The sequence below is a fragment of the Lycium ferocissimum genome, chromosome 6, assembly GCF_029784015.1.
Source record: "Lycium ferocissimum isolate CSIRO_LF1 chromosome 6, AGI_CSIRO_Lferr_CH_V1, whole genome shotgun sequence".
In the NCBI taxonomy this organism is placed as follows: Eukaryota; Viridiplantae; Streptophyta; class Magnoliopsida; order Solanales; family Solanaceae; genus Lycium; species Lycium ferocissimum.
In genome coordinates, this window is record NC_081347.1 from 65,700,665 (window position 1) to 65,952,916 (window position 252,252).

Below are 252,252 nucleotides of genomic sequence, written 5' to 3' on the forward strand. Positions count from 1 at the left end.
TTTTTAAAAAATTAGTATTTCGAAAAGGCCATGTCCAGTGGAATGGGATAGGGGTTTAAAATTATGTATGGTAAAAAAAGATGACAATTAAATCATCTTCATCATTTAGCACCCTAGAAAATTCAAGAAGCATGGAGAAAGAACAAAGAGGCCATTGGCTATGACCAAGAAAATTAGGAGTCCAAAAATTGACAATCATGTTGTTGCTTCATAATTTAAACTCACGTTGACAGATTATATTCGTATTTTTTGTACGTCGGATTATTCGCATGGTGAGGTGGGTCCACACCCGAGATTCTTTTGGAATGCGACAATTTATATGAACTGGCATATGTGAAGTTAAACATAAATCAAGAAGGACCCTTGAGCCAAATCAAGTGGAAGTCCTCCAAACAAATATTTTTAAGTAATGTTTTGGGGTGATCCGACTTCGATGTTTAAACGGTATTATAAGTTTGGAATTTGGAAAACACCAAAATATAGAAGTTAGCAGATAATGAATTACCTTTCCAACCATAGGTCGTGGGCCCACGGTGACATCGGGATAGGAAGAAATGGACGTTTTAAGACGAAGTTGGTGGGCTAGCTCCAAACCGGCCCAATCGGGTTGCCCATGACCCATGCCTGTTAAGTTTAATTTCAGCCCTTTCCTCTCATTTTCGGACGATAATACCAGAAAATTTTGGAAAGAGAGAGAGAAGAACCTTGGAGAGAAGAAAAACCAATTTTGATCAAAATACGAGCCCCAAATTCCGAAGCCCAAGAGAAAAAGTGTTGTACGCTGCGTTGTCTTCAATTTGAGCTAAAAATCAACCAAAGAGAAGAGTGATAACGTAGAAGGCTGCGTACTTTGCTGTATGAATACGGTTCCTTTTCATTGTTAACGAGTCTATTTAGAATTTTTAGCAATTAAAACGGAGGGGATAGTGTGTAGAAATGGATGAAATTCATGAAATTTTCAACGTTGGTGTTGAGCCGTGGTCAAAATGGGTTTTTAGACAAGGAATGAACTAAATTTATTTAGTATGTTTGGAATGTTGTGTTGTGGATTCTATGGTGCTAATGAAAGTTTAATGGTTCAAAGTGAAGTTATAGTTGTTTGCGGCTTGTTATGGAATTTTATGTGTTTATTGAATTTAAAAGTAATGGATTAAATGTAGTTGCTAAATTCTAAGCCAGTTAAAACGCGTCGTTGTTTCCTTGAACTTGGAGGTTTCGGGTTTCATTATGTAGTGGATGGAATGTTGTGAATTGTGTCGAAAGGGTTATTAATGTTAATGCGTTTTGAATCGATTATTGATGTTACTCATATGTTTGTTGGTATTGTTGTTTAGAAAATATTGGCGAGTTGAATTCTCGGGGGTTGTTGAACTTATAAGAAATGCGCCAAATTTCGTAAATAAAGTGATGGCTTGGGATTGGATTCTTAAGTGCTTATGGCTAATGTTTGGTACTTAATGACCTTACCGTAGATCTTGGAAGGTTTTGAGACTTAATTTGGATTAGCGCGGAAGCGATCGGGTATGTAAAGCTTTACCTTTTCCTTCTTTGGCATGTCTTAGACGTGGTTAAGCCATGATATGTTACTGTACTTCGGGGTGTCTCCTATTCTTAAAGTCCGAGCATGTTTACGATGCTTATTTACTTTTTGATGTTGGCATCCTTATATGGTCAAGCTATGGTTTATATGTGTCACGACCCAACCCCGTAGGCCGTGACTAGTGCCCGAACTGGGCACCCATACGTGCCAAAAGCCACAAATAATAACTCAGATATTTTTAAAAAAAATTTGTTGAGTAGTTTTGTGTTTTCTTACTACTAAAATTCCCTCCGCACGGGAAATACCAACAAGAGACACCGGCCAACATGTATATATATATAGAGTGAGCCGAAGGGGTGCCGGTGAATAAACCGCCCAAGCATTGTGCGTGCATATGGTAAGATGTATAACTACACGCTACGTATATGTGTCTGGACCTTACACGGAAATGTGAAGTCATATGACGGACAGGGCCCAGCCGGTACCCCCGAACAAATATACAAATGTAGCAAAAGGCTGTACCCAAATCTGGGCTCCGGACAAGGGCTCTCCAAAAATAGCCCGACGGAGTCCTGTCGGGCGGCTCGCTCAAACGTGAGATCGGCACCTTCGCGGTACGAAACGCGACCCCCGAAGAGTGCGGGGTCGGTACGGAAAATGTCGAGTATGTAAAGCGTAGAATATAGTAAACGCGATCATAACTAGGCTGGGGTTCAGTTAACAAATACGGTATCAACACAAATCGAACATGCAGAAAAACTTGCTCAATCGTGCATCATATATATCCGTGTCGTATCATAATATCGTCATATATACATACCGTACCGGCCCTCTAGCAGGGACTCGGTGAAATGTCGCATGCGTACCGTGCAAACGGCCTTTATGAGGGACTCGGTCGTACCCGGCCCTTTCGGGACTCGGTGAATAATCACATCGTCGTGTACCGTACCCGGCCCTTTCGGGACTCGGTCGTACCCGGCCCTTTCGGGACTCGGTGAATAATCATAGCATCATATACCGTACTCATGTAACTATATGCATACAACAAACAGATAACCAGGCTACTTTCCATAACTCGAGGACCAAATGTGTTTACCGCCATCCAAAAGTGCATAAGCGAGTTTCAGATTGACCGGGAGTAGTAAGTGAGAGCTTTGAGTTTCTGCGGTCATTTACGTGTCAAAATATGTCATACAACTATTTTTTTAGTAATTAAGATAATAACCAAAAGCTTTCTTTAAGTTTCGCTTAAGTGCGTCAAACGATTTTGCAATAAGGAATCTCGGAATACGGGGACCCACCTCGGTCGAGTTGAGGCGGTGTATCCAATTTGTGATCATTAGACTGACCGAGTCATGTATTAAAGATTCAAGACCAACCAATTCCCGTTTGGACAAGTTTTAGTTGTTAAATGATCATTTGAACAAAACATAGTTTTTAATTCAATTCCAATGAAAAGGAGCCAAATTTAAACTTGGATTTCTAGGAGTAGGAGAATCGTCCCAAGGTCCAAATCCGAGCCTAGTACACCTAAGACATGCCAAGAGAAGAAATGGGAGAGCTTTACATACCTTATTGGCTTCTTACGCCTTTCCTCTCCACTTACTAGTTTAGCCAAAAATCTGCAAATGGTCACATTGACCGATTACTATTCATGAGACTTACAATTTCCAAACTTAACCAATATTGTTCTATAACAATTTGGGCAGCATCACCCCTATATACATATAACATCCCAGATTCAACCTCAAGCCATTTCAACAACAACCAAACCAACAACCAAGTTACAACATCAACAATCAACTCAAACTACATTCTAACGTTAGTAGCTCCTTTTCTACATAATTCAACAACATTCATAATATACTTTCTTCTCAACTACTTACGATCAAACTATTACCAATGTTTACACACTCGATTACTAATCCAAAACCATCCAACAATATTCAAGAACATTTTAAACAATTCACGCAATTCTCCAAACAAACCAAACCATACTCCAACTCACCCGAATTTGTCTCCAAACCCGAAAAACAACACCAAACACATTCTTATCTTCCAAATTCATGATTTACAACATTAATCCACACATTAACAATACAATTCTCTAACTAAAAATTACATAAAAGTCACATAAACTTCCAAATCATTCTACAACCAACATAACCTTATTTTGGGTCATTATACTTGCATTTTTCACCATAGAATCCACAACGACGACGACAAAATACTAACGACGATTGTTCATTCTCAACTAGCCAAAGGGAACCCCCTTCGGCCACCACCCCATGCAAACATAAGGATGATTCTTGTTCTTTTCCTCCTACTACAACAATCAAAACATGTTAATTATAATTATTTCATGACTTATAACCCCACACCTTCACACACGGCCAACTTCAATTCCACTCCCATCATGAATTTCTTCCTTTTTAACATACTACAACACATATAAGCCATGCATAACACATAAAACAAAATCAAAACTTACCTTTCTTGTTCAACTTCCCAATTTGTCCAAAGTTAGTAGATAGAGAAAACGAACAAACTATTTCCCGAAACAACGACTCCACGTTGCTTAGCACCCTTGAATTAGTAAGAATACCACAAGAAAATAATTTTGGGGACAAGATTTCAAAGGGTAAAGTTGCAAGGGATATGGCCGAATGGCCTTTAATGTTTGCTCTTCTTCTTTTGTTTTTGGTTCTTCTCTTTTCTCTACTCCTCTTGAAACTTCTATTGCTCCAACATATTAATCACATGGAAATTTAATGAACTAAGGGGCTTGGGCCAAGGCTTTGGCCGGCCACCCCTCTTTGGGCCCATATTTTCCTTCTTTTGTTCTTTTGGCCCAATTGGTTGTAAATCGCATTTTGCGATTCCCGAAACTAATTTCCGAAATTTCCGATTTTTGCCCTCGCCTCTCTCTATTTCCACGTTAACATTTTCATGAGCAACATGTTTATTGACTAAAATAAGAATATTGTTCCACCTCATACAAGTCGCACTTATTTCAATTTATTCGAGTGTTCAAAATTACGGGATATAACAATATGTCTTTGTATGATTGGTTTTCAAATGTTGCATAAAAAGTTTTGTTTTCAAAAGAGTTTTGTAACTATGAACGTCTGTAACTTTCACAGACAGAACCGGATGGCTTTGATATGCTCGTAAATGATTCTATAACATATAATGAGTTTAATTTTCATAGGCGGGCTCGGATTGGGTTGACGCTCGTCCGTGGGTCCCGCGACTTTCCTTGTATAGTGCTTACGACTTTTTGAAAGAACTTAATATGACTATCTTTCCGACCCCCGAATATGATTACTTATTTATCTGTTGAGTCTGAAATAAGGATTTTTATGTATGTGATTTTGATACGTGACTATGGTTTCGGTTCGGTTTGATATGTTCTCGAGTGATATTCGGAAGAAAAATCGATTTGACTCCATTTTGGCTCATAAATGATGGTTCGTTTCGATTAACCTATTAAGTCTTTGAAAATGTTTTAAGACGTATTTGGTTACTTATGATTCTCGTTTGTGCATTCTTATTACTTCTTTCGCCGAGTCCCGGCCACTGATATCGCGCGCACTATGTGATATCGACCGCCGGGTTAATTGGCACGCGGTACGTGTATACGTGATATTGACCGGGTTCTGGCCGCGGTATGTGTATATGTGATATTGCAAGCCGGGTTCTTGGCCGCGTATGTGTATATGTGATATTGGCCGTAGGGTACACCGACCGCGATACGTGTATTGTGTGATATTAACCGTTTTATTTGACCGCGGTATGTGTGATATTCTTGGACTTTTGACCGGAGTATGATGTGTTATGGCGCCCGAGGAAGGAAGTGGCGACCATGTTCGTCCGCCGGTCCCGTTGCGGACCATGTGTGGTATATGATATGATAATGTGATGACATAACGATACGTGCCCATATAATATGTTTGACGGTCCGTATACAATGGTATTTAAATGTTTTTCGAGAAAGCGAAGCATTTTGGCATTTTGATTATCATATTTGTCTTTTGCACCTCATGTACGATTTGCATTTCATGCAAGTATTTTGATATTCGGTTATTCTGCACTTTCGTCTCCGTACCTATTATGACTTCGTCTTGTATTTCATGCTTTGCGCATACTCGCACATATTCCAATCGACCCCTTTACTTCCGAATTCGCGTTTCATGCCGCGCACCCTCGCATGAGTAGATGACGTTATTCGAAGATGTTCCAGCTGGATTGGCGAGCTCCATTCCCTCCGGAGCGCTGCCGAGTCTGAGTGCTTTTGTACGGTATCCGAAGTTATGGTAGAGACTTTGGACAAAATCTCGTGTGTATGAGATGTCGGTTTTTGTAAGCGGCTATGTAAGCCGATGTATCATTACGCTATCGTTACAAATTTGTTATGTTTACGTATTTCATGCGAGGCTAGTTTTATTTGGTTTGACAAAGATGAAAGGCATGTTTGTTCCAAAAAAATTGTCATTATGTACTTATGTCATGTTTTGCGGGCCCGATGAAGGAAATGAGTATTACGGGAGTCGGGCGGTTCGCTCGGCCTTAAGTAAGGGCCGGTGCCCATCACAATCGTCATTAAATTAGGGTGTGACGCTTCCACAAGGATTAGAAGTCAAACGAATCAACGAGAAAAAGTTTCGTACAACTGGGAGTTATACGACCACTTATACGGTCCGTATAACTTTATGCGGTCCGTATAAAGGAGTCCGTATAACTCGACCCATTACGTAAAAGGGACTTTTGCATGGTGGTGTTATATGGTCCACTTATACGGACCGTATAATATTATACGAACCGTATAAGTGGTCCGTATAAAGTCCATCGGGCAGATTTTAAGTTTTTGTATAAATAGATGGCCTTTGCACATTTATTTCATTTTTCATCTTTCACAAGTCTTAAGAGCTCTAAACCCTTCTCTAATGTTATATCCCGTATTTTTAACAACGGGATAATCCAAGTGTAATATGACAAGTTAGGATACAAGATTATTCCGGACAAGAAGTCGGGATTTTTAATCATGACTTTGTTCTAAATACATAAGTGGTATATGACATTGTTGGCATGAAAGCATTAAGGAAATATTTGGGGCCAAAAATGAATTAAAGAAAACTTGTGAATTATGGAATTATAGGGCCAAAGTGGCCGGCAATTACTTGTGGGCCATGGCCACATGAATTATTTTTTTGTAATGGCAATTAAAAGATGACTAAGTCATCTTTCTTCATTCTTTTTCTTAGAGAAATTTCAAGAAACTTTGAGAGAATAAAAGAAAGCAAGCATTCGGCCATAGAGAGTAATTTTCAAGACCAAGAAATCTCCATCAAAAAAATTGGTTCTCCTAGCAAAACAACTAATTCAAGGGTGCTCGTTAACGTGGAAGCGTTGTTTGAATCAATAAGTCATCCGTTTTCACTCTTGAAGGCCTTAGCTAACGTGTGAAGTGAAGAAGAAAAGGTAAGAACTAATTCTCTTTTATGTGTTGTGAGTGGTGTGGGCATGTTATAGTATGCAAATATGAATGAAATTCATGAAAACTTAGGTGTTGGAGTTGAACATGGGCGTGGGCATGCATGGCTTGTGTACGTGTATGTTCCATGTATAGTTGGAATGATAGCTTAAATTATATCCTAGCATTTTTCCTTGTTGTTGTAGTGTGTTGAAATGAGTGTGAATTATATATATGTGTGTGTATGTATGGAAGATGGCCGAACATAGGCCATGTTTGTGCAAGGATGAGCAAATGTTACTTAAGGCTTTAGTTGTTGTCGTTGTGAGTTTTGTATCGTTAATGAGCCTTTGGATGATCCACGTTGATGTTGTGAAAGATGCGGGCTGTTTTGGAAGTCATTATGCTTGTAATGTAAATTTTGTAATTAAGAGGATGACATTGTTTATGCATGGTTTGTTAGTATAATTCATGGAGTTGAAAGAAAGGAATGTGGGAGTAGTGTTCTCGGGTTTGGAGTGGAATTCGGGTAAATTGGACAATGTTTGGGTTATTTGAAAAATTGTATGAATTGCTTAAAGTGTTCTTGCATATTGTTTAAATGGGTTCGGATTAGTAATTGAACGTGTGAGTTAATGTTAATTTGATTATACGCGGTTAGTTGAATATATTGGAATGTCTCTAAGTATGTAGCAATATGTGTTTAGTGTTAGAATATGTTGGGATTGATATTAATGTTGGAATGCATTGTGAATTGATTATTGATGTTGTAGTTTGGTTGTTTGTTTGGTTGTTGTTGAAATTAGCCGAGTTGAAATCTCGGGGTTGTGTGTATTTACGAGGGGGAAATCTTTGCCGAAATTTCGGTAGAAATTAATGTTCGTTTGGAATTTGAATACCTAAGTGCGTATGGCTAATGTTTATGTATTTGGCGCTATGTAGATCTTGAAGTATCCGGGAGTTGAGGCTTGATTTATCGTGCGATCGGAAGAGGTATGTAAGGCGTTACTTTTTCGTCTTTGGCATGTCTTAGTACTACTAGGCTATGACCCGAGCCTCGGGGTTATTCTACTCCAAAAATCCGAGCTTAGATGTGTACTTTATTCGATCCTAAAAACCTATTCCACAAAGTATTCAAACTAAGATTTCCTATGTCTTCAAATGATTGAATTTTGAAAGACTTAAAAAGAATTTTGACTACAAAGGGTCCCGAACTTCAAACGTCCGTAACTTTTGCATACGAGCTCGGAACGCCCCAAAACATAATATGTAAGTTCATAAGGCATAACTTTCCCCTAACCCTCGTAGTCGGTCTCGGATGGGGGTCGGCACCCGTCCGTGGGGCCCGCGGCTTTTCTATGCCGCCTTTATGGATTTTCGGAAAAATTTAATACTATTTTCACTTTGACTTCCGCATATGGATTTCTTACTTACTTAATAAGTGATGATTATGATTTTTATGCATATGGTTACTCACGACTCCGCTCGTGCTTATGGCTATTGCCTCATTCACCGGATCCCGGGCCGGTTATGTTTCGTGCGCATTGTGATACATTCCGGTGTGATGCTGTGTTACGGTTCACCGAGCTCCTCGCTAGAGAGCGTTCCGTTTATATTTGGTGTTATCTTGTGTATGGTGTTACGGTTGGCTATGATGTGTTACGGGATATGTCGGGTTACGGAGATATACGAAACTTTCGGTGTGATGCCGTGGTATGGCGCCATCGACGAGCGGGCGACCATCGTTCTAAGAGCCTTTGCATGATTTATATTTTTGATAAACATTTTGATATTTTGCATACCATATCTATTTGTCTTTTACGTATTTTGTTATTATGATCCCGAACTACTTTACATACTCGGTACATATTCCGTACCGACCCCCTTTCTTCGGGGTCGCGTTTCATGCCCGCAGTACCGACGCTCGGTTGGGATCCACCCACTTAGGTCATCCATTCTGCTATCCGGGGAGTGCTCCTTCATCCCCGAGCCGATATTTTGGTATATATTTTTCTGTTGCATGTGTACATAATTATTCAGGGGTACGACGGGGCCCTGTCCCGTCATATGATTTTGTTACTCTGTTTAGAGGTCTGTGGACATGTATGTGGGTTATGGCTCTATACGTATAGTTATGTGTATGTGTTATATGTTTGGGCGGTTTACCTTCCGCGCGACCTAGTCGGCTTGTCTTTGTACATATTTTGAGATTTGGTACATTTTGACGACTTTAGCCGCTTATGCCATTTACGTTGACTACTATTGATATTTGAGGCTATTTGTGATTATTTATGATTATGTGCGTTACTATGCTAGATTCGGGTATTGGGTACGTATAAGTGTCCAATTCGGACATTAGTCACGGCCTACGGGGTTGGGTCGTGACAGTATGCTAGAATTCTATATTTTTAAATGTGAAATATCAGCACATTGTGCTGAAGTTCCCATACAATATTTTTTAAATAATTTTTTGCTCCAATTTATAGCAAAGCTTGTTTGAACTCCAGGATAGAATCATAAAATTGCAACTTTAAAATTTAAGGATATTGTTGGAGTTCAAATGAGGTATATGAGTAAAATATCATTTTCACATTGCTACATGTACTTATTTCGCTCTTGATAGCTTTTTTAATATACTTATGTATTTTATCACTATTTCGGAAATAGTACATATTTTGAAAGTCCATGAAAAAATCTTTGGAGAATGAAATTCAAAGTCCAAGAATCGCTCATGAAGTTTCAAACGCTATCACATTTGTTTTACTTGTTAAAATTTCAAACTCTAGCATTGGGTCTTTGGAGTTGTTCATGTTTTAGCTAGGGGTATTTTTCTCTGAATGTTATTTTTGCATTAGAAAGTGGCTACTTACCAATTACATTTGAAATGATAAACTCAACTTTGATTGCCGGTTAAAAATCAGGAAATCCCACGTAATATTTCCCTTTTTTTTTTTTGGTAAAGGTTTCTTTTCAAGCCATTATTTTGATTAATGAGATTTTTTCCCCCTTTTAACCTTCAAAATTCTGAATTCGTCTTGATCGTTGATCCTGAGGTTTACTCAACATCATCATCAACAACAATAACAGCATACTCAGTGTAATTCCACAAAGGGGGTCTGGGGCAGGAGCGGATCTACAATAGCGGGTGTGGGTTCTTAACTCACACCCGTCACCGTAGACCCTGTAATTATATGGGAAAATATAGGAAGAGTATAAGAATTTTCAAATGAGAACCTAGAACTAAATGCGTGGCTGGTGCGATGGCAAGGAAGGGACCCTTGCATTGGACTTTGTCCAGCAGACGTAGGATCGTATCCTGGTGGCATCTCCTTTTAAAATTCAATTTTGTTGTTCAAGCAGAATGCAGAAAAATACTACTGTACTAAACTTTTTTGTTTAAAACATTAACAAAGTTAACTAAAAAAGAAACCATCTAATAAAATATCACTTTTTACCAAATTCCAATATTTCAAATCAAATTTGAAACAAAATAAGTGAGAAACAAGAAAAACTTAGGGTTTAAAAAATTATTAGAAACCCACAAGCTTAAAATTCTGGATCCGCCTCTGGTCTGGGGGAGGTTAGAGTGTACGCATACCTTACTCCTACCTTTTGAGACAAAGAGAGTGTTTACGGAAGACCGTCAGCTCAAGTGCAGCAAATCAAAACAATTATGAAAAGGAATCCTAAGGTTTACTCGATTGATTGCAATTAGTAAACATTACTTCAACTAATAATTGGTTTGAGAATATAATTATCTGTTAAACAATTAAAAGTACTTTGCAGAATAAGAAATAACATGAGGTAATGTTAAATAGGGTTTTACAGATGCTTTTTTTTTTTTTAATAAAAAAAAAAAAAAAAGGAGTTTGCTGACGTCTTAGAGAATGTGGTTCCATACGTCATGTTGTGGGCCTGTGTGGCCGATAGCAACTGCTGCTGTATTCAGCCTTGTCAGTATTTAAGGCTTCATCGGACACAAAAAAAAAAAGAGAGAGAGAGAGAGAGAGAGGGGGGAAGAGAGAGAAGATAAAAAGGAAGAAAGTCAAGTGGGGTGGTCCTGGAGGAACCATTTGGTGAGTTTGCTTCCAATAAATTAATTGGAGTCTGCTGCTGCTCCAACTTCTTCTTGTTTACAATATATTTCACAACTTCTTCTATGATTTGAGCTTCGCTATCCCTGCCAGTGCCACCCACCAATAAAAGTTAGTATTCAAAATAAAAAATAAAAGGATCATTTTCACACTATCAGTTATACAATTTGGTAAGACTTGAAATCTAAACTAACCTAAGATTTTCACACTTTATCATTACCATTAAATTTATATATATGTATTCATTTTTTTACAAAACCGGTTAACTCCTCTCCCAACAAGGCTTCAAACTCTTCGAAAAAATGAAATTAGTAGTAATTCAGATAGCAAATTAACGAATTAGCTTGTGCACTACAAAAAAAAAAAAAAAAAAAAAAAAAGAAAGGGCAATTTGAGGAAGTTGAAAATTGCAATCGCGAAGAGGTTTAGCCTCCACTAGTTGTTAAGAGGCTAAAACCTCTGCGAATCGCAACTTTCAACCTCCGCAAATTATCCATTTTTTGGTGTGGATCAAGAACATCTCAATCATTTCACAAATGAGGGCAATATTGTGTGTTGTAGCGCCAGGATGATGACACAATACATTCTCTAATCCCTAAGCCCTGCATATTTAACTTGTACATAAATCAAACGACCCCTAAGGATATTTGAAACCAAATGGCTGGCAACTTTAAACGTTAATCCTCTAGGCACATTTGAACTTCATAAGCTTAGCCCCCACTCTTCCGCATCGATCTCTTTCTATCCGACACCTCATAACAAGTGACCTAAAAAAAAAATGCCTGGAATAGTAGTTCTCATACTCCCCTGTCTGCTACCCCTGAGGTGTATTCCGAATATTTACAGGTAAAGAATGTCGGTGATTGAGAATCAAATCTCAACCTCCACAAGTTAACCTCGGGCCAACTGATGGAAACCATTTTCCCTGTCGAAATCGCATACCTTAACGCTACTACTAGCCTCCATCCTGGCTAATGTCCTGGATTCATCCATCCAGGAGCAGATTGGTTACCTTCTAAACTTAATGCTGACTGGAGTAGTGCCAAGGAAGAAGCCACAAGGCTTTTTTTTGCAATTAATAAGGCACTTTGATGGGGGATGGATCTGGGACTTCATGGGTTAAAAGGTTCAGAACATCACAAGCCTCAAGCCTGCACACTGTATATGCGGTTTAAGACAAGGTATTAGCCCGGAAGGGGCTTTCATCAAAATAGACTGTAGACTTCTCCTCCCAGGAATTGAAAGCAATATCCCTTTTCCCCGCAGAGGAGAACAACACACAAAGGCACTGGGAACTCCGTCTAAATTAGCCTTCAACCACAAACCAGCCAGCAACCCCAAATATAGACTTTCTACCCGTGATCACACTTTCCCGAATCAAATGTTACAACAAAAAGAGAATTAACATTCAGAAAAGGCAGAAACATATATTATAAAAACAAAAAGAGGAAAAGACCAGCCAAAAGAGAGGATGCTCAATCGAGGAGATACTCCGAAGCTATACCCAGGATCAACAAAAAATAAATCATCATCATTAACTTCGATTAACCATTGGAGCAGCACTACTCTAAAGAAAAGAGATGTAAACAACGAACGAAAAACTCCAATGAGAGGGAAAAGTGTTAGGAAAAAGCAGTTGTTTATTAATATAGGGAGCTGAATAGGGGAGCAAATTTGGGTTTGCTTATCTCCTTTTTATCTGCATGTAGTGAAGTGTTAATGTACGCATTGGTTAGGCTTGAAAGTCAGTCACGGACTCATTGTGATGTAGAGGTTGAAGGAAAAGGATGGATAAGTTCATGTCACCTCTCCCTCCCTCCTTCATTCTCTCTTTATTTTTTCTTTTTTTTTTCATGCCTTTAATAGTGATTCTATTAGTTCTTCAACTTGCGTCAACTATAAGGACCAAATTTACACGTTCCAATAAATTGAAGGTTAATGTACTAAAATCGGAATATGGCATTAACCCAAGGACCAAAAGTGTTATTTTCCCTTCATTTTACTAAGGTTATCAAAGGCCTGGGATACTCGCAAGCACAGACAGATCAAACCTTGTTCATTCAACATTCACTACAAGGAAAAATAACAGTCCTTATAGTGTATATTTATGATATTATAATTACGGGGGATGATTCAACAGAAATGAAAGACCTAAAGGATCGCGTAACATCAAATTGAAATCAAAAACTTGGGACCATTGAGGTATTTTCTAGCATGGAGGTGGCTCGATCAGATAATGGTTTCTCAATAAGAAAATATGTATTGAATCTGATGAAAGAGACATCGATGAGCGATTGTCGACCAAGAGATTCCTCCTGATCCAAACATATAGTAAGGGAATAAAGGAGGAGATCCGATTGACAATTCTGGGAAGGTTGATCTACCTATGTCATACTCATCCTGATATAACTTTTGCCGTAAGCTTGGTTAGCCAGTTCATGCACTCTCCCCAAGAAGAACATCAGGAAGTTGTCTGCGAATTTTTGAGATACTTGAAAGCTCACTGGGAAAAGGGCGGTTATTCAAGAAGATTGACTAAAGGAGCATTGAGGCGTACACAGATGCAGATTAAGCAGGGTCCTCTACTAATAGAAGGTCTAATTCTGGTATTGCACATTTATTTGGGGAAATCACGTGACATAGAGTAAAAAGAAAAGCGTTGTGGCACGGAGCAGTGGAGAAGCAGAGTACAAATCTATGGCTCATGGAATCTAGCTTAAGAAAATGATGGAGGAACTAAGCAAACCGATAACTGTACTGATGAACCTAAACTACGATAATGAAGCTGCCATAAGCATCGCCCCCAATTCAGTTCAACAAGACAGAATAAAACATGTTGACATTTCATCCAAGAGAAGCTCGAAGAAGGAAATGTGTCCCGTTAACGGATCAGCAGGCAGCAATATTTTTACTAAAAGTTTAGTTAAAACTGAGATTTGAGGGTCTTGGAAGCAAGTTAGGCATGTTAGATATGAAAATAGAAGGCATTCAGACATTGAGACAGGGTTCCAGAATCTTTGTGTGAAGTGCTAACCCGTTATACATGTACTACTAAAGAAGTTATGCGGTAGCAAATATCATACAGCTATCGGATGTCCCTAAACATTACGGGAGATGATTCAACAGAAATGACAAACCGAAAGGATCGCTTAGCATCAAAATCGGAATCAAGGAATTGGGACCATTAAGGTGTTTTCTTGCATCGAGGTGGCTCGATCAAGTAATGGTCTCTCAGTAAGAAAATATGTTTGAATCTGATGAAAGAAAAAATGGATGATCGACTGTCGACCAAGAGAGTCCTGCCGATCCAAACATATAGTAAGGGAATAAAGAAGGAGATCAATTGACAAAGGCTAGTAAAAAGATTACGGGGGGAGTTGATTTACCTATGTCATACTCAACCTGACATAACTTTTGCAGTAAGCTTGGTTAGCCAGTTTATGCACTCTCCTCCAGAAGAACATTACGAAGTTGTCTGCGAATTTTTGAGATACTTGAAAGCTCACTGGGAAAAGGGCGGTTATTAAAAAACATTGACAAAAGGAGCATTGAGGCGTACACAGATGCAGATTAAGCAGGGTCCTCAACTAATAAAAGGTCTAATTCTGGTCTTGCACATTTATTTGGGAAAATTACGTGGCATAGAGTAAAAAAGAAAAGTGTTGTGGCAGTGGAGAAGCAGAGTACAAATCTATGGCTCATGGAATCTAGCTTAGAAAATGATGGGGGAACCATGAAAACCGATAACTATACTGATGAACCTAAACTAGACAATGAAGCTGCCATAAGCATCGCCCCCAATTCAGTTCAACAACACAGAATAAAACATGTTGACATTTTGTCAAAGAGAAGCTCGAAGAAGGAAATATGTCTGGTTAACGGATAAGCAGGCAACAATAATTTTACTGAGAGGTTACTTAAACTGAGAGTTGAGGGTCTTGTAAGCAAGTTAGGCATGACAAATATGAAACTAGAAGGCATTCAGACATTGAGACAGGGTTGCAGAATCTTTGAGTGAAATGCTAACCCGTTATACATGCACTACTAAAGAAGTTATGCGGTAGCAAATATCATACACAGCTATCACATGTCCTATTTGTACACGATTTCATTTGTTTGACTGAAACATACCTAATTAAATACATGAATGTAAACCAAAAGTTACTCTTAACTTACCTGTACTGTCTTATTTCCCAGCCTGGTAGTTTGGCTGCTTCATTTAGAGCATCCCTCCATATCTGCACCTTTTCTCTATCAACATTTACTTCATGTTTCTTAAAAGCTTCAGCAAACATCTTCCTTTGTTCGCCCACTTCCGATGGACTTACACGGTAAAAGATCGGTACAACAGTCGATCGCGTTGGATTTTACCTTCACAAAAAAGTTGCATAAAAAACTACACCAAACACAAAAAATAGCAGACGGAGACAAAAAATGTTCACTTTTGTAGTAAAACTTAAAGGATGAAAACTGCTCAAGTGATACAGATCGATATTACAATCAAATCAACTTGAATTTTACCTTCAATAATCCTCACAAGTTCATCCAAACACCAGCTAGACGAACCGTAATTCATCGAAAAGATGACGATAGCGAATTGCGACTCATCAATAGCTTTAGGAAGTTCTTCTGGAATTGATGTACCTTTCTCTAGTTTCTTATCATCTTTGAACGTGTTGATACGACTTTCAACTAACGCTTCGTATAAATGACTTACAAAGTTTTTGCGAGTGTCTTCTCCTCTGAAACTCAAGAATACATCGTGCTTGTACAATAAAGCAGCCATGTTAAGTACTATGAATTAAAGTTGTCGGAAATCTGATCGGAATTATTAAGGATCAACTTGCTGGAAAATTTTGCTAAACTGTATGGCTGAAATTGCCTCCTACGAGACGACTCATTAGTCAATACTACTACTATGCATAAACGAAATAGGAACAAATCGGCCCCTCTACTCTTTAGTTGACTTCAATAGCTCCATAAAGTTATTTTTAGTAGCAGAATACCCCTAAATTTTGGCTTATGGGAAGATTGTATTTTCCTTCATTTTATCGGAAAAGGGTCAAAAATGCTCTTAAACTATGCGAAATTGAATTAAAATGCCTCCCATTTTAAAAACCGAAATTAAAGTAGGATGAGCATTTGCCAATATAATCCCTTTTTTTAAAATGTTAAAATGAAAAAATGGGTCAACAATAACTCCATCGTTGATTCTTTAAAAATATTCTATGATTTGAAGTAATGTACTTTAGTAAATTTTCCTGTTTTATGGCATTATGAATTTTGTATCTTACTTAATACCTGAAATTATATTAGCAAATATTTATCCTACTTCAATTAGGAAAAGATATTTTAATTGATAGAACAAGATTAAGAAGAAAAAAAGGATTACTTCCCACTTTTTTATTAGTTAAAGGGATTTTAAAATAAAAGAAACAAGAAAAGGGTTCTCTAAAAATAATATTTTTGTTAGGAAAAGAATGTGTTTTAAAAGAAAAGAAACAATATGTTTATTAGGAAAAGGAATTTCTAATCCAATTAAGTAACAACAGGGGTATTTCGGGCCAAACTATTAACAGCTGGGCCATTTTTACACCAAACTATTAAAGGAAGATATTTTTGTTCATTTTCGCATAGTTTATTTGACCCTTTTCCGTATTAAATAATAGTCCTTTATATTACTCACTTCATCCCAATTTATGTAATATAGTTTGACTGGATACGGAATTTAAATGATAAAGGAAGACTTTTGAATCTTGTGGTTTAAAACAAGTCAAAGATATTTGTGTGGTTATAAATCATCTCGTTAAGCGTAATAGGTAAAGTTTAAAATTAAATTTTTGTCAAATAAAGAAATGTGTCATTCTTTTTGGGACGAACTAAAAAGAAAATTGTATTACATAAATTGAGACAGAGGGAGTATGAACAATAGGCTTAGATCCCGTTTGGACATTCAATTTTTTTACTTGATGTTCTTCCGGAAAACATTTTGGGTATATATTGACCATTGTAGTTAACTTTTCATTCCAACTTGAAGTTAAATTTTTCAAAGTTTGAGAAACTGGCTGTAACTACTTTTTCAACTAAAAAATCTGTTTCCCTCATAAAATTTTAACATTGTTCAAGCAGAATGCATATTCAAACATAACTTCAATCTGTAACTGTACTTTTCAACTTAATTTCCAAGTATTAAAAATTTTAAAATAGCACCAGATTCATATCCAAACGCCCACTAAATATCTAAACTGTCACCTGTACATGTCTCTAGTTTAAGATAAACGGGATGAGAAAGCTAACCATGTTTGATACGGCAGTGGAAATGTTTTTTGATATAGCAAAATGGACTAACAACAGCAGTTAAAATAGAATTTCAACATATTTACTCCATGTGTGGAAGACTCAATTTAAGCATAAAGACATATTCCCTGCTCTTTTAAGTTATGAGTGATAACCTAACCAAATTAGCATTGAAAATTTCAACATTTTTCACACTTAATTCTACCCTTTTTCCCTCAAGCTCATCTACTTGACAATGAACAGTTTAAATAGAATCCACTGCTAGAATGCGACTAAGTCATTGGAAGTGAAAGTGCTATCATCCTGGAAGATGTTTGGGACCGAGACCAGGTAGTAACTTGAGGAAGATTAACCTGTGATAGAAAAAAAAAATCATCAGACATTAGCGTGATCACAAGTATAAGCTAGAGCGCAACATTTTCAAGCAAACGAGAATCACTTTCTCTGTATCTTGCAATTTTAACACTTAACCACGGTTACGTGATATATATTTTCATTTACTTTGGTTATTCTCAAGATTAAGTTGCTTCATTTGGTACAAACACCATGTGCATTAGGGATAAAACGGAGATACAATTTCCATATAATTTTGGAGAAAAAAGATTACGCCTATCATAAGAATTACAGAATTAACTATTTAAGGTAATTAAGGAGGAGATTTAAATAGGTTCTCGAGGCTTCAGTCTTCCCCCTTGAGCTAGACCTCCTTGGCTAAAAGGAAAACATCTTAGAACATAGCAACCAACAATGTTGGGAGTTGTGAGGAGAGATACCATAAGGCAAGTGTGTAATTATGTAAGATTTTGGTGTTTAATTTTACTATCAGGTGAGAGTGTGTGATAGAATTGTCCAATCAATTATGTGTTTGCCCAATTGATCATGAAATTAGTATCTTTCTTAGCTAATCTTGTTATTAATATTATAGAAGCATATAAATGTGCAAATATCTCACAGGGTACCTGCTACCTCGGCTGTCCCATCGGCAAAAGTACTGCGTAGCTCTGCCCGAGTGCCTGTCAAGACTTAGGTAGATGAAAAGAACTCACCTAACACTGTTTTATCACTACTGGTATTCGAACCATGGCCCCCCATAGTGTTCATCTCACCTCATTGATTGCTAGGTCATACCCTTGAGTGGCTCTATTTTCCAACTTACTACCCAAACATTTGCCTAACTTACAGGTTGTTTAACAAAACTCAAATCTAACCCAAACAATTTTTTTTAAGAACTACAAATGTGAATTTTTTCTCATTACATAGGGAACATAGACATGCCAATAATCACTTTTTGGCTTGCTCCTAGCAGAAAAGGGAAAGGACTAATGTAAGAAACTTGTGGATATTATGTGTATATAACTTACAGAAGCAAGTCTTCTGCCCAAAAGAGTAGAGCAGTACAAAATTTTATACCTGACTTTGACGCCAACTTGCTAAGAGCCTCGTCTAGCGATCGAACTAGATGTTTGATACGATATTTCAGCTTTGCATTTTCTGCAGAGAGTTGTTCCACCTGTTTATGTCCCTGAAATCAAAAGAAAATTCAATCTTTAATTTGCTTCAACGCCATTTTCCGAAAAGGATAAAGAATAGAAAATCCAAAAATCTCCACCTTCTCTTGTTCTGCTTTGAGCTCAGCTGTGACATCTTTCAGCTTTGACTGGAGTTCAGCAACTGTTCTCTCTAATTCCTCATTCTTAGAATCTAAAAACCACCAAAATGCATGTAAACATGAAAATGCACCAGGCTTAACTGGTTTACATTGATGAGAAAACTTATGAACTAGAATTATTGTCAATAGGAGATATGATGAAGGCTTCACCAACCTGTCTTACTAGCAACTGAAATTTCAAGTCTTGCCAATCGTTCCTTCAGTCAAAGAAAGTGTCTTTAGTATCATCTTATGATGGTAAAACTGGAAAAGTTGGAATGAAACACTCAAACGAGAAAAAAGCTGTGCGCACGCACACACGCAAGTATGTATCTAAGTCTGTAAATATGTAAATAAATTTCATCTATTAGGCGTTTTTTGTTAGTAGCAGCCATTAAGAATGTAAAACCTTATTCAGGATAGAATCTCAATGGTTTGTAATAGACTTGAGCCATTTAAGGTGTGCAAATGATTAGAGTTGGATTCTCAAAAGGGGAAGTAGGACAAGAGGCCATAAAATTTTAGATGATAGCAACGCCGGGGTATACATTGCTCACCGTAATGTACATATGTTCATGAACTGTTGGAGGAGCATAATTAGACTCTGCCCTGAACTCCTCGGGCAAAATCACCGGTATAACTATGCTAGCTATTTGTCGGTTCCTAGTTCATACTATAAAGATATGGCACCTGGGTCCAACTCAACCCCAAAAGCTAGCTCGTGATGAAGGATTGCCCAAATCCATATAAGAAAACTACCAGTCAAATCCATTTTCATTAGAAGAAGAAGATGATATATGAAACTGACTCTAAGATGCAAACATATGATACATGAGGAACACCAAATACTTCAATGCATAACCAACACAATATTTCAAAAACCAACTGGCCAAACGAAATTGCTCGGACTCTCCAAAAATGTTGGAGCACCGGTTTCAGATCCTGTAAAAATGCACTACTTTTGGAGGATCCGACATGCACGCGTAGTCATTTTTGAAGAGTCCAAGCATTCACAGACGAAAGCAGTAAAGTTTATCAGTACAAGCAGAAATTGCAATAATATTGTAATACAACTAAAGAAAAGACTTGTATGGGCTCAGAATATATCAAAATTCAAAGAAAACAAATCCCAAAAACCATTAGACCATCTAGAAGGGAAAGCATAGAACTTTACACTAATACACCAAATATGGGGGGAAAGAACATTCATACTAAAATTTAACAGCACAAGTTGAAACCAGATAAAAATGAATACAACTCACTAAATTGAAAGAAAATGCAACAACAACAACAACAACATACCCAGTGCAATCCCACAAGTGGGGTCTGGGGAGTTAATGTGTACTGTGAGACCTTATCCGTTCCTCGTGGAGGTAGAGAGACTGCTTCTGGAAGACCCTCGGCTCAAGAATTGAAAGAAAATGCAAAACTCAGAAATCATTAAATCCTTTTAAAAGAAAAATGGATAGAACTGTCACAGTAATGGAAGAAAAAGCAAACACATTTAAACTGAAGCCTAATAATAACACAAGTTGAAATCCAAATGGCAATGGAATCAAGTAAAGCACAGACTTTTACAGACTCAGAAGTCAAAATCTACCAAAATTGAAAGAAAAATACAAACCCCACAAATCATTAAATCCTATAGAAGTGAAAAAAGCACAAAACTTGAAGAAAAAGAACATTGAACAAGAAACACAACCAAGAAACATATATCAAAGTGAGTTCAGAAAAAAACCTCAGCTTCAGCAGCTCTCTGATAAAAGGGTTTCAAAGTTTCTTCAAGATTGTTTGAATCCCCCATTTTTTTGGTGAAATTTGAGACTTTGCAAATCAGCTTTCTCAGAAACGTATCAGCCAATTGAATATTGCGGCTTTAGAACAAAGGAATATGGTTTTACATTTTTTTCTTTGCCTTTTTCTTTTGGGTAAGTTGGAACCTTTCTTTTTTTAATTATTATTATTATTCTTTTGCCTTTATTGGTTGACTTTTTTTTTGTTTTTTAATTCAAGATACTTATACAGTACATAGCTTGTTTGACCAAGTTTTTGAGAGGCCAAAACTATTTATTTTAAAAAAAAGTGAGGAATTTCATCAAACTTTTAGGAGAAAATAAGTAGGCGTTTGGCCATGAAAATCAAATATTTTTCCCTTTATTTGGAATTTTGAAGTTAGAGTTGTGTTTGGTTATAGTTTTTGCAAAAAAATGAGGTGTTTGACCAAAATTTTTGAAAAGTAGTCAGAAGCTAGAAAAAACAACTTCCTCCAAAAATACTTTTTCGAAAAGCACTTTTGAGAAAATACACTTATTAAAAGTTTAGCCAAATTAATTACTGCTCAAAAGTTTTTCTTAAATTGATTAGGCTAACACAAACTACTTTTCACCAAAAATACTTTTTGAAAAAACACTTTTCAAAATAAGTTGATTTTAAAAGTTTGTTTAAAAAGCTATTAGTAAGCTTTTGGGCATAGAAAATATGATATTATTAAAAAAAAAAAAAAAAGAAGTTGAAAAAGTGTATTTTAAATGGAAGTTGTGTTCAGATATCTTTAATTTGAGAAAAAAAAGTGAAATTTATGAGTGGAAAAAAAATCGCTTAAAACTGATCAAACCCACTTTTTCAAATTTGAAACTCTATCTTTTAACATAAAAAAGAAAAAAAATTATAAAAAAAAAAAAAAAAGAAAAAGAAATCCATCGACAGACGGCTCCTTAATTATTTTTACCATTTCAAAAGAAGAGTTTAACTAATACATACAATTTTAAAGGAATATTGCTTTTCATACCCAAGAGAAACACTTTCATCTACAAAGGCCTAATGCACTGAGCTCCTATTATGTGCTGAGTCTATTGCATGAAACATGTTATGCACGAATTTTGGGAAAAACATACAATATGCTTCAAGTTCAAATGAATATCAAGAAAATAGGACCATGTTTTGGCATGTTCATCAATACAAATTTGAGTATTAAGTATATGCTTTCTTCACCACATAAAAAACAATCCATCCAATTTGAATCAGTCTATATACTTATTCATTAATTGTTCTAAATAAACTGTTGATCAAGGTTGCCCAAGAAGTGAAGGCCTGTAAAAAGCATGGCTTTGCGCAATCTCAATCCGATCGCGCGGATCATTCAAGTTTTCATCCCTCAGTGCCTGAAGAATAGCCAGTGGCCCTTGTTCCCTGTAAGTACAAAAAGAAAAAACACATAGATTAGTTGTCCCTTAAAAATGGAAACATGATCATCTTTCTCGTATTCAAGTTTACTAGGATGGTATTGATGCACATACTGTAAGAGTTTAACTTATATATACTGGTAGTATAACAAAATCTGCCCATAACAAGTGGAACTAGTAACCTGGAAAATAAGGCAACTTGATGTAACATTAAAATCAATGTTTTTTGACTCTCCAAAAATATTGCCATACTCCGTGTCGGATCCTCCAAAAATGCATTACTTTTAGAGGATCAGACATGCACCCGAAGACATTTTTGAAGAGTCCGAGTTACATAGTGTTAATTACAAGGATGGTGTGAAAATTCATAAATTTTTGGTGTTTATAAGTTAAATCCTAATTATAATTATGATTCCCCGCAGCTGATTTATTGAGTTCATAACATGGCATTATGCATTAGCAACAAACCACAAGCAGCATCTATTTGTTCTATTGTTCAAGGACTTACCTTTTAATGAGTATCTTGTACAAAGTCTTCAAGATGGGGCACAGCTCAACTGGGGCGACCGGCTTATTCGCTTCCGGGTGTAACACATTCAAACTTGACTGACTTAGAAGTTCATAGAATGCTTCGACTGCAGAAACTCCCTACAGAAAAGGAAAAAAGAAGGCGACTGTTTAGGACATCGGAATCTTTTTAGTACTTACAGCAAGAGATAGAGCTAAATAACTTGATGCATTGGTATAAATAAAAGAGGAAATTGCTTGCAAAAATTCAGGATCAACAACTCCAAGCATCAAGTGTCCATCTCAACTGTGGAAGCAGAATCAAATGCTTGATGGAATGCATATTACTCCCTCCATCCCAATTTATGCCACACTCTTTTCATTTTAGTCAGCTCCAAAAAGAATGACACATTTCTATATTTAGTGATAATTCAACTTTAAACTTCCCATTTTACCTTAAATGAGATGATTTATAGCCACACAAATACTCATGGCTTATTTTAGATCACAAGTTTTAAAAGTCTTCTTTCATTCTTAAACTCTATGCCTAGTCAAACACCACACATAAATTGGGAGGGGGGGAGTATTTCGGTATTTTTCTTAGCTCCCTGTCCGTAAAGAAAGAAAGGCAAACAACAATAATCGTACTTGTTGAGTGATAATCATACTTGTTAAGTGAGTCTTACGCACATGATCTATTGTAAAAAAGAATGATTTTCATGGATTTTAGACCATATACATATGAAATTTACAGAAAAACAAAAAGATTGCTCGTCCATGTCAAAATCAAAGGCATGTGTAAAGATTCAGTTCATTTGCAAATTACACCTTCTGAAATGATTGTCTGCGGGAATCTAACGCTGTAACAGAAGAATGATAAATTTCTAAGCTCAAATCTGAAAGCCACAGTGATCTACTGGCAAGTGCTCGACGCCATAAGGATTGTTACAGTAGAAACAGTCTTCTTTGAAACCTTAGCATTGTTTTCCAAGGACTTGGAAAATAAAATAAGAAGCTATCTTAAGTTTCATATCCTCTTCTGAGCGACGTACTAAGAGAAGAGGTAATAGAAAATGAGTACCTGGATTGTTCCTTTTCCACTAATGCTATCACCCATATCGAGACTCAGTTCTCCCTTAGCTATCATTTGACCATACCATGCATTACGACCTTTCAACAATGTTACATATGTATCAGCTAGCAATGGCCCTGCTAGCCTTTCTGGTTCTTCAGTCAACAAATACGTGATGAATATCATCTCTGATGTACAGTGTGCAAAATATACTGATTTGCTGGTAGCACTCTCATTTGTTAGTGCGGCTACCATCCCTGGAATCAATAATATGCCAAGGACCAAATCAATGAGAATATTATCACAATAAGAAATTGGATGTCACATAAGCTTTTACAATCTTTAGATGCCACAGATATGGCTCTAATGAGAATCCCAGTTTCACCAATAAGTTAACTGATCCTTCTTCATTTCACGGTACAGGAGAAAAAAAAAAAAGATTATCTCTTTACTTCAACATAATATCAAGAAAGGTGAGGGAATATTCTTATCAATGGTGCATATAACACCATAAATTGTTGAAACTTGTGTTTTTTTCAGTTTCCATGTCCTCTTCACCTGCAGAACTAATACCTTCAGCAGGCACTACATGAAAATTTCTTTTAGCATATTCTTGAGTCTCTAGTTAGGAAACATGTACCACAAACCAGGGGCACAAGATGCTATAAACACCAATTATGATTTTTCATTGAGAATAACTAAAGACAACAATGCTAATTTGATATCAATAGCAACGATGAAACTTGAACATGAGAAGGCAAAGACTCACAAACTTCCTGCTATTAAGTTGATCTTTTAAAGTCTGCTTGGGAGGAACATAAGTGAAATGGCCAACTAAACTAGCATTAGAAAAGCTCGTACGTTAGCTCATTTTTCAAAATTTGGGCACCAGGAACGTAATAGTAAACTGACAAGTCAAAGGATATCTCTGCTTTCAAGCAATCTTCTGCTCTTATCAATGAGAGGAAATGGTTGCTTTTTGGAAAAATAAAGTTGCTAGAAAACAGATGAATAATGAAACAGGAACGGTTTTAACCTGAAAAATAAATCCATGAGACAAATGAACACTGAGAAAGGCCAGGATTTACCGGCTCCAATGGCGTAGACATTCTTCAAGCCTCCCATGACTTCATGTGTTACAAGGTCGCTGTTGTCCCAAACAATAAAATGAGGTTGCCTTAAGAACTTTGCAAGTGGTTTTCTCCATTTTTCTGATCCACAAATCCTAGCATTAGCATACTCTTTGTTGTAAATCTCCGAGGCAATATTTGGCCCACCAAGATAAAGGATGTTTTCTACTGGTGTTCCAGCTGCATTAAACGGATGATATTGTTAAGGAGCTGAAAGGCTAAGTCTTGTTCTTTATATCTAACATGCTTATGGATGAATTCCTTTTTGTCCAAATGTGTTCTAATACCATTTCAGGGAAAAATTGTCTTCTTTTTTTACTTTGTAATCTCAATTTTAGTTTTTGATAGGTCAAACATTGTGATATTAGTACTGTTATCTGAATGTTCAGCATATTACTATCATACTTTAATTGTATATTTTCTTATCTCTGTCTTCACAGTGAATGAGGTGTGCACTTATTTCTTCTAGTTTTCTCTTTCTTTTCTTTTCTAGGAGGCTAACTGCATGCTTTATGATTTACTTGCCGTACAAACGAACTGATGCCTTTGTTTTCTGGGACAGATACCACTATTATTTGCATGAGGTGTAGAATGTTGGCTGAAGCCTGAAGCTGTATTATATCAATGATAAAGTTGTTAATCTTAAAATTTTGAATAAGAATTCCTTCAGCCCCCCTTAGATCTAAATTTTTAGGACTACATAGAGACATAATTTGGAGTTCATGTACACACGATTATATCATGTTTCTGAGATATAGGAAGTGATGTCCCGTGTTAAAAAAAAAATCTAAAGCTACTCTTAAATTGAGAAAAAAGTTTCGATTCGTCTTCACATAAGATGACCCTAAGTGGGGATTCTACTCTTAACTAGAGAAACAAAGCTTCGATCCGTTTTCACATAAGATGATCCTTTGTGGGGATTCAAACAGCAGTGAAGTGCACCATATTGCACTGCATACAATCAGAATCTATACTGAATCAAATTCTGTTTCATTTCTAGATATTTAGGAACTTATATATGAAAAACACACACTTAAAGGCTGGTATGGATAATGAACAGTAAATTTAGCTGTTATGGATAATGAACTGTAAATTAAGTAAATATCAGCTGGAGACAAGATATAAAGGAAGATAAAGATAAATCCATACTTGCCCGATTGATCATCTGTGTTGGAGTAATAATATGTGGAACTGGATCTAATTCAGCCTCAATACCCTTTGCCAAAGAAATGATGATTGGTACAGTTAATCTTTCCTTCCAATACTTGCTGATCTCCCTAAACACTTCTCGTGTTTCAGTCGATGGCAATCCATTAATCACAAGATCAGCATCCCACACAGCTTCTTGCAAGTTGGTCACAACTTTCAATGGACAAAGTGGTGTATCAATCATGTTTAAGCAGAAACCATCTCTCAAGATTTCATCAGCATATAATGTCCGATCGCCTAATCTCGCCTCGACATACTTAAGATATGCACATCTCCTGATCAACCTCCTTAACACATCCTCCCTTGAATTGATAACTTCAAATAAATGTTCTGCTGTGGCTCTATCAACAGCTCTACCTGACCTTCTCCATATACGAATTTGAATCTTATCGCGAAATTGGCCATAACTATCTTGCAGCAAAGCTGCAAAAACACTGCCCCAAGCACCAGCTCCAACACAAACAATTCTCAATAAATCACCATTAGATTTACCAAGAATTTGCCTAAGTTCATCAAGTTTCTCCTCTAGACCATTGTGGTTGTGTACTCTCCCATTTGAGTACACATTATTACCACTTTTCACTTCAATACTACCAACCATCTTCTTTCAATAAAACCCCACAAATCTTCAAAAAAAAAAAACAATCTAAATACCTCAAAGTATGTAAATGAAGAATCTTTGAACCCCCAATATCACAAACTTTGCATAAGTTGTATCAACCAATGAACAAAACTATTTCAAGAATTTGAAGAGAAACAACCCCTTTTAAGCATAGGAGCAAAATCCCTTATTGGACAATATATTTAAGCACATTTCAAACAGTATATAAGTTTTCTTGCCTTAGCTCATTCCCACTTAACTAACTAAATTCTTGAAAACTTCTTCAATTTTCCACTTCCTTACAAGTTATGATAACCAGAAAAAGAGGAGAATATTTTTACTAAGTAGAAAATTTCACCTATATCACAACTACTAACTTTTCTCTCTCCTCACTTTTTCAATTCAAATTCAACAAATCTTTACATAAAGAAGCTGACAAAGCACTGTTATGGAATGATGGTAGCCTGCTAATAATTCCTTAGCAACACAAAACAAAGAAAAAAATACTAAATTTGTGAACTTGATATTGCAGACAGCTTTGTAGTATCCGCCTGAGTTTGGTTATCTACCCAAACAGATATTTTTTAACAATAAACCAAAAAAAAATGAAAAAAACAAATCTTTACGTGTCGGATACTATAAAGATTAAGTCAAAAACCCAAGAAACTCAATTAGTATTCAATCTTTAAGCATTAGAAGCTAGTTGCAACTGTTGCTTTACACACATTTAAGTCAAAAAAAACAAGAATTGCATGCAATACAATTTTTCAACAAAATAATGATGACCCAACTCATGTAAATAGTTCCATATATGTTAAAGATCACTTATTTTGGACAATATATACATACATGCATGTGAATGTATAGGTAGAATGGCGTACGGGGTGGGTGTAAGGAGGTGTTTAAATTGGTTGATGGATATAGTTGTTGAATGGGGCATATAGGAAAGGGTGCCAAGGCATTTAAATGTGTAGACTTCTGCCAACCTCCTTGACGGTCATTAATAACAGAGATGGGAGTTTGGTGAACTAATTTCTTCTCTCTTTCATCTCCTGTGCAATAATTAACATGTTATATACTTCATTTTGTGGGCATCTTAATTAACTTTATTGGGTATCTATTAGCATCTTTAACTAGTACAAGTATCGCATAACTCTCTACATACCTCAGCTAATTTTACTAGAGTATTCATTACTTGCCACGGGATAACTTTGTTCACTAAAATTTTGACAATCAACACAAATATCAAGTAACTCTGTCCACTAAAACTCTGAAAGACGATAAAAAATCACATACTTATTTTTTTTTATCTTTGCTAGATTTTGACTGAAACCTCATAGTTCTCCCCATTTCATTAACCGCTAGATCATATCCTTGATGTCATGTTAAATAATTACATACAACTTATTCTAAAATACTAATGTATGCTGACCAAATTTAAGTGATTTGATTGTATAAATATTTTGCACATCTTCAATACATATAATTTAATCACTTAATAAGGAAATAATTGTGTTTAATGAATTCGATTCCCAAAATAATATTCTCTTTGACAGGGAGCCTTGTATAGTTATATCTCTTCATAGTAAGGTTTTTACATTGTAGATACGAACTAATTGGATTAGTGTATTCCCTCCATAGTAGTCAGTAGACTTCACACAACGACATGTTAGCAATGATGTTGGAAGTTTTATGCTTTGGTTAAATTGTCATAATTATTTTATTCTTTTCGTTCGATAAGTTTGTCTATGCAAACAAAAAAGATGAATAATCTAAACCAAAATTCAAATTTGCAAACCTAAGAAATGTCTACACTATATAGATCGTGTAAAAAGTAATTGTCTACGTTAATGTGGCACCAAAATCCTTTAGTTTTGAATTCACCTTTGTATGACATGAATTTAAATTAATCGAGTTTGTAAATTTCGATGAATACTTTTTTTTTCCATGAATTTCACATGCATTGCTGCAACAAAAATAGACAACGTTTTTTTTTTTCCTGAAAAAAAAAAAAAGACATAGTACAAAAGAAAAAGCAGATAATAAAAAGAACACATCTCTATGCACAAATCTACAATCTTAGCTTCTTTGGAATTGGGACCAATTCTTATATTGGGACACACACCATTGACATGATTAGATTAGACTAAGAAAACAATAATGATTGGGTGTGGGGTTAAAATGGAATTTAAACTGATCAAAAGAGTTAGAGACTTAGAGTCAATAAAAAGACGAATTAATAACTCACTTAAATATTACTCTCTTCGTCTCATTTTAACTGTCGTTTTAATTTTTTCATGCTTATTAAAAAAAACAATAAAATATAAGGATAATTTACTAAGTTATTCATAGTCATTATTACCTCCGTCCCAAAATAACTGTCGCTTTAGCACGAAAAAATAGTCCCAAAATAATTGTCGCTTTAGGAATTCCAGACAAGAAAATAATACTTAATTGTTTCCAACTATACCCTTATATTAAAGAACTAGTTCTTCTTAATAGTGCTTAATTCTCAAAAAACATCTAATAAATATGAGTAACTTAGTAAATTATACCTTATATTTATTCATTTTCTTAATGGACGTGAATGAGCTAAAGCAACACTTATCTTGGAACGGAGGTAGTAGATTTTTTTTAGGTCACTTGCTCATAGCCCAACTTTTAACAAGTTTTAATTTCTTTTATTTGTTATTTTTTATAATTTCTTAATTGTCAAACAAAAATAATAAAATCTTTTTTTCTTTATTATGGCTATATATAACATATCAAATAAAATAAAAAATTGACAAGGTTTGTCTCAAGTCAGTCCAAATTATGCAGTAGTCCAAATCAACCTATTTTTTAAATCAATTGAATTGAATGGGTCAAAATAATTGAATTAATAAATAGGCGAATCATTAACCCACCATTATAATAGTCTCATCTTAGTCGAAATATTATTCATTTAAGCTAAATTTAACTGTAAAAAATATCAACCAAAGCAATGAATTTTTTTTTTTTGTTTTTTTTTTCACTAATGAACTGTTGTACTTAGAGATTTTCCCTTTAAACACCAAAGAGTCTTTTTTTTTGTGATTACTAGTACTAAAAAATATGAATCACAGAAATCAAAATCAGAGCATTATTACTTCCTTATGCCAACATTTATGTGATACTTACTATGTTATTAATACCTTAATTTTCTTGTTCTTTTTCTGTTTTTTCTAAAATAATTTTCTGAAATGGGCCTTTCCTATGACTGTCCATAGTTTTGGGTTGCCCAATTCCTTAGTCGGATTGTGGCCCATGTTAGCTCTCGACCCATGGGCTGTAAGGCCCATGTTTCAGGAAAGAATTCATTATGTTACGGTCATGGTAGAAATAGCGCTAACTGACCACTTTTTTGCATTGCAATTGAAAATATTCATTATCGCTATGTTTCAATTTTTACTGGTGAAATTTCATGATAATAGCTATTTTTTAACTAAAGGAGATGAAAAGTAGATGTTTATGCATTTTTTTATATGATTAACATTACTACATATTTATATTTAGGGTTTAAAATAATTACATTCCATAGGAAATCAACTTATAGCATATATATATATATAAAAGTTCATTAATATGTTTCTCATTGAATTCTCTCTTTTTCTCTCTCGCCCATCTTTATCTCTTCTCTCTCTTCAATATTTTTCCTCTCTCGCCATCTCTCTTCTCCCAAACTTTCTCTCCTTTTCCCCTTCTTGTCGGAATGTGTTTTTTTCTTCAATGTTGTAAATGTTTTTTTTTCCTTCACTATAAATTCAATTACAATCAAGTACACAACTGCTAATTTTTTTAAGATCGTACCTTTTTTTTTTTTTGTAAAAATTAAAAAATACGAATGTTATCGAATACATATAAAAATCACGTAACATTAATTTTTTAGCTACTTTTGTATTCATTATAATATAAATATTGATGCATACAAGCCTAAATCTTTTATGATGCATTATTTATATGTATTCGAGCTTACTTGTTGTATTCATGAATAAATAAGCCAATTTATGAATACGTATAAATATTTCATGAATACAAGAAAAAAAATATTTTAGTCATGAATGTGTGTGAAAAATGAATAAATAAAAAAGTATCTCATAAGCAAAATGTTGCTATATTTTTAACAAAATGTAGTCATTTATGAAATTTTCCTTTTTTTATATGATTAAGTGGTGGAAATCACTTCTCAGCTTTGTTTTAAAAATTGAATTCTCCCTCATTTTATCAATATTTAAAACAAAAAATAATAATAATTACACAAGTACACAACTGCTAATTGCGTACCTTTTTTTTTTTTTCAAAAATTAAAAAATACGAATGTTATCGAATACATATAAGTAACCTACTTTTTCTTATAAATAAATATTGATGCATACAAGCCTAAATCTTTTGTAATTTAGGCTTAGCGTTGTGATCCAATCGCAAGAGCATGAATGTGTGTGAGTTAAATGTATCTCATGGCAATGGCTTACACAAAAATTTTCATGAGCGGTATCACATTTTAAAAGGAGAAATAATAATAAATCGGTTCATCTCTTTGAGGGGTACATTCTATCCACATAAAGTAGGTGTAAGGTTTGCGTACATTCTATCCTCCTCAGACCTCACCTGGTGGCATTATACTAGTGTATACGTTGTTGTGATAAATAAATCAACGTAAGATCATATTTAAAAAGGAACAAAATATAAATGAAACACAATTCACGCATAGTACTACAACTTTTCTCAATGTGTTTTCATTTGAAGAAATGTATTCAAAATAATCTAATTAGAAATAATACTAATTTTTCTATATAGGGCACCAAATCATGATCACTAAACAACTCATTATTTCTTTGATTTCTTGAATTGTTCTTAATCGATTTCATTGGCTAGAAAGAAAGTGAAAGGAAAAAAAACATTTTAAAAAAATGCCAGTCCAAATAGTTTATTGTCGCAATAATTTACAATTGTGAATTTGGACCAATTGGATAAAGTCTTTTTAACTACCAAGAGGGTAAGGGTTCGAACCTGAACATGTATTCACTCTGTTTCAATTTATTTGTCTTATTTTTCTTTTTAATTCGTTTAAAAAAAAATGTCTCTTCTCTTTTTTTGAGATAACAACCATAAGATTAAAAGCTTTAATTCATTTCAACTTTAATTTAAGAACACAAAGGGTTAAAGTCTTCTTTGCTTTCTTAAATTATGTGATCAAAAATTAAACAAAAAAATGAAATGTTGTGTGGTATCTGTCACCTCATCGTGTCGAAAACTAAAGAGCCTGACTAAATAAGTGCGCACGACTTGTGTCAAAGGGTGTCACTCTACACAATATATCCTCATGTTGGCTTTTGCCTTTTAATTATATATAGATATTTGCTAAAAAAATTCAATGAAGCAGTGTTACGTGACATCCCTTGACCTAAGGTAGATTCGCTCCTGCTCATGGGTTTAAATTCTACAACCAAACACCTAATATAAGTGAAGAATGGTTCAACTCATGCCACAAACAAAGGCCTAGCACATAAATGAAGAATGATCGAAATACAAATTCACTAGTTATTGGGTTTCTATAATTGCCAAAGTGATCAAACAAATTTGAGTTTTTTTTTTTTTTTTCTTGAGAAGAAAGATAATGACATAAAAATAATACCATTAATCAAGAATCGACGTTTCATGGCGGCATTATTTATAGTTGTCATTACACAATGAAATTTGGATAAAGCAGTATATATTAGTGAAATCATTGTAACGACTACACCGTCGTAACGTTGAACCCTCCATTATGTTCGAATATCTCGAAATACTCTTTCAGTTCGGGAGAAAATTGAAAATTCAAAAAATTTCATTGTTGTCAAGAATTGATATTCTTTTATTTTGACAGGAAAATCTAACAAAAATATTATTGTGAATGTTTTTACTTGAGGGATAGACTCATTATCTATCGAGCTTCTAACCATGCATTAGGCCTCATTTGTTTTCATTAATATTATGACGTCTGAATCTGAGGACACATCTGAATATTTAGATGTATATTAAGATTTAGATGTCTGGATCTGAATATTAAGATGTGATCTCTAGATCTGAACACTCGATGATTATATTTTGCTTATATTTCTCTTTCTTATAATAATAATACTAGTGTCATTTGGCTTGAACTAAGCCCGGGCCCAAATCGACGTTAAAAATTAAATTTGTAAATATTTTTCTGCGCTTACTTCTTTGCTTTTGTAACATCAGTTTGACACTTTCAAAAATATTATTATATGATGAAGTCAATAAAGTTAACTTACAAATAAATATAAATAATTAAAAGCCTCGATATTGCAAATTAAATCACACCAAAAAAATTCTAAAAAGTCAATGAAATTAAATTGCTCTTACTTTAAGCCTTTTTTTTTTCCTTCCAAAAGATGCAGGTAAAAATCACTTCTTTTTCTTTTTCTTAATTTAATGAACCATTTTATGAATCTACATTGTAATAACTTTTTCATGTTGAACTTAACTATTTTATCCTAAATTATGTATAAGATATTGATATTCGATATTTCATAAAATATTTTAATATTAAAAAAAGTAAAATTATACTTTTTACAATTAGCTATAGTTTTTTTTCCAAACATTTTCAGAATATATATAAAACTAATAATATATAGTTTTTCTTTAGTATAGTAATTTATTAGATATATGTTATGTTGAAAGTATGTGCACGTAAAATTTGATTAATTAACTACCGTACTTTGAAATTCATTTTTCGATTGAGATGGAAAGAATATATTTACATTTTTGTACTTTTTAGAGTATTGATATAAGTTATTTGTGTTCATTTTTTTAATCTAAAATTTAATCGTACTTTAAGTGAAATTTTGTCAATTACTTATGTTTGCCAGCATGTACGACACAAAATTACATGAGAAATATAAAAATTATGTTTAATCAGACGAATGAAAATTTTGAATTAGTAAATGATAATGATAGATAACATCAACAAATAATATTATAAGAATAATGAATGACATGATAATTAATACTTGTGTATAATAAATTGTTAAGGAAAAATATTATTTAAAATAAATTTACTATAGTAATATCTCCACATAAAAGATTCAAATATGTGTGAGTGTGCTTTGTGGGGCCCACAACCTTTTCCATGACAACATCATCTTTAGCTGCATGACAAAAGTCCCTAAAAAAAATTACCAAAATGTGTGAGGATTGCAAAGTACTCCCTCCGTCCCATAAATATTGTCTTAGTTTGACTTGGCACAGAGTTAAATAAATAAAGGAAGCCATTTGAAATGTGCGGTCCAAAATAAGTCTTAAATATTTGTATGGATGTAAATCATCTCATAAAGTTAAATTATTTTTAAATATAAAAATGTGTCAATCTTTTTGGGACAAATTAATAAGATAATTATTTTGAGATGGAAGAAGTAATTAAAACTTCAATAGGGGGTAAAAAAAGACAAAAAAATATCATGTGTGGACTACAAAACTTGGATCTCCTTGAAAGCCTGTGCCGAGCCGAGGCCCAAAGTCAAGATAAAGAGTATTCATAAAAGTTTTAATTAGATTAAAAAATTGGTGTTGCGTTCTTTTTTGGCACAACTTCTTTATAAGATTGCTTCTTAATTATGTATTGTTAATTATTTAAGATGGTCATATAATTGGATAACTTACTAAAAGAAATTGTCTATGAGGAATCAAGTATTGCAAGAAATATGTATTAAATGGGCATAGATAACTTGATGTTTTGTAGACTAACATAGTTTGAAGTATGTAAAACAATTTCAAATTAACTAAAATTGTAAACTGAAAAGACATTTTAACATTTTATGAATTTGTTAACATATAATTTTTAGTTTAAAATAAAAATCGATTAGCCACTCGTAATTTCATGGGGTTACGCTAGTAAAATATGATGATTAAAGCCTAGGTTTAAATACATCTATACACACCATATTTGTTCTTTCATTGAGAGATTCAGCAAACTTAACTATAAATAAAGATAAAATTTAAAATTTGAGTCTTACTGTTATGTCCCGCCTTTTTGCATAGTTGGAAAATTCGAAATAATTGTGATTTATGAGAAAGGAGGCCATGTTTGAATTTTTCTTAGTATGTGTATGTGGTTATGGAAGTTTGGATGCTAGAATATTGGAGAAGGCTAAATGAAATTGGAATTTTGGAAATTTGTTTCGGAAATTGCAAAATGGGATTCATGAAGATTTGGGCTCAAAAAAAAAAAAATAAGAAATGAGGCCCAAACAAGGGAGGCCAACTGCCATAACATGGCCTAAGTCCGTGGAAATTAATTAATTGTGCATGTGACTAATTATATAAAGGGCTAAGGTTCAAGAAACTTCAAGAAAAATCAAAGGAAAAATCAAGAAAAAATAGAGAGAGCCATTCGGCTAGAGAAAGAAAAAAAGAAAAGAAAAGAAAAAGAAGAAAAATTCTTGGAGTTAAATCCTTGGTTCAAAAATTTGGTTCTTCTTGAATTAGTAGCAAGCTCAAGGTGCTTTCTACAAGTTGATATAATTTTCAAGGCATGGAATTGGTGTTGAATTTGGTGTTATATTTTAGTTGTGATTATTGTGGAATATGAATTGAAAATGAAAGTTGTATGAATTGGATTGAAGTTGGAAATATGTGTTAGTGAGGCTATGGAAAGGTTGGAATAAAAATGAATTGTCTTGTTTGACAAGTTAGTTGTGTTGTGATGATTCTTGTAATATGAATAAAGGTTTAATGGGTGGAGTTAGTATTGATTTGAAAGTATGAAGTTGAAATGAGAATTATGGCATTATGATAGAAAGTAAGCATATTGTGTTGGTTGTTGTTGTTGTTGGTGCTTGTGTTGGCTTGTTGTTGGTTAGTTTGAGCCGAGTTGAGTCTCGGGATGTGGTATGTATAGGGAAGTCTTTACATTTTCGGTAGCAAGTATAAACCAAAGTTGAAATGTTAGCTTTCATGAATAGTAAGCTGGTAAGAGTGACCATTTGCGCATTTGACGAAATTGGAGGTGCCGAGCGAGCATAAGGCGTAATTGAGGTATGTAAAGCCTTCCTATCTTTCTTTGGCATGTTCGAGTGTAACGGGCTTGGAAGCGAGCCTTGATTGCATACTGCGACTCGCAATCCAAGATTGAAAATAGCGCCAAATCATTCGGTAAGATTGAACCAATTTCCTCTAAATTGACCTATAAGTAAACTTCCATAAAGGGAGTCAAAACACTCGAGAGATGGTTATGGACGACTCCTAAGGTTTATTATCCGTAATTTACGTATTCTACTATGGTTGGGTCCGGGCGGGCCCACAAAACTTTGATATTCTAGGTATGGCTCAAATTGATCTATTTCTCGTTGTTCTTCCTAAGTAACTCTTAATTATGTTTCCGTCACTTCTAACTAATACGTATTATGATTATCTTTCGAATCTTGATATCGATCACATACCGGGACGATTACGACACTGCGTTACGATATAATCTAATTACTTTGATTTGACCTACCCTTCGAACTATTTCGGTTTCATTAAGTGTACGTTCGTCCGTATGTATATGGTTTCTCATTTGTTCGTTCGTGGATGCCTCAACGCTTTCCTTCATCAAGCGCCCCGGATGTGTTCTCGTGATTCGTGCACCTTCACCGCATTATTCACGCGTCCCTCGGATGTGCGGCCGGGATCCGTCCGTATTTGATTATGATACGATTATGTGATATTATGGGGAGGCGCCGCAGGATGGCATTTGATCCGATAAAAAATAACGAGGGCGGGCTCTGCATTACCGCGTCCCCTTATTAAAGGCGGGATACATCCGTACGTATCGATTGAATATGTATGTCCGTATATGCTTCGACTGCGCATGCACGATAATTTTACCGATTCCGTCCGTCAATCCGTACGCCGATTCGACCGATTCCCCTAGATACTTTTTTGCATTTATTTAGATCCGTACCGTGCCTCCGCCACCGACCCTCAACCGATACATGTCCGTACGCTCGTAAGCTTCGACCGCTACGAAAATGATTTATCCCGATATATATATTATATTTTTTATCAATGGTGTTTATCCGCATCGACTCCCCCCTTTCTGGGGTCGCGCATGCTATAAATCACGCGTTGGACGGATACGCCGCCAACAGTAGAAGACAGACTGCCCAAGAGGCTCCCTTTGATCCCAGAGCCGATACTTTTGGTATATATCCTCTCGTTGTTTGTGTACGTTCGTATATATGGTCATTTGGACGGCGGCCTGTCCCGTCTTCTCGATTTTGTTCTCGTTTGAGGCACATAGATATACGTGGGTTTGTGGGTTGTCACCGGTCGTGCACGTATGTTCGAGTTTGCGACTACATCTTGTTATGATAGCCCTAACGACTCTTGTACGAGTTTCGGATATATATATATGCATATGTGTATGTTTGTGCGAAGTATACGTATGAATTTATGTATGTTTAAGTGGATTCGGCGTTGGCACGCCTAGTCCGACGGTAGTACGTGTGGGTGTCCGGGATTAGGACACCGATCCGGCCCACGGGGGGTCGTGACACTTACCTTATTTTAATAGATGCTAATTCTAATTAAATCATAAAAAAAAATACTAAAAGTATCAAAAAATAAATGTTTTTCATAATTTAAACTTTCTTTTCCTTTCAAAAAACGCATTCGAGGAAATGGTATTTCTTTTTCGTTTTTCTTAGTTTTAGTGGAATATTATTTTTGTAAATTTTACGTCAATCTCAAATAAGTTAGGATCGACTAAATTTAAATAATTTAATCGTATCTCAGTGGGTGACATACTTAATGATTTTGTTCCTTCCGTTTATATTATTGTGAGGATCAATCTTGAAACTTATTTTCTATTATACAAAATTGTGTTAAAATATAATACCTAAATTTATATTTTCAAAATACAAATTAAAGATCATTAATAAACAAGAGCAAGAAAAATTTACACATATCTTAAATAGTAAATGAGTTCTCCAAAATTATTGTATTTTGCTTACATTTGTCACAATTGTTTCTGTCATAACATCATCATTTTTGACAATTTTTTATGCATTTTGAAGGATCTCAATTTTGTTACATTTACCCAATTGAAATGAATGTGGCAATTCAAGTAATAAAGAAATAAAGTAGGGGTAAAATTGTGGGAATCAAAAAGTACATACACTTACAAAAAGTTAATTGAGGGATCATATATTACCAAAATAGATTTGAAAGTGTCATGATTTATTGAAAACATACTTTGACATATGATGCAATAAATAACAAATACAAGGGCAAAATTGTAAGTGCAAACCATTTGGTTAGCAAGCTCCCAGTGGCGGATCCAGGATTTTCACTCAGGGGGTTCGAAAAAAATAATGAAAGCTAAATATAAAAAATAATGTTGTCAATGGGAATTGAACCTAGGACACATGATAATTTTGAACACAACCACTTGAGCTAACTTTTTGCATTTATTTAGGGTGTTCAAAAGTTAATATATGTACATAAACACAAAAAATTTATCCTATATATATACTGTAATTTTTTATCAATGGTGTTCACTCGAACACCCCTGGCATGCTATAAATCCGCCCCTGCAAATTCCCCAACAAGAAAATTGAAAAGTAACTAAGGACTATAAAATCTACTCCCTCTGTTTCAATTTGTTTGAACCTATTTTCTTTTTAGTCCATGCCAAAATGAATGACCTCTTTCCTAATTTGAAAATAAATTCACTTTATGAATGATTTACAGCAACACAAATTTTTAAGGGTTATTTTGAACCATAAGTTTCAAAAGTCTTCCCTCTTTCTTAAATGTCTCCCAGTCAAATGGATTCATATAAATTGAAACGGAAGGAGTATTACTTTGTCACTTATTATATATTGTAATATAGTAGTTAAGTATATATATAATATAATAGACGAGTAGTATTTTTTTCTTCTAATCTTCCTAACATGCCAAAGACTTTAAAAAAAAAAAAAAAGGAAAAACACCAAATAAAGACATGTGTCTCAATTATTAATCTAGTACTATTACAACCCTAGAGTGTTCTATGATAAGAGCCCGTTTGGATTGGCTTATAGCTTAAAATCATTTGCGAACATAAGCTGAAAAAAATAAGTTAGGGTAGTCCAACTTATTTTTTCGGCTTATAAGCTGTTTTCAGCTTATGAGCTGTTTTAGATAAAAGTTAAATGGTCCAATTATTTTTTTGCAGTTTATTTTAAGTTGAGATTAGAAAATGACTCTTGAGGAAAAAGAAAAGCGGGGAAAAAGTACGAGAAATGGTTTAACAAAAAAAGTTTGTAAAAAAAAAAATAGACGGAGACGAATTATAAGCCAACTTATAAGCCAATCCAAACGGGCTCTAAGAGAGTGACACTTCCACTACTGTTTTCTCATCTTACAAATATCTTCAGAGTGATTGAGCTTCATTCTTTGCTGTCAAAAATGGAAACCAAGCCTACAGAAATCAGCAGCTCCAAGATGTTTGGAGGTTACAACAAGAGATATAAACACTACAGCCCAACTCTTGGATGTTCTATGAATTTCCACATCTATTTTCCTCCTTCTTCTTCCCCTTCTAAAAAATTCCCTGTAAGTTCCACTTTTTGTTCATTTTTTTCAAGAACACATTTCAGAATTATCATTAAACTACCCATTAATTAATTCCACTTTGTGGGATTATACTAGATATGTTGTTGTTACTCATTAATTTAATTATCTCTAGGTTTTTTGAGTTTTGTTAGTTTTTTCAAGAAAACATTTCAGAACTTTCCTAAACTACCCGTTAATTAATTCCACTTTGTGGAATTATACTGGGTTTATTGTTGTTGTTACCAATTAATTAATATCCTTTAGGTTTTATGGGTTTTATTCATTTTTTCAAGAACCCATTTTAGAATTGTCGTTAAATACCCATTAATTAATTATCCTGTAGGTTTTTATGGATCTTTTTTTTTTTGTTTTTTCATTTTTTCAAGAACCCATTTCAGAATTGTCCTTACATTACCCATTAATTAATTATCCTCTAGGTTTTATTGTTTTATTCATTTTTTTCAAGAACCAATTTCAGAATTGTCCTTAAACTACCATTAATTTTATTATGCTCCATGTTTTATCGGTTTCAAGTACCAATTTTTTTTAAAATTTTTTTTTGATTTCTTGTTAACTTGTTGTTATATATAGTGAACTTCTTTGGATGATCGCTTCTTGGAATGAATTGGACCCGAATAGAGCACAATGGATTTAGAGTATTTATTTGGCCTATCAAGGCGTAGTTAAATGATTGATTGTGTGTGTTCTTAAGCTATTTACCTTGATGAATTTGATATGGTGTTTTTGCATTTGTCAAGTGGTAGGAGAGTATTTGTGATATTTTATTAGTATTGGTTTAAATTTTGATGGACCTGTTTTATGTAGTGGTACATGAGTAATGATACTGGTTAGCCACTGATGCTATGTGGCTGCACTATTTTTTAGGTGCTTTACTGGCTCTCTGGCTTAACATGCACAGACGAGAATTTTATAGCTAAATCTGGTGCCCAACGTGCTGCTTCGAGTGAGGGTGTGGCACTGATTGTACCAGATACATCTCCAAGTAAGCGTCTTTTTATATTTTGTGTAAATGATGTGTGGCTTTATTTTAAAATGTCATTCATTAGAGATTGAGCCCAAGGGGTGGAATTATTGAGTATACACCATTTAGTCATTTGTGCTTGAGTTTTACTGCCCTGACCAGCAGACTATGTCATGCAATCGTGGAGCGGCTGATGTAGTCCTGTTGCAATTGAACCTTATTTGTCGACTAGACAAATCTCAAATTAGGTGATGAGGCTGCAAGCTCTTATACATATGTTTGTGGGGGGTGGGGTGGGTGGGGGTGGATGAGACTGAAAATTAGCTACAATTGGATGATAAGTTAATCAAACTATTCTTGCGTTTACTTCCAATTGTTTACATGGGCTATGAATGTAACTAGGTATTTTCTGTCTTTTTCAGGAGGCCTAAATGTGGAAGGAGAGTCAGACAGTTGGGATTTCGGTGTAGGTATGTGAAATACTGTATACCTCTTCGACATAACATTGAACTTGATGAATGATCAGGGAAGTATGTACTTATAAAGAGTTTGGCATCACATGGACCATGTGGGATATTTTAGGCTTACCTTGTGTTTCTGCATGTCTGCTCTATATGTTTTCCACTGATGAATCTGTGATGGGATAGTTATATGTCGCTGTCATCCATTAGAGCTCTGCCGATATGATTTATATGCGTCCAATGTTGTATCTTCCCCCTCCTTACCAGAAGTTCAAGAAAGAAAGAAAAAAATACTGCTGGAAAGGAACAAGAAAGGCTTGTCTCAGTAGGACAGTTTTATGGCCTGTACTTCCTAGGTTATTAATGCCGAACTTCTCTCTTTGTGCCAAAATTCTGGTAACTTAAACTAAAAGACCTCTAGGATGTACGTACAAGATCAAGCTTGAAAATACAATATGATCACCCGTCATGATTCATGCAACTTTTACTTGTACGTATTTTGAAGATATTCCATGTTGTAGTCAGTTGATCGAATTTTCCCTTTTCTTAATCAATTTCTTTTGTCTTTAGGGAGCCAAAGCTTGACTTTACGGAACTACTAATTCTTAGGCTTGTTCACATAATGTACTATCCTTTCTGATGCACTTTCTTGTTCCCATTTCTGAATTTGACATTTGCAGCCAGAAGAAGCTTAATTTACTATAGATTACGTATAGCACTGAGAATAAACGATTCTAGTTTCTTATAACTCAGTGAAAAGTGCCTTTTATTCATTTTAAAATTCTGTTATGCTCCAATCAGGAAACAATGGTCAATGTCCGATTCTTTAATTTCTCATACACCAATTTTTCAGTGCCATCTAAGTGACTAAGTTCATGATAACTCTTAGCTGAGATGTTGCGTCTAAGTTTCCATAAGATGAATTCGACAACTTCTGAAGATGCTTAAATATATATTTTTGGAATAGGTGCTGGTTTCTATCTAAATGCAACACAAGAGAAATGGAAGAACTGGAGGATGTATGACTATGTGGTCAAAGAATTGCCGACACTTCTTCATGAAAACTTTCCAGAACTTGATACATCACGGGCATCTATCTTTGGTCACTCTATGGGTGGGCATGGAGCACTAACAATCTATCTGAAAAACCTGGATAAATATAAGGTATCGGAAGCTTTGGAATTTTGAACAGTAATGTGTTATCATCTGTTTTAAAACTCCTTAAGAGCTTTATTATTTGAATTCATGTTAACATTCACAAGCATCATTTTGCTTATTCTCGACAGTCAGTATCAGCCTTTGCTCCTATTGCAAATCCTATTGACTGTCCCTGGGGCCTGAAGGCTTTCACAAACTACCTGGGTGAAAACAAAGCTGATTGGGAGGTATGGTCTTCAAGTGATTGTGCTGCATAAAACTAGACACACTTGATGTGTCTTCATCTTATTGAGATGTTAAGTTCTGAATATGCAGGAATATGATGCTACCTGTCTTGTATCAAAATATAACAATGTCTCTGCCACCATTCTTATTGATCAGGTGCAGCCCAATCTCTTGTTTAGCAAAGGATTTTTCTTGAATTTGCCCTTTTGGTTATCTGTTGTTAGATTGTTTCTCTTCTATATACGGAGTTATCAAGGGACATCAGCAGGGGCGGAGCTAGAGTTGTAGTTAACTAGTTATGGATTCAGCAAAACCCAGTATCTTCGGAAAACCCCTATATCTGTTTTAAGAAATCCACTTAATATTATACATAATTTATTAAGAACCCAGTAAGCTGCCTTTCCTAGAATCCAGAACCCATAAACTCAAAATTTGAGGTCTGTATCATGAGCTTTCTGCAGTTGGTCGTAGGCTTTAATTAGTACAACTTTGCCTGAGAAAGCATCCTTCTCAATTCTATTGCGTGGAAGTCACATTTATATCTATCAAATAAGAAAAGGTTTTTCCATCATCCGTGTTTATGTAGCTTCTGTCTTTAATCTGATCTTTGCCTATCACGGGGAAGAAGAGAGCTGGCTGTTACTTTTTCCTTTATAGCTCATCATTGTTATTACGGGAAAGCTAAGATGGTCACAGTTAGAGAATTTGAGAGCTTAGATTTGGCCATAAGAGATGGAACTACAAAAAATGGAGGTGATATAAATTGTCCATTGCACAACCATACTTAGCTATTGCTTTGTGGACGAAATCGGGAGAAAAGTATAGGTACCACTATTTTGACTTAGACTTGATTGTTGGGAACTTGTCACGAGGCAGTTCGGCTACTGTCGAACTTAAACTTCAGCTGCTCGCACCAAGAAAAAGCATTGTACGTTGAACCGCTGAAGGAGAAATAGAAGGACATCCTTTAATGTTTGCAGATATAGAAAGGAATAGCTCGTTATGTCATGTGTCATTACCTATGATGATATGACCATATATATTTATCAATTTATTGTTTTCATCACATTATCTTGTAGGGAGAGGACGACAAATTCTTAAAGGATCAACTGCTCCCACGAAAGTTTGAGGAGGCATGCAGAAAGGTTAATGTTCCTCTACTGCTGCGGCTGCAACCCGGTTATGACCACTCTTACTTTTTCATTTCCACCTTTATTGATGATCACATTCTTCATCATGCCCAAGCCCTTAACCTTTGATTTGGTTAAGCTTCCATTTCTGTTGAAGCTTTTCTGGAAATGTAATGGAGGACGACTTAAGCAAGTTAGTAGTGGTGCACTTTTCGCGTGGCGGAAAATACGTTGAGGTACTTAATGAGACATGTAATATCAAATAAAAGTGTGTTTCCTGTCACTTTGTGTGTTGCTCTTTAACTTTCTGTGTATGGAGTATGAGTTTGTAAAAGTTTAGTGAACTATTGAAAGTAATCCAAGATCAGTTGAGCATGGCGAGAAAGCTTCCTCGCAAAGCTTTGAAATTTTGGTATGGTCCAAAAACATCCACTGTCTTGAAGATTCAGTCATAAAATAAGGTTATTTAACATCCCGTTGAGTGAAAATGATACTTTTTTTCGAGTTTATCTTTTATTATGAGTCAATCTTTCTTGGATTTATGTTAAGATGTTGCTGCGAATTTTATGTTCAGCTTGTTAAAATATTACAACCCAAAAATTTCATGACATCTTGAGTCACTTTGATTTAGAGATGGTCTTAGAGAAGAAAAACGTAGGCATTCACCCGTGCGCCTAGCAAGCATTTTGCATCAATCCAGTTGAGTAAGAGCGCGATAAACGCCACCTAAGGGTGTAGTGAAATTATAAGGATCCTTCTTTCAACTAGACATCTCGGTTTGAGTCCCAAGAAAGAGTCCTCTTTGATAGAAAGCATTAAGGGTCCTCCTTTAAATGGAGATCTTGGGTTGAGTTTTAAAAAAAAAAAAAAAAAAAGGGAAAAATAAAATAAAAATAATCATGCGCATGTCCTTATTCATATAGAAGGAGTTCATATCAAGCAAATGCCGTTTTTACTTGAGCTACTAAACTGTTAGAAAGCATTGGCCAGTAATGTTAAGTAATTGAAGCTATGTGGTGATAGTACCACAGTGCATGTGAGAAACATTAATATGTGGAAAACGGCCCTGATTTCAACCAAATTTATTCCTCTACTTGTAATATTTGCCCCATAGTTTATATTTATCTCCCGTTATACTATCAACACAAATTTATCCCACCTCCAACCACCATTGAAACCCGACCTTAATGCCCTAGATCCGTCTGCACGGCTTATTTTAGCCCCACCTACATCCCCAAAAATCTCATTGTAATATTTGCCCCTATTTTTAACGCCCGTCCACCGTGACTTAAAGGAGTAAGAAAATCTCTACGGGCCAGCTTGTCCACCGTGTCTCATTAAATGCCACATGGACGCCATGTCATCAATTTAATTAGTCTATATTTATGCCACCTCACCATCCTCTCCCCTTTCCATTTCTTTCTTTCACCTCCAACAAAATAGTTTTTTTTTTTTTTTTTTTAGCCACATATCATGACCAACCCTTAACCACTTTCGTGAAAAAAACCGACCTTAATATATATATATATATATATATATATATATATATATATATATATTTCGTGCCCTTAGATCCGTCTGCATCGGCTTATTATATATATTGCCCCACCTAAAAAACTAACCCCAATATATATATATATATATATATTCTCTTTCTCACTTCTCTTATATATATATATATATATATATATATATATATATATAATTCATGAATGTAAATATATATATATTTGTGTTTCTTTTAGCACCTTTTATTTCTTTATACCTACTTCACACCTTTTAAAATTTCCGTGTGTGAAGTAAAAAAAAAAGCAAAAAAGGAGCTTAAAGTTTAAAGTTGTAATCCTGGTAGTTAGTAGCACAGTGGGTATGTTGTAAACTGAGTCATTGACTTAAAGGAGTAAGAAAATCTCTATATAAAGGGACAAAATCTTCCAGACTCATTTTTTTGTGGCTTTTGTGTAAGTAAGATAAGAGGGGTGTGAAGAAGATCGAAATTCCATTTTGGATGTAAAAATTTAGTGGGTGTTCAGTGATTTAATCTTTAAATCTTCTGAAGATCTCAGTGATTTAATCTTTAAATCTTCTGAAGATCATTTATTTGTGCTAGATTTGCAGATTAACATTGACTTTGTCAAGATTTATAAGAAAATTTGAAACCTCCATTTTTAGGTGTCAAGAATAGTTGAAGAACCCATCAAGTTCTTTGAAATCTGAAAAAATTGCTGAAGAAGAAATATGAGAATCAATAGTTGCTGTTGTTTCGGGAAATTTTAAGTTACTTGAATCTGATTTGGGGTTGTGTAGCTTCAATGGTGGTTGGAGGTGTAAAAAAGAAATGAAGAGGGGAGAGTGTGATGAGGTGGCATGTCATGTGGCGCTCACCTCATCCAAATGTCAGGCCATGTGGTATTCTGATAGCCATGCCGGAGCACAGTTAGAAATAGGGATATTTTTGAATACTTTGCTAGCGGTAGGGGTAAATTTGTGCTAATAGCATAGCAGGAGGTCATGTAGACTATTTCCAATAGTACAGGGCAAATCTGGCCCTTTTCCCTAATATGTAATAGATGATTAATATCATCATGAAGAAGCAAAATACAATCATAGCGACCAATGGTTACAACTATGGCCTATGAACATCTAAAATTCATTTGATGGCTCTATAAAATAATTCCCTTGTGATTAAATTGTAAACAAAAATACCTCCACCACCAGGAGAAAATTTTGCCAAGTATTGGCTGATTACATTAACTTCCACCATTTAACCAAAAAATACAAATTAGTGCCTACTGTACATCACTATATTCCGTATAGCAGCCAAGAAGTCTCATGCCCGGAGTCCTATGAACAATCTGTACAACTAATATACAGCTCTGCACTTCCTTCTGATTCTGCTACCGTGTCAACTGGAAATGAAGTGGTTTCTGCTTTCTAAGACTGCAGTTGATTCCCCCTAGCAGAAAGACCCAGTAGCTAGACAAAAATTAACGCATAATATTTCACTTGTCCTATTATTAGCCAGCAAACGGATTATTATGTCTTAATGCCACTTCCCCGGCCCCTGCTCTCCCACCACCAGAGCCGATATCTGACGAAGGATAGTTATGGTTCCCCTCTCGGTTCGTAGGAGGGGTGCCAGTAAATGCTGGTTCAAGGCTCTCATTTACGCTCTTAGTTGGCCTCTTCAGTCTTTTAGGCCTTTGTTGTTGCATGTCAATGTTCATTGGGGAGCTATTTATATCGTCTTCCATCATTGAGTTGGGTGATAATGATTCAATATTTTTCGGATTCTTTGGAGGCCTCGATTTTGGGGTTTGCTTGTCGGTGGAACTTTTCCTCTGCACATAGAAGATCATGAAACACGTCAACACATTAACATGCATTGAAAAGTTTTACTAAACTAACTGAGTTTGTTTGTTGCGCAACGAGAAGAAGCCAAGGGAATTGGAATTTCAAAATGAGTATAACGAGTATACAAATATATATTTAGCGGCCGTTAACGAGGCTGACGTGGTTTTTTTTTTTTTTTTTTTAAAGGCTGACAAGGATTTCTTCTCTACGAAGTCATCTATCTTAGCTTATCCAACACAACTTGGTCACATCATGCAGATATTATTGACTGGAAGGTAATTAAAAGGTTTCAAACTGTTAAATGCAGAATGAGTAACTAGACAACCTGAGTCCGGCGAAAAGGTCAAATTTAAAAATAATATTGCATCTGAGAAGAGAGTGGGAAAACAGTCACCTTTTTGTTACTTGATTTTGGTTTCTCCGGATCAAGAGCATCATTCCCAACAGATTCACTGTTTGTAAGATCTTCTAATGATGCATCACCATCTGCACCAATACGAATACCTTTTGTGCCACCTTTCCTCTTTTGTCTTTCTTTAGCCTGCTATTAGGCCAATACGATATTGCTCAATTAGAAACAAGAGGTAATAAGCTCAAAAAAAGAAGGGGGAAAACACTTGGGAAGTAAGAGGAAATGAATTCTCTTAAGGCGTTTGCCAAAACTATTATTATATTCTTATATATCCTACCTGGAGTGGAATTTCCTTCAGTTTCTGCTCCAGTTGAGCATCATCAATCAACAAAGAGACAACATCTTCTGGAGCCAGAAGGTCACCCTGGACGTGTCCTCCTGTCATGACGAGCTGCTGCACGGTGTTTTTCTGACTGGCTCTTTGCAGAATTTTCTCTTCAACAGTCTCTTTACAGATTAAGCGATAAACAGTAACCTGCAAATGAAACAGCATCTCTTTACATGGGGACAAAATGATCACAAGACAATATAGGCCATTTGCAAATATTACAGTGTCACTTTTACCAGAAGAATCTAACATTACAATAAACTGAGAAAAACAAGGACTAAGCAATTCATGGAACAAGGTATAAGAGAAACACTATCGGCATGAAAGTACACCTCTGCAGAAAATGATAGGTGGAATTATTTTTATTGCTCATTTTTAAGATCTGATTAAAGATCTGATTAAAAAATTGTTGGTACATCCACTACCAGATTTTTCTGCATAAACTAACTGATTAGCTAAACTGGCTTTTCTTAGATGCAAGGAAGTTCTCAATCATCCTTTCTACTTTTTTTTTTTTTTTGGATGAGTTCTTAATCATCGTTTCTGATTTCTTCCAAAAGCAGCAATGCACAGGAAAACATGACACAAGATCATTATACTAAGAAATACAGTTGCATGGTCAAAAGAGAAAACGTAGAAGTTGAAAACCTACATCCTTAGTTTGACCCAGCCTATGAGCTCTATCCATTGCCTGTAAATCTAAAGTCGGATTCCAGTCACTCTCATAGAAGATGACAGTGTCAGCAGCTGTCAAGTTGATACCAAGTCCCCCTGCTCTTGTACTCAGCATGAACACAAAGATGTCGCTCCTATGAGGCAATCAACATTATTCAGTACAAATATAACATAAATGGATTATAAGTTTCTTCGAATTCAAAATATACCGATGCTGGAAATCTTTGACCATGTCTCGTCGATCCATTATAGTGGAAGATCCATCAAGCCTCAAGTACCTATGTTTCCTGTAGTGCATGTAGTCCTGCAAAGCAAGTTAAATATTAGCAATTTGACAAGTGAAGAGTTGATCCATTACCAATGAAAACTTTCCTAATCATGGTATTATGTTGCAGTAGAAAACAAACTCTGGTCTTTGCAAGCTGAGCTCATTATAAGATGAATGAAGCAAATAGGGAAACCACTATAAGAGAATCTCAACAACAGCTTCGTATAGAATCTTTTTTTTAATGTTTAGCTTCATACACTATAAAGCATAGTAGTTATTTTGGTTGGACTTCAAAAGAAAGTGATACTCAAAGCTCATCATTCAGCATGGGTGGGTCTAAGTATCTGTTATGAGATAGTTCTTACTAGATGAGCTGCTCTTCCAAACATTGACAGCGGAAGAGAACTTGTATGTATGCTTAGCTTCATATAATAACTACTTCATATATAGTTGTTTAGGTTGGACTTCAAAAGAAAGTGATAATCAAAACTCATCATTCAGCATCGGCGGGTCTAAGTATCTGTTATCAGATAGTTCTTCCTAGATGAGCTGCTCTTCCAAACATTGACAGCGGAAGAGAACCTGTACTCTAAAGCACAAAAACACGGGAAAAGGTAATACATGACAAACATATAGCAGTGCTTAATTAGCAACCAATGATTATTTTTCGATCAATTTAATCAAGAAACTTCCCAAAGAAGTTCATACGCAAGCTGCATTTTGCATTTATAACAGCATTGTTAGTGAACCAAAGCATTACTGAGACCACCACTGCGAAGAAAATTTTGATCAGACACCAGTATAAACTTACTGGTTTCTCTTCTCAACTCTCGAGAGCTAAAACCGAATACAAACATAGAGTTTCATACAGGGAGAGAAACTGCCACTGCTACTAGCATCTACAAAAATTACAAATCTAAATCACCAAGGAGCATCGGAAAGATTCAAATACCTCTAGAATATCCAACATTTTTGTCATTTGTGCAAAGATAAGAACACGGTGATTCCCCGCCCGCAAACGCTTTAATAATATGTCAAGTGTTTGAAGCTTCCCTGAGTCCTGTAATTACATAGGAAATTTAGATACGTTATGTGCTTAAAGGCACATAGATGTATAAAAGAGGAAAGGAAAATAGAAGGAACAGATAAAAGGAAAAGATCACATGCCGTTAGCATCTTTGCAGGGTCAAATGGTTGCATGGGCGGACATGACCCAAAAATTTTGTATGTAAGCTGAAGAGCAGGTTGTGTGACGGGAAATTCAGAGTCTATCTCTTGTATTAAATGGTGTGTGACACCTGGCTTCCTAGGACCATTATATTCCGATGTGCGCGCAAACCCAACCAACAACCTTTTAATCCATGGCTGGTGTAGTTCCTCAAGCATTTTGTAAGCAAAATTTCTGTCTGAGCAATGAGCATTTATCTACAAGATACATCTGGTAGTTAGTAACCCATTGCATACACATGGATAGCACTAAGAGCGAACAATGTAACATCACTTACAGGGGGTGCTCTTGTTGTAGGAATAAAGGAGTAAATGGAATGCAAGAGATTAACATTAGATAAAAGCCTATCCTGATGTTCCCTGACCAAAGCCTCAAATGGTGCATCACCAGAAACCATTGCAAGTCTTGTTCTTAATAAATCTGTTTCTGACTTAGATGGAAGCAATAACATTCGTGTCACTGCTCTTACTTTGTCCCGTCCAAGTTGACTACAATAGGGATCATCATCCTCAGACTCCATCAAGTCCAGAAATTCATCCAAAAATTGTCGATTGCTTCTCACAATTGAGAATAACAATTTCTCCAAGAAAGAACCAGTTGCCGAAAATGAAACCTCCATGGGTGACATATCAATTAACCGAGTAAAACCAAATGTTCCACTCCGCATATAGCCAACATCTGACTCGTGCACTTCGTGGAGTATAGAGCGGTGAATATTCTCTGGAGAATATATGTTAAAGTACTTTTCAAATAATTCTTTACTTAAACCCTTCCCCATAGTTGAGTGAAGCATGCTCGAACTGTTAGCTTCCCGGTAAACCAGCTTTGGTATCTGAAAGGGATATAATACAAAGAGTAAGTTCAATAAGCATGATATTTCCTGATTAAAGAAGTCCTACTAAGCCAACATTTCACTGTTGCCACATGTATACATCTAAGAACATCAGCAAGAATCATCTAGTGATGTCGTAAGACTTAAATCCAACATTGTAAAATATATTATCATTCCCCATTGTGTGAGCTCGGCCATCTTTTGCCGGAAAAAACCCCAGACAAGACAAGAAACTGACGCTAAACTAAAAGATGACAAGCCTCGAGAGTCATGCGTGAGAGCATTTTCTCCAATATATATTTAGTCATTTTTCTTGAGCTAGCTTTTGGGGTTGAGTCGGGCCCAAGATGCATTTACTTATCATGGTATTAGAGCTGGACTCATCTCAATTAATGGTCCACTAGATATAGAGCCCCATATAATATTGTCCACGGCTCCACGCTCCAGATGTCTAATCTGGGTCATGCGAGGGGTTGTTTAGTTCCCACATCAGTTGTAAAGGGTATTATTGGTCCTTTTATATTGGGCCTTACCTGACCTCTTTTATGCTTTCTATTGAGCCGAGGGTCTTTCGGAAACAGCCGTCCTACCTTGGTAGGAGTCAGGTCTGCGTACACTCTACCCTCCCCAGACCCCACGGTGTGGGATTTCACTGGGTTGTTGTTGTTGTTGTTGTTGTTATATGGTATTGGCCAATTCTCACCTCTTAAGCTAGGTTTTGGGGTTCAGTTACGCTCAAGGTCCATTCTTATCCGTTCTTTTAACAACGTTTCAAGTTTTCAACACTCTTTCTTAAAAACCAATGTCAACATTCCTCTTTATTGGAAGAGAGGCGACCCAGCATCAAATATCACCTCCGAGGTCATATGATTTACCTTCACAATGGCAATTTACAGTTTCCACATTTCAATATTAAAATTTGGCAATAACGGTAACCATGGAATGGCATGGAGTGGCCAAATGAGGATTAGAATGCAGAATGAGTTATACCTAACTATTAACGTTCCAGAAATATCAATTAAAGAAACTAGAAGCAGATGATGCATAGAATCAGGCAGTTCTCTGTGTACCTATAAACAATAATAACTCCACGAAGAAACATAAAGAGTTCCAAACGGTACCCGATATGTAATAGGACTTCGACCGCCAGAATGGAATACATCCTCCAGTTCCCCAAAGGGAGCAGGAAGAAGTGAGTTTGGAACATCTCCAAAATAGAAGTAAGAACTTCCTTCATTTCTCTCAAACAGCTCTGGATGGTTGCAAACCTAGCATTTTCCAAAAAGAAAAATATAAGCTCTTGGTGAAAAAAACTTTGCAAAGAACAACACTAGTATGGCAGGTCCACCATACAATTATCAACTGATGCAGCACGAAAGAGCAGTACAAAACAAGAGATCAATCACACCTTCCTTAGCTGGATAACAATATTCATCAGGTTTAGAAGTTTCTTCTCATTGAGATGCCCACGTCTGCTATCAAACAACTCAGCAAGGGATATCTTGTTTTTTATCGCTTGATAAAATGCCTGCTGACGAGAACTCAGCTTACAGTGAACTGTGATTTCAGTTTTCCCAGTCAGCTCAGTAACCACATCTTTTTTAACCCGCCGCAGCATGAAAGGTTTCAAAATGGCATGCTGTTCAGAAGATTCAGAAAGAGAAATTCATCAAGATGAAAACACTAGGTAACCAAGAAGGTGTGCTAACATCAAGATTAAAAGAGAAGAAAGATGGAGATATTAATACAGGGTTTGATGAATAACAATCCAAACAATTCCAGACAAGATTGATATTCATAAATAATAATACAACAACAACATACCCAGTGAAATCCCACAATGTGGGGTCTGCAGAAGGTAAAATGTACGCAGACCTTACCCCTACCTTGAAAAGTACAAGGTAGGGACGCTGTTTCCGAATATTCATAAATAACAATAACAAGGATATTTCTTACTAAATACTAGAGTGTTCTGACACCAAAACTGTACAAGATGAGAATATGCAAATACAAGAAACTTATGAGGAGTAGAACACTTTAGGTGCTTATTAATTCTTGAGTGTTCTTGACAAACAAAAAGTATGACAATATGCTCATAGTACATGCCTACTTCTGTTAAGACAAAGTGAGACTGAGAGGAAATATTCCTCCGAAAGAGATTAAATCGCTGTAGGTCATAAGCCAGTAATATTTAAGGATATATGATTGTCTGCATAAGCAACTACAAAACAAAGTTCCCTTACCAGTCGGCTGAGCTGGTGCTCGTTCAATGACCCACCATGCTCTGCGTGGTTTTCGATCCTGATCATAAAGCACAAAGAATCATCACCAAAATGCACAGCTGATACATTAAAGCAAGAAACACGGTACACTGCAACATACGTACCCTTTTGAAAACCATTCGTTAAATTGTTCATGACTATCAAATAAGGTAGGCATAATAAAGTGGAGGAGCGCCCACAGTTCAGCCATGTTATTTTGAATTGGAGTGCCAGTCAGAAGCAAACGGTTTCGACAATTGAAACTCAACAATGTCTTCCATCTTATACTGCCAATAAGAGCACAACATACAATGAGTGTGAGAAGTTATGATTAACAACTTGTTTACTTATTTATTTTTATTCTGTAGTGCAACAAGATACATGGATGTGCAGATCTAAATTTATAGATAAATGTGTCAGTGTTTTAAAATGTGACATTCGAACAATGAAAGTTAATGTTCTTGTCACCATTTGCATCCCTGTTAAATCATACTACTGCTTCTTCAACACGGCTAATCAGTAAAGGAATACCTGAAAACAGCTAGTAACTATGCCCCGATATTATGAAGGAAAAACAAAATTGTTCGTATATCCATGGGCATGGAAAGCAATTGAAACTCATACAGTCAATTCCAAAATCAGTTAAAAGGAGAAAAAGATTTCTAAAAATAGAAAAGAAAAAGAGAAAAGGGAAAGAACCTAAGTGATTCAAGAAATATTATTTATGGTCTAATGACGGTGGCTCAACAGTATGTGCATATCTGATTTAATATTTTTTGCACGGTAATGATTACACATTCAACTCAGTTCTTACTAAAAGTTGATCAAGCAATAACCTGTGCAGGATATGCTAATCAGGTAATAAGGACACTGAATTATATGAACTAAAGAATCAATCCTGAAACTGCAAACTGTAATATATGATTTTCCTCAGCATACAACAACAACATACCCACAGAAATCCCACAATGTGGGGTCTGGGAGGGTAAAGCGTAAGTAGACCTTACCCCTACCTCGGAAGATAGGGAGGCTTTTTCCGAAAGACCCTCGGCTCAAGAGAAAACATGACGAGAAAAGGTCAAATAAGCACAAGCAACTCAAAGCAATATGAAAATGAAACTAATGAAAGCGAAAAAGCCATGATAAAGCAGTCTGAAAAAAAAGAAGCATTAGCTACCACAGATAAATAAGATAATCGAAGTACAAGAAACATCTAGTAGCAAGAATCAAAGGACAATAAACTATAGATCAAAACTGTGACTACTAGTACGAAGGGATACGCGGGACTACCTACTAGCCTTCTACCCTAATCAGAGTCCTCCATAACCTCCTATCTAAAGTCATTTCCTCAGCACGAACAACAATATTCATATACTATAAAAAGAATTGTTATTATACAAGTTTACGCAACCAGCTTGGAGCTAAGACAAGTAGATTCAAATGATTGTATTTGAAGGTAGAGTCCAGCATGTTTTATCATTATAAGGAAATCAATTATATGATTGTTGTTCACTTTTTCGGAAAAAACTGCCGGATCTATGTTGGATCTTCCAAAAGCTATGCATATTTTTTTGGAGGATCGGAGACAGGTCCGGCAAAATTTTTGCAGGGTCCGAGCAACATAGGTTCCCGTAGCTAATGAGCTTTACCATGTGTATAATATGAAAGAAGTTTAATAAGTTTGCTAGCAACTAGAAAACAAAGGTCCTGGTACTCAACTAGGGATTGCTTAGCAGCTTTGACTTCCACCACATTGCAGTAAATGATAACACTAATTAATGGGGTTAAATCAATCAGTAGGACAAAGTTTTCAAGGCTGAATGATCAGACCTGCTTGCACTTTTAATTGCCTGGGCTTCATCCAGCACCATGTATTGCCATTTAACACGTCTAAAGTATTTCTCGTCAGAGACTAGCAGTTGATAACTGGTAATGAGAATATGGAATCCAGCATCCCTGAAAGCAAAGTTTGGTTCCATCACTAAACTTAGAACGGACAAATTCCAATTCAACTCATGAATTTATTTCAATTTATTAAATGCATGGATAAATAACCAAGAAGAGGAACAAAATGCTAACAACCTTTCCACTGCCAATAAATGCTTTTATAATCCAGATATAATTATTAACTGATTACCAAATGCATTGGGTATTTTAATACCCACATAAGCTAGGTTCACCATAGCTCCATTGGATTTTCACATCATGTTCTCAAGATTCCCCGTGTTGAGCAGTTACTTATTATTTGGACTAAAAACTTACTATATCAAAAAAAAAAAAAACTCGGAGAGACTTCACTTTTTGACATTTATATGATCCTCCCCCAATCTTCCCTCCCTTTCTTTACGATACTTGTATCTATTGTTATATTCCTAGGTAACCCAAGCCAAAAACCATCATCTAACCTATGATTAGCTTTGCTACACATCAAACAGATCAGGTTTTATGAAGCAATTTTTTCTTTTTTATGAAGCAAAATTTGCCTGATCAATATATTTCATCTTACTAACAAGTGCCTTACCAAGCAAGAATGCCAATGAACAAGAAAAGAATGCAAATCCAAGATCAATGAGGGGGACATGAAAAAACCAGTAAGTGTAGGCAAGTCCATTGCTCCTGTATTATGTATAAGACAACCATAGCCAAATGAAATTACCGACGATAGAGACGTTTTGGGTTGATATTCTTTCGAAGCACCACTCTTTCTTGTAACCCTCCCCAATATGGAAGAGTTTTTAGATCAGGGCAAAAACGACCAATTTCATCAGCCCAGTTATTCAAGACTGACGCGGGAGCAACAACTAAAAAGGGACCCCATATATTCTTCTCCTGCAGAGATCAATGAAGCCAAGTTACTAGATACTCTACCAGACAGTTTTTGATTCTGATAATTTACTACAAGACAGTGATAAATAAAACATGAACTAGATCGCTTACTTCTGCCAAATGAGCCAAGAAAGCCATGGCCTGGATTGTTTTCCCAAGACCCATCTCATCAGCAAGAATGCCATTCAAACCCTGACAGATAAAGTTGAATGTTATAAGTCAGCCAAGCAAAATCTCTCCAGAGCGGTTGAGCAAAGAGACAAACTTTCAGAAAAATGGCAATTTACCTGCTCGTAACAATTTACAAGCCACTGGAGGCCTTTCAACTGATAGTCTTTAAGAGTACCCTTGAATAATTCTGGTGTCTGCACTGTTGAAGCCACAGGCATAGTTGACCTACAGGTGCACCAAAACAGCGAGTGAGTACAACCAGAGAGTGGAGCAATAAAATTTGTGACACCAACAGCAAAAGAACAAAGATGATATCTCAAAGGAACTCAAAAACTCACGGATGCAATAAGTCTATGTTCGCAGCTGCAGCATCTTGCTCGGAGGGTTCAATTTCAGCAGCTTGGCGCAGCTTCAGACATTCATTATCAAATGCACTTGTCATCATTTTCTGCTTTGAAACTGCATCTTGTGCAGCTTTCAGAGCTTCTTTTCTCAGTTCAGCGTCCTCAGGATCCTCTTCCTCTCCAGGTCTAGCCTCAGTAGAACTTAACATTTCTTGGTCATTTGTCATTTCATCACCTGAAGTCACAGCCTCAGAGGGTAACGTTGATTTATTTTGCATGAAATGGCTGTAAAGTTCGGTTTGTGATAGCAGAAAGTTGAGCCTCTGTTGTTGTCTCTTTGCTTCACGAAGCTCCTGTTCACGCTTCAAGGCTTCTGCTGCTTCTTTTTCCTCCCTTTTCTTTACTTCTGCCTGCAACATTATAAATTTTACATCTTAGGAAGTCCTCTAGTCAAACAGTCAACAGCAGAAACTCAGGTAGAACTATGTTCGTTTAGCATACTCAATGTTCCAGGAAAACAACAACGACAGACATTGTTTTTTACAAGTCCTGAATCCTGATAAACATATACTCTCTTATCTCAAAAGTGTATCAATACTCCATTCCAAGTTTTAGCAGTTAACTAAACATATAACCCAAAAATATTGGCTGAGAAGAAACTCTTAGAGCAACAGTATCAACAGTCTAGCATGCCATTATGATATAAAATAGGAACAGAACTAGAGAGCCAGATTAGGTTAATTTATCATGATCACCTTCCATTTCTTCTCTGGGATAGTACAGGCTAAGATGAACATATAATTTGGTAATAGTCTTAAAACCATCAAAACAGAGAGCTGCATTTTGGTAACTTAACAATGCAGTTAACCATGTTTGATTGAAAAAAAATAAAAAAATGCAGGTAACCATGGCTGACTTTTACTCCTTCTCTCCTGCCCGGCTGCTCAGGTTGCTCTTGAATAGCAAATATTTTCAGACATACCGTGATGGCAAAAAGTTCGAATGAAATAATATAAAAAGGTAGAATTGAAGTACCATCTCCTTGTCAACTCTCTTCCAATACACAAGCATGTCCCTAGCAAGTTTCCTTGTACGAATTGCAGCACCTCTCATCACCTTAAGTGATCTGCTAACTTTCATTTTAACCTGAAAAAGGGAACCAAGTCAGAAGGGTCCAAATGACAACTAGCAGTTTGCAGAGTCATATGAAGAATCAAACACAAATTTGTTCTTATAAGATCCAGCATTAAATAGAAAAATATCAAAATAAGATCTTCTGACGTGCTTACCTCTCTCTGACAAGTTTCAGCAAACCTCTTGGCATCAGTCAATTGCCTCCTGTGAGAATTGATGAATATCTTATGATGTTTTGGAATTTCTTTCCTGACAAGGTTTATCCAATATTTTCCAATCTTCTCCATTTCTTCCTTCTCAATCACAGAAGGATCTTTCTTCAATTTTGGCTTTTTGGGTAGACTACGTTCAATAATCTGCAGCTCCAAGTGACCACTCAGACGTAAGCAACAGAACTAAATATCCATAAAATTATGAGATAAACACAAAAGAGAATTACTAACCTCATAGGTGTCTCCTTTCTCTAACACTTTCACATAATAAACCTGTAAGACACCGCCATCTGACAATATAGAACGTCGTATACTTCCTGCAGCCCCCTCAGGCATGGAAGAAGCTTCTAATGCAGCTTCGGTGACTTGCAGACTGAATTTCTGACCCGCACTATTAGCCAGCTGAGCTCGCAATCGTGCCTGAAGAGATTCAAATTGTGGCTTGGGATCACCCATTCCTGCTTGACGTTTGGGGCCAAGTTTCTTATCAGAAGCCATCATTGCAGCCAAAGTCTCCAAATCAAGTGTACCCTTGAGGCAAATTTCATTAACTTGAATATCTGACATGGTTGGCAAGTTCAATGATGTTGCCAGCTTTTCATAGGGTGGAGGGATCTTGTATGTGATGTCCTCCCCAAGATCCAAGAAAGCAGGTTCATAAGTAAATCTGTAAAACTTCCAAATGTTAGGTGACACATAAACCTTTTTGGGTGGTTAAAAATCCAAAACTACTTGGGTAAACATTTGAACAATGGTTTGACAAGATTAAGTGAAAGCGGAAAGACAAACCTATCACCACCATATGGTCCTGGAAGATCTGACTGAATATGGTTTCCTAAACTCTGAGTGCTATTGTTAAAAAATTCTGATCCAGAGCCAAGCCTGGGCGCGCCTCCTTTACGATCATTTGTTGACTTCTGGTCTCTTGATCCTCCACCACTTCTCATCATAGGCACCCCATTACGAGTAGCTGCAGGGCTTGCTGACGAATTACCAAGCCTCCTCTTATACTTTTGAACATGTTCTCCCAGCATTGTTCTATACTTTTCCTCTGAAATACGGGTACTATCAGCTCTGACCCTGTCCCCGTCCTCGTCACTGCTATACGAAGTCCGCCTCTTTTTCTTCAACTCCCTGCCAGACATTATACCATTACTCCGATTCCCCGTCGCTCCACCTATCAACCAACATAAGATGCGGCTGATTATTACAACACTACATTAGCTTAACTTTTCATTGCTTCAAGAAAGCCAAATTTGCATTGTAATAGGAGAAAGTGCATTTGCTAACTAAAGGATGTTCATACTTTTGAACTAATGAGTAGTAATAAATACATTTTACTGAGAAGAATGTGTTATCAGTCAAAAATTTAGTCCTACATGGTCATTCTCATCGACTCAAATAATAAAGAATTCAAATAAAAAAGGAGTAAAAGCAATGTTGAGAAAGAATGTGCCTACCAGGGCTACCTCTGCTCTCGTCCTGACTACTGTTCCCATGATAATCAAAATCATCATCAAGTTGGGGCAGCTGGAAGTTAATCAAAGACTATCCAAAAAAAAATAAGAAAATCGAACAGGGTCAAATAAAAAGTTCACACTTTAATTAAAATTCACAACTTCCACAACACCCAACTGAAATTCCAAGAAAAATCCAGCTCAAATAAATCAGAAATATAAACAAGCAAAATAGATAAACTTTGTCGAAGTATACACCCAAAAATATATCCTAAAAGCAACACTAATGCCAGGATTTTAATAAAGCAAGACACCATTTTGAGAACAGAACTGAAATTCCAAGAGAAATCCAGCTCAGAATAAATCAAAAATCACTCCAAACAGGCAAAGCCATAAACTTTCTCGATGAATTAACCCATCAAATCCCTATACCACAAAATTATCCTAGCACTATCACTAAACCAAGATTTTAATATCACAAGACACCCTTTTGAGAGTTGAGCACAAACCACAATAAATCAAAAAATCACTCCAGACATGAAAAAAAATTAACTTTCTTGAAGAATTAACCCACAAAATTATCCTAACACTAACACTAAACTACCAAGATTTTAATATCACAAGACACCCTTTTGAGAGCTGAGCACATACCAACAATAAATCAAAAATCACTCCAAACATGCAAAAAAAATCTCGAAGAATTAACCCATCAAATCCCTAACCCACAAAATTATCCTAAACACTAACTACCAAGATTTTAATACCGCAAGACACCCTAGTTCACAATGAATCAAATATCAATCCAAACATGCAAAAAAAAAAAAAAAAAACAGAGAGAGAGAGAGAGAATTTTCTCGAAGAATTAACCCACAAAATTATCCTAACACTAATTACCAAGGAGAGAGAGAATTTTCTCGAAGAATTAACCCACAAAATTATCCTAACACTAACACTAATTACCAAGATTTTAATATTACAAGACACCCTTTTGAGAGCTGAGCACAACCACAATAAATCAAAAAAAAAAAAAATCTTTCTCGAAGAATGAACCCATCAAATCCCTAACCCACAAAATTATCCTAAACACAAACACTAACTACCAAGATTTTAATATCACAAGACACCATTTTGAGAGTTGAAAACAACCCACCAAAAATCAAAAATACTCCAAACATGCACAAAAAATAAACTTTCTCGATGGATTAACCCATCAAATCCCTAACCCACAAAATTATCCTAAAACTAACACTAAAACAAGATTTTCATATAACAAGACACCCTTTTGAGAGTTGAGAACAACCCACAATAAATCAAAATACTCCAAACATGCAAAAAAATTAACTTTCTCGATGGATTAACCCATCAAATCCCTAACCCACAAAATTGTCCTAAACACTAACACTGAACAAAAAATTTAATATCACATGACACCCTTTTGAGTGTTGAACAAGATCCGCAATAAATCAAAAAATCACTCCAAACATGCCAAAAAAATTAACTTTCTTGAAGAATTAATCCATCAAATCCCTAACCCACAAAATTATCCTAAACACTAACTACCAAGATTTTAATACCGCAAGACACCCTAGTTCACAATGAATCAAATATCACTCCAAACATGCAAAAAAAAAAAAAAATCTCGAAGAATTAACCCACAAAATTATCCTAACACTAACACTAATTACCAAGATTTTAATATTACAAGACACCCTTTTGAGAGCTGAGCACAACCACAATAAATCAAAAATCACTCCAAAAAAAAAATCTTTCTCGAAGAATGAACCCATCAAATCCCTAACCCACAAAATTATCCTAAACACAGACACTAACTAACAAGATTTTATTATCACAAGACACCGTTTTGAGAGTTGAAAACAACCCACCATAAATCAAAAATACTCCAAACATGCACAAAAAAATAAACTTTCTCGAATTAACCCATCAAATCCCTAACCCAAAAATTATCCTAAAACTAACACTAAAACAAGATTTTCATATAACAAGACACCCTTTTGAGAGTAGAGAACAACCCACAATAAATCAAAATACTCCAAACATGCAAAAAAATTAACTTTCTTGATGGATTAATCATCAAATCCCTAACCCACAAAATTGTCCTAAACACTAACACTGAACAAAAATTTTAATATCACAACACCGATTTGAGTGTTGAACAAGACCCACAATAAATCAAAAAATCACTGCAAACATGCGAAAAAAATTAACTTTCTTGAAGAATTAACCCACAAAATTATCCTAAAAAACTAGCACTAACGACCAAGATTTTAGTATCACAAGACACCCTTTTGAGAGTTGAGCACAACCCACAATAAATCAAAAATTATTCTACAAAATTATCCTAACACTACCACTAAACCAAGATTTTAATGTCATAAGACACCCTTTGAGAGCTGAGCACAACCACAATAAATAAAAAATCACTCCAAACATGCAAAAAAATAAACGTTCTCCAAGAATTAACCCGTCAAATCCCTAACCACAAAATTATCCTACCACTACCACTAAACCAAGATTTAACCCCACAAGACACCCTTTTGAGAGTTGAGCACTACCCACAATAAATAAACAGTCGCTCCAAACAGTCAAATTACAAACTCCAAACATGCCAAAAAATTAACTTTCTCCATGAATTAACCCATCAAATACCCAACCAACAAAATTATCCTAAATACTAACACTAACTACCAAGATTTTAATAACACAAAACACGCTTTTGAGAGTTTAACAAAACCCACAACAAATCAAAAAATCACTCCAAACATGCAAAAAAAATATCCTCCACCAAACATGCAAAAAAAAAAAATGAATTTCTCCATGAACTAACCATCAAATCCCTAACCAACAAAACTATCCTAAACACTAACATTAAATACCAAGATTTTAATATCACAAGACACCCTTTTGAGAGTTAAACAAATCAAAAAATCACCCCAAACATGCCAAAAAAAAAAAAAAAATCACTCCAAACATGCAAAAAATAAAATGAACTTTCTCCATGAAATAACCATCAAATCCCTAACCAACAAAATTATCCTAAACACTAACACTAAATACCAAGATTTTAATATCACAAGACACCCTTTTGAGAGTTAAGCACAACCCACACTAAATCAAAAAATCACTCCAAACATGTAAAAAAAATAAAATAAAAAAAAACTTTCCCAAAGCATTAACCCATCAAATCCCTATCCCACAAAATTATCCTAAATACTAACACTAACTACCAAGATTTTATACCACAAGACACCCTTTTGAGAGTTCAGCACAGCCCACAATAAATAAACAGTTCACTCCAAACAGGCAAATTATAAAAAAAAATCTCCCATCAAATCCCTAACCCACAAAATTATCCTAAACACTAACTACCAGGATTTTAATATCACAAGACACCCTTTTGAGAGCTGAGCACCACACTAAATCAAAAAATCACTCCAAACATGCAAAAAAATGAGCTTTTTCGAAGAATTGACCCATCAAATCCCTATCCCACAAAATTATCCTAAATACTAACACTAAATACCAAGATTTTAACATCACAAGACACCCTTTTGAGTGTTTAACAAAACCCACAAAAAGATTACCTCAAGATTGAATAGATTTGAGTATGAATACCGCCTTTTTGGGTCCATTTATTATGTTCTTGAAGTTGTAAAGCCAACAATGGCAACAAGCATTTGGTGGAAATATAAAAAAAGACAAAATAAATAAAACAAATTTGAAGAGAAGAAATTGTAATAATAATAATAGTAACCTAACCCTAATAAAAGAAGAGAAGAAGAAAGAGGGATAAGGAGAGTGTAAGGAGAAAGAAGAGGGAAGAGGAGGTGAAGACATTGGTGTATGGTATATGCTAACGTGCGCTTGGAGAGGGGTTAAGTTTAGTTAACGTGCGCCTACTAGTAGTGACCACTTTTAATTTTTACAAGGTTTCTTTCTCTCACTTGTTTCTCAAGTGTGTGTTTGTTGTGATGGAGGCAATGGTTGGTGTGCTATTGCAACAATATTTTAAAAAAAAAAAAAATTGTATTAGTAAAAGTTATTTAATTAAGTTATTAATCGATTCATCGGGTAAAGTACGTGATCTATAAGTTACGGGTTTGAGTTGTGGAATCTGTTATAAATATTTCGTTGGTAGATTGTCTACGTCAAATTCCATTGTAGTATGATCCTTCTTTGAGTTATGCATCTAGATCGAATGCTTCATGCACTAAGCTATTCTTTTTTTGTTAATCGATCCATTGCATTACTCGGCACAAAGATGTGGTAAAATGTTAAGACCTCATTATGGCATTTGAAAAAAAAAACTATACATAAATGAGTTAGCAATCAATCACTAGTAGCTTGCAAATTAACCATCGAAATTGAAAACTGAAGCTCTTTTGCTTTAGGCTGAAGTGGTTAAAATATTTCTAAATTTGGCACAAATTAATACTATCGGCCCTGCTCTATGTTTAGTACTAAAAACACCTTCAAACTAGGGTAAGTGCATTTAAAAACGCCCCCGAGCTGCCACATGGTATAGCAAGCGGTTTCAGGTTCTTTTACACGCGTAAGAGCGTTAAAAAAAACACCACATAAGTAGTCAAGCGGTTAAAACCCGTTTTACATATTGCTTTATTTTTAATCCCAACCCAATGGCTAAAAATGCCCTTTCTTCCTTGTTTGAGTGTTCTTCCGTTAAAACACACCCCAAGTTCAAACTTAAGTTTGCTTCCTGGCCTTCTTCTTTAATTGCTAAAGGCTTTAGTCGTATTCCTAGATTTCTGTCTCAATTGTCTTGATGACTAAGAGGGTGTTTGGATTGGCTAATTTTAAGTGCTTATTGGTTTTTATGTCCTTTTCTACTCCTTCCATTACTTTTACTTATCCACTATGAACTTTGCACACCTCTTAAGAAATAATAAATGAAGTGTTTAATTTACCATGATACCCATATTAATTGGTGCATATTTTTAATGTATTTGAAAGCTGATTTGAAATGATTAATTAATACTATTGGTAAAAACAGGAAAAAAGAAATTGTCTTCTCTTGATATGCAAAAAGTGACAAGTAAAAGTGAAAATCTATTTTTAAAATACTGGACAAGTAAAAGTGAACAGAGGGAGTAGTTTTTATAGTGTTATGCAAAGATGAAAAGTGCTTAGAAACACTTACTTTTAGGCAAGAAAAGTACAAAAATAAACCATAAGCCAAAAGTTGGATATTCCCAACTTATGGCTTTTAGCTTTTACCTTATAAGCTATTTTTAAAAAGCCAATCCAAACACCTCCTAAACACTGTTAATGTGGGTATCAGGCAATTTTGAGAATTTCATTATCACATGACAATTCCGGAGGGAGATTATGGGGTTGTAAAAACTATAATGTATGAATACCTTATTTTGCTAGGTTTGTTGTATGAATTTTTATATTTTGACATTTAAAAGGTTCAATTTTAGTATAATTTTTCTAGGTTTATTGTATGTAATTTTTCTGAGTTTGTTTCATATAATTTTACAAGGAAATAATATACACGGCAGCATTACAAAGAAATGAAAATTATTGATTTTCTAGATTAAAATCCTAAGATTTCTATGTAAATCAAAGGGGAGGGCAATAGGGATTTGAGAGAGTTCCAAGAGAATTGGGGTTAGTCACTTATCGGGTGGGTTTTCTGATCAGAGTGTATTTCACCGTTTATTTCTTCATTTTGTTTTTTTAATTTAATGGTTTGATTAGCGTGTTATATAGGAAATATATATAGGGATATAAAATTATTTTAATTAGCCTACGTAGATGACATGTCGGATAAAAAGTCCAACTGGACAGCGAGTGAATGCACATTATTAAAGCCTATGAGTTCGGGAGCATTTTTAAATTCACTTTTCCAAGCGCAGGAATGTTTGCGGACAAAAGTAATAATCTACACCAAATTCCGGGGTGTTTTAACTGCTTCAATATTTTTCTTAGATCTAAAAAATACGTGTCAACAATTTTAGACCTTTCACCCACCACAAAGAACTTAAACTCCATTTTTTCCCTCTTGCTTTTAAAGTGAATGAATTCACTTCAACCTTCATAGTGATTACTTAGATGGGAAAATGATGATTTTGCACCCGAGACTCACAGGTTTTGCTACTTTTAAGGCAAATTTGACAAAATATAATTGGAATCGAATATAAGACACTATATGAGACTTCAAAGGATTGCTATGGAGCTAATAGAACCAGAGGAAGATATGATTTCTACTTTTATAATTGCTGAGTGTCATAGGCTAGCATTCGAAAATTGATGGACAATGGGCCTGCCCCCCTACCCTTCTCCACACAAATCCCTGGTTCGAACTTATAATGTATGCCTAACCCGTCATGACGTAATGCACCATAGACAGACGTAAGTTTCAACCAATCCAATAAATTACATGTTATATTCTTCGCATTGACACAACCTAAAAGTTCAAACCAGGGAAGTACTACTACAATGCCAGAGAATTGACAATAGGCAAGCCATAAAAAAAGGAGTATTCTTACACTGCAACAACAACATGCCCACTAGAATCCCACAATGTGGGGAGGGTAGAGTGTACGCAGAAAATAATTTTGCATATAATTCATTCTAACTAGGCAGAAAATCAAGAATATGGTTTACTTCAAATGTTTAAAAGGGATCATAATTCTAGCAATACAAAACTTAAGGGAGGTAAATTAGCATTCATCCTCCCGGGGTACACCTCGTGTTTGCCAACCATTTGTCACTCCTTCCACATATCTGCAAATTCATCCACCTCCAGCGGATTAGACAACTGATGCATTTTCCTCCTGGTCTTTGCTTTGACTTTCTTGGCATATTTGCCAGCCTTCTGTTTCTTCTCTAGTGATCGGATCTGGAGGAACGTGAAGAGATAAAAACATTAGTGACTGTACTTAAGAAGTCAATTATTCCAATCTATAAAACGAACAAATCAATCATATGTTCTTTGCTCATAGCAAAAGCATGGGTGAGCAGAAGAACGAGGAGCAAAGGATGAATCTTACCTGATTTGGTGCAACGTAAAATGGGTTCTCATAAAGCGTAGGGCCACCAAAGCTACCACCAAAGATCTTAATTGGGTTCAAGCAAAACCTTGGACCAACCTACATACATAAACACACAACTTCAATATCATACATGATGGTTCTTCTCCCGCACTACCCATAGTTTGATTCCAAACCTCAACAAGTGTCATCTTTTCCAGGTCCCCACGGTCTATTTTCTGTGTTGTTCCAGTATGTGGACATGATATCTGCTCCAAAAGTCAAGAAGTGATTAGACAAAAGGTTACTATACTTGGTATAGATAAGGAGAACCTTAAAGAATGACAGAAGCCCTTTTTACTACAAATCAAAAAACATATAACAGAAGGGTTTGAGGTGAATGATAGCTACATTAGACATCCCTTTCCCCTTATAGCTAAAGAAATCAAATCGGATAATTCAGCAGATACTTGCAATGCAATTTCTACCCTACCTAATGCACCCACTATGGACTATGGACTTCCTCTTCCACAACACACAAGTGTAATGGTAGTATGGGTTAAATGGCAGAAAATTTAGCTACCCACGGATTTTAAGACTAGTAATATTGGATGATCTCACATATCACTTCTACTTCTTACATTTATGACAAAGAGGCTACATATCCTCTCGGTTCCTTTCTGTATTTTGTTTTTCAGGTTTAATTTAGTACCAATTCTCAACCTCTAATATTGACTGAGTAATTATATTATCCTTTGGACCATAAATTTGTAATTGAATTTTCCTCTGTTTTGTTTTTTAAGGAATCTTTACATACTACATGTTTTCCGTGAAAGGGCAGGAAATATGCAAGGGCTTCACCTTGAGTCTAAACTCAGGAGGAGGAGGGGTTGAACAACCTATGGCGAACACCAAGAAATTTCCTACCGGAGGACAAAAGGGAAATACTTGAAGCACATTTTGCTTTGGGCAAAAGATGGACCATAAAAATTAACTCATTTCTTCAAGAGAAAGCAACAGTCATACTGCAGTAATTTTACTATGGTATGAGTAGTAACGGACCTGGTAATTACGGAACCACACATGGTCATCTAGAATTGAAAACACAAATACATGATCATAGAAAGGTTTAGATTTCCGGTGATCCTTTGGGGTTCCAAAAATCTGATGAAAGAAAAAAAAAAAAAAAAAAAAAAAAAAGGGATGTGTTAGAATGTAATCAAAAATAGTTAAATCATCATGGCACTAGAAAGCTAAAAACTTAACAGGGGATTTACATAAATATCGGGATAATAAAATGCAACTCAAACAAATAAACATTTGAACCTTCAACATCTAGAGAAATCACATACAACAATTTAATTTTTTAAGAAAATGCTTTAACCACCACTTCTGAATAGAAGGAAAAAACCCATTGAAAAGTCACTGTAAGCAACGAGTTTCAATGAAGACAAAGGAGTGGAAACCGAAGGAATGCTTGCATATGAATACAGAAGTCAAAGTGTTCCAATAAAAATAGCATCTTCAGCAGACCAAACAACTATCACCAAGTAAAAAGTTTTCTGCTTCAACGTCCTTTGAGGACGGAATTGCTTAAAGTTTAGCTAAACATAAAAGGCAAAAAGTGAAAATGTACTATAAAAAAATTAACTGCGTACATTTAGTTACCAGGAATTATTGCAAAGATTAATTAATGCTTTGAACAAAGTCAAATTACCTGCATGAACATTTCTTTCAAAAGCTTCCAGTGAGGTTGCTTATCAAAATTGCTTGAGAAAGTCAAAATAGGACGTGAACCCTTCAAGTGATTTCCAGTAAGTTTTAACTCTTCCATTGTGTGCACTTCAAAAAAAAAAAAATATAAAAAACATGAATAATTTGGACTTTCCTCATTGAAAATGAAGAGAATATCAGGAGTGAAGGGAAAGGTTTTATTTTCAGTTGACATACAATTTCAATCGCATCCAATTGTACATGAACATCAGAACATGATTGATAAAAAGCATCTATTTGATTACCTGCATTGACTAAAAACTTCACAGATGGACCATTGGGGCATTTGGACATCCATAGATAGAGGTCTTTTCCCTTCCGACACTGGAAGTAAGAAAATCAAACATAAGGAAAAGCAAACATAGGATAATGATCAAAAACAGAAGCGATGAAACCACGTCTACCGAATGCATTAAAAACAAAAATGTTGTTCAACAGAATTTCTATTCACCATAGCCAAACAGATACAGAGGCAAGTCCAGAAATTCCACGTGACATATATTTTCCAAACCAATAAGTCCTCAAGCTTTTTTTTTTTTGGCCAAAGTGATATGCCTATGGTATTTTCGGGAACAACTCAAGCAGCCTCCAGTTTCTGCCATGAGCTAATTTCAAGAGGTTGTCCTCCTCCCGCCAAAGAAAATGAACTTGCTAATTCTCTGTTCTTCCTCGGGTTACACAATCTAAAATATAAGACCTTCAAAAAGCTGAGCATTTGACCATTGAGCCGAGCCATTGAATGCCCATGCACCTAATATTTAGGGTTTCTCTTTTGACGAGGTGCATTTAGAACTGGGGACATTGACGGGATACATATGAATACTCCAACAGATATAGATAGTTGTACCAAGAATAGCCTATATTTTTTTTCTTTTTTTCTTTTTTGATAACCAGGGGTAACCTTCAGTTCACATTGTTAATGCATCTTCAGAGCACCGGTGATTTAACAGAGTGATTTGTTTGATTTTTGAAAAAGAGTCTCAAAGAGAAAGAGCAAAAATTAACAATCAAATAAAACAAAGAGAGAAAGAGCAGAAATTGAAATCTTAAACTCCATATGAAGTCACAGGCTAATTGCAAAGGAAAGTGCAAGTGATTCAACCAGGCTGATTGTTTTAAATACATAAAAGTGAGTAAGAATAATGAGCAAAGAATACGAAAGGGAGAATAGAATTAGGAAGGGGTTGTCATCTGAATGACGGTGTTAAAAAATGCTTTCACGCTATTCAAATTATGCTCAATTGAAAGGCGTCTAAAAGAACTAAGTCACAACGACAAGAGGTGGTGTCCCTCCTGCAGCAGGTGGCTGTGAATTTGTGATGCTAGGCTAAACTTACTGAGTAATTGTTGCAGCACTAATGTTAGGCAAATTTTCTCATAAACTTCAAAATCTTATTATGCTTTTTTTTTTTCAGAACATTAATTAAATAGAGTGCTCAAGAATGTGAGTCCCTTCTTCTGACAGGAAGTATATCCCGGGGCGGATTTACTATCCAAATTATTGTGCACGTGAACCCATGGTCTCTTCGCAAAATTAGGTATTTTTATGTACATATTTAGCATCCAAATTATTGTGCACGTGAACCCATGGTCTCTTCGCAAAATTAGGTATTTTTATGTACATATTTCTAAGAATTGATCTAACATTATATGTTGGCCCCCATGCTCCATAACTGTTGAATGGTACACTTGGTTGAATATTGAGTTATTTACCTAGAGTAACACGGATTGACTACAGCCTAAACTTCCTTTTTTCTCCTTTCTTTAATGGTGCACCCATATTCTTGAAATTCTGTATCTGCCTCTGAGTACATACTCCTCTAAACATGACAAAATAGGACCGAAGGATGCACAGACAAGTTAAAACACTCGTCTAGACAAGTTAAAACACTCGTCTTCATCTTCTTGGTTTCCCCTTCTGGTTCACTCAACTTTTCGAAAAGAAAGTTTCTTATTTCTTTGACAAGGACAATGCACATCATACATGGTTGCTATGTCGTCAATAGTAACTGAACTTATTCATCAAGGCCTAGCACACAGCAAGAACAAAGCAGTTCATTCGGAAAACCTTCATCACATCCATATATAACACAGTTTTGAATAATTCAGCCTTACACATCTCTGAATAAATTTAGTCTTCTAGCTTTTAAACAAAAATTATGGATACAAAGTATGAAACTAATTCCATAAATCAGATAAATTTGTTCCTAATACTTCAAGCCTACGTTCTTTTAGTAATAGAGGGAGTAATACATCAAGCTCAATCAACACCAAATCTCAAATTTCCACAAGACAATTGAAACAACAAGATACCTCAAAGAACAAACAAGATGAACAGCTCTTCAACTCAACTAGCTCATTCAAGGTTTCACCTTTTGCATCTTTGGACTCCACCTTGTTATCTTTCTTACAGTGGGGCAAAAGTGACACCAAGTTCAACATTAAATGCCGATACCTAAAATATCCAAAATCAACAAAACCCCACAAAAAATCAGATCTTTTTTATCATTTACAGCAACCCTTTTGAATAATAACCAAAAATAACACGAACCAACATTACATGCCGATACCTAAAATACCCAAATCAACAAAATAAAAAATATACGGCTTTTGAAAATATTTACGCCAAGTAGCTCAATATACAATATTATACAACATTATACCTGGTGGAAAGCATTTACATAATAATCAACCTTGTATAAAGTGTATAAAAGGTGTTTATACACAACGCATGGGCTAAATAGGCGTAAATATTTTCAAAAATTGACATAGACCGTAATTTTCCCAATCTTTTTTTTTTTTATCATTTACAGCAACCCTTTTGAATATAAATCAAGAAAAGAAGAGGAACCTGTAGCTAATACGACGAGAGCAGGTAACCAATACTTTCTCTTTATTTCTAAAAGTAACAACTGATGAACTGTCTTTGTTTTCCTCAGTATTAGAGCCATCTTTAAAACCTAAAAGAGTTCTTTTAGGCCTTTCTGTTGCAATTTCATCTTTGTTTCCATTGGCTACAGCCTCTGTTTCAGTGTGTTTTCTCTTCTTTCCCATTGAAAATTTTGAAGGTTTTTGCTTCAGTAAGAGAAGAAGAAAACGGTAGGGCTTTAGGTGGAATAGAAAAATGGAGTATATTTGTAAGGATTTCAGTTGAGCTTTCTTTTTGGGCCTGCTCTAGGTATGGGCCAAAGACATATCTTTTCAAATGGGCTTTTGTTGGGCCCTTTGCACTTTTTTCCCTCTTTTGTGTTGCTCTTTGATTTTTGATCCACAATGCAAAGTCACGGTAAAATATGTACATATACATATCAAGGAGAAATATTTACGAAACATGACGATAGTTTTCTATTTACAAAACATAACATTACAAATCTTGCTTTAAAAAAATTTAAAAAAATATATTTTTGCTCAAAAATTTATGTATGAAATGTGTATATCTCGCTTAAGGCTTAAAAAGTCCGCTCAAAATTTAGTGTATGAAATGTGTATATCTCGTTCAAGGCTTGAAAAATCCGCTCAAAATTATGTGTATGAAAACGGTAGGCTTAAAATTTCGCTCTCGTTTTCGTGTATAAAGTTCATGTTAGATTTCTGTAAAATTAATACAGCTACCAACATTGTATACAACTTTGATACAACATTCAAGACTAAAAATAATCGCTCAAATTTTTGTGTATGAAATTTGTATATCTTGCTCAAGGCTTAAAAAGTTCGCTTAAATTTTGTGTATGAATAACATATGAAATGTGTATTTCTCGATCAAGGCTTAAGCATTACGCTCAAAATTTTATGTATGAGAATGGTATGAAATGTGTATATCTCGCTCAAGACCTAGAATTTCCATTCACATTTTTCGTATATAAAGTTCATATTATGTTTTTGGAAAATTAATACAATTACAACAATATTGTAACAACTTTCATACAATATTCAAGGCTTAAAATTTTCGCTCACAATTTTGTATACGAAAATTATATTAAAAATTTCGCTCACACATACATATTTTATATATTTTCCATACAGCTTTCATACAAAAAAAAAATTGAGGTAATTTTTTTTAATTTAAAAAAAAATCTGAAAAAAATGTAAAATAAATGAACATCCGTCATGTTTCGTAAAATATCATTATGTTTTGTAAATAAGGAAAACTACTGTCACGTTTCGTAAATATTTCTCCTTCATATGTATATATACGTTGTTTTCCCTAATGCAAATAACTACTTTTTTGCGGGGTATAAGTTTATATTTTCCCACAAGTTATGTCTGGTGCCCTTAAAAGTACTTTGTAATATTCATCCTAATGATCTTTCTTTTATTCTTGACATTTACTATTACTAGCCCGTACATTGAAATTAATGCGTCCAACAATTATCTAATGCCCAATTGTTTTCACAAAAAGAAAAAAAAAAAGTGAAACTCGTTTGAGACATTCAGACAAAATTTGAGTTGAAGATGCTTATGGCAAAATGATTAATCGCCAAGACTACTTAGCAAAAGGTCGTAAGTCGTATGTTGTCAATTCGCATAAAGTAGTTTTAACTTTAAATAATTAGGGGTAATTAGGTCAATCAACCTGATTATGACTAGTTTATGAGCATGTGCTTTGTACGTACGTGTGTTCCATATAAATAGTACATTTGATATGAATCATAATAAAATTATGATGTAATAAGTAGTAGAAAATTTAATGTGAAAAAATGCATCCCGAAATTAATGAAATCAGCTTATTCTAATTATTTCCCTGTTAAACGACAAGTGATTAAGTATTATATGAACTTACAAGGTGGAACAACTAAATTTAGTTAGTTAGGTAGATAAAAACTGCAATTCTTGATGCAAAGTGGAAACAAGAAATATATTCATATGCTACCTAATACTTCCTTATAGACGAAGTTCTTGGTTTATGTTCCATTTTTTCGATCGCTCTATCATGACAAGACACACTATTATTTTCTGTGATTTAGTGGAAAAGGCAAACAACATCAGCACGCAATAAGTATGACTATATTACTTATAAATTTTAAATAAGTAATTATATAAGTGTAGAAATGTAACCAATTTATGATGGAGTAATTGACGTAACTCGTCAAAATAATTGTAACACACTAAATTAAACCTTAATAGCAAATGAGAAGTGATAACTATACCAAATAATAAAGCGTCATAACTAAGTAGGCGTTTGGCATGCGTTTTCAAACCATGATTTGAAACCATGACCCCAAATCAGCGTTTGGACATGTATTTTCACTCATGGTTTGAAATCATGATTTCAACTTTTTTAAATATAAAATTTAACCCATTCGTTTATATTTTGTAAAAAAAAGATCCATAAGTTGGTAGATATTTTTAATAATTACCCCATCAATCATTTACCAATCTCATTAACTTCCACTAATCTTTATTTATGTTTACCAACCTTCAATTTATGTCGGAGGATTATATTAAAGAGTAGTTACATTACTATTCATGTTAAATTTTCATTTTATTGAATTAAATTTTGATTAATTGATATTGTATTTTTTAGAAAGGTCTTCTAGTAGTGTATTAAGTTTGTTATGAATTATGACTTGCTCATTTGGTAAGATTGTATAAGAATTGAAAATGTTTTGATAGTTTTCACAATTTATGGGGTTTTTATATCTATAAAAAATACGAACTTAAAATATTCAATTGCGTATCGGCTTGTGATTTGAAACCATGTTTTCCATGTCCAAACGGGGCCTAAATAAAAGACCAGATGGTTTGCTCCCCATTCACGAATACGAAACTTAATATAAAGTTATAAATATCGGAAATATGTAAAACATCTTACTAAAAAAATTTTGAGCGCAAATAGTATATGATTAACTCCAATTTCTCGTAAAATATTTATATGAGTTTGAGGAAGAAAAACATGGAGGATCGTCAGAGACACCATTTTTTTCGGCCATAAAAGAGAAGAAGAAGATGATGAAAATGGGTTGGGTCAAGTTAAACAAGTAGGTTTCTAAAAAAAATGGGTATTTAAAATTGAGGGTGCGTCATTTTATTCTGAGCTTGACACGTGTTTCTTCGCTAAAATTAAAGATAAATTTGTGTCAAATTATAATGAAAAATGTATATTTAAACTGAAAGTATAACAAAAGGTATATTTAAACTACGGAAAAGGGCCAAATATACCCCTCGTTATATTGAATGGCAAATATCTTATCTGTTCTTATCTTTGGGGCTAAATATACCTATCCATTAAAGTTGTCCAAGGTGGACACCGATCGTGGTACCACCACATTTGATGAGTATGTCGCGTGGCATAATTAACAGCTTTGACTTATTTTACCCCTCTCTTTTATTTGTTCTTCCACCACTAAAATTTCCTTCCCCTCCACCACCATTGCTACGATTACAGCCGCCATGACCATCTCTAATTCGAAAATTCAACCTGAACAACATCATATTGTTACAATCAACAGAAAATGAATTAACAAATTTTCAATAGCAAAGAATCTTCACGATGGCAGTGAGTATAAATGAAAACTGAAATGCAACGACAAATAAAATTAAAACATATAAATTGGCCAAGAAAATTTTCAAAACTTGAATTGTATCAATCATCGTGAACTATCAACTCCACAAAGTTGTATGACCATGGACAATAATGGTGGCAATGGTGGTGGAAGGGAAGGAAAATTTAAATGGAAGAATAAATAGAGGAGGTGTAAATGGGTTAGGAGTGTTAAAGTGACATCTTACGCGACATCGACAATTGGTTTTGCATCAAACGTATGTGGTGAGTAATGGTGATGGAAGGAAAATCAGTGGTGGAAAAGGGCCTAAAACTTTAATGGATAAAGAGTATATTTAGCTCCAAAATATAATGACAAGGATATATTTAATTTCAAAATATAATAAAGGGTATATTTAATCCTTTTTTCACAGTACAGGATATATTTGGCCCTTTTCCGTTTAAAATATTTCTCGTGGCACAAGGGTATCTTTGACGCTTTTCCGTTTTCCAAAAGGAAAAGAAAAACTCAATTGCTAAAGTTTACGCGTCATAGAAACTGGGGAGTCAACAATAAATATTACTACGTTGTGCAATGCATGTCTCAATCTACGTAACCCACGTTTTAATCCGCGCTTCGTTTAATTAAACCGCTACTCCTCCCTTTCAGAAAAGATTATCCCACTGTCCTTATCAGTTTATCTAAAAAATTTAACGTATTTTCATATTTAAAAATAATTTAACTTTATAACATAATTTATAATCACATAAATATATAAAACTTGTTAAGACAATATTTATAGTACTGTACCGCTCAATTAATCTGCCATTATTTTTCTGAAAATCACTCACAATTTTTCTCCGGCGAAAAGAAAGAATGTCTGGTTACCCTCAAAATCCCTCCGGCCACAGTTACGGCCAACCACCACCACCACCTCAGCCGTATTCCTCCGCCCCATACGGCGGTGCACCGCCGTCTTCAGCTCCACCCTACGGTGGTGATCCGCCACAATCTCAGCCGTACGGCGGTGCACCACCACCCTACGGTGTTCCAGCACAAGTCCACAGTTCAGCTCCACCACACTCGGGTCCTTACGGGTCGAACCCGTTTTCGACTTTGACACCGTCTATTTTCCCACCCGGAACCGACCCGAATGTGATATCTTGCTTCCAAATGGCTGATCAGGATGGTAGTGGGTTGATTGATGATAAGGAACTGCAGAAAGCGCTATCTTCGTATAATCAGAGCTTTGGATTGAGAACTGTTCATCTTCTTATGTATCTCTTCACCAATACCAATATCAGAAAAATCGGTAATGTTTTCTTCTTTTAGTACTAATTTTCTTCGCGGAAAAAACAGACAGTCTGAAGCTTCCGCTATGTGCACGGATTTTAAAAAATAAAAAAAGACTTTTTAATATTGCGGTCTTAAATTAAACATGTGTGTAATGTATTAGCTTACTAATTATAGAAAGGGACGCTCTTTTTAGATAGATAAAATGGAAAGTAAAACACTTAATGTGAGAAGGAGGGATTACTAGTTTTCTTGTACTAATTGGAAAAAGGGAGTACACTTAGTAGGCGTTTGGCCATGAGTTTTGAAACCATGGTCAGCGTTTGGATATGCATTTGAAATCATGGTTTTAACTTTTTAAAATATAAAATTTAACTCATAGATCTATAAGTTGGTAGATATTTTTAACAATTATCTCCAACAATCATTTACCAATCTCATTAACTTCCATCAATTTTATTTATGTCTACCAACCTTTAATTTTGTAAAAAAAGACGCATAGTTTAATTTTATTTATTGAACTAAAATTTGATCAATTGATGTTGTATTTTTAGAAAGGTCTTCTAGTATTAATTTTGAGTCAATTGTTACGAATTAACGTATTAATTTTGTTATGAACTATGACTTGCTCATTTGGTAAGATGGTATAAGAATTGAGAATGTTTTGATAGTTTTCACAACGTGTGAAGTTTTTATATCTATAAAAAAAAATATTCTTTAAAATATTCAAATTACATGTCCAAATCATGATTTCAAACCATGTCCAAACGGGGCATAGAGCCGCTTGGATTGGCATAAAGTTCTTGAAAACAACTTATAGAAATGATTTTCATCTTATAAAATTTTATTTTTTTTTTAAGCCCATCCAAACAGGCGCTTATAACTCTCTGTATCAGCACCTCAGTATAACAATTAAGTTTTTATTTTATCGGAACCAAATTTTATATTATATTTTCTCTCCATATGACAGTTTTTACCTGTAACAACAACTCTTTTTTTTATGACAACCTGTAACAACAACATACATCTCTATAACAATACCTTTTTGTAAAATTACCCCTTATACCATTATCGTCAAATATTTTGATATTTTAATACACTATTTATGACAAAGAATATTATGTGAATATATATATATATTTTTATCATTAAAAGATTTTTCTTCTTTATATAGAGTGTGATTAAGCTTAGGATTTGACATTAGATATCTCTATAAATAGCCAAATACTATTTAAATGTTAAATAACAGCCATTATAGCAGCCAAAATATCTTGGGGCCAACAGCTATTATAGGGAGGTTTGACTATAGTTTTTATAAATTTTAAAATATTTTCTTGTGGAAATGTTATATTAATGTACAATTGAACTTGCAGCATATACACTTATGCTGCTTTATGGAGAGTAGTACTTATAATATCATTATACCCTATTTTGGTTGCTTATCATTTTCATGCTAAAATAGTTTATGCTATAAATCCTTAGGCCATTGGTGGGGCCTTATAAACGCCTGTTGACTAAAAATAGTTTTACGTAGAATTAGAAAACAAGTTTTGTGTTTGTTTCTGTTTGGCTAATGCACAAGCACAAACTTTTTCAATTTGGCAGCTGAAAGACTTGGATCAAATTTTCTTCCATAGTTTTTAGTTTTCTTAATGACAAGTAGTTGTATTATTTTTTATGATCGAGAAATCTGTCACAAGTTCTTGGGCCAACCGCAACCTTCGAAACTCGGGGTGATTGGGCCCTCCCCTCTATCCTTTAAGTCCACTTAAATACTGAATTTAGTTTGCTTGGCGCAAGGCTCAAACTTTTGTCCCTCAACCTTCGCTAATTGGCCGCAATAAGTAGCTGTATTTCTTTTTGATGTAAGATAATTATGATAATAGCCCAGATTGGTGCTAAGAATGTCTAGTGAGAGCCACTGATCATTTCACTCACTATGGTGGACTTGTGATGAATCAAAGAATCTTTACATCTTGCCAATGTATGTTTATCGGATTTAACTCATATACATTGACGGTGCAAGTGTTTTATACATTATCAATGGAATTTAACTAGGTTTTCTGCCTTTCACACTATCCAAGCTAGAAGTTAAACTCATGTTAATCTCACTAGAAAATTTGTAGGAAAGCAGGTTTTGAAAATTTCTGGAACTTCAACAAAAGAGTTTCAGAATTCACCCAAGTCGATTCCAAAGTCTCCAACAATCAAGATTCATCAACAAAGAAAAAGTTTTCCAATATTTAAGTGTTAATTAAGAGCTATTTTTTAGTCTGGTTGATCAAGTTTCAGCATGGACATTCTTTTGAAACATTAGTGAGACTCGATAATGTATTCCTTTTTCATTATTATTGATGATCAAACCTTTGTTTATGCAAACAGGTCCCAAAGAATTCACTGCAGTCTTCTATAGTCTTCAAAACTGGAGGGTGAGTTGAAGTGTCACCTTTGGATATATGCTGCTCAGACTCTTAAACAATGTTGACGGATGCTTCTCGGATCCTCCAAAAGTAGTGCATTTTTTGAGGACCCGACACTAGTGCAACAACATTTTTGGAGAATCCGAGCAACATAGTTTTGGATTACTTTATGCATTTCTTTTTTTCTCAAATTTGAGAGATGTGTTTCTTAGATGCTATCTTATTTAAACTTCTAATTTATGTAGGTAATTTTTGAGAGATTTGACAAAGATAGGAGTGGAAAAATTGATTCCTCTGAATTAAGAGAGGCCTTACATAGCTTGGGATATGCTGTATATGGTCCTGTTCTGGAGTTGCTGGTTTCCAAGTTTGATAAAACTGGTGGAATGAATAAAGCCATTGCATATGATAACTTCATTGAGTATGTTTCCCCAATAATGCATTTGGTTTTATTACCTTTCTAACATCTTTTTCTTTTTCTGGCCTTCTTCTATGTTTTGCTAATTTTAGTGTTTTCTCCTTTTATTAATGGGCTTGATTTAGGTGCTGCCTCACTGTTAAGGTAAGCTTCTTTGGCGATGTCGTATACATTCTTTGAGCTATGTCTAACAAATATATTTAGTACCCGTTCCGTTTCATTATATGTGTTTTAGTTTGACTGGTTACAAACTTTAAGATCACAAAGAAGACTTTTGCATTTTGTCGTCTTAAACTAAAAGATGTATATAACAAATCAAAAATACCCGTTATATCTTATAGTCTTACATGCCATGTTATTCCTGTACTTAAAATGAGAATGTGAGAATGTTGGTCTCAAAGTTTAAGATCGTAAAGAAGACTTATGAATCTTGTCGTGTTAAACTAAAAGGTGTCTATCACATACTAAAAACACCCTTAATATTTTATGATCCTAAACATATCATGTCATTCCTATAAGAGAGGTTCATAAATTGTCACGGAGGGAGTAATTCGGTTCTCACAAAGTCCTGTATATGTGCAGGGACTGACAGAAAAATTCAAGGAGAAGGATACTACATATTCTGGCTCAGCAACATTCACTTATGATTCCTTCATGCTAACTGTTCTGCCTTTCCTCATTGCTTAGAGACATGTATGTATATTTCACTTTGCAATTATCAGTTTGGTGTTGTTATGAGTGTATGACCATTTCCTCTTGTAATTATTGTTACTATTTTCACTTGGGCTTTGAGACGCTAAGTTTCTGGTTGTTTGTTTGTAATACTTTATCTATCTTGGTTGGATTGAGATGGTTGTATCTTGTAGTAAGAGCAAGTGTTTTGCAGTGCTCGATGGTAAACTCAGTGTTTTGTAGTATCAATTTTATGATTTGTTGTTTTAATATACTTGTCTTCCATTAGCCACCGGGCCTTGATTCAGTGGCAACGACACAATAATGTGTGAGTCAGGCACACGTAACAGGTTCAAACTCCATCGACAAAGGTGCAGGCCCATAGTCTCCGATGTTTCTAACTTGGAGTTGGGCAAGAAATCCAGAAGCTCTTTTGCTTATATTTTTTGAACGAAAGCCACAAAATTATATTGGACAATCAAACATAAGGGAATTCAAGAAAAATGGAAAAATCAAACGGACGTGCAATATCAAATCAAATTGACTTCAAGAATCATAAATGTATTTGGTCTGGTCTGGTCTGGTAGTGAAAGAATCACAAGTATGACAAGAAAATGAACAAAAAATCCATCAAAATGAAAAAACAAAACGAATTGGGGGACAACAAAAACCCTAAGCCATTTTGTTACTGCGTCCTCATCACTGTATCTGAATTGCTACCAAAAATGTACATTGACCTTGTTTGATAAACATAGCTTTTAAGCAAGTTTGTACTACCTTTAAGGTTAGTCTGAATATGCTCAAAGGTATCAACTACATGTACAAACTAATATTTTTTTTTTTTAGCCATTCAAGATTCGAAACTCACTAGCACTACTAATCCACATTCGTGTCACAGAAAGCCGACTAGGGGACTTTAGTTGGATGATTTGCACAAATAGGACCATTCTGCGCCGTTGTTTAAAATTTGTCCCCCTTTAAAGAATTTGTGCCAAAAGGATCATTTGGCTGCAACACAAAGCCAAATGTTAAAGATGGTTTGGTAAAAGTTTGGGGAAGGTTATTTGATGCAGTAAATTGATAGAATTGTCCGTTCAAAGTTACTCTTCTATAACTATGTTTCATGCAACATGATCACGAACGAATTCAGAGAATTACATAAATAGATGATAGAACTAAAATAACCTAACCTTATTGTTGTGGCACAAGTGGGGCAAAGGTTCTCTCATCTAATTTCACATCTGGTGCTACAAAAATGAAACCTAACAGTTAAAGAGGATTTGGCACAAGTTTGGCTTTTGTATCACTTCATCTTTTCTTCCTTGAACAAAACATGACGATTCACACGAGGATCAAACTTTCTAAACTCAAGCTTAGTTTGACTCGTTTGAAGCTTTTTGGTCTTCTTCTTCACATAGAAAAATCCAGTTCCAGCAGCTGAAACAAGCCTCACAAATAGAGCGCCAGCCTTCTTCTTGTCACCCATTAGCTATTTACTAGATAGAACCAAAATAGGAATTGAAGTTTTAGTTTTCCAAAAACATATAGAGCTAAATAGCTGAAAAACTAATAATTATCACAGACAAGTTTAAACTAAAAAGAAATTTCCAGTTTCGTGATGGTGGTTCAACAATGGTTAAGTTGGGTAGGATGGCAATGGCTCGAGGAGCCCTCGAGTGTTGATACAACAACTATAACGACGCCTCCGTCCCAAACAAGTTGGGGTCAGCTAGATGAATCCCAAATGACTTAATACTATATTTAAACACACTTCACACCAATATTATGCAAATACAAAAAAGCTTCTCTAGCTTGAAGACTAGAGAAGTTTTAGTGCTGAGTAAATTATTGTTTTTCATTCCAAAACATGCAGATACAAAAAAGCTTCTCGAGCATTGAAGACCAGAGAAGTTTTAGTGCTTAGAAAATAATTGTTTTTCATTCCAAAACCTGCGGACGATATATCCAAAAGTTCACAAATGATTTGAAAACTTTTATCCTATATAAAAAATCAAAAATAACAAAACAACAGCATTATTACAAGCTGTTTTCTAGTCCAGAATGAGCTTTTCTCCTAAATGTGTGGTTTGTTCGGTTATTCTTGTTTTGAATTTTATGCCATGGCTCCTAGACATTTCATCCAACACAATGCCTTAAAATAGGCAGATCCATGATTTGAACTTTATGAGTTATAGATTCTAGGACAACAACCTCAAGTGCTAGTAACTGAGTTTTGAATTTAGTTTCTGTATATATTCAGTGAATTTCTTAGCAGATATAACGGTTTCAGCCAAAACTATTGGTACTGAACCGATACCTAAAGCCTACATACAACACTATGTTTTCAGTACCTAAAATTGCGCACACATATATAGGCAATGAACACTAGGAACACAGACTCAGTTGTTCAAATTGGAAGGGAAAGGTTAAGAGCTAAACTGAAGTTTAATAAGAAATGCACGCAATGCAAGGATTCTAACTTGAGCATGAACATCTTGTTCTGGCCTCGGCCCAAGCTTAGTTTTCAAGGGTGGTCCCAGAGGACAAAGACGTGACTACGAAGATGAAGGATGATGAAAAATAATTTCTGGAAAATGTTTTCCAATTTTCTCATGCTTGGTTAGTTCAAAAATTTTGGAAAATATTTTCTCTAGGAAAATAAGTTCCTTAAAAATGAGAAAAAATGACTTCCCTACTAGAAGTTAGGAAAACGAGTTCCATGAGTAGTATTCGTCACTAATTGTCTCCTCCCCACCCTCCATAGCTCCCCATCCCCACCCCCTACCCCACCTCCTACTCCTATAGTGTTTGAATAGATTATATACAAATTCTTTTGGGACAATATTTTCTGCTTACTTACCAAACACCAAAAAATAAGTAAGAAAACCAGGAAAACATTTTCCTTCATACCAAACATACCCGGAAAGTAATTATCATTGTACCATCATATTGACTAATGAAAAAAGAAAAATACCATCTCTCTGGATAAAGTGAATATGTATAGTTCACTCAAGACAACATTTAGAGTATTCAACTCATACTTAAATATAGCTAAAATTGAAGAATTTGGGGTTTCTTATAAAAATCTTCATCTTATCTTTAATAGAAGTGAAGCTCAATCAGAGGCGGATGTAGCATTGTATGTAGGGGTTCAATTGAACCCCAAACTTTCAACACGAAGCATAAATTCATGTGTAAAAATCTACTAAAATTATAATAAATAATAGATATGAACCCCTAACTTTAAAAATACAATGGGTTCAATGCTAAAATTCTTAAGTTTGAACCCATAGAGTTCAAATCCTGGATCCGCCTCTCAGCTCAATCTCAGAAGAATATAAAATGAACAATGCACAAATAAATAAAAAGGACTAAATACATAAGAACTCAACAGAAATAATATATGTAAACAAATCTTTCAATTTTAAAAGTAAAGAGCTAATACCATTGAAATTGCTGTTATTAACAAAAAAAGAGGTCATTAATCAACTTATAATTACAAATATAAGCTGATCTATTACTACTAAGTATTAAACAAAAGATTAGCAAAATCACCCTAACAAACAAAAATGTAAAAACATGTATATTTTCCAAGTAATCAATCAAGTAAGTGTTAAATAAAATTTACAAGAAAACTTACATAAGAAATTAAAGAATATAGCAACAGCCGGCAGATGGAGCAGCAGCCAAAGTTGTAAAATGAAAATGGTAAAATCTAAAGTGTAAGTGAATTGGTTATTGGGCTGCTTAGCTGGATGGGCCTTATCTTTGGGCTAAAACATTTATGGGATGTAAACCATTTTTTTGCGCGGATTGCCCTTCTTTTGGGGTGGTCTTTAAATTTTGCCCCTCATATTTGTGGTCTTTAAATTATGCCCCTCATATTGCTGGTCTTTAATTTTTGCCCTTCGCATTGCAACTCTGAGCGTTCACGCAGAAATCATGAGGTTCTGAGTTCGAACCCCCGCTCAAGCATAAATTAAAAAAAAAAATTGCAAGGCAAGGTTTGGGTCGCGTGTATGCCGTGTCCTTGTTAAGGAATTACCAAATTTATGCCGGACCCGGCATACTCATGCCTTATGGGCAAACTTGGCATAAGTATGCCGGGTCCGGCATAACTTTAGTAATTTCTTAACAAGTTATGCGGGGAGCATACTTTGCAATAAAACTTTTATGTCGGACCGGCGTAAACTTGTAAAATTACCAAAGTTATGAACCGGCATACTTATGCCAAGTTATGGCATAAGTATGCGGACCCGGCATAAGTTTGGTAATTCCTTAACAAGTTTATGCCGGTGGAGGCATACTTTTAATGGGCAAACTTTTATGCCGGACCCGATATAAACTTGTGAAGGAATTACCAAAGTTATGCCGGACCCACTTATGCCAAGTCTTCCCATAAGGCATAAGTATGCGGTCCGCATAACTTTGGTAATTTTTCACAAGTGTATGCGGTGGGGGCATAGCGAAATTTAAACTCTGCCTTGTGAATTTTTTTAAAATTTTGAGCGTGTGGGTTCGAACACGGAACCCATGGGGTTTAAGCGGCAAAACAAAATTTAAAGATTTCAAAAAAAAAGGGCAATTCGCAAAACATTTACGGGTCATTTGCACTTTTGACCCTATTTTGTGATAGTCTTTAATTTTTAGCCCTCAAGATAAACAATTTTTTTTTGGAATATAAGTTTATATTTTCGCTTCATAATATCTTACAAGTTGCGGATCCTTAAAGAATTTATTTGTAGAGAGGCATACGTTCGATTTTGAAGGGAAAAAAAATTAAAGACCAACTCATTTGAAGGCGAAAAAATTAAAAAACAATCGATTTGAAGGGAAAACCGTGCAATTTCTTCTTTTATTTAAGTTCACAAATGGTCTCCATAAGGGTTGGTCGTGAATTTTTTTTACCCCGCTTGACAAATTTCTTTAAAAAATAGCCTCTGCTTTAGAAAACTAGCTAGGCAAAACTTTTGTCACCCGTCGGGCATAAGTTGTGAATATAAATTAGTTTTGTTTATAAGGCAGAAAGTTCAGGATATTTCAAGACAGCGAACTCAAGCCAATTGACCACAAGTTCAAGCCAGAACTTATGTCTGATGGACAACAGAGGCAAAGCTTTTGTTGCCCATCAGACATAAGTTGTGTACATAAATTAGTCTTGCCTATAAGGCAGAATTATTGACGACAAGTTCTGCCTTATAGGCAAAAGCTAGAACTTTATGTCCGATGTGCAACAAAAATTCTTTCCGGTTAATTTTTTCAAGTTAAAGTCATTTTTTAAAGATTTTGTTAAGCGGAGACAAAATTTCAAGATTGAACACTTTTAGATACACCACGCATCATTTCCTGCATCATTTCGACTTCAACTTCAAATTTTTTTTCTTCTTCTTTCAACTCAACAAAATCATGTCCCAACGCCTCTGATATTACGAGTGAGTTTGGTAACTGGTGCTTAATTTGAGTTTTATACTAACATTTTGTGGTCATTTTAATATTAATATTTTGGTGGGTGAAGGAGCTCGTAATATGAGAAGGTGAAGAAAAAGACTCGTTTCTTTTTCCACGGTTTCTTGCTTATAACGCTTTCTTTGTGAATGTTCCTTTTTTCATCACAAGATAAAGGCTTGAGTAATTGGCTACCCAAACACTCAAAAAGCTGGAAAAAACTTATAAGTAATTTATTTTTTTGCCAATCCAAACGGGCTGGCTGGAAGCTCCTCTTATATAAAGTTTTAAATGATCATTAAGAAGTTTCTTTTTAACCATCTAGTGTTAGGAACTCATTAACCCGACTAATTCAGATTCACATTGTAAATATTTTTTTTTGTGTGGATTGCCCTTCAAAGGCATTGGTCTTTAAATTTTGCCCCTCAAATTGCTAATCTTTAATTTTTGTCCTTCGCCTAATACCATAAGATTTGAGGTTCGAATCCCGGCTCAATAAGAAATTAAAAAAAATCGCAAGGCAGAGTTTCATAGCAAAATTAGGCCTATTCGGACAAAAGTTAGGCCTTAAGGCAGAGTTTTGCAAAATTCCAACCGAGTAAAAAAAATAAAAATTGCTTTAATGCAAACCTTTTTTTTTTTCCTTAATGCACCTCTACCTTAAGGTAGAGTTTTGCCTTATGCTTGAAGGCATAATATCAAATAAATCATTTTCGTCTTTGGTAAACCAATCACAAACTACACGAAAGTTGTCCCTTTTTTATGGAGATTTACCCATCACAGAGATGCACAGAGGAAAAATTCAATTTAAGCTTTAAAGTTGTTTAAGTTAGTCCATATTTTGACTTTTTATTGACGCCTTTCAAAAGAGGTAAGATCCGGCAAATTGGAAACAATTAACTAAGAATTCAAAACTTTTTTATGGAACAAACATATGAATATGCGTGGATCATCATACCTTTCATCACAGTAGATACGACTGTAAAGAAAAAGGACTCTTTTTGTACCCCCAATACACAAGCACGTTGATTTCAGACCCTCCGGTAGAGCCAAAAACCATTCAGTGAATTGTCTTGTCTTACTAAGTTTCAAGACGTTTTGTCTTACTAAGTTTCAAGGTAGAATTTGCCTGGCAAAACTCTGCCTTGAGTAGAGTTTGCAATCAAACTCTCTGCCTTGAGTAGAGTTTGCAATCAAACTCTCTGCCTTAAGGTAGAGGTTTGTGTTATGAATCCAAACTCTACCTTGCGATTTTTTTTTTTTTTTTTTTTTTTTTTTTTTTTTACTGAGTGAGTATTTGAACTCGAAACCAAGGGATTTTAGTGAAGGCCAAAAATTAAAGACCACTAATTTGAGGGACAAAAATTTAAGACTGCCCCCCGAATAAGGACAAACGGGTAAATTGCCCCATTGGAAAGAGTACAACACAGGCCTGACTAATTCGTATTGTGAAGAGTCCATTATGAGGGTCAGTTCGTGCCATAAAGCTCAGTATGAAAAGTTTTAACGGTACCTACCAAAGAGGACAATACTTCCGATCAACCAAGATTGGCAAAAGGTGATTCAATTTCTGCTGATGAGTGATGTTCTTTCCAACTTATTAGTTCCTTGAGAGAAAGTGTCGGTAACAAAAAAATATGCCTTTTGGGGTGAGTGATACTATTCCACCAATTGTGTCACAAGTATCTAGCATATTCATACCTAATGATTTTCCACAAAGTGGTGATGGAACATATAACTTGTACAAATCTTTCCATTTTCCAAGCCGATCCCATCCATTCGTAGAGCTATAAAGAGGTTGACTGAGATAGAAGGAATCCCAGAAATAGATTGTCCAATGGTTCAACCAAATAAAACACAATTGAACTGCCATGCGCACCCGGTAACAAGTACAACTCGATAAGACAGAAGTACCTTCTAAAACATAATATTAGGACTTCAAATGCTAAGCAACCAAAAGATTGAAAAAATGGATTTTCTAAATTAACCACCGACCAGAATGTGTAGTATAATTACAAAAAGATATACATCAGAAATAATTGCTGCATGGCATGCAGCAAGTGACATTTACGCAAAAAATAATCTCCTGTCTGAACATTTCTGGGCACCACAAAAGCCAGCTACTCCTGCAAGTTGATGGTGTGACCATTATTCTCAATATCAACCAGTTGAAACTTCGGTTGAACAGACAAACAGTGTCATTTGAGGATTATTAGAACAACATAATCACAGATAACATTAAATACTACACAGCCTGCAGACCTCTTACCACAACAAACCCCACGATATCAAATAACAGGTTCAAGGAAATAGGCATTTCCTCTTTGAGCGGAGTGACTGAATGTCCTGCAGAAGTGCTTTGCAACATTGCAGATGTGTTTACTACAGAGTTTCAACCAAAAGCATGGCTTTGCAACTTCTTTAATGACCTTTCCAAGCAAATATTGACTTCGACTTCATAAATATACGGCTCTTAGTGCCAATTATCCTCCGACAGCTCCACTGGACAAGCAGGTGCTGAACTAATAAAAGCTCCCTTTGTACAGGGCGGCAGGCACCATCTCTAATTCTACAGATATGTAGAAGATGCATATCTTTTACCATCGGGGATGTGATTCTCCATAGGTTCTCCAATACTCCTGCCCATAGTGCCTAGTACTGCTTTTACCAAATGGAGAACTGTAAAAGTTAGACTGTCTTCTAGACCAGTTGGTCCTCTCAAATGGAGAAGAGTAAGAATCAGATGGTCTGCAAGAACCGCTGTTTCTCGTGCTTTCCCTTTGAACATCCCTCATTTCCTCTTCTAAATCATGATTTGCACGCTGCAACGCAGAAATAATACAGAAGTTAGGAACTTACCTACTTCCCCATTTCATTTGTCCCAAAAACATACTTCTTTCTTTAAATGGAAAAATCAAAACAAAAACAAATGTTTATATACTAATGCTAATTAAAAAGTATTTTGAATTTAATGTGACTTTTTATTCGTTTATTTTCAACCATTATTTTATATATATCTTCCAAACTAATTAACTAGTTATCCAAACATCTTTTTTTTTTTTTTTTGATTTTATATATATCTTCCAAACTAATTAACTAGTTATCCAAACATCTTTATCATAGCATAATTCCAAACATCTTTATCATAGCATAATTCATTTAGACTCTCTTTATTCTTCAACTCTTGAAAAGTACAAGTAGGTCATACAAAAGGGAGGAGGGACTATCAGAGGAGTCGCACTGGCCAAAAAGAATATTGCACGAGAAAGAGACACTACAATGGAAATGAAGGGAACTGGAATTGTACATCAATGAGATGGGAGCTTTCCATAACAGTCATACTAAAATTGACTTGGCACTACCATGAAACTTGGACATGGTGTAATTACCGTGAGTACATGAGATACACTTGAACTTAAGCACATGTATGCTGTCCAGCTTGACTAGACCATTAAAATAGACAAGCAAGCTGTCAGCTTGACCATATTACTGGTAATACATGGTGCTGAACAGCAATTTGATGATGAAATGACACACAAATACTTGATTGCTGACTTGGTTGGTCAATTGACAAAAAATAATTTGACAAGCTAGCTAATACAGAATGTCCACTAGAAACAAGTGAGTGCTAACTTAACAAGTCAGCTGACTAGGACCAATGAGATATCAAACTTAAGACAAATTAATGGTACGTGAAGCATGCAAGGCGAACACAGCTGGAGCTAAGATTCAGAAGACTTCCGGCACAAGATTTTTACTAGTAGATGAAAGCTATTTATCTCTCTACCAGCATCGTACAGGCTCTAATACCATATGAAACAAGAGGGAAGTTTCTTATGAATATGTTAGAGCATCATACAATTGGCTTCACTTAGGAGTTTTGGCAATAAGGTAAGTTTCCTTAACAGTTGCGATCCTGTGGAATATTCTACAGAATGTTCTTATAGATTCTCTTGCTTTTTAACGACATAATCATTAAGAATATTCTACCGGATGTTAAAGTCTATATCTGCATGGTATAGACATGCAGCTTGCAAAAACTATTAAGATGGCAGAGTGCTGGAAAAGCATATGATCAAATTTTTTGAGCAGAAAGAATGAAAATTTAATCATACGTAAGTGTACCTTGTCGGAATTTGAGAGAACAGCATATGCTTCCCCAATCAACTTGAATAGCCTATCAGCATCATTGCGAACGGTCTCAGAGATCTCTTTCCACAAGCCTCCATCATCCGCAGCATCACTCCTTGCCAAAATTTGACCCGCCTACATAAACAATATAATGAGTACACTATCGACTATTAATTCAACCTCTGAACTCCAAAAAGCTTGAGACTTACCTTGTCAGGATGATGTCTGAGGGCTGCTTTCCTATATGCCTTCTTGATGTCAGATTCTGTATCAGATGACTTGATTCCCCTGCCAAAGAGATTTAAGATCACTAATATCTCGAATGCATAAAAATATTTCACGGATGTTCAGGGAGCAAAGGTTACAAGAGGAATACACCAGCTCTACCTAACCACAACACCAGAGTATCATCTACCAGATGCAAGATCTTCAGGTCAGAAACATTGACAATGTGAATCTGGTAGATTTCAATGTAGAGTAACCAGTTTCTCAACTTGGAAGAGTCAAAGTTTAACAGAGGACACCTTCTTCACAGAAAGTGAGGTAATACTACATCAAATGCAAAAAAGATAATACACAGTTTGTATCACAGAAGTACTGCACCACCCACATAAAAGCAGAGCATGCATTCTCACAGACTAGATACAAATATTCAGTAGCCAGTAGGTTTTTTCTATGGTACAAAGGTCTTTCTTATTGCATAAAATAGAATCTTTAGGACCATCACAAAAATGTTTATCACAGCGTTCCTTCTTCCGGACACCACTCTATGGGACTGGATTGATACAATAGTGGACATCACTATTATAATGAATCATGCAAGATTACACTTAAAATTGGCTAAAATTAGACCTGAAATAGTGAAAAAAGAACAATACACGAGACAAAGGAATTATATTATATGAGTTCAAGTACAAGAAAGTGAGAAACAGGAGATAACATACAATTCTATGAACAATTAATTTAAAACTTTCATTTGGCAGGGTTATGTAATGCAGGGACAGTGGAGAAACAAGGAAATTTGACTTGGAAAGGATGGAATGTTAAATAACAGTAAAGAATGACAAGCCACATACAGACTACGTTAAATTCATTTATTTTTGTTGGAAAGTTTTTCGGTTTATCAAATCATATCAATGAACAAATTCAATGGTAATTGGAATGATTTGAACTTACAAAATAAGATAAAGATCCAATGACGTTCCTTTTTTGGCCTTCTCTTGAATTGACGAAAGCTGCCGACGAGTTCGCTTTGCGTCTTTAGCACTGCTTCCATTTGACTTATCTAGCGCCTCAGATCGTTGAGTCCTTTGTTGTGATTGAGTTTCCTGAAGGGATATGAGCCTCTCAAGATCATTTACAGCATGCCCATAGTCCCTTATCATCTCATGTAAGGTAGCCCTCCTTGAAACTGCCTGCCAAATTCAAAAAGACCGAGCAGATCAGGTAAAAGTTCACTTAAGACACAAAATGACTAGGATGACTGTTACAGTATGGACAGCATAATTAATGTTACAGTCTCAAGGAGCAGCTCCCAATAACAATATCAACACCAAATTTGTGGTGTAAATCAAGAGTAGGAGCATCCATGATAAACTACAACTGACTTAAAATCTTATGTCTTAACTGACACCACAGCTTTCGCAAATATTACTATTTTTACCTTTTAAAGTTATTTTCCACAAAGTGATACAGCATGTCAACCTAACTGAAAACGTTAAGTCCAGTACTTCGAAAAATATTCTGCTGTTTATGTTGATCAGTGTTTAAATAGTGGAGACACAATAAATTGTTTTTGTTCTATGCCCTGCAGACGAAGAGGCTGAGAGCTTTGGCTGTTTCTTTCAAAACATAGATTCACAAAAACCAAGGTGAAAAATAACATGAAAAATATAATATAACATGAATAACTAAAGATTAGAAAGAACTAGTAAATTATTAATAGAGAATGATACTAAATATTTTAGTTTGCTAGCTGGAAATCACAAGCTCAGGGTGATGTTCTGAAACATGGCACAGGATAAATGAATTATACTAATGGAAAATCCGTACAAGAAAATCTACATGAAAAGCAATTCTTAAATCAAATATAAAATATGATGATGCTGTCCTCTTTTTCTACTTTTCCTTTATAGTTAAGAACTTTCAGGAGGAAAAAAAGAAGAGAGAACGTGCGTTCCAGGCATGGCCTTTTGAGCTTAATTGTCCAGCAGGCTCTTACAACAGTTCTGGCCGCCCCACGATGAAACAATCTATGGAGCATCTTTTCGAACAGTCACCTAACAGTAGCACTAAAATCTTTTTCTTTTAAGTACCTTAGCGATTGGGAAGTCATGTAGCGAGTTGGCTTCTTTAGAAATGGTGACCCTGACAGTCTACTGCTATCTTCACATTACTTTTGGTGATTTTGGAAGGGGAGAAGGATGTAATGTACAAAGTTAGCTTTCTAGAATACAGAAACTAACAGCAACTGAAAAAATCTTATGTTCCTAAATTTTCCATTCAAATTAATTTTGACGTTTTTTTTTTTTTTTTTTTTTTTTTTTTTTTGGGGAGGGGGGAGGGGGAGGGGGAGGGGTGTTACAAAAGTAATTTTTAATTGGTCAGTAAACAATAGATTTTATAAATAGGATCAAAACCAGACACCAAGAAGGTGATTGGGAAGTACAGGGTTGGGCAGTCCCCGACGCAAAAATAACAGAAGAAGAGGATAAACTCTATACAAAAGAACCTATTCCTGAAACGAGTTAATGACGTATATCATTTTGCGTATCTCATATACATCCTGGAGTTTACACCAAAAAGCTAGCATAACAGACACTTATATTTCATCTCATGCACAGTGTCAGTGATTGTTTTGCCCTGAAAACACCTAGAGTTCCTTTCTCTCCATAGAACCCAACATACACATGTTGGAAGAGAAAGTTCTCGCTGAATTGTATTCATTCTCTTAACCTAATACTTGCTCCTTTGTAGGAGTGATGACTGCTAACTCCGCCCGATAATGTCTAACAAGGTGAAGACATGGAAACATAGCAAAGGCCTTACAATGGCTAGCACTGTTACTCTGTCCTGCTGCATTTAGACGGCTTAACAGATTGTAAACCATCCAGATCTATTAGGTCCCATTGACAATATACTTACTGACGCCTTATTTTAAGGTTTCATTTAAAAAAAAAAAATAGGGAACTTATCTGAGGTTATTGAAGATAGTTAGAAACAGAAAACCAAAAAGCATGCTTGCAAACAAACCTTTGTGTAGTTCTTGTCAAGAGCAATGGCAAGACTGCAATCTGCAATGGCGTCAACAATTTGACCAAGAGCTTGGTGAGCAGCAGCTCGATTGCAGAAACAGATAGCTGCAAAAGGACGCGACTCAACACTGCTGGATATAGCTGCAGTATAATGTTCAATAGCTTCCATATATTTTCCAGACTTAAATGCCTCGTTTCCGGCTTTCTGGTTTAAGAGAGGAAAACAATAAACTACTTCAGAAAAGCTAGTTGAAACAGAATCAAACTGAAAGACCCACTAACAAGAAACAGACAACTGAAAAGACGAGGAACTAACAGTCAGTTATTTTGGTCAACCCAATACCAGATAGAATCCTAAAATAACAAATAACATACCTTGCGATGCAAAAGTTCACGAATAGTGGCTGCTAGAGAAGATGATGATTCCTGGGTCATGTTTTCAGATCTACAGAAAGATAGAGCAAAATACTCAAATATCATTCCTGAAATCAAGGAGAAGAGGAAGAAAGTTGAACATGCTTCTTGAAAGTTCAGGCTTACCTTTTCCCAACAGAAACCATTTGCTCTTGTTTCTCAATTAAGTCAAGGGCCATCTCAAGCTTTCCAAGATGGAAGTGCGACCTGGACTTAAGGTGCCACCTCCAAAGCCTCACAGAGGAGCTTTTGCTATTGAGATCATCTAAGTTTGCAAAGTCAGAAGTAAAGTTCTTTTCAGCAATATCAAGAGAATTTTCGCACAGCTCAATCACTTCATTATACATCTGCAGCTGTAGAATATTATAGCAATGACACACAGAATTCAGAACCTAGTTGCATCAGTTTTAATGTTTTATAAGTTACCTAGTTTAAAAAGAAAAGATATTCAAAACTTAATCATAGAAAAGACCTTGCAAAGAGCCTCTCCTTTCATTTCAAGTAACTTTTCTGAATAGCAGCTGATAGACAAGGCCTCATTGGTAGTTCCAAGTGCCTTTTTTGCTGCATCTGCAGTTCTTTGTTGCAAAAGTTCAGCACACCGATGCATACGTTCAGATACTTTCTGCCACCAATAAATAACCCAATCAGAATCAGAAGTTCACCAAGACAATATTATTTTTGTAGCAACTCTATGCAGGATAACGATCTGGGAATTAAAACAACAAAATCACACATTTGTCCTTCTCCCAGGCTTTTATCCCAAATTCTTTTAGGAAAGACAAGGTTAATATTGGAATAAAAGTTTATCCATATTTATCCAGTTAAACCAAACATATATATTTAGATTATTATACACCGTGTATTTCATTTTTTTTCCAATGAACCAAACACCTACCAATAAAAGTATATTCACTAAATAATCCCATCATTATTTGATTCCCGTATTATAATCCCCTCATTATATTCCCGGTATAACTTGTTACCCAACAAAACAACCCTAAAGGAACCAAAATTTATTATAAAGAAGGGCAATTTTCTTTTCCAGATTTACCTATAGAGTATTAAAGAATAAGAAAGCTATATTTTTATCAGTAAAAGAAAAAGAAAAGCTATTGCTCACATCTCTTCATCACTTAGCGTGTCTGTCCTGAAAATTTTGCCCAACAAATATGCCCGAAAGTATTTTGCAATAACTGGTGAAATTCATAAAATAGGATAGAGTGTGATATTGTAATATTTCTTTCAATGTCATGAAATCAGGGCATATCTTCATCAAGATCTTTTTAATAGCTGCAGTCAAGAGGCACCTCAGGAAAGAAGATTATTGATGTATTGTGCCAACAGAGCTATGCAGAAATCTGTACAGAATAACCACAGTAGCTTAGGGACATGTTACAAATTTAGCAAGTCAAGCTCCTTGTCAACAATGTTGAATCTCTGAAACTACGTCCGCAGACACCCACATGCTTCACAACCCCAATATAACTCCCCCCTTTTTTTTTTCTTCCTGAATTAGACCCAGTAAAACTCATTATCAATAGCTTCTAATCTTATTGATGAAGCATCTTTTCCTTTGAACCGTATTTAGGCATTCCGGAAGAAGAATTTAAGGTTTGCAGAGATCATCACTATTCTAAAACAAACAACCCCACGAACATTCTCCGCTCGAATTTGATAAACCTAGTTTGACTAGCACGTCGATTAAGAAGGAAAAGTTTAACAATAAGAGTCAAATTACAGTTGGGGAAGTTTTTCATAGGTGAAAAAGTAGAGTAATTAGATGAGAAGAATTCACACCAAGATTAAGGACACATATACAAGTAGTAGTCTACATTATTTTGAATTAATGGAATTCGGAAAAGTTTGCCATTCAAAGAAATAGGGAAGCACTGGGACTGATGGGAGCATTAATTACACGGGAAAAGCAAAAATTGGTCACCTGTGCTTTTTGCAAGCCTTCTGCTGCTTCAATTGTAATTCTCCTATCCAGGCACAAATTAACTCTTGATTCCAAGCAATTGTTGTAATACTTAATTGCTTCTTCAACCTCACCAAGAAGCAGATAACAACTGGCATCCAAACATTGTCAAGATATATAAGTTTGTCAACAAATAATTCACACAAGAAGTAAAAGATAACAGTCTCGTAAAAGAACACACCTAATGATATCAGTAGCCCTCATTTTTTAATTTTTCTCCAGACAGGATAAAAACAAATTAGTTGGCACCAGATTAAATCCAGGACCTTTGTCTGCTCTAATACCATGTTGGAGTGTGTGACCATCTCATCTAAAAGCTTAAGTTGTTAGAAAGAGCACATTTTTATTTACCTAATTATGTCTTCAACATTTTCTATCAGTATTTTCTAATAAAAAAAGTAGACTTTTCTATCAGTGTTAGATATGGAATATTCATGTTAGAGACATCAGAAGCCACATGTAGTGCCCTTACTTTGCTGCTCGTAGCTTTACTTTAAGAAAGTGAGGGTCTAAGGCAGCTGCAGATGCACAATCACTGATGGCTTCCCTCATCCTTCTCAGCAACATTCGTGTGGCAGCTCGGTTGCTGTAGCATAACAAAACAGGCTCCAGGCAAGAGCCTGAAATTTCTGTAGCACAGACTGATTTAATACCCTTGGTGTATAAATCCTCAGCTTGCGAAAGATTTCCATCCTTATAGGCTTGGTTTCCCCTGATACAGATAAAATCTTTGTAAATACGAAGGACAAGTTCATAATGCTCAATGTCAGAATGTGATTGTTCAAGAAAAAGCCCGAGAACAGCCATAATGATGAAATTATTGCAGCGAAAGTGAAAACCAAAAGCTCAAAGGAAATCATGAAAATGCATAGCAATTCACCAAAGAGTAACTCAAAGATATTAGCACCTGATCCGCCACTTTTCACTGGCTTCACGGGCAGTGAGCCCCAGCATCCCATGGTCTTCATCAGCTTTAGATACATGTATACCTTTATTTCTCATATGAGATGTAACTCCGCTTGGGACGTCTGCTGAACTTTTACAACCAAAGGAAGAATGTTGAGCTGCATCGGAGGAGAACTCGACTTTTCTGTAATTTAAGTTGTTTGAACCACTGTCAACTTTCAATTTGTATTTTTTCCTATATTGGCGCCTTATGGATGATAACCCATCTTGTGCAGAGGGTGAAGTATAGGAACTAAAATCTCTCCGAGTATCAGAGTCCGTTCCAGAATCAGTCCCAGAAAATTTCTCATTTCCTTCTCCACATTTCTTCTGAGAGTCATTGAAAACAGGTGTGTCTTTGGCAGCAACCACATCCTCCTTGGTTTCAGTTGCCCCGGTAGAATTATCAGCAGATGTAGAAGACTTTGTATCCTGATATGGTGAAAAATCCATAGGTGAACAACATCCAGGAGACCCATTATTGTGCGTGGAACTGTTTTCGTTAGACAAATCAGCAGCTAACCGTTGTACCAAGGTTTCTTGCCTCAGTGACTTCTTCTTTTTCACTTTTTTGTCCCTCAATCTGCTACTTGTTCCACAACCCAACTTTTCATTTACTCCGGAAAATGAATTAGCAGTAAAAGAAAACGATTTATTTGAATTAGATGCACTAAAATCAAAAAAGGGCTTCCCAGGTGTAAATGGTGTGCTTGGAAAGCTGAATTCATCCTTCTTCTCAGCTTGAAGGCCAGAAGGTTCTTCGGGGGTGTCAACTTTCTGCTGGGATCCAAAACTCCCTGGTGTAAATAATGGAAACGGCATCTTATCCCTCTCCATGTTACTATTTAGATTATTCTGCAGCAATTCACTCGAGGCACCAGTCTCACTGTTAAAATTTATTGGCTGATTTTCTTTCCCAGAGGTTCCTGCAGAGAAGCTAAATGAATTTATTTGCTCACTGGAAAGACCAAACTTGGCATTAGTATGCACTGTTTCTCTAGGCATTCTTTTCTCCTTACTTCCCTTTAATGAACTAACAAAATTTTCATCAATTTCAGATGCACAAGCTTTCTTGGCATTTGGTGCTCCATCAATTGTATCAGCTTTATCAAAACCAGAGCTACTACCAGGATCGTTTACATTGACATCCATCGGCTGATCACAAGAATTACAAGCACCGCTTTCAGTTGAAACGTTCGAAGTATTTTGGTTAAATCCAAACACAAATACATTCTGGATGTTGACACGTGAGTTCTCATTTATATTGTTGGTCTTCTCAGCACCACTAACTGGTGCTGAATGGCCAATGTTCAATGAACTCATCTCATCAGAGAGTTTAAAAATGGGGTTTTTTGGTAAATCAGTGTCTACAGTATTCCTACTACTTGAAGCAAACTTGAGCTTCCCATCAGCCTCCAAGCCACTTTTTTGGGCATTCCAACAACCATTCTGATTGTGGGTCTTTTCCCTATCAAAATTCTCCACATCTTCAGCAACTTTACCATTTTCATTCTCTTTGTTCTTCCCTTTGATGCCATACCCAAAAACAGAAGTGCCATTAAATTTTGAACCCTGAGACTCTGCTCCCCTGTATGCTTCATCTTTATTACACACTCTGTTCCCTAAGTCAAAGTTATGTTTACTAGCACCAAACACAAAGTTAGCTTTTAATTTATCTGATTGCAATGTACTGGACTGCTCATTTTTATGAGATTCGCTCGAGCAATTCTTGACCTCATCAACTTGTGGTTGTCCTACATTTCCACTAGACTTCCTTTCTCCAAATTCCAATTTCGACTTCGAATTACTATTGCTCTCACTACAGTCAGGCTCCTTATTAGACACATTCAAATAGGATGCCCTACTGTTCTTATTTGTTCGACCAGCATTCTTGATCTTCGAGTTAAACTTCGAGCCACTGGTATTATTAGCTCCAAAAACAAAACCCAAATTCTCCAAATTTGAGTCCAAACCAAAAACAAAACCCTCATTACCACTTTTTCCAATTCTACAGCCCCCCATTCGCTCCACATTAGATTCTCCATTATTTTTGTTCAACATTGCCCCTAAATATAGAGCAAAATCACTCTTATTAGCACTAAAAACAGCAATTAAACTTTGCAAATTAGTATTCAAAGTAATTCACTCTTATTAGCACCAAAGATAGCACCTAAAACTTTCCAAATTAGAATTCAAAGTAAAATCACTCTTATTAGCACTAAAACAGCAATTAGACTTTCCAAATTAGTATTCAAAGTAAAATCACTCTTATTAGCACCAAAGATAGCAGCTAAAACTTTCCAAATTAGAATTCAAAGTAAAATCACACTTATTAGCACTAAAACAGCAATTAAACTTTCCAAATTAGTATTCAAAGTAAAATCACTCTTATTAGCACCAAAAACACCACCTAACTCTCCAAAATCGTATTCAAAGTAAAATCACTCTTATTAGCACCAAAACACCACCTAAACTCTCCAAATTCGTATTCAAAGAAAAATCACTCTTCTTAGCACTAAAAACACCAATTAAACTTTCACCAAATTCGTATTCACAGCAAAATCACTCTTATTAGCACTAAAAACAGCGATTGAACTTTCCAAATTACTCACTCCGTCCATTTTTACTTGTACCGTATTGACTTGGCACTCCCCTTGAAGGAGCCATAAACAGAATGACAATTTTACTATATCACCCCTAATCAATAAAACATACTTTAAAAGTTGTGCAGCCGCTAAGAATTCCTTAAACTTTTCAACTCAATAATTAATAAGGGTAAAATAGGTATGAAATGGTATATTATCAGTTTTCCAAACTGGACAAGTAAAAATGGACGACAATTTTGTAGTATACATGACAAATAAAAATGGACAACAATTTTGTAGCATACATGACAAATAAAAATGGATAGAGGGAGTTGCATTCAAAGTAAAATCACTCTTATTAGCACCAAAAATAACACCAAAACTTTCCAAATTCATGTTCACAGCAAAATCACTCTCAAAGCTAAACTTTCCAAATTAGTATTAAGTAAAATCACTATATTTTTTCTGGAAACTGAGCATTCAAAGTAAAATCACTCTTATTGGACCAAAAATAGCACCCAAACTTTCCAAATTCGTACTCACAGCAAAATCACGCTTAAACCTAAAGTTTCCAAATTCGTATTCATAGCAAATCACTCTTATTAGCACTAAAAACAGCAACTTAACTTTCCAAATTAGTATTCACAGCAAAATCACTCTTATTAGCACCAAAAATAGCAATTAAAACTTTCCAAATTTGTATTTACAGCAAAATCACTCTTATTAGCACCTAAACTTTCCAAATCAATATTCAAAGTAAAATCACTCTTACCAGTACTACTACTACCTTCACTGCCATGATCGGAGCTCTTAGAAACCGGGTCAACCCGATTAAACCCCGATTGTTTCCTCATCTTCACTAATCTAGGTTTCCTCCTTGATGATCGACCCGGAATATCCGAACCCGGTTTTGACCCCGATGATGATGACATTGAAAATGAGCAATTAAATCCTGCATCTAAATTAGATCTATTATTAGGTTTAGATGACATAAATACGATGATGTAATGGGTTTTTTTTTTTTGAGGTAAGAAATAAATATTTCAAATTTGGGGATTTAGGGTTTTTGATTGAATGGCTTTAGTTTGCTTTGTGATTAAGAAAAGAGGAATCTTTGAGAGTTGTGAAAGAGACTGTTGTGAGTGTTTCTTTTTCTTTTTTCCACACAGTGTTTGTGTGTGTTTTGGGTTTTGTTTTTGTTTGTTATAAGAGGAGAGCGGGGTAATTGGGGGTTTAGGTTGGAGTTTGAAATTGTTGTTGGGGGATTGGAGGGTTTTACATGGTTAAGGTAGTGGGGGAGGGGGTTGGCATATGTTGCATTAATATATATATATATATATTTTAAGATGATAGTGTTTGGGTCGACTTGTACTCGTCTAATAAGCAAGTTATCAAAAGATTTGACTCTAGGGAAAATTGATTCAAGCAAAAATATTTCAGACTGGACGAGCGATATCCTCACTTTTAAGGGCATCGTAGAGCGTAGGTTCGCGTGCATTCACGTGTAGTCATATTTTGGGACTTTTTTTAAATGGTAGTGTCTGAATCGACTTATACTGGTCTCGATAAGCAAGTTATTATAATATTTGACACTGAAAAAATTAATCCAAGCAAAAGTATTTCGAACGGACGAGTTATGTACTCGCTCTCAAGAGTGTGCATAGGTTCACGTGCATTCCTGTGTACTCATGCTCTAATTTTTTGAGGATTAGTTGAATATGCATAGGCGCAGTCAAGTTCAACAAGTCAATATTGTACAGTAATTGTCAGGTGCACATCTACAAGTGAAGCTGGAGATTCAAACCTCATTTCAGAAGTTAAATACGTAGTTCAAATCTTATGTTTATCTTCTTCCCTTTTAAATGGAGCTCGAGGTTCCAAAATCTCACATTTTTGGGTTTGTTTGGTGTCCCATGATGTGTTTTAATTAAATATTTCTTTTTTTCTTTCAAACTTCTCTAAGTCTAACACGTTGAAATCTTTATTTTCATTGCCATCGGGAAAAAAATATATAACTAAACCAAGTGAATATACTAAAACTAGTAGCATTGAAGGATATAATATATAATCAGCGGGTTCAACTGATCCAAATATATAGAGGATAAGTATATATGACAAGAATCACTAAAATTGCTACAAGAAAATAATAATTTTGAACATATAATTTCATACGTGTAATGATTTCATGATAAGAATATAAAGATATAAACCGTAAATGTAATTCCCAGATTCACCGATTTGTAATAGCACACTCGTCTTCTTGAAATTCTAAATTCTACCCCACTCACTTTGTTTTAGTGTTTTGATTTTTGTAGAGTTCAAATTGAAGTTTGAAATTGTGGTGGATTAGATGGTCTTACGTGATTAGACAACCACATTTTGACACTGATTTCAAAGTTTCAACAAGCAAGTTACTTTTTAATCTTAAAGAGCTGAGATCCAAAGAAGAACATTGCGGGAGTGAGTTGGTTTAGATGGTCATAAAAAAGGGAAAAGCTGCAAATTTAGTCGCTTGACCAAATATATATATATATATATATATATATAACTTTCTGATATTTAATATAAAATCATGTGTATGTATATTTTTTGATATTGCTTAATTTTTTTAATACGGGGTCTACTTTATTTTTTATTTTTTATATATATTGCTTTTTTTTAATATGGGATTTTTTTTTTTTTTTTGTAACATGAGTTGGAGGTGGACGGTGATACCACCTCCAATGCTCGTGCTGCGCACGGGCTCAACACTTTGGATTATAGTATATCTATGTCTATGTAGCTTTGTTTGAGTAGTGATAAGATATATATATATATATATTATGTTCAAAACACGATTAATATAACATTATAGTTTGTGCTCCGTATCCAAAACCTTATTATATTAGTGTTTGCTACGAATACAAAGTTTGCAAAAATTTATTAATACTTTTTAAAAGACTCTTTTAAAAGAGAAGACTTGTTTAAAACGAAACTATTTTCCTCTCGTTCAGACAAAATAATAGCAATATTTAAGCATCAGTTAATACTTGAAATTTTAATTCGATTAATTTAAAAGTGTAAAATATTCTATTGTTAATGTATATAGATTAGACCTAAACAATACTTAATATTTTTTTTTATCAAATTTTGATTTGGATAATTCTAATTCAAATTATTAAATTAATTTTACACGTTTAAAATGAAATAAAGTAGAAATTTGATTTTCTATTTAAATGAAGAACTATTATTTTTTTAATTTTTGGTGAATATTCTTGGTTTAGCTCATTTTACTTGTCATGTTGTCTTTTGCACTTTTTTTTAAGGAAACGTCAATTAGAATTATAATTTAACTAATTTACCTTATTTATTATTTGATCTCCATTTAATATTATTTTTTCTTTTACGACATTAATCTCTTTTCACATTTATTAGAGTAAGAATAAAAATTAAAATATAAATATTTTAAGTATATTTATTTTAGTAAACATAACAAATAAGTGACATGGCGGAATAGCAATATAACGCTTAAATATCTAGATTAGACCTCGGGCTAATATAAGAAAAGAAAGGAAATTACATGGTTTGACTACTTAACCTTTTGAAGAAAAGCAATAATATGGGATTTACATTTTTTGCTTTACAATAATTTCATTTTCTCTCATTAATGGGTTGATATGCATGTGGCAATTAATCCACCATTATTGACTTAATAGGAATACTTTGGGAATTACATGAATATTGTTTGATTTTTTAATATGGGATGCACGTTTTTTTTATATTGCTTAATTTTTTTAATATGAGATTCACCATTTTTTTTACATGAGTTTGGAGGATTTTTTTTTTTTTAACATGGGGTCCACTTTTTTTTTTTTTTTTTTTTTTTTTTTTAACACATGAGTTGGGGACGGACGACGATCCATCCCCCAACCCATGCTTATATATAGTATAAATATCCGCAAGCCAATATACATATATCATATAAGATATGATATTGCTTGGCCAAAAATATATACATATCCGCTAGCCGATATGCATAATATATACTTATAGGATATAATATATGATAGTATGATACATCTTCAACTATTTTTTTGGATGGATGACTATTTATGTTAATTAAATAAAAATGAAAATAAGAAGTGCTAAGGTTATCTATATTTTCTATATTATAAGTATATGGGGATAATAAAAAAAGGGTGAAGTATGTATATATTACATACTAAGGAGAAATATTTACGGAACGTGACGATAGTTTTCTAATTACAAAACATAACATTACAAACTCTATACAAAATATGCTTTAATTTTTTTTTTTAATTTTTTTCGGCTAAAAAATTTATGTATGAAAGTTGTATGAAATGTGTATATCTCGCTCAAGGCTTAAAAAGTTCGCTAAAAAATTAGTGTATGAAATGTGTATATCTCGTTCAAGGCTTAAAAATCCGCTCAAAATTGTGTGTATGAAAACGCTATGAAATTTTTATCTCGCACAAGGCTTAAAATTTCGATCACATTTTCATGTAAAAAGTTCATGTTAGATTTCTGTAAAATTAATACAACTATAACAACATTATATACAACGTTGATACGACATTCAAGACTTAAAATAAACGCTCAAATTTTTGTATGAAATGTGTATATCTTGCTCAAGGCTTATAAAGTTCTCTCAAATTTTGTGTATAAAAAGCGTATGAAATGGATATATCTTGATCAATGCTTAAATATTATGCTCAAAATTTTATGTATGAGAATGGTATGAAATGTGTATATCTCGCTCAAGACTTATAATTTCATTCACATTTTTCGTATATAAAGTTCATATTAGATTTCTGAAAAATTAATACAACTACAACAACATTTTAACAATTTTTATACAATATTCAAGGCTTTAAAAAAAAATTCATACATTTAACATACAAATTTGATACATAAAAATTTGAGGTAATTTTTTAAGCCTTTGAACAATTTTTTTTTTAAATTAAAAAGTTTAAATATTTTTTTAAAAATAATTTTAATTTAAAAAAATTATTTTCTGAAAAAAATATAAAACAAAATATATATGAAAATTCATCATGTTTGTAAATTATCTATATATTTTGTAAAATTATCTATATATTTTATAATAAAAAATCTTAAATAAATAGTTACTTATGTTATTTTATCATAAGAAAAAGAAACCAAACACTTGGGCCAATACAATGTGCACAAGTCAAGAGTGGGCCATTGGAGCTTGTACCATCATTTTTCCAGGAATCTAATTCATGAGTAGCCACCATTGCAAAAAGACTAGTAGGAGTACGTGTTTTCGTTCCCTTTACTACACGTATTATTTTGTACTGTCAACTCAACTCCAGCATAAAACAAAATAACAGAGTGCTCAAAAATTAAAAAATCCCATAACATACAGCAGAATAGTTGATATTTGAGACACCCTTTTGGTTCTTCTTCATCTTGGTATGTTTGCTAACCCCCTTTTGTATCTATTTATATGATGCAGTAGAGTTGTGTTATATAAATCAATAGGTGCATAAACCAAGATATTTTTTTTTTGGTTGAATTTGGTTCTTTTCAGTGCTTGCTGATTATATTTTAGTATTTTGAGCGTTTTCTCAATGGATGACTTGTTTTCTTGTGATGGTTCTAGCTAAGTTTTCACCTTTCTTGCTCTACGAGGGATTGAGTTATTTTCTTGCAAATAGCTAGCTTATGTTGAAGAGTTGCCTAGTATATGCTTAATATCTCAAATAAAGAATAAGAAACATCTTTGAAATCTATATATTATCTACTATTAATTTTGGTCAAAAGAAGAATTGATTATATTTTTTATGAGTCTTAATGGTAGCCTTCATAATGAAGAAAAATATTTTGAATTGTATTGTCTTTATGGCCTTCATTACAATAGTTTTTTTGACCTTAATTACTCCTATAATTTAGTAAAAAAAGTTTTTCAGAAAAAAACTACATACTTTGCTATATATATGATCTTATGGGATCATATTTGTAGATAGCAAAAAAGACAAAGTAAAATCTTATAATCAATTCTTCTTTTGATCAAAATTAATAGTAGATAATATATAGATTTCAAAGATGTTTCTTATTCTTTATTTGAGATATTAAAATATAAATATAGATTTTACAATAAAGAGTTGAGTTTGTCAGACAGCCATGAGACCATATCAAACCTCAGAACAGGTCCAAGAACGATCATCTACTGCTCCACTACTCGAGGAGCCGTGGAAGGCTGTTAATCACGCTCGGGTCACATGGCCATGCTTCATCAACCAGACTTGATTTCCTGTCTCCTTAGAACTCAAGGATACAGTGGTACGACCTTACTTGAACATATTAACATAAATATGTTGCCTGTAAGATCATGTGGAGTTTAATTTCTAGTTGTGGACAGATATGAATTATTTAAATTGGGAGGATCATATCTACACTTGAAAGTTGTTATACAGTTTCTTGACCTTGTGAATAAATGGTATTTACATTTAAGTAGGCGTTTGGCCATGAAAATCAAATATTTTTCACTTTATTTGGTATTTTGGAGTTGAAGTTGGAGTTGAAGATGGAGTTGTGTTTGGTTATAGTTTTTGCAAAGAATATTTGGCTGTTTAAATGTATTGAAAGTGGACAAAAGTGAAAAACAAGTTTTGGTTGTTTTCCAAATTCCAAATACAACTTCAAGTTGTATTTGGAATTTTTTCGGCCAAACACCATAAAATGAAAAAAGTGAATAATTCTCATGGATAAACGGGCCCTAAATATTACCTTAAGGTTGGTGAACCTATATGATAATTTCAAATGTGTTTGATAACTCAAAATGTGAATTTCTCTATACTTTAAGAGATCATTAATAATGAAAGTACTCTCAAATATGCTCATATTGTTGAGTTTATTGATTTGTGGCAGGGTAGGCTATTGCTAATATTGCTTCTATTAAAGAGTTAAAAATATGAATTTAATTCTTGCGATGAATGTTGATAAATTTTCTAAGTGTCCAGTTTGTGTAGAAGCAAAACATAGCAAAAACCTTTTAAGACTGTCGCTAGTAGAAAACTAGTCCATTCGGACTTAGCTGATTTCAAGAACACAGTTAGTAGAGGTGGAAAGATATATTATATTTCTTTCGTGGATGTCAAGTTGATAAAGAGTTGAAAAATCAGCGGATATCTAGGCAAACGTTCTCTACTAGCCCTGTTGTGAGTTGAAAAGATAAAGCACTTTTCTGCCTATCAAACTCAAGAGATGAAAAGGTAAGATTAGCTTATACCTAAAACTTCTTCATTAATACTTCCTCCATTTCAATTTATGTGAACCCATTTGACTGGGCACGGGGTTTAAGAAAGAAGAGAAGACTTTTAAACTTGTGGTCCTAAATGAGTCATATATATATATTATGTGGCTATAAATCATTGCATAAAGGTAAAGTGTTTCCAAATATAGAAAGGGGTCATCCTTTTTGGCACGGACTAATAAGGAAATAGGTTCACATAAATTGAAACAGAGGGAGTATGTGATATCTTTTTATGAGTATTTAAATTCTCAAAATAGTGGGGGTTAATGAAATGAGAAAAATATTCATCATTACAAATGTGATTTGCATCTCTAAGAATGCTTTTGAAAAAAAAAAGTGTTACAAATGCATATATTAATCTTGAAATAACTCATATGTTATTATTTATATATGATGATTTTGATCAACCATATCGGCAGATGTGTCATTGTGGGAGAACAAGCTACACCAGTTTCCTTACATTGTGACTCACACGAGACAATTGAAATTGCTAAGAGTAGTATGTATAATGGGGAAAAAAATACACATTTGCGTTAGACATGATGCTGTCAAGCATTGTTGAAGCGTGGTGTTATTTCCTTGGAATTTGTAAGACCCGAGAGAAATTTGACGGATCCTTTAATCAAGGGTTGAATGATTCTTGAAACATCGATGGGGATAGGGCTAAAGCCCATGGATTGAGGTAATGTGGTGGATATCCGTTTGTAGTCAAACGAAGCCATATAGGCCGTCAATATACACTACATATCCTATCCCTGCGGCGTGTGGTAGTGTTTTGTAAGGTTGAGTTTTACTCTTAATTCATAGCCCGTTGTGGGGGTGCGTTTGAGATGCACTTGATGGTTTTACTTGAGTTTTACTCTTAATGTTTTCATAAACCGTAGTGGTGGTGCTATTGAGAAGCACTTAGTGAATTCACTGCTTGATATGAGAAGGTTGAGCTTATTCTGCTCTTAATGATTCCATAGCCTTAATGTGGTTTATTTGAGATAGACATGATGGAATCACCTACATGAGTGTAAAGGTGTGATCGTCTTTTATGAAACACTTGGGTTGTCTTTCTAGAGCACTCATAAAACCCGAGGTGTGTGCATGACCATAAAAGCATTTTCTTAGTATCGCAGAGTTTGTATAAAATTAAGGATATCCTATGTGTTGTGGGGGTCTCAACTTATGTCCATTTAGTTCAAGAGTACTTCACTTTGTGAATATTAGGTGTTGTCTCATTTCATTATGTATTAATTCAAATCGAAAGATATTAACACTTAAGTACATGTTCCTTCCTTTTGCCTAGAAATTATTTCTTATCTTTTTTTTTTTTGAGATATGCGGGGGATTGTAAAATATATATTTACATTTTAATATCTCAAATAAAGAATAAGAAACATCTTTGAAATTTTTAGATTATCTACTATTAATTTTGGTCAAAAGAAGAATTGATTATATGTTTTATGAGTCTTAATGGTAGCCTTCATAATGAAGAAAAATATTTTGGATTGCCTTTATGGCCTTCATTACAATAGTGTTTATGACCTTAATTACTATAGTTTAATAAAAAACATTTTCAGAAAATAGCTACACTTTGCTATATATATGATCTTATGGGATCACATTTGTAGATAGCAAAAAAGATAAAGTAAAAAGCTACATACTTTGCTATAGCCTTCTTCTATCCACTAGTGCAATTGTGTTTGTGTAAACTCCAAACTTCCAGCGTCTAGTGCAAGTGTTTGGAAGTGTTGTGGAACCTTGGGGAGCGATCGGGCTAAACGATTTGCACCACAGTCGGTCCGAAATCGCTTTCAAGGTAGTGGCTTGCCACGACGCAACGTTCATCCGATAAGTTGATTCTATCCTTTTGTCCTCCTTTTGTTCATTTTACTGATTAATATTGTTAATATTTCCAACAGGATGGAGAAGAAGTTGGTGTTTTGAAATGATTGAAAGATTCATAATTTATGTGCAGTCTTTGAATATTAATATATTTATGTGTTACTCTTTCTAGCTGGAGTCTAGATGTATGTTTGCAAATGTAGGAATTGGCTGAGCGGTTGAGACATAAGAGTAACAACCTGAAGATCCCTCGTAAATGCTTAGTGTGCCAGCTGGTTAAGGCTGAGCATTAGAGACTAGCAGGACCTTTACAGCCAGTTCAGATACTACAGTGGAAGTGGGACGAGATAGCCATGGACTTTGTCTATGGATTGTCGAAGAGTGCGAGGCAACATGACGCCATTTGGGTGATTATTGATCGAGTTCTAGATACAACACTTAGACGTCGTTTGGTTGCTGGTTAGGAAGAGAGTTATTCATGTATAAGAATTAGCATGGCTAATACTACCATGTTTGGCTTTTTTAGTTGTTTTGTATAAAATTCAGCACACCAAGTATGCTATTTGGTCATCATTTTACAATCCCACATAACTAAAACATGTATAAGTTATGAGTCAATTTATGCGTTATTCTATGCAGGGTAGAAGATGGAATAACCAATACATATGTAATCCTTGCATTATTAATACATGCATAACTCTAACCAACAACCATTACTAATACATGCATAACTCGAACCAACAACCAAACGACCCCTTAGTGTGATCCCATTTGCGGAGGCAGATCCAAAGTTTGAACTTTGTAGTTCGAATTTGAAATTCTACCCCAGCTCATTTGTACTTAGTGAATTTGTTAACACAAATACAAAGTTTGAGCTAAAATACTGGGTTTGGATGAACCCAGATCTCTAACACTATATCCGTCCTTTGCCTTTGCTCTAAACTTGGTGTACAGGTTTACCAGTTTACTGAGTAAATTAGCCAAGGTACATGCAAGTGAGTGCGAATACCACCAATCACTCCCTAAAAAAAGACAAGAAAGAAAAGCAGAAGGAAAGATTGACACAAAAATTTCTTAAAAGGGTACTCCCTCGGGATCAAAAAGAGTGTCCAGTTAGCCTTTTTTTCTTGGGTCAAAAAGATTGTCTTGTCCACTTATCAAATCAAGAAAGAATTAACCTTATCTTTCTAGATTTGCCCCTATTAAGTGCTATGTGATCAAATCCCAATACCTATTTAATTAGGGGCTGTGTAGCCAAATTACCTATTTTGGTCTAGGAGTTTGTATTTTCTTAAGGGCTGCGCAAATGGCTAAGTGGACACTCTTTTTGATTCGGAGGGATTATAAAAGATTGGTTTTGGAGTATAAGCAAGTTGTTTGAAGAATGATTTGAAATTGATATTCCCCCACCTTTCCATATCTTTTAATGACTGATGATATATGATTAGGGAAGTTTGGTAAACAGTCTAGGTAACTAGTTCAAGAAATGACTGGAATTTACATTGGTAATTGCATGTTAGGTTTTCTATTTGTCTTTGTTTGAGAGAGGAGATAAAAACAAACGCAAGTAATGGTTTTCAGTAACAACAATCATTTGGTTTCGAAATTTGAGTCTTGATCTGACAAATATTGAGAAGTGTAACGCATATTCTCTTCCTCAATTGCTTGACTGTTTAGTATAGATGTCTTATTTTGTAGTCTGCGTTTATGGTTTCTTGTCCTTTGACAATAATAGATTCTGTTGCTATAACAGGGTTTTTGAAGGTTCTCTCGAGGGGTTGTGAGCTGGTTAAGATACTTGCTATTGACAATCTTACCTCCTTTTTAATATAGGCAGAATGGACCACAATGCTCTTGGAGCTTCACAAGGTATTTCGGCTAGTTATTTGGTCTCCGTTTCTGCCCATTGCGGACACCAGGCCTCCTAAGAGTATTTCTGTTTCTACTGAAAACGATTAATTTATGCATAGTTCGTTGCTTTTTAATTTTCGAACAGATCATAGAACTGTGTGTGTCCTTTGGCTTCTGCAAGAGGTTTTAATTAGTGGTTTACATGAATGTATATCATCGGGAAAAGCTAACCAATAGTTTTAGGACATAATATCTTCAAAAAAGTAATGTTACATTTTCAAAAAAAAATATCTTCAAAAAAGTAGTAAAAAGATGTTGAGTTGGATAGGCAAAATGACAAAACCCACTTGAATATTCTTGTTAGAATAGGAATAGGATGCTATATACAATCCTATTCCTATTCTAACAGGAATAGGATACTATATACAATCTCAATGTAATAATGTAGATACACAATTCAACAATAATATTTTCTCCCTTACTTTCTCACATGATATCAGAGTCATAATAGAATATTATCGGTGGAACAATTTTTCCGACGTGAACAGTGTTTCCGGCAGCTCAACACTATTTTTCCGATGATACAGTGCTGTTTTCCAACCTGTTTCTCTTGAGTTGAGGTCTTTCTCTTCAACTGAGGTTGCCCAAGTCTTCCGAGCACTTTATATCAGTTTGCAGAAAATTCCGATCGCCGGAATTACTGCTGCATTGTTTCAGGCAGATCTGCATTTTTCCGTCCACTTTTTTGACAGATTTTTTTTCCAGCCTGGTGTGTTAGCAATTCCGCACCTACCCTAGCAGTTATTTCTGACTTCCGATCACTTTTATTTTTCCGCACGGCTGATTTTTGGCAGCTTCCGGATCTCTGTTTTCTTGGCACCATCAGCTAAGTTTTGTCCCTGTTTTGTGTGTCTTTCTTAAAGTTTTGAGCCATGTCTCTCGGATATGATATTTTTGGCTCCAAAAACACGGGAATCGGAACTTCAAGCCCTACGATTACTTCTGAACCGTTAATGGGAAGTTCAAACTATTTAGCTTGGGCTTCCTCGGTTGAGTTGGGGTGCAAGGGTCAAGGTGTTCAAGATCACTTAACGCAAAAGGCTATTGTGGTTGACGAAAAAGAAAAGGCTAGTGAAAAGGTTAGTGAGACAGATGGAAAGGCCAAAACACAATGGGAGAAGGTTAATGCTCAATTATGTAGCCTTATGTGGCGATCTATTGATCCCAAGTTGATGCCCTTGTTCCGTTGCTTCTAGACATGTTATTCAGTTTGGGAAAAGGATCGCACTTTATACACTAATGACATATTTCGATTTTATGATGTGATATCTCGGATGACCAACTTAAAGAAACAGGAATCAGATATGTCTACTTACGTGGGGAGGTACAAGCAGTCATGGAGGAATTTGAGCAGTTGATGTCAGTCACTATGAACGTTGAAAAACAACAGGAGCAAAGACATATGTTGTTTCTAGTTCTTACGCTTACTGGACTTCCCATTGACCTTGGTTCGGTGCGTGATCAGATTTTGACTAGTCCTACGGTTCCTACAATTGATGAACTATTTTCTTCTTTGCTTCGTCTTGCTGCGCCTCCTAATCACACAGTGGTTTCATTACCAACCGTTGACTTCTCTATTCTCGCATCTCAAACTATAGAGAATTAAACATCTCAGTCTATGGATAATCGACGAGGGGGGATGTCGCTTTGGAAAATCTCCAACTAAGTGTAGTTATTGTCATAAGTTTGGACACAGTCGCAACGTATGCCCTGCTCTACATGGTCCACTACCCAATGATGTTCAGTGTAGTTATTGTCATAAGTTTGGACACACTCGTGACGTGTGTCGTGCTCTGCACGGTCAACCACCCAATAATGCTCATGTTGCTCAGATTGACACTACAGGAAATCCGAGGCTTTTATCTGAAGTTGAATATAATAAGTACCTTCAGTATCGAGCAAGTAAGCAGACATCTCCACAAGTAGCCACTGATTCTCAGCCTAACACTTCTGTTGCTGGTAATTCCTTCGCCTGTGTTTCACAATTTAGTATCCCTCCATCGTGGGTCGTTGACTCAGGCTCTTCTGATGATATTTTTGGTAACAAATCACTTTTGTCAAATATTATTTATTCACAGTCTCTTCCTCCGGTTACTTTAGCCAATGGGATCCAAACAAAACCAAAAAGGGTTGGACAAGCTAATCCCCTATCTTCTGTCACTCTAAACTCTGTTTTTTATGTCCCTGGTTGTTCTTTTAATATTGCATCTGTCAGTAGTTTGACACTTGCCCTAAATTGTGTCATAATATTTCTTGATTTCTTGATAATTCTTTTGTTATGCAGAGCCGCAGTAGGGGACGGGTGATTGGTACAGGATATGAATTACAAGGCCTCTACTATCGAACACTTACCTCTCCTAATTCCTCCACAGCATGCTCCGTTACAGATCCTCCAGACTTGATCCATAAACGTTTGGGACATCCGAGTCTGTTCAAGCTACAAAAGATGGTGCTTCGTTTGTCTAGTTTGTCCAAATTAGATTGTGAGTCGTGTCAATTTGGGAAACACACTCGCACTACCTTTCAACGTAGGTCGAGAGTCGCGCAGTCTATTTTTTTCAATAGTTCATTCTAATAGTTGGGGTGCTAGTAAAGTCAGTTCACCTTTAGGATTTCGTTATTTTGTTCGTTTCATTGACGATTTTTCCAGACGTACTTGGCTATTCTTAATGAAATGTCGTTCTCAGTTATTCTCTATATTCAAGAGTAGTTGTGCTGAAATACTAAATCGATTTGGTGTTTCTATTCATACTTTTCGTAGTGATAATGCCTTAGAATACAAATCCTCCCGGGGCCAAAGCCAGCTTTATGACTCACCAAGGAATTATTCATCAAACATCTTGTCTCTACACCCCTCAGCAAAATGGGGTAGCAGAAAGGAAGAATACGCATCTCATTGAGACTGCTCGCACTCTTCTCATTGAATCCCATGTTTCGCTGCGTTTTTGGGGTGATGCAGTCCTCACGTCTGGCCATTTAATTAATCGAATGCTCTCATCTTCTATTCAGAATCAGATTCTATATTCCATAGTATATCCTCCGTTATCTCTATACTCTCTTCCTCCTCGTGTTTTTGGGAGCACATGTTTTGTACATAATCTAGCTCCGGGGACAGACAAATTAGCTCTTCGCTCTCTTAAATGTGTCTTGCTTGGTTATTCTCGGGTTGAAAAGGGGTATCGTTAGTTCTTACCTGATCTCCGTCGATATCTTATGTCTGCTGATGTCACATTTTTTGAGTCTCAACCTTACTTTAGGTCTCCTTCTGATATCTCTGAGGTCTTACCTATACCTTAGGTTTTACCTACACTGACCTTTGAGGAATCTACAGTCATTACTACATTTCCAGTCACAGTGCTACCACTTTTGACTTATCATCGTCGACAGCGTCCAGCATCAAACCCAACATCAGGTCCATATAATTCACGTCATGCGTCGGGCCCTGCACCTACTCCGAACTTGTCTCCTCCTAATCAGCCGATTGCACTTCGGAAAGAAAAACGGTCCACTCATAATACTAACCCACATTATACCCTTTAAGTTATTATCGTCTATCATCATCCCATTATGCCTTTGTATCATCATTGTCCTCTGTCCCCATTCCTAAGTCTTCCTAAGTCTACACCTTTCTCATCTCGGATGACGATAGGCTATGATTGACGAGATGTCTGCTTTACACACAAGTGGTACTTGGGAGCTTGTTCCTCTTCGTTCTGGTAAATCTATTGTTGGTTGTCGTCATTTATGCAACAAAGTTAGTCCGACGGCCAAGTTGATCGGCTTAAGGCTCGCCTTGTTGCGAAGGGGTATACACAGATATTTGGGCTTGATTATAGTGATACTTTCTCCCTCGTGGCTAAAATAGCATCTGTCCGTCTTTTTCTATCCATGGCTGCTGTCCGCCATTGACCTCTTTATCAGTTGGACACTAAGAAAGCTTTTCTCCATGGTGAGCAACCACCTGGTTTGGTTGCTTAGGGGGAGTTTAATCTGGTATGTCGATTGCGTTGGTCACTTTATAGTCTGAAATGCCTCCTCGAGCCTTGGTTTGGTAAATTCAAAGACATAGTAATTCGGGAGTTTGGCATGACTTGCAGGTAACAAGGCATCATTTTGTGTGTTATCGACATTCTCGCCCCGCATTTGTGTATTTATTTGGTGGTTTATGTTGACGATATCGTTATTTTTTATTTTTTTTTGATTAAGCACCGGTGTCCGAGTCTCTTCGAGCCCCGACTAATCAAGATAGTTTCCCGCAAGTGCACCACGGGTAATTCAGGTTTCCCCGTCCGATGGCCCTCGTAAATTGTTTGCACCCAGCGGGTTTCGAACTTGAGACCTTGAAAGGGAGCACCCCAAGGCTCAAGTCAATTGCCACCAGGCCAACCCCTGAGGGTTATAACTGGCAATGTTGACGATATCGTTATAACTGGCAATGATCAAGATAGCATCACTAATTTAAAGAAACAACTCTTTCAGCATTTCCAGACTAAAGATCTTGGCAAACTGAAGTATTTTCTAGGTATTGAGGTTGCCCAATCCACGTCAGGTATTGTTATTTCGCTACGCAAGTATGCCTTTGGAAGAAGCGATCTGTTACCGAGTCGTCTTATTGGGAATAACAAGAGCATCTCTTAATACTCAAAGTTTCATATCTGAAGCGAGAGAAATGATGGGATGTAGACCCATTGACATTCCTATGGATCCGAATGCTGAACTCCTGCCAGGACAGGGGGAGCCACTTAGGAGGAGGCTGGTTGGTAAGTTGAATTATCTCGCAGTGATTGGACCTGACATTTCGTTTCCTGTGAATGTTGTAAGTTAGTTTATGAATTCTCTCTGTGATAGTCATTGGGATGCATTTGTCCGCATTCTGCGATATATTAAGTCAGCTCCACGTAAAGGACTGCATTTCGAAGATCAAGGCCATGAGCAGATCGTTGGATACACAAATGCTGATTATGCAGGATCACCCTCTGATAGACGTTCTTCATCTGGATATTGTGTGTTAGTAGGAGGTAATTTGGTGTCCTGGAAGAGTAAGAAACAGAGTGTCCTTGCTCGATCTAGTGTCGAATTAGAATGTCGAGCAATGGCTGTAGCAACATGTGAGCTAGTTTGGATTAAGCAGTTGCTCAGAGAACTAAAATTTGGAGAAATCAGTCAAATGGTACTTGTGTGTGATAACAAAGCGGCCTTCATATTGCATCAAATCCGGTATTTCATGAGAGGACTAAGCACATTGAGATTGACTATCACTTTGTCAGGGAAAAGATACTCTCCGGAGATATTGTTAATAAATTTGTGAAGTCGAGTGATCAGCTTGCGGATATTTTCACCAAGTCACTCAGTCGTCCTCATATTAGATACATCTGTAACAAGCTCGGTACATATGACTTGTATGCACCCGCTTGAGGGGAGTGTTAGAATATGAATAGGAATAGGAATAGCATTTGTATGCAGTATCCTAAATGGAAAAGGATTAGGATGTAGTGTCTATAAATAGGGCTCAATGTAATAATGTAGATACACAATTTAATAATACTATTTTCTCCCGTATTTTCTCACAATTCCTTAAGGGTAAGTAGATAGATACTACCGTTGATGGACTGTTAGAAACTTAAGGTGTAGGACTTACTAAAGTTTAGCAGTTTTCTAGAGCAGGGGATATTGTCAGAACACAGGAAGACATTTTGATTGGTTACTCAAAAGCTTCGCACTTCTGAGAACGAAGTGCATCATCATTAGATTAAGGGTGAAAGGCTGTTGCAAAAACGCTGGAATTGCCACATCGGGATGATTATCTATAAGATTAAGTAACGTCCTCTGTGTAGCAGGACATGATGCATCCTCTTCGCTAGGGAACTGGCAAAAGGGTCTCTATCGCAAGAGTAAATAATGCCTTTCAGAAATTAATAACTTCCCTCTTTCCCAAGAGAAATAACATAATAGTTTCTCACTCTCTTTTTCGGTCAATTTCTTTTCCTTAGTTAAGAAATGGAGTTGATCAGGGCACAACGTCGTGAGGGGAAAAGGGCTCCTGTTCAGTCTATTGTGGGAATTATTATCCGTACATCAGTATTTCACCCTTAAGTTATTGGAAAATTCATTACTTTTAAGTTCTCGAAAAAATCGCCCCAATGAAATATTTTGATCATTTGATTTTTTGGTGGTTACCATATATACATAATCAATTGACCCACTAGTGATATATTATCAATTTGGAAGTTCTCCTTCTAGTAGTTGGATAAAATGTTTTTGAAGGACAGTGAGGGATCTTAAGGATATACCAAGTATATGCCTTAGCTACTGAAGCCAAGAGAACGACTTGAACTTCCAAATTAGATATTGTTAATGATCTATTTTAGAGCCCTTAAGGAAGATTTAAAGCTTGGTAAATTCGATAACTTTTCCAAGCATTTGTCATTCTTTGTTGACTGGATCTCTCTGCCCAAATGAGAAAACTGCAGATCACAATTCACATCCTTGATTCGTCATGTACTTAAAGATTGTCAGTTCTAGATGATAGAAGATGAAAGGTCAACACAGAAATTCAGAAGGAGAAAGAGAGTATGCAAAAATAAAATACGTAGTTCGTTATATGGGGCTTGACAACATTTATAGATGCCAACTTCGAAGATATTAAACCTTATACAATAACCTTGACGATATAAGGATTAGTGCATCCTAAATGCAGTATTTTACCTTTTTTTCAGGAAGAAAGGAGCAATAAAAACTAGGATAATTCCGTTTTGTCAAAAAAGGGCTTTAATGCACTATCCCTGAGGGTAGTTAACACAAGTTCTGTATGTCATCGTTTCATGAATTTTCTCGTTGACAGAATGTATTTGAGGTGTTCTGAAACTTTGCGGTTGTCCAATTAGATGATAATAAAGTGCTTCTGATCTTAAATCAATTCCAAATGTTGCAAAAACATGATGTCTTGCCCTTGACATGATGCATCTTTAGCTGCAGCAGCTAAGAAATACCATAGCACAAAGAATGAAGGCACTGAATCCTATCAAAAACTGCAACATGATTCAGAGACTTCTGACGTGAATCAAGGTCAAGGTGGTAGGAATGTCGCAGGTGATGTGGCTCCAGCACATGAGAAATCTCGTGGCGAAGTAAACATGGAGGCGGATATCACTATGGATGACGTAATAAGAGCCGGAGGTCTAGGAGCGAGAGACGACTTAAATAGTGTTCTTCCTATGGCAGCTGATACCACCGACTTTGAAGCTTCTATTTGTGATGCTTGGGACTACGAAGGGAAGCGTGAAAGCATTAATCGACCAGGCCTTGGCTGGACAGAACCTACAAAGAAATAAATCTATCCATGCTACAACAGAGAGGTGGACCTCCAAGGTGTTTTCCAGTTTTACTGGCACTCTTAGGCTCTTAGTTCTGCTTCTGTCGATTGAATGTGTCCCTATGTGTCTTATGGTTGTTCAAGATATAAGTCTTATCCCTGTGTATGAAACTAATTATAAGCTAGATGGATCTTTTTAGCGACGTGCTTACTTGCCAATTTATTGTTTCTCCTTTGTGCACTTTCCTATTTGATATATCTTGATGTGTTGGAGATGATCCTAGGATATTAAATAGTTGAAAAGTCCATATTAAAAATCCTTTTGTAAAATGAAAATGTCAACCGTGAGTGGAATCTTACTGAATCTTTAATGAGTTCCCCTAAGCACAAGCATCAGAGTCATAGCCAGTTTTCAAGTATTTAATGTACAAAGATAGGTCTTTCTCAAAAGAATGCTAAAATGCTTCAACATTGTTACATTGTACACTGGGGAGCATTATAACGATAGATCTATGTAAGGAAAACTCTATATAGCTATTTATATTTTCAGAAGAAGTCATTGTTGTTGAAGTAGTGATGCTCTTTTAAAAATTTTGTGTCCAGGAGCTAGGATAGCCAAAGGATCATAAGTGGATTTCCTCCTAGCAAATGTTTCCCATCGGGGGCCGAAGTGAACTTTCCAGTCTTCCTGTGTTGTGTAATGTGGCAAATACCTTTTCATTCCAATATGTGCTTTTTGGCAAAAGTTTAGTATCTTCTTGTTCTTATTTAGAATATGTTCTAGTCCATCCTTTCCTGTGGAAGATGGCATGGCTGAAGATAGAAATGCTATTAAATACATGATATCTTCTTCAGGTGTAACCATTGATGTTCCTTTTATCCACCTGCAACACAAACGATCCTAGATCATGTTAGAAAGATGCATATATATACATATCCTTTAAAAAGACTATGAGACTATGAGAGTGATGATGATTTGAGTACTTTGATTTGTTGACGGGGTAGATGAGTATAGGACCATGACTCGTGTCAGTAAGAATCTTCCCAAAAACTTCTTGTGCGAAGTAATGAATCTTGCTCTTTGGAATTAAAAGGTTTAACCATGGATGAGGAACATCCCATAACCCCTTCTCTTGGAGTTTCATTTCAGATACGTGGACTCTGTCGAGAAATTCCACGTAGGAGACTTCTGATTGGAATAGCGTGGATTCGATATAATTCAACTTAGATAGGAGGGCATCAATATTCTGTGGTATTAAGAAAAACAAGGGTCAAGATGTTGACATGTCTAGGTGAACATTGTGCAAAGTTGTCAAAAGCTGGAAGCTTGACTTTAAAAAATATATTACCTGATCAGTATTAGTTGTCTCTTCTGGATTGAAATATTTGGCAACTTCTAGGCAGTAGAGAACTTTTCCTTCAGAACTGAACTTTCTGGCTAGAAGTGGATCTTTAGGGTTGAAAGTTGTCCTCCAGTTATTCAGCAATCCTGTTCTATTGATAATGACAAATCCTTCTACATAGTCAAAAGAATCCTTGGATGATATCAACTGTTCTTGATCATTGGAAAATGTGGAGAAATCTGAATACAGCACTCTGATCCACTTTACCTGTTAACAAATGGATTTCAGTAGTTGTTCTCTTTTTCTTTTTAAATCTTGTTCCAATTAATGTTAACTTATTTGATATTTGGAATTGGAAAAAGTACCTTTTTAGGTGCTGGTTGAAGAGCAATCCTAGCCCTTGTGATGATACCAAACTGGCCTAGTCCTCCTAGTACACCATGGAACAGGTCAGCATTCTGCTCCTCTGAACAAGTAATCACCTCGCCTTTACCTGTGAAAAAAATGTTATTTTAATAACCTCCAGCAATATAATACGTAACGGTCCAACTCACAGAAATGGAGGGATATGATTTTTCTAATAGTTATAGTTTAAGTATCCAAAAGTAAAAAAAAAAAAGGTGATGACTTGTTGTAACAGAATTGCCTTCTGCTGCAGACTTTGTTGAGTCCAAGTCTACAATGTAAGCACTTCTTTACTGGTTAATTTTATGACTTTTAGGTGTTGATTGGTACTTTATTGAATAAAATAGAAAAAATGGGAAACTGATATTGTGGAACTGGGGAACAGTGAGCATGTTGTGCATGAACATACCAGTGACAACTTCAAGTTGGTAGACGTTATTGGTCTGAGGTCCATGTTTGAATGCTTGCCCGCTGATTCCGGCATTCGACAAAGTGCCTCCGACTGTGAGGTGAAGATAATCAGTCCAAGATTTTGGTGTTAATCCAAGTTTAAGACTTTCATGCAGGATGTTTATCCAAAGTTCTCCTGCAGATACATCAACAAAAGGCAGTTCCCCTGTGTGGAAACGCATCACTGGTGCTCGAAGCGATTCCATGCTGATTACTACTCCTTTGTAAGCTTGAGCTTGGCCTTCTACAGAATGACCATGGCCTCTAGCAGCAACGGTTAGGTCTGTTGTTGTCCCCATATCAAAAATATGTTTTATGGTCGATGATATGTCAGAAACTGATTTAGGGTACAAAACAGCTGATGGAAGGAAGTGATATATGTTGCCAAAGTCCTTGGCCACGTGATCGAAATTCTTGAAACTAAAGTACCCTTCAATCTTTAACTGTTTCAGTGATGACTGAATCACTGAGCAACTTGAAGGGTTGGCAAAAGGTTGGTCACAACAGATGTTACTTCTGTTGATTGAGCAAATACCTAGTATGAAAATAAGACACCTTAGAAGCATACTATTATGTTTAAAGAAGAAATGAGTTGGTGGTGACTTCATTCTTTCTTAAATGAATTAAAAGTGGTTGTTGGCACAAAGTTTCTTCAATATTTTCCTTTTCTTTGAGTGAAAATAGGTGGTGTAGAATGGACTCAGGAAAATTAAGGTTGGTCAAGAGCATATATAAAGGGGAAGAATTTGGAGGCGTCACTATCAATAGACACTAACTGGTCCATTGGACTGCATGTGAGGACTATATAACTTGATGAAAGTGGATGTTAATTTATGGAAAATATTGAGTTTTTTGATTTTGGATCAACAGTGTTTTAGTTTGAAGTGGAAAATTTCACCTGTCACTTTTACTTCACCAATGTTCCAACTACTATATGACCTTTTTTTAACATGTCTTGTTGCTATTTTCAGCAAATTTTATCTGCAGACTTTGTAATTCTACACCAACTATTTATTCAAACTGTTCACATTTGATGAAACAATATCACCATTACTTTATTTATGGTCATTCTATATGAAGAAATTATATTTTTTGCATCCTATTCTGTATATCCTAATTTGAAAGTCATATATTAAGGGGCACAAAATTTCCTCATTCCCTGTTGTAAGTGGAGGCCCTTTAAGCTTTACTAGGGCCACAAATTTTATCTTCCACAATGGGGTAAGAGGCTTTGAGGATATTCGCTTCACGTGGGAGTGAATGCATGTATGCTTTTCTGTCTGTCTACAAGATGACTTTCCAGTTTGGATTTTGACATATGTACGTTGACAGCGTAAGGATTATCACACTATTCGTGTATTTTAATCTGTTATAATAGGTAATCTTTGTTGCTTGGACACTTACCGCCGAGTGCTTTTCAGATTCTCCAAAAGTAGTAAGTTTTTGGAGGATCCAACATGAGTGTGGCTACATTTTTGGAGAGTCCGAGTAACATAGCAGGTAACTTGCCTTATTTGCCTCATTTTATCGCCTGCTAATCCTCGTTTTACCAAGGCTTGCATTTTGTATCTTGTAGTTACCTTTTAGACGGGCTGATTGAGTACGGTCTCGGTGTATGAAAGTCAGACTTCTTTATAACAATCCTTTATAACGACACTTCACTGTAATAATCAAGTCCTTTTTTTTTTTTTTTTTAACCGATTTGTCATGTTATATTATATGTTCTTTATAGCGATAATTCGTCATAGCAGTCAAAAAATAGCCGGACAACAACGCCCTTATGAGGAGGTTTATCTGTTAAGACACTTCAACTTTTCCATGGGATCTACTGATAATGTCAGGATCTGTTTCTTGATGGAGAGGGTTTGGAGATGGGAGGCCCCTACCAAGTCACCTGTTGTTAGGTCTGATAAGTATGGCCTGAGTTGAAAAAAGAGTGAGAGATCAGGCTTAGTGGTGGTCCTGAGCTTGTCACTTTGGAAATTATTTTTACATTCTTTTTGGTGATGAAAGTCTGGAGAAATGACGTGTGAAAGGAAAGAGATGCTTGCTGCTCAAAACATGTTTGAATTGTTTTTATTTTGAACTTTCTGATACATTTGCATAATATTAAAATGGATTAGGTGTGTTTGATATGAGGAAAATATTTCTCAAAGGATAATTTTAACTTTCTCATGTTTGATTGGGTCAAAGTATTTGAAGGACATCTCTCCTCCCAATCCTCCACCTCCATCCTCTATAGTGTTTGCCTAATTATATACAATTGCTTTTGTGATATATTTTCAACTTATTTACTTATCAAACAATAGAAAATAAGTAAGACGGGCAGCCTTTGTAGTGCTCGAATATAAAGTAATGATTTTTGTGCAATGTCGACAAAGTCCTGATGTAGTGGGACAGTTTGGATTGTGACAACTTGGTTGGTGGGGTAACTCGAAAGAATGGGGGAAGACCTGACCTAATTTACGCAGAAATCACCAACATGAGCCAAAATAAAATCTTGGATTGCGTGGTTTTATGCAGTCGGATACAAAATTATCTACTTTTGAAACAAGAATTAAAGCAGTAAATCTTTGAGCCCCTTATCGCCGTGAAGGAAAAATCAGACTATTTGGAGGAGTTGGATTAGTCGAGTGAGAAAGTCAACTTCAAAGTGAATTTGTTAGGCAAAAAGTCATAATGACCCGTGGTCACCTGCTTAGTGGGGGCTCCTCCTCTTTTGCGGGTAAACGGGAAACTTAACTCTACAAAACTAAATATTTTTCATGGAAATATTTTTTGGGAAACTTTTTTTCGTGGAAAACATTTTCTTTCGTGCTAAACACACCCTAGAGTAAAAGTTAAAAAACAAAAAGGATCACATCCAGTGAAAAAATTAAAGAAGAAAGAAAACTAAAGGACTTAGTTTGGCAACTTTTTGCTGGTCTATTTAATTTCTCTATTATGTCTATGTTCTTGTTCTCAATGAATCTATAAAAAGACCATGTGAAGATTGGTCATTTTAATTACTGCTAAAGTCAACATATTGACTGATAAATGACTAGGGTGGAGTTGCCAAAACAACTTTGTATGGTCTTTAAGCACAAGAATAACCATCTGTTGGCTGTTTTCTTCATGAGTTACTGTAGTTAAAGACCATACAATAGTTGTTTGGCAACTACATCCTAATCTCCAACATCTGCCATTTATCTTATATATATGCTTGTTGCTTACTTTTCGATTTACAGGAGCTATCATCGTTATCTTTCCATTCAAATAGGCGCCTCGCGCCAATCTATGTAGTGCTCGGACTCTTCAAAAATGTTGCCGCACCCCTGTCGAATTCTTCAAAAATGTACTACGTTTGGGGAATTTCACACGCACCTTTGATATTTTTGAAGAGTCCGAGCAGCATAGACACCAACGATATCTCACTTCAAAAAATACGGTGAAAGAAACATAGAGATAATAATATGTGGACATTTTGCAATTGTTTAGGTGTATTATGGACATTTTCAATTGTTCAAAGAGATGTATTATTGCAGAGAACGTATACACCAATTGATTGGGGTACAATTCAGTTTTGAATTACGCTTTTTGTTTGTACGTGGTTTCACGGTGCCAAATGTCACAGCCAAGCTGGATAGCCATTTGAATACTTTAGGGATAAATTTGAACCTTTTTCCTTATTAAAGCTAATTAAAAGCAAGTAGTCCATACACTTAGAACAAAATTTTTGGTAGAAGTCAGACATGGATATATAGCAAATTTTGAACAGGGAGAACACTAAAAAGGCAAATCTAATTAACCTATGGATTCAATGGGATTTTGAGGTCTTGGATCCCAGCACTGGGACAACCATATATAGTATATTATCTTCCTCAAAATATTCTCTGAATTTAAGTGCTTTATTTTGGTGTGTGCCAAACAAAGTACTATTCTGGAAATTATTACCCCAGTTTCTTTTGTTTCTTCAGCTTCAAAAAATGAATAATTATGTATGTTAAGTGCCTCTTCCATCCATTAATGTACTAAGAACCTTAAAATATGTATTTTAAGATAATATTCATATTTGTGTAGATACATTAATTAATTACTATATAGGGACTTAGCATCTCATCATAGTTTGTGTTTACTATGTGTGTTAGTGCTCAAATAACTAGCTAGCACTACAAGAAATGAGATTTTCCGTACGTGGGAATCGTTCTTTAATTAAGTTGCCCTAAAAGGATATTCGTGGCAACTCAATAAGATCGGCACAAGAAGCTATAGTTTGAGTGGTGAGTGGTGACCCTTGTGGTCATCATAGAGAGTATCATTTTAGAGAAAAATGTACGCAAAAAGTAATTGTGGCGACTCAATAAGATCGCCATAGAAAAGGTATAGTTTTAGTGGTGACTCTTATAGAAGTAAGAATATTCGTGGAGACTCAATAAAATCCTACAAAAATTTATACTGGTGACCCTTGTACTTCATCAACAGAAAGTATCATTTTAGTGGTGATTATAGTGGATATATATATATATATACTTGCAAAAAGTAAGGATATATATATATATATATATATATATATATATATATATATATATATATATATATATATATATATATTTGTGGTGACTCAATAAGTCGCCACAAAAAGCTATAGTTATAGTGACCGTTGTAGGCGTCATTGTCGTCACAAAAAATATAGTATCATTTCTGTGGTGACATTTTGAAGTCACGACTAGTAAGGATATTCATGGCGACTTAATAAAATCATCACGAAAGCTATTGTTATAGAAGCCGGCAACCCTAGTAGTCATTATTATCCTCATATAGAATATCATTTTCGTGCCGACTATACGTGAAAAGTAAAAAATATTTCACTCAATAAGATCTACACAAAGCTATAGTTTCAGTGGTCGATCCCTGTAGTTGTCATAGAAAGTATCATTTTAGTGATGACTATACGCAAAAAAGTGAGGATATTTGCGGCGACTCAATGAGATCGCCGCAAAAAACTTAGTTACAGTGGTCGGTGCACGATGACCCTTGTAGTCTCACTATAATAACATAAAGTATCATTTTAGTAACGATCATACCTAGTTAGAAATAAGGGATCATTTGTGTACATAATTTTATGTATTCTTACACGCACATGCCTTTTTTCAAAGTGTTTGTCTGAGTTAGAGTCATCTAAGAAAGAGAACAATGACACCTAAACCAAAGTTAGGCAGTGATTAAGTACTTTTTATTATATATATATATCCTCTTTGTCAAAAGCTCCATTTGATGAGCCATGCAGAGATAGACAGAGGCTGATCTCCCTTTATTTTTGGTCAGTGTACCATTAAATATATGCAGTGTCATCAGCCACTAAATAGAAAACCTTAAATTTAAAATGCTAGTCATTGAAGGGTCCAAAGTTTTGGTGTAGTGGTAAGAATACGAGCATAACACATGATGTGTTGGTTAGGCATACGTCACACATTCAAAATCTTTTATCAATAAAAGTTTACTATAAGGAAGAATTCATTATCACAGTTGACCCTCGAGAATATTTTGGTCACAAAACGATTCTTGTCATTGAAGCGTCTATCGTTTTGGTCGAGTGGTAAGAGTATGAGTACAAGACATGATGTATGAATTAGACGTACGTCACACGTCAAAACGTATCGCAGACAAAAATCTAACTTTTTAGTGGAGAAAAGTATTAAGAAAGTCCATTATTCACTGAATTTTGAATCATGTGTCATTAATTGAACCTCGAGAATTTGTTGGTCATTGAAAAAGAATGCTTGTCATTTATATTTCACATTTCCAGACACAAAAGCTTATAGTGCTCATGACTTACACTCAGTTGCAAGTCTGAGTAAACAATATTAATGCCCCTAGCCACTGCCCTAAAAAGGAAGAAAAGAGAGTTTTTTTTTTTGGACGGGGGTAGGGGTAAGAGGGGACATTATATTATATAGTGGTTATCATAGCACTAGGAGATTTTTTTAAAAAAAAAATCTATATATGTTGCTAGACATTAAGTGTAATGCACCTTTTGATCTTGATCCTTTAATTAATTGCCTAGTGTAAGGAGACAAAAATGACAAAGAAGATTAAGTTCATCATAACAACCACATTAATTTATAACAATTACGATTTTGTTACTTGATTATGGTCTAATGATGATGCAAGAAACTTAAGCAACTAAGGGATCTTGTAATTATGAGCCTACATGTTACAGAACAAAAGAAGATTGTGATGTACTGATGGCATATTATAACCTAATTAAAGTGAAACCAATGTTAATGTCTTCATTCATCGTCAAATTTTCGCTGGTTGTCGCTTCTCGGGACAATTGATTAATAAATGACCATCTTTTTTATTTCTCTTGCAATCTGTGGATCTTGTAGACCACAGTCTAAAGATTTCTTTTGAGCAAATTGAAAATCTTATGAGAAATGTTAAACCATGGTCTAAAATTTGTAAGTTATTGCAAATATTGAACGACAGTTGAATAATGTTTTGTCTGTAAGATTGAACACTTTATGAGCAAACACTAGACCCGAATCCAACATTGTCTAGAAAAGTAATTTTCCACAGATTATAATTGGACAGTTTTTAAAAATAGAGGCAAAATCTAGACGGTATCTTAAAAAAAGGAATATTTGCGTAAATCAGCCTCATTAATCTTTTGATCTTATTTGATATAATAAGAGTATCTACATATCGTTTGATCTGGTTATTGCAACATTAGGGACTAGCTAGTCTTTTGACGATTGGTCATTAAATTTTATTTTATTTAATGTCTTAATGCTACACTTAAAATAGTCTGTACAAGGCGAACCACAACCGCGTGGTAGTTCATTAAGTGCTTTATCTCGAATTATCAACATCATATCCTTAATTGAAACACGAAAAACCAACTTCCAATTAATTTTAGTAATTTGTTGTTTGAAGAAACTTCTTTAACATATTTAAAGGACACAATCTTGAATTGTCTGAGGTTTTTTTTTTGTGTTCCTGGTTGAAAGAAAAGGATCATTATCATGGTGTTGGGAAAAGCCAATGAACCCTTTAGCTAATTGTAATCATCTTTATTGTCTAGGATGGGAGATGAATAAGATCTCTCTATTCTTATCAAATGTTTCAAGTTCGAACTCCGAATATAAAATTTTTTGGTAGAAAGCAAGTCCCCTTATGAAAGCCTTACGCAATATGAATCTGGATTAATTGAAGCTTCAATATTGATACAGCATGCAGAATAATACCTAACAAAATTTCTGATCTTTGTCAATTGTCACAATGACTCCCCAAGCAAAAACATTTCATTTGTGAAATCCAAAAAGGATCTGCAAAAGCTAAAAGGCTAGGGTGGTCTAGGAAAAAGCAACAACTATAGAAAAATAGATATTGTCTATGAAGTCCTAGATCCCAGCACTTGTTAAGAGCCAACATGATTCTCTCTGCAATTAATTTGGGCTTCTCGCGTGCACATATTATTGGTAGATGGAAAAAGGTTCAAATTTAGACATGTGCTATTCCAAATTGTTTTATTTTTACCTATTCGTTTCACTTTTGGTTTATTCATGAGGTTCAAATTTGGACTTGTGCTATTCCAAATTGTTTTATTTCACCTATTCGCTTCACTTTTGGTTTATTCATAGCCGTTAGCAAATCGCTAGTAGTTATTCTTATAATCAATGGAGTTCTAGTATGAAATCGATGGACAACTACATGTGTCCATATTTTTCGAAAAGAAAAGTTTAAATTTATCCTTCTGCTTTTGAGTATGGTTTAAAAAATTTCTCAATATATTGGTTAGAATCGCATTAGCAATCAAGGGTAAAAACAAGGATGTCTCTTAACGAGGGACGAGGGGGAGGGAGAGAAATAATAAATAAAAAAGCGAACAAAGGACAAAGTTTATCAATTTCAAATGGTACATGCCCAAATTTATTCTAGCCAGCATTATAAAAATACACGTATTTACCAAAAGGGTGCCCAAAAATTTATATACCAAAAGGGGTATATCGGGCCGATCCACGATATACTTTTTTTTTTTTCGCCGACACCAAGTCAAGAAAATTAAAAAAAAAAAAAAATTTAATTGTATAACGTTATTCGTTATCCACGTTTTTCTATTTTTTTTTTTTTTTTTTTTTTTTTTTTTTTTTTTTTTTAAGTAGCACTAAAAAAAAAATTTAGTAAACTTTTTTTTTTTTTTTGTAACACTTAGTGTGTTTTTTCATACTTTGACCAATGATTAATCTAAGACTAAACGTGATATTTTATATAGAACGATATTTTTTTCTACAATAATGTAGGCTCACATCAAGGATACGTACGTTCGGATCGTCATTTTAGGGGTTGAAAAGGTGCTTTTGTTTGAAAAAACTTAGTGTTTGACTTGTAAGGTTATTTTAGTCAACTTTATATGTTGAGAAAATTAATCACTTTTATTTTCAAAAATTGAAACCGCAGAAGTGAAATTGACATTCACGTTACATTACCTTGGGATTTTTACGTTGAAATCTATTGCGTATCATCATCTTATAAGTAAATAAAACTGAAAATTTCACGCCAATTTGGGGGAAAATCGAAAATAATGGGATAAAAGGCGTTTTTTAAATTTATGGCGGTTTGTCCGCATTACGCAAGTTCAAAAAAAAACGCGTAAAACGGACGTCCGAGCGCAAAGTTATGACCATCTAAAGTTTGACCACTTTACAACTAGTTTTTCTCCCTATATTTTTTAGAATTATATTTATATTCAAAATAATGTTTTATCGTGATTAAAAAATAACACGCTTATCAAAACCTGGGCACCTTTTCAACCCCTAAAATGACTATCCGAACGTCTACGTATCCTTGATGTATTGAGCCTACATTATTGTATATCAAGTTCTATATAAAATATTGACGTTTCTGAGTCTTCACACACGACTAATCATTGGTCAAAGTATGAAAAAACACTAAGTTTTTTCAAACAAAACTTACTTCGTGCACCTTTTCAACCCCTAAAATGACGATCCGAACGTCTACGTATCCTTGATGTATTGAGCCTACATTATTGTACGCGAGAAAAAATATCGGGTTCTATATAAAATATTGACGTTTCGGAGTCTTCACACACGATTAATCATTGGTCAAAGTATGAAAAAACACACTAACAAAAAAAAAAAAAAAAAAGTTTACTAAATTTTTTTTTTGGTGTATAAAAAAAAAAAAAAAAAAACTTTAGAGGTAAAACGTGATCGTCCACGTTTTACAAAATATATATTGTAAAACGTGGTATAACGTGGATCGATTACGTTATACAATTAAATTTTTTTTTTTTTAATTTTTCGTTGACTTGGTGTCGGGGAAAAATTTTTTTTTGGGGTAATTTCAATATACCCCTTTTGGTATATAAATTTTTGGCACCCTTTTGGTAAATATAAATGTATTTTTATACCCGTATTTTTATACCCTTTAAATTTGACCCCTTTCCCTTGACAATATAATGGTTTAAGAGTTTAAGTATGGTTAGGTAAAAGTTAAAAATTATTTGGTTGTTGAGAACTAAAAGTGGATTAATAAAGGAAGAGTAATGAGTATTCATCCGCTATGGCTAGGCGGGTGAATTATTTTTTTAGCAGTTCGATTAAAACTGTTAACATCAACCCTAAATTGTATTGTAGGTTGTTAGAGAATTGTGGACAAGCTTATAAGTCCAAGAGACACATATCTAGCAATTGGCTTGGGTTCAGATCATACTTAAATAATACTAATAAATAGTAAGATAGTACTACTTTAATTACGGCAGCTACTTTGCCTAATTTGGGCAACTTTTTTGTTTTATGTCAACCAAGTAATTGGATTCATACTTTAATTGGAATAATGTCGTGCGAGGACATTTTTTTTTTCTATTTTCAGCACCATAATTCAGAATCTCATGTCACGTCAAAGAATATTAATTTGCAATAATTTCTTTATAGAATTAAGGAGAATTAATATATGCAAGTTGTCTATAAAACTCTTCATAGAATCATCTAGATTTCTTGAATGAATATAAAGTTTTGGGGTATTGATTTAATTGCCTGAGAAAATAAGACTAATTTTTCCTGTAGACAACATAATTGCATCTTTTTATCTTTTATTTATCACTATTTGTTAAAACCCTACTTTATTTTTAAATTTTCTTTTTGTCTTTTACCTTTTTAAATTTAAGATATTCATGTTTGATTTTGTCTAATATATACTTCTGAAATGAACCCCACATGCACAATCCTGAGAGACATTCCCATTGAAACAGAACCCTTAATTCATTATTTTATTTGCTAATAAGAAACTAAGGAAACATATAAAAAAAATATAACTTTCTGTTTTTTATCATGATTCCAACGGCTAGAAAGTTAAGACCAAAAACTTTGTAATATTATTTTTATAATGAATAATGGAGATATATATTATTGCATATGCTCATGAAAAGGAGACAACCAAGTTGAAAAGAAGACCAAGTTAGGCATAGAGTATAGTTAATCATGCATGTAGGAAAAAACATTTAAAAATATGTAGCTTTTTGATTGGTTGTTGGGGGTGGAGAGACATCAAATGGGGAAACGACACATCATACTATCCAATTTTACTTTTTTTTAACCAAGGTCAAGAACAATATAGTTACTCAATAAGATCAAAACCACATTATTGAGACATCTTTTTTGTAGGTCGATGGTTTTGGTTTCTTTTGGTCTAAAATTTCATGTTATTGCAGCACGAATTGCCACATTTTGTTATGAAGCACGTCTTCTATAGTGACAAAACTAGAAATTTTATTAAGGAATTTCGAAATATAAGTAAGTAAACACACAAAAAGTCAATGAGATTCTATGTATACCAACAAGAAGATACAAGAATTTATTTGTTGTTGATTCTTGTTTTTTTAATAGTGAACATCTATTATATATGCATGCAAAATTATTATGACCATACTACATATACTGTGTAATTATGAACGCCTTGGCCCCTTGTTCTGCACACCTTGGCCCCTTGTTCTGCCCCTACTTCTAAGTTACGTTGATCAGAAATAGGAAAGAGCTTATGCTATGCTTCCTCCATTTAATTCTACGTAATAATGTTTTGTTATCTTTGCACGACCTAGGTGTCTGTCCCCAAGTATACTTACTTTTCGCCTATGGACATAACACGTTACCTAACCTGTTCTACGAATGTGTTTGCGGAATAAAAACAAACATGAAGGTAAAGGACACAATATTTTTACGTGGAAACCACCCGACTCAAAAGGGCGATAAAAACCATGACCTACAGACTGCGCAGGATTTACCTCAAACTCCACTACAACTGTGAACCAATTGCAAATTAAGTTAGAAACTCTTCAACTTAATTCCTACATCAGCCTTGCTACCCAAACTCTGACTAGCAAGCTATCTTCAAGTAGTAAACTCCTACTTGAAGTTACAATTCCTTGTATATAACTATATACTTTTATGCTTCTATGAAAGTGGATAAATATACAACTTGATAGAACTAACCTAATACATAAATCTAGATTTCAGAACTGGGAAACATTATTCAAGAAACAACTCCATCAATCCTTCTTTGTGCACTAGGGACGCAACCCCGGATTCTTAAATATTCTTTATAAATCTTCTCCTCGCTCAATATTATGAATTCTCTCTTTGTGGGTGCGCAAACTTCTTCTTGGTAAGACCTGAGTATTTATAACAATTGAAGCTCCACAGGTCGGTGACAAAACCTTTCCTTGTTGAACTATAACACGCAATAAGGTTTTGTGTTGTACTTGAATTCTTGCCTTGTTGATGTAACACCTCGTGCATTCAGGCTAAGATTTGACTCATAAGACGGAGGTATAATGAACCCAATGGGAGTAGTGTATAAATGGTGTTTGAAACCCAATCAAGACATGAGAAGAGTCCTTGAGCAAAGGAAAGTCGGAAGCTACTCTACGGAGCGTGTTTTCAAGTGGGTTTGCACCATGTCTCAATTAAAATGAGTATACGGAAAAATCTGTAAGGAAATTGGGAAAATTTCCTTCTTGAAAGTTATAGATCTTTGAAATACCTTTCCAACGGTATATTATGGAGGTCAAACAGACATCTGTACAAAAAGTTATGCCCGTTTTACTAAAACAGTGTTCTGCCAATTTACCGTGGAATCTACGGGCCGTAGATTTGGGCCGTAAAATTGGTCCAGAAAGCCCAAATCACTGTAATTGATTTACGGTGGGATATATGGTCTGTAAAACTTTTATGGGCCGTAAAATAGGGCGTAAAATGGGTCCGACAGCAATTTTAAAACTTCGTTTTAAGGCTTTTTCACTTCATTCTTCACACCCCCAAGCCCTAGAACAACCTTCTATTCTCTCCCATCATCAAGAACACCAAGGTAAGCCTATTCTAATTATTCCAAGTTGTAATCTAAACAAGAAATCATCATTCCTAAACTAGGGTTTTCAAGAAAACCCATCTCAAGGTTCAAGATTCAAGATTTTGGAAATCTTCTTCAAAGTTAAAGTCTTTAATTCAAGTTTGGAGCATTACCAGGTATGTAGAGTTACTATCTACGTGTGGGAACATCATTGTTCTTCCCCACACCTCATAATCCATAAATTATTATTCTTTACGAAAACTAGGGTTTCTATACCATGCTCATGATAACCCTAGGTCCATGTCCATGATTAGATTATGTATGAATTCCTATTATTCTATCATTGTGTTCTCAATAACTCTATATGATTATTGAGAATCAGTCTGTAATCCATGAAAACTCATATAACTCATTCCATGCAAGTTATGATATGCTATGATATTTTTCAAGAAAATACTATGTTTTACAAGTTCATGCAAGCAAGTTATAATTCATGATATCCACGTACAAGAAAGTAATGATTCATGAAACCATGGGCAGCAAGTGCCACTTATTTTTACATGTTCACGTTTTTGGGAGTCGCATTAATTACCGAGAAGGCTTCAAATAGCCTGAAACTACGTAGCCACCGTAGGATGAGGATTGCTCCATCCATGCTTAGGAATATCTCTCATAATGACTGGATCCTTTCATAATATTATTAAATCTCATGTCCCTGGCAAGGTATGAGTATTCTGTTGGTAGGACGCAAGTACCAGACCATGTTGTCGGTTATATTTATTGCTCTCCCTACTCACGATACTTTACACATGTTATATAGGTATATGTACTCATGTTCATGATCATATTTAAGCTCAGTCTCTGTTATGTAATTTTCATGTCCCATGTTATTTCATTCAGTTGCTTTACATACCAGTACATTCAATGTGCTGACGTCCCCTTTATTGCCGGGAGCCTGCATTTCACGATGCGGTACGGATTCTGAGGACGACGCCTGCTCATTAGAATCGCACGTACTAGCTTATTGGTGAGCCCCATCTCATTCGGGGTTTAGGCATTGTCTTTCTTTATTTAGTTTTACATCTAAAGGTATCTTTGAGGGACCTTGTCCCGCAAGTATGTTACGTGTTTCAGACTCATGTTAGAGGTTTCATAGACAAGACAAGTGTCATGTTAGACTTCCAGAGTTGGTTAGCCGGTTTGGCTCATTTATGATATTGTCCGCATTCATGACTTAACCAAGTACTTATGTTTAATATTATGACTTAATCGTGTTTTATAAAAGCTCATCATGCACTTCACGTTATATTTACTGCTCATGTATGCCCCATGATGATTCGGCAAAGCCATGTGTTCGCTCGGTCATGCGCAAATGTGCACCGAGTGCCGTGTTACGCCCAGGCCATGGTTCGGGGCGTGACAGTTGAGTTGGCTTCTTTTCCTTGTAGAAGGCTTACTAATCTCGATAAATATGGCAAGAAATCTTTCATAATTGACCGCCAAGTCTTTACCATAGTTCTTCTTCAAATCCTTGTTGTTCCAGGATTTATTTGGAACATGTTCATGAACTTTTATCACCCACCTGGTTCGTCCATCTCTGAATATCTGCATTGTTGAGTTGGAACATGTTCATATACCTGTTCCACCAATCTCTTTCATTCTACCTCAGCCGTTGAATTGGTTCTGAGATATTTGCTCTGATCACTTTAAGCTCTTCCTCATACAATGTCTTCGCTTCTAGGTCATCCATCCACTGCACCTGATGACCTGTGAACATGTTTTGTATATTTGTTCTATTTCTTCAATGAGCTGCTCCTCTTCCTGGGTCATCTACTCTCCCTTTGCTGCCTTGTTCAGTTGTTCTATTCATATATTCATTTATGATATACACTAAACAACTTTATGCTGGCTAGGTCATCTTCTTCACCTTGTCTTCAACTGTGCTTGTTTGCTTGTCTATTTCTAATGGAACATGTATTTGGACCAGCTCCATTTTACCCGTGCTGCTTTCATCATTGCATCTCCCTTGCTCAGCATTTGTCTATGTGATAGATCATGTATGTTGATGGTTCACTTTCTCTCTGGTCTGCTTCATTGCACTTGCCTTTGTATTGACACACATGCTTGCATTGTGAGTTCATATGCATGTGTATTCTCTCTGTTGTAGCCTTTGTGCAATGAAACATGTCTATAGACCTGTTACAACCATCTTGTGTTGCTTGCCATTTCAGTTCAATCTCTCAACCAACTGTCTAGCATGTTCAATACTTTGTGAATTATCACATGTATCTAGACCTAGGATTATTTACTGTGCTTTCTTGCTCGGAACATTACTATCATTTCTTCATCAGCTTTCATCATTCATGGTTTACTTGTTCTAAGTCTTTGCTTTGTCAATCATCAAAACTTCACACATGGTTCTATGCCAACATGTTTGGTCAGACACGTAGCACAAAATTTAAGAAAGAAAAACTTTCTGCACATATCAAAGTACTTCTTTAGAATTTCCGCTGTGCGATGATATTTCTTTCTTTAACTATAAGAGCAAAATAAAAATAAAAAAAGTTAACGAGTTTTTAAATAGAAATGTGTGTCATTCTTTTTCGAACGGATTAGAAATGAATAGGTGTTATGCAAACTAGAACGGAGATTAGAGAGATTTTCCTAAGGGTAAATGAGATGCTGTGTCTTGTCACTCTGAGAGTAATCATATTGTACTTGTTAATTTCATTCATTCATTTCTTCCAAATAAAAAAAGAAATGGGACAAGATTCCTTTGAGGTTAAAAAAAGAGTTAAAGAGAAGAAGGCAAATTCAAAGAAAAGATTGGGGTCAAAAGAATTTCACAAACCCTATAGCTAAGAGATCATATAGGTACAGTCCAATTTAATCCTTATCTTGTTCCCCATCTTATTTACATTCTATTCTAGTCTTGTCTATTTGTCCCTTTTCTTGTACTTGTTGCTTTATTTATTTAATTTCTAAGGGTGACCCTTCTCTCACTCTATACCTGTTAACGGTGTCAGCATTCTGTGCTTCAATTTTTTTTCCTTTTTTGGCCTTTACTCTTCTTGTCATGAGATATGCTTCTTTTTATTTTAAGGCAATGGGGAATGAATTAATAGATGGAGGTGGATACAAAAATTTGAGTTTATGAGTTTTGGAATATTCTAAAAAAGCATTTTATTGTGTTTTGGATAAATTATTTATATATATATTAAGTGGATTTTCGTAAATGTAAGTATAAAGTTTTAATCAAAACTATTAAACTCTATCGATCCGTAATTAGAACTCTAGCTTTGTGAACACACACACATATATATATATATATATATATATATATATATATATATATATATATATATATATATATATATACAGAATCACGATCCGTTATTACTGGAGATGCTCAAATTTTGTACTAGATTTTGCCAACAATTCATAGAGCCTATTTTTTTCACTTAATAATAGCCTCACAAGTAAATAGTTATGCTACTTAATTAGGGAGGTTTGATTGGAGGGATACATTTAAAAAAAAAAAAATCCCGGTACAAATTAAATTTATATACAAATATTATGAGGTAGTAACAACAAGATCGCACAATTATGGGTCATGTTTCTTTGTTTTGTAACAACGTCACCCAACTTTTCCTATATCACGTCAAAGTCACCCGATTGAAGTTGTTGAAGGAACAACAATGTCATTTTTATAACATCAGAAGATATAAGAATTACAAGAAATGACTTAAGGGTACAAGACATGTTGTTCGATCATGCATTTGAGAAAAATAACACCAACGAAACAAATAGATCTGTTCCATGCTTTTAAATACTTATATTATGATCTTCTTTATTTTGGTTCTTTCTTTTATTTTAATCTTGTTCGTTCGACAAATAGCTCAGGAACAAATATTTAAACATTAGAATTAAAGATTCCAACCAGTTACGTCGTTAGAACTTTAATTACGTACGAGTAGTGTAGTGTTCAAACTTAAATATGAAAATTTAATCAAACTATATAAAATCTAGCTTTGCTGTCCATAAAGCATTATCCATTCACTAAACTTGAAATGTGTTTTTAAATTTTCACTGAAAGTTTTTGGTTGAATAAAAGAAGTCACTCAAGGGAGTCCTGTAAAAAAAAATTACGAGGCACCCGATATATAAAAGGAGAAGAAGTTGGAAGCTAACAAAAGAGAGAAGGAAAAAAAAAAAATAGAGAAGAACGAATCGGACAACCAACTTAATTTGACAGCGCCCAACACTACAAAAAAAGGATAATTTGTGGAGGTTGGAAGTTACAATTCGCAGAGGTTTTAATCTCCGCTATTTGCTAAAGGAGACTAAAACCTCCGTGAATTGCAGCTTTCAAACTCCGCAAATTACTCATTTTTTTGTAATGCAATAAGTAGTGATGATACAATTTTAAATAGATGTCTTGGAGTAATAAAAAAGCAAGTCGAACGGACTTTATTTTAAATAAAAAAGAAATCAACCTTTGTCTTTAATTTAAGAAGTTTAACATGCTTTAATGCAAAATTGAACCCAGGACACGAGACTCAAGTTGAATGCATGAATCCATGAACTATTAGGTTACTTTTAAAAAATATGTTTTGAGTAATTTATTACACTATTAATTTTAAAAAAAATTCTTTTATTATCAGTATATTGAAGTTGAACTCTTTTGCCTTTCTAGAATTGCTATGGTACATATGTCGCTACTTAGTTACTCCACTAATTACCTACAGGCTGAACATGCATGAATATTTCTTATTAAAAAGGTGTAATCAAAACATTCTTGACTTTTATGCAACACCATAATTTATAAAAGAGATAATTAGCATTTTTGGACCAAAATCAAAGAATCTCACTTGTCTATTCTCCCCAGTATAAAACTAGTCGTTGTTTTCTTTAGGATTTAGCATTAAACAATGATTTTGGTCAATATTTATTTGAGGCTTCTTTCGTTATTTTTCAATTATTCCCATTTGAAATTAATTTGATCGCTACATACAATAATGCATTTAATTAATTGCTTGTGGACTAATGTTTGTGTACATGCGTTGCATTATTATTGATGAATGACATAAAATAGCATGATCAATAGGGTGTCAAGGTGTGACTGAGTCGGAAATTTCGCTAAAAGCATGCATGATATATATGTACAATATATATAATTTCTTCCAAAAGGTATTTAACTAACCACCATTTTGTCGCTATGCAGGCGGAGCAAGGCGGAGCTTAGTTAGGTAAAGAGGTTGAATTTTAAACCTCTTTCGTTGAAAAATCATACCATGCAAATAAGAAAAACGAATTATTTTGTTTTGGTTATATATAAAATGTTAAATCTCCTTGATATAAGAGAAGATTCTATTCGTAGTTGGAAAGGTTCCAATCGTTGATTTAGATAACAAGCTCAAGTTATGGGTGAGACTATGCAATTTTTTTTTTTAAAATCCCCTTTATATGAACTCATGGGCCCGCAATTGCCAAATTAAATTACCTTCCTTGAAAACTTACGCCCTATAAATAGGGTAAGACCAACTTTTATACAAATTGAAAGACAACTAAGGGAAGCTTCTAGTGTAGAGGCAATTGCGATTTAAAAATTATTTTAGGCAACATTATGGCATTCTTTCATTTTTTTTTTTATCTCATAATTAAAATTTCTGGCTTTGTCACTGCGATTGGGAGTTGAAATTCACTACCCTCACCAAGTATCACACAAACTTAACAAAGTGGTGACTCTAAAACTAAAAGTGGTGTGTAATGTGATCATTATTATTGTATTTAGTCTAATATTAATGGAGGTCATTGTCATATTCAGGTTCATGTAATCTGAAATTCTTGGACAATACAGCTATATATATGTCCTCCACCATTAAGGAAAAAAAAAAAAAGGATACAACGAGTGAATTTCTCAAGACCGTGATTTGATAAGTTGGTATTATGATCATAATGAAGACTCAGAAAGTGATTTCTTGTTTTGTATGCACTTGCATTTTACTTAATTTCATTGGGTTAATCAAGAATGCTAAGAAAAAAGTTTTGCCACGAATTATCAATAATATAATGCTTGATGCTATATAAGTTATAATAATTAGCTTATCGCGATGGAGAATTGACACAATTTTTTTTTTTAAATAATTTGAAAATATGACTATTTTTTGGGCACTGAAGCTAATCGAGACTTGTTAATTGAGAAGACGGATTTGAAAATGTAAAACAAAAACTCTAAAAAGGTAGTCTAATGCACTAAGTTTTTACTATGTGGGGACTGAGGAAGAGCCGAACCACATTGAGTGACTTATTGTACACAGTCTTAACACATGGAAGTCGGACGGGAAGTGGTGATGAATTCAAGATTTTAAGTTTATATATGGTTCTAGACCACAGCTCTTTTTGTTTACTAGTCCTTCCAGATAGATTATTTATATGTATTAAGTGAATATCTTATCACTAGTATAAGGTTTGAGTCAAAATTATTGAGTTCTATCAAACTCGTAACTGGAACCGTAGATTTGCCTTTGGTTTCCAATGGCAGACGGGTGAGTAACACATAAGAATCTGACTTTAGGAGGGGAACAACAATTAGAGGCGAAGCCAGGATATTAACTTTAATTTATGAATTCTGAATTTTAAAATGACGATTTCAAGTATTAATAACTAGGCTCTAAACTTAATATTTGTTCATATTTATTGAATTTCTTAACACAAATTCACAGTTTGAGCAAAAGCTATTGGGTTCAGCCGAACCCGTAATCGGATTTCTAGCTCTGCCCCGACAACAATGGGTCGGTTTCGAGTCCTTTTATATTTTTTGGGAAGTATTCCAGAAAAATGATGCCTTTCGATTTGAGTTTGAACCCGTGCCCTCCTAATTACATGACGCCTAACTCTTACTGTCATGTCATTAATGCTCCACTTCATATGCAGAAACCATAGCTAGGTTAAAATCCAGAGGATATGATATACTATATATCTTGAGTGATGAAACTGACCTTCAATTATTCACCGGCCACATTTTCCATGTGCTTGTGACTTTGAACCATCTTTCAATAACAAATTAAGCAAAAAAAATAAAAGTTTGGTACACTAAACTATATAACGGTCAAGAACATGCAGTACATTATCAATGCTAAAAAAAATCTTTTAATAATATGGTAACAAATCTGGAAAAAGAAAAAAAGAAGATATGTTTCAACTCAAGATAAGGGGAAAGAAAGAGATCACTCCTCCTTTTGGTTTATGAATGATAGCCACTTTTTATCTTCACGTGGTAGATATTTGGTTTGGCCGAAACTAGGAATAAAGTTGTTGATACATGAATGACTTATTTTTACCAAAAAGTGCACTGTTGGCTGCAAATTTAAGAAATGTGTAATTTTTGTGAGAGTTTCAAAAATATGTATAAAAGAAGGAAAAAAAATTTAATTTTCGTCTTAATTCAAGAAATGTGAATGACTGCGGCCTGGCGCATGTTGTTAAAGTCCGGAACCTAAACGACCCAAAAAAAAAAAAAAAACTAATTAAACCAAAATAACCCAACAAAAAAAATGTTACCAAAGTATATGTGCGTTATATAAAAATGTGTTAACGTTTCCCGGTTTACATCCGTTAACCGAGCATTTAAAAAAAAATTAAAAAATAAATAAATTACATAATGCATCAAAAGTTGCGCTATGTTGACACATAATTTTTCAACTTAAGAATAGGTTGTGTTATGATAATTAACCAAACTTGTCTATTTTTATTCAAACTATCGGTTTTTTATTTTTATTTTTAACATCCTATAGAATTTTGTTAAATTTAATATCCTAAACATTAGTTAAAGTTTTAAATGTTGTTACAGTTTTTATCCAACATTGAAATACATTTTCAAGGAAATTTTTAATTTTCAAACGGCATAAAAAGAAATCAACATTTTGAGGATATTTTTATCGTTCAATATTTAGCGTTTCAACATTCATGTTAATTAGTTTTACAAATTTTTATAAAATAAAAGAAAGTAAGACACTTAAAAGATTATTTTTCTTAAGCATAAGCTAAATCTTATATTTTTGGTTGTCTTAAAAAATAATTATAATTATTTTCTACAAAAGAAAGTAATACACTTAAATTGATACCGAAGGGATATTATTTTTCCTAAGCATAAGCTAAGTCATATATTTTTGGTTGTCTTAGAAAATGATTATAGTTTTTTTTTTTTTCAAAAAGAAATGTAAGACACTTAAATTGATACGAAGATGATATTATTTTCTTTAGTATAAGCTAAAACTTACATGTTTAGTTATCTTAAAAGATAATTATAGTTATTTTTTATAAGAAAAGTAAGACACTTAAATTGACACCGATGGTATATTATTTTTTTGAAGCATAAGCTAAGTGTTATATTTTTTGTTGTCATCGAAAATGATTTAATTTTCTAAATCTTATATCTTCGATTGTTTTAGAAAATGATTAAATTGTTTTCTAAAAATAAAATAAAAAGCAAGACACTTATATTGATACGAATGGGATATGTTTTTTCGTAAGCATAAGCTAAATATTATATTTTTGGTTGTCTTAAAAAATAAATATAATTATTTTCTATAAAAGAAAGTAAGACACTTTAATTGATACGGAACGGATATTGTTTTCCTGAAGCTTATGCTAAGTATTATATTTTTGTTGTCTTAGAAAATGATTATAATTATTTTCTGAATATTATAGTTTCGGTTGCCTTTAAAAATAGTTGTACTTATTTTCTAAAAAACAAAGTAAGATACTTAAATTGATACGAAGGGAATTTTATTTTTCGTAAGCACAAGCTATGTCTTATATTTTTGGTTGTCTTAGAAAATGATTATAACTATCTTAAAAAATAAATTATAAGGTACTTAAATTGATACACGGAAATGATATTATTTTCTTAAGCATAAGCTAAATTTTTTACGTTTGGTTATCTTAAAAAATAATTATAATTATTTTTCATATAAAAAAGTAAGACACTTAAATTGATATGGAGGGGATATTTTTTTTTAAGCATAAGCTAAGTGTTTATATCTTTTGTTGTCTTAAAAAATGATTATAATTATTTTTCAGTTATGTATTTTTGGTTGTCTTAGAAATAATGGCATACATCTTGGAAAAAATAAGAGAATCTAATTAATGATGCATGCAATGCCCTTTTCTTTTTTCATGGTCAAAAGCCCTATTCTTAAACCATTCTTTAAAGTTAAAATTTTTTGTGTAATAGGTTGAGAAATAATTAGCTCACTTACTCATTGACTGCCTCATTTTAATCCTAAATTGATAGGTCAAGTGAGCTGGCGATGGACAAGACCATAGGAGTGAAAACAACTCAGAATTGTAACACCTCTATAGCACAACTTTTTGCTGCGTTATGTAATTTTTTTTTTTTTTTTAAAAAAAAAAATCTGAGGTAATGAATGTTAACGGGAAAACGTTAACACATTTTTACATAACGCACAAAAAAGGTGCGTTAAAAGTACTTTGGTAACATTTTTTTTCTTGGGATATTTTGGTTCAATTCGTTTTTTATTGGGTCATTTAGGTTCCGAACTCAATATTGTTACAGCTATATTTGGGCAATTAAAGTTGCAAATTAAGATCTTGTTTTGCAATTACTATAAGCATGACAAACGTGTTAAAATCTGAACTTCATAGCGTTTTAAAATTTTCCCCGCTAATTATAGAAACTACATATATCATGTTGTAATTTTTTAAAATATTTTGATTAGACAAATTAAAAGGATGCATCACAAACATTTTTCATAAGCCAATTCATAATAATACATTACAAACTAAATTCATAAGATAATATATAATGACACATTACAAACTGAACTTACAGTAATAGGACCATACATAGTACATAAAAATAATGATCATCCATGGCGTGTTGGTGCACGCCCTATATTAATGTTAGGATAATAATGCTTGTCATGCTTTGTTTGGTGGCATATTGTATAAGCTCTAACATACGCTTGAAAACCTCGATTTATTTGAAAAAAAAAAAACGAAATGAATCGAGGTCGTAAAACAACATATGTTAGAGTTTATACAATATGCCACCAGACAAGGAATGATAAGCGTTATTATCCCAACAATATATGAAGGGAGCGCATCGTAATATATTTTTCAATTTTAGCTTTATTTAGTGTAAAAATAGTAAGATAAAACAGTTATAATAAAGAAAAATAAAATTAGTATAATGATATTTAAAATGACATCTAGATTCCTTTTTTTTTTTTTTTTGGGGGGGGGGGGGGGGGGGGTATTTATGAATCATGATCAACATTGAAATCGAATTGAAAGTGAGATATTTACTTGAGGAATTAAATACACAAACTAATTAATAAAAAACTTAAAGTTTGAAAGCAACTCAAAGAAGTGGGACACTAGCTGAGGATAGGAGCTAGGGACACAAGCAAGTTCGAACTCCACAAAATCCAAAGAAAATGGCTTTTCAAGGCCACGCTTGTGAGAAATTTGAGTCTTTCTTTTTTGAAGACTTTTTTGTGTCTATAGCAATCTCCACTAAGATCATGTTCAAAGGCAAAGACGGATTTAAGATTTAAATTTGACAGGATCGACCTTTAAGATTTTTAGCACTAATAAAAGTATGGGTTCAAATTAAATATTTGTTGAAATTTTAGTGAGTTCTCTCTCTCTCACACACACTGAAAGTACTAGATTCGGATAAACCTGCTACCTAAAAACTCCATTCGCCACTGACCATGCACCCATTCTTCATTTACTCTTTTTCTCCTTGAATTAATTCACTACTAAAAAATTTAAATTTATGAGCGTAGATTTCGATAAAATCTGTCGGAAATGTTTCTGATGGGACTTTCCATCGAAATATGGGATGACAGAAATGTCCATCAGGAGTTTGTATTTTTAAAATAATGATTAGATGGGTGATCATGATAAAATTCGTAATGGATAATAGGTTATCTGTCTGTACGACCTGGCACAAACATGTTAAGATAGCACGTGAATCATGTAAGGTAGGACATATTCTCTTGGAAATCTTTGAAATTTCATAATGAAAAGAAATTTTGGACTACAATTTTTAGAGATTTTGTTTGATGATAGGTCACTTTCCAGATCTACATGTTCAAAATAGATAGCATGTGCTGCCCTAGTTTAATGGCTAAGAAAGCCTAATTGAGAATATCCAATCACTTAGAACAAAAAGTTTTGAAAGTTACAACTCATGTTTTTGCATACTTACTAGTTCATGCTTCAGTTCTTGAAAATGATGTTACAAATTTGGGCATTCTTCTATACAGTTTTGTGTCTTTTAAAAGTGGAAGAACGATATACATGTTAGGTATGTTTAGTGGCTAAGATAGCCTAATTGGGAATATCCAATCACTTAGAAAACAAGTTTTGAAAGTTACTACTCATGTTTTTGCGTACTTACTAGTTCATGCTTCAGTTCTTGAAAATGATGTAACAAATTTGGGCATTCTTCTACACAGTTTTGTGTCTTTTAAAAGTAGAAGAACGATATATATATATTAGGTATGTTTAGTTATCTAATATCTAGTACCAGGATCCTTTACCACTGAGGCCCGAGATGTGTGGCGGGATAGATGTGATCCTTTTATTATTAACTAGAGGTTTCGGTTCGAACACTACTAGAGAAACTGTTAGTAGTGTGCGTTTCCTCCTTTAATGAGCCCTAAGCGGTGTAAGTAATTGATGTGATGCCTTCCTCTCTAACTATAGAGGTTTCGTGTTCGAGCCTTCTGAATGAAAATATCTCCGGTAAGGAGCGCCTCTGATTCCCCTTCTTAGGCTCTATGTGGCAAGAATTGGCAAGAATTCGGTAGGAGCCTCTAGATGATTAATGCGTCGGTCTTTTTCTGAAGCAGAAATAGTTTCAGGATTTAAATTTCATTAGTTCAAGAAAATGATAAATCTTGCCTTTCACAAAGAAGGAAATAAACCATAAAAGCATGAGGCAAGTTGTACCTTTTTTGCATATTTTGTAGATGCAACAAAGTGTTTCTGAATTGGACCCAAATGGAGTTGGGATCCATAACTAGAATCTGGTTAATATGTAAACAATTGATAACAGTAAAATCACCCTCCTTCTTCTTTTGGTGAATTCATGAGAATATTAATAGTTGTGCTTAAAAAGTGTGAATTTTAAATTGCAATCAGATTATTCTATTGATCAAAATCATTGATTCTTTTTTTTTTTTTTTTTAACGATCCAGAAACTTCTGAGGACCAGTGATGCACCACTTGAAACTTGGTGAATAATAGACTCATTCCTTTACAATTCTTCACTTAAATACTAAGTTTTTGTTTGTGGCAAGATTTAAACAGTTAATGCATCATGCACTGTGTTTTTATCACTAGTCGTGACGAGCGCCTAAAATATACATCACTCGATGTGCTCTTACCCATAGTTCAAAGCCTTGAGGCAATCAAAATCACTAATTTAATCCCACAAATATTCGAACATTCTATTCCATTAGAATATCCAATGTCAAAGCAGCATGAAACTTGTGACTGCAATAAGCAAAGAAACAGTTGAAAAAAATAAAATAGAAATGACACAAAAGCAATTAGGAACCAATGAGAAAACGAAATGACACCACTGGAGAACATGACAAGACCCCCTAAAAGTGCAACACAGGCATCTCCAAGAAAAAGTCAAAGAACAAGATTCTGATTGCAACTCAAAACCCACCATCTAAACATGATCCACTCAGGGTCGTGGTGGAATGAATATGATTTCTTCACCTTTAATCAAAGGTCTCGGGTTCGAGCCGTTGAGATGGAAAAAGTTATGGTAGAGAGGACATCCCCCTTTAACGGGCCTTAAGCGGCACGAATCCGAATAAATCGGCGTCCAAATAAGGTACCGGACATCGGGTAAGAAACAAAAAAGAACACAACTCTGAAAGAAGAAAGATTTTAGACAAGAGGAATGGGACATTTTTAAAGCTGAGGAGGAAAATAGTTGGTTGCAGTTAGTCAGTGCTGTGTAGGGCAAGCAATTGACTTTGTTAAAGACTACTACTCTAGTAGCTGTAAATGGACAGGTGTCTCAAAACTAAGTTACCTATTTTCTTGGGCTTAAATCAAAAAGCTTGACACACCACGCACGTGGATGTAAATGCACCTGGGTGGAATCTTGGCAACAATCCCATCCTAATGAAAAGAAGGAAGCAGTTCCACAGCTTTGGTCCAGTGGTAACAGTACAACATGTGATGTGTGAGTTAGCCACACATCAGTAATGTTGCTCAGACTCCTAAAAATGCCGATAGTGCGTGGCCAATACTCCAAAAGTAATGCAATTTTTGGAGGATCCAACACGAATGCCGCAATAATTTTGAAGAGTTCGAGCAATATGACACATAACAGGCTTGAACTATGCCGCGAACAAACAAAAGCTTGATGTTTAAGTGGAGAAGAATAGAGGAGGACCCATTATCCACCTGAGTTGCGAACAGCGCAACACTGGCCCTCGAGGACTTCTCAGTTATCAAAAAGAATAGAACTAAAATGAAAGTAGGTTACCATCAAGGTCATCCCACACCAACTTTCTACCAAATCTTGAAAAGGATCCAACTTCTATCAGTCAGGTCCAGATAAACATCAAAAGTCATATTTCACTGCCTTGAGTGATCTAAGACTAACTGCAAAAGATGCAAATATCTCAATCTTAACAGGTTTCTCTTGCCTAATTACTTCTGTAGAGCTGAATAAAAATTAAAAAAAAACACTGTTTACCTGGCGCACCAAGTTGAAAAATCTGTTCATAAAACTGTCATCCTCATTCTGAACTCAAATCCTCAGTTATATAATAACAGAGCGAAATAATCAATGTAAGCAGTAACTACTGCCTAAGATCAACACCAGAAGCCGAGTGTTATATCAGCAACATATTATATTTTGTGTTTAGTATTTAATTCCTCTTTGCTATTAGGGAAAAGAAAAATCCAGGTAGGAGTAAGGTCTGCGTACACTCTACCCTCCCAGACCCCACTTTGTGGGAATATACTGGGTATGTTGTTGTAAAAATCCAGTATGGTGAGAGCAGGACAGTATCAAATAAAAAAAGTTGAGCTAGTGAACAAGCTCGAGCTTCATACGTTGATTTATATAACCTGATGCAAACCCAATATCAATGGTGGAGCAAATCTAACAGTTATAAGGTCAGTTATAACAGTAATATGACATACTTGCAGCAGGCAAGACTTGAAAACCAACTTTAAAGGACATAGGCAAAGGTTATGGTAACAGACCAAGCGAGTTGTATAAGGTTTTCCTTGGTTATGTATACCATTTGCATATGGCTCTAAAAAACAGCAGCCCAATGCACAAAGCATCCCGTGGTCACGCAAGGTCTGTTAGGAAGGGCTGCATCCCAAGGGGGTGTAATGTAGGCAGCCTACCCTAATGCAAGCGTTAGTCACTTGCATATGACTCTCTTTCTAATTAATGAAATATACTTAATAAAGGTCTAAGCATGTGCCAGTATCTTGTTTTGCAAATAAACAAAGCTTCAAGGTTGCGTAACAATGCGGAAGAATGAATATCATCTTCAATTAACAGACAATTGGATAGTGTAACGGATATTGCACTTGTCCATATAGATGCTTCTTTACATATCTGCATCACAAATTTTAACCATCAATTTTTTTTATCATGGTGGCGTCAGGGTCAACTTGCGTACACCTCGACTATTCAACCGGGTACTTGCTACCTCCAACCGTAAACAAGTACCAAGTAACTCTGTCCATCAACGCTTAAGCAGATGGGAAGAAATCACCTAATTTTTTGCTTGGAATTTGAACCTGAGACCTCATGGTTCTCCAATCAAGCTACCACCTCATTGACCACTAGGCCACGCCCTTGGGTGCCACAAATTTTAACCATTATTTCATCTAATGATAGCATTAATTTGTTAGGCAACAACATGTCTGCAAATAACAAATGCAAACCTAAGCTAGTAAACCAAATTAACAGTGATGAGGAAAAGAAGTTAAGGCTCCAACTTGGTAGGCAAAGATTTCATTTCCTGTCCTTTTCTTTGTCAATTATCAGTATGGTCAAATGTAGTTGAGACTGAGAGATCCTTACAGTTCAATGTCTTTCCTCCATTTCATCAGAACAATAATAAAATACAAATTGAGCACAAAAAGCTTCAACTATCACAAGTTACCAGTTTTAAAAAAAAAGCTTCAAATATCACTCTCTGAAATAGTCTAACTAACCTGGTTCTACTTACAAATTCATTGTTTACCTTATCACAAAAAGTTAATGTTTTGGAAGGGCAGTAAGATTAGTGACGTTCTTCTGGTAGCTACTGAGCATCTTCATTCGGGGAAGAGACAACGCAATCCTGGACTTCTATGCAGGCTGGACATTGAGAAAATATTCGACCATATCAATTGGAATGACTTATTCAATCTGCCGAGTCAATGCTTGGAACAAATGGATAAATTGGATCCATTTCTGTGTTTCTTCAGTTACATTTTGTCAATTATTAAATGGAAAACCTGAAGGTCTCTTTTCTTCCCAAAGGAGACTGAGGTAACGGGATCGACTCGCTTTTTCTCTGTTTAATTTTTAAAAGGTAAGTATTACTCTTTCTCTGTTTATTCTTGCTATGGAATGTCTAGTCTTGATGTAAAAACAACATTACAAACGTGTTGGATCAAAGGATCTTAGGTGGGGAGAAAACACAAAGCAGTATTTAGACCTCATATTCTATAAGCCCATGTCACTCTTATCCTATGTGATGCTGATTTTTCACAATTGTAGTTACCCGAAGGCAATCCTTTTATTACTTGAAACCTTATCAGATTTCCTATGTTGTTGTTGTAAACCTTCTCAGATTTCCACATTATGGCAAAGAGCCACTGATATGCTGTGTATACAGAGCATACTTGGCAGGTCTTGGAAGATCAGGCAAACATGTTGATCTGTAACTTAGGATTTTCCACCCACAACATACTTGGGTATGCCCGTTGGGTGTAGGCTAAAAGTCAACTGAAGAGTGGAATGGAGTTATAGACAAAGGGAAAGGAAGCTCTATGATGGAAAAATACGAAATAGAACTTTATGGGGGAGATTAGGACTTGTCATGAGTTTTTTGGACTCATTACCAAAATATAGTCACTTTTCTTATACATGCATCAGTTAGGAAAAGACGGGATAAATTGAGGAAAACTTTCCAGTTGGAAGGAAACAAAGAAAGAAGATCTTTCTCATCTCATATCCTTTTCTCCTTTTCATCAAACACTCTCAACTGTTACTCAATGTTATAATACAAGATAATGGATGACTAACTTCACCAGAGCCTGTTTTGGCTGAGAAATTAACATGGCAGAACTATTCGAGAAGCTAGATGAAACATGAGTTTCCCTGAACAAAAAGACACCACAATCTGGAACCACCAAAAGTATCTCTGTCAGTCAAGTCCTACTAGTATGCTTTTATTGCACTACCAACACTCCGTGGCACTAGAAAAGGATTTGAAAAATAAACGTCCCATCTAAAGTTGCTTGCTTCACTCGGTAGGCCTCCCAAAATGCATGTCTGAGATAGAGATATTTACAGAGGAATCAAACATGGACCAGATGCTATCTCTGGGATGAACACTCTGAAGAGACAGACCATCTTTTACCTAAACTGCGATAGAACAGAGGTATGGACTCTCTTCCTGGACATCTTTGTAATACACGGGGTGATGCTCAGAACTATACGGGACTGCTTGCAAGTTGGTCATAAAGCAATCTCACAAGGATCATCAATAATTCGGACCTATGTTCCTGCCGGCATTTTAGGGGTCTTACGGAAAGAGAGGAATCAAAGAAGCTTCGAAGGGAGACCTGAACACCCCCCCCCCCCCCCCCCCCAAATAGCTTGAAACATAAATGGTTCTGTCAAATTTCATGGTGTCAACTCAAAAATGAGTAAGAAGTTGAGACACTAAGATTTTTCGCACTCTTTGCAAAAGTAGTTTGTTCAGGCAATGAAATACCTCTTATACTTATCCAGTACTTACTGCTAATCAATAGAAACACTTGCACATGAAAAGAAAAAAAAAATCGTAATCAGTAACATCCGCGAATCCCAATCACCCCACCTCTAGTATCCCCACAAATAAAAAGGTGCTCTCTGCAGATTCAGGGCAATAGTTGGCTTTTCTCAGCAGCAAAATTTTAGAAGTTACAAAGATAACAGTCCTAGGAGAATAGACTGTAAAACATCATTAAGAATAAGAACAACAGCTAAAACACCAGCATACTCTAGTATTTACACTGATCCATACATAATTTACATGAAAAATGAACACTCAATTCCACCAGCAAGTCTCTACATTACAATTTCCTACAGTGCTAAGTATAACCCAAAATCAATAATACATATTCAAGATGAAGTACAATTAAAACTCCCTCATCATTTTCAATGTAAAATTGCGCAAATTAATGGGTCTTCTCGCTGGCAAACCAACTGTGCACAGGGAGTGAAAATTCCTAGTAATTCTAAGAATTAAATCTGACCTTTCTAGATTCTCGTCAAAATTCTCCAGCAGCAGATACCTTCAGCTTCTTGGGTGGTGGATTTCCCCCAGACAATACCACGTAAGAGTAGAAGCAAAACATTGCAGCACTGTCATTTCAGAAAGCAGAATTTAGATAATGATACACCTCACAATGAATTTTCAAGAAGAGAAGCAAGAAAGAAGACATTGCAATACCTGATGGCAGCATAAAAGCCAGTGGGAAACACTTTTCTTGTCTGCAAAGAGAATACAATTATCAACTCAAAGATGCAAGCCACGCAATAATCTAATGGAAGACTTTGGGAATACAAGGAACTACCAGAGAGAAAGTCTGCATGTTTTTCCATAGAAGGACTGCAGCAAGTACTGCAGGGACAATAGCAGGGAAGTCATTAATAGTTGGAGAGACAGTATATATTGAATATCCACTAGGCTAGATGTATTGATGTCAACAACAACAAACTAAACAAACTGTTCTTCATCTGCTTCGACAAATGTAGCAAGCAAAGAGTGGGAGATCAATCTCGAAATTGTTTGACTTGAGTTAGGAGAATAGCAGCCAAATAATAGATCTTCAAATGACGGATGGGAAAACATACTTTCCTTCTTCCCCTCCTTTTCCTTTTCAAAGCCAGGATTGTTTCAGCCTAAAAGATGTTTCCATGGACTTGATATATTTTGTATTAGCAGGTAGCTGAGGGTGGGAAGTTGTGAAATTGAGAGCTAGAAATATACATTATTCATTTATAGATATCTGGTTCATATCAAACAATTATGTCACCTGATTTACTAAAGTGCCTGTCCCCAAGTGTTTTTAACCATATCCATTGTTCTCATTCATAAAAATATCTATCAACGAATAATATACGCATAGAATTTGTCTTTCCTGTCCCTGACTTCCAATATTGACAATATATTAGTATTCAAAGAAAAGAACGAGTTACTGCTCAAAGAAAAGAATGAGAAATCTTAAGGCTGACACAGAGTTTTAACACTAAGATCGGATACAAAGGAGATCACAGTCAAAGAAATTGTTCCCTTTTCATCAGCAAAACAAAAGGAAGTCCAGCTGCACCGATAGCAATTAGCTTGCTGGAAACGAGCAAATACCTGATTGACCCACTATGAATGGCAAGCTAGATTTTCCTTGTCTCCAGACCCTCAAGCTAATGGTGCTGAAGGCCAGTAAAGCACCTCCAAAAAGAACACCATTACTTAAAGTCGCAGGATTTCTTGAGAAAATAAAACCAACAATGCCCCCGGTGAAAACAAGACCACCTGTGATGAGGATCAGTAAAGTACTTACTAATCATAATAATTAAGTTGCTGCAAGAATTAAGAACACCACTCTGGTAACAAATCTTAGGTAAGATGGAAACATAATAGAAATGTCTGTTGTCATTTTGATATCCTTACTTATTTTCACTTGACGTTCTTCTGATAAATAAATGGTTCCACTTGATTAAGAACTAATTTTTCTCTAGGAAGAAGATTCTCTTATGGTCCTATAGTTTTGAAGACATTGCTATTCTTAAACTGAAACAACCAATATCTCATTCTTAAAAAACGTAAGTCCTGTTTTTATAAAATAACAACCTTCCTCTACAGTTATAAATCAAAAATTGAGCATGCATAGCTGTCAACCAAATCCCAGGAGTAGAGGATACATGTGATTAGTTTGATTTATCTATCACAAAAGCAGTGAATATAATAGAAAGAGGGAGAGAGAGAAAGCGAAGAAACACGCTAGATTGCTGAAGGCATTATTCGTTTTTAATAGAAGCATGGGAAGATTCAAAGCTAGTAACAGAGAGATGTCGCTCAAGACATAATTCTCTTACATAGACACCAGAATAATTAAAAATTTCCTGAATTTAATGATATACTGATGTAGGATTTTGAGGATTATTGGTTCCTACGTAAAGTTGAGAACTTTATGTAGCTCAAAGAAATCCAAGGGACTTATACCTTGATGTACAGAACAAATTTATAAACAACAAGGTAATGATTCTACCTTTTTTTTTCTAGCTATATTTACTGCATCACCAAACATCTATAGGATGCACAAACTCTTAAATAATGAAGCAAATTTTCTGGATCCAGTGACACATTGGGATTCCACCAGGATAGGTCATTCTCAGTCAATAGAACTGGTGTTTACGGTTAAAGGAAATGGTTTATGGATATATACCGATGTCCACAACATTATTAGAAGGTAAAAAAACAATGTATATGCTTATGTTTCCAATGAAGGAAAGGAATTTCACAAGACAATAACTGATCCATGCCTACATTGAAAAAATATTTCCTCCCTTTTGGACTAAATAGTCCTAATATTTTGTAATTTTAACAGAACCTTTTAGGTTTAAGAAACGGACCTGAGGGTTGATTAATGTCTAGCCTCTGTGAGGTCATAGGCAGCACTCCCCAATTTTTTAACAAGGAGGTTATATTGCAATAGAAAGGGGATATTCCCCAGTATATAAGAAGTACAGATAGCAAAAGAAGAAGCTATACAGAAATGTTGCTTTCAGCAAAAAGACACCTGTCCTCTTCCAAGTAGTTATCCCAAGTACTGCAGAAGCAAGAGAAAAACGACAAGACGTTTCCACTTTTAGTAATCCCCCTCAAAAGCCCTACCATTCATCTCGAGTTGGACTCTTAATGTAATATTTGAAGGGAATGCACTAAAGTATATCCCATGAATAGTTGGCATCAAAATCCTTCTTTTGCTTTACCTTAATTGGTAACCATAGAGTGTAAAGATGGGGAGGGGGGTAAAAAGGAAAACAAAACAAACAAAAAAGACGCAGACATGTCTTTTTTAAGAATCATTGAAACCTCTAGGAATAGCAGAACTTATGTTTGGATAAGGAGTCAACCTAAAAAAGGTATTGGTAGATGAGGTGGCAGTTGCCAAATAGTCTCTCTAGTTTACACCATTTCAATTTGAAGTGTAATTATGACAACCATAACGAGTGAGAATGCCTTCACTCAGAAAAAAGGGCTGGTGATATCAGGCAGTAAAAAAGAACTAGTTCCTCTAGCTTTTTGAGGTACTCACCAAAGGGAATACCAAAACAGAAGTCATGAGTTCTGGCTGTCTTTTTTGAATGACTGATGGAGTTTTCCTGCACTGACCCATTCATTTCTTTTCCTGGAACAAGTTCTTCTGACTTTAAATTTGAATTTGATAAGCTTCCGTTATGTGATTGTGATGCATCTCTAGTATAACCTAAAGTAGTCTTGTTTTCTAAATTGGATAAATCCATACCACGACCATCATTTCTCACAACCACTACCTGAACTCCATGACAAATGAAGATGTGTAAGTGAATATACATTCCAGATAGAGTGTCGCTCACTCCACAAACCCAAACTTCAGCAAAACAATAGAAAGTCAAACTCAAGTAGCATTAGAAAACTAAAATCATTATCATTTTGGAAGTCAAATGCCAGAAGTCAACCAATAAATCACCAAGGAATTGCTTTAAATAAACAAAAGAAAGTAAAAAAAAAAATATCTTGGTTAAAAGCTTCTAAGGATGGAATTAATATAAAGATTAATTATGTCTAATTTACCTACAATTTTGTTATTTTTTCAATGTTTTAAAGGTTTTTTCACTTATAATTTCTATCTCATCTAGTATTTTTATTATAAAAAAAAAAAAAAAGAAAAAAAAAAGAAAAAGAAGGATGGAAAGATTAAAGATTTTCACGTTAATTTCACAAAAGAGAAATCAAAATATAGTCAAAAAGTTCTCCATCATACATAGTTATATCTTTCATCGGCTTTGATATGATTAGTGAGCAAAAACATCTTCTATTACTAGCAGACGCAAGAGATTATTAAAGTAATGATTTAAAAGTTAAGTTGATAGAGAAATTGTGAATAGTTAAATGAATTTGATTTCTAACAAAATTGTGAATGTTGTATAGACCGAACACTATCTAATTTGTGGTTAGGTTGACGAAATGGATCTAAATAATAGAGCGGATATAAAGGGTTCACACAAGTAACCCCACCTAATCCCACACCCTACTTGTGGGATTACACTGGGTATGTTGTTGTTGTTGCATAGCTATTTGACACAATTCCCACATTAAAGTCGAGCTTGATAGTACGACAACTTATTCAATCTAAATTCAAGTTGGATCAATCACAACGGAATAGGAGGGATACTTGGAAACAGACAAGTATGTGCTCATATTTCTGCCTAATAGACAAGAGGGGGTTGCTCATATGGTAAGCACCCTCCTCCTCCAACCCGAAGGTTGTGGGTTCGGGTCACCAAGGGAGCAAAAAGGAGGGAGCTCCTGGGGTAGGGGTAAAACAAATAAACAAAATTCTGCCTAATAATCACACAGGATAACCAGAAAAAATACGTACTTTCAATTTGTCAAAGTCAAAATGCGGTTGGCAAAGAATTACTATTTGTCTGTTGAACTAAAACCCATTGAAAAGCCACACTCAACCCATCTCTCATTGCAAACCATGAAAAGATCACAGACCCATCTCAAATTAACAGATCCCCAAATAAAAAATTCAAACCATCTCTCATTGAAAAGATCACATCTTACCCAAAAAGATCAAATTTTTAACAAATTAACAGACCCCCAAATAAAAAATTCATCAAATTCATTCCTTCTTTTTTGGGATTTCTTCAAATTGTTTCCTTTTATCTCCAAACAAAACAACAATAAAGCAAACACTCAATAAAGAACACTAATTCCTCAATTACAAAAGAAAACAATATTTCCCAGAAACAAGATAATGGGGAAAGCTAAATTGGGAAGTTTTCCAAGAAAAAATACATATACATGTATTTAAAAGATAAAAGAACACATATTACCCCAAAAGACCAAATTTTTAACCAAATTAACAGAACCCCACAATAAAAAATTCATCAAATTCATCCCCTTTCTCTGGGATTCTTCAAATTCTTTCCTTTTATCTCCAAACAAACAAGAATAAAGCAAACACTCAATAAAGAACACTAATTCCTCAATTACAAAAAGAAACATAAATGAGGAATATTTCCCAGAAACAAGATAATGGGGTAAGCTAAATTGGGAGATTTTCAAAGAAAAAAATAATATAAAAAAAGAAAACACATTTTACCCAAAAAGATCAAATTTTTAACCAAATTAACAGACCCTCACATCAAGAATTCATCATTCATTCCTTTTTTTCTGGGATATCTTCAAATTCTTTCCTTTTGTCTCCAAACAAACAAGAATAAAGCAAACACTCAATAAACAACACTAGTTCCTCAATTACAAAGAACCATAAATGGGCAATATATCCATGAAACAAGATAATGGGGTAAGCTAAATTGGGAGGTTTCCAGAGAAAAAACACATATACATGTATTTATAAGACAAAAGGTTAATATTATCTCCAAACAAACAAGAAAACAGCAAACACTCAACAAAGAACACTAATTTCTCAATTACAAAAAGAAACATAAAGGGGCAAATATTTCCTCAAAACAAGATAATGGGGTAAGCTAAATTGGGAGATTTCCAGAGAAAAAACACATATACATGTATTTAAAAGACAAAAGATCAATATTACTCCATCTCCAAGCAAACAAGAATAAAGCAAATACTCTATAAAGAACACTAATTTCAATTACAAAAGAGACAAAAATAGGCAATATTTCCATGAAACAAGAGATGGGGTAAGCTAAATTGATTAGATTTTCAAAGAACAAAACATATACATGTATTTAAAATACAAAAAAAAAAAAAAAACTAGGCACCTTGCGTGGTAGACAAGGGTGGAGATGAGTGTGGAAAAGCAATCTGTGATTGATAGAGGAGAAGCATGATAGTTGAGAACTTGCTGATGACATACTTGATTCACTTTGATTTTCTTTTTTTAAAGAGAAATATTGGAATTATTCAAAGTTGTGTTTATGAATGTGAGAAAGTAAAAAATGATTGATCAGTTAGATTTCTGTTGTTGCGTGTTGGGCGAGGACGCTGGTGAGTATAAGGAGGGACATATATTTAATACTAGCAATACATGCGTGTGCATATGTCTGTTCACTTTAATTATTTTGAAAATAACTTTTAAAAGTATTCTAATTATTATATATACAAAATATATTTTATATACTATCAATTTAGCTTAATTAAAAGTCTTTAAGATGGAAAAGTATCATTTGAAAATAAGTTGTTCATTGATGTAAAAGAAAATTATTATATATATAAAATATATTTTGATTCTAAACTTTTTCTTTTTAAATTTTTTAATATTTGATGGAAAAATATCCATTTCAAAAGTTATTCAGATCCAAATATAAAAATCATTTTGTTGTATATATTGGAAAAATATTAGTAAAATTAATTAAAAAATATATTATATTTTGATTTAATATATTATAATTTTTTATATTAATTCTTTAAAATTTGAGAGATATATGTTATATCATTAATCACCAAATTTTAATTAAAATGAAAATATGATATACATTTTATAAATGTAAAGATATAATAATCGGAGATCCAAACATAAAAACCATTTTGTTGTATATATTGGATTAAAATATTTTTATTAAATTAATTAAAAATATATTATAATTTTTTATATTAATATATTATAATTTTTTATATTAATTGTTACAAAAAAAATCAAAATTAGAGAGATATATGTTATATCATTAATCACCAAATTTTAATTCTGAAATGAAAATATAAAGTAATACATTTTATAAATGTAAAGATATCATAATCGAGAGGCTGAAAAGAAGAGTAAATAAGTAAAGTATTGACAATGAGAGAAAATGGGGGTAAATGTCACTCCCTCCCTTTACTTTTACTTGTCGATGTTAACATATCAATGAAAAAATTCTTATTCTTATTTTACCCTTCACATTAATTATTCATTTTCAAATCATTTTTTGAGGCTATTGAGACTATATACCAATAAATATGAATATTATGATAAAATATATACTTGATTTATTAATTTTCAAAGAACGTGAAAAGTCAAAAGTGAACAAGTTATGTGTAGGAGCATTAGAATAACTTTTGGTGCAAATTTGCATTGCTATTGTTCGTCATGTCTTCACGTTTAAAGTATTGACAAAGAAGAAAAACGAGGATAATAGAAATAGAAACGAAGATAAATATAGAATAAAAAATAGACATATATTTTTAGTAATGTGGCCAAGTAATATGGACGAAGGGAGTGCTTTATTTTTATTAATTCTTAAAGAACGTAAAAAGTCAAGTATAATAATGTGGTCAAGTAATATGGGACGGAAGAGATTTCATTTATTAATTCTTAAATAACGTGAAAAGTAAAAAACGAACAAGTAAAAGTGCACGGAGAAAATAAATATGTGTCGTAGAATTGACCAAGTAATATGGGACAGAAGAAGTACTTCATCTATTAATTCTTAAATAACGTGAAAAGTAAAAAATGAACAAGTAAAAGTGCACGGAGGAAATAAATATGTGTCGGAGAATTAAAATAGAAGTGCACACGTGTATACATGAGAAGAGAATAAATATTCAGTACTATGGCATATATCCACGTGAGATTTATTAATTCTCAAAGAATGTGAAAAGTAAAAAATGAACAAATTAAAGTGCATGGAGGAAATAAATTTGTGTAGGAGAATTAAAATTGAATTGCATATTCTATACATGAGAAGAGAATAAATATTTAGCTAGAAAACGAAAATCAAAATTGAACAAGTAAAAGTGCACGGAGAAAATACATGTGTCGGAGAATTAAATTTAAAGTGCATACATCTATACATGAGAAGGGAATTAAATATTAAGTATTATGACACATGTCTACGTTAATATGGACGAAGGGATTACTTCATTTTTATTAATTCTTAAAGAACGTGAAAAGTCAAATATAGTAATCTGGCCAAGTAATATGGGACGAAGGAGTACTTCATTTATTAATTCTTAAATAACGTGAAAAGTAAAAAATGAACAAGTGAAAGTGCACGGAGGAAATAAATATGTGTCGGAGAATTAAAATAGAAGTGCATACGTGTATACATAAGAAGAATAAATATTCAGTACTATGGCATATATTCACGTGGGATTTATTAATTCTCAAAGAATGTGAAAAGTCAAAAGTGAACAAATTAAAGTGCATGGGGAAAATAAATTTGTGTAGGAGAATTAAAATTAGCTTATATGTCTATACATGAGAAGAGAATAAATATTCGGTTAGAACGAAAAAGTCAAAAGTGAACAAGTAAAAGTGCAGAAGGAAATAAATGTGTCGGTGAATTAAATTTAAAGTAAATACGTACATATATATGAAGGAATAAAATTAAGTACTATGACACATGTCTACATGAGATATAAAAATAGTTGGATAAAGTGTACAAATTATATAGCTCATGGTATAAGAATTTAATGCGAGTACAATTCGTGAAGTAGTGGGTACAAGGAGGGACTGTTGTGTTCGTCCCTCCATGGCACTTATTATATATAGAAACGTGAAAAGTCAAAATGAACAAGTAAAAGTGCACATAGGAAATAAATATGTATCGAAGAATTAAAATAGAAGTGCACATATGTATACATGAGAAGAGAATAAATATTCAGTACTATGGCATAGATTCACGTGGAATTTATTAATTTTCAAAGAATGTGAAAAAATAAAAGTGAACAAATTAAAGTGCATGGAGGAAATAAATTTATGTAGGAGAATTAAAATTGAACTGCATATGTCTATATATGAGAAGAGAATAAATATTCAGCTAGAATAAGAAAAATCAAAAGTGAACAAGTAAAAATGCACGGAGAAAATAAATATGTCGGAGAATTAAATTTAAAGTGCATACGTCTATATATGAGAAGGGAATAAATATTAAGTACTATGACACATGTCTACATGAGATATAAAAATAGTTGGATAAAATGTACAAATTATATAGCTCATGGTATAAGAATTTAATGCGGGTACAATTCGTGAAGCAGTATGTACAAGGAGGGATTGCTGTGTTCGTCCCTCCATGGCACTTATTATATATAGAAATTTTTGGTCCCTTAATTTTATTTATTTTTGTTCTTTTGGTTCTTTAATAGATAGCACTTTTGACACATTTGACTGCTTGATCGAAAATAATCACACTCGCTAGTTAAATTTCTATTATATATAAGTGTGGAGAAGGGACGAACGCCGCTCCTTCAGTTTGTACCATGAACTTCAAAAATTGTACACGCAATGAATGCTTGTACCATAAGCTATATAACTTGTATACTTTATCTAACTATTTTTATATTTCACGTAGACATATGTCATAGTACTTAATATTTATTCCCTTCTCATGCATAGACGTATACAATTCAAATTTAATATTCCGACACATTTATTTCCTCCGTGCACTTTTACTTGTTCACTTTTGACTTTTCGTGTTTTAGGTGAATATTTATTCTCTTTTCATGTATAAACATATGCGGTTCAATTTTAATTTTCCTACACAAATTTATTTTCTCGTGCACTTTAATTTGTTCATTTTTTACTTTTCACATTCTTTAAGAATTGATAAATCTCATGTGGATATATGTCATAGTACTGAATATTTATTCTCTTTTCTATTGACGAACACCACTCCTCCAGCTTGTACCATGAGCTTCACAAATTGTACACGCAATGAACGCTTGTAACATAAGCTATAAAACTTGTACATTTTATCAAATTATTTTTATATCCCACGTAGACATGTGTCATAATACTTAATATTTATTCTCTTATCATGTATAGACGTATGCACTTTAAATTTAATTCTCCGACACATTTATTTTCTCTGTGCACTTTTACTTGTTCGCTTTTGACTTTTCTTGTTCTAGTTGAATATTTATTCTCTTCTCATGCATAGACATATGCAGTTCAGTTTTAATTTTTCTACACAAATTTATTTCCTCGTGCACTTTAATTTGTTCACTTTTGACTTTTCACATTCTTTAAGAATTAATAAATCTCACGTGGATATGTCATAGTACTGAATATTTATTCTCTTTTCTATTGACGAACACCACTCTTCCAGCTTGTACCATGAGCTTCACAAATTGTACACGCAATGAACGCTTGTATCATAAGTTATATAACTTGTACATTTTATCTAATTATTTTTATATTCCATGTAGACATATGTCATATTACTTAATATTTATTCCCTCTCACGTATAGACGTATGCACTTCAATTTTAATTCTCCGACACATTTATTTCGTCCGTGCACTTTTACTTGTTCACTTTTGACTTTTCGTGTTCTTCTTTGAATATTTATTCTCTTCTCATGTATAGACATATACGCGATTCAATTTTAATTCTCCTACACAAATTTATTTTCTCCATGCTCTTTAATTTGTTCACTTTTGATAGTACTGAATATTTATTCTCTTCTCACGTATACACGTAAGCACTTCAATTTTAATTCTCCGACACATATTTATTTCCTCCGTGCACTTTTACTTGTTCACTTTTGACTTTTCACATTTTTGCTAAATATTTATTATCTTCTCATGCATATATCCATAACTTTTGGTATAAAGTTGCATTGCTATTGTTCGTTCTCTTTTCACGTTTAAAGTATTGAAAAAGAGGTAAAATGGGGATAAAAGTCACTCCCTCTTATCACGTTCTTTAAGAATTAATAAATGAAATATATATTTTATCATAATATCCCTGTTTATTGGTGTATAGTCTCAATAGCCTTAGAAAATGATTTGAAAATAAGTAATTAATGTAAAGAGTAAAATAAGACGGAAATTCCTTTCTCTTGATATGTTAACGTAGACAATTACTTTTATTCCCGTTTTTCTTCTTTATCAATACTTTACTTATCTTACTCTCCTTTGCATTCTCTGATTATTATTCCTTTATATTTATAAAACGTATTACTTTATATTTTTATTTCAGAATTAAAATTTGGTGATTTACGATATAACATATATCTTTTTAATTTTGATTTCTTTGTAACAGTTCTTTTTGTCTATAATTGTTAATATAAAAAATTATAATATAACTAATTTACCCCTTATTAACATATTTTTTAATTAATTTAATAAAAATATTTTATTAATTTTGCTTTTAAAAAATCTAATATATACAATAATGGTTCTTATGTTTGGATCTGAAGAGTTAATTGATTGAGATGGATATCAACTTGTCGATATACATATAAGATATTAAACAATTTAAAAGAAAAAATCTAGAATCAAAATATTAATTTTTCCTCACTTTCTTACTAATTTTCTTTTTCACATTGATGAACAACTTTCATTGTCATGACTATGATGAATTTTTAAAAGTTATTTACAAAATACAAATCTTAAAGACCGGCTAATTAAAATGAATAGACATGTTCGGTCTTATATGGCTAGTATTTCTATATATAATAAGTGCCATGGAGGGACGAACACAGCAGTCCCTCCTTGTACCCACTGCTTCACGAATTATACCCGCATTAAATTCTTGTACCATGAGCTATATAATTTGTACACTTTATCCAACTATTTTTACATCCCATGTAGACATGTGTCATAGTACTTAATATTTATTCTCTTCTCATGTATACACGTATGCACTTTAAATTTAATTCTCCGACACATTTATTTCCTCCGTACACTTTTATTTGTTCGCTTTTGACTTTTTTTTGTTCTAGTTGAATATTTATTCTCTTCTCATGCATAGACATATGCAGTTCAATTTTAATTCTCCTACACAAATTTATTTTCTCCATACACTTTAATTTGTTCACTTTTGACTTTTCACATTCTTTGAGAATTAACAAATCCCACGTGGATATATGTCATAGTACTGAATATTTATTCTCTTCTCATGTATACACGTGTGCACTTCTATTTTAATTATCTGACACATATTTACTTCATCTGTGCACTTTTACTTGTTCATTTTGACTTTTCACGTTATTTAAGAATTAATAAATGAAGTACTCCTTCCGTTCCATGTTACTTGGCCAGATTACTATACTTGACTTTTCACGTTCTTTAAGAATTAATACAAATGAAGTACTCCCTTCATCCATATTAACGTAGACATGTGTCATAGTACTTAATATTTAATTCCCTTCCATGTACAGACATATGCACTTTAAATTTAATTCTCCGACACATTTTTATTTCCTTTGTGTACTTTTACTTGTTCACTTTTGATTTTCGTGTTCTAGCTAAATATTTATTCTCTTCTCATGTATAGACATATGCAATTCAATTTTAATTCTCCTACACAAATTTATTTCCTCCGTGCACTTTAATTTGTTCATTTTTTACTTTTTACATTCTTTGAGAATTAATAAATCTCACGTGGATATATGCCATAGTGCTGAATATTTATTCTCTTCTCACGTATACACATGTGCACTTCTATTTTAATTCTCCGACACATATTTATATCCTCCGTGCACTTTTACTTGTTCATTTTTTACTTTTCACGTACAATTAATAAATGAAGTACTTTTTCCGTCCCATATTACTTGGCCACATTACTATACTTGACTTTTTACATTCTTTAAGAATTAATAGAAATGAAGCACTCCCTTCGTCCATATTACTTGGCCACATTACTAAAATATATGTCTATTTTTCTATTCTATATTTATCATCTTTTCTGTTTCTATTATCCGTGTTTTTCTTCTTTGTCAATACTTTAAATGTGAAGAGAGGACGAACAATAGCAATACAAATTTGCACCAAACATTTTAATGCTCCTACACATAACTTGTTCACTTTTGACTTTTCACGTTCTTTGAAAATTAATAAATCAAGTATATATTTTATCATAATATCCATTTTTATTGGTATATAGTCTCAATAGCCTCAGAAAATGATTTGAAAATGAATAATTAATGTGAAGGGTAAAATAAGAAGAAGAATTTTTTTTCCTTGATATGTTAACATTGACAAGTAAAAGTAAAGGTAGGAAGTGACATTTATCCAGGTTTTCCTTCATTGTCAATATTTTACTTATTTACTCTCCTTTGCAGTCTCTGATTATTGTTTCTTTATATTTATAAAATGTATTACTTTATATTTTCATTTCAGAATTAAAATTTAGTGATTAATGATATAACATATATCTTTCTAGTTTTGATTTCTTTGTAACAGTTAATATAAAAAATTATAATATATTTTTAATTAATTTAATAAAAATATTTTAATCCAATATATACAACAAAATGGTTTTTATGTTTGGATCTGAATAGTTACTTAATTGAAACGAATATCAACCTGTCGGTATACATATAAAATATTAAAGAATTTAAAAGAAAAAATTTAGAATCGAAATATTAATCCCTCATATTCTTACTAATTTTCTTTTACATCAATGAACAACTTTCATTGTCATGATAATGATAAAAAAGTCCGACTCTTTCCATCTCAAAGACTTTTAATTACAACTAAAGTGATGGTACATAAAATACATTTTGTATATATAATAACAATTAGAATGTTTTTAAAAGTTATTTTCAAAATACAAACCTTAAAGACTGACTAATTAAAGTGAATAGACATGTTCGGCCCGTGCATCGCACGGGCATGTATTGCTAGTATAAGAGAATATGCATTAGTTATTTATACAGGGACAACTATCTATATCTACATCTTAAAGAGAAATATTTAAAAAATGTGACGATAGTTTTATATTTACAAAATATAACATTACAAACCCTATACAAAACATGCTTTTTTAAAAATATTTTTTTCGCTCAAAAATTTATGTATGAAATGTACATATTTTGCTCAAAGCTTAAAAAGTTCGCTCAAAATTTAGTGTATGAAAATAATATGAAAAATGTATGAAATATATATATCTCGTTCAAGGCTTAAAACATCCGCTCAAAATTGTGTGTATGAAAACAAAAGATGAAATTTGTATCTCACTCAAGTCTTAAAATTTAGCTCACATTTTCGTGTATAAAGTTCATGTTAGATTTCTGTAAAATAAATACAACTACAATAACATTGTATACAACTTTGATACAACATTCAAGACTTAAAATAATCGCTCAAATTTTTGTACATGAAGTGTGTATATCTTGCTCAAGGCTTAAAAGTTCGCTCAAATTTTATGTATGAAGATATGAAATGTGTATATCTCAATCAAGGCTTTACGCTCAAAATTTTATGTATGAGAATGGTATGAAATGTGTATATGTGGCTCAAGACTTAGAATTTCATTCACATTTTTCGTATATAAAGTTCATATTAGGTTTTTGGAAAATTAATACAACTACAACAACATTGTAACGACTTTCATACAATATTCAAGGCTTAAAGTCTTCGCTCACAATTTTGTGTATGAAAATTATATTAAAAATTTCGCTCACACATACACATTTCATACATTTATTATACAGCTTTCATACACAAAAGTTTGAGGTAATTTTTTAAGCCTTTGAGCAAAAAATATAAAAAATATTTTTTAAAAACATTTTTTTTAAATATATATTTTCCGGAAAAAAATAAAAAAAAATGAAAAATATATGAAAATCCGTCATGTTTTGTAATATATAGTTATGTTTTGTAAATAAGGAAAACAATCTATATATTTTGTAATAAAGAGTCTTAAGTAGGTACTCTATGTAATTTTTTCATTTATAAAATATATATATATATATATATATATATATATTTTTTTTTATGATAAGGGAATCCGCTGTCGCCATCCTTCGGGTACACACAGGGTAAACCTCGCTTCTGTACAATAGCCCGCAAACCACACAGAACAGGTAACCCTCACTAGACAGTCCTCGTGCGATGAACTCGGCCCAGAAGGCGGATCCTTTGCAATTGTAGGCTAAAATATGTATATTATATGTATAACAAGTAGAGTGAATCCCACTTTACCCCCTAACATTTAAGGGTTGGGAAAGGATACCCCCTCATATACTGAATGGGAACGATAACTCCCCTGTCCAATATTTTCGGTGAGAATCTTTTGTTTTGAAATAAAAATCTTTTTTTCTTTTTCTTTTTCTTTTTATTTTTACAATTAAATACAAAAATATATAACTCTTATTATCGTATCGTTCACCTATTCCATTGACAATTTCACTTAACAATTTCCTTCAAAGCACACCCGATTATAATAAAATCAGCTATGACTAGCATGGCCCTTTAAGAAAATAATTATTGAATGAATTGAAATGTTCGTCTTCGACTCAAATGAGCATCTATTACTGCATTTTTTATTCACCTCTATTTGTCATTATTGCAGGATAGTCATGATACATAAATAGCTGTTCGCCAAAATAATAATCGATTATTATTTTGGCGGACGACTATTTATGTTAATTTTCCTAATAGTAGATCATAGATATATTCTGAGTCTCAGACGAAATGCAAATGGTTCATATTTTGGTGGGCATGCATTCATCGAGCTGCTATTTAGATTTCGACCAAAGTTTGAAAATTATTTAAAGTTACTATATGACGGAAACCCGTGCTAGCACCGACCCAATAAAAACTGAGTACATTTTATTACAAATGTTACACCCCGTATCTTAGAACTAAGGTTAGACTCATATCATTAGAGTTTTAGTGAAAAATTGAAGGTTTGAACGTTTTGTGAAAATGGTTGATAGGCCTACTTCGGGCAAAGGATAACTCCTTGATTAGTTGGGAATTTGGGAAAGTACCCTCAATGAAATTTGTAGTACGTAAAAATAGTTTTCTAACGATATAAGGACCAGGCCAATCAGAGATCGGAGCAAGGACATATGATCGTCTCAGTATGGCTAATAGTAAGGCGTTTAAAATTCTATAGAATCGGCTAACTTTTTGGTACGTCTACCTTCCAGTCCAATTTCGTGAAAATCCGTTAGGAATTTGAGGAAACTTAAAACATGAAAGTTGTATCCCTTTGAAATATATTTCCAACGGTATATTGTGGAGCCCAAACAAAGCTCTGTACAAGAAGTTATGTCCATTTTACCGAACACTATGCAGAACCGACACAGGTCCGTTGTGAGGGCGCGTGCGGGCGCGTGCGATGGACTCGCTGTCACACCCCAATCTTGATCAGGGTGTGATGGGCACCCGACCCTTACCTAGGGCCGAGCGAACCCTCTGACTCTTATTCCATGCGTAAATTTTTTTTTTCCTCTAAGTCTAATATACATGACAAAGCTTACTAAAGTATTCTTTCTATTGTTTTCCGAGCCAATCGAATTTATAACTGTATAACACTTATATCATAATACAAACTGACACATTGGCGTCCGTGAGCCACCGACGATCGACTGGGTACCCACGACTCGTCTCGCAAAGTCTCTAACTGTAATCAGAAATCCTGGCACGTGTACTCTGACTCGGCTACACTCCAGGCCAAATGGAGCTTGCCAACTTCGCTGGAACATCTTCTATATTAACTTCGATCCGTCTGGGTGTACCTGCGCGGCATGAACGCAGCCCCCGAAGAAGAGGGGTCAGTACGAGCAATGTACTGAGTATGTAAGACATGGCTATTTTCTCTCAACTTCTTCACTTGGCTCAAGTGTAACAACGACGAAACGAACGACTTATCCTTCGAAACAATTATACCACGTTGGAGAGGACCCTTGAATTAGTAGGAATACGACAAGAAAATAATTTTTGGGGACAAATTTTAAGAGACAAAATTGAAGACCATGGCCGAATGGCCATGGTTATTGCTCTCTTTCTTTCTTTCTTCTTCACTTAAAAGATGAACTCCTATATATATATAATTCTTCCACCACTTCCACATATTTATACTTAGGTCCCTCAATTAAAAAAAAATGATCACATGTCCCCTTCTCCATTTCTCTAGAATTTTCTTGAAATTAAACAAAGATGACCACTTGGCTTCTTTTATAAGCTTTGGTCCATGTAATTATAATTAGCCCCATTTAATTAAAAATAATAAGGGCATAAGGTGCACGGCCAACATGGCCCTTTCATGAATTTCCTTGAACTTTGTGACATTCCGATTTTACCCTTAACCTTCCACATTATTCCCATGATGCCACTTTGCAAATTTTCCTTTTTACCCTTGACCTTTCTCAATATTTCCACCCTAATAATGTTCATAAAATAATATTCGTGGCAACGCGTACATTAAAATAATTCTTGAAAATGATCTTGTCCTCAACTTGCCACGACTACCTTGTGATATCCAGACGTATAAAATACGGGATATAACATCCTCCCCCCCCTTTAGAACATTCGTCCTCGAATGTTCAACTGATCTTATGGGGTCTTGTAACATTTTGGGAGGATTCTTTTGCCCCTTCCTTCAAGCTCATTCCTGGTCCCTTACAGGAGTCCTTATTCCTTGTCATAGACTTTCTACTCTACTGCGTCCACTCATTATCTTTGTCCTTCCCAGATCGCCTGTTCAAGCCTATTCTAATTCCCAAGCTATGTCGTGCTTTCTGTCTCTTCACCAATCTAGTCTGCCTTGTTCTACATGTCTTCTTATGGTCTCCAGCCATCTTATATGCCGTAGTTTCACGTAGGCTATTCTAGTTTTCCTTAGATTACCTTAGCTTTTCATTTATCTCGCATGTCTCAATTTATAAAATTTTTTGTCAACTTCCCAGGGGGTCACCCATCATAGGATTGCTCCCACCTGAGCACGCTTAATCCAAAAACTTCGCTGGAAGTCGGTATCTTTATGCTGATATTTTCGCGTAAGCTCCCTCACCTGACCTTTATTACCTATCATGGGGCAAGTCGAAGTCTTACAGGCTCCGAAACATTTTCGTAATACGTCCTTTCTCTTATAATTACCGTTTTGCCCTCCTTGATTTCTAGTGTTCACCTTCCGTCTGTATACATGGCTACCCCCTGTCCTGGACTTCCAGATTCTCGATAGTAACGTTCACACCTCCGTTGCCATACCGAATTCATGACCCTTCTCCGGAACAAAGACATCTCTATTGCCGGTTTGCAATATTTCCTTTCCACGCGTCTTTCTCGTTAGGCGTGTCCATTCTTACAGAATCCCCTTTTACCATTCCTACTCTTCACAGTCTGTACGTAACAATTATCGACGATACTTTACAGAACATACGGCTGTATGACATATTCCAGCCATTCAGAACTTCCTATCCCAAGTAACAGAACAAATATCTCAACTTACCTCTGTGTCTTACCGTATCGTCATTCGCCTCTTTCCGTCGCTATTGGATGTCTACGAAAATCAACGATTTGTACCAGGAATCTCATTCCCTATAGCTTGGCTCTATCGCACGATCTAATGACAGAAAGAAGGTCAACCATTCCTAGATGCCCCGCAGCCTCCTGTCTATAGATGTGGCCGCCACCCATAAATCACTCTACCGGACACGACTTTGCGTACAACCCTTGGACCGACCGTTCCGATACCACTTTGTCACACCCAATCTTGATCGGGTGTGATGGGCACCCGACCCTTACCTAGGGCCGAGCGAACCCTCTGACTCTTATTCCATGCGTAAATTTTTTTTTTCCTCTAGGTCTAATATACATGACAAAGCTTACTAAAGTATTCTTTCTATTGTTTTCCGAGCCAATCGAATTTATAATCGTATAACACTTATATCATAATACAAACCGACACATTGGCGCGGAGCCACGACGATCGACTTTCGGTACCCACGACTCGTCTCGCAAAGTCTCTAACCGTAATCGAGAAATCCCGGCACGTGTACTGCGACTCGGCTACACTCCAAAGCCAAATGGAGCTTGCCAACTTCGCCGGAACATCTTCTATATCAACTTCGATCCGTCCGGGTGTACCGCGCGCATGAACGCGGCCCCGAAGAAGAGGGGTCGGTACGAGCAATGTACCGAGTATGTAAGACATGAGCAATAATACGAACAGAACATAAATATGAACACCAATACCATGGGATTATGAAATGCGTGATAAGATAAGAGGATAACCCGTACATATGGACGGTGAATCTGCGTAAAATATAAGGCACATCATAGATTGACGAAAGCACATGCATGTGCGTGCCGCTGAGGGCGGATACCATGCATGCCTAGCTTCCGCTCTTTTTTTTTTTGAACACGGTGTTTTTATTCTTGTACATAGAAAACAGATACTTTTCGGAAAACGGTACTTTTTTACTCACGATTCTGTACGCCGAATTCATCGGCTCTCCCACCCCCCCCCTCCCAACCCAGAGTGTCCCAAGTATATCATATTGTATATATATATATCACATAAATGACGCGCGTACGGCTCTCCCATATCCCGCGTCCGGCATCCCGCGTCCGGATGATAAGCCGGGCTCGAATCGGTGGACACGCTTGTCCTTCCCATTCCCCACATACACAATATATACACATACATTCATCAATATCGGTATTACATACATTATCACATAAACGGCATGCATGGAGCCCAAGGAAAGTCGTGTGTCTATCGGAGTGACGTAAGGTCGGTGACCTCCGATTACATTATGGATTAACCGGGATCGCTTTGTCTCACCTGGAAGGAACGAGTATTTTAAGGCGAGACTACCAACGGAGAATAGTATTAGGAGAAAACATAGTATGATATCATGGGCATCATAGACATCAATTCACAGACCTTGAAATCCATAGGACATAGTGTCATAGCTAAGAAATAGAGATAAGGGTCAAGAACTAGTTTGTCACCTTCGTATTCACATTGAATCCTTTGCTTAGAAATCTTGGTCGTGGAATCGTTTTGGTCATACTTATCGTAGGCATATTCTCTTTTCTACATCTTCGTTATCATTATTGCCATAGAAGTATTCTCATTGGGATAGGTATAGTACTTGTCAGTTGATAACAGAATGAGGATCAAAGGTTTCTCTTGGATTCAACTTCAAAGTAAGTCAAGCGGAACAATAAGGAAATCGGAAACAATGGGCCCACCTCGGGTCAAATGAGGCGGTGTACCAAATTTACATATGTTACATGTCATGGCATTGCTTGTGAGGTTCTAGGTTAGTCGGGTCCTATTTATGCGAGCTCAGAGGTTTAGGAAGGTTTTTCAACATTTTTGCACCTATTCTAGTTCAATTCTACCGAATGAAAAAGGGGAAACTTTAGGTGCGGATTTCCGGGAGGATAGGGTTGTCCCCGAGGCCCATATCCGGCTTAAGTACGTCTAAGACATGCCATAGAAAGAAGGGTGAAGTCTTACATACCTTTTCCGCCTTGTACGCCGCTCCAAATTAGCTTTCCAATTTCACCAAAATCTACAAATTGTCACATATGCCAAATAGTAATTAGAACCTTTAGAGGTTAAATCTTGAATTGACACTTGTCAACGTAAATTTCAAAGATCTCCCCCGTAAATACGCCATCCCACCAAGTTCCACTTCAATCAACAACAACCCCGGAATTCAACCCGCCAAACTATCAACAATAATGTCAACAATTATTCTAACAACACCATAATTTCTCATAACAATCCAAGGCTACCCGAATCCTCCAACTTCAACAAGAGACATTCATAACACATTTTCTACTTTCAAATTCATAGACTTATGTCAACAATTCCATATGTTTTCAACAATATTTTCATAAATTCAAGAAACTATATTAACATCACATTAAGCTCCAAATCAGCCCACAACACCACAACTTCAACATAAGACATCAAATATTCATTTTACACCATGAAATTCACAACCACGACAAGCAAAATACTAAATGACATTGGTTCATCTCTTGCATACCAAACAGCCCCCTATTCGGCTAAACATCAACATACTCTTCTTCATGAGTTTCATTCATTTTTCTACACATTACAACAACACCTAAACATATTGAATTCACTTAATTTCTTACTCTAACACAACACACACTACACGGCCCAACATGCAAGTTTTCCAACTTCATCCCATTTCCATTCAACTTTCATTCCCAATACAATTCCCATAATAACCACAACTAGAATACAACATAAAATCCAACCCACTTCACCTATGTATTGGCACATACAAACGGCCACATGCACACACACATACAAATACCATGCAACTTCCATAATTCCATGAATTCTATTCATTTCTACGTGCTACAATCTCAACAAAGCCTTTATAACCTATAAAAGGGATTGAATCATACCTTTTTCTCTCAACTTCTTCACTTGGCTCAAGTGTAACAACGACGAAACGAACGACTTATCCTTCGAAACAATTATACCACGTTGAGAGGACCCTTGAATTAGTAGGAATACGACAAGAAAATAATTTTTTGGGGACAAATTTTGAAGAGACAAAAATTGAAGACCATGGCCGAATGGCCACGGTTATTCTTCTCCTTCTTTCTTTCTTTCTTCACTTAAAAGATGAACTCCTATATATATATATATTCTTCCACCACTTCCACATATTTATACTTAGGTCCCTCAATTAAAAAAAAATGATCACATGTCCCCTTCTCCATTTCTCTAGAATTTTCTTGAAATTAAACAAAGATGACCACTTGGCTTCTTTTATAAGCTTTGGTCCATGTAATTATAATTAGCCCCATTTAATTAAAAATAATAAGGGCATAAGGTGCACGGCCAACATGGCCCTTTCATGAATTTCCTTGAACTTTGTGACATTCCGATTTTACCCTAACCTTCCACATTATTCCCATGATGCCACTTTGCAAATTTTCCTTTTTACCCTTGACCTTTCTCAATATTTCCACCCTAATAATGTTCATAAAATAATATTCGTGGCAACGCGTACATTAAAATAATTCTTGAAAATGATCTTGTCCTCAACTTGCCACGACTACCTTGTAATATCCAGACGTATAAAATACGGGATATAACACTCGCGTCGCGCACCGATTGCACAAAAACCCCCTATCTGAATGTTGACCTACAGGGGGTCGTGCGCTGCATGTGCGGCGCGGGCCCATCGCATAACAGGCCCGGTTTCGGGTCAAAAATCGAAATTTCGCGTTTTAAGTTATATTTAAGCTTGGGGTTTATTTCCCTAACACCCCTAGTCACGAAAAATCACCCTAAAGTCAGAGGGAATAAGTCCCAAGCCTCAAGAACCCTCCAAGGTAAGTTTTATCATGATTCTAGATTGAATTCAAGTCCCTAATCTCTTTCTAACTTGAGTAAACCCTTCTAATCGATAGAGTTGTGAGTGGAACCTTATTGTTGGGCGTGGAAACCCTAGAACTTGAATTCAAGAGGATTGAACGTCAAAAAGGTAATGCTTCGCTTCTACAGTCTAATCATTCATAATAGTGAAATTGATGAGTCCTTGGGAGAATAATAAATGGATTTAGTAAAGAGAATTACTCGAACTATAGTAGGGTTTTGGATTGTTGACTTGAGATTGTTATAATGATATGGGTGATGGAGAATGATGTTAATTACACCTAATTGAGATTGTAGAATCACCTAGAAGTAATAGAATGGGAAGTGGGTGAAGAAACACCATTAATGGAGATTGTGGAGCTTTATGCCCACTAAGTGTTTGATAAAATGCTTAGATGACCAAAGCATGAATATTATTGCTAATATAGAATCCCTTTTACTTGTATTAATATAGATCAAAGTTGAAAGGGTTGACGAACATTGTATTACGCTCAAAGGCTGGAATTAAGGTATGTGAGGCTAAACGTGCCTACGTTAGGGAATGTTCATGATTCTCCCTACGCCTCATTCTTCATACTTGTCGGTAATTTGACTCGAAATACGATTTAGCCCTAGTTTTATGATATGTTGTAGAAGCGTATCTTCTAGGGTTGCGATTGCACTGAATTCGTTCATGGTTGTCAATTTGAATATCATGAACTCGGACGTAATCTTTATAGACTTATGTATTGTTACCACATGAGTCTCGATAGAAATTCGGTATGCTCGAAACGATCGGTTGTTTTCAATTCGATCAAAGATGTCTATTTCGATTCGGTATTATTCATTGTTATTATGGTCTCGGTCCTTATTAATTAACCATAATTAAACATACGTGATTTTGCCCGAAGGGCACGGCAAAGTGCGTGTATACGTATACATGGCCGAGGCCATTGGTGACGCACTACTAGGCCGAGGCCATAGCGTGCATTTATTATTGGGCGAGGCCCCACATATACAAACACGTATAATACGGATGATTCGGATACGAAAAGTGGAGTATTTATATCTCTACCTTGCTATTACGAGCGATTACGATTATCGATTTCGGTTTCGGTGTTTTATTGCTTCGATTGCTTTACATACCGGTATAATTCAAATGTGCGATGTCCCTTTTATTGCTTGGGGGCACAACGCATCTCGCGATGCGAGCAACGATATACGGGTTGACGACTCGGCTATTTAGAGTGCATGTGTTTTCCTTCGGGGCATTGTCGACTATCTAGTTATTTCGGTTCATAAACACCTCTATTATTCGGTATTCTTAGAGGCTTCATAGACATTCGATACGTATATTTGTTATGTTAGTTTTGTTGTCGGTTATACTCGATTGTTTTGGTTTAGCCATGTTGGCTATTTTCGGATATTTTCGATTGTCTAAGTATTTCCGCATTATGATATTTCGATCGACTTTTAGTTAATCGGCATGTGTTAGTTTTATTTTATAAGTCGATTATGTTTTGGTATCACATGTTGATTCGGCCAACCGGTTAATACACATACGATCAACACGGGTGCGTGTTATGTCCAGGCCCAGATTCGGGGCGTGACAACAAAAAAGCAATTAGTATAATTCAATTAATTCAAAATATCAGAATATTATTTGACTTTATTTGCCTCTCCCTTATATTGAAAGTTTGGTTCTTCGGGGGAAAGATTTGAAATATCTTCTCCTATCAAGTTTTATGGTATCACCTCTTTATGTCTTTAGCGATGTTGAAAATCACTTTCATGTATTAGTATCTGTTGTAGCCCTATATTTTTTTTTATAGTAAAGACTAACTTACACTTATATATCTTAGTCCTATATACTTTGTATTCTTTATGGTATTCCTCAGTATTTGCTTAAAGATTCTCCGTCTAAAGGTAATACATTTTCAACCTTAGTCAAATGTATAGGTTTTAACTCTTTAAATGCTTTTTAACTTTTGTAACTTTCACTTTGAATCCCTATTTTTCTTCCGTATTTATCTCATTTCTTTTATGTTATTAAGGCTATTACAAATTAAAAAAATTATCCCAATAGAATTAATGTATTCTATCATTGTACAAAAAGTCCATGCCAATAACAATTGCATTATTATTGCGCAAGACATCACATTGTATTATTTGATCTTAAATATTGAAAAATGCTACCAATCATTTTGATGTTTCATATTACTATTATGGGCCTAATTAATTGTATTTTTCCCAAACTATCGAATTAAAAAAATGTCTAGCTTTCAGATCAGACGTATATGTTGTATAGTTTATAAGGTTTTAAGTTTGTAGGCTATTTTATTGTTAATAAAAAATTTATTAGGCCATTTAAAAGTGAATCGATCGCTCTAGAAATTAATCATATTGAGTTAAAAAAGTTCAAATTGACTTAAAAATAATATTTGATAAACAAATATATGAAATTGGAAAATTAATAAGGTGGTCCTTGTCACCTTGTCCTTAGCCCTCACTTGTCTGCACTTAATGGATATCTGAATCTGAATGGTTCACACCTTATGTCATGAAGTGCATTTACATTAAGATTTAAATACTTATTTGGTCTAAATATGTCTTAATTATTAAAATCTAGAACAAAATTGTAATATCATTAAGTCTTATTTTACATGATTGAGATTGGATAATGCAGTGTAAGACAATTTTCTTTTGAGTATTTTTGAGTTTAGTAGTTAATTATATTTTAAAGTATTTTTAAGTTCATAAAATTGAATACTACCGAAACGGAAAAGGCATCTGGCCGTTTTTGGTACTTTTGACAAATGAAAAAATTCACTAATAGAATTTTTTTTTTTTTAACTTAATTTACACGGTCTTAAAAAATTAATGACATAGTTCATATATAATGGTAGAAAGAGTCGCATGTTAAGGCCCCGTTTGGACATGGTTTGAAACCATGGTTTGAAACTATGTTTGGACATACAATTTGAATATTTTAAGTTGTATTTTCTCTTATAGACATAAAAACCCCACAAATTGTGAAAACTATCAAAACATTCTCAATTCTTATACAATCTTACCAAATGAGCAAATTATAGTTTATAACAAAATTAGTACACTACTAGAAGGTTGTTTTAAAAATTGCAACATCAATTGATCAAACTTTACTTCAATAAAATCGAAAATTTAACATGAATAGTAATGTAACTACTATTTAATATAATCTTCCCACATAAATTAAAGATTAGTAGACATAAATAAAGGTTGGTGGAAGTTAATGAAATTGGTAAATGATTGATGGGGGTAATTGTTAAAAATATTTACTAACTTATGGGTTTTTTGTTTATAAAATATTAACTTATGGGTTAAATTTTGTATTTAAAAAAGTTAAAACCATGATTTCAAACTCAAACTATACTTTTTTTGGATGATTTGGGTTCAAACCATGATTTCAAATTAGATTTTAAATTATGACTGAAAATTGATGACCCAACGCTGATTTGAAACCATGATTTCAAATCATGATGGCCAAACGCCTACTAAGTATGGTTTCAACAGTTTATGGAGAAAAAAATTGCATTTTAAATAAGATCCGGTTGAAATACGCAGAGGTGGGAAATGGTTTTGTAAGAGCAGCGGACGTGGGGTCCACATGAAAAAGTACAAACTTGAATAGATGCCCTAGATTTTTTTTTTTTGTATAAGAGATGAGCAACAAAAGGTTGAAAGGATGAAATTGCCTACAATTTTGAATCTAATATCAAAGAAGCAGCCATGTGGATCCTAGTGTCGACTGGCTCTTCTATAATGGTTAAATTAAAGGGAAAAGGGTCAAAAATAACCATCTACTTTGGATAAAGGGTTAAAAATATTAACTTGACTTATTTTGGGTTAGAAAATACTCCTTCCTTTCATCATGCGTTTTCAAATATCTTGTCTTGATAGAAATTATCACTAAAAATAACAAAATTATTTTTAAACTCGGCTTCATCGTTTAACCCCGAAGTAAATAATAACCCATAAGATCCCTCTTATTCCCTCAATACGGAGTTTGAAGTTTAAAGGAATTTTGGGGGAATAAGGGGATCTTGTGGGTTATTATTTAGTTGGGTCGAATTTAAATGATGGAGCGGGTTTAAAAAATAATTTCGGATTATTTTGGGGGATAATTTTCGTCAAGACAGGGGCATATTTGAAAACTTTAAGGATGAGGGGGGGGGTATTTTTTTACTTTTTTGAAATAAATTCGGAGAATATTTTTAAAATTTTTCCAAAGTAGATGGGTATTTTTGACCCTTTTCCCTAAATTAAAATACAGCCACATAAACAAGCCGGCCTCTCTTCTTCTAACTTCTTTTGTCTGCTTCCTTTTCTACATACCTTAATTCTTTTTCCAATACATGTGTTCTCTACTAAAGAACTCATTCTCTTTCGCTAATAGTTCACAAATTGACATAACTCCATCCATATATATCTCTAGAGATGAGAGTTTTTACTGTCTCTCTTAAGTCTTATCGCAAAGACCAAAACATATTCGGACTCCTCTTCAATCACAACGAAAGCTTGGCGATTGTTGGCTTTAATTATTCTGCAGAAGAGAGATATAAAAACACGAAGTGATATACAAGTATGTGAATACACAATTCAGACTTCTGGACATAACTTCAGGACATAGTGTCTTGAAGTTTTGAACTGAACTTCACGATTGCAAAGCTGAAATATACATTTTAAAAAAAAAAAAAAAAGTGGAAAATTCATCGTGAACAGTTAATATATTATGACATAGCTTTGAGACGCTTAAATGACTTTTTAACCTTTAAAAACCTTTTTGGGCTTTGGTGATCTAAAAATGACTTTTTTATCTGATGAGATCGAATCTCGTGTTGTTCCTCAGTGGTAGAGCGGCTGTTAAATTGATCGTGTTGACGTTTTCTTGTCTTTATTAGTTAAATTCTGATTTTCCATAATCTTCACTTAATTGATCAATAGACGGAGGCGGATGTATCGTTTACGATACGGATTCGGCACAACTTAATAGCTTTGATTCAAATTTTGTCTTTCTCGTTAAAAATCTATTTAATATGTACGAATTATAAATTCAGAACCTAATAATTTTAAAAAATAAAAATTTGAAATCTATAAATTTCAAATCTCAAATCCGTCTGAGCAAATATACGACACCATTTAGATGCATCTTGAGTCTTTGAGATGCTTGGACCTGCGTTGCCTCTTTTTTGGCAAAATTCATGATTGATGTCATCTTTTGAGTGCGAAGCCAATTTTATGTACACAAGTGTTCTTTGGATATTCCTTTTTAGTCATATTTGAAACTTCTACTACATATGTAACCCAACCATTTATGCACTAATTGACGTTAAGGGCTGCTAATTTAGAAAATTCAATGTCATTTTTATCAAGGAACTTAAGGGTTTGTAGACTTTTCAAACCTAGTGAAATAAGTCCAAGAATTTATCTCATAGGTGTACGTTCTGATATAATTCAATTTGTCTGTTTTCGTTTATTTCCATAGATTGATTTGACTTGACAATAATATTTTTCTTTATAAAGGGTAAGTTTTTTCCAGTTTCTCTCAGCCATTGCTCAATTCTTGTTCCTTCTTCCCAATGGCTAGCACAAAATCACATTTTAGTTTCACTTTGATTCTCTTTGGTGTATTTACATTAGCTACCCTGGATTTTACAGGTATCTGTCTCTCTTCTTAGACACAAAATATTAGTAGAGTACAATATTTTATGCTTACAGTATAATCACTCTTGTTTTTTCAATCGCCCTTTAGGGCTATGTTACACGTACAATTTGACGTATGTCATTGAACTTTACCTACTATAAAAATGAAGTTACAGAACTTTCTTTTTGCCTCATTGAATCAACTGAAGTATGTGTAAATTGCTGAGAAAACACAAATGATTGGAACGTCAAATTTTTGGCGCATACGTAGCGAGTGACATGTCATGATCCGACATCAAAAATTTGACTTTTTGATGCATACGTGGAGAGTGATGTAATATTACTCAGAAAATGCAAAAGATCGGAAGATCAAATTTCAGCATATACATGACTAGTGATGTGTTATAATCTAACGTTTGTAAATTTGGCCTTTCGGGCATTTGTACTTTCTGAGCAGTCACACGTAGTTCAGTTACTTTGTTATACATAGTTCGATTACTTTAATGTGGCAAATAATAGTTCTGTGACTAGACACTAAAGGGGGTAAAATCAGTAACATACGTGAAATTAATCCCTAAGTATATTACATCAATTCGAGCATGAGTACTGGATACATGATTGACTAACATAGGCATAACGACACCAATGAAGGATCCGAGTAACATAGCTTGAGGGTGGTTATGGATCGTAATAAGAATTTAAAGGCAACTTCACATGAACTTTGATGCAGGTGCTCAAACAGGAGTTTGTTATGGAAGGCTAGGGAGTGGATTACCATCTCCAGCAGAAGTTGTGTCACTATGCAACCGAAACAACATTCGGAGGATGAGAATATACGATCCTCACCAGCCGACTCTCCAAGCGCTCCGAGGCTCCAACATTGAGGTCACACTAGGTGTCCCGAACACGGACCTTGAAAATGTCGCTGCTAGCCAAGCCAATGCAAATACTTGGATCCAAAACAATGTCAAGAACTATGGTAATGTCAAGTTCAGGTATATAGCAGTGGGAAATGAAGTTAGTCCCCTAAATGAAAACTCTAAGTATGTACCTGTCCTTCTCAACGCCATAAGGAACATTCAAACTGCAATTTCTGGTGCCGGTCTTGGAAACCAGATCAAAGTTTCCACAGCTATTGAAACTGGACTTACTACAGACACCTCTCCTCCATCAAATGGGAGATTCAGAGATGATGTTCGACAATTTATCCAACCTATCATCGACTTGCTCAAGACGAATAGCGCCCCTTTGCTTGTCAACCTTTATCCTTATTTTGCAATAGCAAACAATCCAGATATTAAGCTTGAGTATGCACTTTTTACATCCCCTGAAGTTGTTGTCAATGATAACGGAAGAGGATACCGAAACCTTTTTGATGCCATCTTAGATGCCACATACTCGGCCCTTGAAAAGGCTGGGGGCTCATCTTTGCAGATTGTTGTATCGGAGAGTGGTTGGCCTTCAGCTGGAGCAGGACAGTTAACATCCATTGAAAATGCCAGAACTTATAACAACAATTTGATTCAGCACGTGAAGGGAGGGAGCCCTAAAAGGCCTTCTGGGCCAATAGAAACCTACGTTTTCGCTCTGTTTGATGAAGATCAGAAGAAGAATGGTGAAATTGAGAAGCATTTTGGACTATTTTCAGCAAACATGCAACCAAAGTACCAGATCAGTTTTAACTAGTTAAAAAGAAGAGAGCATTAAAAGGAATAAGGACTTTCCTCTGTATGTATGTAATCCTGAATAACATTCCAGCTTCAAGAGAAAGTAGCCTATTGGCAATATGTACTGAAATCATCAAGCTCATAAAGAAAGCAATTATTACAATAATGAAATACCTTTCTTTTCACTTCTGGCTTTATCTGTCGTTACATAAGAGGAGCCTAGGAGAAACGGTAAAGTTGTCTCCGTGTGACGTATTGGTCACGGGTTCGAGTCGTGGAATCAATTGCTGATGCTTGCGTCAATGTAGGCTGCCTATGTCACACCCCCTTGGGGTCCGGCCCTTCCTCTGACCCTATGTGAACGCGGGATGCTTCGTGCATCGAGCTATTTTTTTTTTTTTTTTTTAACCTTGTGTATCACAAGATCCTTTTTTTCGCATTTGGTTGGCTCAAATTCCATTGTTTCAACCAGGAATCGAAAACTTAAACTAGCTTGTAAGATTATTATTCAAAGAAATTTAGTTGAATAGAGGAAGTACCTTGGCTTGAACGATGAATCAAGAGAAAGAAGGACATCGGAATGTAGCCTGGCACGGGAGTAAATCTATATGTAAAATTGAAAGTAAAATGTTTACAGGAGAAAACCATCAAACGAAACCAACCATCACTACCTCCAACAGACTCAAACTCTCTGAAGCACACAAAATTAGGCAAAAACAAACAAAAAGGAGATATTTTGAACTATTTATATATATGATGTCTGTAAGAGTATAAAATCAGAAAACAAAAACAAAAAAACAAAAAATGCTTCTTTTCCACAATCGATTTGTATAATTTACACACGCAGCTTAAAATCCAGATTGTAGCTGCTTCTTGATTATTTGTTTTCAAGTTCCACATCTGATGACGAAAAGCTTGAAGTTTCTGTTTAGCCTTGCTGGAACTATCGAGCAACTGAGCGAGCAATGCATGATAAGCTTTTCAATCTCGGTAGAACCTTTTATGTATAGCTGTCTGCTGAGAAATTTCACTCTTTTTGGTACTGCTGTTCACTTCACTATTAAATGAAGTCCAAGAAGTATGCTTGAGCATGGAAGGAGAATTTTGACCTGAATATGTCTCGTGTAACATTAGTCGTTGCTTCGGTGTGCTCATCGATCTCGTCTTTGCTTTTGCAGATTCTGTAGTAGCCATGTAAGTAGGACACATGGGAGAACTTGGTAAAGAGATATCATCACCACTTGATTTCTGTTTCACATGGGAAAATGATTTCCTTGGAAGCGATGACGGAGAATTTAAATCCTCTACGAAATCTTGTTTACGCACTTGTCTCATTTTCAGCTGTGTCATTTGGTTCATGTCACCTAGAGGACTACTCAAGTCTGAAAATGACCTCAATTGCTCAAATAGCTCCGCTTTTCCCCATTGATCGAACCTGGAGCTTCTTCGATTTTCCTTAAAGATTAACGGTTCTTGCATAACATGATCATTTCTCCGCTCCTAAAACCATTTTGAGTTATTCAACCATAAAACATGATGTATTCAGTAAATAACATAAAAAAAGGAACTGAGAAATTCTAAATGCAAGTGAAGTTACCCGATGTGAAAATGAGTATTTCATCATACGCTCTCTTTTGGCAACAGCTTCTTGTCTTCTTAAACACAAGGCTTCAATATCTTCCTTTGTGGCCAAACTGAAATTCCAAGTCCTTTGGCTGTTGCATTTTAGCTGCCAATAAGCATAGCCATGTTAGATAACAAATATAAATTTAAGTTCAATTGGAGGCTCATGATAAATATTTGTATGATATTAATTCTCTTACTTTTAGTTCATTAGACTCCACGCTTTCTTTCGAGCTATCATCAAGTTTCTTTTCGATACTCTCAAAGTATTCTTCAACAGTAGGAACTCTGATATGATAAACTCGCGGTTTTGGCGTTTGAAAGGGCAGCATAAACTTCAATTTGGCGACGAGTCTTTGTCTCACAAGTTCACCTCGAATTACTGCTTGAAGCTTCACGAGTCCCTTCAGGGCACTTAATGCTTTCCGTGCCTGTAGAAAATCCAACATAAACACATGGACATGAAAGAAGCTATCTTTGAACTCTTTTCTAATTGTTGATTAATATTGAACTTCAGTTCTTATCATATTCATCAGTAAATGGGGTGTGTATTAAGATTTTGGAACTAAAGTAGTGGCTGCAATATTTTTACTGATATTCCCTTTTAAGTTTCATGATGGTTTACCAACTAAAGTTCAACTTACTGCAATTAAATACACATCATATATCCCTAACAAGCCAACCACTTCACAATGAAATTGTTTGTGTTGAACTATGAGACCATCAGAGGCGGATCTAGGATTTAAATTTTACGGGTTCAATCTTTAAGGTTCTTAACATTGAACCCGTTATATTATTAAAGCTACGGGTTCATATTTAGCATTTATTGCAATTTTAGTAAATTTTGACGCATAAATTTAGGCTCCACGTCGAAAGTACTAGGTTTAGATGAACCCGGTACCGATACATTGGATTCGTCCCTGGTGACCATCTCATCTAAAGCTTAAGTTGTCTTTAGAGAGAGTACACTTTTGTTTACTTAATTATATCTTCAACATGGCCCCTCATGTGCGAGCCTAACCGTTTTTCATGGGTGAAGCACGTGATAATTCTTTTCAATAATAGGTTGCAGCGAGATTTGAACCATGGACCTCTGTCGATACTATGTTGAATTGTGTTACCATATCATCCAAAAGCTTAAGTTATTCGAGAGAGGATAATTTTATTTACTCACAAGATGTGCGCGATAAGCGCTTTGGATTCTGACGGCAGCATTTCTCCGTTTCCTCTCGAGCTCATACGGAGCGTTAGTAAGGCGGACGACTTCGGCTGCAGCATTGGCAGCAGCAACAGCAGCCTCGGCTGCAGCTGCTGTTGCTAAAGCAACAGCCATAGCATGTTTCTTTTGTTGTTCTGTTGCCTCAGTTAGTGTTTTCTGAGGTGCTTCAATTGCTGGAGGACACTGCTTGAACTTCAACCTTCCCAAAAACCATTTCCATCTCTTTGGTTTCTGAAAAAAATAATTCAGATTCATGTTATAAATCATTTAAACCAGTTCTCAACTGAGAAGGGAAAATCAAGAAAGGAGAGGGCAGCTCGATGCACAAAGCATGCCACGTTCTCGCAGGATCCGGGAAAGAGCCGCACCCAAAGGGGTGTAATGTACGAAGCCTACACTGACGCAAGTATCAATGGCTGATTCCACAGCTCAAACCCGACGGAGGCTCCCCTTCAAAAGGGAAAATAAGGAAATTGACAGAAAAAAAATCAAACCTTTTCAGCCTTTGGTTTTGCATCAGGAATGAATAGTAGTCTTTTCACAAATGTAAACCAGCTTCTTCTCTTTCCCATTTTAGGAATTCAGCAAACTGATTCATCAAAACAACGTGCTACCTCCTCCTCCTTTGAGAACTGTCACCTTATTCTTGACAAGAGAATAGATAAACTCTTTGAATTGGCAATTCTATTTCTTTCAATAAAAACAAAAAGTTCCAAAAGGATTTACATTTGGAAAAGAGAAAAAAAACAAAGAAGAACTAAACAAGCCATGACAACTTTTTACATCAGCAATATTGTTCAATTTTGCATAAAGCCACAGTAGAGCAAAAAAAGAAAAGAAATTCAATTTCACTTCTCTTGCATGATGAGCAACAAGACATTCTTGTGACCATGCGGGTGGAGTACGTAATAAGTACTCCTCCATCTTAACCTAGAGATCTCGGGTACGAGCCATGGGTACAGACTTGCCGTTGTTAGGGAGCACTTTATTCTCAAGGTGGGATTTTCCGCCACAAGTTCCGATTTATCGGGCCCTAATACGAGTACTAGATACTAGATTGAAAACCAAAAGCGAAAACATGACATTCTTGCTAAAGTGAAATCATTCATGAGACTAATCAAGAACTTGAAATCTTAGTGGATCAATTTTCATAAATTTCCATTAAAACAAGGTAATTATGTAAGAAGTTTTTTAGAACATTAAACATGAAAATTTAGGACACATACCAAATCTGAAGGACATGTTCAAGATTTGGAAAAATCCAAGAGTGTCTTGAGAACTGATTCTTGAATTATGATGTTTCTGTTGTTCCATGTGGCTACATACTTCCCTTTCATACATGTCTTATATATATATATATCCAACAATAAACTGTGCTTTACTAATTGAGAAGCATACCATGTGCTGATGGAGAATAAAAATGAACAATAAAAAAGCTTAAAGGAGAAAAAGGTGATTAATTTTTCAATTATGTAGACTTTTGCAAGCACTTGAATTGTGACTTATGGGAAGTCTCTTTAATATCATACTAAAGGGTCCTCCTCTTTTTTTCTTTCTTCTTCTCTCCCTTTCCCTATGTCATTTTCTTAACTGCTTACTAACTATTTCAAATGTCTCTTATTGCTATGAAGTTACTTGTTTAACCCTTTACATCTGTTTTCTTGAAAGTTGTTTGCATGTATTGGTATATATTTGTTTGTCACTTTGGAAGCTGTTAAACAAAAAATGAAGTACAGAAAATACAGGAGGTTAAGGTAATTATAAGTAAATATTTGTTATAAATATCAATAATTGGTAACTTACAAGGATAAAGCCAGAAACTTTGTTAAGAATATTCAAGATATAATATGTATGTACAATAAGTATAATTCTTGACCTATATATGCAATATAATTCTTTATAAATACAGCTCAACTTACCATTATATCATTAGTAATGGGATAAAAATAGTAACCAACATGCTATCATGATATTAAATAACATTATGATGGTGTAACAAATATTTACATCATCAATGGATATAACTTAAATCATAGATTATCCATGTGAATTTCTGTCCATTTTTTCAACTAATAAAGTTGTCCAAATAATATGTATACTTTCTTTATCTTTTTTTAGGCCCCGTGTAGAAAGATGTACTTAATGGGGACTATCTCTTTTGACTCACTACTCCATGCTGGCCTTGAATTTGTAGCTTTTGTCTTTCGAGCTGTTCAATGGTCCCGATTTTGGTAATCAGAAATAATAATTACCTTTTACTTTGTAATAGAAAATGAAATGAAATATTAACTGTAATTAAAATGAAAGTTAACTCTAATCATTCTTCACGAAGTACTCATAATTATATATCATTTCAATTGAAATCACTAATTTTAGGTTAAAGGGACATTTGAAATTGAAAAATTTACGATTGAGTACTGAAAAATATTCGTCACAATCCGAGTTCCTAATATCATTAAAGTTTCAGGTACCAACAACTTAACAAAAGAGTATATTAGAAGGTTCCCATTTGAAAAAAGCGTTATGTCATTTTCCAATTTATGATGGCACATTCTGCATCATGTTTCGTACCTTGCATTGGAATGAATCATTTCTTGATGTGTTTTCTTATATGAAAGAAAGTATAATGATCACCCATAATTGCAGAACCCCTTTAAATTGGACATTTTTAATGCAAACCTTTTTGAACACAAGAATTTCCATGGTCAGAAGTTGTAGTGTCACTATACTATCATTAAATTTTTTATCATGAAAATCCATTCAACTTTATCTCAGCAGCACAAAAAATTGCTAAACTATTTTCTATAACCAAAACGTCATTTTCATTTTAATTATCTTGATAATTATGATTTTCGCCACCCATTTAAAAGGGAAAGCGCTTTCTACCACGAATTTTTACATTAACTCGAGGGTTGACTTCGAGATATCTGGTTTAGGGTGAAGGAATTTTAATTCGTTAAATGCACATTACCTCTTTTAAGGTAACAAAAGAAACTCAACTTTCACTCAACTTTTCTAAATATCATGTAAAGTTATGAGGAGAAACAAAGAATTATTGTGGCAAATTTAAGTAATTTTTCTATTACAAAAGTTACTCAGTAACTTTATATGATTCATCACAGTAAATGACTTTTTCATTATAAAATTACTTTAATAATTTACAATAAAATAAAAATCAATTGACTATCTTTAAAATCAAAATACATCATCCAAGTTCAACATTGGGACCATGGAGCCTTGCACAAATTAGGAAAATGTAATGATTAAAGGGGATATCTAAGCATGGATTTGAGCGCAGAAAGTTATTATTATAAAAAAGCAAAATAAATAAGTGAAAGTAGCTATCATTATTATAACTTGTGCTTGTACTCATTATAGAGGTCCCTCTCTAACTCTGTCAAGACCAACAGATATTTTTTGCCTTTTTATATTGACTCACTTACCCTGTCCTAGTAACTTGTAGGCTAGTAACATGCACATTCTGGCCCCTTTTTTTGTTTATAAGGATGAATCCGGATCAGCTTACGCGTAACTTAATTATATCACCAAACAAACACATTTCCTATGTTCTGGAATAATCGAGATACATGCAAGCTGAATGTATACTAAAAGTAGCAGCAGGAGTTGGCGCATCCACTTCCTTCAACTCATGTTATATGTAGTTGATAATCTTTTAACGATATATACTTATACTATTTCCGGAACATATTGTCACAAAAGAATAGCGAATGAAGTGATTGTTAGCGATAAATTTCTGAGATAAAAGAAAAAACCAGAAGTTATGTCTTATTCCGGACGAGTTTTTTGATCTCCCTAGTCTATAAACTTCTTGTAAGTTCCCCCATATCTATGGAACGGTGATGTATTAAACGATAGCTTAGGTACTGCAATTGGTTTGGAATTAGAGTAGCTTAATTAATATCAGACATCAATGACAACACAAAAATTCAAGTCCAAGACTTGAATGATAATAAACCACAATACAAACAAAATATGACGAAAAATAATTTTATTGATGAATATTTGTTAGTACAACTTTGTGCATATATTCCCTCGATTCATCGATCTCTTCAAAGTTCTCTGTAATTCAAGGGCAGACACAGTGTTTTTCTCTAATTTAGAATGATGTGAACCTCCTTGATGTATTTGATCTCTAAGAAACCGAGCAGCACTTCATTGCTTTGGGTTGATCTCTGGGAAGAACTCCATTGATCACTCCTCTCTTGCAGACGAGCTCAATAAGACTTCACTGTGCACATAACCACCTTCCATTCGAATCCATGACTTTAAAGAAAATGGTTGCTGAGTTATCTCCAGAATCCTAGCTCCCCTCGGCCAGTTTCCATAACCTCCATAGCCTGAGTGGCGAGCATAACATAACCACATATTCTTGTATGGGCAACACCAGTCCAATCCATGGTTATGACCTACAAACACAGCCTGACACCATCCGAAAGAACTATATCATTAAGACTTCTAACTTTTTCAGACAGAACGACAGCATAAACATCTGTCTTCCCAGAAATTTTCATCTTAAGTAGAAGCAACAAATAAGTATTATATGTAGCTTTGGTTCAACTTACATAATGAAAATACCAAAATAAGTTCTTAGTTGTTGCTCTCTTTTTTCATGACTCACCGGGAGTAAGTAGTGTTAACAATTGAATGTATTCATCTGTTCTTTTAAGAAGCTCCTATCCAAGTAAAGAATCTTTTCCATGCACTATTCAGCCACTCGAGAGGGTATGAATTTAACTCTTTATGCATCTAATTTATCCAACTTATAAGCCTGTCTTTGATTATTCAGGAATGCTTAGCAGGTGTATGTAGATGAATAAATCTTTCCCCAGGGAAAGAAGAGACAGAGATCAGGGTCAAATCAATTAGAATGTAGAAGATGAAAAACTGAGCTCTTCAGTCCTTTACCTTCACAGAAGACCTTCGTTCAAGAAGCTTCATCATCCCCATTTCAGCTTCTTGAGCAGCGACTTTCTCCACGAACATTGAGCCAATACAGTGCTTATGTGAATAAAATCTTGGAGCAACCGTCTTATAAGCTTGGCTTGGTATATGCCAAAATATTATCTCAGGCACCCTGTTCAATGTCCTTATGCGTTTAATATTACTCCAAATGATAAAGTATAATATAAGACACACTTTGATTCATTGCATTGACAAGTATATAAACAAAAAGAGCAAATTGCTGCTCACTCTACATGCTTTCTGCCTGCTTTTTGTTCCACTTCTATCAATAACATCCAAGAAAGAATATAATTATAAAATACTTGCATTATTTCTTTGCATCAATACGATGAATTGGACTGTTAATGAACTCTAATCTAGTACGATGTGTGTGTGTGTGGGTTTGGGGGGGAGGAGAAATTCAAACACGAAATTTAGAGGTTAAAGCTCGAAATTTGATTACCTTGAGTTAGGATTAATCTTTTGAGATGTGTGGTTGAACCATTCCGCTTGGGCATTTGATATGACCTCAGGATATGAACCACCACCAGAATCCAAGAAATACATGTATGCTATGACCAATTCAGGGTCATCCGTAGATGAAAGTTTGAGGACATAGTTCGAAACACTTGGCCATAGATCTTTAGGACCAAATTTCGAGTAAGATAAATTATTCATCTTTAGTTCATTCATCATCAGTTTCAAACGCGTTGTGCCCTTGAAGCTGCAACCTTTACCCGCTGAAATAGAAACTTTCCTAAATTGAGCAATTTTCTTCAAAATCATATCTTACCAGCAAAAAGCATTAACGTTTCTTTTTCAACTGAATCGACTTGGTCCATTCTTAAGGGGAAGGAGAAATGTGCATGTCAAGATTCATGGTTAGCACTATAACACTTTCATAAGTTCTGCAAGATTGTTCATTCAAGTTTGATTGATATAGCTAACATAACAAACAAGTATTAGCTAATTTTACAAGGGATCGATCCCACTCGTCCAAAAGTTCTCTTTGTGTGATACCTGCTTTTGATATCACCTCAGGGTATGAATCATCAGCAGAATCTAAGAAATACAGGTACTTTATGACTGATTACAGGTCATCCCTTACCGACAGTTGAAGAACATAGTCTGAAACACTTGGACACAGATCTTTAGGGAAAAAAATTGAGTACGAAAATGTGTTCATCTCCTATTCATATCAATATCAGTTCCAACCACTGTGTGCCCTTGAAGCTCAAACCTTCGCCTCCTAATAATACTACCAGCTAGAAGCATTAGCATGTCAAGATTCAAGACCACTTGCACAAGTGTTGTGCAATTGCTTATTCGTGCTTATCAACTTATCTTAAAAATATCAAGCTTCTACAGAAGTTCCTCAACTTCCTCAACTAGTATCCTACTTTTTGGTCTAATCCCACTCATCCAAAAGTTCTCTTTGTATGAAACCCGTCTCCAGTATAGAAGCATAATATTTTACTGATTCTTTAAGAGATAAAAAGGTCATTTCATAACAAAGTAAAGAGATGCAATAAGCCAAAAATGACATTTCAAGCTGTTTTCCAACTTCCTCAACTAGTATCCTACTTTTTGGTCTAATCCCACTCATCCAAAAGTTCTCTTTGTATGAAACCCGTCTCCAGTATAGAAGCATAATATTTTACTGATTCTTAAAGGCAAGTTCTACAAAGTGGTGGTTAGACCGACTTTATTGTACGGAGCGGAGTGTTGGCCCAAGAAATGCCACATTCAAAGATGAAGTATTAAATGCGTATCATCTCGGTGGATGTGTGGACACATAGAGAGATAGAATTAGGAATGAAGATATCCGAGACAAGGTGGGAGTGGCATCGGTGGAGGACAAGATGCGAGAAGCAAGGCCGAGATGGTTTGGGCATGTGAAGAGGAGAACCAGATCCGGAGGTGTGAGAGGTTGGCTATGGATGGTTTCGGGCGAGGTAAGGGAGGCCGAAGAAGTATCGGGGAGAGGTGATTAGACAGATATGACACGCTTTCGGCTCACCGAGGACATGACCTTAGATAGGAGGTTGTGGAGGACTCGGAGGATTAGATAGGCTAGGTGGCTTACTCACCTTAGTAGTTGCGGTTTCGCTCATTTGTTTATTACCGTTGGTTTATGCATCTGATTGCCGCTTATAGTTGGGCGTTGGTACTTTGATTATTTTATTTATATATAGTAGTTAATGTCCTTTAGTCTGCACCATGACTTTCTCGCTTTTGGTATTGTGTGTTATCATATTGTTTTCGATATGCTTGGCCGACCTTTTGTCTTGTTTTCCTCTTATCTTCCTCTCTTCTCCCTCTCTTGAGCCGAGGCTAAGAGTTCAAAAACCCGCCCTATAGTCACAGCATGGGGTATCTACGTACACGTTACTAAACTCCCGGACCCCACATGGTGGGATTATACCGGCTTGTTGTTGTTGTTGTTGTTGTTGTATTCTTTGAGAGATAAAAAGGTCATTTCATAACAAAGTAAAGAGATGCAATAAGCCAAAAATGACATTTCAAGCCAAAAACAGCGATTTATCTTCTGGCATTTTCTATCTACTTTAGCTAAGTCAGAGATAGGATGAAATCAACATCTTAAAACTACGTGCTATTTACAAAATGGAAAGTAAGTGAAATCTCAACAAACAAAGTATTAACTTTACATCTCTGTTTATGTGATATGAGCTCATCTTCGTACCTTCAGATTCACCGGGGCAGGAAGCATTTCCCGGACAATGAAGTGGAGGAATTCCGGTGGATGAAAACCAATCCATTGGCCACTCAAATGGCATATCATCATGGTTTCCGAACACGCTAGCCCATGGAATTCCCCTGTTTTTGGTCGGAGAGATTGCTTGATCCCAATATAAACTTGCATTTTGTATTGGTATGTTATTTGCTGTAACGACATCGCCTAGATAAACTACGAAGTCTGCAACAAAAAACCTGAATTAGACAAGCATCCAGATAGTGTGCTGATTAGTGAAGAACATCTTACTTCCATGTGTCTAGAGGGCAGAGGCGGATGTAGCAAACATGCTATATCATGAACCAGCATTATCGACACGGTACATATATCTACGTAAAAGCGACTAAACTTTCATCAAAGAACCATGCCTCATTACCCAAACATGTTACAATACATGAATCCTCACTCAACATCTTAACTCCATGTGCCGAACTAAAAAAGTACTCCTAAGAATATCATGAGGCTACACCATTGGGAGATCATCTAAGGTCAACAACAACATAACCCATTGTGTGGGAAACATAAATATATACGCAAACTCTTAGTCTACCATTCTCGAAGGTAGAGAAGTATTCCTTACTTTTACATTTGCTCAAGAAAAGATCATATAAGGTACTTTAAACTAATATGCTAGCATGTCTTGATGGATAAGACCAGCCAACATATACAAAATTGCAAAGATCATTCACAAACATGAAAAATCTATAAGTCAAAAAGAATTCCAAATTCAATTGCAATTATACGCACAAAATATGTGGCCATCACATAAGTTGCCATCATCTTCATGTTCAACTACATGAAGGACTTCACTTTGAGGTACAGAGGCAAAAATACTAATGTAGCACAGAAGCAATGTGAAGCTATATAGAGGTAAGTGAACAAAGATTTTTCTGAAGAAGTCTTAGTAAGACTCCACCACTAACATTAAATTATCTAACTTAATATGAGAAATTAATATCACAATATAGTAACTAAATAAAACATATAACAAGAAGAATAACTGAGTTATTTTTTAATCTGTATCTCATGTTACTAAATAAGAGGAATGGGGCATATACACAGAGAATTATGGGGTAACATTTTATCAAATTACACCCAATAAGTTCACTACTCCAAAGTAATCATACAGCACATATGCCACTTAACACTAATTATTTCACATAATTTTTTAATTTGTTCTTAAAAAATTGACACCTTTCTGCGTTCTCATTTTACTGCCACAAAAAAGTCATAATATATTTTTTAATAACCGTGGTGTCCGGGCCATCTTTCGTGCGCCTCGACTAATTCCAAGGGTACTCACACCAGTAGAAGTATCGGACAACTCTATCCATTGAGACTTGAGGCATTAGAGAAATTACCTACTCCTCTCAAATTTATGCTTGAAGACACTTCCTTTTTTACCGTATCAAAGAAAATATCACATTTCTATACTTGGAAACAATTTAATTTTAAAATTCTTTTTTTACCCTTAATGAGATGATTTACAATCACAAACTTGCAAGGGTTGTTTTGGACCACAAATTTCAAAAGTTTTCCTTTTCATTTTTTTCTTAAACTCTGTGTTTAATCAAATGTGCCACATTTATTGGGATGGAGGAAGTAATATTTTGAAGTTTTTAGCTCTTTTAACCACTAGGTGGCACCCTTGAGTGCCAAAATGTCGTAACATATTCTCTTACCAATATAAGTGTGAATGTATTTTTTCTTAAACTCCGTGTCCAACTAATCGAACGAAAACAAAAACAACTTTCCTAATTAGTCCGACTATAGGAATACTAATCCATATTTCTCCATTTAAACTTCATGATGACACGTGCTCAATCAAACACCTTCAGTAAAATTAAATATAGGGAGTATTAGTTAGTAGCTAAAACTTAAACACATTTGTGGATAATATCGTCATCACCTGGGTGTTCTTGATCGAGTACAGTAGACATAACTTTACTGGAGTTAACATCTTGACGTGGACCCCATTCAGTCCACGTGTCTTCTCCGAAATGCAAGTCAGCAAAAATAGCTATCTTGAACGATGAACCCGGCTTTACGTGTAGAGTACTAGTATCTTCCAATGGTGAATTGTATGAATGAACGGTCAGGATTAATTGGAGAATGAGAGAGATTAAGAAGAAGACAGTGGATATATGAAATGGAGACATCATAATCATCTGAGGGGTCTAATAAGGAATCCAACAGCCTTTCTATCAGTAGTAAGTAAGAGATATAATTAGAGGTGGTTTGTAATTTACTCATGATGACGTGGAATGACAGAATTATCCTTGCTAGTTGTATCCGAGTCAGCTTGCATGCAATTCTACTGACGGGTCGTAGCTAATTTGGAGGTGAATTATGCGAGATTATTAAATTACGAATAAGTAATATCGTATTTGGTAAATGGTTAAGAGGTAAGTATTCGTAGCATAAAATTAGTATGATGTTTGGTTTACAACTTAGATACACGCATAACTAATAAATATATAAGTTTATGAGAGAATCTATGTGTTATTTTACGCATTACACATGATAAAAGTGGAATAACTAATACATGAATAACTAAACCCTGCATAACTAATTTATAGCATAAAATAACACACAAATTCCTCATAATTAATCCCTACATTACTAGCTAACACCTGTATAACTCTAACAAGCGACAAAATGACCCCTAAGGGGTTACATGAGTCTAGGGTGATCGTTCACGGTTTTGGTTAAAACCAAAACCAAACCGAAAATTTAACCAAATCGAATAAAAAAAAATCGACATTTGGTTTTGGTTTGGTTTGATTTGGTTTTAAATTTTAAAAACCAATAATATTTGGTTTCGTTATGGTTATATTAAAAAATAACGAATAAATAACCGAACCAAACCGATAAATTATATACATAAATTTTTTAATTATTTATATGTATAATATTAGTTTTTCATAAATAATTATAAATATTTTATACCTTTTAATCATTAATTTGATTTTACGGCCTACTTATTTCACATGATTGTTTAAGGCCCGTATTTTTAAGAATATGTTCAAGCCCATGTCTTTAAGTCTTTTAACTCTTTTAAGTGTTAAGTGTAAACCTACTAAATGAAGCTCACGTTAGAGTCTAATGTCTTTAACTTAAATTTTTAAGCCTTTCTTTATCAGTATTTGATTTTAGGTTGTTTCTTCTTCTTTTTTCAATTTATACCTTTCTTTTTTCTTATCCGAATGGGTCCTAAACTTCTAATATTTTTTCATATGAAAAGGACGGTTGTAGATTTTGAGGTTCACCATAGAAGATACTTGTAACAGCATTCTTTGCTACTCGAAGCATATGGTAATGTCCTAATACTTCTTCCGTGGATAATCCTCCTAAAAAACGCAGAAAAGAACAACTCCTCAGTAGTCGAGACCACAGCGCCTTGGGATAGTGATAGAAAAACATCGAAGTTTGGGATCATTCACAAAGTTTTTTTTAATAAAATGGGAGAATTGAGGGCAAAATGCAAGTCTTGCGCCAAAGTTTGGGATCATTACACAAAGTTTTTTTTTATTTCATATATTTTCATTTTTAATTTTAGGTAGTCTTTATGTTTAATTAATATGTATGTTTGTAACAACAACTAAAAGCTCCTATGCTCTACTTTATTTCCAGGTATGTATATTAAGATGACAAAAATGGTGCAGCCACTACTTAGTTAGTTTTTAGCTTTATATATAATAGTTTAGCAACTTTGGGAAACTTGAGTACGATACTATCACTAATAGTGAAAATATTTCTATAATGTATGTTCCACCTTAAACTATAAATAAAAGGTATCGTTTGAACAAAAAAAAGACATGTCTTTTTCAACTTTTTAATATTCCGATAAAGTCTCACTACCGCTTCCATAAACCGAAAAATTAAACCAAACCGAACCAAACCGACAATAACCAAACCGGTGGTTGTTATTTTATTTGATTTGGTTATGGTTTTAGACATTTAAAAAACGGTAAATTGGTTTGGTTATGGTTTTAATCAATAACCGACCCAAACCGAACTTTAACACTCATACGAGTCGTCTCTAATCATATTTGTTTATTTAAGATCAACTCATGTTATGATCGATCACACGTGCTCAATCAAACACCATCACATTAAATGGAGGGACTATTAATTAGTAGCCTATACATAAACACGTTGTGCATACTATCATCACCTGGGCGTTCTTGATCGAGCACAGTTGACATAACTTTAATGGAATTCACATCTTGACGTGGGCCCCAGTCAGTCCACGTGTCTTCTCCGAAATGCAAGTCGGCAAAAAGAGCTATCTTGAACGATGAACCTGGCTTTACGTGTAGAGTACTAGGATCTTCCAATGGTGAATTATATGAATGAACGGTCAGGATTAATTGGAGAATCAGAGAGATTAAGAAGAAGACAGTGGATATATGAAATGGGAGTCCATGTCATTTTACACCCTTAATGTGTGCTCTTTTTTTTAACTTGCACCCTAACCTATTTTTTTCATAATTTAAACCCCAATCTTTTTATTTCCTTACAAAACAATAAAAACATCCTTTTTTTTATAAATTTACCATGAGAGCAAAATAGAAATATAAATAATATATCCTTTTTTTTACTTAAATTTATTTATTTATTTATTTTATTAGGAGATTAGATGAACTAAAACTGCCCCGCCAGTTATTCTAGCATCATTGAAATTAGGTTAAGTCCTCCAAGCTTTCATCAAAGAAAGCAGCAGTTAAATATTTTACTAAAAACAAATTTCAACACCAGTACATCGTTGATGGAGAAAAGCAAAGGTCGATTGAAGAAGGAAAAATTGAAAGGTAAGGTAAGAACTTCAGGATAAAATATATTCCATTTGCTTCAGCAACGAGCTGGTAGAGGCGACGATCAGCTGGAGATCCACTCCAAGTTGATGAATCGGTGGAGAGGAAGAAGATGGAGCGACGATCTGTACATCTAGCTGATTTTCTTGACAATTTTTTTTTTTTTTTTTGGGAAAAGAACGAAGAATTGAACTTCACATTAAAAACCCCTCAGAAGAAGCGATTATAGAGAGTCCATCAATAATATAGCTTGACGGGCCATAGTTTTTAAAATGATCACAACAATCTAATGAAAAAATGTTGCTTGCTACTATAGGTACTTTAAAAACTCGAGGTACAAACCGAACCAAGACTTCGCCTTCATAAAATATTTGAAGATCAAACCATCAAAAGTTTAAATCATGAAGCACTTGCAGGCTCAGAGTCTCTTTGTTGACAATTTGGGGTTTTGCTTATGTGGGTCTTAGCTTGAAGAACTCATTTTAGAAAGTAATGATATAAAAAGAGGAAGCACCTTTAGATGTTGTGCTTTGAATGGAGCGGGAGAAAAATGTAATTGATTGAGCTCTTTTTACTTTCATATATTATTTATTTATTAAAGATATATTATTTATTTATTAAAGATATATTATTTATATTTCTATTTTGTCCTCATGATAAATTTATAAAAAAGGTGTTTTGATTGTTTTGCAAGAAAATAAAGAGATTGGTGTTTAAATTATTGAAAAAAATAGGATAGAGTGCAAGTTGAAAAAAAAAAAAAGCACACATTAAGAATGCAAAATGCCACGGACTCTATGAAATGGAGACATCATAATTATCGGAGGTTTGTAATGAAGAATCCAACAGCCGTTTTTATTATTAGTAGTACGAGATATAATTAGAGGTGGTTTGTAATTTACTCATGGTGATTGTTATACCCCATTTAGACCGGGTTAAACTAGGTACAACATATTGGAGATTCCTGTTTGCTTATTTTAAGGAGTCGCCACCTAATTGATTTTTTGGTGAATTAGGGCACCTATTTTATTAACTAAGGTAAAGCCTAACTATCCGTTAATAATCTGCTTAACTTTTAATTCTAGGTAAGGTTCTAATTATCCTAAAGGGAAGGGGTTAGGCATCCTTTAAAATCCGCTAACTACGGTTTACCGGCCAAACTTAGGTTAATTAATTAAAGTTAAAGATGCAGTGTTTACATTTTAATAAAAACGGCTAAGAAATATTGCTAAGATTTTAAAGAAAAATGTAATAACATTGTTTAAAATGAAATTGACAAAAAATAATAATTTGCATAAAAAAGTAACTTTAAATGCTATTTTAGAAGAAAATTTATAAAAAAAAAGCTGCTTAGACTTTAAATGAAAGCAATGATGATACTATTTAGGATAATGCTTATAGAAATATAGTAACTTGCATAAAAAAAGATTTTAAATGCTATTTAAAATAAAGCTTATAAATGTTGCTAATACTTCAAATGCAAGTATGCTAATGTTATTCAAAAATAAGATTTGCAAAAAATATGATAATTTGCATATAAGCAGAAGAAAATGCAAGTTTATGAAATATTATAACAAATATTTGAAACAACCCAAATGATGAAATATTAATTGATTTTGCAGTTTAGGAATATAGACAAGATGGAGTTTTCTTTCTCCTTTTTATTACCTTTTATTAACTATGCTTAATTAAGAAAATGCCTGATTAATTCAAACTTGAAGAGTTATTTATAAAATATACTAGAGTTTATGTTTGCATATTAGTGACATTCCTTAAAGCAATATTCTAAGGTAGCAAAACATGATTCCTTTTTACTCAAAATATGCTATCAAAAATCAACTGTTCTAACAAAAATGAATATTATAGATACTTTGAATTAACTACCCGTCCCATTAAACCAACCCACTAATTACGCTGGTTTATCTAAATTAACAACAAGCAAAGGGTTAGTTGCATAATACAAATTAAAATGCACAAAGATAAAATAAAAGAGCTAATAAATCAAATGGGCTCGGCCCGTTTTAGGACTATTTCTTTGCATTCCATTTGTTCTTTGGGTTCGGACCCGAAATTTGTTACTCTTGTTTGTTTCATATGCCGCGGATGGGGCCGAATGAGGGATGACTCAAGAAGATTATTTCGTTGGGCTTTAGCCCAACACCGAACACGGAGGGAGACGAGTCACTTGGACTCGTATGCGAGGTTCATGCAAAAGAGAAGAAAAATGAAAGGAAAAGGATTAGTATGGGTCTGGATAGATAATAATGCAAAGTTCATAACTTAGAGAAAGAATTTTCAGATGCTGTCACATAACAATAAGGAAATTAAATTCACTTGAGCTAAGATGAATAGCTCACGGCACAGACATAAGAACACATAAGAAAATTAAATTCATTTGAGTTAAGACCGAATATCAAGAACAACACATGCACAAGAAAACAATCAAACTAATGCTCCTAAAGAAAATGACATTGCCTAATAAGTAAGACCGGAGGGAAGTGGAAAAGCAATGTCAAATGACAAAACACTACTTGGAAATCTTAGAAGAATTTCGTAATTAATTTCCAAGATTTTAAGCAATTCATGAAACCATTGGCCTACGCTTGCGCACATAATTTGATTATATACTATATTTGTCAACTAAATGTGTAACAAACTAATGTGCCATTCACATAATGAAGAAGCCTCTCGGCACCGGTTGACATATGCATTCATTGCTTTTGGGATAAAACTACTTGTTATTAAAATGGTGGCGTCGCTTGAGAGATAGTACACGATTGCTTCTAACGCCAAATTCGAATGCTTAGATCATCCAACCACTTTGAAACACATCTAAAGTCTTGTTCAATCTAAACTCTTCAGGCTGAAATTAAAGGTGACTAGGAAAGGAAATCTAAACTGGGCACTAGGGCAGATTCATTTTAAATCCTTTAAATATACTGTTAAAAACATATCATTCTTCAAGCAGTAGGCCGCTTTGGTCAAATTTACAGGCAACGAAATGGATCTAAAAATCTGGTCATTTAGCATGGAACTTATGTTGTTCAACATGGAACAAAAAAATCTGGTCATTCCACTAAGTAAATATAGCACTGCTTGTGGCTAAGTAATCGATTTCGACACACATTCATACGGAACAACAACTAGGCTAGATTGAACCGAGTTAACACCTCATTTGATTCAAACAAATTCCAACCAAAATGCGAGATTTGTCATCATTTTGATTGACTAGAGCTTATAGCAAAGATTAGGTTAAACTATGATATACCAAGGGTCAATATAGCACATATTCAAGAGGAAAGCGTTTAGTTTATACTAAACCAAACGGAACGTAGTAAAACATGATAACGACGGTCAACTAATCAAATTAATTTAACAAATCACTTAGAACATATTGTATATACTACTGACTTGGGTACTTTAACAACATGACATCAAATTAAAATCATATTTGATCCAACAGAAGAAATCGTAATTCAAGTAAATATTTCTACTACTTATTTAAGATAAATAAACATGCTTATACAGGCTAAAGGCTAAATTAAGCTAACAACTAAACAGGTACAAACTACCAGACTAACTGCAAACAGGCTAACGACAAATCAATATATAGCTAGATCAGACTAAACTAATATGAACACATAACCTATATAGATTACTAAAGGCGAGTTTGAGCTAATTAAGGAAAGGTTGTTTACACACTTAAATAAACTAAACTAAATTATCATACATAAACATGCTTAACCACATAGATAGACTAACACAGAAACACGCAAACAGAAATGGAGAATTACCTGCTTCGGGTGCAGCGAAGTGAGGCTTCGGGTTTCCAATCTACCTCGAAACACTATCAAGAATCTAAGCTAGTATCTCTTCGAACCCAAACAGAATCAGGTGCGGAAATAAAAGAAATGATTTAGATTTTCAATTTTGAGGGGAATTTCTCGGCTAAGCAGAATTCTTGGTTTCTAGGAGGGTTTTACGCGGCTGTCCAACCTCCCGAACTTTAAGCAAATATTTATAGGAGGTAGGAACAAATAGGGTTTCATTGGGCGGTAATTGAGATTTGGATTCAAAATCGAGTCAAAGACCCGTGCTGAATTTGAACGTTGAAGGGGTTTTCGAGCAGATCCTCACGTGGTTTGACTCGAGTATTACACGAAATGGTTCGACCACTCGATCTTTAAGGATCATCGGGTGTTTTGAAGCAAAAATGGGAAACCCTCTTCCTTTTCAACGCGAGAACAACGCGAGGAACGGTGTAGTGACGATTTTAGTGTAGAAATAGACGGGCAAATACATCCGCGGCTAAAGGGAGCTAGGGTTTTGCTAAAATGGGAAGAGAGAGAAGGAGGAGGAGAAGGGAGAGAGCAGAGGGGGTGCGGCTGAGTGAGAAAGAGGAGAAGGAAACCATAGTGGTTTCCTTATTCCCCGAAACGGACGGGTCGAGTCCGGTCGGGTCGAAGGATGTAATGGATTTGGGTAATTCTTTTGAAGTTTTGGAGGTTTAAACAATGGTGGGGGTCGGTCCGAAAATATTAATGGTGAATCAATTTAGGTACTAAAATGTGGGTTGGGTAATGAATTGGTCTCATATGGATTGGGTTGATGAATTAAGAATGTGGGCTGAATGAAAGAAATAATTTGGTCTTCTAAATTTAAATGAGAGGTCTATTTTAATTAAGAATATTACCTATTATAAAAGCACGTATTTATCAGTGCTCGGAGAAAATAAAATTATATGACGCCGTAATAGCTGCGCAATAATATTTTGAAAGTTAACAGTAAATAAACACTAGTACTTAACTGTGCGAAATAAATGCGATGCGTATAAGATGGTAAAAATGCTGAAATGTTTATAATGCAAATTACGATAATACCGGTAATAAAATAATAATAATAATAATAATAATGATAATAATAATAATAATAATTGTGGTAACAAAATAACGACTAGTGACTGCAACAAAATAATAAAACGCCGGCATTAATAGAAGCTAATAATTACAGTAAAAATATAAATAATTATTTCTTAAATTGCTGAAAATACTAGAAATGTAAATAAGTATTTAGGGAGGGCGGGACAAAATTGGGTGTCAACAGTGATGTGAACTGACAGAACTACCCTTCACTAGTTTGGGTTCAACTTCTTATCACTTTACCTACCCTGAGTGTTTGATTGTTCATTTAGGTCATTAAAGGGCAATGAGTATCTCTTCTTTCTTAATTAAAAGTTTGGAATTTGAGCTCTGAAAATGAAATCGTGTGTGGTGAACGGGACTTCTCTGTGTGAATCCGAATTGAATGGGCCTCAAAGCTAGTAATAATGGACAAACCTAAAAAGAAAAAAGGTCGTCAAATTTGAATTTGCAACTTATTAATTCTTCGGCTAGTTTTGCCTATATACCATTTTATGTGGAGTTTTAAGAATAACTTATTTGAAAAAAAAAAAAAAGACTTTAAACTTCTCATGTTATTTTTAATGACATGGTTTTAGAGGCACGAATATGTCGTGGCAAGTTTAATGTAAAAAGTCTCAAAAGTCTTTCTTTATTTGTTAAATTTTTTGCATAGTTAAACACCCCACATAAAATAAAACAGAAGGATTACCTTTTTTCTTCAGATAGTGACGGCGTCCGAATTAGCTATCATGCACATCAATTATTCCACCACATATTTACTACCTCCCACCAATATAAATACATGGTGACTCTAACTCTACCTGAAATCAGATAATTTGTCTTAATTAGCGATGGTTTGCTCTCATATCATGTATCTAAACAAAAAGAATTTTTCTTTTTCTTGTTTGTTTTCATATTATATGATTTGCCAATAGGTCTGATAAAAATACACAATGTATATACAATCCTAATAACTATTAAAGATCAAGTCATATATATATATATATATATATATATATATATATATATATATATATATATATATATAAGAAGACACAAATGAGTGTTATAATTATAGAAAATAAATGTATGTTAAAGTTCCAACAAAGATAATATATCAACTTAGTGTTATAATTAAATCGAGGGGCGAGAACAATAATCATGGACCTAAAGTTAACAACGCAGCGGGAGAATAGTTGAACTCACCCCCGAAAAATTTACCCCTAGTCGAACTTTAATTCACTAGGAAACAAAGTTTATCCCCGAACTAAATGCTTTTTCCTTTTGTGTGTTTTATGGAAGAACAAGAGAAGAATTCTTTCTTTTATGAAGAGGAAATGAGCGTTGATTTCTTCTTAGAAAGAGGAAAAAATTTCCACACCACTATAAAATGATATGCTCACTTTTAAAAAGAAAAAACCAATGTGTGGAGCAGTAACTTTCCTACTGTGAAATTTTAGTTTAACTGCTCTTATCCTTATCCCTTCTGTACGGGTCGGGTCAGCCCATATAGAGCGACCCATGATCCAAAATCCAACACTTAGAATTAGCCCTATTGCTTATTTTCAAGTCCAAAGCAAAATGCAAATAGAAAAATAAGAAAAAGATGAAGAGACATCATATTGTTCAACAAAATATTAACATAGGCTTAACATGATATTTCCAAATTTCAAAGGACCAATGTCTATCTTTACATAAGATTGAGGGTGTTTTTGTCCTTGCATAATTGCATAGAAGCACAGAAGAATATTACTAGCATTTCATTAGCCTGTTATGCTTTATCTGTCTGCATTGACACTTGGCACTTATGCATGAGAATATTGTTCAACGACAAAGGAATATGCTAATTAGCATCGTCATCATTGTCAATATGCACAAGCAATATGGCAAAATAGCTAAGTTGCACTAATTCTTAATTTGTGACATATCTTTTAAATTGTAGCTTTAAAAGTGCCTATTTGTGCAAATAGGCCGAAAAACCATCAATTTTCACAGGCTACCTTTTTAAGGACTTATGTTTAACTTTTTGCACCCTCCATTTCCGCTCTTTTCTTTTAATATATAATAAATTATGAGCACATAACTAAAATAAAAAATAAAAAATGTGTTGTAGAAAAATTGTATATCGATGCTTTATTTGTAGTTAAAATTGAGTGAGTAATGTTCCTTTTGAATTATATTTTTTATCCTAGTGATTTGAATTTGTTGGCTGAAGAAAATCGAAGAATATTATCATTGGGTTTTTGTTGAGTAAGAAAACAAAATGGATCTAATAAAATTTGATCGGTGTTGGTTGAACCTCACTAACGAGAACGGTTGGAATTTGTATTAGATCATGATACAAATTTAGTATAGCATCTTGCAATAACATCCCATGAGTATAGCACGTTGGTGCAATAAGCTGACCGCATCACGATGGCGCAAAAGCTAACCAAACTTGTATCAATAGAATCCTTATGAAAACAACACCAACTGCACGGAAGACACCCCTAATGATACCTCAATCAAATTAGGGCGCCCCAAAATCAGCTCCCAAAACAAGACGATGGCGGAAACAATGATTGTGAAATGGCCTGATCCTGAAAGTCGTAGTTCATGGATGACAAAGCAAAATCTAGTCATAATACATGCAACCAATCCTTTTTAACTAGTATAGGGTTCACCCATTCGACTGGCACTAAGAATATCATTTCTACTTTGATATGATCTTTGCACTGACATTCTACCGATGCTTTCCCAAAAAAAAAAAAAAAAAAAAACTCATGAGAGCTGTGAAAATAACCATGGCTTCATTCGTCTTTCTGACACTAGCCAGATCAACTTCCCCAGTGGCTTCATCTCTATCCGGAACACTTGCCTCTCGTCTTGGTAATTTCAATATGGAAACGAAAAAATATTCATATGCATCCTTCCCTGTCCGATTTTACAGTACGTAGTATATATTACAATGCCTCCATATCCCATGATCGGAGCAAAATCTGCATGCTCTATATCCTCCACCGACTCCACCGATGGGATTACACTCGATATGTTGTTGTTTTGTTGTTATAGTACATATTACAATATCTTATGCAGGATATAATATGAGATACGAATACACGAATTAGTATTTCATGGATTAAAAACACTAACTTAATAAAACTAGCTCTGGTAACAATAAGCAAACTTTAAAACGGTGTTTTAAAAGGTAGTTTCAGGGCTCGCCTTGGGGCGGGGCAATGGCAAAACGCCCCGGGGCTCACGTGCGGGGCTTAGTTTCTGTGAGGCTTACGCCCTAAACGCCCAATTGTACGCCCTAAACACACTTAAAGCCCAACACTCGGGCTCGCCTAATAGTTCTTACACAAATTATATGTTAAATTCCTTAATTAAAATCGTTGACCCTCATAATTCTTTAACAAATGAATAATACTTAATAGTTTTCATCTATAGAAATAAGAATATTGGGTTTAACTCAAATAACAAGTCGTAGTATTGCATATTTACTACTTGAGAACATCGTGAGGGTGAATATCACTTAATATTTCTTCTAAAAATACGTAGCTGAATGGTACGCCTTCACTTGTCATTAATCTTTTGTCCTATATATCAAAATTGTCATATTTATTATTTCGCTATTTGAAAGTAATTTTATTTTTATTCATGAAGGAGTTACGTTTTAATTATAATACTGATAAAGTTTATTGATTATTTGCTTAGAAGGAGATAAAATGGATAGTATGAAAGTAAGATTTTTTAAAGAAATTGTGATTTTTTCATTGTTTGCAAGTTAAGATGTTAGAGTTGATTTACATTTCATAATAGTTTTTATTTCATTGTATTGTTTATCCTTGTACAATTATGTTATATATATTTACAAGTTGTAAGTGGCATATAATGGATTACTTTGATTAGTTTTTGTGAGGATCACGCGCGCGCGCGCGCGCACACACATATATATATATATATATATAGAGAGAGAGAGAGAGAGAGAGAGAGAGAGAGAGAGAGAGAGAGAGAGAGAGAGAGAGAGAGAGAGAGAGAGAGATATTTCATTTATTTACAATGTTTTAATTGTAATTACCTATTTAAAAATATTTATTATAATTATATTATTTCATGAAACACTAAAAATTAAATGCCTATGGGGCTTACACTCGAGGCTTACGCCTTGCCGAAGCATACATGAAACGTCCCGCCTTTTAAAACACTGCTTTAAAATAAATAATTATTTTAAGATAGTATACTTCGTATGTTAAATATAGTAGTACTAATAAACTATCATTCAGACAAGAAAAATTCTTGCATTACTGATCTCTAATTATTGTTTTTGAGTTTAAATTATATAAATCGTTAATTATCAACTATTTGCGTTTCTTACCTGCAGTAGCACCAACTATTTATCAAAATATAGCTCGAAATTAATGAGTCAGCTGCCATGTGAATGAAATTTTATAGGCAAATTAAGTTGTCACAAGCCTTTTGTCGATAGTATTCAAACACTCGATCTAGTCGCCTTTGAGTTATGTTTCGACAAATAGATACTGATAGTTTAAGTAGGAAATGAAAACACTTGATAGTTTAAATAGAAAATTCGCAAAAAAGTGATACTTCATATTAAAGCAGAACGGAAAAAGAAATAACGATAGTAAAACAACCAAAACAAAGAACTATAGAAAACATGACAAAGCATTCAAAAAAGAACAATAAGAAAGGTACAAAAAACATACAATAAGATACTTCATATTTTTCTCACTTTGTTTTTCTTTTATGGTAAGTATTTCCTTAATAATAGTTTCATATTACTTGATCATATTACTGAAATTATATATCTCAAATTATTAAATCTTTCTCATCTTACTCTTAGTATAATATTCTTAAAAATAGTTAAAACTTATTAGAGTATATTTATTGGAAAGAAATAGAGGTAAGACAGTAAAATATAATTTTTTTTATTTATGATTTTTTAACGGCGTGCAAAAGGAAAAGTGGACGGGACGGGACGGGACGGAGTAATGTATTAATATTGTTCTTATTACCCCCACCCCCCACCCCACCCCGCCCCCCTCTTTCCCATTAAACCCCACTTTGATAAACCCTCGTTCTTGGGAGCTCCACCGCCAACGGCAAGTCTACACCGACTTAGCATATTCCGGCGACCTCTGTAAGTCTAAACTTGTAATTAGTTCGCTTTTCATTTAAAATCCTATCGCCATTTTTTTTGTTGTGTATATTTATAGCTAATGTGAGGTCACACAGCTAGGTCTTTATTGAGATTTAGCCCATATTTGTCTATAAACACCTTTTATACACTACTATTATACACTAGGTTGCACAAAAAAGTTGTTTTTGGATCAATCCAAAGCTCAAAAAGGTTTTTAAAAGGTATTATACACCTTTTTTTAGGGACTATTATACGCTTATATACAAGGTTAATGCTTCCCCCCCCCACCCCCCAGGTATAATGTTGTATAATCTACTTATTGTAAATCTCTCTGTTTGATTCTGTTTATCAACTTCCATTGCAAGAACTAATTTGTACGATTCCGATTTAAAGTCCCATTGGCCATTTTTAGTTACTAGTTCCAAAAAAAAAAAAGTCCCATTGGCCATTTTTTTTTTTGTGTATTTCGAGCTAAAATGCGGTTACACAGCTAGTTATTTCTTGAGATTGTATATATTCGAGTTGAATTTATGTTTTTTGCTTTGCTATTGTATGGAACCTGTGATTGGGAAATCGTTTCCTTAAGAGTTTTTTATTCCAATTTCTTTTGCACCGTGAAGAATAGAAGCAGAGATGGATTGAAGAGAAGTTGTTTTGACTTTTGACTAAGAACTGAGTCGCGCAGAGGGGTATAAATAATTTTGTTGGTCAGGTCGGGTCGCATGCGTGTTTTTTTAGTTAAATGGGTAATTTTAATTGATTTGGGATTTTTCGACTATATTTGTGTATTTTAAGTAACAGAGGGTATATTTGATTAACGGAAAATAAGGTTAGTCAATAAATTAAATAGAGGGGTATATTTGACCCTTTTCCCTCCCCCCAAAAGGGTGAAAAATAGTAGTAGTATTTGATTTTCATGGGCAAAAGGCTACTAAGTAGAAATGAAGGGACTAAAATTGGTTAGTTTTCAAACTTGAGGACTCTTAAAACCTCCCAACTCCAGCAAAAGCAAAAACCTCGCCGGAAGCCCTACTGTTAGAACTCAACTCTCTTTGTGGTATGTGTTCTCTTCTACTTTAATCTTTACTTCTTTTTTGCGTTGGATTTTAGCACTTCTGTTACGGATTTGAAGGGTCCACTTAAACTCCAGTTGAGTTTGTAAGAAATGTTTTTTAGTATTATGATGAAACGGGAACAAAATGAATATTGAGATTTCATATGGGGAGACCACAAGAAGTTTGGGATTGAGACTAGTAGTAGTTGTTATTGCTTTTATTTTTACTTCATTTACATTTGTTGCTGAAAATTTTATTTATTTTTTAAAGCCAAAAATTGAGAATTAAGTGTTGGGGTTTGTGATTTTAGCTGAACTTGGATTTTGCATTGCTGGGTATTAATGCATTTGGTGATGAAACTTTCTGAATGGATTTTCAGCTCAACAAATAAAATACATCCCTATAGACCCACCCTAATTTCATTTCACCTAACCTAAGCCCTAATTTCATTTCCTCACTTTCTCACTTCCTCACTTCCTCTCCTCTGTCCGACTCCTCGCAAACCTAACTTCACTTTCGGCGACCTAGGCTTACTCTCAGGCACCAGCGGCGGTCGGAGTTCACTTTCTTCCTCACTTCTTAATTTCTTAATTAAGGTAATCTCATTTTCTTCTTATAATTTCTCAGTTTTCGGACATGGCTTCTTAATCGTCTATACTCTACTAGTGTTTTTATGCTACTGATTTGCTGTTTGTTTATGGACTGGTTTTGTTTAAGCTACTGGTTTTTGTTTATGGACTGGACTGGTTTTGTTTATGGACTGTGTTGCTGGTTTTGTTTCTGGACCGATTTTGTTTAAGTTTAAGACTTTAAGCTACTGGTTTTGTTTTGTGATTGTACCTTGTTTTCACGTTTTGCTGCTGCTGCTGCTGCCTGCTAGTGTTTATGGACTTTTTTTGCTTCTGGTGATGAAGTTCATGCTAGCAAGCTCATGCACTATATCATTTGGTGGTTGGCCACATTTTTGCATTTTCTGCATAAGCTCGACAATTTTGTTGAAGTTGCTCGGCTCAGTGTCATAGACTTTGTTTAGATCTCCTATAAGTTCATGTGAAAATTGAATTCCGATGAATTGAAATAGCCCATTTTGAATTAAAAAAAACATAAAATAGCTCATTTTTTATTGAAAAGAAAGTCCATTTTAGAAGCAGAAAATAGCCCATTTCAGGTCCATGCCAAAAAAAACCGAATTAGAAAAACCGATACCGAACCGAACCGAACTTCAAAAAACTGAACCGAACCAAACTAATTCGGTTCAGTGTTCGGGGTCCACTTTCAAAAAACCGAACCGAAGAACCGAACACCCACCCCTAGTTGTTAGAAAGGAAAAAAGATCAAAATCTTACAACAGTAAGTTACGTGCACACTGTCCTTTTCCCCTCTCCCCATAATCATTCCAAGGCTCATTAAAAAGAGCTACCTCCTCCTCCCATGGCTATCTATTCATTTCCAACTTCACTATTTGTCTCATCAAAAAAATCAAAAAGGTCTTCTTCTTCTTCTTCCACACCATTATGGCAATATCATCAGATACCCATGATAATAACCAATTACCATTTGGCATGTTCGAACCAGTCCAGACACCAACAGGCTATTCTTGGTTACAATGTAACACAGCCACATGCCAGCCGAGCGGGAAGCGTGTCCGGTGTAGCAGGCGAGGCGGGGTGGTTCCTTCACGTGAGGCAGCGGCCATGGGGCCATTATGTGGCGGAAATCCGTGACGCCACAGCGAAAGAAAGGCATTGGCGTGGCACCTTTGCCAGTGCTCAAGCTGCTCTTGCTTATGATAGAGCTGCCAACTAAAAAGTACTTAATACAGTGTAACGTAAAGCAGAAATGGAGAACTATTCCATTGTGCATCTAATGGACAATATGGTTGGAGAGGAACAAATCTTGCTACGAAGGGCAGAGAACTCATATTTCTATAATTAAGGACAGATGTTTACAAAATTTGTACTTCTTTGTAAAAGTTGCTTATTAGATAGTTTGAACCAGTGTATGGATTTCTTGGATATGCTAGGAAGAAGAGTATAGTAGGCTGCTTTTTGTTTTATGTTGTTTTTGTTTCTTTTCCTGTACCATCTAGGTACCATTTAATAAAATCTCTACCTTATCCAAAAAAAATTGTCCATTTACTGTTCCATCTATTGAATCGTTGATACTTAAATGAATCATCTATGTTTTCCGTTGAATATTTAAGTGCTGTAAAATATGCTCAACTTTCCGGGGCTGCTTCTCAACATTATTTTATAGACCATTAAAAATTACAAACTTATGTATTCAGGTTTACGTAATTGGTATAATGCCACGAAAGCCGGCAAGACATTGCAGACCAGCGCGGTGTCCACCTTTGAGTTTCTCCCCATTTGCTCGTTCAATGGCACGGATTGCATCAAATAACAAAGTTACACACAAGGTTCAGAACTCCAGAATTCCAGGAAATGATCAACCTAGCTCTTCAGGTGAAGTATTTAATTAAATTGTTACATTGTTGTATATTATGTAGTTCTTATCTCATGAAAAATAATTACGAGCACTGTGGTCCATTTCATTTTCTGGTTTGATGGTTATAAGCCGAATGTTTCCTTCTAGGTAAAATGGTAAATCACGGACCAACAGACAAGAGAGAAGATTCCAGTTCTTCAGATGATGAAGAGTTTGATGTAAGACATCCAGTACTCATTGCTGGTAAATGATTATTCATACGTGATGTCAGTACACTTACAGTTTCTCCTTTGGTTTTGAAAGGACACTGTTCAAGCAGATTTTGAATTCTTTGATCCAAAACCTAGTGATTTCCATGGTGTGAAAATCCTGCTGCAGGCCTATCTTGATGATAAGCAATGGGATTTGAGTGGTTTTGTGGATGTAATACTGGGTCAACCCACAGTGGGAACTGTTGTTAAAATAGAGAATGATGAAGATGATGGTATTTACTCCATTGTCACGGCTCTTAACTTGGGTAGATATAAGGTAAGAAGCTAGCACTTTAAATGTCCTACATCCAAGTTACACTAAGGGGCCGTTTGGCCATGCAATTTGTGTTTGTTTATGAAATTTGAACCAAAATTCAACTTCAATTTCAAATCATGATTTGAAATCCCAAATTCTCCAAAAAGTAGAATTTTAAATTACAAGTTGTGGTTTCAATTTTCTTAAATGTAAATTATGACCTGTAAGTTTGTATTTTGCAAACAAAGACCCATCATTGTAAATTTTGCAAGAAAAGACTCATGCTTGATGTGAAGAGATTGTCGATACCATGTGGGAGGATTGTATTTAAAAATTGGTAGTTACTACTATTGTTGATTTATTGGACCGCTAGATCTTTGTAGAATTATGGTCATCTGTAAGTTTGTAATAGCATCTAATCACAAGCAATTATTTATAAAACGAACATCGGGATATGCGATTTGTTAATGCGGCACCTTAGGATATTCTGATACCTTGTTTATGAACTGTTTTGCACATTTGGTAAGATTCTATAAGAGTAGGGGAAGTTCTGATAGTTTTCACAAATTGTGGGTTTTCATGTTTATAAGAAGTACAACTTTTGAAATCTCAACTTCAAATCAATCACTACCGAAATCAATTATTTAAAACTCAAATCCAAACGCGTACTAATTTTTTTTTTCTTTCAAAAATATAAAGTTTTTGTCACCCCGCCACCCAGCCTGTGATGTCAAATTTGCCATCCATGTCTGGAGATGCTTCTAGGTTCCCATTTGTTTTCCAGGGCTAAATGCTCATAGCTCTGTACAGGAGCTGTTGACATTGTTAGTGTCGTACTCCCTGAGTTCTTGCAGATTCACTGTTTGTCTGGCTATGATTGTCTAAAAACAGGATCTAGAGTGCATGGCTGACCTTAAAGAGTACCTGCTTAAAGCATGCCCCCAGAAGGATGTATTCTTTAAATTGAGCTTATTTCTCGGAGACCAAGCCAAGGATGTTGGTCTCTTGGTATCTCAACGTGTTGTTAATCTTCCTCCCCAGCTTTTGCCACCCCTTTATGATGCACTTTTTGATGAAGTCTCTTGGGCTACCGAAGATGAGGTTAGATGAGAATATTAGATGGATGAGCTTTATGAATTATTTTCACATCTCCATATAGTTTTCTTATGTTAGCTTTTCCATGGTGTAGTGAAACTTTTGTCATTCTTATGTTTTTTTAAGCCTACAGAGGAGCTCCGGAAATCTTTCTGCTTCAAGTCTTACCTAGTAATCAGTAAAATCTACAAGGTATTGGTTATGAGTATCCTTTTGGTATTTGAGTATGGTTTTATTACAGTCTAGTAGACATTGAATTCTCCGCTGCTTTATGGATTTTCTTATAGCATAAGAATGCGGACAAGCAAAATGGACCAAGTGCTGATCAAACTATTGTGTACATCAAGGCAGAAGACGAAATATTTCATGAGGTACTAGTATTTATTTTTTATTTTTTATTTTCTTGCCTTTTTTCTGCAATGTCTCTGACTCTTCCTTTACATGCTTCTTCAGTTAAGCTCTTGGTCCTTCAGTTTTCCTTTGCATACACAGCTGGTTAGGACTGACGAGGCAAGTGCTTTTCTCATAATATCAAAACTTTTATCTGTTTTTCGTGGTGGTTTATACTTACAGTCTATATGTGTTGATTTCCTGCAACTCCTTAATTTCTGTATATTGGAGAAAATACAAAAGAATACGCCAATGAAATATGTCACTTTCTAGTATCAGTTCTTATTAAAAAAGAAGAAGGAAAACTAGTGTCATTCAATTGGGATAGTGGCTAAGATAAATTGAAGGGTCAACTGCATCATTCTGTTATTCTTGAAGAACGATAGTTTGCATTTCTAAAACAGTAATAATCTGCCATATCAGTGCCCAAAGTCCATAGCCCAGAACAGTAGAAATGCACTCGGTTACTATTTATTGAGAGACCATGTCCGAGATGCTGGCCTTTTGGTTACCACTAATAATTTTTATTGGAGTATCACATATTTAGAAAGCTAACATTTTAGGAGAGGTACAGAATTGTGATAGTTGGGATTATTAAGCATTTCAATGATATCTGTGCAGTCCTTCTATTTCTCAAGGATTAAGGCCTTGAGCTTCAGCAATTTTAAGGCCGTTGTATAAAGCACAAAACTTTGCATGGATATGATTTGGTTGTGCCAAGCTTCCATGGTGACTAAGGACCCAATCTCCCTTCTGATTTCTGATTGAGCCTCCTATGCGTTTATTACCTTTATGTGTTTAACTTTAAAAGGCCTTTCGTAGGAGGGATCCGGTGAATGTTTATGTCAATATGAGGGCTATAACTAGTATCATTAGTAGCAAGAGTTTTGAACTCAGTAGTTTTTACCAGAACACCAGAAACCGAATTATTTTTCTGAAAATTGTTCTGATGGTTGTTATTTTGGTTGATCTAAATGTTCCAAAGACAAAAAGGGTGTAAATCGCACCAGTTGTATACACTTAAGAGTTTGTGATCGAATGAATTTTCCTTAGTATGTCTAGCCAATGACTTGAGACTGGTGAGGAAATGAAATGGGCTTCAATATTCAGCCAGAAGGTCTTAACAGTATTGCACTCAACAAAGATGCCACTTTATGCTATTTTAATGTTATTGTTCTTGTGATTAGTTTCCTTTATTACTTGCTATCTGATTACTATTCATGAATGAAACACTTATTCCTCTCCTAACGTTGCAGATGAAAGATTACCGGCTAACTGGCTTGGTAATGGCAGTAAACGCGACCAAAATCCCTACCTTTCGGAAAAAACTGCACTCTTTAATAGACGAGTCATGATTTGATGAGAAATTCTACCTAATCAGTTTCAATTAGACGCGTCGTTGGAGGCTATATGGGTTACTACTACATGCCTGCAGCTGGACATGAAGCAGTAATCTGCATTTTTGGCAGATAGATTGAAAGTATTTAGTAATGATCTACTTGAGTTTCTAAATTAAGTTCACTTATTACAATCTTAATCTTTTCGTGTACATTTTTTCAGTCTCATTCTTCCACAACTGTTAAATTCTCGATATCATTTCTTGGTATAGTAGTATGTCTTAGCATCGATAATGAATCCATATAAGAGGTCTATTTTAACTAAGATGTTGGTAGATTCACCGCTGATGTAAGTTCTCTAAAATCATTTTAAATCAATTAATCCTCTGCTTGTTTTAGAAGGGGCAAGTTAATTCTTCTCGAAATATCTTGAAATGAGAAGAGGAAGGGGTTTTGTAGTATTTGCTAAACATTTTTAATTAGATTTTAATGGATCAGCGAGTGATTAAAATCCAGTAGTGTTACATCTTTTATACTTCGAGAGGGGTGTTTGACCGGTAACTGTTAAAATTAAATAAATAGAGCATATCATTATTTGGAAATTTTTTAAAATATGCCTCACACAACTGACATTAGTTGTGTGAGGCTCTTTTTTGTGAGACAAAAAAATGAACCCAAAATTTGTGGACCCAAAAGTGTAAAAAGTGGGTCAACTTTTTTATCTCACAAAAAAGAGCCTCACACAACTAATGTCAGTTGTGTGAGGCACATAGTAAAACTTTTCCATTATTTGAGTTTCATATCATTTTTTAGTTTGATTTTGGTTAATATTGAAAACATATATGAACGAAAGATCATTGTTAGATTAAGAAATAATCATGTGTTATAAAAATCATAAAAATATTTCAACAGATCATATGTTCGTCAATTTATTCGATTGTTAATAAACACATATTGACTCATCAAAATGATATCCATAACTCTAACAAACATGAATCGAGTTTATATATCTTTTATGTTACGATTTTAGTTTCGATAAAAACTAAACCAAACTGACACATGAACATTAGGATGTTTACGAAAAACCAAAAATCAAATCAACGGAAAAAAAAATCGTCAATTTTTTTGTTTGGCATGTTGGTTTTTAATTTTAAAAATCGATAAAATTTGGTTTAATTTTGGTTTCAAGCAAATAATAGCCTAAAAAACTAACCAAAATTGTCTATATAAGTACTTATTTAAGAAATTATAACTGCACACACACACTTATGCATATGTATATTTTTATATAAAATTTTACTGTCTAAATTAACTTTGCACTCTTGGTTCGTAATAGAGGTGTTCATCTTTATAATAATCCAATTCTTTGCTTTTACTTTCTAGTTTGATTTATAGTCTTTATTCTGATAAATTTATGAATCCATTTTATGTTCAAAATAACTTGCCTTTGAGTTCTTTAACTCTTTCCATTGAGGATCAGCAGTGAGATATTTGGGTGTGCCTCTCAGCATTAAGAGGCTGTCTGTTTTGCAGTGTCGGCCTCTACTGGAAAGGATGGTGGGAAGAATAACTACATAGACATCTAGGTTTCTATCATATGCAGGTTGCAATCAATTAAGAGCATCTTGTTTTAAATTTACAATTTTTTGGTGTCAAGTTTTCATTCGTCCAAAGAAAATCATTAAGCAAGTCGAAGGTCTTTGTAGCAGATACCTATGGACAGGAGGAAATGAGATAAACAAGAAGCATTATTAGCTTAGGAAAGAGCCTGTTTCCCGAAGGCTGCTGGAGAATTTAATGTTATGCAACTAGAAATTTAGAACCAAGATGCCATATGTAAACACTATTGGAATGTATGCCGAAAGAAAGATTGATTATGAATTCAATAGATCCATAATTACTACATTAAGGGACCGTATGTGTGGGATGTCTATCCAAAACAAGCATCATGAGTAGTGAGGAAGATCATGAAGGCTAAAGCTACTGTTGAGAAGGCTGGATACTCATATGATGATCTTCTTAGATAGGATCAGTTTTCCATCAAACAACTATACAACAAGATACGAGGAGACTTCCTGGAGAAAACTAATTTGCAATGATGGTGGGTGTCCAAATTTTATTCTACAGCTAGTGATGTTGGGTAGAATCTACACGAAGGACAGGTTAGCATCTTGGGGAATGAAAAATGAGAAGTTTGTTCTGTGTGATGTGGAAACGAAAGCATAGAACACTTGCTTTTTTCAATGCAGCGATGCTTACTCAGTTTGGAAAACATTACTGCAATCGTGAGGGGTTGGGAGGAGTCCCATGGGGTGGCAACAAGAAGTGCAATGGGCGACTAGCAATGCGACGGGGTTGAGTGCCAAAGTTAGTGTGTATTGCGTAACCTTGGCGGCATGTGTTTATTACCTGTGATGGAGAGAAACCAAAGGCAATTTCAAGAGAAGAAGTGCACTGGTCAACAAATGTGTGTGTAGAGCATGGTACAAGGAGTTCACTGTAGGGGAAACTTATCACCCAGAGTTGCTGGTCAACTTAGAAGTTTAGATTACTATATCCTGCTGCAACATAGCAATAGGTAGAAGGGGTACGGTGAAAGAGGCTTGTTGATTTGTTGGACGTATCTTGTTTGTTTGAGAGTTCAAGCCTGTTTGATCTCTGAGGTTTTGTTTACTTTGTTGCAAATATTTTTTCCGGTAATATACATACTTATTTACCAAAAAAAAAAAAAAAAAAAAAAAAAAAAAAACTCTTTATCATCATTTAATTTGATCATTATCGTCAATATATCTTTGTAAATCACAACTCTTTATTTTTTGTATAACAAATTCAGTTGTTTTATTAAGTTTATTGGAAATAGTTAAACTTTTGGATATTGCCGTATTCTCGAAAAAGCTATATATATAGTTTCTTCTTTGCTGAAAGAGTAATTGATTTGATAGTGTTATGCTGGAATTTAGTCAATCTAAAAAGGGGAAATTTCAGTAATGTACAATTTAAAGACACAAAATTACATTTGCATAGCCATATTTTTAAATTACAAACCCATGACCCAACAAATTATAGCTGACTTGTATATATAACATTATGGGGGGGGGCGGAGGGGGCTATCTTGGGTAAGTAAAAGTTTTTCAATATGGGATGGAGTGTTATATCCCGTATTTTTGAACGTCGGGTTATTTGCCGAGGTGGGGCCCACACGTCGAGATATTTTTGAAACATCTGAGAAGTCATATGAATTATATATGTAAAGTTAAACACAACTCATGAAGGACCCTTGGGTCAAATCAAAGTGGAAACCCTCCAAACGAATATTCTTAAGAAAACGTTTTCGGTGACCTGACTTCGAGGGGCAAAAACGGCATTATAAGTTTGGAATTTGGAAAAATACCGAGAAATAGAAGTTGTAGATAATTGAATTAGCTTTCCAACCATAGGTCGTGGGTTAAGGCGATATCTGTACAAGGAGATATGAACGTTTTAAGGTCGAAAGGTCAGTGGGCTAGGCCCAACTCGTGACCAACCGGATTGGCCCAAAAATGGAAAAAAATTATTAAGCCCAATTCCAAAGGGGTGGCCGGCCATGTGCAAGGCCCACCCATGAATTTAATTAATTCTTCCATGTGCTATAATTAATGCATATATTGATCTTTATCTCATAGAAGCTTCATGAATTAAAGAAGAGAAAAACAAGCACAAGAAGAGCAAGACTAGAGGGCACATTCGGCCCTTGCTCCTTACTTTCACCTCTCAAGAATCTTCCTCCAAAAATATTTTTCTTGTCATATTCCTACTATATTAAGGGCCCTCTACAACATGGTGCAATTGTTTGGGAAGAAAGAGTGCTTGTTTCTTCAATATGACAACTTGTTTAAGTGAAGAAGATTAAGGAAAAAGGTAAGGATTCATTCCATGTATTTATGTAATGAAGGTTTATTTGTGTCGTAGTAGATGGAAATGAGTAGAATTCATGAAAATATGGAAGTTTGCAAAGTGGGTGTGCATATGCATGTGTGGCCGTGTGTGTGTAGTAATGTATAGGTGTGATGAGTTGAATTGTATGTTGCCTTCTAGTTGTGTGTAGGATGAAATGTATATTGAGAATGAACGTTGAATGAATTTGATGGAAGATGGAAACTTTGAATGTTAGCCGTGTGGTGGTTGAAGTTGGAATGAGAATGAATTAATTTGGTTTAACATGTTTGTTGTATTGTGGTGATGCTTGCAATGTAAATAAAGGTAAAATAATGTAAGTTGGCAATTACATGGAAAGTAGAAGTTTATGCCGTTTTAGTGTAATTTTATGACATTATGGAAATGGAGTTGTTAAGGTGTAAATTATGATGATTGTTGATGAATTTGGGATATGGAAACATGTTATGAGTAAGCGTGTTAAAGATTAGAAGTTTCGGATGAATTATGATTTTGGTGGAAAATTGTATATTTTGTATATCGTATGAATATTTTGTACAAATGATATGAAATGTTTCTAAATTATATTGTGATGATCATGGTTAATGATGAATGTGAAATCCTTGAGATTTGTTTGGAAATTTGAAATTTGCAATGGAAGTATTGCTTTATGTGGAAAAGAAAGAATATTGACGTTAGAACCATTTTGATGTGAGTCGTGGTAACTTTGGTATTGTGGGCTGTGTTGTTGATATATATTGAGCCGAGCTAAGTCTCGGGGTGTTAAATGTATAGGGAAGTCTTTGCCGAAATTTCGGTGAACAAAAAAATGAAGTTAAGTGAATTCTTAAAACTTGAAATTCCTAATTGGTAACTCGACCATTTGTAGATTTTGGACGAAACGGAAATCGAGTTTGAACACGCATAAGAAGTGAGAAGGTATGTAAGGCTACCCCATTTCTTCTTTTGGCATGTCCTAGGTATACTAGGTCGATATTGGAGCCTCGGGGGCAATTCTTTTCCTTGAAATCCGAAATAGAAATCGAGTACTATTCATTCATTGAATTGAACTATAAAACTCATATTTTGTGGGAAAGTGCCATATGTTCAAAACTTTTGTAAAATGTAGTCGATTTGTTTCGAAACCTCCATGTATAAGTCCATAGATCCCAACGTCCGCGATTCGTGTCCGCCACCTCGACTTGACCGGGGGGGCCCGCTAACTCCGAGACTCTTTTGTTTGCTCTATTAGTCTCTTTTTGTATAATGTTGGCAAAGGATTTTGTTTGTGAATTTGGCTATCGAAAAATAATATTTTGCTTGCCGCGATATCTGAATTATATTTTGAATCATAATTACCATCTTGGAGATCTTTTGTTGTGAAATGAACCCTTTGATTAATTGTTCGAACTATTTTGACTAATGAGTCAACATATGATTTTATCAAGTTTGTAAAAGTATTTCGATATATGAATTGCATTGTTTGCTCACGACTCCGCTCGTGCCTTTATTATGACTTCGTTCGCCGGTTCCGGGCCGGTTTGTGATCGTGCGCGCTATGATAAAATTCGGCAGTATGCTGTGTTACGGTTCCCGAGACCTCGCCATAGGGCCGGGTTCCGTTTATGGAGTTATGCTGTGATATGGCTTATGGTACGTTTGATGATGTGATATGTTTGATGATGTGATATGTTGTGTTCGGGGTGTACGGAGATTTGAAACCTTCGGAGTTATGCTTGTGTGTGGCACCGGCGTCGGAGTGGTGACCACGTTCACGAGCTTTATGCATGATTTTCCATTTGCATTATGTACATGTGTCTTCGATGCAGATTACGATACTTTGATCGGTATTTTCTCTCTGTACCCTTCACTTCGATTATGGTTTGGATTTTTGTACTTTATGCTTTACATACTCGGTACATCTTTCGTCATCGACCCCCTTTCGGGGGGTGCGTTTCGTGCCCGCGAGGTACGAAGGTTCGTGATTTGCCGGTGTAGGCCACACGATGCTGCCATTATAGAGTGCTCCCTTTCGATCCGGAGCCCGTTTGGTATATATGTTTTGCTATGTATCTTTTTGTACATTTGTGACTGTACGGGTACGGGGCCCTGTCCCGTCATATGTTCGTGTGTTCTGTTCCGTTTGTAGAGGCCTGTAGTCATATATGTGGGTCATGGGTCACGTATGTGTTCGTTTGTTTATGATTGCGTCTTAACGCGGTCCCGTTCGTTACTACGGCCAAGTCGGCCAAATTATTTGTATGTGTGTATATATGTTCGGCGATGTATATTCCGCCGCCTCTCGATTTTGATATGATATTTTTTTGTACGCGCGACCGCCTAAGACAGTATTTAATTTTTCATTCTGCTGTAAATGATGCATATGATATTTGAATCAAGCCATATTATGATGATTCGATATGAAAATCTGTTTGGGTGTCCAAGTAGGGCGCCAGTCGCGGCCCACGGGGCTGGGTCGTGACATGGAGGCTGCAAAATGTAAAAAAAAAAAAAAATAAGTATGGCCATTTCGGGTAAATAGTTTACCCAAAATGGCATACGCTGTTATTTTCCCATCTAAATATGTGCATGGAAGTATATTTCATATAATTTTAAAAAAAATTGAATTAACTTAAAAAAAGACAAAACCAATAAAAATCTAAGCGATGAAAAACTGAGTTAGTTAATTTGGTCTGATTTCATTATTTTAAAAACAGGCATAATTAATCTAATTTCCTTTTAGAAATGGAAAAAAAAAAAAAAAAAAACTAACCCAAACCAAATCATGAACGCATATCCCAATAGTTTTGTCTTAAAAAAAAAAGTTTATGGGCATAGAGAGCGGAATATGTTTTAAGATTTAAAATATACATGTAAAAAGTGAACTTTTATCCTATATATACAATATAATTTTTTTATTTTATAAATACTATAATTTGACGATAAAAATGTTCAATTGACTAACCTTAAGTTTTTGTACACGTGTCCTTAGGAGATTAGACCTTGGAACAGAACATAGTCTATTTATAAGAATAAAGACATCACATATTTTAACTACTAGATGGCCCGGGCATTTGCCCAACTCCGTTATGTGACATATTAATACAACATCACCAAAAAGGTACAATATTGAGAATAATTTCATATTTGTTTTAATCAACATGGATCATTACTGAAAACGGAAATAATAATGTCAACCTAATCAAATGTTCACAATATCAACGCTTCATACTATATAGTATTAGATACATTGAGGAACAAATTTGTACAATATATCTTAAAGATCATGAATATGTACTCCCAACAGTGTAAAGTTTGCTTCCTACATTCATCAGTTTGTTTCATGACAAAAGGAGGTGCATCCTTTTACAAAGTTAACCACCACAATCATATGTATAATGTCTTGAATTTCTGTTTCATAGCTTTTGATTCCCCTTTCTTACATTTTACGACACCTGCTTCTGCTGGGTTGTCACTTCCTTCTTTTCATTGTAAAAAGGGAATCTCCACATCATCTGTAATCCACCTTACCTTTATATGAACAAGCTTGTCAAACATATTGTTGAAAAGTTTGTAATAACTGTTCCATAAGATCTAAACCCTCAAAAACCATAGTAAACCGAGATAGAATTTAAGTGCAGCTGAATTTTGAGCAGAGGAAAAAGGAATAAAGCAGAACAAGAAATTTTTCTCAAACACTTACAAGGTAAAGATAACAGCACAGAGAAGGGAAAACCTAGAGAAACGAACAATAATTCTCCATCTCTAAATCCATCAATCAGCTCTTCAGTTACCGAGCATGGCTGGGAAGGAAAGATTACTAACAGCTAGAAATCCAACAAAATGAAATGCAAAACCACCAAAAAAAAAAAAAAATGGTAAAGGGCATAAAATGCATAAACTTGATATTTCATTTCTACAAAATTTGCAGATTGGGTACCTTCTACAGACAATAACTTGTTCGATATATTAGCAACCAAAAGTCCTCCTACAGTCATAAGCTCCATCTTTTATGGGTAATAGAGTCAATACTGACTGGAAGTGTGTGTGAAGGGGACTGACCTTGGTGTCAAGCTAAATGAACTCTTGGATGTATAGTGCAGAGTCACAAGTGCCACTTGTTTGGTCAAGTTGTTAACCTGAGAATGGATACCCCCTGCATTATTTGAATTCATGTTTCATGCTTCCGAACCAGTCGTGTATTTATATTCTTTAGATAATCGAGAAATTTCGGAGGACAAGAGGCGCATGATTCAAAACTTGATGGGATAATGGTCCTGCTCCACAACCCTTCTCCGCTTAAATTTTTTTTGGTAAATGTATTATATTTAACCAATGAAGTTTACAGTGTAAGAAGGTGGCCCAATGAGAATTAAGTTTCGTAAGATGCATACAAAATTCCAGCTAATAGTCCAAGCAAATAATGGAATTCCAAGATCAACTAAATAAACTGTAACCAAGGCAAAAAATCAATTAGTATGCACAACTTCATGAAGACTTGTGAGGAAGGGTTCATAATGTATAAGACATAGATACCCTCTGAAATTTGATCTGAAACTACTCATAAGGTTCAAAAGCTAGGAAAGTTACTATTTTTATTGAAATACAGGAAATAATTATAGAGATATATTTTTTTTTTTTTTTTTTTTTTGATAATGCAGATATTTTCCATGGATGCTAGAAACAAATTCAATGTAGTAAACTAAATCTCTAAACCAGTGTCAGCAAATAGACATATTTAGCAAGAAGATGGGGGAAATATACGGAAACATGTACGATAACACTTCATGAAGAAACATTTTAGCACGAATCCTAAAGCCATTTGATTGATTCTTCACCTATAGCAGTAAATTTCATCCTACATTAAATGTTTTAAGGATATCCAACGTAGATAATCAGAAGCAAAACCATGAAGGTTAAGCAATTGAACTCTTTTATAGAGTTCTGATCACTCAAACTGTGCTTCCAGAAGTGAGATTTGTCTAATTCAAATTGTTAGTTGGCCATATAATTATCAACTCAATATTGTATCTTAAGCTCTCTCTGATATTTCACCAGAGTGCTATTAGGTACTCCCTCCGCCCCTCCATCCCAGTTTATGTCATACTTTCCGCTTTTTGATAGTCAATTTGACTGAATTTTGAAACTAAATTGTATTAGATTAACTCAATATCTTAAGTTAAAACTTATATATTTGAAAACTACATGAAAGGTACTATCAGTTACAACTTCTCTCATATCAATTTGGCGAAAAGATATCTTAAAATGTTGGTTAACGTTCATACAGTTTGAATCTGGGGAAGCGAAAAATATCACATAAATGGGGACAGAGGGAATAGTATCTAGTCGCAATCTGCCCTACCGGCCAACATTTGATCTCAGATTTTTTCTCAACTGAAACTCTGGCTTCTAGTGGTTTTGAATTGTTTCTCTTACAGGTAAACATCATAATTAGAACTCATCCTTACTCGTCATCCATTTCAGTTCTCTTTCTCGTCATCCATTTCAGTTCTCTTTGTTACCGGTTGATGCACTTAGTTGGTCCGTTGGTGCATGCAATGGCAACACCAATAGGGTTACATAGTGAAGAGAAAATCTGGTTAAAAGTTTATACACTAAAATTTTTATTAGTGAAATTAGGAGAAGATACTCAAATAAAATACCTGAACTCCCAATTCTTCATGTAATAAGTCGGCCTCGAGCTGCCCAAGCACTATGTGCAGTCTTCTTTGCCATGAAAGAGTAGGAAAGACACTGCTGAAAAATGATTGTCTAGGCTTATATTTGACATGAATTCATACACAGGTTACCTCCAGAAACCTCTTTCCCTATCAGCGCCACAACATTCAATAAGTTGATGAGATTTGGGTGATCTACCAGAAATTGCACTCTCCCTACCAATTGTTAATGACCCTACATCTTTGAGATCAACACAACACTACAGGTTTGAATAACATAAAACTTAAATTGTTTAGCTTCTTAAACATAGAACTTGTGATTTAACTTCGCAAGTACACAGTAATTATCAAGAGAAATGAAAGGTGTCACTCATTCCTTGCTGCAATGTAAATGCCGAAAACCAGTATGTTCAACGATGGGGATAAAATTGGAAGCAAATGCCGAAAATGAGTATGTTTAACAATGGGGACAAAATTGGAACAAAATTCCAAGTACTCATAGATATCCTTTTCCAATATTTTCAGGCTTCCCAATCATCTTTTCGATGGGCTGCTGCTGGGAGAAAACTAATTTTTCAAGATAGACACTTAACTTTTTTCCCTATCTACTTCCTTACCCTTTTGCTTAACGACATCAAATAGATTTTGTGGAAGAATGTATGAGAGGAAAACAACATGAGCAGACCTCTTGACACAATTCTGAATAAGAATTCCACAATCTTATGATTTTAATTATAAATCATATTCGAATACATACTTTGTCTCCATTTCTCTTTAAATTGTAAATATCGACAAACTACTCTCACCTAAAATAGTCAAAGAATTTGGAGGGGAAGGCAACAAAAGTATTACGATAAATGATGTGATAAAATTTGTACCCGATTCCAATAAACTTCTCGCTTCTGTAGATTCTATAATATATACAATCATCTGGAAAAAATAACTTTACTAAGAAAAGAAAATATAATTTCTTTCACAAAAAGGGTATACTGAGAAACATAGTAAAATCATACATAGTAAAATCATACAGAATAGAAAGCAAATGGAAGCAACTGCACCAAAAGGACTTAGACATGCATTATCAGAGGCATAAGGGTAAAAACAAATAAGAGTGACAATGAGGAACATGAAAAGTGATCAATACATTGCATAGGCTCAGAAGAATCCTCAAGTTGCCTTGTTAGCTAACAGAACGTGTCATTGCAACATAATCTGAGCAATCTAGCAGAATCATTGCAACATAATCTGAGCAATCTAGCAGAATATCGCCCGAGAGCTGCAACGGTAAAAAAGACCTACAAAGATTTTAAGAAAGAAGAAAATGTGCCTTCTTTAAAGCTAAAACACATGTTCATTTGAAAAGACTCACTGTCAAAATCAAATGAAGAATGAGGGCAGTGATAAGTTATATCTAATTTTTCTTTTGATCAAGGTTATGTAATAACCTGGTTTTACTTGTTGACACCATGTTCAACAAAATGTAGCAGTAGCAGCACAATAAAAATACACAGCGCAAGCAAATAGAATACATGATTTTATAACACTGCATGTATATTGTTTACCAATATTGAAATGTAAAAGTAAATAATGCACCTTTTCAGCTCCTGAATGATAGAAGAGTAGGTCTTAGAACACCTGTGGAGAAAGAAAAGCCACATAAAAAAGTATTTAGTTATTTTAGGCATATAATCAAACGCCTTGTGTTCATTGGTACGCACAGTTTCCCAATAGCGCAGGTCATTCGTGCGAATCACATATTGCACAGAGTACTGACAGTAAAAGAAAAAAAAGCACTAACAGTAAAAGAAAAAGAAAAAAAAAGGAGATGAATTTCACCTTACAAGTCTACTTCTTAAGAAGGAAGGAAAATTTAAATAAGCAAGAAAAACACATATTAATAAATGACATGAAACTCAGAACTTAAACCGCAGAACCAAATTTGGCAAACAATGTCTTCAAATGTGCAAATTCTTTTTCACCAAGAACTTAAACGTTGCAACTTGATGTCCAGTTTAAAAAAAGGACCATTTGACCAATCAACAAAATAAAAACAAACAAATTTCACCAAAATTTCAGGGTATAATCCCTCGCAGTTTTAAGAGGAAAAGGAAAATCAAATTTGATTACGAAAAAAACAGCTTTGAATTCATATATCCAAAATTATGTACCTAATTATCTATTTCCGAACATGCATGTACAAACGCCATGTCATTAAAAAAGAAAACTATCAGAAAACATAAGAGTTACCACCGCAGTCCCATTATAACGCCGGGGTGAATTAAACGAAGAAAAAATTGAAAAAAAGAATTCTTGAAACTAAAGATACAACTACCAGTGAAAGATTGGAACCAAAATAGAGAAAAACATATTACAGAGGATGAATGGGAGAGAAAGTAGCTTAACTGCAGATTTTGAACCAAAATTTTCAATGTTGCAGACGGTGGAGTCTGGAAAAGGAGCAGGTGGAGTAAAATATCGGGTCCGGAACAAAAATGATGCAAAAATTTTTTTTTTTAACCAAAATACCCCAACAAAAAAAAATGTTACCAATATATTTTAGCGATTTTTATCGCGCTAAATCACTTAACCGTAACGGTTCCGTTAAGTCTTTTAACCAAGAAATATAATATCGCGCTAAAGGGATTTTTTCGTGTTTATAGCGCAAGATTTTTTAATTATAGCGCTATGCCATTTTCCAAAACCACCTATTTACACTCCTTTTTACGTAGTTTAGCCGTATATTAATCATGCTTTCAGACTCCGAAACTTCAATATTTTATATAGAACCCTACTTATATTTGTACAATTAATAAGATATGCTCAATACATAAAGAATACGCAATACTTTGGATTGTCGTTTTAATGGTTGAAAAGTGCTTCAAGTCCTTTTTTGTTTGAAGACTTGTAGTCATTAGCTTTACGTTATTTATCTTTTAGGGTTTCGTCTTATTTTTAAATTAATGCTTAACTTTATTTCGAACGTGTCACCTTTTTTTTTTTTAATCAATTTAGGATGTGAAACTATAAACAATAATAAAAACTAAGATAATATGTATAAATATACAAAAAATATATTATATTTACGATAAATTGTACAACACTAATGTATATATATTATCGAGGATGGGTCCCACATGTAGTATGCGAGACTATCCCTAGGCCTAAGGCTCATGCCATCCCCACCGCCCTCGCCATCGTCTCCATCGTCCTTCTTCCTCTTAATAACCGACGCTCCAAGTCATGATCATCTCCTCTTCCCCAGCTCCGTGCGCCCTTGACTAGAACGTGCTTCTTCTTGGGATCCGTTCCCGCCGGCACGCTCGTAACCTCAAGCCGAGCTAGGTCCGGAGACTCAACCACTTCCTCGTCCGGGAGTCGCTACCTCGTGCGCCGAAGGATGAATCTAAAAAGTATATAATAATTAGTACCATTTCTTATTTATATTGAATACATTAACGTTATTTATTTAATCAAACCCGTGTGTCAACGGCGCCCGAGTAGGCCCCGAGATGGGTCCGTAGGCTCCTCGACGGGGGTGGTGGTGAATATGAGGTAGTCTCCCGACGAGATGCTCGTTCGTAGTCCAAGTAAAGGTTATAAAAATTAAATAAATATTTACCTTATATTGAATAAAAGTAGTTTTAAGTAAAAAACTTACATGCGCCTCGAGTCTCACGAGAGACACCCTCCGCGCCTCAGTCGACCGCAGTGCTCCCGAGTGGGTCGCTCGCGAGCCACGGCGTCGAATCCTAAAATATCAAAATAACGAAATAATAAGTAACATACATATTTAAAATAAGTACTTTAAATAATAAAATATGTATTAAATATTGACCTTATGTTGAATAAAAGAAATTGTAATAAAAAGCTTACCTGTGGCTCAGTGGTCATATGGGAAGACACCGCTGGCTCGACAGACCCATGAGAAAACGCCTGAGTGGGTGGCTCTGGTGGACCCGCTGGTGCCGAATCCTAAAATATAAATAATAATGAGTAATATATATATATATATATATATATATATATATATATATATATATATATTTAAATGAACAAATAAGCATTTTAAATACTAACCGGATCAAAAACTCATCGAAGTCAAGAATCTCGGGTCCCTCTAAATTCCTCACAAAGTGCCGCTCATCGCCCAATGAAGCGTAACGCCGCCCAATCAACGTTATCACGCTCCTCCATGTATGCATTCCGCCGGCTACCGTGATGACGACCCGGTATCTCAACAAGCAAGAGCGCCGCGTAAACGTAGGTGAGTCCCCAGTGAGCCGCCACCGCCCGGAACGGCCGGCGGATGGACTAGACCGTGAACGCCCTTCGGAACGGGAAAGGCCTCATCCGCCTCATCTACCGGGATGGTGTCCTCCACCACCAGTCCTCCGGCAGCACCACCGCGGCCCTACGCGCACGGCGTCCCCCGCAAAGACGGCGTCCCTCGCGGAAGACGGCCGCCTCCGCACGCCCGGGAGCACCCGGCCCTCCTCCCCGGCGCCGCTCGATAGCCCCCCTCCGAATAGGCTCCTCCCCGCGCCTAATCTCGCCCGCCCGCCGGATACCATCCTCTCGCTATCCGTACCATCTCCGCCGCAAGCCCCGCAAGCCCGTGGTAAGGCATATGCTCTAACCCCAACATGCGTAAACGCCGTACGGCCACCACCGCATTTGTGTTCAACGTAAAAAAAAAGTTACTTTTTAAAACGTAACATTCAACGCGATTAAATAAATCTAAATACGATAAACTTACCAATGCCTCGCATCGCTTGCGAGCGCCGAGTATCCTACATCCCTGTGGGGACGCAAAGCCGGGTTGCCGATCAATCGGCGTGTGATCCGATGATACCGCCGCATGTAATGCCGAATGGGAGTCAAATGGCCGACGACACTAAAGTGTCCAACCCGTTCTCCCAACGGTGAGCCGAACATGCACGAAAGCGTAAAATCATCATCAACGGCACCGATCGTCCCGCCGGTAAAGGTGTCGGAGCTCATGACGGACGCGAGGGGGTATACTCGTGTATGCCCAAACCGTCGTAAGACACGCCGGCATGTGCTCCTCTACGATGTCCGTGTGTATCAATGGACACCGCGACATCCAAACCCCCGACCGCCCCCGTAAGGCCGGCAAACCATCTAATATAGCAAACAGACGGCGTCCATATAAATAGCCGCATAACATATACATACAAATCGTTGATCACCAAGTCGAAAAGACGTTTAATTAAATTATTAATGTAAATTTAAATTGTTTTACCGCATCGTCCGTCACGTGATCAAGCCGGTCCCGAATGGTAGAATATTGTGGCGCATATCCACATCCCGATCAAAACCCGCCGTCCACCTCCTCGCATAAGGCATGTCAATGTCGAGGTGATGCCTAGGCACGGCCGAAAAGGCGCATCCTCTCCCATGCCCATACCGCATACGATATTAGAAAATACGATTTTTAAGTCGTCTTTTCAAGAGTTTTGTCTACATTAAAGGAAAGGAAGGCATACTTAAAATATTACCTGGAGAACAGCAAAAAATCCACACACATCTGTGACAACTCCAATAGACGCTCGGCACAGACATCTGTAAAGATACGCCAAAACAGCCCCCCCCCCCCCCCGTAGTCTCCTGTGCGGTCCAGATGCTCCAAGAAAACCAAATAACGTAAGTCGACAAAGGCACCCGATGAATTCGGGAACAAGATGCCCCCGAATATAATAAGCAGACACAAACGGGCATGACGATCAACAACCCCGCGGGGTGCCGTCATCAACCGGATCAAGACCCTCCAAAAAAGTGCGAGTGCACTAATCCGAACCCGACTCGTCCCGACATCCGGCCCCGGGCAACAGCACGAAGGCGAGCCTAGTCAACTCGTCGCCCATGTCCGACCAGAGGAGGCTCGTACCGAGTGTATAATGGCTCTCCATCTACCCGCACCAAATAGACCTCCACATCCCGGGCAATCGTGGCCTCACCAAAGCGAAGATGGAAGGTATGTGTCTCTGGCCTCCACCGCTCAACCATGGCTGTGATGAGCGCCCAATCATACTGTACTCGACCAACGGACACGCAACGGTAGATGCCGCCCCGAAACAATATCTCCAAGACGCGAGGGTGTGGGGGTGCTCGCGTAAAAGAGCCCAAGCCTCGTAGCCTACGGGGCGTGAGCTTAGTAGATATCCCTATAGTACCGACCCATAATAAGTCCGATCTACGATTGTCTTGTAAAGACAATACCGATCTATCGTAGGGTCCCGGTGAACAGAGGGCCCCGCGTGAGCACGGGCCCCGGGGGAACATCGGCCCAGGGGGAACATTCGGATCCATGAAAGAGTCCGATCCGTACAAAACTAAATTAGTCATTATTCTTGAAATGAAAGATAAATTATATTAACTAATTAATAATTTGTAGGAATATGTGAATTATGTAGTATTATATCTTGTGAATAATTAATATGGATATGCAGAAATTTAATATGTGATAGTAAGGACACATATGTGATGGCAAAGACTTTTTTGAGAATCATCTTAAGTTAATTAGTTTGAGAATCGAAATTCAAGAATTTTGAAGAATATTTGTTTAGAACTTTATTTTGAATAGAAGAACTTTAACTATTCTTTTTTAGATAATCTTTTTTTATTTAACATATATATATATATATTCACGCTTTTAAAATTATATAGATAACAATTCATAATCATTTACAACTTATCTGGATGGTTGTTACCTATTGTATTATATTATGTTGTTAATTTAAATACAATGTTTGTTTTGATTGTTACTTTTCCTACAAACTTTACATTTTTATCGTTAACTTATGTATTTATGAAAAGAAGAACTTTAACTATTCTTTTTTAGATAATCTTTTTTTATTTAACATATATATATTCACGCTTTTAAAATTATATAGATAACAATTCATAATCATTTACAACTTATCCGGATGGTTGTTACCTATTGTATTATATTATGTTGTTAATTTAAATACAATGTTTGTTTTGATTGTTACTTTTCCTACAAACTTTACATTTTTATCGTTAACTTATGTATTTATGAAAAGAAGAACTTTAACTATTCTTTTTTAGATAATCTTTTTTTATTTAACATATATATATTCACGCTTTTAAAATTATATAGATAACAATTCATAATCATTTACAACTTATCCGGATGGTTGTTACCTATTGTATTATATTATGTTGTTAATTTAAATACAATGTTTGTTTTGATTGTTACTTTTTTACAAACTTTACATTTTTATCGTTAACTTATGTATTTATGAAAAGAAGAACTTTAACTATTCTTTTTTAGATAATCTTTTTTTATTTAACATATATATATTCACGCTTTTAAAATTATATAGATAACAATTCATAATCATTTACAACTTATCCGGATGGTTGTTACCTATTGTATTATATTATGTTGTTAATTTAAATACAATGTTTGTTTTGATTGTTACTTTTTTAGATAATTTTTATGTAACGACGAAAGGTCCTATTTTACGTAATCATTGATTTGGTCCTATACAATATGACACAATACGAAAAATGTCAAAATAATACATAACAATCATCCAATCAAAGTGTTAACAACATAATAATTCATTACCATTCAATTTCTTTCAATTCATACACAATATTTAACAACTAATAAATTCATAATTAATATTTAACAAAATAATAATTCATTAACAATTCATAAATAATTAACAAATTATCAACTCATAAACATATAACAAATTAACACTTCATAAACATTTAATAAATTAACAATGCATAAATATTTAACAAATATTGAATTAAACCAAAAAAAAAAAAAAATCGGAATGTGGCTTGCCACCGCTACAAAAAAAAAAGAACAAAAAAAAATTGTTTTTTTTTTTTTTAAAACATAGCAAGGATTAAATGTTAAGCATGCTTAGAATATAATGTATATAACAAAATAATAACAAAAGTTCATAGTAAAAAACCTTAATCGAAGATTTTTTGTAGAGTTATTTAATCGAGTTCTACGCCGCTTTTCTCCAAAATTTGAACTTAGAATCTTGCTCCTCGACTCAATATACCGAAATCTAAACTTTCCGACGAAATTTAATAGAAAGTGACGTTTTTGGAAGTGGGACCACCTCTTTTTTCTCGTCAATGGCCGTTTCTTTTTTTTTTTTTTTTTTTTCAACCCACCGGAGGGGACCAAAGGTGGAACCCGATCGTTTATGTTGATGACTATAACGCAAGATTTTATCGCGTTATATCGTAACGCAAGAAAATATCGCGCTAAAGCGCTTAAAAGTCCTTTAACGCAAGATTTTATCGCGCTAAAGCACTTAACTAACCGATTAGCGCAAGAAATACCGCGCTAAAGGTATATTGGTAACATTTTTTTTTGTTTATTAATAGTTTAAATTAAATAAATTAAATAAATAAATAAATAAATTAATTAAAAATAAATAAATTAAATTAAATAAATTAAATTTACTTTACTACTATATAGAAGCATGGGTTAAAACCCATGCTTCGTCGTCCGTTAGGCAATAAAAAAATAAAAAAAAGGTGTGGTTCCCATGTTAACACCAACCAATATTAAAAAAAAAACACCAATCATAATTAAAAAAAAAAAAAAAAAAACCAATATTTTAAAAAAAAGTGGTCCCCATGTTAACACCAACCAATATTAAAAAAAAAAAAGTAGAAAAAGTGGAACCCACCATCTCCAAACTCACTTTGTAAAAGAAAAATATAATCCCGTATTAACAAAATCAAGCAATATAAAAAAAAAGTGAATCCCATATTAAAAAAACAAATAATGTAAAAAAAAAAGTGTAAACTTTGTATTCGTAGCAAACACTAATATAATAAAGTTTTAGATACAGAGCACAAACTACCATGTTATATTAATCGTGTTTTGAATATATATATAAGTGAATCCCATATTAAAAAAAAAGTGTAAACTTTGTATTCGTAGCAAACACTAATATAATAAAGTTTTAGATACAGAGCACAAACTACAATGTTATATTAATCGTGTTTTGAATATATATATATAAGTGAATCCCATATTAAAAAACAAACAATGTAAAAAAAAAAAGTGTAAACTTTGTATCGTAGCAAACACTAATATAATAAAGTTTTAGATACGGAAAGACAAACTACAATGTTATATTAATCGTGTTTTGAATATATATATATATATATATATATATATATATATATATATATATATTATATATATATATTAAAATATATATATATAAATTAATAATGTTCAAAAGGGTGGGCCCTATACTAAACAAAACCAAGCAATATAAAAAATAAAAAAAAAAGAAGAAATCATATAAAGCATGGGTTTAGACCCATGCTTCGTCGTCCGTTGTCCCTTAAAAAAAAAAGGGGGGTGTGGGCCCCGTACTAAATAACACCGAGCAATACAAAAAAAAAAAAAAAAAGGAAGAAAAAAAGTGGACCCCATATTAACAAAATCAAGCAATATAAAAAAAAAGTGAACCCCATATTAAAAAAAAAAATGTTAAAAAAAAAAGTACAGACTTTGTATTCGTAGCAAACACTAATATAATAAAGTTTTAGATACGGAAAGACAAACTATAATGTTATATTAATCGTGTTTTGAATATAGTGTGTAAATATATATATATACATAAAAATAGTGCAAATTAATAATGTCCAAAAATAAAAGTGCACCCCATATTAAAAAATCAAACAATATTCATATAATTTTCAAAGTATCTCATTAAGTCAATAATGATGGTTCATTGCCACGTGCGTATCAATCCATTAGTGAGAGCAAATGAAATTGCTTTTCTTCAAAAGGTTAAGTAGTCAAACCATACAATTTTCTTTTCTTTTTTTCTTTTTTTGCTATTCCGCCATGTCATTTATTTGTTATGTTTACTAAAATAAATATACTTAAAATATTTATATTTTAAAATAAGATAGAATTTAATTACTTTTTTATTTTTATTCTTACTCTAATAAATGTGAAAAGAGATTAATGTCGTAAAAAAAAAAAATCAAATGGAGATCAAATAATGAATAAGGTAAATGTCAAATTATAATTCTAGTCGACGTTTTCTTAAAAAATCATGCAAAAGACAACATGACAAGTAATGAGCTAAATCGAGAATATTTACCAAAACTTAAAAAATAGTATTTCTTCGTTTAAATAGAAAATCAATTTCTACGTTGTTTCGTTTTAAACATGTAAAATTAATGTAATAATTTGAATTAGAATTATCCAAATCAAAATTTGATTAAAAATAATAAGTATTTTACACCTTTAAATTAATCGAATTAAAATTGAAAGTATCAATCGACGCTTAAATATTGCTATTGTTTTATCTCAAAGAGAGGAAAATAGTTTCTTTTAAACAAGTCTTCTTTTAAAACTATTAATAAATTTACCGATTTTGTATTCGTAGCAAACATTAATATAATAAAGTTTTAGATACAGAGCACAAACTACAATGTTATATTAATCGTGTTTTGAACATAATATATATATAATCACTATTCAAACACAACTACACACATACGCACTATAATCTAAAAAGTGTTGGGCGTGCGCGCAATATAGGCCGTCTAGTTTGTACTCTATAGAAGAGCTGGTTGGGCTCCTTTACCGTTGTCCGTTCCAATTAAAAAAAAAAAAATTGTGGGCCCCATATACAAAACAACAACTAATATTAAAAAAAAAATATGGACCCCATATTAAACACCAACCAGTATTAAAAAAAAAAAGAGAAGAAAAAAAAGTGGAACCCACCACCTCCAAACTCACGGGGAAAAAAAAGTGGACCCCATATTAACAAAATCAAGCAATATTAAAAAAAAAAAGTGAACCTCATATTAACAAAATCAAGCAATATAAAAAAATTTTGTACTCTATAGAAGAGCCGGTTGGGCTCCTTTACCGTCGTCCGTTCCAATGAAAAAAAAAATTGTGGGCCCCATATATATTAAACAACAACTAATATTAAAAAAAAATATGGACCCCATATTAAACACCAACCAGTATTAAAAAAAAAGAGAGGAGAAAAAAAGGTGGAACCCACCACCTCCAAACTCACGGGAAAAAAAAAGTGGACCCCATATTACCAAAATCAAGCAATATTAAAAAAAAAAAAAAAGTATATATATATTAACAAAATATATATAAAAAAAAGGGGTATATATAAACACCACCAAGCAATAAAAAGAAAAAAAGTGGACCTTATATTAACAAAATCAAGCAATATAAAAAAAAGGGTGGGCCCCATAAAAAGTGGACCTCATATTAACAAAATCAAGCAATATAAAAAAAAAAGGTGGGCCCCATACTAAACACCACCAAGCAATAAAAAAAAAAAAAAGTGAACCCCATATTAACAAAATCAAGCAATATAAAAAAGAAAAAAAATTAACCCTATATTAAAAAACAAACAATGTCAAAAAAGAAAAAGTGCAGACTTTGTATTCGTAGCAAATACTAATATAATAAAATTTTTAGATACGAAGCGCAAACTACAATATTATATTAATCGTGTTTTGAGGATAGTATATATATATTATATGTATAAAAATAGTGCAAACTAATAATGTCCAAAAAAAAAAGTGCACCCTATAAAGGGTGGGCCCCATACTAAACAACACCAAGCAATATAAAAAATAAAAAAATAAAAAAAGAAAAAAAAGTGGAACCCACCATCTCTAAACTCACGGAAAAAAAAAAAGTGGACCCCATTCGTCGTCCGTAGCCCCTTAAAAAAAAGGGGTGGGCCCCATACTAAACACCACCAAGCAATATAAAAAAAGTGAATCCATATTAAAAAAAATAAATAATGTCAAAAAAGAAAAAGTGCAGACTTTGTATTCGTAGCAAATACTAATATAATAAAGTTTTAGATACGAAGTTAAAACTATAATGTTATATTAATCGTGTTTTGAGCATAGTGTGTGTGTGTATATGTATATATATATATATATATATATATATATATATATTATATGCACAAAAATAGTGCAAACTAATAATGTCCAAAAAAAAAAAAAAAAAGAGTGCACCCTATAAAGGGTGGGCCCCATACTAAACAACACCAAGCAATATAAAAAATAAAAAAGAAAAAATAAGAAAAAAAAAGTGAAACCCACCTTCTCTAAACTCACGGAAAAAAAGTGAGCCCCATATTAACAAAATCAAGCAATATGAAAAAAAAAAAAAAAAAAAGCAAACCCCATATTAAAAAAATAAATAATGTCAAAAAAAAAAGTGCAGACTTTGTATTCGTAGTAAGCACTAATATAATAAAGTTTTATATACGGAGCACAAACTATAACGTTATATTAATCGTGTTTTGAACATAGTATATATATAAAAATAGTACCCAAACACAACTACATACACATAGATGCACTATAATCTAAAGTGTTGGGCCCGTACGCAGCACGGGCATAGACCGTCTAGTTTTTACTATTATAGAAACATGAGTTTGGAGGAGGATCGTCGTCCGTCCTCCACCTCATGTACAAAAAAAAAAAAAAAAAAGACCGAACCACCTTCAAATTCATGTGTAAAAAAAAAAAATGGACCCCATATTTAAAAAAAAAATAGACCCCACCACCTCAAACTCAAGTTAAAAAAAAAAAAAAGTAGACCTCATATTAAAAAACAAGCAATACATAAAAAAAAAAAAAACACATTTATTCTATATTAAAAAATCAAACAATATTCATATAATTAAAAGTATCCCCATTAAGTCAATAATGGTGGATTCATTGTCACATGCGTATCAACCCATTAGTGGGAGCAAATGAAATCACTGTACAGCAAAAAACGTGGACTCCATATTATTACTTTTCTTCAAAAGGTTAAGTAGCCAAACCATACAATTTCTTTTCTTTTCTTATATTAGATTGAGATCTAATCTAAATATTTAACTGTTGTATTTGCTATTCCGCCATGTCATTTATTTGTTATGTTTACTAAAATAAATATACTTAAAATATTTATATTTTAAAATAAGATAGAATTTAATTAATTTTTCATTTTTATTCTTACTCTAATAAATGTGAAAAGAGATTAATGTCGTAAAAGAAAAAATAATATTAAATGGAGATCAAATAATAAATAAGGTAAATTGATCGAATTATAATTCTAATTGACATTTCCTTAAAAAAAACATGTAAAGGACAACACGACAAGAAAAATGAGCAAAACTAAGAATATTCACTAAAAATTAAAAATACTAGTTATTATTATATAGGATCGTCGTCATGCCTACTTCAAAGGCATTAATACTTAGTCTGAGGGTAGTTTAGTCATTTCGTGTTACAATGGATTACCATAATTGGCCTAGAAAAAGTTTTACTGTAGCTTTTGAAAAAATCAGTGTGTTGTGTTGACAAAATTACCCCCTACTTAGCTCATCATACATCACATGTGGGCCCTTTTTACTTTTCCTTTTAGATTTCTTGCCAGAGGTGTCATAATTACATCAAGTACTTTTTTCTTTAAATACCTTTCAACAGCTGTGGTCCACATTGTATAATTTTCCATTCTTTGAAAAAGATTGACCAAATGAAGAGCTGATTCTTTTGAAAAAAGATTAACTATTTTGGTGTTCAAATTGTTTTACCAAAAGTCTGAAAGTACAAAGTGCTACTAACAAAAAATCCCTACACAGATTTCGTCCTATTTGAATAACATTTGGTTTTAGTATTATGTTTAAAATAGCTGGAAATATTATATAATTGAGTAGAAATCTGTTTTCCAGAGGTTATTCAAATTAAATTTAAGTAATAGTGTTTATGTAGGAGAACCTATAACTTTAGCTAATAAATTTAGAATTCACACAAAAAATTTATACTTCTATAATACTATTAAATAAAGATTATTTTATATATCAATCCAAAATTCCAAAAAAGTTAACCATTAATTTTAAGATTTCGCCTGCTCTTGGGCCCGTGCACAGCACGGGGGCTTATATTAATATTATTATTATTATTATTATTATTATTATTATTACTACTACTACTACTATATAAAACGTGAGTTTTACGGGCGTAGTAAAAATTGGTTCGTCGTCCATTCCAAAAAAAAAAAAATTGGAACCCATCATCTCCACCCATATTTATTAACAAAATAAAGCAATATAAAAAAAAAAATGAACCCCATATTAAAAAAACAAATAATGTCAAAAAAAATAAAAAATGCACCCCATATTAAAAAAATCAAACAATATTCATGTAATTACCAAAGTATCCCATTAAGTCAATAATGATGGATTCATTGCCACATGCGTATCAACCCATTAATGGGAGCAAATGAAATTATTGTACAACACACAACATGGACCCCTATTATTGCTTTTAAAATGAGATAGAATTTAATTACTTTTTCAATTACTTTTTCATTTTTATTCTTACTCTAATAAATGTGAAAAGAGATTAATGTCGTAAAAGAATAAAATAATATCAAATGGAGATCAAATAATGAATAAGGTAAATTAGTCAAATTATAATTCTAATTGACGTTTCCTTCAAAAACCATGCAAAAGACAACATGACAAGTAAAATGAGCTAAACCGAGAATATTTATCAAAAATTAAAAAATAGTAGTTCTTCGTTTAAATAGAAAATCAAATTTCTGCTTTGTTTCGTTTTAAACATGTAAAATTAATTTAACAATTTGAATTAGAATTATCCAAATAAAAATTTGATAAAAAATAATCAGTATTTTACACCTTTAAATTAATCGAGTTAAAATTGAAAGTATCAACTGATGCTTAAATATTACTATTGTTTTATCTTAAAGAGGGGAAAATAGTGTCCTTTTAAACAAGTCTTCTCTTTTAAAAAGTATTAATAAATTTTTGCAGACTTTGTATTAGTAGCAAACACTAATGTAATAAAGTTTTTGATATGGAACACAAACTACAATGTTATATTAATCGTGTTTATCAAATTTTTACTTTGTTTCTTTTTAAACATGTACAATTAATTTAACAGTTTGAATTAGAATTATCCAAATCAAAATTTGATAAAAAATAATAAGTATTTTACACCTTTAAATTAATCGAATTAACATTGAAAGTATCAACTGATGCTTAAATATTGTTATTGTTTTATCTCAAAGAGAGAAAAATAGTTTCCTTTTAAACAAGTCTTCTCTTTTAAAAAGTACTAATAAATTTTTGCAGACTTTGTATTCATAGCAAACACTAATATAATAAAGTTTTGGATACGGAGCATAAACTACAATGTTATATTAATCGTGTTTTGAACATAGTATATATATATAAACAATGCAAACTAATAATGTCAAAAAAAAAAAAAGGTGTACCCCATATTAAAAAATCAAACAATATTCGTGTAATTTCTAAAGTATCCCATTAAGTCAATAATGATGGATTCATTGCCACATGCGTATCAACCCATTAGTGGGAGCAAATGAAATTATTGAACAGCAAAAAATATGGACCCTATATTATTGTTTTTCTTCAAAACGTTAAGTAAGCCAAACCATACAATTTTCTTTCTTTTTTTATATTAGCCTGAGATCTAATCTAGATATTGAAAATGTGAAAAGAGATTAACGTCGTAAAAGAAAAAATAATATCAAATGAAGATCAAATAATGAATAAAAAACCATGCAAAAGACAACATGACAAGTAAAATGAGCTAAACCGAGAATAGTTACCAAAAATCAAAAAATAGTATTTCTTGGGTTAAATAGAAAATCAAATTTCTACTTTATTTCGTTTTAAACATGTAAAATTAATTTAATATTTTGAATTAGAATTATCCAAATCAAAATTTGATAAAAAATAATAAGTATTTATACCTTTAAATTAATCGAATTAAAATTTAAAGTATCAATTGATGCTTAAATATTGCTATTGTTTTATCTGAAAGAGGAGAAAATAGTTTCCTTTTAAACAAGTCTTCTCTTTTAAAAAGTATTAATAAATTTTTGCCGACTTTGTATTCACAACAAACACTAATAAAATATTTTATTAATCGTGTTTTGAGCATAGTGTATATATATATATATATATATATATATATATATATATATATATATATATATATATATATATATATATATATATCACTATCCAAACACAATTACATACACATAGATATACTATAATCCAACGTGTTGGGCCGGTGCGCAGCACGGGCATACGCCGTCTAGTTTATTTAATTTATTTAAATTTAATTTATTTAATAAAATAGTAATAAGTGAAAGTCTTAAGTACGACGAAGGGCATTCATGTAAATAAATCAAAAAGATGAGGGCAAATTATAAACCCTTCTTTGTGTTTTCATTAGATTCCACGTGTTAAATGACACATACCCGCTTGGAATTCTGGAATGATCTTTCCTTTCTATATTCCATCTTTTCTTTCTATATTAAAAAAAAAAGGTTCTGGAACTGTCCATCTTCCTCTTCACCGTGAATTTGTGCTGCTCTGGAAGTGTCCATCTTCGTCTTTGCCGTCAATTTGTGCTACTCTGGAAGGTATGCTTTTGGCTCTTGCCCTAATTTTCTTCAAATTTACCAATTTTATGGCTCAAATAAATTCATTGTTGTTCTTAAATTTTTTCTGAACTCTCTCTTCAATGTTTTTTGCCCTTTTTTCCATTGTACTGCTGAGCTATTGTGTGATGCTTCGTCCGATTATCTGTTGGGTTCTTTTGCTTGCTTCCTTTCTTCTTCTTCTTCTTCTTCTTCTTTTTGTTTGTTTGCTTAGCTTTCTCTTTTATGAGATAGGGCTTGTTAGTGGATCCATATGTTTCTTCCAAATTTAATTGTCCACAACATGTTGAAAATGTAGTGGATGAATCAACATTTAATTTCACACTTGTATGTCTTCCATTTGCCTTATTTTAGATGACTTTGAGTCATCCTTTTTACCTTGGATGTTGATGCTCTTGTTGGCTTATTATTGTCACCAATTTTAGACCACAAAAAGGGTGTTTTAGAGATATTAGGCATAAAAGTGCTAAACGACCAAATGGGTCGTTACATTAGATACCAATCAAACAATCGCTCGTCCTCGAGCGTCTAGGGTAAAGGTGGAGAAAAGGAGGTACCTCGAACCGTCGAACAACCGAGGATATCTACTCCGCATATCCGCCTCGCCTCCCAAGCGGCCTCCTTCCACCGGACGGTGCTTCCACCGCACCTTGACCAAGCAATATCTTTGGTCCTTAACCTTCTAACTTGTCTATCTAGGATTGCTACCGGCTCTTCCTCGAAGGATAGATTCTGATCTAATAGTACCGAATCCCACTGAATGATATAAGACCCGTCTGAATGGTACTTCTTCGCAAAGATGGAAACATGGAATACCGGATGAACACTTGCCAAACCTGGTGGTAACGCCAACTCATAAGCCACCTCGCCAACACGACGAAGAATCTCAAAAGGGCCAATAAACCTCGGGCTCAACTTACCTTTCTTCCCAAATCGCATCACACCCTTCATGGGTGAAACCTTCAATAGGACCCGCTCACCAACCATGAACTCCATATCACGAACCTTCCGGTCGCATACTCTTTTCTCGCCTACTCGAGTCCGCTAGAAGCTTTCCCCGAATAAGCTTCACCTTATCCAAGGACTCTCTTAGCAAATCCGTACCCCAAGGTCGAACCTCAAAAGCATCAAACCACCCAATAGGAGAACGACACCTCCTACCATATAAAGCCTCGAATGGCGCCATATCAATACTGGAATGGTTGCTATTATTGTACGCGAACTCTGCCAAGGGTAAGAATTTGTCCCAATGACCACCAAAATCAATAACACACGCCCTCAACATATCCTCAAGCACCTGAATAGTCCTCTCGGACTGACCATCCGTTCCGGGTGGAACGCGGTGCTAAGATCTAACTGAGTCCCCAGTTCTTTTTGCAAAGTCCTCCAGAAATGGGAAGTAAACTGAGTGCCTCTGTCCGAAATGATGGAAATAGGAACCCCGTGCAATCGCACTACCTCCCGGATGTAGATCCTGGCCAACTTCTCCGCATTATAAGTAGTCTGAACCGGAATGAAGTGTGCGGACTTAGTCAACCTATCCACGATAACCCAAATCGAATCAAACTTACCCGTAGTCTTCGGAAGACTAACCACGAAATCCATGGCGATCCTTTCCCATTTCCACTCGGAATGGGCATTCTTCCAAGCACGCCACCCGGTCTCTCGGTGCTCATACTTAACCCGCCGGCAATTCGAACACCGTGCAACAAACTCCACAATGTCTCTCTTCATTCTACCCCACCAATAGTGTTGCCTCAAGTCACGATACATCTTTGTCGCTCCCGATGAATGGAGTATCCGGAACTATGAGCCTCCTTCAAGATTAACGGAATCAAATCACCAACTCTAGGTACGCAAATGCGCCCTTTAATCCTCAAAATACCCTCATCATCAAGTATAGCCTCCTTGGCTTCTCCACTTAGCACCTTATCCCGAATCTTACACAATTTTACATCTTCAAACCGCCGGGCCCTAATCGCTCCAAAAGAGACGACCTCGCCTCCACACAAGCTAGAACCTTACTGTGTTCGAAATATCGAGTCTCACCATACTATTAGCCAAACACCGCACCTCCATGGCTAAAGGACGCTCTTCCACAATCAAACGCGCCAAGCTACCCATACTCACTGCCTTTCGGCTCAACGCATCAGCTACCACATTTGCTTTTCCCGGATGATAAAGAATGGTAATATCATAGTCCTTAAGCAACTCCATCCATCTACGCTGCCTTGAATTTAGATCCCGCTGATTAAACACATGCTGAAGACTACGGTGATCCGTGAACACCTCACAATGGACTCCATACAAGTAATGTCTCCAAATCTTCAATGCGAAGACTACCGGCAGCCCAACTCTAAGTCATGAGCGGGGTAGTTTTTCTCGTGAACCTTTAGTCGTCTCGAAGCATACGCGATCACCCTACCCTCTTGCATCAACACACAACCCAAGCCAATCCGAGAAGCATCACAATAAACAAGAAAGTCCTTTCCCCTGGTAAAGCCAAAATCGGGGCTGAAGTCAATAAAGCCTTGAGCTTTTGAAAGCTCTCTTCACACTCATCGGACCATTGGAAAGGCACATTTTTCTGAGTCAACCTAGTCAAATGGGAAGCAATAGACGAAAACCCCTTCACAAATCGGCGATAATAACTCGCAAGGCCCACGAAGCTCCGAATCTCAGTCACTGATGTAGGCCTGGCCCAATCTCTAACCGCCTCAATCTTCTTGGGATCAACCATAATCCCATCTTTGGACACAACATGTCCCAAAAATGCTACGAGAATCGAGCCGTAACTCACACTTGGAAAACTTGGCATATAATTTCTTCTCTTTCAACAAGCCAAGCACGATCCTCAGGTGCTTCTCGTGATCTTTCTTACTCCGGGAGTACACCAAGATGTCATCAATAAACACGATCACGAATGAATCCAAGTATGGCTTGAAGATCCCATTCATCAAATTCATGAATGCTGCGGGGGCATTAGTAAGCCCGAAAGACATCACCAAGAACTCATAATGACCATAACGGTCCTAAAAGCGGTCTTCGAATATCCTCCGCTCGAATCTTCAATCGATGATAGCCGTCCTCAAATCAATCTTAGAAAAGATCGATGCACCCCGAAGCCGGTCAAATAAGTCATCAATGCGGGGTATTGGATACTTATTTCTCGATTGTAACTTTGTTCAATTGCCGATAATCGATACACATCCGCATGGTACCATCCTTCTTCTTCACGAATAGAACAAGAGCACCCCAAGGAGAAATACTGGGTCTAATAAATCCTTTGCTCAACAAGTCTTGCAACTGCTCCTTCAACTCTCTCAACTCGCCGAGAGCCATCCGATATGGTGGAATAGAAATAGGCTGGGTGCCTGGCTCCAAGTCAATGCAAAAGTCAATATCTCGATCGGGTGGCATTCCAGGTAAATCTGTAGGGAAAACCTCTGAGAACTCACAAACCACTGGCACTGACTCTAGGGAAGGAGTGTCCACACTAGTATCCCGAATATGAGCCAAATATGCTAAACATCCCTTATCCACTAATTTCCTTGCCCGAAGAAATGATATGATTTTCTTAGGTGCTGGACTAGGAGTACCCTTCCACTCTAATCGCGAATACCCGGCATGGCTAACGTGACCGTCTTGGCGTGACAAATAAAAATAGCATGATAGGGAGATAACCACCATCCCCAAAATAATATCAAAATCCACCATATCCAAAATAATCAAGTCTACCCACGTATCATACCCCATGAACGTGACTACACAAGACCCATAGCACCCGATCTACTATCACCGACCTCCGACGAGTAGAGACACGAATAGGTACATCAAGCATATCACAAAGCATATCCACCCGTGGAGAAATAAGTGGACACATAAGAGAAAGTAGAACCCGATCAAATAAGACAAGAGCCGATTGGTGACAAACCGAAATAATACCTCGTGATAACGCACAGAGGCCCCGCCCGGTCTACCCGAAAAGCATAGAAATGGGAACGCCCACCTTCGGACCGTGTGCCTCCACGACCACCACGATCGCTCCGAGATCCTCCTCTCACCGACCGAGCGCTTCCCCTACCGATCGACGACCACCTCTCGCTAGGGCCGACGGCCACCTCTCGCCGATCGCGAACCCCCTTTATTAGAATATCCTCCTCTCTCTAGCCGCGTGCCGGAGGCCTAGATGTTTGAACTCTAGAACCTTGCCCGGATCTAGACACTCTCTCGCGAAATGCCCTGTCTCACCACACTCAAAACATGCTCTTCTCGGCCATAGTCGCCGAACCGTCATAGAATAACCAGAATACCCCCCGCGGTCTAAAGGTCGAGAGTAAGAACCTCGGGAAGTCTGCTCAGAATTATGCCCGCTATAACCCGAAGAACCACCGCTAAAGCCTCGAAGTGATGACCGGACGGGGCGGCCGTAGGGATGATGACGAACCCCGCGTCATGGCGTCCCCCACCTCTAATAGACCTTTCGAAACTATCAAATCCACGAGTTTTCTTGTCGCCACCCCCACTATGTGTCCGACCCATCTCTGACTCAACCCTCCTAGCATGCTCTACTACTGACTGAAATGAGGCCCCAGAGGCCTCTAACTGTAAGGTCGCCAGCCGAAGCGAAAGGTCCAAACCCTTCACAAATCTCCTCACTCTCTCAGCTCGGGGAAGTAATGCCGTAGCATAACGGGACAAAGCGAGAAATCGGTCTCATACTCCGCAACCGACCTACCCCGTTGCTCCAATGTCGAAAATTCATCCTTCCCCGTTGTCTCTCGCAGTACGAGGGACATACTTCCGTAAACACCCGATAGAATCGGGTCTGTGTCAAAAGGTGGCAAGCCAACCGGTCGACACTCCATGTATGATCTCCACCATCGCTAGCATCCCCAACTAACCGGAAAGAAACATAATCGACCCCGAGACTCCACTATACCCAACTTATGAAGCATCTCATGGCACTAACAATAAACTCATACGCATCCTCCCCGGGAGTACCACGGAACCAGGGAGGAGACATTTTGGTAAACCCTCGAACAATTTTCGTTCCTCACCGGTCAATACCGGCCCATGTATAGGCCTTAGAGCAAAATCAAATACCGGAGTAGCATCACCCGGGCGCCACCGCCGTCGTCGTAATATCCCCGATGTCCGAAACTCGGGGCAATCGTAGCATCGGGAGTACGACCTCCCACTCTAGTCTCGCGAGCCATCCGGGAGCAACCGGAATCATTCCCCGCCGAGCCAAACCGTCAAAAGTATCCCAACACTCGAAACACGCCCCGAAAATCGGGAGTAGCAGCCGACCTCGTGCGGTGTCTCGGCAAAGCAGCCCTAATCTTCTCGTCGGAATATTGTCAAGCTCCGGAGTCAACTCTATGTCAGGGTCCTGAGCAGGTGCTGGTGCTTGGTTCCTATTCGGAATAGCTACACGGCCTCTGCCCCTGCCACGTCCCTCGCCACGTCCCTTGCCTCGCCCACGGGCCGGGCCGGGCACGGGTATAGACGCGTGTGTGTGTGTGTGCAGCAGTGTGTGCAGTGTGTGCTCCCCGGCCTCCGCAGAGGTCGATCGCGTCCTTACCATCCGTGAGCGAACACGTAAACGAGGTTAAGATACCAATCCGAACAATCTCGCACGAAAAGAATGAACCGATACCAATCGGATCGAACTAGCACGAAACGAGGAAAAGAAGGAGTGTTTCCTAAATGTCCTATAGCCTCTCGAGGACGGGTACGACGTCTACGTACCAATCCGCAAGACTCTACTAGACATTGCTCTTGTACTCACTAGACCAATTAACCTAGAAGCTCGATACCAACTTTGTCACGACCCAATTCGCGAGTCGTGCGGCACCTACACTATCCCTTCGAGTAGGCGAACCACATTACTAATAACAAGTTAATTAAGCGGATAATTAATTAAGAATAAGTTATCAAGTCTTAAATACTTATCATAACAAGAAATGTTACGACAACCCCAAAAAATCCGGTCAAAGGGTACAAGAGCGCTAACATAGGACGGAATAGAAGTCCGAAAATACCCGAAGGCTACATATTGTCCGTCGAATACAAAAAATGTAAATAGATGGAGGAGGTCCTTCGGGGCCACGGATGACAGTAGCTCACCCCGAATAACTAAAAGATATCACCCTCACGTATCGCCCACGGGCGTAGAACCGGAGCTCGGATCGTACTCGCACTCAACAAAAGTGCAAAGAAGAGTAGTATCAGTACAACACTTGTACCGGTAAGCATCATAGGCCGACAATGATTAGATAACGCATGAAGAAGTCAAAACCAACAAGTAGCACATAGAGCAAACAGGTATGGTCACATATCAAATACAAGTAAGGTGTAAAGGAATCATGAAATCAACCAAGACAGATATAATTCACCAAATGATCACCAAATATATAAGTGGATGAATGCAATGCAATGCAATGCAATAGTCACCTCTCACACTCCACTCCCGTACACACATGCTATGGCAATGCCTCATAGTCATGACCCATGGGGGACCCGCGAAGTCCATGTACCACTCGCTCCGAATATAACCTCGGATCACGAGCACACTCTCACGATCCCGGCAAAGACCCCTGGCATCGGACACTCCATCGTTCCCGGCAAGAAACCTCGGGCAACAAACACTCATCTCTCTTTTACCCTCTCTCGCAAGAAAGACCTCGAGTCTCTCTCGTCACTCTCAATCTCCGGCAAAGACCTGAGTCTCTCGATCACTCACCTCACCAATCATCACAACAATAATATAAAAGACATGTCATGCATGATATCGCCTCAACAATATCATCAATATATAGTCAACCAATACAAGTCATATTAATGTTACCATTCCTTTACACACGGTGAGTGAGCTAGTATGTGACAGAGATACGAACAGTGATAATCACGTAAAATAACACATATGGCGACAAGCCCACATAGCAACTAACAAAGCCAAACTAACCGGAAATCACCTCTACTTCATGCCCGAAGGCCTATATGCTGTCCCCGTCACTTTCTACAACTACATACGATTCTCTAATCGAGTCTAACTAAAGTAGACCGTAACCTACCTCCATGCCGAGCGGATGCCACGAACAATCAAACTAATGTCTTCCCTTTGCGTAGCCTCGAACGATCAAAATCTATAAAATATGCGATCTACGTTAGAATACGACTCTAAGGACACCCATACGCTATATTTATATTCTAAATGTACCCACATTCATAACATGCAATAATGATTCACATACGGCTACGACATTCTCAAGTTACTTCTAATAGTTTGTAGCTTTAACGTTTGTATGTCACAACTTTTAACATTCCATCCAACATACAATATGGTGTATACTCTTAACTTATAATTATTCTTTCCAGCTTAATGAAAACATAAGTCCAAAACAGTCCACTACCACAACAAGTCCAAAACAAATTTCTAACCGATAACATAACGATGTTCGGAATTCTTGCAAACGTTTACGAACATACTAAGCCAACCACATGTGATTTTTATACATCATTTCATGTCTTCTTTTCATATAATTTCAGTAAGTTACGACCAGCTATCCACACGATAAGTACAACATCAATTCATACGCAACTACGCTATATCGTCATTTTTATAATCCTTATAACAACTCACAAATGACTTTAGTTTCAACTCCAACCATTAAACACCTTCATTTCCATCATAAATTTCATGATAATGACAATCAAAATATCAAGTAAAAACAGTTCACTAACTTCTTCCCAAAACAGTCCACACACGGCCACACCATGCTTCAACATCACTCACATAAAATCATAGATTCAACCATTTTCATACTAACATAACTTCACCTTTAACCTTCTAATTCTTTTCATTCTTTTTACCATGAGATCTATGATAGTAACAACTATATTTATTAAAGAAAATCAGTCCATTAAATTCACCAAAAACAGTCCCTACGACTAACTAACATTCCAACACCAACTTTCATGATTTGATGCATGCGATTCATGTTCGTCAAGTTACAATCATACTTCAACATCAACCCATATAACTCCATAACTATTACCATGTTCCAACATCAACACACCTTATTTCATGCATACAACTTATATTCACACATCTACATCACCCTTAATACATGAAAAGAAAGTTAGATCTTACCTTGACCACTTGAATTCTTTACTTGGCTAGAGTTGGTGACTTGAGATGAAAATGGTTCTTGTTGCTCCAAAGACTATCTTCACGTTTTAGGGACCTTCTAAAGGGTTGAAACACCTTGGAAAATAATTTTTTTGATCAACACACAAAAGCTCCAAAATCAGCCCTTTGGCCGTGAGCTTGCCCCCTCTCTCCTCTAGGTTTTCTTTCTTTGTTGTGAAGTTGAAAATAAATGTAATGGCTGATTCCTTAGTCATTATTTGGTTAAATTATGATGCCTACAAGTTGGACACAACACATGCTCCACTCATGACATTGAGCACTCAATTAACTTTACACAAAATTTCCATTCTTTCCTCTAATCTTTCTACCGAACTTCCTTGGCCAACCCCTTGTCTCTCCTTTCTTCTTTCTTTTCAATTGTTTACAAGACAATCATAGGTGTGTTGAATGATTCATGCACCACCCCTTGTCTATTGTAATCATGCTAAGATGGATGAGCAATATTTAATGTGAAATGATCCCTCCACCATGTTATGTCCTCCTAAAACAATGTATACTTTCATAAAGTAGTGGATGCTCAAATATTCAATTTTATGCTTCAACTTTTTCTCCTCAAAATTTTCAGCCCTATGGCCGAATGTAACATGTATGTTTCTTCCAAATTTAATTGTCCACAACATGTTGAAAATGTAGTGGATGAATCAACATTTAATTTCACACTTGTATGTCTTCCATTTGCCTTATTTTAGATGACTTTGAGTCATCCTTTTTACCTTGGATGTTGATGCTCTTGTTGGCTTATTATTGTCACCAATTTTAGACCACAAAAAGGGTGTTTTAGAGATATTAGGCATAAAAGTGCTAAACGACCAAACGGGTCGTTACATCTTAACACCAATTATTTTTCTTAAGTTCATTCCCTCTTTAATTTGTATATTGATATTGTAATAATTTTTTGTGGTTTTTTTTTTTCTCTTTACTCCCTCAGTTTTATCTTATAGAGCAATATTTTTAACTTTTATACTTAGTTCAAAATAAATATTACTATTATATAAAAGGGACAACTAAGAGACTTTTGTAGTGCTCACAAAAGCTTTCACTAAAATGTCAGGATTTTCAATTAATTATTTCTAGGTCCTAATCTTATTTTTTAAAATCAAATTTACTTTTTGTTCTTAAGGTCTACTTTTCGAAAACTGTCGAACCTTCTACCTCATTTTTTCCTTTTTTTGGTTTTCTATCCGGTGCCCGATATCCGCATCTGAGCCCGATTAATCTAGATAATTCGCATTTGTAGCGCTTATTCGGGGAAAGCGCTCCCTCCAAAGATTTTTTCATATCCAAGCTCAAACCTGTGACCCCTAATTAAGGGATGAGCAGCCCGATCCATTGTACAAATTTTGTATTTGTCTTAAAAGTTCATTAACTATGTATAGATTATTAATGAACAAAATAACTTTAAATAAATTAGGATCCAGAACTCATGACCATTAAATTCTGACTCCGCATTTGATTTGAAGTAAATAATTTCATCAAAATGAAAGTTAAAATATTAAAGGAGTGAAATGAAAATTTTGCTTTTATCTATTGAAAATATACTTGCATGAAATTTAATTATTACTAACATAAATTATATTTCTTTCATTAAAATATCTACTTTTATATTTTGGGTTTGAATCCGAGCTTAGCAAGGACCTCACGTAACTAGTGTGTGTATATATATATATATGAAAAAGGTAACGTGACACATCTCAAAAGCAAGGAAAGCCATTTATTTTTATTTTTTTTATTACATAGCGGTTAGGGAAAGGGAAAATGAGGGGAGGGATTACAACGTGAGGATTCGAACCCTCACCAACAAGGTGAAAGTTTAGGTAGCTAACCAACCGAGCTATTAGATCCCTACGAAGCAAAGCCATTTATCCTTTTCCTCAATTGTTTTGGTTTTTTCTTCTTATTTTTCCTATTAATCTTAGTTTAGAAGGCATTAAAGTTGCATGCATTCAACTTACTCAATTAATGTACAAAGCAATCAACCAAATGAAAAGAAAAAAACGTCAGTTTCAACTTTCAAGCCTCTATTATCTGCTAACAGTTACACCCATTAATTAGCACCAAGTGCAGGTAATTAAAGAGTAGAAATATGAGGAAGAGGAAAATACAATGATCAGCCTGTTTTTCCTAAAACAGAACAATTGCATCTTTTTGTGGTTTAAAGGATACGTGATTTGTGTTGTTATAAATGAATGAAATAATGCCAATGATAGCTACTATAATCAATCGTGTAAAATATATGATGTTAAATAAGCTATTACAGAATAAATAAGCCTGGGCTTTGTTGATCCTTGGAGCAAATCCTTCGTTGGGTTTCCTCCGGTGGAACAAATATTCACTCCGGCTCTAAGAAAATGAGAGTTATTCCGGTGCAAATGAATAAATAGAATAGCTAATTGTAAAGACTGAATTGCAAAAGAATAAGTGATTGTTATTTGGTGCTCTTTTCAGGGCTGTTAGACTCCTTTTATAGTACAAATACATTAGCTTTTAAGCTGTGATTAAATTCCAATAATGAATAATAAATGCAACTTTAATTCTAAATTGTAACGCTTGCACCGTATTTGGACTGGTCATATAACGTTATTCTCATATTAATGACCCAAAGGCTATTACTTTTGTGGATTTGCTCCGGATATCTCCGGGGCTTCTTACTCGAATTAAATGAGACAACTTGCAACGTTCCACCTTCTATTGCCATGTGTTCCAATATAGTATTGCCACGTTTCGAGCTATATTTTGCCATGTATACATATAGTCCCCCCACTATTCGGTGGAAAGAAGTGACACCGAGGAGTGGATTTGAAACAACACTGGTCTTATCCTTACTTAATGGCGGGAAAATGAATTGTCCCATTGATTCATTTGAAAAGACAACCGTCAAACATGCAATCAATGCACCTATTGTGCTACGCTAACAACCCTTCAATTAAGATGATTAACATAAAACTACCACTCGTCTGAAGTTGTGTCCCTTTGAATGCCAAACGTTTCATCGCCCCCATTTGGGTCACAAACTCTATCAAATATTTTTCATTCTTTAAGCGAAGTAAACCCTTCTTTCATAACCTTTCTTGCCTACATCTTTCCTTTTCTTGTAAAAATTAAACCATGTCTACTCATTTCTCTCCCAATCATTCTTCTCATAACGACACCCCATCCCCTGGGCGCCTAGAAAAGCTCCAATTTTGCCCATAAGTCAAGAAATCGGCCTGAACTGTCTTGCTGCTGATATCCTTCCCGCTGGGTTTAAGTACCATGAGGATTTTAACGCCGTCGATCACCACGAAACTGTTGAAGAAATTGAGTCGTTCATCACCGTTGAAACTATCCCCAAGGTTCGTGCAGATTGTAATTTCACTCCTGAAATTACAATTGCTGCCGTCGATAACGATACCAGGATAAACCATCATTCAGAGGATTTTTCCATGGTTTATACCTACCCTTTTGCGATAGGTTTCAGCCTTTCTGTTCCTCAGATAATTGAGGAGTTCTGCCACCGGTATCGATTTTATGTTGGCTAAGCCGCTCCTCAAATCTGGCGCCTTGTTTATTGCATACAATTTCTGGCAGATCAAGCTGGAGTTCCTTTCTCCCTTGATCATTTGATGCATTTGTAATCTCCCCGGGTTTTTTGAGGAGGATTAGTTCACTTGTAACCTCAGGGAAGACGCAGACTGGTTAACCCGGAGGATGATATTGACCAAGATTGGCTTCACAGGTTCAGCATGATCCGGACCAGCCATCTCCATCAATTCGAGCCAGAGCCTTTTACGGAGGCATGGAATCCTACTCGTCAGTCTTCCCATGGATTTTTTCCTTTCTTTCCCTTTTGCATCATCCCTACAGGTCATATTTCATTTACCTCTTCTTTGGCGTTTTTACTTTTTCCCCGCAGGTTCCCGTCGAGTGGAACTTTTAGTCAGGATCTTCGAATGGGTGTTGGCATTATTGAGCGCTTCTTCTAATTTGATTCGATCCTGGAGGAGCATGACCTCCGGCTGGTGGAGAGGAAAGAACCATGGTGAGACGCGCTCAACCTTGAGAACTTTTGACGACTTCTCGATCATTTTTTTAACACTTCATTCTATAAGCCTTTCGGTGGGAAAGCCTACTCCTTGGAAGGCCGCCTTGTTGAACATTGTCAATACTACATCCTCCCGCCAAAAGCGTAAGCCGATAGATGCCTCTATTTCCCCTGTGGGAATCGGTTCTAGGCTGCGCACCCAACGTCTGCTCATGGAAGCTTAGAGCAAAGCTCAGCAGGACGCTCGCTCTGAGGTGGTTTTAATTGATGATGACAACGAGCAACCAAGAGTTGATGGTGCCCAGATCCACCGCTCGACGATTCCGGCAAGGTGTTCGGGAAGCCAAGGCTTCACCTTCCGATTTGTGCCCGAAGAATCCGACTCTAGTTTGCGAACCATCGCAAAGGAGCTTCATTCCTCTAGTTGAAGCCGGAACTTCGGGTTCGTCTTCGCGTCCAAAACCTCCAGTTGCCAACTTGGAATCCTCTTTGGCGCATTTGGCCAATCTGTTCCTCCAGGTACTTATTTTGCCTTCTTGATTAATTCTTTCGCAAGTCCCCATTGTCTTAAATTAAAACCTTTTTATTATTCGTGTTTAGGGTCATGTTACTGCCACCTCTACTGCGAAACTTGCATGACCCCTAGCTCCTTCCCGTCGTGAGATCAAGCTCCAGGAAGACAATGACTGCCTAAGGGCTGAGGGAGAGAGGTTATAGGCTGAGGTTCGGATTCTAATTCTCTCGTGCTTCTAAGAATGCGCTTGGAAGACACGGTTAATTCGTTATGGGACCGGGAGAATTCTCTCCAAACTCTAACTTCCTCATATGTAGGTCTTCAGAACAAAGTTGCTAGGCTCCAGGATGACTTGAACAACATCCGGGGCCAGCTTCTTAGTATTGAGTGTTTCAGAACCGCCTTAGAGCTCGATATCAAAGATTACGACTTCATCGTGATTTAGCCATTTCGAGACTAGGAGGGATACACTCGAAGAGGCGAGCACTCCCCGATTTTGATCTTCCCACATCACTTCTTGAAGCGTAAAATCGACTGAGGCCGCGAAATGGCTCTCGAGGACATCCAGGATCCCGAGGCTAATGGATCGGGAAGTGAAGACTCTGGGTCACCACTTGCCGCTGGAATTGCTCCGGACAATTAGTCCTTGTACTTGCCCTAAACTTTTTATATCAGAATTGTTACTTCTTTTTTTATTTCGGACATTTGTCAATTATTGTTACGATTTTCTCATATTTTGATTACTAATCCTACCAGATCATGAGATCGGCTTGGAAGCAACATGGCTAGGTCGGTTTTTACGACCTGTTGGCTCATTCTTCCTGCTCCGCTATCCTTTTTCTTTGTTTTTTCGATCAAACATTTCCTTCGCCTTAGCTATTTTTGTTCCTGAGGCTTTTTAGGGGAATACGGAGGCTAGTTGCCGGACAAAGAACCAAAAAATAGAACGTTCAAGAAGTTCAACTTCGATGCTCTTCTTGACATATCTCGAATACCTTGCCAAGTTGCTCCCCTCGCTCGTCCTTGCATGGTTCCGGAGAGGTTTAAGAAGAAGTAACTCATAGGTTTAATTCCGTCGTAACCGTATAAGAAGAATTCTTGCTACAATTTTTGAGAATAATAGGTGCTCAATGTTGAATAGTTTAATACCAAAGAACTTTGAATAGTTTAACACCAAAGAACTTATTGGCACATGGTGGCCCTTTTGTATTTACTTAGATTTTTATTGTACTCGATGAGTACTCTCCATTTCTGGTTAAATAAATATGACCTTTCTGCTTATTTTATTGTCATGCCCTTCTCTATTATTCCGGAAATTTATTATTCTAATGCAAGACAAGTTAAGACTATGCAAATAGTCAATGCTTACCCAGATATGTTGCTCCTGAAAACGTCTCCCTTACCTCATCTTTTTCTATCGAAAAAATTATACTCGTGTAATACTTTTTGCTGAACTTTGGGCAAATATTGAATTCTTGTTTGGTTAGCTTAAGTAATCCTGTTGTTTATCCAGAGTAAATATTTTCGGATTAATAGGAACTTTTTAAAGTTTAAATGACATTGTACTTTATCTTCTTTGGTTCAATTGACTATGAGCCTGGTTCCTCCGGATTTGAATATCCTATAGTCTGTCTTTTTGTATTTTATTGCGTCTATATTTGACTCACTTGGGTTTTATGTATATCCGAGCTTAATTTTCGTGGGGTTAATTACCTCCACATTTGAGTTATTGGTCGGGAATGAATCATCCGACTCAATTTTCTATTTTAAGAATAAGGCCTTATAATTATGCTGATGAATCAGATGTCTTCGATTCATTTGGGCGTTATTTGCTTAAGTGAAAACTTATAGTTTTGTATACAACTTGAGTATGAATAACGCTCGGTCAAAGTTTTGGTTGAAAAGTCTATTTTACCAATACAATTCTCTTTCAGCTATAAATCAAGCTTTTGTGAAATAAATTTATTGCAATCATACAAACTTTGATTAACAAGCTTGGTGTCTGGTCAATAGTCCCCAGTTCTTACAACACTTAACTTTAAAGTTTTTTGCTACGGCTATTGAATTAATCAAATTCTTGCGGCCATTCTCCTTGGCTTCCTTAAGGTTATTCTCCATTTTTGACTTTTATCCAGAGCAACACGTTTGTTGCCATCTGTTACTGTTCACTTTTACGCGGGTGCATAAAAGTGACTAAGAACTTGTGGACTCTATTTGGATTTTATATTTTTAGAGTCGCCACCTAATTTTATAACGTAAAATTAAGAAAACCAAGTAAAAAGGGTTTGCCAAATAAGAGAGAAATCCTTTAAACCAAAGTTCGAGGTATGGGTTCTTGTGAATCCCTAGGGAAGGTTTTTAATCTCCCTACTATTAAGGATCCGTAGAATACGGTTGACCTATGAGCTTCAATGTGTGATTAATGTGATTATTTGCTAAAATGCTTCTTTCTTGCAAAACTTGTCATGCTAATCATAAATTCCACTTTTTGGCAAAATGTCCTTTGGAAAAAGATTTGGTTTTAAAATATTTATAAGGGGTTCAAACCACTTCATTTCCGGACCAAAACACACTTAAGATTTCTCCCAAGTAGAGTTGCTACTAACTTGGTCCCAATGATATAATTTTAGTCCTTATAAGTTTTGTTATGTATAGAAAATAAATGGAGTATATCTCCTCTATAATAATGGTACAGGTTTTGATAGATATAAGTGAAGAAAAGAGTTTGTTATTTTTATTTCTTAGTCCATTGAAGCTCAAATATTCAACCATATCCTCCTCCAAAGTCAACTTAATCCCAAATTAAGGTTCATGTATATTTCTCTTTGTTTTGTTGCCTTAAGGTTTGGGCTTTTGGCCCAAATTTGTTAAAATTCCTTAAGTAAAAAATGAGTTGAGAAAGTGTAATTTATACTTATTCAAAATATGTTTTTATCTCAAATTGCACCAAAATTAGTCCAAGTCCTTTACAAAACTTGACAATATTTTTAGTCCAAATCATTTAAAAACCCGAAGGGGAAAGTGACCCGTTTTCTCGGTTCTTTTTAATTTGTTTGTGGCCCAAACAGTTTAATTCTCAATCTCAAAAGTCCATTTGATTTGCACACGTTTGTAAATTTCAAGATTTTTTATATTTAGAAGTTATATAATTCAAAGTTTACCAACTTCATGCTTATAGTAAAGATGTCCGTTTTTAAAAATTATTTAATGAATACAAGTATTTTTTTACATATACATGCAAATGCAAAGGCACAAAATGAAAGAGGAAAGTTAGGTCGCGGGCCTACCTAAGCCCACCATTGCCATTTTCACCCATGGTTTTTTAAATATTTCATCTTCAAATGGACTCGATTGAAATGAAGTGTTTGGGCCTATGGCCCAATAGGGGTTCAACAAGAAATGGCCCAAATGGCTCGTACAAATTCCCATGCAAACAAAGAAGGGGAAAAGGGAGAGTATGGTTAGAAGGTATCTGTGCTTAGTCATTAAACTAAAAAGGACTTAAGTAATTATACACATATGATTCATACATATGATCGGCACTACCCAAATACATTTAGCATGATCGAGTGAATAAAAGAAAAGAAGGAAGAGAGGAGGCCCGCATAAACAGATAATTCGTACAAGGCCCAAGAAGGCCAAAATAATTCAATGAAGCAAAGTCTATTTTATCGGTGATGTAGATAATTT

General features: G+C 35.0%; 15 protein-coding genes, 2 long non-coding RNA genes and 1 pseudogene across 35 annotated transcripts; 5 read left to right on the forward strand and 13 right to left on the reverse strand.

Annotated features, from left to right (window-relative positions):
- Window positions 1–11,030: 11,030 nt before the first annotated feature.
- Window positions 11,031–16,009, reverse strand: LOC132060913 (uncharacterized). The gene is made up of 3 exons (XR_009416062.1): window positions 15,629–16,009; window positions 15,284–15,478; window positions 11,031–11,193 (listed from the first exon to the last, which is right to left on the reverse strand). It is a non-coding gene; the product is annotated as an uncharacterized LOC132060913 (long non-coding RNA).
- A 1,407-nt stretch (window positions 16,010–17,416) lies between these two features.
- On the reverse strand, window positions 17,417–20,975 carry LOC132060084 (uncharacterized). Its single transcript, XM_059452963.1, has 5 exons — window positions 20,791–20,975; window positions 19,228–19,270; window positions 19,014–19,105; window positions 18,815–18,926; window positions 17,417–17,757 (listed from the first exon to the last, which is right to left on the reverse strand). Exons 1-5 carry the CDS (start codon window positions 20,854–20,856, stop codon window positions 17,753–17,755), a joined length of 318 nt encoding a protein of 105 aa, XP_059308946.1. The 5' UTR covers window positions 20,857–20,975; the 3' UTR covers window positions 17,417–17,752.
- Window positions 20,976–21,883: 908 nt separating this feature from the next.
- On the reverse strand, window positions 21,884–27,661 carry LOC132060083 (probable glycerol-3-phosphate dehydrogenase [NAD(+)] 1, cytosolic). The gene is made up of 5 exons (XM_059452962.1): window positions 26,093–27,661; window positions 24,902–25,123; window positions 23,823–24,070; window positions 22,743–22,882; window positions 21,884–22,241 (listed from the first exon to the last, which is right to left on the reverse strand). The coding sequence occupies exons 1-5, from the start codon at window positions 26,751–26,753 to the stop codon at window positions 22,118–22,120; spliced, it is 1,395 nt and encodes a 464-aa protein (XP_059308945.1). The 5' UTR covers window positions 26,754–27,661; the 3' UTR covers window positions 21,884–22,117.
- An 11,466-nt stretch (window positions 27,662–39,127) lies between these two features.
- On the forward strand, window positions 39,128–43,589 carry LOC132060086 (S-formylglutathione hydrolase). The gene is made up of 7 exons (XM_059452964.1): window positions 39,128–39,350; window positions 40,236–40,353; window positions 40,755–40,802; window positions 41,761–41,957; window positions 42,080–42,178; window positions 42,267–42,332; window positions 43,256–43,589. The coding sequence occupies exons 1-7, from the start codon at window positions 39,204–39,206 to the stop codon at window positions 43,433–43,435; spliced, it is 855 nt and encodes a 284-aa protein (XP_059308947.1). The 5' UTR covers window positions 39,128–39,203; the 3' UTR covers window positions 43,436–43,589.
- Window positions 43,590–45,820: 2,231 nt separating this feature from the next.
- LOC132060087 (chromatin-remodeling ATPase INO80) lies at window positions 45,821–62,703 on the reverse strand. Of its 3 annotated transcripts, none has more exons than XM_059452966.1 (23): window positions 62,411–62,703; window positions 58,812–58,899; window positions 58,141–58,528; window positions 57,583–58,018; window positions 57,295–57,495; window positions 57,041–57,151; window positions 56,000–56,415; window positions 55,778–55,886; window positions 55,602–55,682; window positions 55,321–55,493; window positions 54,495–54,620; window positions 52,790–52,951; window positions 52,647–52,704; window positions 51,812–52,042; window positions 51,525–51,671; window positions 49,849–50,403; window positions 49,511–49,768; window positions 49,296–49,403; window positions 48,285–48,379; window positions 48,053–48,209; window positions 47,350–47,547; window positions 47,055–47,201; window positions 45,821–46,647 (listed from the first exon to the last, which is right to left on the reverse strand). In XM_059452966.1, the coding sequence occupies exons 1-23, from the start codon at window positions 62,456–62,458 to the stop codon at window positions 46,324–46,326; spliced, it is 4,617 nt and encodes a 1,538-aa protein (XP_059308949.1). In that variant the 5' UTR covers window positions 62,459–62,703; the 3' UTR covers window positions 45,821–46,323. The 3 variants fall into 3 exon arrangements, with proteins under 3 accessions (XP_059308949.1, XP_059308948.1, XP_059308951.1); XM_059452965.1 differs by having other exon boundaries at window positions 47,055–47,204; XM_059452968.1 differs by lacking the exon at window positions 62,411–62,703 and having other exon boundaries at window positions 47,055–47,204; window positions 58,141–58,551.
- Window positions 62,704–65,391: 2,688 nt separating this feature from the next.
- Window positions 65,392–70,679, reverse strand: LOC132060088 (ribosome biogenesis protein BRX1 homolog 1-like). The gene is made up of 8 exons (XM_059452969.1): window positions 70,446–70,679; window positions 69,908–70,049; window positions 67,840–67,918; window positions 67,539–67,663; window positions 66,884–66,985; window positions 66,019–66,090; window positions 65,843–65,941; window positions 65,392–65,691 (listed from the first exon to the last, which is right to left on the reverse strand). Exons 1-8 carry the CDS (start codon window positions 70,646–70,648, stop codon window positions 65,560–65,562), a joined length of 954 nt encoding a protein of 317 aa, XP_059308952.1. The 5' UTR covers window positions 70,649–70,679; the 3' UTR covers window positions 65,392–65,559.
- Window positions 70,680–74,857: 4,178 nt separating this feature from the next.
- On the forward strand, window positions 74,858–79,107 carry LOC132060089 (calcium-binding protein CBP-like). Its single transcript, XM_059452970.1, has 5 exons — window positions 74,858–75,388; window positions 77,752–77,798; window positions 78,035–78,210; window positions 78,333–78,351; window positions 78,790–79,107. The coding sequence occupies exons 1-5, from the start codon at window positions 74,953–74,955 to the stop codon at window positions 78,892–78,894; spliced, it is 783 nt and encodes a 260-aa protein (XP_059308953.1). The 5' UTR covers window positions 74,858–74,952; the 3' UTR covers window positions 78,895–79,107.
- Window positions 79,108–79,965: 858 nt separating this feature from the next.
- LOC132060090 (uncharacterized) lies at window positions 79,966–82,606 on the reverse strand. The gene is made up of 2 exons (XM_059452971.1): window positions 82,520–82,606; window positions 79,966–80,375 (listed from the first exon to the last, which is right to left on the reverse strand). The coding sequence occupies exon 2, from the start codon at window positions 80,363–80,365 to the stop codon at window positions 80,183–80,185; it is 183 nt and encodes a 60-aa protein (XP_059308954.1). The 5' UTR covers window positions 80,366–80,375; window positions 82,520–82,606; the 3' UTR covers window positions 79,966–80,182.
- A 3,629-nt stretch (window positions 82,607–86,235) lies between these two features.
- On the reverse strand, window positions 86,236–98,910 carry LOC132060091 (uncharacterized). Of its 4 annotated transcripts, XR_009415880.1 has the most exons (13): window positions 98,407–98,909; window positions 95,012–97,115; window positions 94,577–94,816; window positions 94,066–94,195; window positions 92,596–92,748; window positions 92,250–92,476; window positions 92,085–92,154; window positions 91,708–91,914; window positions 89,632–89,870; window positions 88,665–88,743; window positions 88,450–88,590; window positions 86,594–87,146; window positions 86,236–86,450 (listed from the first exon to the last, which is right to left on the reverse strand). XR_009415880.1 is itself a non-coding variant. In XM_059452973.1 (12 exons), the coding sequence occupies exons 1-12, from the start codon at window positions 98,624–98,626 to the stop codon at window positions 86,922–86,924; spliced, it is 4,023 nt and encodes a 1,340-aa protein (XP_059308956.1). In that variant the 5' UTR covers window positions 98,627–98,910; the 3' UTR covers window positions 86,236–86,921. The 4 variants fall into 4 exon arrangements, 3 of the variants coding, with proteins under 3 accessions (XP_059308956.1, XP_059308957.1, XP_059308955.1); XM_059452973.1 differs by having other exon boundaries at window positions 86,236–87,146; window positions 98,419–98,910; XM_059452974.1 differs by having other exon boundaries at window positions 86,236–87,146; window positions 98,422–98,909.
- A 3,993-nt stretch (window positions 98,911–102,903) lies between these two features.
- On the forward strand, window positions 102,904–116,216 carry LOC132060094 (uncharacterized). 3 transcript variants are annotated; one of them, XM_059452979.1, is made up of 3 exons: window positions 102,904–103,070; window positions 108,500–108,615; window positions 115,636–116,216. In XM_059452979.1, the coding sequence occupies exons 2-3, from the start codon at window positions 108,585–108,587 to the stop codon at window positions 115,986–115,988; spliced, it is 384 nt and encodes a 127-aa protein (XP_059308962.1). In that variant the 5' UTR covers window positions 102,904–103,070; window positions 108,500–108,584; the 3' UTR covers window positions 115,989–116,216. The 3 variants fall into 3 exon arrangements, with proteins under 3 accessions (XP_059308962.1, XP_059308960.1, XP_059308959.1); XM_059452977.1 differs by having other exon boundaries at window positions 102,906–103,070; window positions 115,633–116,216; XM_059452976.1 differs by having other exon boundaries at window positions 102,910–103,070; window positions 115,627–116,216.
- LOC132061740 (small nucleolar RNA U3) lies at window positions 103,766–103,991 on the reverse strand (annotated as a pseudogene).
- Window positions 116,217–116,380: 164 nt separating the features above from the next.
- LOC132060092 (cytokinin dehydrogenase 1) lies at window positions 116,381–118,816 on the reverse strand. Its single transcript, XM_059452975.1, has 5 exons — window positions 118,127–118,816; window positions 117,678–117,805; window positions 117,319–117,579; window positions 116,954–117,216; window positions 116,381–116,853 (listed from the first exon to the last, which is right to left on the reverse strand). The coding sequence occupies exons 1-5, from the start codon at window positions 118,773–118,775 to the stop codon at window positions 116,526–116,528; spliced, it is 1,629 nt and encodes a 542-aa protein (XP_059308958.1). The 5' UTR covers window positions 118,776–118,816; the 3' UTR covers window positions 116,381–116,525.
- Window positions 118,817–142,768: 23,952 nt separating this feature from the next.
- Window positions 142,769–154,042, reverse strand: LOC132060095 (protein FATTY ACID EXPORT 1, chloroplastic-like). 9 transcript variants are annotated; one of them, XR_009415882.1, is made up of 8 exons: window positions 153,838–154,040; window positions 151,123–151,437; window positions 149,169–149,336; window positions 148,378–148,424; window positions 148,254–148,294; window positions 148,057–148,165; window positions 147,813–147,883; window positions 142,769–143,046 (listed from the first exon to the last, which is right to left on the reverse strand). XR_009415882.1 is itself a non-coding variant. In XM_059452981.1 (7 exons), the coding sequence occupies exons 1-6, from the start codon at window positions 153,914–153,916 to the stop codon at window positions 148,072–148,074; spliced, it is 744 nt and encodes a 247-aa protein (XP_059308964.1). In that variant the 5' UTR covers window positions 153,917–154,040; the 3' UTR covers window positions 142,769–143,046; window positions 148,057–148,071. The 9 variants fall into 9 exon arrangements, 7 of the variants coding, with proteins under 7 accessions (XP_059308964.1, XP_059308966.1, XP_059308965.1 ...); XR_009415881.1 differs by having other exon boundaries at window positions 147,813–148,165; window positions 153,838–154,039; XM_059452981.1 differs by lacking the exon at window positions 147,813–147,883.
- A 21,589-nt stretch (window positions 154,043–175,631) lies between these two features.
- LOC132060098 (glucan endo-1,3-beta-glucosidase, acidic) lies at window positions 175,632–178,241 on the forward strand. Its single transcript, XM_059452991.1, has 2 exons — window positions 175,632–175,778; window positions 176,494–178,241. The coding sequence occupies exons 1-2, from the start codon at window positions 175,700–175,702 to the stop codon at window positions 177,447–177,449; spliced, it is 1,035 nt and encodes a 344-aa protein (XP_059308974.1). The 5' UTR covers window positions 175,632–175,699; the 3' UTR covers window positions 177,450–178,241.
- LOC132060096 (protein IQ-DOMAIN 12) lies at window positions 178,014–181,805 on the reverse strand. 4 transcript variants are annotated; one of them, XM_059452989.1, is made up of 6 exons: window positions 181,499–181,805; window positions 180,767–180,911; window positions 180,228–180,503; window positions 179,254–179,484; window positions 179,028–179,159; window positions 178,014–178,930 (listed from the first exon to the last, which is right to left on the reverse strand). In XM_059452989.1, the coding sequence occupies exons 2-6, from the start codon at window positions 180,842–180,844 to the stop codon at window positions 178,412–178,414; spliced, it is 1,236 nt and encodes a 411-aa protein (XP_059308972.1). In that variant the 5' UTR covers window positions 180,845–180,911; window positions 181,499–181,805; the 3' UTR covers window positions 178,014–178,411. The 4 variants fall into 4 exon arrangements, with proteins under 4 accessions (XP_059308972.1, XP_059308970.1, XP_059308973.1 ...); XM_059452987.1 differs by having other exon boundaries at window positions 180,767–180,917; window positions 181,499–181,804; XM_059452990.1 differs by lacking the exon at window positions 180,767–180,911 and having other exon boundaries at window positions 181,499–181,801.
- A 2,461-nt stretch (window positions 181,806–184,266) lies between these two features.
- Window positions 184,267–190,172, reverse strand: LOC132060914 (probable inactive purple acid phosphatase 16). The gene is made up of 5 exons (XM_059453809.1): window positions 189,899–190,172; window positions 187,939–188,172; window positions 185,698–185,974; window positions 185,199–185,367; window positions 184,267–184,712 (listed from the first exon to the last, which is right to left on the reverse strand). Exons 1-5 carry the CDS (start codon window positions 190,155–190,157, stop codon window positions 184,485–184,487), a joined length of 1,167 nt encoding a protein of 388 aa, XP_059309792.1. The 5' UTR covers window positions 190,158–190,172; the 3' UTR covers window positions 184,267–184,484.
- A 13,706-nt stretch (window positions 190,173–203,878) lies between these two features.
- LOC132060099 (protein BCCIP homolog) lies at window positions 203,879–209,836 on the forward strand. The gene is made up of 9 exons (XM_059452993.1): window positions 203,879–203,907; window positions 206,193–206,370; window positions 206,501–206,571; window positions 206,657–206,881; window positions 207,752–207,961; window positions 208,082–208,147; window positions 208,243–208,326; window positions 208,409–208,465; window positions 209,602–209,836. Exons 2-9 carry the CDS (start codon window positions 206,211–206,213, stop codon window positions 209,698–209,700), a joined length of 972 nt encoding a protein of 323 aa, XP_059308976.1. The 5' UTR covers window positions 203,879–203,907; window positions 206,193–206,210; the 3' UTR covers window positions 209,701–209,836.
- A 6,887-nt stretch (window positions 209,837–216,723) lies between these two features.
- LOC132060100 (uncharacterized) lies at window positions 216,724–220,503 on the reverse strand. The gene is made up of 2 exons (XR_009415883.1): window positions 220,417–220,503; window positions 216,724–217,397 (listed from the first exon to the last, which is right to left on the reverse strand). It is a non-coding gene; the product is annotated as an uncharacterized LOC132060100 (long non-coding RNA).
- Between the last annotated feature and the right edge of the window lie 31,749 nt (window positions 220,504–252,252).

Bases quoted from the DNA above. Each gene is read 5' to 3' on its own strand.
- LOC132060092 (XM_059452975.1), bottom strand. From the start codon at position 118,775: ATGAAGTCACCACCAACTCATTTCTTCTTTAAACATAATAGTATGCTT. The intron at 117,580-117,677 runs GTACTTTTTCCA...ATTTGTTAACAG, and splicing joins TTCAACCAGCACCTAAAAAG to GTAAAGTGGATCAGAGTGCT. The intron at 116,854-116,953 runs GTACTCAAATCA...TTTGTGTTGCAG, and splicing joins TACCCCGTCAACAAATCAAA to GTGGATAAAAGGAACATCAA.
- LOC132060084 (XM_059452963.1), bottom strand. From the start codon at position 20,856: ATGGGGGATTCAAACAATCTTGAAGAAACTTTGAAACCCTTTTATCAG. The intron at 19,271-20,790 runs GTTTTTTTCTGA...CTTTGACTGAAG, and splicing joins AGAGAGCTGCTGAAGCTGAG to GAACGATTGGCAAGACTTGA. The intron at 19,106-19,227 runs GTTGGTGAAGCC...GGTGGTTTTTAG, and splicing joins TTCAGTTGCTAGTAAGACAG to ATTCTAAGAATGAGGAATTA.
- LOC132060088 (XM_059452969.1), bottom strand. From the start codon at position 70,648: ATGGGAAAGAAGAGAAAACACACTGAAACAGAGGCTGTAGCCAATGGA. The intron at 67,664-67,839 runs GTAATCAAATAG...TTTTTTTTGAAG, and splicing joins GAAGTTTTTAGTCAATGCAG to TGCACACAATGGAAGAGTTA. The intron at 65,692-65,842 runs GTAAGATTCATC...ACGTTCCTCCAG, and splicing joins TTTACGTTGCACCAAATCAG to ATCCGATCACTAGAGAAGAA.
- LOC132060087 (XM_059452965.1), bottom strand. From the start codon at position 62,458: ATGGACCCAAAAAGGCGGTATTCATACTCAAATCTATTCAATCTTGAG. The intron at 58,900-62,410 runs GTAATCTTTTTG...TTTTTTGGATAG, and splicing joins CAAATCTATTCAATCTTGAG to TCTTTGATTAACTTCCAGCT. The intron at 56,416-57,040 runs GTACTTCAATTC...ATAATGTTGCAG, and splicing joins AGAGAGTTGACAAGGAGATG to GCAGAAGTAAAGAAAAGGGA.
- LOC132060914 (XM_059453809.1), bottom strand. From the start codon at position 190,157: ATGATTATGATGTCTCCATTTCATATATCCACTGTCTTCTTCTTAATC. The intron at 188,173-189,898 runs GTGATGACGATA...TTTTTGTTGCAG, and splicing joins ACTCGATCAAGAACACCCAG to ACTTCGTAGTTTATCTAGGC. The intron at 185,975-187,938 runs GTACGAAGATGA...TTTCTATTTCAG, and splicing joins CTGCCCCGGTGAATCTGAAG to CGGGTAAAGGTTGCAGCTTC.
- LOC132060095 (XM_059452981.1), bottom strand. From the start codon at position 153,916: ATGTCATCAGCAAGTTCTCAACTATCATGCTTCTCCTCTATCAATCAC. The intron at 151,438-153,837 runs GTCTACCACGCA...GTTTTGCTGAAG, and splicing joins CCACACTCATCTCCACCCTT to TTTGGGTTTGTGGAGTGAGC. The intron at 148,295-148,377 runs GTAGTTCCTTGT...TTCTCTTTGCAG, and splicing joins ACATGCAGACTTTCTCTCTG to ACAAGAAAAGTGTTTCCCAC.
- LOC132060096 (XM_059452989.1), bottom strand. From the start codon at position 180,844: ATGGGAAAGAGAAGAAGCTGGTTTACATTTGTGAAAAGACTACTATTC. The intron at 180,504-180,766 runs GTTTGATTTTTT...TATTTTTTTCAG, and splicing joins CAAAACCAAAGGCTGAAAAG to AAACCAAAGAGATGGAAATG. The intron at 179,485-180,227 runs GTGAGTAAATAA...GATTTTCTACAG, and splicing joins GCGCTTATCGCGCACATCTT to GCACGGAAAGCATTAAGTGC.
- LOC132060091 (XM_059452972.1), bottom strand. From the start codon at position 98,626: ATGTCATCTAAACCTAATAATAGATCTAATTTAGATGCAGGATTTAAT. The intron at 91,915-92,084 runs GTATGTTATTTG...CTCTTAAACCAG, and splicing joins GTGAACTTTTGCATCGCAAG to AAAGCCGGAAACGAGGCATT. The intron at 87,147-88,449 runs GTACACTTACGT...TCTGCGTTGCAG, and splicing joins TTCTCTCAAATTCCGACAAG to CGTGCAAATCATGATTTAGA.
- LOC132060083 (XM_059452962.1), bottom strand. From the start codon at position 26,753: ATGGTTGGTAGTATTGAAGTGAAAAGTGGTAATAATGTGTACTCAAAT. The intron at 24,071-24,901 runs GTAAATCCTGGC...TATTGATTCCAG, and splicing joins TGTCTACGCCATTGGAGCCG to GGATGGTAGCCGCACTAACA. The intron at 22,883-23,822 runs GTACTCATTTTC...CCTTTTCTGTAG, and splicing joins GTGGAAAAGGAACAATCCAG to GGAGTTTCTGCAGTCGAAGC.
- LOC132060099 (XM_059452993.1), top strand. From the start codon at position 206,211: ATGCCACGAAAGCCGGCAAGACATTGCAGACCAGCGCGGTGTCCACCT. The intron at 206,572-206,656 runs GTAAGACATCCA...TGGTTTTGAAAG, and splicing joins CAGATGATGAAGAGTTTGAT to GACACTGTTCAAGCAGATTT. The intron at 208,327-208,408 runs GTACTAGTATTT...ATGCTTCTTCAG, and splicing joins AAGACGAAATATTTCATGAG to TTAAGCTCTTGGTCCTTCAG.
- LOC132060089 (XM_059452970.1), top strand. From the start codon at position 74,953: ATGTCTGGTTACCCTCAAAATCCCTCCGGCCACAGTTACGGCCAACCA. The intron at 75,389-77,751 runs GTAATGTTTTCT...TTATGCAAACAG, and splicing joins TACCAATATCAGAAAAATCG to GTCCCAAAGAATTCACTGCA. The intron at 77,799-78,034 runs GTGAGTTGAAGT...TAATTTATGTAG, and splicing joins ATAGTCTTCAAAACTGGAGG to GTAATTTTTGAGAGATTTGA.
- LOC132060094 (XM_059452976.1), top strand. From the start codon at position 108,585: ATGGACCACAATGCTCTTGGAGCTTCACAAG. The intron at 108,616-115,626 runs GTATTTCGGCTA...ATGCATCTTTAG, and splicing joins TGCTCTTGGAGCTTCACAAG to CTGCAGCAGCTAAGAAATAC.
- LOC132060086 (XM_059452964.1), top strand. From the start codon at position 39,204: ATGGAAACCAAGCCTACAGAAATCAGCAGCTCCAAGATGTTTGGAGGT. The intron at 39,351-40,235 runs GTAAGTTCCACT...ACTATTTTTTAG, and splicing joins CCCCTTCTAAAAAATTCCCT to GTGCTTTACTGGCTCTCTGG. The intron at 42,333-43,255 runs GTGCAGCCCAAT...ATTATCTTGTAG, and splicing joins CCACCATTCTTATTGATCAG to GGAGAGGACGACAAATTCTT.
- LOC132060090 (XM_059452971.1), bottom strand. From the start codon at position 80,365: ATGGGTGACAAGAAGAAGGCTGGCGCTCTATTTGTGAGGCTTGTTTCA.
- LOC132060098 (XM_059452991.1), top strand. From the start codon at position 175,700: ATGGCTAGCACAAAATCACATTTTAGTTTCACTTTGATTCTCTTTGGT. The intron at 175,779-176,493 runs GTATCTGTCTCT...ACTTTGATGCAG, and splicing joins AGCTACCCTGGATTTTACAG to GTGCTCAAACAGGAGTTTGT.